The sequence below is a fragment of the Tursiops truncatus genome, chromosome 3 (assembly GCF_011762595.2).
Source record: "Tursiops truncatus isolate mTurTru1 chromosome 3, mTurTru1.mat.Y, whole genome shotgun sequence".
Lineage (NCBI taxonomy): Eukaryota > Metazoa > Chordata > Mammalia > Artiodactyla > Delphinidae > Tursiops > Tursiops truncatus.
In genome coordinates, this window is record NC_047036.1 from 116,057,782 (window position 1) to 116,340,574 (window position 282,793).

Consider the following 282,793-nt stretch of genomic DNA (forward strand, 5'->3'; position numbering starts at 1 on the left):
TCAACTACAGAATATCCACTATAGCAATATATTTTTTTCACTATAGCAATATATATTTTTTTAATTTATTAATTTTATTTATTTATTTATGGCTGCATTGGATCTTCGTTGCTGCGCCCGGGCTTTCTCTAGTTGCGGCGAGCGGGGCCTACTCTTCATTGTGGTGCGCAGGCTTCTCATTGCAGTGGCTTCGTTTGTTGCAGAGCACAGGCTCTAGGCGCGCGGGCTTCCGTAGTTGTGGCACATGGGTTCAGTAGTTGTGGCTCATGGGATCTGGAGCAGAGGCTCAGTAGTTGTGGCACACGGGCTTAGTTGCTCTGCGGCATGTGTGATCTTCCCGGCCCAGGGCTCAAAACCGTGTCCCCTGCATTGGCAGGCAGATTCTTCACCACCAGGGAAGCCCTATAGCAATATATATATATATATATTTTTTTTTATAGCAATATTTTTAATGGTAAAAATTGGAAACAACTTACATATCCCCCAAAATGTGACAAGTTAATTAAATATGGTACATTTATATGATTGAATATGTAGCCATTAAAATATAGTAGACATATGTCTTGACACAGGAAAATTCACCATATATTGTTTATTTTAAAAGTAAATTATCAAAAATTTCAGGTGCTTTCACCACACACACAACAAATGAGGAGATAGAGATGTAGTAATCATAACACTATGTTTATGTATATCAAATCAACATGCTGTACATCTTAAGTACATAAATTTTTTTTTAAAAAGGTAGATTACCAAATAGTATAATGGCATGACCCTACATTTTCAAAGAAAAATATGTATATATATATAATGGAAAAACACTGAAAGGACATAAGCCAAATGCCAAAAATGGTTAATCATTGGATGATGATTATCCAACCATATGATGATATGGTTGACTTTTATTTCCTTCCTTTTACTTATCTGTATTTCTTGCAACAAATATATATTACTTTTTAATATAAAAACGTTATTGCTGAAGAAAAATTTTTAAAAATCTGACCAGTGGGCATTTTTGTACCTCTCCCATCACAGTTCTCAGGAAGAAAAGATTTAGGACTTTGGACTCTTCCTCTTCACCTTCAACCTAAAACCTATGCATCTTGGGCGACTGGACACAGCTTTTCCCTCCTTTGACTCACTGGGTCCATGGTGGCCCTGCCCTATGGGTCCAGCCTCTACTCAGTAGATGAAGCAGTACAAGTTTTGCTGCTGATGTATTATGTGACTTTTGGCAAGATTCTTTTCCTTAGGGACTCCAGTTTCTCCTCTCTTAATCAATGATCTTCAAGGTCCCTTCCAGACAGAGGAAAGAACAGATTTAGAATCAGAAAACCTTGGTGGAGACTTGAGAATGTGGGCATCACCTCCCAGGAAAATATTCTTTACTATTCTTCCGTGTTCCCAGTGTCTCCAGACAGGTAAAAAGCACCTCCCAGCCCAGGCCTTATAAAACCAGTGAGCCTTATATTTCACTAGTCCTGGTGCAGGGTTCGACACAGAGTAGTTGCTCAGTGAACTAGCCTTTTGCCTTCATCTTCTAAAAACAACCCCAAAATAGGTTTTCTAACCTTGCATTTGATGGTGATTTGAACGCAAGGTTGGTTTTAATTACTGGAGCACACGTTTTGCAAGTTTTTTGTTTTTTTTTTCTCCCTGAGGTAACAGCTACAGTGCCTATTTGTAACAATTTACCAAGCAGAGCACTTCTCCTGACATATCAGTGGCTGAGACATTCAAACTGTCTCTCAGCTGGGGCCTTTGTCGGAAACACCATCTCAGGGCTGCCTGCGGCGTGCTTGTACAACCACATTCCCGCAGGTGCCCAGGCTGTTGCCACGCGGCTTCCACGGAGGGATCTGACGAAACTCTCGACTTCAGGGAAGTCCCAGCTTTGCCACTGTGGAGCTGTGTGACCTTGGACAAGTCCCTTCCTCCTTCAGGAACATTGCAATGGACCTAAGCGCTCTTCCCGGGCCCGTCTACGCTCTGGGGATGGTCGGGTGATCTGAAAAACATTCGCTTTTAACGTTTATTGATCTCAGATGTCACGCGAATGAGGAACCACAAACAAGGGACTCATCGGTCGTAGCGAGCGAAAGAGCTTCTGCGACCCGCACCACAGGTCTCGCGAGATCTCCTCCTTGCGCTTCTCGGCGTCATCGTCTCGGCGGCCGTGGCAGCGACGGCGACAGCGCGTAAGGTACTCACAGGGGCGGCCCGTATCCCTCCGCCGCCGGCGCGGCCCAGCCCTCCCTCCCCGGCCCGCCAATCCCCGCTCTCCCGACCTGCCCCTCGGCCTGGGCCCACCCCGCGCTCCGCCTGCCCCACCCCGGCGGCGCCGCCCGCCCGCGCGTCCCTCGGTCCACCTGCAGCAAGCAGTCCTTCCGACCGTCCGACCCAGAGGCGCCGGCCGAGCCCGAGGCCTGGGCTCTTGCTCCCTGGCGGAGGGATCCGCGGCGGCTGAGGAGGCGGCGCTGAGCCTAGAAGGAAGAGGCAGCTACCGCGGTGGCGGCGGCGGCGGCTCGGGCGGCAGCGCATAAAGGGGCCGCCGCCGGGTGATGCGGTGACCCCTGCGGCAGGCTCAGGAGCCGAGTGGGCCACGGCCCCAAGTCCGTCCCGCCGGACCCGCGCTCCGGAACTCCCCATCTTCTCCGGCCGACCCGCGATCACCGAGGCGGCCTCGCGCCCCCTCGTCCCTTCCCCGTCCCTCCCCTGCCCCTGTTCCCGCCCCGGGGGCCGCCTCCACCTGCCTCCCACGATGGCTCTGAAGAGAATCCACAAGGTAAGCTGCCAAAGGTCGGCTTTGGCGGGTCGGGCTGCCGGGTGGGTCGGCTGAGCAGGCTGCGGCCTGCATTTCCCGCCGTCGCCTCCGCCGGGCTCGCAGCTTCTTTGGACCCGGCTGCCGGCGATGCCCCGGCCGGGCTGCCTTCACACCCCACTCCCAGTGATGGCGCCCACGGAGGCCCGGGCGCGCTGCCCGCGCTTAGGCCGGAGGTATGTTCGCCGGCTCAGCGTTCCTTCCCAGCCTCCTCTCTAGGCCCCGCGTGGTATGGAGTCCCAGGGCCTCTCCCCGGCCTGGGACTGCTGTGCCAGAGGGCCATTGTCCGGCCGTGCCGGGAGGGGGTGCTGGGACTGGGGCGTTGGGCGGCCCCATCGACGGAGGTCGAAAGGGCTCTATGCCCCATCTCTGCCCATAAAACCCCTACCCCCACTTGCCTAGGCTTCCTGCACAGAACCGCTTGAGCTTGGGGCCCGTATCTCAGGCAGACTGAGGAAGGCTTTTTGTCCGATCCACAAATATTTCTGGAGTTCACTTGCCTCTTAGTGGCCGCACGCTTCGGTCCACTTAACTCTTCCAGAAACTGTTAAGAGTAGGAAGTTCAGGAGGAAATAAACATGACTTTTATGAGGCAGGAGGGAAGTAGAGGGAGAAGCGTTTTATTCCTTGAGGTTGCCAAATGTAGTCAGAAACTGACACTTCAGTTTGCAGGAATGGATTTAATAGAAAACCTGTTAAATTGTCAAGGGTAGAGGTAGAAACCTGAAAATTGAAAACCACTGGAGAGAATTTCATAAAGTTTCTTTTTACATTCTCTTCGCAAAACGGATTTTAACGCTTAAATTAGGTGATATGTTCAGGGAGATCCTTTTAATGTAGGAGGTATTTTGCTACCTTTTTCCATTAGGAAGGATTTCTTTGCCCTTTAGGATGAAGGGTTATTTATTTGTAGTTGCCTCTACAGAGGTTTTTCTAATATTGCTCTGGAGTATGGGTTTAGCTTAAAGTTTAGGGTTTTTTCCCTTCCCTGTAATATTGTAACCTCCTATTACCTCTCACTATCTTTTTTTCCTTCTTCTTCTCAGAAGTGGGGAAGCGGCACTGGTGATTTTTGTTTGGTGTTTCACTTGGCTACTTGGAGAGGCTGTATTAAACCTCTAGCCAGTAAGAAGTAGATCCTGGGATTATCCATCCTAAAGGATGGGATAGAGATGCAAGGGGAAGAGAACCAATTTTCACCTTGCCTTAAACTCAGTGAAAATGCAGGTTTGGTCAGTTTAAACACCTCAGCTCAGCAGCTTGTCTTCGTTTCATTCTTGATCAAAGACCTTTAATGTGGAATTAATCCCAATGGTTACTGTAAATTAGGTTAGATCCTCACCAACTTCTTTTGACTTTGATTTCTATCAGATGAAAAAGGGCAGACTTTAGACAGAGTAAATCTACTAAAATGAAGCCGGTTATTTGTTAAAAGAAGCTTGAACTTTAAGCAAAGATCTCTTAGAGGACAGGTCTTCCAAGTAAATAATACATATGCATTTTTAAGGCTTTAAGGAGTTATGAGATTTTAAAGACTAATTGAGAAGTTATCAATTCAAGATTATACTTGTGGAAGATTGTGGCCTTATTTTTAAAACCTGAAGAAGAGTGAGTATAATGTGCGATCACTTACAAATCAAGAAATGTAGCCTTTAATCTCTACTCTGATATGTATGTTATGGAGGTTTTTTCAGAAAAGGAACTAGCACTCAAAACATGCATTTTAATCTTCTAATATCCTTGCCTCCAATAATATGATTTCTTTTGAATACTACATGTTCTCTAGATTTTCTCTAAAAGATGCCCTTATTAAAATTTTAATAAGGAAAATCAAGTGTACACAATGATAATTTGAACTTTTAAAACTCAGTATTAACCTTTTTTCACCTGGTTTATAACCTAGAGCCATCCTCAAAGTATGGCTCAACTTCTGAGACTGCCAGGGATTAGAAAAATAAAATTTATTTTTGATGTACATACTAGTCATAGTCAATAAGATTGTGAAAACAAAATGGAGATTTTTTTCCCCTAACTTTTTGTATGACACCAATTTTAAATTGAATGCCCACTTGGATAAGACCAGTCCTATCTCACCCTCAGCCCTAGTAATGTATCTGCGATGGAATCCCCCAAAGACATACTTGGCTTACATAACTGATCTTGGTCTTGAACCTTCCCAGTTGCTATTCTCTAAGAAAATAGTTCTGCTTAAATACCTCTCAACTTCAGATATCATGAACTACTGCATCTGGGTTCTAATAAAATTTTATTAAGAACAAATACTTTTGACATGTGGCATCTTTAGGAATTCAGTATCTTGTGTTTCATTGACAGAGGGAAATAGTGTTCTGTGAATCTGACAGTCCTTTAAATGCCATGGCTTTTTGGAAAAAGCTTTTGGTGGACTTTATTTTGATATATACTTTAAGGTCAACTGACCTATGCTTTAACAGAGTTTACCAAAGATGTTTCATTTTGAACATCCATTGTAGTTCTGTGCAGGGATTGGGACCCTTTGGGATTGTTCGTATCTACACCAAATGGCCCCAGCCTGCTACGTTTTGAGGTTTTCTGCTGACATTATCAGTCTTCAGCTTTGATTTTGATGCTTTGAGTGTCTGCCTCTAGCAGCACCACCCCCAGCCCTTTTCCAGTTGGCTGCCTCTCATCTGTTGTGGGCTGGGAAACCAGATCACTGAGCTTATTAAAATTATGTCTAAAATAAGATCCAGTAGGCTCTGAGTGAAGAGGGCTTCATGTGTTCTGTGAACTGTGTGGTCTGACTGATCAGAGACCTTTTTTTACTTGCTTCCTGTTTTTCTTCTTTACCTTTGTTATACAGATGCAGGAAGCTTTTTGTTGCTCTTAGCGTGCCATAATATTGAAATACAAGGTTAATTTCTTTATTTTGAGGAAGGGTAAAAGGCTGAATATCATGATTCTTTGAAGAATTGAAGACAGACCAAAGTTAAGATACTAAAAAGCTCTTAACAATGATAGTGCCTTGTACATTTTAATGGTGTCGTGCTAGTTATAGTTAACATTTGGAATACATAGCTTTAATGCCAGGGCTATCACTTGATTTACTGTATTTCTATGATTAAAGGTCTTAAGGCCCCTGAAAAGCCCAGTCAGTCAATTTTCCAGTAAAATAAAGATTTCAAACTCTGATGGCTAGGCAGGTGACCAAAGTGAGCAAAGAGAATTGGAGGGAGCTAGAAATTGCATGTGCTATTAGAAGAGGGCAGCTGCTATTCAGCTCCCTCCAAATGTTGCTATTGCCAGGATCTGTGCCCAAAGTTGCCAGATTTTTTTTTTTAAGGGAAGCCACAAATCCAGATTTTTGGCAGCCAATTCAAATTAAAAACAACAAAACCAAAAGACACCACCACACTTTTTTGTAGATTGGTAGGCACCAGTTTAGTATATGAATTAAAAATAACCGAAGATTGAGGTTCAGCAAGTAACCAGGAGTGTAAGGATTAAATCATTTAAACCATACTTTGTCTTTTTAAAAGTGTCAAAGTATTGTTTTATGTAAATGGGTACAATTAAGTATCAGTAGTTTTTTGTAAACTTCTAATTAACTTCTTTGGTGAAGTTTTATATGGTTATAGTCATAGGAAAAGCCAATTTAGTAGATGCATTGATCCCATGGTAGGAGTTTACATCTTAACTCTTAACTTCATTGTGATCCTGTTTCATGTTATGAATCATCTTTCTGTAGACTACATACTTTCAAAATGTCTAAGATTGCCAGTTACCAAAGGGTGATTTTTAAGGATATGGGAAAGGAGTTGTAACATTGTAACAGTACTAATTTTAAGATTATTTTAAAATACTGTACTAGAAGTGTGATATCATACATTGCATTAATCTTATCAGAGGTAAGGATCCAGTGAATTCCAGTCAAAATGATGAAACAAATTAGCAAATAGTCTTGAGTATTTGGAACTTCAGTATAATAAATGGTTGACAGAAGATGACTGTTTGAATTAGTTTTATCTTGGAAAGCAGACATCCTTTTTTATTTATTTATTTATTTATTTGGCTGTGTTGGGTCTTCGTTGCTGCGCACAGGCTTTTCTCTAGTTGCGGCGAGTGGGGGCTACTCTTCGTTGTGGTGCGTGGGCTTCTCATTGTGGTAGCTTCTCTCGTTGCAGAGCACGGGCTCTAGACGTGCGGGCTTCAATAGTTGTGGTACACGGGCTCAGCAGTTGTGGCTTGCGAGCTCTAGAGCACAGGCTCAGTAGTTGTGGTGCACGAGCTTAGTTGCTCCACGGCATGTGGGATCTTCCCGGACCAGGGCTCGAACCCGTGTCCCCTGCATTGGCAGGCGGATTCTCAACCACTGCGCCACCAGGGAAGCCCCAGACATACCTTCTTACTCCAAAAGATAAGCTTCTTGAAATCTCAGGGAAGATTTTTATTTTTTCCTTTAGAAAAGGATTTTTTGTTTCGCAAAGGTTCATTGAATTGAGAAACTTTATTTGGCTCTTCTGGGTTGCTATTTAAATGTAATTTAAACAGCCGTCATTAACTTAATAAATCTAGGGTTTTTTTTTAAGTCTCCCAGTGTGTATTACTGTACTGCTGACTGACAAGGAGGAAGTTTTGACAAAGCCCAATTCTGGATATTTTAGTCCAGAGAGAGAGGGCTGCTAAAATATCCTAGGCAGTTCCCAGGATAGGAATACCTGACTCATGCCTGATGCTGCCAGCAACCTCTGCAGCCTCATCCCAGAAATGAAGGAGCACACTTGTTTTTTCTGTAGAAATAAAATTTTGGTGGTTAGGTTCCCAGACTAACCTTCAAAATCATGTTAAACTATGACATAGGAAATAAAGTACCATTTGTTCTTTTGTCTGCACAGTCAAGTGAAATTTCAAGTAATAGAATCAGAAAATTTTAGCACTGCATCACCTCTCAGAGCTACTGTCTGAAAAGGCCATGTGACTTAGTAGGGCTGGATAAAGAACCTGGGTTTTTTGACTGTGCCCAGTGTCTTTTCTGGCAGGCCCTATACTCGTAGATAGTCGTTAGGTATGTAAATCCAGAGGATGCAATCTTTTTCTTTTGTTTGAACAATTGGATATTTAAACTATGCCCTGGAACCAGAATATTTTTTCCTCAACATCTCTTGTTATTGTTGGAGAGGTGTCTATGAATTCCCTTAAAACTATGTAGATTTTGGGGGGGGGCGGGTTTCAATGTTTTAATTCCAAAAAGCAGAAAAATAAGAAACTATGCAAATTTTTGATGTTCTGTCCTCCATATATCTTTCATCATAGTCAAATGGTTTTTTTTTTTTTTTCAAATGGGTTTTTTAATCTCTCCAAAAGACTAAGAATCACTGTCCCGTCTCCTTAAACATTCTGTTTTAATCTCAGTAGGTGACCCAATTACCTATTCTGTAGAGGAAATAGAAATTTGTGTGAATTCTTTCAAATTTCCTTTGAGGCCTTTAAAAAGAAAAAGAAAAACCAAACACCACAGCTACCATCTTTAGAGTACTCACTCTGTATCAGAATGACTGAATCTTCTGAACAACCCTATGAAAATTCTGTTCTCCCCAGGTTAGAAGAGAAAATGGAGATTTGGAGAAGTAAACAAACTTGCCTGTGATTATATGGCTATGATAGGAAAAGCCAGGATTCAAATGCATTCGGTCTTGACTATGGAGCCAGCCATTGCTCCAAGTATATACCTTAGTCATTGCCCTTCTTCCCTTTTGTCTCTGAAGAATCTATACTTTACCCATTGCAAGCTAACTTTTTTTTCATCCTATTCTTTTTGCCAGGTCCTTGCTCTCTAGTAATTGTCCCTACTCTCCTAGTTCTAATCCCTTCTCTGACTCTCCTAAGCATCCAAACTTGTCTAAGACTTCCCTCATCCTAAAAAAAAAAACTTTTAAACTCTCCTCTCCCCTAGAGCTGATTCCTTTCCTTCCTCCTCTTTATCCCTTCCATCTCTGGCATTTCAGTGCCAAAATTCTTGACAGAATAGTGTCTGTTCACTGTTCTGGGACTGTTCAGTAAGGTCACTGATGATTACTTAATTGCCAAATTCAATGGATACCTCAGTTTTGTAACACTTAGTGTGATTATACTCACATTATTACTCATTTCCCTTAACTTTTGATAAACTTTCTCCTCCTTTCTCATATCTAGTGTTCTAATAACGTTAGTATTTCCTAACGTTATTAGAACACTTTTCAAACTAATATTATTTATGGATACAAACAAAAGTTCATGAAATAATGCACACTTGGATTAAAATTGACAGCACAAATGGCTGTCAATTAGGTAAGCTAATTAACATAATATATAATATACAAGCACAAAAATAGGTAAATTAACTTAAAAACAAAATATATTAAGGTGAAACATTATTCATTGTCATTTTGCTATAAAGTAACAAACACCTAAAGAATAGTATTTTAAGAAAATGAAAGGGATCCTCATCAGGTGCTGCACTAAATGTGTTACTCTTGGGAATTCCCTGGCCGTCCAGTGGTTAGGACTCCACGCTTTACTGCTGAGGGCCTGGGTTTGATCCCTGGTTAGGGAACTAAGATCCCACAAGCCGTGTGGCATGGCCAAAAGAAAAAGATGATGTGTTACTCTGTATTGTTTTCATTATAGTATAATGTGAAAATTTTTTCAGGCAGGTGCACTACAACAAAAGAAAGAATTAAAACTGCATGTTTTGCAATATTCATGCAATTAGGCCACTACCAACATTATTAATTGTCTCATGGGCAGACAGATCACCTAATTAAAAAATAAAAAGTATATGCTTTGCTCATGTTTATTTTAAAATAATCTGGTTTTTCGGGCTTAAGAATCAAAGGACTCTGCTTTTCATTTAAAACTTCCATGGGACTTCCCTGGTGGCGCGGTGGTTGAGAGTCCGCCTGCCGATGCAGGGGACACGGGTTCGTGCCCCAGTCCGGGAGGATCCCACATGCCACGGAGCAGCTGGGCCTGTGAGCCGTGGCCACTGAGCCTGCGCGTCTGGAGCCTGTGCTCTGCAACGGGAGAGGCCACAACAGTGAGAGGCCCGCGTACCGCAAAACAAAACAAAACAAACAAACAAAACCCTTCCATATTCTAGCTATAAGTCCATGGGGAATGTAGAAATATTTAGTATTCAATAAGCTTTGATTAAATAACTTCTCAAATATATATTGAATTATGATAATAAACAGGATAGTTCACTGAAGTCAGGTAATACCCATGGTTAAATGCTGTTTATGCATCGGAACACATATAATTTGCTTTGTGGTGTGCAAGTTTCTTGAGGCAAATTATTGCTTTAAATTCGTGGAAATATGTAGTATTTCTTAAAGACATATTAAAAGTAGATAAAATTTAGGACAAAAAGATTGCCATTTTTATTCCTATAATACATGTTAGTGTCTCATGAGAAATATTAGTGTAATTGAAACAGTTCTAATTGATCTTTCTCAGAATTATTTTCCTTTAGTCTTTGTGCTTTTCCTTATGCCTTCTCAACCCACTCTCTCCTCCTGAATTCTTTCTTCATCCTTGGAGATCCAACAGACTGCTTCTCTGTGAAACATGCCCCAGTAATGCAGGCAGTAGGATTCTGCTGTAGAACTGTTTCTTAGTATGTAGACATGATTGATTATTACCCCCTCTAGACTGAGCTCTTCTGGGCAAAGTCCCTGTCTTACTTATTATATTCCCAGTACCTGATGTATAGTAGGCATTCAGTTTTTGCCAGCAACATTTAATGAAAGTCAACAGCAAGTGGTATAGTGGAAAAAAATAGTAGGATTTTGGAGCAACATGCCTACTGAGTCATGTTCTAACCCTGTGGCCTTAGGCAAGTTACTTCACTGATTTTTTTTTGGCCTCAGCTTCCTTGCCTATAGAATGAGGATAGTGTCACATACCCTGCAAGCCTGTGGGGGATGAGTAGAAAGAAAATATGGACCATGTAAAAGATAGTTTTTTGTTTTTTGTTTTTTTTTTAAACTTATTTATTTAATTTATTTATTTTTGGCTGCGTTGGGTCTTCATTGCTGCACGCGGGCTTTCTCTAGTTGCAGTGAGCAGAGACTACTCTTCATTGTGGTGCGCGGGCTTCCCATTGCGGTGGCTTCTCGTTGCGGAGCACGGGCTCTAGGCGCATGGGCTTCAGTAGTTGTGGCACGCAGGCTCAGTAGTTGTGGCTCGCGGGCTCTAGAGCGCAGGCTCAGTAGTTGTGGCACGCGGGCTTAATTGCTCTGCGGCATGTGGGATCTTCCTGGACCAGGGCTCGAACCTGTGTCCCCTGCATTGGCAAGCGGATTCTTAACCACTGTGCCACCAGGGAAACCCAAAAGATAGTTTTTAATATTAATTACCACTGGCTTAACTGCCCAGTAATGATGACCCATGAAATTGGTAGAATCTTGAAATCTTAGGTGTCAGTGTTAAGTGTCTGTTTAGCATTTCACCTTCATTGGTACCCCAACCAAGAAAGAAAAGGGAAAAAAATATACCCTGATGTTGTAAGGTGATGTTTTCTAATATTTCTAAATGAAAAAAGGGACTGACTTCCAAATTTTTTCTTCAACAAAGTTCTAACTGTTGTTATCTTAATACGTTTTCAATAAATGTGATACTTTTGTAAGCCTAGACGTGAAAACAGTTCTCTTAACATAATCTTGTAATAGAAGTATCTGCTGCTGTCCTTTGAGCATGTCCCCGCACCACTTGTAGAACATCAGTGCCTATATAAGTGATAGCACTCCTTTGCCAACTTCTTAAGGGCGTATAGCAGATAAAACATTTGAAATCAAAGCTGAATTTTACAGAAGCTGCAGTGATAACAGTTTAGAAATAGGTTTCTTAAAATAATAGTATGCTAATGGGAGTGAGTGATTTTCTTTAGATTAAATGTCCTCATTTATACCATCTGTATTAGTTTCATAGGGCTGCTGTAATAAATTACAAAAAACTGAGTGGCTTAAAACAACAGAAATCTATTCTCTCACAGTTTTGGAGGCCAAATGTCCAAAATGAGCATACCTTCAGGGCCACACTCCCTCTGGAAGCTCTGTGGGAGGATCCTTCCTTGCCTCTTCCAGCTTCTGGTGACTGTAAGCATTCCTTGGTTTGTGGCCGCATCACTTCAGTCTCTGCCTTCATCTTCACACTACCTTCTCTGTGTGTGGTCTTCTCTTTTATCTCTTATAAGGACACTTGATCTTACACTTAGGGCCCACCCATGTAATCCAAGATGATCTTATCTCAAGATCCTTAATTTAATTATGTTTACAAAGACCCTTTTTCCAAATAAGGTAACATTTATAGGTCCAAGTAATTAAGATGTGCCACATACCGTTTTAGGGACCATTCAATGCTGTATACCATCTAATCCCCAAATTCTAATAAAGTGACTGCTGTAATTACAGTTGGGCTTTTCTGATTTTGTTTTTATCTTTCTAAAATTTTGAAACAATCTCAAACCTACCAGGGAAGTTGCAAATACAATACCTAGAACATCTTTTTCTTTAACCATTTCAGAGGAAGGTGCCAACATGATGACTCATCAACCCCAAATACTTTAATGTGTATTTCTTACAAAATGGACATTCTGCTACATAATCGCAGTATAACCATCAAAATTAGGAAATTTCCATTGAGATACTACTGCTATCTAATCGTCAGACTCCATTTAAGTTTTGCCAGTTGTTCCAATAATGTCCTTTATAGGAAAGAATCCAGTCTGTAGTTACTTGTTGCATTTAGTTATCTATCTCTAGTTTTCTTTAATTCCTTAGTCTTTCCTTTGCTTCATGACCTCAACACTTTTTTTAAATTAAAGTGTAGTTGCTTTATGACCTTGACACTTTTAAAGATTAGAGTCCAGTTATTTTGCAGAATGTCTCTCAGTTTGTGTTTTTCTGATATTTCCTTGTGATTAGATTTAGGTCATGCATCTTTGGCAGGAATGTCACAGAAGCAATGCTATGTCTGTCTCTACATCCTATCAAGTGGTACATGATTTTGGTTGGATTCTTTTCATTCCATCCTGTCCGGTGGTATACAGTTTCAGTTTGACCCATTACTGAGAATTTTCACTTCCATCACTTGATTAAGGTGATATCTACCAGGTTTCATACTGTAAAGTTACTCTTTTTCCTTTTGTAATGAGTAAATAATTTGTATGGAGTTGCTTTGAATATATGTACTTCTTCTGTTTTTACTCTTTATCTATTGCTGCATAAGGAAATACCCTAAAACTTAGCTGCTTAAAACAATAAACATTTATTATCACATAGATTCTGAAGATTGGGAATCCAAGAATGGCTAAAAGCTGGGTGGTTCTGGCTCAGGGTCTTTTTTTTTTTTTTTTTTTTTTGCGGTACGCGCGGGCCTCTCACTGTGTGGCCTCTTCTGTCGCGGAGCACAGGCTCCGGACGCACAGGCCCAGCGGCCATGGCCCACGGGCCCAGCAGCTCCACGGCATGCGGGATCCTCCCAGACTGGGGCACGAACCCGCGTCCCCTGCACCGGCAGGCGGACTCCCAACCACTGCGCCACCAGAGAAGCCCTCAGGGTCTTTTTTGAGGTTGCAGCCAAGCTGTTGCCGAGGGTTGCAGTACTCTGAAGACTAGAGGATCTCCTTCCAAGCTCACTCCGTGGTTGTTGGCGGATCTCAGTTCCTTGTGGGTTGCTGGACTTACAGACTCATTTCCTCCCCACGTGGGTTTCTCCGACTCAGAGCTGCCTGAGTGTGCTTAAGACATAGCAGCTGGGTTCCCTCAGAGTGATCTAAGAGAGAGAGAGCATCCAAGTGAAAGCCTGTAGTATCTTTTATAACCTAATCTCAGAATCGACAGGCGTACCATCACTTCTGCCATGTTCTGTTGGCCTCACAGATTACCCCTGGTACAGTGTGGCAGGGAAGACTGCACAAGGGTGTGAATACTAGGAGTTCAGGATCGTTGGGAGCCAACCTGGAGTCTGGGTGCCACGCTGTTACTCAAAAATTTTAACTTACTCATTTTAAAGTTTATATTTGTATGGACTCATGATTTCCTATTTTATTCATGTGGGTTTTAATAATTTATTATTATTTACTTTAATCCTCAAATTGTCCCCAGTTTGCTTTTTTCCCCATCATTTGAGCACTTCTTTAAGTTCTGGCACAAAAAGATGTTTCCTGCATTTTCTTCTACCTTCCCTGCTCTAGCTCTGTTATCATCTATTTTTCCAAGGATCCCTTGGTCTTCTTAGTGGTGAATGGTATTTAGAAACCAAGATCTGGATGCTAGGTATGCTCATTGCTTTTGGAATCTCACTGTTTCCAGGCTTTCTCAGTGTAATCAGTGGATGTAGCTAGGGGAATATGTGTATGTATAGATTTACTTTTCTCTATATATATCAAAAACCATGAGTTCACACCGGTGCCTCTCATTCCAGTCCAGTACCATAGGGTTCACCCCGTATTTTTTCCTTTCAATATTGGTATTCCTTTTCTTACAGTGAAAAACCTGGCTTCCATTAATGTATTTACTCATTTGATCAATTCCCCTGTGTATAATCAACTTCCCATTGCTGTGGCCCACCTGCATAGATACGATTCTTTGTCCCCGTCTCTCCTAGGGATGCCCTTCTTAACTCTGTCCTATCTTGGACATCCTGCACTGGGTCATGCCCATTCCCCTGTGGATAGCCTCACTATTTTAAAAAACAAATTACAATATAGGACTTGTTTGACATAAATATTTAGATTAAAAACTGTTTAAAATAATAATGCTAATTGTTACTTAAAACACATATGGAAAAATCAATCTAGTGATTGTGACCACATGCACTTTTCCCATTTAGGGAATATGGCATTTTCTATAGCCCATTTTTGGAAAAAACTAAAACCATAATTTTAGTTTAGTGTTATTATTATGAGACAATTTTGATAATTATACTAGTAACCTGTATAAACTAGTCTCCATTCTTAGAAATAGTTGGAAGGAACCATAATTTAAAGTCCCGAAACTTAATCTTTTATTATGAAGTATTTTTATATCTACAGAAAGTTTTAGATACTGATGTGACCAACACCTAGGTACTTACTATCCAGTTTAAGATTCAGACCTACCTAATTTAGCTTCAGTGTTAAAGTTTAGTCAGGAGCCATGCCTTCTTTTGGTAATTTATGAGCTTGGGATCTTTGCATATATTTAGAAATATTCATGTTTTGATAAAGGTACATTGTTGTAAGTAATGGGGAATTACTTGTGAAACCTCCCCTACTTTACCTATTGCATCAAGGCAATACTATATCATCACTGAGTTAAGTAGTAGGCTAGATTCCTGTCCATTGAAAGGTTATTTATACTTTAAGCATTGTGTTTCACTTTTGTTGACTAGAAGTAATAAAATCCACTTTGAAGTAATTGAGCTTACCAGGAGTATATCATACATGCTTGTGAGCTCTTTTTAAAATTGTGAATTGCCATGATATTTATATCCATTTCAAGGTTGACTTGAAATCATTGCCCACATGTTTAAAACACTGATTAAATTGGTTTAAAACAGAAATTTGAATTCCTTTCAAAGAGAAATAGTTATACCATTTATTTTTATCACTACAGGGCAAATCTCTAATGAATAAAAATTTGTTTAACTTACAGTGACAATCCCAAAACATGCTTATGCAATATTTTTTTTCAGTATATCCAAGTCTTATTTTAGTTCCTCTATTGTTGAACCTATAACTTGATATGAAAATTAAATTGTATGAGGTCACATAAACCATTAATACAAGGTTAAGAAGATTGTTCAGACTTTGAAGAACAACTTGAAGGTAACAATGTAGTGGCATTGGATCATGAACATGACTTGATCTAATCTGGGAGTGTGAGGTAGGACCACCAGTGTGGCACTCCTTTTACTTTTTTTAAATTTTACTTATTTATTTTTGGCTGTGCTGGGTCTTCGTTTCTGTGTGTGGGCTTTCTCTAGTTGCGGCGAGCAGGGGCCACTCTTCATCGCGGTGCGCGGGCCTCTCACTGTCGCGGCCTTTCTTGTTGCGGAGCATAAGCTCCAGACGCGCAGGCTCAGTAGTTGTGGCTCACGGGCCTAGTTGCTCCGCAGCATGTGGAATCCTCCCAGACCAGGGCTTGAACCCATGTCCCCCGCACTGGCAGGCAGATTCTCAACCACTGCACCACCAGGGAAGCTCTCCTTTTACTTTTATAGTCTGTACTTTCATTGTCTTCTGGCTTCCAGTATTGCTGTTAAGTCCCAAACTATTCTGATTCCTGATCCTATATATGTGACCACCTTCCTTTCTGGAAGCTTATAGATTTTCTTTGTCCCCAATGTTGTGAAATTTCATGATGTTTGGTGGTGTAGGTCAGTTTTCACTTATTTTACTCAACATTCAGTTGGTCTTTTTGAGTCTTTTTTTTTTAATATTTATTTATTGGCTGCATCGGGTCTTAGTTGCAGCACGTGGGATCTTTCATTGCGGCACACGGGCTCTTTGTTGCAGCATGCGGGCTTCTCTCTAGTAGTGGCATGCAGGCTCATTAGTTGTGGCACATGGACTCTCTAGTTGCAGCACGCAGACTCCAGAGGGCGCAGGCTTTGTAGTTGTGGCACATGGGCTCTCTAGTTGTGGCGTGCCAGCTCCAGAGCGTGTCGGCTCTGTAGTTGTGGAACGTGGGCTCTCTAGTTGTGACGCACAGGCTCAGTAGTTGCGGTGCACAGGCTTAGTTGCCCCTCGGCATGTGGGATCTTAGTTCCCTGACCAGGAATTGAACTGGCGTCCCCTGCATTGCAAGACCGATTCTTAACCACTGGACCACCAGGGAAGTCCCTGAGTCTATCTATATGGATTTGCTTATTCTGGACCTTTCATGTAAATAGAATCATACAATATGTGACCTTTTGTGTCTGGCTTCTTTTGTTTAGGCATAGAGTTTTCAAGGTTTAGCCAAGTTGTATATATCAGTAGTTAATTTCTTTTTATGGCTGAATAATATTCCATTGTATGAATTTACCACACTTCCTTTTTCCATTCATCAGTTGATGGGCATTTGGGTTGTTTTCTTTTTTTTTTTTTTTTTTCCCGGTACGTGGGCCTCTCACTGTTGTGGCCTCTCCCGTTGCGGAGCAACAGGCTCTGGACGCGCAGGCTCAGCGGCCATGGCTCACGGGCCCAGCCGCTCTGCGGCATGTGGGCTCTTCCCAGACCGGGGCACGAACCCGTGTCCCCTGCATCGGCAGACGGAATCTCAACCACTGCTCCACCAGGGAAGCCCTGTTTTCATTTTTTAACTATTAGAATGATACTGCTATGAACATTTATTTTAAAATTTTTGTGTTAACGTATGTTTTCATTCCTCTTGGATATATACCTCAGAGTGGAATTGCTGGATCATATGGTTAATTTATTTTTAATTTTTTTGTTTCCTTCTAAGAATTTTATAGTTTTAACTCTTACATTTAGGTATTTGATCTGTTTTTTCCAATTTTATTTTATTTTATTTTTTTTTGCGGTACACGGTCCTCTCACTGCTGTGGCCTCTCCCGTTGTGGAGCACAGGCTCCGGATGCGCAGGCACAGCGGCCATGGCCCACAGGCCCAGCCGCTCCGCAGCATGTGGGATCCTCCCGGATCGGGGCATGAACCCATGTCCCCTGCATCGGCAGGCAGACTCTCAACCACTGCATCACCAGGGAAGCCCCAATTTTTTAATTGTTGTAAAATACATATAAGATTTACCATTTTCACCATTTTTAAATATACAGCTCATTGGTATTAAGTATATTTGTATTGTTGTATAACCGTTACTACTCCATCTCCAGAACTCTTTGTTTTTCAAAACTGAGAGTCTGTACCCATTAAACAGTGACTCCTGATTTCTCCCTAGCCTTTAAGCACCCACCATTGTACTTTATCTCTCTATGGTTTTGACTGGGTTCCTCATAGAAGTGGACTCATACAGTATTTCTCTTTTTGTGACTGATTTATTTCACTTAGCACAGTGTCCTCAGGGTTCATCTATGTTGTCAGAGTTTCCTTCCTTTTTGAAGGCTATTTACTATTCCATTGTATGTATATACCATATTTGCCTATCCATTCATCTGCTGTTGGACACATGGGTTGTTTACACATTTTAGCTATTCTGAATAATTCTGTAGTCAGCATGGGTGTATCTTTTCAAGACCCTGCTTTCAGTTATTTTGGGTATATACCTAGAACTGGAATTGCTGGATCATATGGTAATTATATTTATTTATTTATATATAATTAATTTATTTATTGGCTGCGTTGAGTCTTCATTGCTGCCTGTGGGCTTCTTCTCTCTAGTTGCAATGAGTGGGGGCTACTCTTCATTGCGGTGCGCGGACTTCTCATTGCGGTGGCTTCTCTTGTTGCAGAGCACCAGCTCTAGGTGTGTGGGCTTCAGTAGTTTCAGCACGCGGGCTCAGTAGCTGTGGTACGTGGGCCCTAGAGTGCGCGGGCTTCAGTGGTTGTGGCTCGCGGGCTCTAGAGCGCAGCCTCAGTAGTTGTGGCGCATGGACTTCAGTGGTTGTGGCTCACGGGCTCTAGAGCCGAGGCTTAGTAGTTGTGGTGCACGGGCTTAGTGCTCTGCAGCATGTGGGATCTTCCTGGACCAGGGATTGAACTCATGTCGCCTACATTGGCAGGCGGATTCTTAACTGCTGCACGACCAGGGAAGTCCCCAGTAGTTTTATTTTTAGTTTTTGAGCAACTACCATATTGTTTTCCACAGTGGCTACACCATTTTACGTTCCCCCTCCCCCACCACCGTGATGCATAAGGGTTCCAAATTCTCCACATCCTCACCAACATTTACTATTTTCTGTTTTTGTTTGGTTGGTTGGTTGGTTGTTTTTTTTTAATAGTAACCATCCTGATGGAATGAGATAGTGGCCTTTAATCCATTTTTAAGTTAATTTTTGTATATAGTTTGAGATAGGAGTCTAAGTTCATCTTTTTCATGTGAATATCCTGTTGTCCTAGCACCATTTGTTGAAAAGACTGTTCTTTCCCACATTGAATTGTTTTGGCAGCTGTGTCAAAAACCAATTGGCCATAGATGTATGGGTTTATTTCTAGACTCTCAATTCTGTTCCATTGACCTATGCCTGTTCTTACGTCAGTACCGTACTGTCTTGAATACTGTCGCTTTGTGTTAAGTTTTGAAATCAGAAAGTGTGAATCCTCCAACTTTGTTCTTTCCCAGGATTGTTTTGGTTTTTTGGATCCCTTGCATTCCCATATGAATTTTAGGTTGTGCTTGTTGTTTCTTTTTTTTAAGAAAAAGGCATTTGGAATTTTGATGGAGATTTCGTGGGATCTGTAGATAAATTTGGGGAGTGTCTGGACTAGTCTTGCTATATTTTCTTTTCTATCTTTTATCCACTTTTTGAAAGACTTTCTCATTCTCAGAATGTTTGCTTGCTTGTTTTAAGGATTCTGCTCTTGTTTCATGGAAGTAGTAGCATCTCTTAGCTTTAAGGATATCCATGATAGTTTTTCTTTTGTTTTGACTTTTTCTTCTTCCTTCATGGTCTTTGTTTTCTCCTGCTTCTTTTTTTCTTCACATTATTTTGGTCTTTATCTTTCATGTTGAAGATGAATCATGTTGAATATGGCCAGTATCCTTCATTGTCAGTTGTTGATCCTTATTTTAGAGTAAAACACTGATTAAAGGGTCTGAGCATGTGGGGGTGAGGTTTGGCAACTCTGGGACTTAATTTATGGTTTACTGGCAGGGCTGTTTCTCCAGATGAACCACTGATGTCCGTGAATTGTATAGATCTTTATCTTGTGCTGGTCACTTTTTCTCGAGAAGAATCTTTTAATCTGCCTGGAAGGTATAGGCAAAGCTTCCAGTGTTCTCAGGACCGTTTGGAACAAAGTGTGTATGTAAACATTAGCTTAACCTTCCTGATTTCCATACATCATCCATGCCATTGACGGTGCTTAGTGTCCCTCAGTCCTGAGAACTTATGTTGTATCCTCTCTGGAGAACAAACCTCTGGTTTGCGTGGATGGGAAGGACATTCACTGGTGGAATCAAGGAAGTGATCTAGATATCACTTTTAGTTTTAAGTTTTATTTTTATTAGTTTTAAGATTTGTACCCATAAACAACATATAGTACTGTTTTAGATGTCAAAATTTACATAGATGTCTTGGAAATGTATACATTTTAAATAACATGCATTTTCAATGAATACAAATATGCCAACAATATATTTTAAAATTTATTCCACCTATAATAGACATTTGTTTCCAAGTTTTTGCTACTACAGATACCAAAGCATCAATATCCCCATACAAATTTCTTGGTGCACATAGGTGAGAGTTTCTCTTAATAGTCAGTAGAATTGTTTGGTTATAGAGTCTGATGCTTTTAGTTTTGTAAGGTAATGCCAAATTGTATGGCAAAGTTTTTAGACACCCAACTATAGGATATGCGAGTTTTTAATTAACTTTTTTTCTTAAAAATTTTTCATTGTTATAAGTATAATACACTATATAAAAGTACACAAAACAGATGTCTAATAAACTTCAGTGAAATTTTCAAACATATCCAAACATTGAGTATTCTATAACATATCACCATGTGACCCATCATTTTGTGTTTATTCTTGATTACCTCTTCCACACTTACTGGATTATTTTAAATCCAATCCCAAATGTCATATCATTTTATCTGTAAATAATTCAGAATGTATTACTGAGAAATAATGCAGTGGTTCTCATTGGGGGTGGTTTTGCCCACCAGGTGATGTTTGGCATTGTAAACACTGTTAATTGTCACAGCTGGGAGGCTACTGGCTGCTACTGGCATCTAATAGATAGAGGCCAGGGAGCTACTGAATATCCTACGATGCAAAGGACAGCCCCCCACAGCAAAGAATTATCCTGCCCCAAATGTCAGTCATTTCCCAGATTGAGAAACCCTGAGATAAGGAAGTCTGAGGTACTTTCAATGGTTCTTCTGGAACACATGCTATTGTATTACACCAAAATTTATATTTCTAGGAACTGTAACTCTGAAAGAGCAAGCACTTGAAAAGTCATAAAATACAAAACCCCTGTGGATCTTACCATCTTTATGTAGCTGATAAAAGTATTGGACATTTACATATTTTTTATTTTTATTATTTTTTAAATTTTATTTTATTTATTTATTATTGGCTGTGTTGGGTCTTTGTAGCTGTGCGTGGGCTTCCTCTAGTTGTGGTGAGTGGGGGCTACTCTTCGCTGTGGTGCGTAGGCTTCTCATTGCAGTGGCCTCTTGTTGCGGAGCACGGGCTCTAGGCGTGTGGGCTTCAGTAGTTGTGGCACGTGAGCTCAGTAGTTGTGGCTCGCGGGCTCTAGAGCACAGACTCAGTAGTTGTGGCGCATGGGCTTCATTGCTCCACGGCGTGTGAGATCTTTCTGGACCAGGGCTTGAACCCATGTCCCCTGCATTGGCAGGCGGATTCTTAACCACTGCGCCACCAGAGAAGTCCCTACATGTTTTTTAAATAGTTTGTGATTTTCTCCTAGATCAATATGTAACGTTTAAAAATGGCTGCTCTCTTTAAATTTAGCTAAGATGGGTAGCTGATTATTTACCTTATTATTGAGGTTTTAGGTAAATATTTATACCTGCTAAGATTAAATATTATTTGGTTTTATAAAGGACCTTGGGCAAAATACTGGGATGCCAAATCTGAAGGGATATGGATCACTTGAAATAAACTACTTTTATCATGACTTTACCCCTTAACAGTATTTTAAAATATTAAAAATATTTCTCTTGGGCTAGTAGCTTCCAGTAGCAGGGTAGGTTGGGGGGGAGGTTGTGTGTGTGTGTGTGTTTGTTTATTTTAGTATTTAGCAAAATTAGAAATTTGGTATTGTTTTGCTGAGAAACTGGTATGGTGATAATTGTTGGAAGGATCTATTATTGAGCCTATTATCTTTAGAGACTACATAGGGGTATTTATCATTTAGCTTTGCTGTATAACAAATGACTCCAAAACTTAAAACAACGTGATTTATTATTTTGCAGGATTCTGGATTGACTTGGCGGTTTTGTTTCATGTGTTATCAGCCAGGGTTATCCCTGTGGCTGTGTTCAGCTGGCATCAGGGTTAGAAGATCCAAGAAGACCTCTCTCACGTGTCTGGGGCCTTGTTGCTGACTATTGGCTGGAATGTGCTCCACTGCCCCCTAAATGGCCTTTCCAGCAAGATAGCCTGGACCTCCTATGTGGTAGCTTAGAGCTATGAAAGAGCAGGAAGAAAAGCTGTCAAGCCTCTTAAACAGTAGACTTGTAACTGACATGGTGTCATATTTATTTAAATTTTTTTTGGTCAAGCAAGATCCAGGGCAGCTGGGATTCAAGGGGAAGGGAAGTAGACCACTTCTTGATAAGAGGAGTGGTATGTTCTTACAGGGAGGGGAGAAATTGTTGGCACCCATCTTTGGAGATTACTTACTGCAGGGGAAGTTGTAGTAAGTTTTGTCTTAGTACTAACATACTTCTTGGACAAGGTCACCTGTTAAAAATTTAATTCTGTAGTAGAATTTTGCCTCTTTGGATTCATTAAAAACAGTTCTAAATGGTTGGGTAATATTAAGTTAACATTTTTTCCAAATGTTAATTCAAAGAAATTTTTTATGAAGATTCGTTTGGCCAGTCAACAGGAGGAGGGAAGAAGGGAAGAGTAGAGGGTAAGGGAAAGGCTTGTTGGATGTGAAATCTAAAAATGTGATTGTTTTGAGGAGAAGTATAACCATTTACTTGGGTCCTTGCCTTTTCCTGTCAAAATAAACTTCATAAGCTGCTTTGTTTTTTTCTTTTTTCCCCCCAAATTTATTGAGATATAATTGACACATAACATTGTGTAAGTTTGTTACACAGTGTGGATTTGATACTTACATATTGCAGAATGATTACCACCATGGTGTTAGGTAGCACCTCCATCATGTCCCATAATTATTTTATTTTATTTTTTATTTATTTTTTGGCTGCACCAGGTCTTAGTTGCAGCATGTGGGATCTTCACTGAGGCACGCAGGATCTTTCATTGTGGTGTGTGGGCTTCTCTCTAGTTATGGCATGTGGGGTTGTTTTCTCTCTCTAGTGGCACACAGGGTCCAGAGCGTGTGTGCTCTGTAATTTGCAGCACGCAGGCTCGCTAGTTGAGGCTCATGAGCTCAGTAGTTGTGGCAAGCCAGCTTAGTTGCCCCGCGGCATGTGGGATCTTAGTTCCTTGACCAGGAATCGAACCCGCATCCCCTGCATTGTAAGGCGGATTCTTTACCACTGGACCACCAGGGAAGTCCCTATGTCCCATTATTATTTCTTTTTTTGTGGTGGCAACATTTTAAGATCTCTCTTAGCAAGTTTCAAGTATATAATACAGTATTATTATATTACCATGTTGTACATTAGATCCCCAGAACTTATTTATCTAATAACTGGAAGTTCGTACTCTTTGGCCAACATCTCCCCGTTTCCACCATCTCCCCACCACCCACAAGTTGCTTTGTTTAGCTTAGTGCTGGAGACTAAGGAAAAGGAATTAAAAAGATAGGATGTAAGTGTTCTAAAAAGCCATATATGTCCTGGGCTTAAACTATTTCTTTCTTGTAGCATTAAAATGTAATCACTAGGCTCTTTTGAGTTTTTACCTGGTATTCTTTAAGTTTTTCCTATAATATAAGACTTTAAAAGTCTAAAGACCACGGAGGTGGCTGCCTTCTTGGTTGCCTGTCTATTCTGGAAAGTGTTGGATAAAATTGAGTCATGGGAAGGAGTAATTTTATATTACCAGCCTTGTTTGTTCTTACCAAGACACTCACATAACTCATGATCTTGATAACTAACACACATGAGACTGACTAGGCTGGGGAGGTTTTTTTTTACTTGATTCATAGTGTTTTCATACTTTTCCTATTACCATACCAAAGAGCAGCTTCTTCCTGCTATCTCTTCTTTGTTAATCTCAAAAGTGCTCTCAGAATCCTCAAGTAGCACCACTGTAATGATTATATGGGTTAAACATTCCCTGTAGGTTCATTGGTCAGGTCTGCCATATCAAAAACTGCTTACGAGAACTATGCTTTGTTCTTAATATCAGGAATATAAAATGTTTTTGAAACAGGTAACAGTACCAAACCTTTCTCCAGCCTAACTACATACTTGAAATTTCTGTTTGGCCCTTCCCCAACCTTTGCTGCAGACAAAATGGAAATCCTTTTAGGCTGTGAACTTCATCATAGTAAGACAGAAACTGTTCATTTGTCTTATTGTCATGGTGCTGTAATATATTCCCCCAAGACAGTAGTAAATGTTTCTATTACTGTGTAGAAGATACTTGATTAAATGGCATCTCAAGTGATTTTAGTGTGGACAGAGAGCTCCTGTCTCTAGGCTTACATAAAATTTAACTTTGAAAAGACACTTTTGTTAATACTGTTTAGTGTCTTGTTTTGGAGGTTGGACTGTTACAGGGAGATGCAAAAATCTGTTGGTGTTTCAATAGTTGTTCTAAGATGTAATCCCAGGATTAAATATTGGTTCTGTGTGTGGGGTTTTTTTTTTAAACTTGAAGTGTGTTTTCTATGCTTTGATCATCACATGAGACAGTTTTGCAAGTATGTAGCAAGTCTTCTAGCATAATAAAATTTAACAGCTTGCTTGACGATTGGTCACCTGTCTTACAGAGATTGTCAGTCTATAGGAAGACTGATTTAACTGTGGGTAGATTCATCATCTTGAGCTCCTTAGGTTAGTGTTGGAGAACTTGTGAAACAGAAACTGACTGTGCTTTGGAAGAGTGAAGAGTAAAGTCCGTGAGAAGTGTTATTTTTAAATTTCAAGGATTTACAGTTCTAGGTGAATAGTTTTTATATATTTCAAAACATCAGAGTACCAGAACTTAACCATATGCTACTTACTAAAAATAGTGCATGTGAGTTATTGGGGAGGGTGGGAGCACATAGTTTTACAGGGTATAATGAGAAAAGGGATGTCTTTTTTACCTCTTTTTAAGGTCTTCATTGTCCTGCCACTTTAAGTAGCCTAGAAGCACACCAAGATAATGATATCACCGTTTGTTTATATCCCCATTTTCTCAAGCTTGGGACTATGGTACATGGTGATTAATGCTATAGAAGAGTTCTTTAGATTTCTAGTTTGGTATGTAGCTGTTAACTGAGGTGGAATTGACTGCTGTAGATCCTGGTGATTCAAATGCCAGGAAGGGAGCTCTTTCCTTAGCATTACAGTATTTTCTTTGGAATTTAGTGAGCGCTGGAATCTTTTGGCATAGATGCTCCACCATCTATTAGAACGTAGACTCTTCCCATCTACCTGGCTATGTGCCACACTTGTTTTGGAAACAGAGTATTGAAGAGCACGGACCGCTGCTTCAGTAGCTAAAAGGAGAGGTAATTTCAGATCCTGACAGAGACCCTGTGTGGAGTCTAACCTGTCCCGACAACTTAGCTACCAGTGATCATCAGTTCCAGAAGCAAGAAACAGCTATTTGCTTGTTTTGCTTTTGGTACCATGTGTACCACGCTAATATTTTTGTCCCCTTACTTTCTACAGAAGTAGTCTTCCGGAAGAGTTGTGATTTTCCTATCTTAACACTGTCATTTACTCAACCATCTTCTGCTTTGACCTTGACTGCTAAAATTTTAAACTTGTTCCTTGTTAGGTATATGATCCTGTGGATGCAGTATCAGTATATTACTGCCTTTCCAAGTGCCTTACTTCATTGAATCTAAGACGCAATTAATTGAAAGACGTACTACTAAGAAAGAAAAGGTATTGCCACTTAAGCTGACATGCCATTGATTGTAGTATGCAGTTTGATTTCAAGTATATTAAAAAAAATCTTACAATCAATGAAAGATGGTATTATCTTTCTCTACGTACTTAAAATTACTGTGTGTAATTGTAACAATCTGTTCTTCAACAGATATTTACTGGGGACTCACCCTGGACCAGGGACTGTGCTGGAGGTCAGGTCCCTATTTGTCATTGGGTTGAGAGACATTAAATAATCACACATAGACTATAAACCATCCTGAGTTGCTAAGGCAACTTGCACTTTTCCATCGTAGTATTTAACAGGAAACGGGATGGAAATAGGGGAGAAGGGCTTCTAGGAGACCTGTCTCTAAGCACAACATTTACATGAAGACTAAAGGCGCATGGAGTTGGGGTGGGGCGTGCAGAGTATTCCAGGAAAACTGTTCCTAGAGTCTTGAACTAGTTAAATTAAAAATTTAACTTTTAGGGCTTCCCTGGTGGCGCAGTGGTTGGGGGTCCGCCTGCCGATGCGGGGGGCGTAGGTTCGTGCCCCGGTCCGGGGGGATCCCGCGTGCCGCGGAGCGCCTGGGCCCGTGAGCCATGGCCGCTGGGCCTGCGCGTCCGGAGCCTGTGCTCCGCGGCGGGGGAGGCCACGGCGGTGAGGGGCCCGCGTACCGCAAAAAGAAAAAATTTAACTTTTAAAAATTAAAATTAAAACTAATTGATTAAGAAAAAAGTTTTGAAATGAGTAAATGGTAGTTCATGTAGGTAAAATGAGGTCTAGGAAAGGTTCTTGATCTTCAATAATGAACAAAGAATATTGTCTTTAATTATAACAGAACATTTCCACCTAAGTGGTTGCTGCTGAAGTGCTCAAAAAACCGAACTCCTTGTTCTCTGGTGTTATCCAGTCTCACTCAAAAACACCTATTCCATTCATGTTCAGTAATTAAATCTTAATATACTGTTTGTCACTATAGACTTTCTTTTTCCTGACACTATAGGTGATTAGGCTGAATTGAACTGGACTTCCCCTTGCAAGTTGTTTATGTGCTTTTGTTTATCATCTCATTTGCAAGTGTTTGAGCACCAATTCTGCTTGATATGTACTGTGCTAGGCATGCTAGGCATTCATTCATCCACCCATTTAGACATTTGAGTGTCTCTTGTGTTCCAATCTAGGAAATGCAGTAAAGAATATGATATACCTTGTCTCTAACTGAAGGGATTTAGAATTAAGCATTCAAGGGGCTTCCTTGGTGGTGCAGTGGTTGAGAGTCCGCCTGCCGATGCAGGGGATGCGGGTTCGTGCCCCGGTCCGGGAGGATCTCGCGTGCCGCAGAGCGGCTGGGCCAGTGAGCTATGGCCGCTGAGCCTGCGCGTCCGGAGCCTGTGCTCCGCAACGGGAAAGGCCACAACAGTGAGAGGCCCGCGTACCGCAAAAAAAAAAAAAAGAAAGAAAAAAAAAAGAATTAAGCATTCAAGGGGTAGATGCAAGGGTACACAGAGTTTGGTAGTTGTGGATAAAATATTGATCGCAAGATATTACTGTACCATACCATATATGATACTATATTTGTATAGTATAGTTAATAAACAATAAGCTGCTTGGAGAAAGAAGGAAGTCCCTGGGGAATAAAAACGATTATTTTTCATCCTAAAAAAGCAGTGTGTGAACAGTAATCTTTTTTTTTTAACATCTTTATTGGAGTATAATTGCTTTACAATGGTGTGTTAGAGGTAATCTTTTTAATTGGAAGTGTTTAGTGTTGATGTGTTTTAAAATCATAACTGTGGGGGCTTCCCTGGTGGCGCAGTGGTTGAGAGTCCGCCTGCCGTTGCAGGGGACACGGGTTCGTGCCCCGGTCCGGGAAGATCCCACATGCCGCAGAGTGGCTGGGCCCGTGAGCCATGGCCGCTGAGCCTGTGCGTCCGGAGCCTGTGCTCCACAACGGGAGAGGCCACAACAGTGAGAGGCCCGCGTACCGTAAAAAAAAAAAAAAAAATCATAACTGTGCTATTGTGAAAATAGATAACAGTGAACTGGGGTCCAGCCTTTTTAAGACATTTTTTTAATAGATCTTTATTGGAGTATAATTGCTTCACAATACTGTGTTATTTTCTGTTGCACAACAAAGCGAATCAGCCATATGGATACACACGTCCCCATATCCCCTCCCTCTTGAGCCTCCCTCCCATCCTCCCTATCCCACCCCTCTAGGTCATCTCAAAGCACCGAGCCGATCTCCCTGTGCCATACCGCTGCTTCCCACCAGCCAACTATTTTATATTAGGTAGTGTATATATGTCGATGCTACTTTCACTTCTCCCCAGCTTTGCCCTCCCACCCCATGTCATCAAGTTCATTCTCTATGCCTACCTCTTTATTCCTGCCCTGCAACTAGGTTCATCAGTACCATTTTTTTTTTAATTCCATATATATGCATTAGCATACGGTATTTGTTTTTCTCTTTCTGGCTTACTTCACTGTGTATGACAGACTCTAGATCCATTCACCTCACTACAAATAACTCAATTTCATTTCTCTTTATGGCGAGTAATATTCCATTGTATATATGTGCCACATCTTCTTTATCCATTCATCTGTCGATGGACACTTAGGTTGCTTCCATGTCCTGGCTATTGTAAATAGAGCTGCAGTGAACATTGTGGTACATGACTCTTTTTGAATTATGGTTTTCTCAGGGTGTATACCCAGCAATGGGATTGCTGGGTCATATGCTAGTTCTATTTTTAGTTTTTTAAGGAACCTCCATACTGTTTCCCATAGTGGTTGTATCAGTTTATATTCCCACCAACAGTGTAGGAGGGTTCCCATTTCACCACACCCTTTCCAGCATTTATTGTTTCTAACTTTTTTGATAATGGCCATTCTGACCAGCATGAGGTGATACCTCATTGTAGTTTTGTTTTGCATTTCTCTAACAATTAGTGATGTTGAGCATCTTTTCATGTGCCTCTTGGCCATCTGTATGTCTTCTATGGTGAAATGTCTATTTAGGTCTAATGCCCATTTTTTAACTGGGTTGTTTGTTTTTTTGATATTGAGTTCCATGAGCTGTTTGTATATTTTGGAGATTAATCCTTTGTCTGTTGTTTCATTTGCAAATATTTTCTCCCATTCTGAGGGTTGTCTTTTTGTCTTATTTATGGTTTCCTTTGCTGTGCAAAAGCTTTTAAGTTTAATTAAGTCCCATTTGTTTATTTTTGTTTTTATTGCTGTTACTCCAGGAGGTGAGTCAAGAAAGATCTTGCTGTGGTTTATGTCAAAGAATGTTTTTCCTATGTTTTCCTCTAAAGGTTTTATAGTTTCTGGTCTTACATTTAAGTGTTTACTCCATTTGGAGTTTATTTTTGTGTATGGTGTTAGGTAATGTTCTAATTTCATTCTTTTACATGTAGCTGTCTGGTTTTCCCAACACCACTTATTGAAGAGGCTGTCATTTCTCCACTGTATGTTCTTGCCTCCTTTGTCGTAAATTAGGTGCCCACATGTGCGTGGGTTTATCTTTGGGCATTCTATCCTGCACCATTGATCTATATTTCTGTTTTTGTGCCAGTACCACACTGTAGCTGATGACTGTAGCTTTGTGGTATAGTTTGAAGTTGGGGAGCCTGATTCCTCCAACTCTGTTTTTCTTTCTCAGGATTGCTTTGGCTGTTAGGGGTCTTTTGTGTTTCCGTACGAATTGTAAGATTTTGTTGTTCTGATTCTGTGAAGAATGCCATTGGAAGTTTGCTAAGGATTGCACTGAATCCGTAGATTGCTTTAGGTAGTATAGTCATTTTCACAATACTGATTCTTCCAATCCAAGAACGTGGTATATTTCTCCATCTGTTATGTCATCTTTCATTTTTTTCATCAGTGTTTTATAGTTTTCTGAGTACAAGTCTTTTTGTTTTCTTTTTTTGTTTTTTTTTTTAAATTTCAGTACGTGGGCCTCTCACTGTTGTAGCCTCTCCCGTTGCGGAGCACAGGCTCTGGACACACAGGCTCAGTGGCCATGGCTCATGGGCCTAGCCGCTCCGCAGTGCGTGGGATCCTCCCGGACCAGGGCACGAACCTGCATCCCCTGCATCGGCAGGCGGACTCTCAACCACTGCGCCACCAGGGAAGCACAGTACAAGTCTTTTGACTCTTGAGGCAGGTTTATTCCTAGGTATTTTATTCTTTTTGTTGCAGTGGTAAATGGGAGTGTTTCCTTAATTTCTCTTTCTGATTTTTTGTTGTTGGTGTATAGGAATGCCAGAGATTTCTGTGCATTAATTTTGTATCCTGCAACCTTACCAAATTCATTGATTAGTTCTAGTAGTTTTCTGGTGACCTCTTTAGGATTTTCTATGTATAGTATCATGTCATCAGCAAATAGTGACAGTTTTACTTCTTCTTTTCCAATTTGTATCCCTTTTATTTCTTTTTCTTCTCTGATTGCTGTGGCTAGAACTTCCAAAACTGTGTTGAATAGGAGTGGCAAGAGTGGACATCCTTGTCTTGTTTCTGATCCTAGTGGAAATGCTTTCAGTTTTTCGCCACTGAGTATGATGCTCGCTGTGGGTTTGTCATATATGGCCTTTATTATGTTAAGGTAGGTTCCCACTATGCCCATTTTCTGGAGAGTTTTTATCATAAATGGGTTTTGAATTTTGTCAAAAGCTTTTGCTGCATCTGTTGAGATGATCATATGGTTTTTATTCCTTAATTTGTTAATGTGGGGTATCACATTGATTGATTTGCATATATTGAAGAATCCTTGCATCCCTGGGATAAATCCTGCTTGATCATGGTGTGTGATCCTTTTAATGTGCTATTGGATTCTGTTGGCTAGTATTTTGTTGAGGATTTTTGCATCTATATTCATCAGTGATATTGGTCTATAATTTTCTTTTTCTGTACTATCTTTGTCTGGTTTTGGTATCAGTGTGATGGTGGCTTCATAGAATGAATTTGGGAGTGTTTCTCCCTCTGCAGTTTTTTGGAAGGGTTTGAGAAGAATAGGTGTTAAGCTCTTCTCTAAATGTTTGATAGAATTCGCCTGGGAAGCCATCTGGTCCTGGACTTTTGTTTGTTGGAAGATTTTTAATTACGGTTTCAATTTCTTTACTTGTGATAGGTCTGTTTATATTTTCTAATTCTTCCTGGTTCAGTCTTGGAAAATTGTACCTTTCCAAGAATTTGTCCATTTCTTCATGGTTGTCCATTTTATTGGCATATAGTTGTTTGTAGTAGTCTCTTATAATCCTTTGTATTTCTGCAGTGTCAGTTGTGATTTCTCCTTTTTCATTTCTAATTTTATTGATTTGCGTCCTCTCCCTTTTTTTCTTGATGAGTCTGGCTAAGGGTTTATCAATTTTGTTTATCTTCTCAAAGAACCAGCTTTTAGTTTTATTGATCTTTGCTATTGTTTTCTTCCTTTCTATTTCATTTATTTCTGCTCTTATCTTGATTTCTTTCCTTCTACTGACTTTGGGTTTTCTTTGTTCTTCTTTCTCTAGTTGTTTTAAGTGTAGGGTTAGATTGTTTATTTGAGATTTTTCTTGTTTCTTGAGGTGAGATTGAATTGCTATAAACTTCCCTCTTAAACTGCTTTTGCTGTGTCCCATAGGTTTTGGGTCATCATGTTTTCATTGTCATTTGTTTTTATGTATTTTTTTTCTTTGATTTCTTCAGTAATCTCTTGGTTATTTTTTAGCACACTGTTTAGCCTCCATGTATTTGTGTTTTTTACAGTTTTTTTCCTGTAATTGATTTACAATCTCTTAGCGTTGTGGTCAGAAAAGATGCTTGATACGATTTCAATTTTCTTAAAGTTTCTGAGGCTTGATTTGTGACCCAAAATGTGATCTATCTTGGGAAATGTTGTATGTGCACTTGAGAAGAAAGTGTATTCTGCCACTTTGGGGTGGAATGTTCTATAAATATCTATTAGATCTATCTGGTTTATTGTGTCATTTAAAGCTTGTGTTTCCTTATTTATTTTCTGTTTGGATGATCTGTCCATTGGTGTAAGTGGGGTGTTACAGTCCCCTACTATTATTGTGTTACTGTCAATTTCTCCTTTCATGGTTGTTAGCATTTGCCTTATGTATTGCGGTGCTCCTATGTTGGGTGCATAAACATTTATAATTGTTATATCTTCTTGGATTGATCCTTTGATCATTATGTAGTGTCCTTCCCTATCTCTTGTAGCAGTCTTTATTTTAAAGTCTATTTTATCTGATATGAGTATTGCTACTCCAGCTTTCTTTTGATTTCCATTTGCATGGAATATCTTTTTCCATCCCTTCACTTTCAGTCTGTATGTGTCCCTAGGTCTGATGTGGGTCTCTGTAGACAGCATATATATGGGTCTTGTTTTTGTATCCTTTCAGCCAGTCTGTGTCTTTTGGTTGGGGCATTTAATCCATTTACATTCAAGGTGATTATTGATATGTATGTTCCTATTACCATTTTCTAATTGTTTTGGGTTTGTTTTTGTGGGTCTTTTTCTTCTCTTGTGTTTCCCACTTAGAGAAGTTCCTTTAGCATTTGTTGTAAAGCTGGTTTGGTGGTGCTGAATTCTCTTAGCTTTTGTTTGTCTGAAAAACTTTTGACTTCTCCATCAAATCTGCATGAGATCCTTGCTGGGTAGAGTAATCTTGGTTGTAGATTTTTCTCTTTCATCACTTTAAGTATATCCTGCCACTCCCTTCTGGCCTGCAGAGTTTCCACTGAAAAATCAGCCGATAACCTTATGGGGATTCCTTTGTATGTTATTTTTTTGTTTTTCCCTTGCTGCTTTTAATATTTTTTCTTTGAATTTAATTTTTGTTTGATTAATATGTGTCTTGGTGTGGTGTTCCTGTATGGGACTCTCAGTGCTTCCTGGACTTGGGTGACTCTTCCCTTTCCCATGTTAGGGAAGTTTTCCACTATAATCTCTTCAAATATTTTGTCAGACCCTTTCTTTTTCTCTTCTTCTGGGACCCCTATAACTCGAATGTTGGTGTGTTTAGTGTTGTCCCAGAGGTCTCTGAGATTGTCTTCAATTCTTCTCATTCTTTTTTTTTAATTTTGCTCCTCGGAAGTTATTTCCACCATTTTGTCCTCCAGCTCACTTATTCGTTCTTCTGCCTCGGTTATTCTGTTATTGATTCCTTCTAGTGTACTTTTTATTTGTTATTGTGTTGTTCATCTCTGTTTGTTTGTTCTTTAGTTCTTCTAGATCTTTGTTAAACATTTCTTGTATTTTCTCAACCTGTGCTTCCATTCTATTTCTGAGATTCTGGATCATCTATACTGTCATTACTCTGAATTCTTTTTCAGGTAGATTTCCTATTTACTTTTCATTTATTTGGTCTTGTAGGTTTTTGCCTTGCTCCTTCATCTGTGACATATTTTTTTTGCCGTCTCTCTTTTTTTTTTTTTTTTTTAATGAGTGGAATTGTGTTCCTGTTTTACTGGTTGTTTGATCGGAGGCTTCCAGCACTGGAGTTTGTAGGTTATTGGGTAGGGCTGGGTCTTGGTGCTGAGATGAGGAACTCTGTGAGACCTCACTCCAGTGAATATTCCCTGAAGTCTGAGGTTCTCCGTTAGTCCAGTGGTTCGGACTTGGAGCTCCCACCGCAGGAGCTTCCCCCCGAACCCAGGCTTGTGAATCAAGATCCCACAAGCCACGTGGGGTGGCAAAAAAAAGAGAGAGAGAGAGAGGCTTCCCTAGTGGTGCAGTGGTTAAGAATCCGCCTGCCAATGCAGGGGAACATGGGTTTGAGCCCTGGTCCGGGAGGATCCCACATGCCGTGGAGCAACAAAGCCCGTGCCCCACATCTACTGATCCTGCGCTCTAGAGCCCATGAGCCACAACTACTGAAGCCCGTGGGCCTAGAGCCCGTGCTCTGCAACAAGAGAAGCCACGACAATGAGAAGCCCGTGCACCACAATGAAGAGCAGCCCCCGCTCCCGTAGCTAGAGAAAGCCACATGCAGCAACAAAGACCCAATGTAGCCAAAAATAACTTTAAAAGAGAGAGAGAAAAATAACAAAGTAAAAAATAAAATTAGACTGGGAAGCTAACAGATATGTTAGAATGTGAAAATAAAAATATAGATGAATCAACAACCGGAAGGTACATCAGTACCACAATAGTAAGAAAGAGGAGGAAGAAAAGGGAAAAATGGCGGCGGGGGGCGGGTGGCCTTAGCTGTGGAGAGTGGGTCTTAAGCAAGGGCGAGGTTTGGGTGGTGGGCGGGGCCGATGCTCAGGACCCACAGGGCTGGAAAAGGTGCTGGGGGCTGTGGGGGATGGGGCTTAGGCTCAAGGAACAGAAGGGGCCCAGGCCTGCCCCCCAGCCTGGTCTCAGAGGGCAGGGGACCTCACCTGGGCACTAGCAGGCTTCCTGGGCTCAAGAGGACAGGGCAAACGCCCTCCTCTCCTCTTCTGCTCCTCCAGTCTGGGGTCTGAGAGGGCCCCTCCCACCTGCCTCCCCTGATCTCCCCAGCCTCCCTCCTATGCCCCCAAGGACCCATGTGGCCTGGGAGCTCAGCAGGCTCCCCTGGCCCAAGTGGGTGGGGCAGTTGCCCTCCGTTCCTCTCCCGCTCCTCCTGGATGGCCCCTCCAGCCTGTCACTCCTGATCTCCCCGGCCTCCTTCCCATGCCCCCAGAACCCACGCGGCCTAGGTGGGGCTTTAGATAGGGAAGGAAGCAGCTTGGGAGCTCAGCAGCCTCCCCTGCCTGAGTGAGCCAGGTGATCGACCTCTGCTCCTCTCCTGCTCTTCCCAGAGAGTCCCTCCCTCCTGCCTCTCCTGATCTCCCTGGCCTCAGGGGCGCTGATCTTGTCTGACCTCCACTTCTCCTCCCCGCTGGGTCCCCCTAGTCCTACCGGTTCACTTCAGGGTTCCTCCCATCTCCTTGGGGGTCAGAGTCCCCCACCAGCGGCCAGTAGATGCCCTAGTTGTGGGGAGACGCTAACTCCACATCTTCCCACACTGCCATCTTGACTCCTCCCTTGACAATTTTTAACTTCAGGTTCATAATTGGGTTAATTATATCCATTGTCAGAATTTCATATTGGTTTCTGCTTTGTGAAACTTTAAATATGCCAAAACAAATATGAATCCCTTATAACTCAGCTGTAATTTATAGAAATATCAGGGAATTTGCTGGCGGTACAGTGGTTAGGACGCAGTGCTTTCACTGCCAGGCTGGGGTTCAATCCCTGGTCGGGGAACTAAGATCCCGCAAGTGGGCCCGGCCAAAAGAAAGAAAGAAATACCATATAAGTCTGAACTCACAGCTTCTTTCCTATAGTTGAGTTTTCCCACTTACAGAATAGTGATAGCCCTCATTATACTCTGACTTCCTGACTCCTGCCTCCTTTCCTCCCCTCCTCCCCTACCCCTGCCCCTTTATTCAAGCCCTGGTTGCATAATTAAAGTCAATAATGAGTCTAAAGAAAGAATTTTCTTTAAAATTTTGTAATTCTTTTAATCCTTGTTTTACCTTAGGGTAATCAGGATCTCCTTTGTTACATAGAATTTTAGATCTTGTTGACTTTATATGTATAAGTACAATAAGGTTACCTTGCTTAGCTTTCCTTTCTAGGTTGTGATATGAGTAGTATAAGCTTTCAGTATTTGAACATTTTGTAGTACAACAGATAGGATTATATAAATGACAAATATTGCTAATATCTTTATGTAGCATATCATTTCCCTTTTAAAAGATATGTCCTTTGTGAGAAAAGTGCTTTTCCCCCTTTTTATCTAGAAAAAATGTTTTAAGCCAGAGACACATCAGCTATCTATTTGATCACTACGAAGCTATGGATATTGTCACACAAATAGCACTTGTAAGGATTTCCTGGAACTTGGCAAAAGTAACTTAAAAAAACAACAGAAAAAACCCGTCTCCAGAAATTAATAGAATCATGTAATCACCTTAGAAAGGGCATTTATGTTGTATTAACCATATCTGAAAAGCTACTCATAATGAGCTTTTTCTTGCTATAAGCATTCTCTTAAAACATTTTGAACAAAACATTATGAATGTATTTAATACCACTGAACTATATGCTTTAAAATGGGTAAGATGGTAAATTTTATGTTTGTGTATTTTACCACACACAAAAAAACCCACCCTGAAGTAATTTATAGTCCAGATGTGAGAGACAAGGTGTAGATAACTTTAGGAAAGTATTAGCCATGTTGTGTAGATTTCTCTATGTCATGCTTAAAATTCTTTTATTCTACAACAATAATATTTCTTTGGGATAAAAAGTGTTCGTGATTCTTTCAGACTTATGTCGGACTTTCCCAAGGGCATTAGGCATTTTGTGAGAATAAAATCTTGGGCAGGGAACGGGGCATTGGAAGAATGGGCCAAGGAAGGAAGCAAAGCCTGCTTCTGTGTCCAAACAATAGTGTTTTCTTTATGCAGGACCTCTTTAGAACCTTGAATATTCTTATAAGTATGTGGATTATAACATTTCCCAAACTTATTTGACCCCTAAATCTATAACCAAACCATGCTATTTTAGTTTAACTTCCTTGTTTTATAGATGTGAAAGTTCTGATCTGGAGAAGTTGAATGACTTGCTTAAAGTTACCTAAGAGCAGAATAATGAGAAAACGTCAAAGGATATATATATATATATATATATGTATATTTTAAACACAAATACAAGTTTTGTTGTTGTTTTGTTTTGTTTAATATTTATTTATTTGGCTGCACTGGATCTTAGTTGCAGCACGTGGGATCTTTAGTTGTGGTGTGTGAACTCTTATGTGGCACATGGGATCTATTTCCCTGGCCAGGAATAGAACCCAGGCCCCCCACCCCCCCACCCCTGCATTGGGAGTGTGGAGTCTTAGCCACTGGACCACCAGGGAAGTCCCATCAAAGGATATGAAGACTTGGAAAAACTGAATTCTGCCTGTTGCCCCTGCTGATATCAGCAAGAACACAAACAGGTTGTAGAATAACCATTATAATCCTTATGGAAACTTATTTTCACTAACATAATTACACATGAAATGGTTAGTTTCCAATATGTATAGAAGGGTTGTCAAATGGCGGTGAATGAAGATTCAGATGGAAGATAGTGTCTATCACGTTCATTTCTGTGCTCTTGGATGTTGGCAGATGAATTGGCCTCCTGGTTAAGCATGTTCTAGGGATAATTTTCCCTTCTCTAGGCAATGATCAGGTTTGCAAGTTCCAGTGTGTTGAACAGTACACTTATTTTTGCCTGTGTGTATGGATTGAGGAAATAATTTTTAAAAACCCATACATAATAAAAGGCATCGGTGCATGGTTAAAAAGGGGGAGGGGTACTTGTTATTTAAGTCAAAGAAGTGTTTAGCTTGAAAAACTCATGTGAATTCAAGAATGTGTGTATAAATATTTACCAAAACATTGTAATAGTGAAAAATAGGAAACAAATGTCCATCACCTAAAGAAAGGAAACATTATTGGTTTAGACACCTACTAGCAAAATGAACAGCAGTAAAAAGGAATAAACTATAAACTAGATCCTCATGGAAAAACATCTTACTATGTTGAGGGAAAAGCAAAGTATAGAAGAATACGTGCCATGTAACACTTTTTAAATAAAAGTTTAAAAACGTGATAACAAAGCTACGTTGTTTATGGACACATAGAAAAGTATAAAAGTATGCAAGAGAATGATAAACAATAAATTCAGGGTAATCATTACTTTGGAGAGGAAAACAAAGAGGACTTCTTAAAGATCCAGAGTTGATACAACAATGTTTAGATTGGGCAAAGCTGGGTCATAGGTTTGTGCTGTGTATTTTCTATACTTTTAGTTGACTTGAATTTTTTAAAAAGAGTACAGACTTTAACCTCAAATAAGGTTACCACTTCTGCTTATACTGAGTTCAGGGAAAGATTGGTATTGATACATGTTTCCATCAGTTTGTCTGTCTTTAAAATAGAAGGCAACATTATTAAGAGGGAAATAGAAAATATTAGAGTACCAGATTCTATAATTTGATATTTTCAGAAGTTAATTTATAATAATTTTCTTTCAAACTCATCTAGGATAACTGAGTTACTAATATTTCCTAAGTTTTAAAAATTTGTAATTTTAAATACTCTAGCAGTTAATTTTTAAATACTAGCTTCAAGTATTATGCTGGACATATAAGTTAACATTTCTGTTGCAACCCTGGTAAGATAGTGCAGCAGGGAGAATGCAGTACTGTGGTGATGACAGACTGCTTCCCTTCAGTGTGTCTTGAAAACGCGGAACATACCTTATCTTTCTAAGTCTCACCCTTTCTTTTTTTTTTTTTAAATTAATTTAAAAATTTTTGGCTGTGTTGGGTCTTCGTTGCTGTGCGCTGGCTTTCTCTAGTTGCAGTGTGTGGGGGCTGCTCTTCGTTGAGGTGCACGGGCTTCTCTTGTTGCAGAGCACGGGCTCTAGGCGCGCAAGCTTCAGTAGTTGTGGCACGTGTCTCACCCCTTTCTTGATTTCTTCATTTTGTGCTATCATGTTGCCCTTCACCTTCCCTTCACTTTCAGTTTTGCTGGTAGTGAGTTTTCCAGCATTGTCTTCTGTCTCTGATGCTTAATTTGTCAAACATAAAGGCAGTCAGGATTTAGTGTACATCATAATTTTCTGGGGGACTTGTTAAAATGCACATTGTTAGGCTACACTGCAGAGTTTCTGATTCAGTAGGTCTGGTTGGAGCCTGAGAATTTGCATTTCTAATAAGTTTTCTTGTGATAATGGTGCTGCTGTGCCAGGACCTCATTTTTGAGAACTACTACTTATCTAGCTCTTCTTTCTTTGCAGTTCATTCATCTTAAAAGGAGGTTCAGCTTGATTTCCTGGGCAACATAGTTTCTCAGGCATTCTAACTTGTACATTTCTAGTATTTTTTAGATTCAGACTAAAAAGACATGATATGGTAGAACATGTATAGTAGAACACCATGTCCTTACTCTAATTACTAATTACATGTTTTACTTGGGTTGGATACTTTGTATCTTTTTTTTTTTTTTTTTTTTTTGTGGTTCGTGGGCCTCTCACTGTTGTGGCCTCTCCCATCGCGGAGCACAGGCTCTGGATGCGCAGGCTCAGCGGCCATGGCTCACGGGCCCAGCCGCTCCGCGGCATGTGGGATCTTCCCGGACCGGGGCACAAACCTGTGCCCCCTGCATCGGCAGCCAGACTCTCAACACTGCGCCACCAGGGAAGCCCTGTATCTTTTTTTAAAAATAAAATTGGGGATTGGTCTAGATGATCTCTTCTGGTGTTGAATCACAATTTCTGCTTAAATCTTCTCATATCCTGATTAACACCACCAAAGATTCTTGATTTGTACAGCAAAATTTAGAACTATTAAAAATTGACTTTGGGGCTTCCCAAAGTCAAAAAAAAAAGTCAAAAAAAATTGACTTTGAAGCCAATTTTCTGTGAAAGTAACTATAACCTCTCATTTTCCCATCTTGTTTCTCTCACCATATGCCATAGGGTAAAGACCAAAATGGTGAAACAAATCTGTATTCCATGCAGTCTGTATTTTGCTTCATAATTGTTAAGACTGGGGAAAGAGGTTTTTTAAAAATAGCTAATAGTAGCATTAATTTTTACCAACTAATGACCTATTTGAGTATTTAAGGATACAGTGAAAGGAAACTCTACATATCCCTTGCAGGACCCCCTCCCCACAGAGCTAGGAAGTTTCCTTTCTTTCTTTCTTCTTTCCCCTCAACCCGCACCCTGCATTCCCTGCAGTGGAAGCGTGGAGTCTTAACCACTGGGGCACCAGGGAAGTCCCAGGAAGTTTCCTTTCTCTTTGCTACAGTGCTATGATACAGAAATATCTGAGGCTCAGAGACTTTAGCGTTCTGTTTTCTTTAATAGTGGTCCCTTTTAAAGAAGGGGTAATCCTTTGGAAAGTAGGTATTCTTAAGGAGTCATGTAAGGCATTATAATCATTCCTGTGTATCTCTTCATTGGATTTCATACTCCTGAGCCAAAAAAGGTAGTATTAGGAAATGTATTTAAAAGTTTGGCTAGAGAATGGACTTGAGGATACGGGGAGGGGGAAGGGTAAGCTGGGACAAAGTGAGACAGTGGCATGGACATATATACACTACCAAACGTAAAATAGATAGCTAGTGGGAAGCAGCCCCATAGCACACAGAGATCAGCTCAGTGCTTTGTGACCACCTAGAGGGGTGGAAAAGGGAGGGTGGGAGGGAGTGGGAGATGCAAGAGGGAAGAGATATGGGGATATATGTATATGTATAGCTGATTCACTTTGTTATAAAGCAGAAACTAACACACTATTGTAAAGCAATTATACTCCAATAAAGATGTTTAAAAAAAAGTTAAAAAAATAATAAATAAAATATAAAAGTTTGGGGACTTCCCTAGTGGTCCAGTGGTTAAGACTCCACACTTCCACAGCAGGGCGCATGGTTCTGTTTGATCCCTGGTCAGGGAACTAAGATCCCGCAAGCCGTGGTGCACAGCCAAAAAAAAAAAAAGTTTGTAGTGAATTAAACCTTACTTGAAAATAATTAAATTAATTTGTGTAAGGTTTTGGGGCTGTTTGAACTAAGATAAGAAATACTTGGGAAAGTTGCAAAGAATCAAAATTGTTTATAACCCTTAATCTTTAAAAATAACAGTTCTGCTGTATACCTATAAACAAGGGGAGTGTACACCATCAAAGAAAAAAATTTTAATTGAGAACTATTTAGTAATATCCAGTTTATTCCCAAAACAGGACCTTTATTTTAATTTTTTTTAGATTTCAAAGGAAGATTATAAAATCTTTTTAGAAATCGAGGATCCTGTCAAAGTTCCCTCCTCCCTCTTTTTTCTAAATTTAATTATATATACTTTATTTCTCTATTGCTCTTTCTATAGAAAAGTTTTTCAATAAACAGGAAAATTCCTTGGTTTTGGGTTTTGTCTTAGCCCTACTCTCAATCCCAGTAATGCGTAATTTGCTATATGATATACAAGACAAATCTGAATACTATTTCTTTTGGAATAAGAAGTCAAGGAAATTAATGTATAGGTATAAAGGCATATGATAAAGCCAACTGTTAAACAAAAAATAGCCTGATGCGTTAGGGTATTTTTTTCTGCCCAAGTGATCTGTCTAGATCAGTGCCTTTATTTAATTTCAAGATTCATCTTTGTTTTGTTTTTGGCCACGCCACTCGGCTTGCAGGATCTCAGTTCCTTGGGCCATGGCAGTAAAAGCCTGGAATCCTAATCACTAGGCCACCAGGGAACTCCCTTCAGTTTTCATCTTAATGCAGGCACATCAAATTTTGTAGCTTCTGTGTCTATTCAGTCTAACTGGCTTTTCACTATTTTGAAATGAGATGGTCACAGCTTTTAATAGCTATTTTATTTTAATCCAAATTTATAGTCAGAACTGGTAAGTTATTTTTTTTAATATAGATTTATTTAATTAATTTAATTTTTTGGCTACATTGGTTCTTCCGTTGCTGTGCGCGGGCTTTCTCTGGTTGCAGCGAGTGGGGGCTACTCTTTGTTGCAGTGTGAGGGCTTCTCATTGCGGTGCCTTCTCTTGTGGCGGAGCACAGACTCCAGGCGCGCAGTCTTCAGTAGTTGTGGCACACAGGCTTAGTTGCTCCGCAGCATGTGGGATCTTCTCGGACCAGGGCTCGAACCCGTGTCCCCTGCATTGGAAGGTGGATTCTTAACCACTGCGCCACCAGGGAAGCCCCTGGTAATTTATTTTTCAAATAGGCAGTAAATACACTTGTTAAAAGGTATAAAAGGAATACATATAGTTCCTATTCTCACCCCCAAAACAGACTTTCCTTCTGAAGGCAAATACTGTGAACTAGTTTCTTATGTATTCTTCAGAGATATTTTATGCATATACAAAGATGAATGGATATATGCTTTTTTAGTAAACAACTTTCATATATATTATATGCAATAAAATTCAACAATTTTAAGTGTACAGTTTGAGTTTTAATAAATATATACACAGTTTTGTGGTCCCTATGAAAATCATGATACAGAATATTTCCATAACCCCCCAAATTTTCCTCATGTCCCTTTGCAGTTCAATCCCCTCCAGCTCTCTCTAGCCCCTGAAACTATTGGTCTGCTTTCTGTCACTATAAATTTACCTTTTTTAGAATGCATATCAATGGAATCATACAGATTATAGTCTTTTTATGTCTGACTGATTTCACTTAACATTATGCCTTTGAGATTCATCCATATGAGTGCCTTGAACCAAGGAAGTGTTGAATGAGTATGTTAATTGTGTATTAGCTTAAGTTTGGGTTAAGGTTTTTTGAATTAATTATATCATACTGGCTCATGAAGTGGACTGATGGATTTTTTTTAATGGCTCAAATTTTTTTCCTTTCAGTTTTATTGACATACTATGTAAGTTTAAGATGTTCAGCATAATGATTTGACTTACATATATCATGAAATGATTACCATGGTAAGTTTAGTGAATATCCATCATCTCACAGATACAAAATAAAAGGTAAAGAAAAAAATTTTTTTCCTTGTAATGAGAACTCCTACGATTTATTCTCTTAACAACTTTCATGTATAACATACAGCAGTGTTGGGACTTCCCTGGTGGTCCAGTGGTAAAGAATCTGTCTTCCAATGCAGGGGATGCTGGTTCGATCCCTGGTTGGGGAACTAAGATCCCACATGCCGAGGGACAACTAAGCCTGTGTGCCGCAACTATTGAGCCCACGTGTTCTGGAACCCACGTGCCACAACTAGAGAGAAAAAACCCGCATGCCACAACTAGAGAGAAGCCCACGCTCCACAACAAAGAGCCCGAGCGCTGCAACTAAGACCCGACGCAGCCAAAAATATAAATAAAATAAATAAAATATTTTTTAAAATACAGCAGTGTTAATTATATTTATCATGATGTACATTTACATACCTAGTACTTATTTATCTTATAACTGGAAATTTGTACCTTTTGACTAACTCACCACCTCCCCTCACCTCTGATAAACAAATCTGATCTCTTTTTCTATGAGTTTGTTTGTTTTTGAAGTATAGTTGACCCACAACACTATGTTAGTTTCTGGTGCACAACATAGTGATTTGATATTTCTGTACATTACAAAGTGATCACCATCTGATGGATCTTATATTCACTTAGATAAATGTTAGTCAGAAGTAGATTAACTTTTTGTTTCAAATCAAGCAAGCATTCTTAGTTATAGTGAACTTTATTACAAACATTTGGGAATAGGAACTGTACAGTAGGTTGTTTTTTGTTTATTTTCCTCCTTGAGATGGGCAAGGAATCTCTGTTGTAGAGAAATACAAAATCACCAAATTGAGATACAAAAGAAAGTAAATATTGTTAAATCTTTATCTCAACCCCAGCCCTTTAAAAAACAAAACAGAACTTTATTTCTATACTTTATGCTTTGTCCTCCGAGCTTACAGATAGGATAAAACAGGATAATTGATGTAACCAAATGGCTGGTTGAATAAGTTAACTCAGAAGAAGGGACTTACAGAAATATCTATGTGTTGCAAGTTAAAAAGTTTACTTATGTAACTCATTAATAAGATTTGAGATAGTTTTTATTGTACTTTTAATAGATTTTACTGTTTTTACTGTTCTGGTTTTAACATATAATTAAAACTAGTCCTCCCTCAGAGCTTGTTTTTATCTCAAATACCAAGTCAAGGGGAAAGGGAATATAGTATGATTTCCTGCTTTGTGGTTTTTCAGGCATCCCCACCCAGTAACAAGTCTCAAGTTTGTGGATTCTTATGTTAAAGTAGCTAAGAAGCTGGCATCTGGTTGTGGAGCATTACTACAAGTAGTTCCATCTCTGATTACAAATCTTTATGATAGGTTATGTTCAGCCAGCCTTTGTAATACATCCTTTTTGTTTGTTTGTTTGTTTTTTGTAGTATGTGGGCCTCTCACTGTTGTGGCCTCTCCCATTGCGGAGCACAGGCTCCAGACGCGCGGGCTCAGTGGCCATGGCTCACGGGCCTAGTCGCTGCGCGGCATGTGGGATCTTCCTGGACCGGGGCATGAACCCGTCTCCGCTGCATCAGCAGGCGGACTCTCAACCACTGCGCCACCAGGGAAGCCCTGTAATATATCCTTTTTTAAGTTTTTTCTACTACCTTTGAAACCTTGGTAGTGGATATGAGCTGAAAAAATACCAGTATCTTGTCAGATGGTTCCGTGTAATTTGGAACATTTATGACTTAAAGATGACTTAAAGAGTTTGTCTCAAGTATAACCTAATGGTTTTGAGGTACAAAAACCAGCCTATAGGGACTTCCTCTGGTGGCTCAGTGGGTAAGACTCTGCCTGCCAATGCAGGGGTTACGGGTTCCATCCCTGGTCCGGGAAGATCCCACATGCCATGGAGCAACTAAGCCCGTGTGCCACAAGTACTGAGCCTGCGCTCCAGAGACTGCGTGCCACAACTATTGAAGCCTGCATGCCTAGAGCCCGTGCTCCGCAGCAAGAGAAGCCACCACAGTGAGAAGTCCAGGCACTGCAATGAAGAGTAGCCCCCACTCGCTGCAACCAGAGAAAGCCCACGCACAGCAACGAAGACCCACTGCAGCCAAAAAAATAAAATTAAATCTTTAAAAAAAAAAAGCTGTTGATCTTTTTTGAAAACTAATAAGTTTTTACTTAAAAACAGTTTTTGTGGTTCTTTAGTACGATACATGTTTACCTTCCTTATATTTACTACCTACTAAACTCCGAACAAAGCAAAAATGATTACTTGTATAAACATATATTTGCATTCAAGAATCCCAAATAATGAAATCCCAAAGATTTCATTAATCTACCCTTCTCTGACTTTGAAGGAGTGCTCCTAAAAGAGCTTTACTGGTGGGACAGAGAATGTTGGTAACAGTGACAATTTTATTAATGGATAAAAGTTATATTTATGTTGAATACATTTCTTTTTTCTCTCCTTCTTAAGGAATTGAACGACCTGGCGCGGGACCCCCCAGCACAGTGTTCAGCAGGTCCCGTTGGAGATGATAGTAAGTATGTGAAAGGAATGATAGAGTGAAACATAAAACAGCATAAAAATCTGCCTCTGGGGAACTCTGGGACTGACAAATATACATCTCTTAAGGTTATTTTGTGTGAAGAGATAATTATGCAGTAGAGAAGAGGCAGTATTTACCTTTACTTGCCCATGAAAGGTGCAGTTTTATGTGTATCCCATCATCTTCTGTACTGTTTATTACATTTTGAACCTCTTCTGCCAGACATTGTCTGTGTAGTTGTCCTGGCTCCTTCTTATCTGTCCTTTGTCCCTTCTGGATATTTACTTGAGTCAAAATATTCGAGCTTTTACTTACAGCAAGCTACTGTTCTTTCAGTAAGATAATACTAAAGATGATGGGGGGGGTATGTGTGTGTATATGTATATGTGTTTGTATGTATGTGGGTCTGTGTCTGTCTTTCTATTGACTCATACTCGTGAAGACAGCTACAATTTATTTTTAATGTCCAGTTTATCTCCTTAATCCTGTCTAAAATAATCTATTGTACTTATCGTACATGTTGGATAATAATTTTGTTTTTGTTCCACTTTGTCTCAACACAGCTTTCTCCCCTTATACCATCTTTTATCCTTTTTAAAATGGAGGATATTTGAAGAGGCTGTGCCTTGTAACACAAAACTAATTCACACACAGAAAATGCAACATTTAGCAAATAGGGAAAAAATGGAATATACTTGGAGTATACTTGGAAACATTTGTGTAAGAGAAGTATATAGATTAAGACAAAAAATAAATGAGGTTATATTAGTTTGTGTGTAAATTAATTTTTTCCTTGTTTTTCTTAGATTGCTGTTTTGGTCTCCTAAATCCTTAAGAACCAAAGCAAAGCCCTTGTACAAGGACTGCTTTATAGATAAAACAGATGTTATAAATTATAAGACTAAGTACTTGTGATGAAAAATCCCATTTATGTTATGTTTAGACCTGTCCAGTATGAGTAACTATAGTATTTGATACCAAACAGGACAGGACAAGTACTTAAACACACATTATCTCATTTACGCCTCACAATTCTTTTAGGTCATTGGGATAGAAATTGTAAACTATTTTAGAGAAGAATCTGGTGAGAGGCTTGTGGAGGTTCCGGAAGTGGACTCATTCTCAGGTTTTCTGATTCTACTTTTGTCATTTCACGGTTATCATATAATCCATCTGCATCAGTGTGGTCATTCAATTGAAAGAGTGTTTTTATTTCAGGTAAATTCCTCAAAGTTGAGAGTGGCTGATTTTTAATTAAAAGCGTTTGAAGTCTGGGGATTAGATTTCATTTTTGAAGTTCTGTAGTGTGCTAAAGTAATTTGCCTTTGCTTCTACCATAGTTAGTACTATTACATTCCTTTGTCAGATTGAAAAAATGCTTACCCTGGAGAGTTAAACTCCCCCAAAGCATAAGCAATAAAAGAAAAAGATAAATTAGACTTCATCAAAATTTAAAAATTAGGTGCAACAAATGATACTATTAAGAAAGTGAAAAGACACACAGAATGGGAGAAAAATTTTGTAGGTCATATATATCTAATAAGGCATATTTATCCAAAATATTTTTTAAAAGTCTGTATCTCAGCAATATAAAGATAGATAACCCAATTTTAAAATAAACAGAGGATCTGAATAGCTATTTCTCCAAATAAGATATACAAATGGCCAATAAACACATGGAAAGATGTTCAGCATCATTAATCATCAGGGAAATGCATGTCAGAACCATAATGAGATGTCACTTTACACCCACTAGGATGGCTAGAATCAAAAAGTCAAATAATAACAAATGTTGATGAGGATGTGGAGAAATTTGAACCTTCATACATTGCTGGTAGAATGCAAAATGGTATAGCCAGCTTGGAAGACAGCCTGTTAGTTCCTCAAAAAGTTAAACATAGAGTTACGATATAACCCAGTGAGTTCATTCCTAGGTATGTGTCCAAGAGAAATGAAACGTATATCTGTACAAAAACTCATACATGATTGTTCATAGAAGCTTTATTTATAATAGCCAAAAAGTGAAAACAACCCAAATACCCACCAGCTGATGAAGAGGTAAATAAAATGTGGTGTATCCATACAATGGAATATTATTTGACGATTAACAAGAATGAAATGATATATACTACAACATGGATGAGCATTAAAAACATTATGCTGAAAAGACCTATACTCTGAAAACTATAAGTTGCTGGTGAAAGAAATTGAAGATGACATAGACAGATATTGTTAAAATGACCATACTGCCCAAGGCAGTCTACAGATTCAGTGCTATCCCTATCAAATTACCAGTGGCATTTTTCATAGAACTAGAACAAAAAAATTTTAAATTTGTATGGAAACACAGAAGACCTCGAATAGCCAAAACAATCTTGAGAAAGAAGACTGGAGCTAGAGGAATCATGCTTCCTGACTTCAGAATGTACTACAAAGCTACAGTAATCAAAGGGGTATGGTGCAGAAAACAAGAATATAGATCAGTGGAACAGGAAAGCAAAAATCAAGCATATAGATCAATGGAACAGGAAAACAAAAAACAAGCATATATATCAGTAGAACAGGATAGAAAGCCCAGAAATAAACCTACGCACTTAAGGTCAATTAATCTACAACAAAAGAATCAAGAATATTCAATGGAGAAAAAGATAGTCTCTTCAGTAAGTGGTTCTGGGAAAACTGGACAGCTACATGTAAAAGAATGAAATCAGAACATTTTCTCACACCATATACAAAAATAAACTGAAAATAAACACCTAAGTGTAAGACCAGGTACTCTAAAACTCCTAGAGGAAAACACAAGGAGAATACTTTTTGACATAAATTGCAGCAGTATTTTTTTGGCTCCGTCTCCTAGAGTAATGGAAATAAAAATAAAAATAAACAAATAGGACATAATTAAACTTAAAAGCTTTTGCACAGCGAAGGAAACTGTAAACAAAAAAAGAACCTGTGGAATAGGAGAAAATATTTGCAAACAATGCAACCAACAAGGAATTAATTTCCAAAATATACAAACAGCTCATACAGCTTAGTAAAAGCTTTTTGATAAAGAACAAACAACCCAATCAAATAATGGGCAGAAGACCTTAAATAGACATTTCTCCAAAGAAGACATACAGGTGGCCAATAGGCACATGGAAAGATGCTCAATATTGCTAGTTATTAGAGAAAAGCAGATCAGAACTACAATGAAGTATCACCTCACACTAGTCAGAATGGCCATTGTCAAAAAATCTACAAACAGTAAACGCTGGAGGTGTAGAGAAAAGGGAACCCTCCTACACTGTTGGTGGGAATGTAATTGGTGCAGCCACTATGGAGAACAATATGGAGGTTCCTTAAAAAACTAAAAGTAGAGTTACCATATGATCCAGCAATCCCACTCCTGGGCATTTATCTGGAGAGAACTAACTTGGAAAAGATAATATGCACCCCAGTGTTCATAGCACTGTTTACAATAGCCAAGACATGGAAACAAATGTGCTCCAGAGGGAGACGTAAGTCATTGATTCCAGTAGGTATTCTTATATTTAACCAGCGTGGCAGAATACTCAATTAAGATTTAAATGGTAGGTCTTGAAATGCTTTTGTTAATTAAATTAATGTGTTTTTTTGTTGTTGTTTTTTTGTTTTGTTTTTTTGCGGTACGCGGGCCTCCCACTGCCGTGGCCCCTCCCGCTGCGGAGCACAGGCTCCGGACACGCAGGCCCAGCAGCCATGGCTCACGGGCCCAGCCGCTCCGCGGCTCGTGGGATCTTCCTGGACCAGGGTGGGAACCCGTGTACCCCGCATCGGCAGGCGGACTCCCATCCACTGCGCCACCAGGGAAGCCCCAAATTAATGTGTTTTTATTTTGTTCTTCTCTGCCTTTTGTTGGTATTGTAGATTCTAGATCATTTTAACAAGAGACATAAATATTGTTGATCTCAGTTGCTACATTAGCAATTCCCTCTCACTCTTAAAGACAGCCCTGTGTATGTGCTTTTGCTCATTTTTCTGGTGACAGTATTTGACCCTTTATTTATAAAGACGGAAACAAGTTAATAAAGGTTAGCATTTGAGTGTTAATGGGTTTTTATTTAGAACTAATGGTTTATATAAGTTTAGTTCTACTGGGGAATATTAAACATGATTTACTAACTAAATGGATATGAATTACATATGAAATAGCCTGTTGATGTTGCTTATAAGAGTTCTCAGTAATATAAGATTCTTGCTTAAATATACTAGAATATTTTCAATTTTCCAGAGTGCCAGATATGAAAGAGATTGCATTATTACTTGAAAATATTGATCTTTTCACATCTTCTTCTAGGAAGGGTATCCTTTATGTAATTGTAAATGTTCTAGTTGCCAGCTTGTCTTGTCAGAATTTTTGCTCCAAGCCTTTGGGGTTTCTATGTTGTCTAATTTTTAGTCGATTTTAATCATAAAGCATAAAATGGTCTTTGTTTTCTGTAGAGGAAGAATAGGAAATCACCAAAAATAAATATTTTACCTTCAGCCAAGAATTTGTTCAGGTTTAAATTTTTCCAATAACTTCTTAAGTCTGGCAGTATTTTTAGCAAGAGAAAGATTGATCTTGAAAAGACTCAGAAGAAAAAGTTAGGACTTAGATAGTTTTAAAATTTTTTAACTAAATTTTTTAGCATGTCTCGATATTTGTATATTTTATCATCTAAGTGCTTTAGTTCTCTCTTTTTATTCCTTATCTGATTCTTACAACCTTTAACAAGAGTGCAGGTATAAATATATCTTCCCATTTACAGCCACAAATTTTAAAAATATAGAAGGATTAAATGGAAGAATAAGATTGCTTTAAAACAATTCCCTTGACCTGTAGCTTGGTCATTTTTAATAGTGTTTTCAGCTTTGTCATTGGGATTGTTTACTCTAATTATCAGTGTGTTTTGTTTACTCGAATTGTAAATATATTTATGATTAAAAACAGAATGAGACTTGTTTCTTTAAATAGGACCTTAGGGCTCTTTTAATAGGACCTTTGTTAAAGATACTGGGACTAATCTTAGTGACTCAAAGTGACTTTCTCCTTAGCTGCTTAATCCATAAAAAATTGGTTGGCAGAAGTTATGAGGAATTTTTCTCAGTACTAATGATGGGTAACGTAAAAAGGAGAGCCTCAGCAGTACCTATCCTTTATTTTTAATTCCTAATAAACAGGCTGCTCTTTGTAGATTCAGGCACCAGTGAGGGGCAGGCCAACCATAGGGTCAGTTCTCATGCAGGTGGTCAGAAGGAATTTAAGGATTTGGCCTGATATCCCAGTGGATTTTCGTGCGGTTTTTTAGTCTTCACATTTCCTCTTTGTGTCGAGGTTTAGGTGGTTTGGGTTGCTCATGTATAATCCCAGTGATAGCTTCCCTTAGTTTGCTTAAATCCTAGTGTGAATGTTAAATGCTAAGTAGCTTGCTTAGAAAGTGAAAACTGGCTTTTTGATCTTTGTGTTGTCCTTAGTGACATTACCTTGGAAATGGAACAAGCACCATTTTTTGCAGTTTGAAGAGAAAATTTCCTTATTAAACAAGTATATAATTTATTGGGATTATCCCGAGTTTGTAATCAAGCTTGGGGCTTTCAGCTGATGTTTTCTTTATTTACTGAGGTACCAGCAATTCTAAACACCTACAGGTGAGAACTCTTGGAAATTTTTTTCTCACTGGAAAAAAGCCAGCATTTCCTAATTTGAGTATTGTCTACTTTAAGTTTACTGTTCTGCTCTATGCCAGTATTATAAAAGGAGTATATTATATATATTTGTGTTGGGGAAATGATATAACACATGAAAGAATTGAATCTTGTGGTTCTTTTTTACCCTTTGAGGTAAGGAAATGCCTGTTTAAAAGTGAAATTTTGGACCTTGTCAAGAATTTTGTTTCCCTGACATGAATTTTCAAGATGTTTTAGCCCAAATACTTCTTTGTTGAGCACCTTATCAGTGTTCTATACCATGCTAGTCATTTTTGTTTTCTCTGTTCAGACTCCAACTTAATTTAGATTCCTCATCCTGCTCAGGACTCATCATATTGCTAATAAATGAACTGAGATTACATGGGGAATGATATGTTATTATGGTGTAGGTATACTGTGGATATTGCTTCATGGTGATTTTTTGTTGTTCTTTTTCAGTGTTCCATTGGCAAGCTACAATAATGGGGCCAGTAAGTATTCAGATTAATTTCAGAATAAATAGTTTATGTAATTCACTCATTTTAATCCAACTTTTCTTGTTATCAACAGAATGACAGTCCCTATCAGGGTGGAGTATTTTTCTTGACAATTCATTTCCCAACAGATTACCCCTTCAAACCACCTAAGGTAATTGGGATATGACAATTGTTTTGTATCTACTTTCGACAATACTATTGAAACAGTTTACAAAAAGTTTTCCTTTTTTGATAGGTTGCATTTACAACAAGAATTTATCATCCAAATATTAACAGTAATGGCAGCATTTGTCTTGATATTCTACGGTCACAGTGGTCTCCAGCACTAACTATTTCAAAAGGTAATAGAATGAGTATTTGATATCAGTATAAAAATCCTACTGTGTTTTTTGTCTTTTTAAGATTACTTATTCTTGGAAAGATTGCTCGTATTCCTTTTTTAAGAGGAGGTAGCAATCCCCCTTATTCTTTTTTTTCTTTTTAAGTTATTTATTTATTTATTTATGGCTGTGTTGCGTCTTTGTTTCTGTGCGAGGGCTTTCTCTAGTTGTGGTGAGCGGGGGCCACTCTTCATCGCAGTGCGCAGGCCTCTCACTATCACGGCCTCTCTTGTGTGGAGCACAGGCTTCAGACGTGCGGGCTCAGTAGTTGTGGCGAGCGGGCCCAGTTGCTCCGCAGCATGTGGGATCTTCCCAGACCAGGGCGTGAACCCGCATCCCATGCATTGGCAGGCAGACTCCCAACCACTGCGCCACCAGGGAAGCACCCCCCCCCCCCCCGCCCCTTATTCTTAAAAAGACCTTTAGACCCACTGGAGAGAGCTGGATTTTCAAGCATAGGTATTCTTGGTGTCGTGACTGCTCTCTGTCCATTGCTCTTGCTATTCAAGCATAGGTTGGAATATGACTACTTGGTATGAATGTTTTTTTAGAGCATAGTAAAAGCAGAAGACAAACAATGTCTCTTCCAACCTTGAGATCCATGAATGGAAAGGATAGATATTGTTCCAGAATAATAAAAAAAACAGCCATTGTAGAGGAATGCTTGTATACTATAAGCATAGACAGTAGTTTCTTGAAGAGCAAAGTATAGGTGAATTCATATTCACATTCTTTAAGGTTTTACCAGCTCTTATCTTTAGGTTTCTGTCAGGAACAGAATCACCCTCTAAGATAATCAATTTAATATAAATTTTTATTTGAGCATCTTAATCTTTGGTATATTGTGTGTGGGGGAGGGTGAAAATGTGTAGAGAAAGTTAGTTACCAACTTAGTGATGGAAGATCCAGTAGTTGTTTCTTTCTTTCTTTACTTACTTAAGTACTTACTTATTTGGCTGCGTTGGGTCTTTGTTCCTGCATGTGGGCTTTCTCTAGTTGTGGCGAGCAGGGGCTACTCTTCGTTGCGGTGCACGGGCCTCTCATTGTGGTGGCTTCTCTTGTTGTGGATCACAGGCTTTAGGTGCGCGGGCTTCAGTAGTTGTGGCACACAGGCTCAGTAGTTGTGGCTTGCGTGCTGTAGAGTGCAGACTCAGTAGTTGTGGCGCACGAGCTTAGTTGCTCCACAGCACGTGGGATCTTCCCGGACCAGAGATCGAACCCGTGTCCCCTGCATTGGCAGGCGGATTCTTAACCACTGCACCACCAGGGAAGTCACAGGGTCCTTAGTTGTGGTATTCGAACTCTTAGTGGTGGCATGCATGTGGGATCTAGTTCCTAGACCAGGGAGCGAACCCGGGCCCCCTGCGTTGGGTGTGCAGTCTTAACCACTGCGCCATCAGGTAAGTCCCCCTCCAATAGTTCTTTAAAATAAGACCTAGTTATATGAGGAGGTTGGGGATTTTTTTATATTCCTGAACTGAAAATTATCTTATTTGTTGATGTGAGATTGTTCAACCCCTCAACATCATACCCAAATGAAATCACAAGTGGATTAAATGTTGTCAAAGTACAGATACTAGAAATAGGCTGCAAGTATGATAATGGGCCAATATGTTTAACAGATATGAAGAACATATATAAATCAGTAAGGAAAAACCTAGATCCCAATGGACAGAAAGGAACAGAGGAAATAAAAATTAAAATAAGTTCCCATTTTTCACCTTTTTAATTAACAAAGATCTTTACAAAAGAAAAATAAATGTTGGTGAACTGCATTGAAATGAGTGCTTATATATGCTACAGATAGAAGTATAGATTTGTATAGTCCAGTCTGCCAGTATGTATTAAGAAATAAGAGATTTAATCATTAATACCCTTTGACCCAGTAATTCTAGGTTCATTCATTTGTACTAAAAAAATAAGACCAACAGTTAAAAAAAGTTCTCTGTGCAAGTACATTTGCAACAGTGTTATTTCTGAAAAATAGAAATTACATATAGACTCAACGGTAGAGGAGAAAATATATTGGTTCTGGAAAATGCATTCAAAAGAGTATTGATCCTTAAAAATATTGTGGGAAATAGGAAAATACAATGTTTGAAAAAAGCAGAAAAGAGATAAAGTGTTACACATTGTAACTTGCGTTGTATAGAAAGTATATTAAATAGCTAGAAAGAAATAGTTTGGGTATTTGGGGATGAAATTTGGTACATAAAAATATTTTTCTTTTCTGTCTACTTAAATTTTATCATTTCTTTAATGCATACATTTAGACAAGAGGCAACATAGTTTCATGTTAAAGAACATAGATTCTGGATGTAACTGCCTGTATTAGGATCTCAGCTCCACCTCTTATTGGATGAGACTTGAGACAGATTGGCTTCTGCATTCCACAGAGTTTTCATCGGTAGAATAGGGATGATAAAAACTATTTCACTGTTATTATGAAGATTAAAAAAGCAAAAAGTGCATAGTTAACTGGTTCCTTGTAAGCACCCAAATAACTGGGATAAAGGCACTATTGTAAAAAGTATTGGAGGGGACTTCCCTGGTGGCACAGTGGTTAAGAATCTGCCTGCCAATGCAGGGGACACAGGTTTGATCCCTGGTCCGGGAAGATCCCACATGCCGCGGAGCAACTAAGCCCGTGTGCCACAACTACTGAGCCCGCGTGCCACAACTACTGAAGCCCAAGTGCATAGAACCTGTGCTACACAACAGGAGAAGCCACCTCAATGAAAAGCCCGCACACTACAATGAAGAGTAGCCCCCGCTCACCGCAACTAGAGAAAGCCCACACACTGCAATGAAGACCCAACGCAGCCTAAATAAATAAATAATTTTTTAAAAAAACAAAAAATCCATAGTTGACTCATACCTTGTAAGCACCTAAATAACTGGGATAAAGGTACTATTGTAAAAAGTTTTGGAGGGGACTTCCCTGGTGGTGCAGTGGTTAAGAATCTGCCTGCCAGTGTAGGGGACACGGTTTCGCAACCTGGTCCGGGAAGATCCCACTTGCCGCAGAGCAACTAAGCCCGTGCGCCACAACTACTGAGTCTGCACTCTAGAGCCCACGCACCGCAACTACTGAAGCCCATGCGCCTAGAACCTGTGCTCCACCACAAGAGAAGCCACTTCAGTGAGAAGCCTGCATACCACAATGAAGAGTAGCCCCCCCCCAAAAAAAAAAGAGTAGCCCCCCACTCGCCGCAACTAGAGAAGGCCTACATGCAGCAATGAAGACCCAACGCAGCCCAAAAAAAGAAAAAAAGAAAAAAGTACTGGATAGGAACTTCCCCTGGTGGCGCGGTGGTTAAGAAACTGCCTGCCAATGCAGGGGACATCGGTTCGAGCCCTGGTCTGGGAAGATCCCACATACTGCGGAGCAGCTAAGCCTGTGTGCCACAACTACTGAGCCCGCAGCCTAGAGCTCGTGCTCCACAACAAGAGAAGCCACCGCAGTGAGAAGCCCACACACTGCAACGAAGCATGGCCCCCGCTTGCTGCAACTAGAGAAAGCTCACACGCAGCAGCAAAGACCTAGTGCAGCCAAAAATAAATAAATAATTAAAAAAATTATTGGATATTTGTCATGTTGTAATTACGGTAAGACTTGCATATTCTTAAAAGTTAATTTTTTGAAGGAAACAAAAACTCTGGGGCATTAAATTAAGATTTCTGGGGTCCCAGGCAAAAATACAAACAAAAAATCAGAGGACCACATTTTTCAAAATTGTGACTAAAATAGTTTTCCAGATAAGTGGCCCCTTTTCTTTTTGAAGACCTCCTTGTAATTCAAGGGCTGCTTGTGAAAGTGTTCATATGCCTATTGTTCTTGGATTTCCTGGCCTGGTTGCTCTTCTTTTACCAAGTAGCTGTAGAGATAGAAATCTAGATATAAATGGGGCCAAGAGAGGTGGGACTCTGTGTGTGTGTGTGTGTGTGTGTGTGTCTGTGTGTGTCTGTGTGTGTGTCTGTGTGTGTGTCTGTGTGTCTGGCGGGGCGAGGGGGTCTAGATACCTGAAATTGTTACCATAGCTTTTTTTTTTCCCTTTCCCTTCTGTGCCTGGTGTTGATTTTTTCAGTTGTTCTAAATCATAAGGGCTGTTAGTTTATTTGACTTGATATGTTCTGTCTAGATAGCTATCTTTTAAAATACCTGCAGTGCCATTTTGTTGAATTTGGTTATATCAACATACCTAGGTTTAGTGTTTTAAAGAAGGCCTGAATCCTGTATGTGATATAATTATCCCTTTAACATAGTCCGTTTTTTCTTTTTTTTAATTAGTTAATTAATTTTTGGCTGCATTGGGTCTTCGGTGCTGCACACGGGCATTTCTCTAGTTGCGGCGAGTGGGGGCTACTCTTCATTGCAGTGTGCGGGCTTCTCATTGAGGTGGCTTCTCTTGTTTCTGAGCATGAGCTCTAGGCACGTGGGCTTCAGTAGTTGTGGCACGCGGGCTCAGTAGTTGTGGCACACGGGCTTAGTTGCTCCGCGGCATGTGGGATCTTCCCAGACCAGGGCTCAAACCCTTGTCCCCTGCGTTGGCAGGCAGATTCTTAACCACTGTACCACCAGGGAAGTCCCCATAGTCTGTTTTTTTTTTTTTCTTCTTCTTTTTTTTTTTTTTTTTGCGGTACGTGGGCCTCTCACTGCTGTGGCCTCTCCCGTTGCGGAGCACAGGCTCCGGACGCGCAGGCTCAGTGGCCATGGCTCACGGGCCGCTCTGCGGCATGTGGGATCTTCCCAGACAGGGGCACGAACCCGTGTCCCCTGCATCAGCAGGCGGACTCGCAACCACTGCGCCACCAGGGAAGCCCCATAGTCTGTTTTTGAAGGCAGTAATCTTGACCCAAAATGCCCTCCACTTTGAGTATATAGGTAAGGGACCTAAATATACAGAAAACTTAAAGGAAGCAGATTAAGTGCATCATAAAGCCACTTGATTATATGTTTTTAGAATTGGAAGTGACTGTGGGTTATGACACTAATGAAAATGGGTATGTACTGATGAGGAATATATATATGTTGGTGAAAATTTAGTTACTTCAGTGAAGAGTCTCTACAAGCTGTAGAAATAGAAGTTATTCTCTTTATAGAGAAAGAAGGTATAGTATATTATAAAGCCAAATCAATTTTCTACAAATTCAAGGATCTAAGTAGTGTACTAAGAACTGTTTTACCAGGTCCAGATTACCCACATCCTACCTTCCTTTCCTGGAAAGAAAGAGAGAAAAGTTATTTACTTAAAACTTATCTTTTTAAAATGATACAAATGAACTTATTTACAAAACAGCAACAGACCCACAGACATAGAAGACAAATTTATGGTTGACAAAGGGGAAATGGAGCGGGGAGGGATAAATTAGGAGTTTGGAACTAATAGTTACACACTACTATATATAAAATAGATAAACAAGGACCTACTGTATAGCACAGGAAACTATATTCAGTATCTTGTAATAACCTATAATGCACAACAAGAATCTGAAAGAGAGTATATATGTATATGTATATGTATAACTGAATCACTTTGCTGTATACCTGAAACTAACACAACATTGTAAATCAACTATACTTCAATTTTTTAAAAAAATTTGTCTTGGGCTTCCCTGGTGGCGCAGTGGTTGAGAGTCTGCCTGCCGATGCAGGGGACGCGGGTTCATGCCCCGGTCTGGGAAAATCCCACATGCCGCGGAGCGGCTGGGCCCGTGAGCCATGGCCACTGAGCCTGCGCGTCCGGAGCCTGTGCTCCGCGACGGGAGAGGCCACAACGGTGAGAGGCCCCCGTACCGCAAAAAAAAAAAAAAAAAAAAAAAAAATTGTCTTTTTAAAGTTGCCTTATTGAAATAGTTAGAAGAGTAAATAAAGGGAACTTAACAAATACTAATGGTCGTATGTCTAATTTTAGGTGAAGAATCAGTTGTATTCTTGCCAGCTTGATAGGCCAGATAAGTTTCTTCTTCTATAGTCAGTAATTTCATGAACATTCAAAGATCTATAACTCCTTGTTGTCATTTCCAGGAAATACATGAAATCTTTCCTAATTGCTGTTAGAATGTTCTGTGCTTGAAGAGGGCATCAGGTGATACACCTGACAATGGGAAGAGAAGATATTTTGGGAATGCCATCTGCCATTTGTGGGCAACAGGAATGAAGAGTCAGAAAACATCTTGCCTGATGTTTTTTGTTTTCCATATACTCTTAAGGCAAGGAAATAGCTTTTTTTGTTAACAACTGAATGATAAAGGGCGTGTAAACTTTCTCATCTCTCCGAAGCGCCTCATCTCCGTAGAACAGATTTGATAGGAAAAGGAATATTCCTTTTCCTGATGAATTTGATGTTTGGGGAGTAACGTGGGCTCTGAATCATTGTCTCTTGCTACAGAACATTAGAGAGAAATAAGGTAGCTGAGTTCTGGTAACATCAGAATAGAAGGATTGGAATTTATTTCAGTATGTCAGAGACCACTGGATTTAATGTAATTAGTGGCCTTAGCCTCCTCTTTGCTTTCAATAAGGAATACATAAGTTAATGAATTTGAACAGAGGAAATTGTACTGTTGAGATCTGTCTGCTACATTGCAGGTTGTCACTGAGGAAATGGCTTAGATGAGATTCTAAATCATTACTGAAAATAATTTGAGACTTTAGTTTGAGATATGTTGTATCCTCTATAATAAGTGTGGCCAGCCCCATTTGGGAGCAAGTACTGGCCTTTATATTCTTAGACTAAATCGTTTTCAACTAAAAATGAAACAAATCCATTGCATCTGAATATATAGTACCTGCCATGGAGAAAGCAGTGATTGTTGGATTTCATAGTTGTCATTTCTTACTAAGAGCATTCAGTAGTGTGGTTGTCTTTGGAATTTTGAAAGCCATTTATCCCTGAACATGGGCTTCTAAAAATTGAACTTCATAAGCTGGGAAAAGTGTTATTGGTCTAGGATTTGGAAGACCTGGATTCTAATTCCACTCTAATTTTACTCACTAACCAGGGACATGAGGCAAGACACTTCACCAGCCTGGGCCAGCTTCCTCAGGGGTTCAAGCATAGAGAAATCTTAGAATCTTTGTTGATTACTGTTACTGTAAACTTAGGTAGAGCTTACAAAGCTGTTAGGCACTACAATATAAATAGGGTCTTAGAATTTTCTCTTGTGTTGGCATCTCATGTTTCTTTCAACCTTTTTGCTTTTGTTCCTCTACTAATTTGTATGTTTTTTTCATTCTAGTACTTTTGTCCATCTGTTCTCTGTTGTGTGATCCCAATCCAGATGATCCTTTAGTGCCTGAGATTGCTCGGATCTACAAAACAGATAGAGAAAAGTAAGTATGGTCTCCAGACAGCAGAGTATGTGTGGTAGGGTGGAGATGTTTTTGTCTAAGGGCTGAGTATCTGTCAGATACTTAAAATGAAGTCCTAATACACTCACCTGGGGACAGGAAAGAGGAGTATTTGCATCGAGTATCATCATAAGTAAATGATTTTATATCTGATTGTTTCATGACTCCTACTGCCTAGAAAAACTTTTTCTATAGTATATTTTCCAACAGCTTTAGGTCTTCTGCTTGGCTTTTGACGTGTAAAGATTTTGCATCAAGAGCCCATTTGTCTTAGGTAGGTATTTATAAATTAATGGGAAAGAGAATTGATTTTCTACCATTTGGAATAGTGTAAAAAAGAAAGTGAATAAATGTTACAAGACATTGATTATTAATAAATGTTATTAGCCCCAAGTTTCCTTTAAAACAAAACTTGTAGAATTTACATATTTTAGAATTGTATTGTGAATTATTGAAGAGTGGTCAGGATATCACAAGAGATAATAACTGAAAGTGTTGAAATTTTTGTTTGTTTGTTTTGTGTATTATTCAATTAGAGTGTGAAGGAAATAGTTGGGAGGTAGTGGATAATTTTCTAAAGTTAAAATATCAAAGATTAAACAATTAATTGAATTATTGGTTAGAGAGGCATATAAATAGGATATTTTAAAATGGAGCTGCATTGAGAATGGGGAATTCTAACAGCAATTGGTTCTTAGTTTAGTTTTTTTCTGTATTTAGGTCTGAATAGTATCTATAACTATGTATTCTTGGCTGCATTCAGAATAAAATTAGATCATGCTTTTTTCTATTTGTGAATTTACTTAGAAATACTTTTTTTTTTTTTTTTTTTCGGTACGCGGGCCTCTCACTGTTGTGGCCTCTGCCGTTGCAGAGCACAGGCTCCAGACGCGCAGGCTCAGTGGCCATGGCTCACGGGCTCAGCCGCTCCGTGGCATGTGGGATCTTCCCGGACCAGGGCACGAACCCGCGTCCCCTGCATCGGCAGGCAGACTCTCAACCACTGCGCCACCAGGGAAGCCCATAAATACATTTTTTGATTAGAGAACCATTTTGTCCCATATTTAGAATTATGGGCATTTTTCCCAAGTCATTGTGGCGGTAATGGTCAGCAGAACTTTTTTGATCAAAGAATTAAAGATCCTTTTGCCCTGCTTATTTTACTACTAGAATGTTCTTCTGGAGCAATAAACCCATTCATTTTAGCAACCAAATTGTTAAAATAAGTCTGCCAGAACTGGTTGTTTTATTGATGCAGGGGCAAGTATTATGTCAATTTAATCATTATTATATGATTTCAAGCACCATATAATATAGAATTATATTGTTCCAAGAACTCCAAATAAGTCAAACAAGGGTTGAAGATTGTCTGTTAGAAATACGTCGATCAAGTATAGACTGAGGATATGCCAGCAAGTGCTAAAATTTAATTAGAATCCTGTATTAGTAGCATTTATAGGATATTTCCCACTGTCATTGAATAAATGCTTATTAAAAATTTGGAGTAGGAAGATGGCTTAGCTTGAATATACTATAAGTTATTCCCTTCAAGTTACTGCATTCGATAATGAATGAACTCTTGCTTTCTAACTGACTCCTCACCTGTGTTAAGCTAAGCTTCTCTTTGTGTGTACAGGTACAACAGAATAGCTCGGGAATGGACTCAGAAGTATGCGATGTAATTAAAGAAATTATTGGATAACCTCTACAAATAAAGATAGGGGAACTCTGAAAGAGAAAGTCCTTTTGATTTCCATTTGACTGCTTTCTATGAGCCCACGCCTCATCTTCCCCTGTGCACATGTTTACCTGATACAGCAGTGCTGCGTGTTGTACATACTTGGAACAACAAACTAGAAATACTGTACTTCTGTACCAACATTGCCTCCTAGCAGAGAAGTGTGTGTGTGACAAGCCAGTTCTCCAGGCATAACCTAGGTGTGAGACTAAAAGCTTTCCTTATTGACTTAAATTTGGATAACGGCAGAGTGAGGGGTGGTGGGTATGTTGTGTGCTTGGATGGGGAAGAAAAGCTCCACTGACCTGTAGGAGATTGTTTTTTAAGTGAAATCCCATTAAACTCAAAACAGTTATGAAAAGCAAGGCCAAGAACATGAAGCTGTTTCTGTATTCGTTTTATTCCGAAGGACTTAACGTCTTAGGTGAAAGTTATGACCAATCAGATTAAACTCTACCTACATCCTGTATTTTAAGGTCTAAGTTTAACTGGTCAACATTTAAATGGATTGGAGCTATTAGTAAGTAAAGTGTGATGGGCTTTGTTTCCAACTCTTTTACATCTCCCCACCCTTCAACCTTCGTCCTTCAGCCCCTCTTTCTCTCTTCCATATTCTTTGGTTTGTATGTGGTTTCTCAGTTAATACATAGCTAATAGCTCTTATTTTTCTTATGTTTTTAACTGCTTAGGTCTATCTGGATGTAAGGGTGAAAATTCATTCGATGGAAATACTTGTGTATATTTAAAGACCCAATTGCTCCTCTGGAGCCTGTACGTTCAAGAATGATTAATCTGTGTAATAAACTGATTACTACAGTCATTACATATAATTTTGTGTGAATAGGCTTTTTGATTTTAAGAATTTTGTCTAGCTGAGATTAGTGGTGGATTTTTTCCCACCCCTAAAATGTTTTCATTTATACTGGTTGCATTTCAAAATCATGAAACAATTCAGTTTACATAGTAAAAAGGATATCTTGAAAGTAATTTTACTGAACAAGATAAACGCATAAGCTTAAAAGAATTTTCATGAAATTTATATGTGCAGTATTCCAGGAACATGACTGTTAAACTAAATAAGAAATTTGCTTTATTATTGAAACTAAGCTGCATTTCACTGAAACCTTGTGACATTCCTTTGGTACATAGGACATAAAACAAAGGCATTGCTATTTGGTAAGTTCAGCTTCTGTGATTGTGATTGTAAAAACAACATTGACCAAACCTGGGAAACATGAGCACAATCTTGTATTGGAGAGTCTACATAATTACTTTGCACTAACATTGCAGGATGTTCATCCAATTTTAAATTGTACTGTATGTGGCTTTTTGGTCTTCCCTTGACGCTAGTAAAATGTAGTTTGAAACTTGTAAACAGCTGTGTTTGCCAGAAACATCGTTCCTGTGAACTAGGCAAGTTACTTTTTTTCCCCCCTACTTCTCCTAATCTAATTGTAAACCAGGCCAGCCTGAAAGCAATGGCTGATGCTCTCTAGCCGTCAGGTTCTTTCAAATGCATCTTTACACTCTTGCACAAAAATTGAGGAATAAATGTCCACTGCTTTTGGTTTTAAACTTGTTTAACTTGTCTTATCTCTCAGTGTCACTATTCCATCTCAGAACTAAGGTGTGATACCTGAAACCTTTAAAGTGCTTCATTTTAGCTGCTGGCTACTTATTATTAGCATTTCTAGCATCCTTGACCTTGCAAAGAAGTTTGACTATTAATAGTTGTGGGTAAAGGAGTTAGAATTGAGCTCTAACCTAAAATTACCCTCATTCTCAGTATCATGGGTAAGTGGGAATTCAGTTTTTGACTGTTGACCATGGGTTAGTTGCACAGATCCTGAAAGCCCCATTCTTTGTCATCTTAAACAGCAGCCAGCTTATTACCATTTATTAGGTCATAATGTAGATATTTTCACAAGAGTACTTTTAAGTAAAAGTCATCCTGGTGTTCATGAAACATTTGGCTTTTGAATGCAGTTTGGTCTTGCTCATTTGAGTTTGGAACATATTTGGTGCAGTCTGCTTACATATGCCTTGGCCAGAATGAAGGCTCAGTGAGGAGACCACCTTCCCCACTCACAAAAAAAGTGCGTAACTCAGGATGGGTCTCATCTGGGATCACATTGCTTTTTACAGAAGTGTCTGTAGTTTTATCACATGTGAAAGCTTGTTTGCAGTAGATTTGATTATCTTGGTGGGCAGTGGTTACAAAGGAATGTCAGTGTATGGGTTCCCATTGCTTCTTTTTTGTTTTTAATTGAAGTATAATTGGTTTACAGTGTTGTATTAGTTTCAGGTGTACAGCAAAGTGATTCAGTTTCATATGTATATATATGTATATATGTGTGTGTGTGTATAGATAGATAGATAGATAGATTCTTTTCCCTTATAGGTTATTACAAAATATTGAGTATAGTTCCCCGTGCTATACAGTAGGTCCTTGTTGGTTATCTATTTTATATATAGTAGTGTGTATATGTTAATTGCTTTGCTTCTTTTTTTTCTTAATGTATTAATTTTATTTATTTATTTTTGGCTGTGTTGGGTCTTCGTTGCTGCGCACGGGCTTTCTCTAGTTGTGGTGAGCAGGGGCTACTCTTCGTTGAGGTGCGCAGGCTTCTCATTACAGTAGCTTCTCTCGTTGCGGAGCACGGGCTCTAGGCGCACGCGGGCTTCAGTAGTTGTGGCTTGCGGGCTCTAGAGTGCAGGCTCAGTAGTTGTGGCGCACGGGCTTAGATGCTCCACGGCATGTGGGATCTTCCCAGACCAGGGCTCGAACCTGTGTCCCCTGCATTGGCAGGCAGATTCTTAACCACTGCGCCACCAGGGAAGCCCCTGCTTTGCTTCTTAACAACATGGAGTGCTTGATCAAGTTATAGTTGGAACAGTCTCTTTTGGTAAAGCTACATGATTTTGGATACTTGCATGCTCTGTTACTGGCCAGTGGTCAAAGGTGGTGTTGTCCTGCTAGTTTGTAATATAAAGATTTGGAAAGAGGACTCTTGGGGTGGGAGCAGCAGGGAGGTCTTTAGAGAGAAGGATGTGGTGGTCAGAGAGGGGGGCCCATGTTCTCTGCACTGACCTAGAAATTGAGGCATTCCTTTTCTACTTCCAACAGCTACAGTATTCCACTTTTCTAGTCATTCCTCTTTGCCTCAACAAGTAATTTGGAGCCCTAGGTAGGTTGTCAGGAGAAATGAATTATTTCTAAACTACAGTTGGAATGCCTGTAAACCGCCCCTTGTCTGCAATTAGAGTGAAACTGTGGCTTTTGTCTTAGTCTGCTGTACCATACCCATTAACAACCAGTGGCTAGGTTTTAATAGAAGAACTTTCTTCAGTTCCTAGATCTTCTGAATTATGAACACATCTTTCCTTCCTTCCTACTCAGGAATAGCATCTTTATTACCCCTGCAGAAAATTGTCATTCATGTTAGGAAGCCATCTCCATTTCATTCCCTTTGTGAAACAGTCTTTATTTCACGTGATGGGTTATTCTGGTGATTGTGATGGTAGAGAAAGCAGATTTTTTTTTTCCCATTTAAGCAAAGCACAAATGCTGACTCAACGTAATATCACGTAAAACTTTTTCTCTTATGTTTATAACTCAACAGATTGGTAAATCCAGAGGAACAGTTATAATCACTATATGGGACATACTGTATTAGTATATCAAAAGTTTATTCCAACCCATTTCTTCTTTTATATTCTAAAACATCTTCATTATGTTTGATGAGATAGATCCACAAGAAGATGGAGGTACCCAAGGCCAGTCCGGCTTTCAGCCAGTCAGGTTTGTCATCTGGTAGCTCCCAAATGTAGAACTTAGAGCGTGCTAAAAAGCCATTCAGGATCCTGGCTGGGGCCAGCAGCCTGGAGAGGGTGGAGAAAACAGACTTTTAATATGAGAATAACTATGAAGGTAGCAAACTATCAGAATATACATTCATATCCATCCAGGAAGAGAAAATAGACTTCCTTTGGGACACTCCTGGAGCCTGTTTCCTGTTTCATCATTCCTTTGTTGTGCATGTGCTTAGATGAAAAGTGGCTCTGAGTTCTCTGTACCAAACAAAAGGCTTCCTTAAAAGCCTTTTCCTAACCTTAGCCCCAGCTGGTATAAGTGGTTGGTATTCAGGCACCTCTGAATATTTCCAGGGATATTCAGAGGTGCCTGAATACAATTCCTGGGATGGGCTTAGAAATAATGAAAACCGGCCATGGGATCACCTTCTCAGGGTGATCCCGAAACACATACATTCCCCCATTGTTGCCATATTTTACCCTAGTCAATATAAGTGGCAAAGCTCAAAGCTTGGGACTGACTGTAAAGCCTTTAAGGCCTTTGGTCTCAGTGGCTCAATGTGTGACACAGTCACCAGCCAGCTTTGCCCTTTCTCAGTGCCTGCTCCTGGGCTGATTGAAGAAGAGGCAGAGTCAGACGTTTTTGTGACAATTGATTACTTTTCATCTTTGAATTTTTTGTGGAGCTGCACCTTAACTGGAGGCAAACTGTAGCCTGCCTCTTATCGGATGAAGAACTATATGAATGTCTTAGCACCAGGATAGCACTTAATAGTTTTCAATTGAGTGGGGGTTTTGTTTGCTTTTAATCTCCTGTGTGAGTTGTTATTAATAGAATGGCCTTTTCCAGGGCTGGGGTTCCTGATAACCCTACAGTGTATATACACTGAAAGCAAATGGTTGATCACCTTTGGAAAGGCCAAGAAGTTACTGAGTGCCCAGGCCTCTGGTGACTGATGTCCAGAGAAGAGCAGCACCAGCCTCAGTCAGTGTGCCATGTTCCTTTTCAGACTTCTAAGGCTACGAGGGGCGACAGCAGCCATTTTCCCAGGAACCTCGCTCCTTGCCCTGAGCCACTTGTTCTCCTGTTTGAATTTCTTCCTAAGTACTTAAAAATCTTGACTCTTAAAGGGTACTCCCCTACCCTAAATTGTAGGGCCTCTATAGAGGACGAGAGTGAGTAGGAAGGGTTTGGCCAGCTTTCTCACCTTTGAAGTTTTCCATAGGAAGTGAGTAGCTTTGAAAGCTCTAAAACTGCTACTTAGGCCTTCTGACCTGGAGGTTTCTAGAAACAGTACACAAGTACAACCTGACATTTGGGCTCCAGAGCCAGCTCAGGGGTGAGAGATGTTCCATGCTTGAGGTAGTTGGCAAATCTAGGCTACCTACCTGACGGGCTTCTGGAGCTTCCCCCAGCTAATTAAGGGGCAATACTGGTTAGGTCCTTCTGGGCAGTCTCCCCCCACCTCCATTCCACATCTCTGCCATCTTTGAAAGATGTGGCTGCTTGCAGGGTGTTGCAGTAAAAGTTGAGGGGAGCTGGCCTTGTTTCAGAGGCACCCAGGACTTCCAGTCACCTGCTGCAGTGTAACAGAAGGAACCAGGGGAACAAAGGCTTTCTCAGACATGCCAGAGAAGTTGAGCTTTTTCAAAGGATGATTCCAGATCATCTAAGCCTGGCCCTCCTTTGGAGGGGACAAAGAGAAGGCATAAGACAAGGGGTAAAGGGGAGGTTCTGCTGCATTGCAACAGGTTATGGGGCAGGCACTGTTCCCATGAGTGTGGGGTTTTAACCTCTAAGCTGGAGAGAAAGGACACTTGAAGTTTTGGACGTATATTTTGGGAAGAGGGGCAGAATTCCTTTGTGATTTCTCCTCTGACACACTGTGTCCCTGGGTTCCTCCCTGCTAATCCTGCCCCCTGCCACCTTCTGACTTAAGTGACAGTTGGGTAGGCTTAAGTTTCTATGCCCACAGATGGAGGAGGTGACTGAAGTGCATTTGCTTGGGTAGGGAGCGAGCTGGTATCTGAGTGGATGCTAGTGCCTGAGTTGCCAGCAGAGGGCAGTGGTGACCTATAGCTGTAACAACCATGAGGTAGGTGGTCAGTAAATCGGCTTGGACAGAACCTGGGAGGAGCTTTGGTTGGGGTGGGGAGGCCTGTTTGGGTTTGGCTTTGTTTACTGTTTATCCAGAACTGGATGGCCCAGTGTCGAGCTCATTATGCTCCATCATAGCCTTAATCACAATGAGGGAACAGATTAGTATTCTAGCCCAAGGCCTGCCAGAAGTGTCAAGCCACCAGCTCCCCATTCCCCTCACCATTGGTATAGTAGCCATATGCCTGTGTGTGGACAGGTTCGTAGGGACCAGGCCAGGGCTTTGCCCACCTAACTGCAGGTTGCATGGGGACAAAGGCCTGTCTGTTGCTTCATGTGAACAAGGGGATTTCATATTTCTGGCACTTCTCTGTCTGGTGCCCACTGTTACCTTTCCCCAAAGGCAGGCAGTCTCTCTGACTCTAGCCAACTAGCCCTGTCTCCTTTGCCTGCCTACCTACTCTGGGCAACCAGGACATGACTTTTCATCCCTGAGGGGTGGAGGGCTGGGGACAGGAGGAACAGAGCTGGGGGCTGGTGATAGGGCCTGGGAGATGTTCTTCCCTTGTCCTTTTCAATCTTATCTTGTGTGTTGGGGCCCTAGACTCCCCAGTCTTCCAGCCCAACAGCTGTGAGCCTCCAGGGCCACTACCCGGAAGCCAGCTGCCTCTTCTTGGGGAATTCTTTGAAATTCCAGGCTCGGCCATCTGGGTATGCAAATATCTCCAGATTTGCTGAGCCCTCCAAGTGGCTGCACCCCAGGCAGAGCTGTGAGAATTAACTGCCACTACCCCCAGATGGGGAAAACTGCCTGGGGGCTGTTGGTGCATGGAACCTGCGCTTTCACCTGCTGAGAGACGCTTTAAGAGTGGGAGAGAGAGGAGTCCTGGGACCTCCCTAGGTCCTGCTCTAGTTACTAACTGTATAAGGGATTTTGCATCCAAAGGGTGAGTTGGGAGACCCTTGGGGGCCCTTCCTGGAGTGTGAATCTCTGAGCATAAGAAAGTTCCTGGAATATGGAGGGAAGCCTCGGGTCTAGCGTGGCTAGAAGGGTGGGGGCTATCTGCAGGGAAAGCTTCTGGCTTCCTACCTTGCCAGATCCAGGCAGTAGAGCTGGCTTAGGCAGCCCAGAGTAGGCCCAGCAGTCTGGCCCCCAGAATGCCTTGCTTTCTCCCAGGCCTCCCCCTGGGGCTGGTTATCTGGCTGTAGCAGGAGGAATGTGTGCTTTGAGTGGGAAGGGTGGGGGGGCAGGGTCAGGGCGGAAACCTGGGAATGTGGACTCCCTGCCTGTCCCTGTCCCTGTTGGAGGGAGGGAGCCATGGAGAATGTGGCTGACAGGCCCCAGGCGTGGGAGAGTGTATGCCTGCTTGTATGTGTGAGTATGTGCGGGAGGGGGCTGCCCATGTGTGTAGGAACGTGTGAGAGAATTGTGAGCATGGACATTCCTTAGTGTTTATGCATATGGGTGTGAGCCTAAACTGTGTAGCCTTTGAGGAACAGAAGTCGAATCTGTATTTGAATCACAGGCCCATGACTTTTCAGTTGTATATTCTTGAGCAACTAATTTCTCTCTCCTTTGCTTGGTTTTCTCATCTGGAAAATGGGCACTTGGCCCAGCCTGGCCCATAGGCAATGCTTGGTGGAAAATGGCCTTATCAAATTAAAGGGTTGCGGCTGTGGGTGCTTATGGATTCAGGGTAGTAGGCGTGGGTAGTTGGACATTTTTGCTGGACTCTTATACAAGCCAGATGATTTTGAGCAGGACCAGCTCCTGGGACACCCAGGGACTTGGGGCAGGCTGTCTGGGCCCCTTTGGGGCCTATGCCTTTCATACCCACTTGGCAAGGCCTGCAAGAATGTGCCTAGGGCTTCCCTGGTGGCACAGTGGTTGAGAGTCTGCCTGCCGATGCAGGGGACGCGGGTTCGTGCCCCAGTCCGGGAAGATCTCCGCGGCTGGGCCCGTGAGCCATGGCCGCTGAACCTGGGCCTCCGGAGCCGGTGCTCCGCAATGGGAGAGGCCACAACAGTGAGAGGCCCGCGTACCGCAAAAAAAAAAAAAAAAAAAAAAGAATGTGCCTAAAAACAGAATGGGTAGGCATTTAGATGGTGGACATGCCTGGCCAGCCTGTGTGCCCCTGCATAGGGTTTGTGTCCCTCTGTTTCTCTTGGGGGACAAAAGGGGAGCTCAGATACCCTTTCTGGTGAATAAAAGCCTGGAAGGGGATGCTGGGAAGAGCTGCCTCCAGCCATCTGGGAGTGGGGATGTTGTGGAAGGAGGCCAGACCTCCCCCAGCTGTTTCCCCGCCCTACCTGAAGGGTGAGAGTAAGGGATGAGACGTGGGTGATTGTAGCACTGCCCACAGCCCAGAATCATTGTTTTCCCCCATTCTAGAGCACAGGCCACCTAGTGGTTCTATGCTCTCTTAAAGAGTGCCTGTGTGTGCGTGCATGAGGTCTCGAAGGGGGGCAGCCGTTGGAATCTTGGATCAACAGGCAGGATTTGGGATCCAGGCACAGAGAGGCTGGGGAATTAGGCAGTGTTAAACAGCCAGGCAAAACTAGGGAATGTTTGAAGTCTTTCCGGGTGGCACATTTAGGGGGAGCTCCCTGGCTGCAAGGGATTCCTGGAAGCCCCTGGGAGGTCCCAGGCCTTAACTGGAGGAAATAAGGGCTACAGCCCAGCTGGCCCTACAACTGGAAGCACAGGAGTGGCCTGTAAGGGTGTGTTGAAGGAATGAGGGATCTTGGCCTTGTTCCTACACACATGTACCACTGGGAAATGGTGGTGCTGAGGGGTGGGGTAGATTTCTGAGATCAGGGGCCAGCCCTCTTTCCTGCTTTAGATTTGGAAAAGGGAGCGCTCTGGAACTGATGCCTCGGTTTCTGTACAAAAAATGGCGGAATGGAGAGAGAGACTGATTAGGGATGGTCCTTAAGGAGCTTGCGTGGGAGGTTCTGGACCTTGTTTTAACTGAGAGAGCAGATCACTGCTGGGTGGGCGGTGCTTTGTGTTCTACAGCCTTGTGAGAGTGGCAGGAAATGGGGCCGGTAGCTATGTACTAGTTGAGTTGCACCTGATGAGAGATTGGGGGTGGTTTCCCCACGGAAGTCCCAAAGTGTGTGTGGCCAGTGTGGCAGTGTACTAGGGGAATTGATATGTATGGCCACTGTGTGAGTGAGTGCAGCAGTGTGAGTGGTTTGTGACACTTGAATTGTGTTTCCCAGGTGTGTGTAATGGCTGAACTAATTTTGTTGTTGGGATGAATCAGGTTCCTGGACAGGAATGGACCTATCTGGAGAGAGTGATGCTATTAAGTAGTTACAATCATACTGATATGACTTAACTAGTATACAGACATTAAAAATGATCCCACTACCCTCTGTGTTTTGAGTGCTTACCATGTGCTTGGCCCTGTGCTAAGTGCCTAACCTGCAGTAACTCATTTGGTTCCGTCAGAACCCTGAGAGTTAATGCTGGTTTGCCTGTGCCACAATGTTTATTGTGCCATGTTATATTCTCGTTGGCAGATGTGATACAGCTGCACCTCTGTCTTACTTGCTGAAGTGCAACTTGTGGCAGTGTGGGGTCCTGTTGTATACTTGGACTCTCTGTCCTGTTTTGTGTTGCCAATATGGGGCTCCACTGTGTTGTTCCATAGTTTAAGACCCAATTTGACAATGTTTTTTGAGGTGATGGTGTATAATTTGGCTGTGTGACTTTTTTGCTTTGTTGTGCAGCCAGAGTATGTAACTCCCTTCTGTCCTGTAGTTGAGACCAGCTAGTAGAATGTATGACTTATTTTGTATTTTGGTGATGTGGGTGTCTAGTGTAGGGTCATCGGTTGTGGTGGTGTGAACTGGTTGTGTGACAGCGTGACTGGCTGCATTGTTATGTGTCTGTGACCCTATTGTGTGTGTCCGGGGGAACCATTTGTTTGACCCCTTGACCCTCCTGTCCTAACTTGTGTCAGAGACTGTTGTAGTATGCTGTAACTCCGTGAGGTGAGTGTGCTTCCATGGTGGGGGCAGTGGCCCATAGTGGCCCATCCCTGTACAGATTGTGTGTCCGTGTCACCCCATGTGCCGCTGTGCCCCTTTTCGGGTCTGTGTGTTGTCTGACCTCAGCCGCGTATGCCAGCACCACTGCCCCTCCCCCGCGCCGCCCGCCCGCGCCGTGCAGCGATCGATCGCCATTGATTGTCCCTGACGAGCTGCTCCACTTTCCAGCCAATGTCAGGAGGGGGGATCTCCGCCGCCCTGGCGGTGTCATTTCCACACACTCCCTGGGCTGCCGCCAGCGCGGGCGCCACTAAGAGCCGGCCTGGATCGCCCAGAGCGCGGACCGGACCGCCCACGCCAGGACGCCCGACGGAGAGGCCAGATCCCCGCCTGCCCGGCCTGCGGCCCTGCACCCAGACCTTCCTCCCTGGGTGGGTGGATGCTTGTCGCTCCACTAGTTTGAGCTGGCCCGGGGGAGGGTGGGGGCATGGTCGGTGCGCCTGTGCGCTCGGGTGGGGGCGTGGGGGGCTGTTTCCGGCGGGGCGGAGGCGCCTGCGGGCCAGCTTTGCCGTGGCCCAAACAGATGCTAATGATTTTCCGGGAGGCGCCGGTTATCTCTGGCCCCAGCCAGCCAGTGCTCGGGCTTGAGCCGGGCATAGACACCTCCCCACCCTCCTCCTCACCCATATGAGCCTCGCCAAATGACCACCTGGCCCCGAGTGGACAGTGGGGGTCGCAGGCTCCCTGGGGTGCCCCCAGAACTCTGGCTGCAAGGGAATGTTTGCTCCTGTCCACCCAAGACGCAGCTGCATTCTCCTCTGAACCCTTCCCAAAGCAACCCCCCCATCTGAACCGGGGAAACTGAGGCTCAGAAAAGCCCAACCCAAGGTCATGCTGACCCACGACCTGCTGGGCTGAGTGGATCACAGCCTCTCAAGGCCACCATGTCGGGGACTCAGCCTTCCTGGTCCCCCTTTGCCCAGGGGCCAGAGCCAGTTTCCAGGCTCCCCGGTGGAAGTGCTGACGTGGCTTCGGGCAGCTGTCTGGGGCCGGGAAGCGGGGCAGATGTCACAGAGCCCAGGGGAGGAGGCGGCTCCATGGGGAGGGCGGGCAGGGCCTCTTGCCTGGCGAGACGCGCCTCCTCCCCCTAGGCCTGGCATTGTCTGGGACTGGGGCATAGCTGCTGCCCAGGCTGACCCGCCTCCAATTCTAGTCCCAGCTCTTCTGTGTGCCTGCTGACAAGTGCTGTAACCTCTCTGGTTCTCTTCCTCCGGAATATAACAGCACCTGCTTTGGATGAGTGTGAGCCTCAGATGAAAGCAGAGGTGTGCAAAGCCCCCAGTCCAGTGCTGGACATACTGTTCCTGCTCAACATGTATTAGCAATTATTATTATTGTCTTTGCAAGTGGGAATTTGGTGTGTCCAGGAGCAAAACTGAGTCCTGAGAGTGCCAGCTGGCTTCAGAGGTCATTCCAGCCAGCCTCCTGCCTTGGTGCCCCGGCCCTCTGCATTTCTCATGCCTGTCTAGCTTTGTTTCTTCTCCCTAAAGTGTCAGCTCCCCTCAGCTCTGCCTGCTGCCAAGCTGCCCCCACCCCCCTCTTATCGGTGTAGTTCCCTCCTATCTGGCCGCCACTTTGGGTCCCTCGAGCAGCACAGCCCCCTGGGAACAGCAATCGATGGGGCGGAACAGCCTCCCTGACAGATGGACCCATGGAGGCTGGGCTGCTTCAGCAGAGCTCCCTAGGAAACCAGAGACAAGAGCCGAGCCACCATGGCTGCCTCCTAAATAGAAATGGGAGGAGGCAGAGAGATGAGGAGGAGGCCAGAGCTTCCAGCCAGCCCCATGCTGGGCCAACCCTCTGGGGATGGGTCTGGTGGGGCAGGGCAACCCCTATACTTTTCCACAGATCCTCTTGAGGGGAGGGCTCTGTAGGGCTCGCTTGGTAGGTAGGATATGTCTGAATTCCCATCATGGGCAGGTGAAGTGTTGCCGTCCCCATCCCCCCATGGGCACTTTTTCTAACAAGCCCAGAGGCTGGTGGGTGGGTGGGCAGGCAGGCGGCTTACCACATTCCTCAGGCTATAAGGGGCCTTTGAAGCCAGAATGGCAGGAGGACCTTCTCTGCCTGTTGGGGGTGGGAAATGATGAGCCTCGGCCCCCGTGAGTGTTGTGTGGAGAATACCTCCTATCTCCTACCAGGCTCCCAGATTAGTCAAGGACTTCTTCCAAGGGTTTCTCAACCTCAGCACTATTGACATTTTGGGCCATTTAATTCTTTGTCCTGTGCATTGTAAGATGCTTAGCAGCAGTTGTGACAACCAAAAACGTCTCCAGATATTGCCGAATGCCCCCTGGGAGGCAAAATCAGCTGTAGTTGAGAATCACTGGTCTAACCTCAGGACCAGCCCCCTGGGTTGGAAGGGGTGGCTAGGACCCCATGGGGATGCCATATATCCTCTTCAGTAGTGGAAAGGGAGGTTTCCAAAAAGGCTCTGTCCCCAGCTGTCTCAGGCCCAGGAGGGTGGGAGACACTCTCCCCCCTCCCCATGGCCCCTGCTAGGTTGGAGGGAACCATGCTTGCCTGAGATGGCAGAGCATTTGGCGTCACTGCTCAGCTGCACCAGGCTTGGTGCCAACACCTTACTGCTGAGACTACATAGCATGGGGGCGGGGGAGCGGGGGCGTTCATGGGGGTACTCAGGCTGCCTGTGCGACCTTCTGTCCAGCCAGCTTGAGATGAGGGGAGCCAACATGGATGATCAGCCTCCTGCCTTCCCTTGGTGCCCTGGCAATGTCTCTGCTGCCTCCCTCTAGGCCAGTGTTGGGTTGGGAGTAGGTCTGGCAGGACTGAGAGCCGGTGGGGGCTACTGCCTGGAGCAGGATTGTGGACACAAGTCCAGCGGGCCCAGCCAGCTGACAGCTGGGCCACCTGAATGCCGAGCTCTCCCCTTGAGGAAGGGGAGGAAAGAAGACACTGTGGGTGGCTAAGTGCTACCTGAGTCCCCCCCCACCCAGAAGCCCTTGAGCCTGAGGACTGGGGGAGGGAGCTCCCTCTGGAGTCATCTCCCTCTTCCTGCTCAAGCAGGCAGGCAGGCATTGAGGTAAGGGAAAGTTTTCTAGAGCATAGTGTCACTGCTGGGAAGTCCCTACTTAAGTCTAACCTACTTCCTTTCTTCCTGTAGCATCTGCCCTCTCCTGGGCTGTGTGGTTCTCTGGCCAGGGTGTGCCCTTATTCCTGGGGAAGAGAACCCCATGGGGGAATTTTCAGTCAAAATAAAGGTCAGGTCCTTGTGTGGGTAGAGGGATGAGGGTGCCTAACTGGGCTCAGCTAGGGGATGGAGAAGAGCACTGGTGCCAGTTGACAGACCAGGGCCTACAGAGATCAGGGTTTCCCCAAGACACATTGAACCCAGCACCAGCCTAGGGGGTCCTAGGGTGGGGAGGAGGAAGTGGCGGGGAGGTGGGCAGTGGCTTTGTAACCAGAGATGGGCCAAGCGGTATGAGGCAGCAGCTTGGAGCTGGAGTTTAAAATAGCGCCTCGGCCTGGCCAGGATCGGGTTCGGGTCACCCACAAGGCAGTGTGGCCACGACCATCCAGCTCGGGTTTCTTGCCACCCTTGATGATTTAATGGAGGAGGGGGCTACCCAGGCAGATGGGCCTAAGAAAGGGGGTCCAGGCACTGCCACTTACAGTCCCCTGAGCAGGCTCTTGCCTGTCTCCTTTCTCCTCCACACCCACCCCCACGGGACAGATTGCCCCAGCTGCATCCTGATGCCCTCCCTCCTCTTCAGTAAATATTTGACACCAACTGAGGACCAGGTACTTGACAGAGCATGGAGATGAGTAAGGCCTTGACCTTGTCTAAAGCCCAGGAGTTTTGGTCCCCAGGAGTGCACAGAAGGGGGAAGGTGATAAGTATTCAGCAGAGACCCTCCACTGATGTCCTAGCCTCAATCCTGAAAGTCCTAGGCATTGGGAAAGGAAGAGGCAGAAAGACCCCCACAGGCTGCAAGAGAGGAGGGTTAGACCTCAAATAAGCCTTCCAGTGAAGAAATGGATTATGGCTACAGGGAGAATGTCTTCTCAAAAGCTAGTGATCATCCTTGAAAATTCCCCAGGGTAGTCCACTACCCCAGTGTTCCCTGGCCTGCCCCTCCCCCAAGGCAAAGCCCTCAGACATAGATCTGAGAGCACATTCTGGTCTTTCTCTGTCCAAGTAGTGATCACTTCCTCAGGCTGACCCAAGCAATAGGGCAAGGGGCGAGGGGATATGGGGGTGGGGGGGTCCCCTCTTTAGTTTTTTGAGGGAAGTAGCTCTAGCTCTGCCACGTCCCATTTTGCTGATAGAAAGTGGGAAAAAGCTACTTCAATCAATAAAAAGTTCTAACCATAATCCCTTCTGCTCCACTCTCCCTTGCCAGAGAGTCTCTGGGCCCCTAGGGGCAGTAACAACCTCTGGGCAGTGGCCCTTGAGGCCTGGCAGGTAGGGTTTCTCCCCACTTTGCCCTCCTTCCCCAGCCATGAGTCCAAGGAGGTGACCCAGCAGGCCAAGCCAGCTCAAGGCCAGATCTCTCTCTAACTGGAGCAATGGCCATCTCTCCTGACGGAGCCCACATATATCTAAAAAAGCGTCTTGTATATCTTAATGATTTCTCAACAGCCCCTGATTGAAGCATGCTCAATTTAGCTGTGCCGTAAGTAACTTTTTATATTTCCTCGGGGAATCATTTCATTTATGAATCTTTTCTGAATCTGCAATCTCGATTAAAAGTTGATTTTTTTTTTTTTTGATCTCTGTCTCCTCGGCTTCTTGAGATGCCTCCCTAGCGAAAAGGGTGGTAGCACCATCAGTCCTCCCTCCTTAGCCTGTCTGGGTCAGGGGAGTTCTTCCTGAGGTGTGGGGGGAGCAGCAGCCAAGCCTCCTCTGTGGTAGCACCTGGGGCTGCGTGACCTGAGGGGGAGCTGCCCTGGAGGAGGGGCTTACAGAGAGGTTGGGGGCATTGGCAGTCTCCTGCCCACATACCCTCCCCTACCTGCCTCATATCAGCCCCGCTACAACCAGTGTTACACTGGGGGGATTGTTCCGCCCATTCTGGCTTTAGGGTGTCTCCTCACCTGTAGTTTAGGAATTTAAGAAGGAGACAGAGAACCCTTCAAGGGTTCAGCTTGAGAGCACACAACGGGTTCAAATCCTGGCCCTGCTCCTGTACAGCTGCCACAGCCTAGGTAAGTCACTTCTCCTCTCAGAGCCTCAGTTTCCTTATTTGCAAAATGAGAATGTGATTGCTAAACAGATTACCAAGGAGGTAAAGCGTTTAGCACAATATCTTCAGAAAGGCAGCCTTTATTATTTCCCTTGGGGGACCCCAGCACCAGGAAGCAGGGTTGGAACAATGCTGAGGGTCCTATCCCAATTCTGAACAGTATCTAATTCTTTTCCTCAACCCATTCATTATCTAGTCCTGGTGATACCCCTTGAGGGTGAAGTGGGTGGGACTGGCATAGTTATCTCTCTGAGGATAAGGGTCTGGTGGGGTTGGGACTTGCCCAGGGGCTGCCCCAGGAGGCCCACCAAGAGCTCCTGACTCTCTCCTAAGAGGCAAAGGTCAGGGCTACAGTAGGAAGGCTGGAGGGCAAACTAGGGTGAGAAGCTCTAACTTAAGAGAGAAGGGCCTTCCCCAAAGACACCGTCCCCATCTCCCCCCCACACCTCCCTCCAGATAGTCGGGGGAGGGATTTGTCCAGGTGCTGCGACCTCTGGCTCTGACCTCTGACTCTGGCCTCGGGGGGGGGGGGGGGGGGGGGTGGGCTGGTGGGCTCTCTAAGTGTCAGAGTCGAAACTGGGGGTGGGGCTGAGGGGACCCGGCAGCAGAGGCTGCTCTGGGAGTTAACGATTTACGAGGGGCCCCTTCCTGAGGCCTCCCTCCTCACAGGCCCAGCAAGGCAAGCAACTCGTGACTGCCCAGGTGGCTAGACACAGAACCAGTCCCGCCAGTTCAAAGAGCAGTTCATCCTGGGCCTACCCCCAGGCAACTGCCTGAGTACCCCATTCTCTGGAAGAGGAAGGCAAAGTAGGGGTTGGTAGGTAGGGTGTGGTCTGAGGAGGGAGGCTGGGTCCTGTTTTCCAAAGTCTCAGTGTGAGGGACATTTAAGACCCTGCTTTGCCTTCTGGAGTCACATCTGTGAGGGGAGGCCTAGCCCCACCTCTCCACCTCCAGCAACTTTTCTCCATATCACCCCACCCTAGCCTGCATGTCTTGGGTAGAGCACTTTCTGGCCAGGCTTCTGGATGCCCAGGGCACACCACCACCGGCCCCCCCTCTTTGGGCCTGGTCTGTGGCCTCCAGGTTTGGGACGCTGTGTCCTCCCCTCCCCCAAGGCCCCTTTCTGTTACCTTGCGGCCCCTCCCTCTTCTTGACCCTGAGGCCATGGAGCCACAGCTTTGGCCTCTGGGAGCACACAGTCCCACTTCCTGTTGGAGAGACAGTTGAACCATGACTGTGCCTAGTGAAGTCAAGAGTTACTGTCAGGGGACTTCCTGGTGGCGCAGTGGTTAAGAATCCGCCTGCCAACGCAGGGGACATGGGTTTGATACCTGGTCCTGGAAGATCCCACGTGCCACGGAGCGACTAAGTACGTGCATCACAACTACTGAGCCTGCGTGCCTAGAGCCCGTGCTCTGCAACAAGAGAAGCCACTGCAATGAGAAGCCCGCGCGCCGCAACGAAGAGTAGCCCCCGCTCCCTGCAACAGAAAGCCCAAAGCCTGAGTGCAGCAATGAAGACCCAACACAGCCAGGGAGGGAGGGAGGGAGGGAGGGAGAGAGGGAGGAAAGAAGGAAGATCTTAAGAAAAAAAGAGTTACTGTCAGGGGCATGACGCCCCCAACTGTCCCCACTCCCCTTCCCTTACCACATAAGGGCTGAGTTCCCTGGGCCTGGCAGAGCATGGGGCTACTTCTGGTGGTCTAGCACATGTGTAGCTGTGTGCTGGGGTGCAAGCGGAAATACAAAGTGTGAGTGTATGTGTTGGCCTGGTCTCTGCTCCCTCCCAGCCTCACCCCAGAGTCATTTTATTCTGGGACTGGAGTCCCCCTTCTGCCCGCCTCCCTTCCCCACTGTTTACACAGCTCAGGGCCAGGCTGGGCCACCAAACTGACTTCTTAGGGATGGCTGGACCTTGGCCTCCTAAGAAACAGATCTAGCTTTTCTGAAATTTCCTTCTAGTTTCACGGTTCTCTTGTCCCTTCGGAGGTCATGGGGGCAGGGGTGGGGCCGAAGGGCCAGTGGTATGTGAGGGCTTAGACCCCAGAGGCATGGGCCCATGTCTAGGCAGTCAAGCTTCCCTCTTCCCCTGCCCATGTTTGCACCCCCAGCCCTGCTCTGGAATTTTGGCCAAGGTCACAGTCCAGTGTGACCCCACTGAGCATTATCCTGCACCCTGCCCTGAGGCAGGGCTCCAAATGCCCTGGCTCTCATTTTCTGTGATACAGATGCGGGAACTGGGGCCTCAGGAGAGGCATAGGCCAAGCTCTGGGTTGGCCATCTTTATTGGAGACTAACTCCCACACTCCTCTCCATGCAGCCGTTCCCAGTCACTGGATGTTTAATCAATGACTGACATTAGCTGATAGATGGTAGTCATGGAAAAGGTAGATCCCCCACACAAGGCATGGGTTTAAATCTTGGTTTTGCTACTTTGTAACATTAAGCAGTTGTCTTGAATACCAGGATTAAATAAGCATATTCACAGAAAGCAATTAGTGTGGTGCCAGACACATAGTAAGTGCTCAGAAAACTGTTGGCTACAATCCTTACTACTGGTACGTACTTAGTGCCAGGCTTCAGGCCCAGAGCAGGTAGGAGACTCTCCCTTACCCTCAACAAATTTTCGTGCGTGGTAGTAGTGAGGGGACAGGGAGACAATGAGCAAATAAAAGCTATTTCTGTGCAGTGTGGTCACTGTGGCCATAGGAGGGGACAGATGAGGGCCCCCAAAGCCAGGCCGCAGAGTACAATTGTTCAGTGCATGCACTGCAAAAAAGACACCTGGCCAAGGGGTCTAGGAAGACTGGAAGACAGTGTATGACCTGCTGCCACATGGGGGTACCTATATCTGCCAAAAAGTGGTAGCTTTTTCTAATTTGCACAAAGGCTAGTGCTGGCTCTGTAGATATAAGCCAAACTGAGGTGGGGAGTAGAAGTCAAAGAAGGTTCCCAGTGGAGTGATACATGCTCTTGGGCTTCAGTGAGGACTTCAGGAGGTGAGCTTGATTAAGGCCCTTCTGGGCAGAGGGAACAGTGCATGCAAAGCCACAGATACTTGAAGGGAAGTTTTGGGGTGTCTGAGGGAACCACCAGTGTTGAGTGGTGTTGGTCAGCAGGGCTTAGGGATTGCAGGGAAGAACAGACCAGTTAGGGAAGCCAGGCCAAGTTGGGGAAGGGGCTTGAGCTGAGCCCTATGGGCTCTGATTAGTCACTACAGGATGAGGAACAGGTGAACCCCAGGCAGATCTGTGTGTGAGAAGCCTCACTAGGACAGCAAATCTCTGAAGTTAGGAAAACAACTTTGGTGCCAGTCTCATGTCAGTTTCCTCATCTGAAAAATGGGGACAATACTACTACTGGGGCTGATGTAAAGATTAAATGAGATAAGTTACCTTAACTATTTAGCTTAATGCCCTGCTCAGGGTAAGGGCTTTGTAAATGCCAGCTATGGATATTATAACCAGGACCAGGAGAGCAGGATCCAGGGTACTGGACTGACACATTCCTACCCGGAAGACAGGGTAGGTGGGTGCAGGGCCCTTCTCTCCCCGACAGGTACTGGAGACTTATGGAATTTGCTTCCTGACTCTAAGCTGATTGATTGAATAGCAATATGAAACTCCAATACTCCTTTTTGGAGGGACTGTGAACCAGGATCCCTTTACTTCTTCTTGTGGAAGGGGCCTGGGGTGGGGATAGTCTCTCCCAAGGCCAGAGACCTCCCGCCCAATCCTTCCTGGGTGTCTCCCCCTTGTCTTACTTGTTATGGTAGAGAGTTCTATGTGGATGGTTTGCACGTGGCATTTCCTGTTCATGTTGCATTTTCCATGTGGACAGTTCTGCCACTCTCCTCTCTGGTTCCTACCTGGGGTGGATAAGTGAGGATCTGGGTCTCCCTCCACTTCTTAATTTCCAGGAAAAGGGGAAGACTCCAAGATCCACTCTCTAAACTAGGCCAGGCATATACCAACACCCGTTCCCTGAGAAAGTCACCATTGGTATCACCTGACTCATCTCCATTGCAGCCTGCAGCCCCCTGGGCTTTGCCCTCCTGAGATGGGGAGGGGACAGAGGTCTTGGGGAAAAAAGTGGGTAATTAATAGTAATTCCCTAAGGTGGAGCTACTATCACCCCCACCCCCCATGGATTTCAGCATGAAGCTTTTTTCAGGTATGCAGGGCCTGATTCTGCACTCACCCTAGGCTTCAGAAGCCCTGAGGACTGAGTTTCATTTCTTGGGTCCTAATCCTCTGAGGCCTGCTGCTGACTCCTGGGCAACAGGTCCCACCTCACAGTTTGGGCCTCAGCTTCCCCAGAAAAGGTAGACAGTGGTGGGCTAAGTGTTTGCAGATCCTTGAGCATCTAGGCCTGGGACCCTGCTTCTTTTCGCCTTGTATGGTCAGTGCCTAACACCATACTGTACCTGACAGTCAGGGTGGGGCCCAGAATGTCTATCTTTAATTTAAGCAGTTTAGGGGGGATAATCTGGAGGTGTTCGTTTGTCTTAAAACTGTGTTCTCAGAGCAAGTACCTTGCTTTACTCACATGGTACGTTTGGTGTGGCTTTGAGGAAGCTTGCTGGACAGGCTAGGGAGCCATTCGTTGACACACAGTTAAAGGAGGACACTTCTCAGCTTTTGTGGAAGGGAGGGGGTGTTCAAGAGAGGGTCATTCCCTGTGGCCTGGGAGGTCAGGACAGGTAGAGAGACAACACATTCCAGATGAACTCTGCCCTCTGACACCTCCCTCACACCCCTATCCCCTGGCAGGGTCAAAGTCCCAAAGCCAAATTTAGAAGGCTTGGAGGGTGGGCACCAGCGGCTGCTCCCATGAGACCTAGGCCCCAGGCCCTCCAACACCGAGGCAGACGGCACAGAGGAGGAAACAGCGAGGTGGGAGCTAGTTTTGCTTCTTCCACTGAGACTGCTCCAGTGGCTGGAGGCACCAGGTCGCCGCAGTTAACTCCCTGTTATCTGGGTCCCAATCGTTCTCAGGCTGTAATGTTTAACCCTAGGCAGACTTCGCAAACCGTCCTGCCCCTTTCCTGTTAGGGTCTCTGGTCTGGGGGCTGTGTTTTCTCTGTCTCGCGGAGGCAGCACAAATCCACCCCCATGAATTCCACAGAATTGAAGAAACTTTCCACTTTGGGATTATACGAGTGAGCCTGGGGCTCGCTCTGTGGGTCCCTGAAGTGGTGAGAAGACGACATCTGCAGCTTTAGGATTAGCCCAAGCTGGGCAGATGGAGGGGGCACTGAATGACGGCGAGGCTATGCGGGCCCAAATCTGTACCCGCTGGGCTTTTGTTCTCTCTTTCAACCAGTGTCTATTGAGCGTTTCTCTGTGCTAGGCACTGTTTCGGGCTCAGAGTTCACAGGCCACGGTCTCAGGGCACCACAATGTAGTCGCTTTAGCTCCAGGACTCAGGGTTTCCGTTGGGGCCAGTGTAGGTAACAAAATGTCCTTTCTTGGATCAGTTTCCTCATCTGTGTAATGGGGACAGGAACCTCCACCCCCTTTCTCCCGGGTAACTAGAGCCCACCGAGTACGGGAATGCACTCTGGGAAGGGTGCAATCTTTGAACACGCGTCTAGCTCCAAGAGTGCTCGGCTATGAGTTCTCGGCCCTACGCGCACCTGAGCTGAGGGGCGCGGCCAAACCCTTCCTACTGGTCCTTGTAGCTTCGCGGCCGGCTGGAGAGAGGGATCAGAGAGATGGCGGATTTCCCCATAAGGTGCGTCTCCAAGCCCATGCACTCCTCACAGAACGGGAGAGGTCCTCTTATTTTTTGTAAAGTTGCAGAAAAAGAGGTGAAGACGGGGCGCGCTGGGGAGCTCAGCCTGGGCCGACCTCGTCAGAGCGCGGGGAGCTTGAGGCGCAGTGGCTGCGGCTCCGGCCTCAGAGCCTGCGGCGTCCAAGTGGCCAGAGCTGCGTCGGGAGGGAGGCGGAGGGAGGAGGGAGGGGAGCCGAGGTTGGCGGGGGGGGGGGGGGGGGGAGGAAGGAGGAGGGAGCGTTGAGTCCGGTCCGGGTTTTGCCGGCAGCCCCCGGGCAGCGTTCAGAGCTCCTGCCCGGGCGGGCGCGCGGCGGCGGCGGCGGTGGCAGAGGCGGCGGAGCCTGAGCGGGGATGTAGAGGCGGCAGCAGAGGCGGTGGCGGCGGCGAGAGCAGGCGCCCGAGCCGAGAGAGAAGAGCGGCCGAACCTTGTTCCCCGAAGCCGGGCCCCGCGTCCCTGCCCTGCCCAGCCCAGCGCCCAGCCATGCGCGTTGCCTGCTGAGTCCGGGCGCCTCACGCTGCGCCCTCCGCCAGCCGCTCAGCGCTACGCTTGGGGGTGATTAGTTGCTTTTTGTTGTTTTTTAATTTGGGCCGCGGGGAGGGGGAGGAGGGGCAGGTGCTGCAGGCTCCCCCCCCTCCCCGCCTCCGACCAGCCGCGGCGGCGTGACTCCGGCTCCGGACCCGGGCACGGCGGGCGGCGCGGCTGGAGCGGAGCGCACCGCGGCGGCGGTGCCCAGAGCGGAGCGCAGCTCCCCGCCCCTCCCCTCCCCCTCGGCCTCGCGGCGGCGGCGGCAGTGGCGGCTTGGACGACTCTGAGAGCCGGTAGGTGTCGGGCCACGGCCCTCCCCCGACCCCCCCCGGAGGCCGGCCCCCTCCCCTTCCCCGCCTACCTCCCTCTCCTCCCCCGGGGCCCGGTGCGCGGCCGGGGCCGGAGTTCGCTGCAAGTCTGCGGAAAGTTTGGCGGCGCGGGCTCCCCCGAAGTTCAGGTGCGGAGAGCCAGGGACGGGAAAAGAGGGGTCCGTGTTTGGGTGTGGCGGGGGGCGCCCGTAGTCTGAGCCTCGGAGCCCCGGAGGCTGGGATCCCTAGCTCCGGTGATTGCTCGATGGCCTCTTCTATACTCAAGCCTCCCCAAGCCGCAGTCAGCTCGGTCGCAGATCACTGAGTTCAGACAAAAAGAGGGGTTTTAGGGTCGGGGACGGCGGCTTGGGCGCCATGGATTGGGGTCGGGGCTCTCCCTGAGGGGTACGGTCCCCTCCCCAAGTACTCGCGCTTGAGGGCACAGGGGCGGCGGGAGCCCGTGTCCTCACCTCTCGGTGTTGGGCGGGCGCTCCGCCTGCGGGGGCGGCTGATTGGAGATCTCCGGCGCGCACTCCCCCCAACAGACCCCATTCGCAGCCCTGTGTTTTGGGGGCATTACTGCTCTAACGCCCAGGACGACGCGTGGCTGAGTCTCCCCCTCCACTTGGAGGGGGCGGTGGCCACTTCTACATTTCCCCTGAGGCTCCTCGCCCCCGCTGCCCGCGGGGTGCCTGGCGGGCTGACCAAGTTTGACCTTTTTTTTTTTTTCCGTCAAAGTATCACCCCCCGACCACCACTGCTCTCCGCGGCCTCTTTCTCCCTTCCTCCCTAGCCTTAAGGAGTCTTTCAGGCTGTCTCCTGAGCCCCGCGTGGCCAAGCAGCATGCAAAGCCAGGGAGGGAGAATGGGGGTGTTCCTCTAGCTGCGGAGCTGTGGGAGGCGGGTGTCCCAGGCGCCTGCTTCGTTGCTCTGGCCCCAAATTTACCCGTGAAGTTTGGCCCCGAGCCCCCTCCTCTCTTCTTCCCCAGAGCGGGGGGCCGAACCGCCGCGAGAAGAATGTGTTAATTTTCTTGCTGGGGGAAGTTGTCCTCGCCCGTAATGGGCTGCTTTCCGGCGGGGAGCGCGGGGTGCGCCTGGCTTTGTTTATTTGTAGGATCAACAGAAAGTGAGTGACCCCAGTTTTTAAATGGGGGGCCGCCTCCGGGACCTGTCAGAAGAGCTGAAGCACCCAATGAGGGAGCAAGATCGCTTTTTGGTCTCCCCCCCCCTTCAGGAATCGGAAGGGGTGCGCGGAGTTGGGCTGGTGACACGGGCTGCAAGGAGGAACCTTGCAGATTTGGGGGGTTCTGTAGGCACTCATCCGGGAAGACTTGCTCCCTCCTCTTGTATCCTGCGACGGGGGTCTGAAGGGTTGGCAGCCGCGCCCTACTGGGCCCTGGGTGGTCTGAGAGTCGCGTCTTCGGATAGAAGGGGCTGAGGGGGGGGTTCTGGCGAGCCAGCCTCTTGACCTCCGCCTTAGCCTGCGCCGCGGGCGCTGTTCGGAGTCCTAGGTTTTGTGGTGGGCCCGGCCCCCCCGCCTCTCCGCGTTTGCGCAGGAAGCGCTGAGGAGGGGGCGTGTACGTTGGTTCGGCCCTCGCCCCCGCCGGAGCCGCCCCAGGGCGGCCGGCAAACAGAGTCCCTTTCAAGTTTTCCGCTGGGGCCGCCTGGCGGGGGCTGCGTGCGCGGTCGCTGCGGACTTGTTTGGAGCGCTATTTGAACGCTCGGCGCCACCTCAGCTGCCCCGGCCCGCGGGGGCGGGAGGCGGGGGGGCCGGGGGATGGCTGTCCGTGTAACTGAGAGAATTTAAATTAGATGTTTTTAGGGGGCGTGCTGGCCTAAGCTTGCCCTGATCCCCCTCCCGAAAGACCCTCGTACCCTAGGTGCCAACCGTCTTAGGAAACCCAGGAACCCGAAGCCTCCTCCCAAACCCCTTTTTGAGAGCGATGCGGGGAGACTGAGGCCAGCGCTACCTACTACTGCGTAGTGTTGATTTAGCAGTTTCTCTGGATGAGACTCAAGCAAGAGCTTGGGGCGGGGTGAGCGGGTAGTGGCCCGCTCTGCAGCTGTCACCCCCTTCCCAGAACGGAAATTGTCCTCTCTCCTTGGGGAGGAGGGAGAGGGGGTGATTTTTGCCCTGGGAAGGGGTGGGAACAGCTGAGGGAGGTTGGCCTCTGAGTTTTCAGTCAGCCCTGGGGGTCTCGGTAGAAGCCCACCGCTCCCACATGCCCACCTCCAATCCTGGCAGGACCTGGGGGCTCTCCCAGGGAAGCAAGAGCTAGCTTTGCACCTCCCTCTCCCATGCCACCTCCCTTTCCAAGGTGGGGGCAGAGGTTCCTCTGCAGAAGACAGACCCTTGGCTGACTGGCTGTCCGTTGGCGCCTTATTTATGTGTGTATTTGGGCCCGGCTGTTTTCCCGGCTCAGCAGGTGACCCTGGCCAGGGCCTCCTATCTCTCCCCCGACAGAGCCTGTTGACTTACCCGTGGGCCAGCGGCCTCGTCTTTATCACGTGAGGCCTGGAATGTCCACCCGGCAGGGCTGGGCTGGGTGGGGGAAGGGAAGGGGAGGGGAGGATTCTGCATCCAGGGCCCAGGCCAGCTCAAACCTGTGTTCTATGGGTTCCTACTGCGGCCCCCAACTCTTGCTGCCTCTTTCCAGCTTCTTGCCTACCTTCTACCCATTTGGCAGATGTGAAGCTCAGGCTTATGGGAGTGTGGGGGGCAGGGTTGCATCTGGATAAAGGATCAAGTCTCTGGGAATTAAATACCCCACCTTCTTTAGGACCTCATCTAGTTATTCATGGGAGAGTGGAATGGAGATGGGGGTCTCTCTGGGAGGGAGGGGTGTAGGCTGGGCTGAAGTCAGCTGACTTTCCAGGATGCCTGATAGGGTGGAAGAATGGTGGGATACTGATGAGCCAGACCCAGGCCTACTTTCTTAGAGCCTCTGGTCGGGTGACCATGAAGTCAGAACTAGCTCCCCAAGCACGGTGTTCTGAAGCATGCCTTAACTGACCAAGGATGGGGTGGGGCTCACTTATTATTACTGTTGTTATTATTATTGCCCACTCTTTATATATAATTTACTTATTCATTCATTGGTCCAGTGTGTATTTTTTGAGCACCTACTGTGTGTCAAGCCCCACCCTTCTGGGAGTGCAGAAATGAATCACTGACTCTGCCCCTGCTCTGGAGGCAGGCCCAGGGTAGAAACTCCACCCTCTTTCCCTACCCCCTGGGGCCCTGAATGGGGCTTTCCCATTTTTTTCCTGGGGCTCTACCTCTCTTACCCCCCACCACCTGGTCCCATCGTAGCCTGTGTGTGTGGTTGTATGGGTGTGCGTGTGTGTGAAGTGCCCTTGACTAAGTGTATTAATAGTTAAACTCTCGCTCATAGCTGGAACTCACCAGACCACAAAAAGCCTCCCCAGTTACTCACGCACTACTGCCCAACAAGAATATCCCACTCAAGTTTTTTTTGCTTTCTCTTACTTCCCCCTTTATTCCCCCCAACTCTGAGCCCACCTCCCAGGCTGCGGGCAATAAGAAAGGACTGCCCCCTCAAAGACCCAGGAATCTCCAACCATTCCACCTGCCCCCTAAAGTCAAAGGCAGTGTCAGCTGCTGGATGAGGCTGTGTGGGTCTAGTCTGTTGGTATGAGATGTGGGAATCTGGGTGGTGTGTGTGCTAATGACTCAAGACGTGTTTATCTGTGACTCTGGGTGTTGAATGCGTGTCTGTCTGTCTTGGGATGTAGGAGTCTGAGCATGTGTATATTTGTGAATCAGGACATGTGTCTATGGATCTAGTAGTTGTTTGTGTATGCATCGCATATACCTGTGTGTTTGTGAACCTGAGAGCCTGTATCTGAAAGTTGGATTTGTCCCTGTAAATCTAGGAATGTGTATATTCTGAGTTCTGTGTGCTTAGAATTTTGGAGAGGGTGTGTTCATAATTTGTGTATATCTGTGTGTTTTATATATGCTTGTGAATAGCGGAGTGTCTCGCTCCCTGAGTGGTGTATCTGAATTGAGAAAGTGTGTGTGACTCTGGGAGTGGCATATCTGAGCTGTGCTGACAATGGTCTATGTCTGTCTTTGGTGGCTGGTGTCTATGTTCCTTTCTCTTTCTGTCTCTCTCTCCCTGATTGAGGCCCTGAGTGTGTGAGTGTATGTAATGTTGAACCTCTCCCACCCAGTCTTTCCCCTCCCCTGCCCTCCCTGGCAGTAACTGGGCAGCCTCCCCATCTGCCTGCCTGCTGGGAGTTTTGGAAGCCATGGAGGGAGACAGGCTGGGGCCGGGGTGACAGCACGTATCCACGGCGATGGCAGCCTGTGATTATGGGAATAAAAGGATTTTAAGGTCATGGGTTTATTTTTCTGTTTTGTTTTGTGTTTTTCCCCCCTTTGGTGGAGCCATTGGCAGCAAAGGACCATTGCTGTGTGTCTGCAGGTTGGGAGTCTGTCCCCCTGCAAGTGAACATGGATCTGCAGGGCTTTCCTGGGAGCATGAACACGTGTGTGTACATGCATGAGTGGAGCCTGTGAGAGCGCGTGTTCCTATCTTTCTGCTCCCCATGGGAGAGTCCACAGGACTGTTCCCTGGGGGAGAATTCTCAGGAAAACTTCTTGTTTCTGGGTGTTTCATGGAGCTGGAACCCTGTAGTCCTGTGTGTGCTGAAGAGCGGTCTGGCCCCAATCTTTGCCCACCTGTCTCCCCCTCCCTGCCCACCCACCCCCCATAGGGTGTCTCTGGCCAGAGACTGGCTAGGCCCAGTCACCTGGGCCAGGCCACATCTCGGGGTGTCAGTGCCCCTGGCCCTGCTCCAGCCCCTGTAATTGCATTCTGCCGCCTAATCCCCCGCCAGCTCAATTAGATCGCAAATTCTTCTTCATTTCCTGCCTCTGATGCTGGCCTCCCTCTGGGCTCACAGGGCCTGGGAGGGAGGGAGGGGATCTTGCCCCCTCTTCTGCCAGCACTGAGGGCTCTGGAGGTGGGGGTGATTAGTTCCTGGCACACTGGCCCTGGGGTGCTTGTTGCAGCCCTGGGGACCAACAGGACAGGGCTTTTTGGACCAGCCTCAGTATCCCCATGCTAGGGGAAGGGGCTTGTGTAATCTGGTACATGAGCTCTGGGTAGGCAGACCCAGACCAGGCAGATCACTTTGGCCAGGCCCCTAGGCAGTGCCCTCACTGTGGGTCCCCACAGGCTCTGCCCATCTCCTGTTCCCAGAGCAGTTGCTGACGACCCCTGGCATAGCAGTTGTGACCTTGTTTTTGACCTTTTCCTGTTGGCTGTTCCAGGCACCAATAGGATCACTGGGCTCCCCTCTACTGGGTCCTCCTAACCTCCTGCCTTGACCTTGCCTGGGCAAGTGTATTTGACCACTGACTCAGGAGTCAGACCTGACTCCAAATCCTGGCCATGTCACTGCCTCGCTGGATATATGACCTTTGGTCCGTATGTGTTCTTTCTATGATCCTCAGTTTCCTTATCCCTGAAACGGGATAATAAGAGTGCCTGCCTCACAAGGCTTTTTTCAGATTAACACAGGGATGGCTGTGCAGTGCCCAGCACCAGTGGCTAACCCACAGTCAGCATTCAATAAAAGTTGGCTTTTATGGTGATGAGGACTTCATATCCCCCAGTGAAAAGGAAGACAGAACACGTGGCTCATGGTTAGCATTTCTGTCTCCATTCTGCTAATTACCAGGTGTATGACCTTGGGTACATCACTTTGCCTCTCCGGATTTCTCTTCCCCATCTGTAAAATGGGACCGATAATGGGTCTGACCTCACAGGATTATCTGCATGCAGTTGCTTGGCCCCAGCTGCCCCTGCAGGTTTTCAAAGTATTACTTGTTCTCTTATTTCTTTCCTCACACCAAGCCTGGGTGGGGTGGGGCTGGTGAAGACACAGGCTCAGGGACAAGGGGACTGGCCAAGGTCATGAGGCTGATAATGGGACCTGGGTGGGTAGGAAGGCTACCTGCTGGCTTGCTTGCCCGTTTACTCGCTGGCTCAGCTGAGCTGTGAGGCATGGCCTTCCCTCCTGCTTGTCTCTGTGGAAAGTGGTGGCTTGGCTGATTTTTTTTCTGTAAAGGGGAAGCTGGATGTCTACCCCCTTCTTCCCCAGGAGGCGCCTGTGGCAGCGGCTGTGCTGACAGGCCTCCTGGCCCTCTTACTAGGGTGGCTGGCAGCTCTGGAAGGCCGGCTGCGTGCAGATCAGCCAGAGGGAAGAGGGAACCGCAAAGGTCCCCTGCCATCACTAATCCCTACGGCCCCTCCCACCCTCTGCCTGTCCTCCGTCTGGATGGAAAGACAGAAAGCAGCCACAGCAGGAGGAGAGCTGGGGGAGACTTGCTCTGCTCAGGAGGTGATGGAGGGCGACAGACACGGGTTTGGGAGGGGGTCTGCTTCAGGGTCCCTGTATCTCCCTGCTAGTCTCCTTATTTCTATGACCTCTGTCACTCATTGGCCTAGGGTCTTTAATATTTCATGGCCTTTGGAGCCGGCCCCCTGCCCCAGCGCACAGGCCCCCTTTGTCTGCCTGCTGCCCCCCACCCAGGGGCATCCGTGTCGCTGGATTGCTGAATTACTGACCCCAAGGCTGCCTCTGCCTTCCCCCAACCAGCCCTGACATCATCCCTGTCCCTCCTGACCTGCCTCGCTGGCACCTCTGCCTGTCACACCCTCCATCTCTCCTGCGCATTCTCTCCCCTCCTCTCCCGTCTCTGACTATCTCCCTGCCCTTTCCCTCCATTTTCCTCTTTTGTTGGCCTTCTCCTTCCCAGCAGAACAGAAACCGCAGCAACTGGTGCGCCTGTCTGCCCCCCCTCCTGGGTCCACCCCTTCCTGCCCCCTCCCCCCAGCTGTGCTGGCCATGAGAGCTGGTTTTATTTATTTTTCTGTTTGTTTGGGAAGAGGGCAGTGGCAGTTCTGGGCCCTGGCTGCTGCGCTCTGCCTAGAGCAGCGGGCAGGCGGGCCGTACTGGCCTCCCAGGAATGTGGCCGGGACGCCCCGCGCTATATTTACTTCCCTCCAGCTGCTGGCCCCAGCAGGGCAGAGCCAGGCCTGCCCGGTGGCCCCGGGGGAGCCCTGTACCCACCCTCCCCTGTCCAGCAGACCCCACATGGCCCTTGGGCCCGCTGTTCCCTCTCTTCCCCATGACCTCCCTTGACCTCCTCGGACTTGCCCCGTCTGCCAGCAGGAACCCTCATGTGCCCTGCCAGGACAGGCATGAAGTGCGGGCGCTGGGGCCTGATTCGTGTGGGACAGCACCTGGCAGCCTCCACACCTCCACCTAAGGGCCTAGCCTAGGCCTGTAATCTGGTGGTCAGAACTATGCAAAGCATCTTTCCGGGCCTCTCCCTACCGGGCCTGGTCCTTGCTTTTGCCATGATCCCCTCGGCTCTGCTATGATCACTGGCAGGGGTTGGGTGGGGTAGGGTGGGGGGCCTGAGCCGGCGTCAGCAACTGCGTTCTGTTCACTGCTACCCCGCTTCCCACATAACCTGCCGGACCTCCCAGGTTTCCCACATAGACGCGTTCATATGCATGATTAAGTTCTTGCACATACATGTGCAGCACACATGAACACATGATGGAGTGTACCTTCCTTGGAGGCAGGGCCATGCCTCTTGTCATTGAGTCCCTCATTCATCAGATGCTTATGGGATTTAACTGAGCCCGCTCCTTGCCAGCCTTGCAATGGGATGTGGCAGTGATTGCTTCCTGTACCCCCAGTGCCTGGCACCAGCTAAGTGTTTGAAGAGCTTTAGCTGCTGCTCTAATCAACTGCTGTCCCCCAGTTATTACTGTAATGATCATAATAGGTCATAACAATGGTGATGACAATGGCTAACCCATCCTAAGCCCTTCCTGTGGGCAGGCACTGTGTGAGCAGCTTTCTAGCCTTCACTTCCTTTAATGCTCACAGTAGGCCAGTGATTTGGGTGCTGTTAGCATTCCCATATACAAATGAGGAAACTGAGGCTGGACAGTTTGTGACTTGCCTCAGAACTTGCCACTGACGAGTGGGATTGGGTCCTGGCTGAGCCCTTGACTGGCTATAAACACCAAGAGGACAGCCAGGGTTGGTCTCTATGGTCCAGTGTGGTGGTCCACACTGCCTGGTCACAGCAGGCACTCTGTAAATGCCTGCTGAATACAGGCCGTGCTCTCTTTCCTTCTCGAGGCCCCCAGACTCCTGGCAAGGGGCCTGGCATCTGGTGGGAAGATGGGCTGATTGGCTAGTTGGGTGAATGAAAGAATGAATTAATGAATGACCAGGTGATTGGCTGTGGAATTGAGTGTTCTCAAGGGACACCAGAATGGGGGATGTGCTTATGCTGGTGATCAGAGAGATCCACAGATTGGCTGTGGAGACCCACTGGCCCTGTAGAGGATTCTGGAAAGTGAGCTTGGGGGGCAGGGCTGAGAGATGCAGCCAGAGACCAGTAGGCTGCTGAGGCTGAGCCCTTGGGGCAGGTCATGTCTTCTCCCTGGACCTCAGTTATTCCATCAATCAAATGGGCTTGGGAACCTTGCCCTGGCTGGCTGCCAGCTGGTCTGGGAGCCTGAGAGGTGAGGGGACTGTGGTGGGAAGGAGGAAGCAGTGGGTGGTGAAGACAGGAAGATGAAGCGTGGAGCTTGGCTTGGAACCTGAGAAGCAGGGAGACCAGCCCTGACCTGACGCCCGTCCTCCCTCTGAGCTACAGGGTAAGGGTGCAGGCTCACAAACTCCTACCCACCCACTTTTGCTCTGGCGCGGGCTGGGCTTCCTGACAGCTGCAGCGTCAGTGGCTGTGTGTGCCACGAGGCGGTGGCCTGTCCTCCAGGACTAGACCAGCTGTATCCCCAGGCTTATAACCCCCCACGCCCGCCCCGCAGCCTCACGTCCGGGTCCTGTTGACCCTGATAGAAGAGCCCAGCCCCTCTCCTGCCAGACTCGCCTCCCCCAAAGCTAGATAGGAAATTGGTTAGCTGGGCACATAGCAGCAGGTAGGAGTGGGCTTGGCCCCCTTTCTTCCAGGCAGCGTCCATTCTTGGTGGCCTAGAATTTTAAGGCACAGGAGTCTAGAATCATAGAATGCTTGGAGCTGAGGGATTCTTGTCAGGATTCTTGTCATGTTGGGATTCTAGAATCACAGAGCCATGGGCTTTACTGCTGGAAGGATGCGTGAATGGTCATGTTTCAATCTTGTTTGATGCTAGGAACATTGAGGATCTGAGGGGAGGGGCTTCCCTGTGGTGCCCTCAAGTGACATGAGTTCATACCTTAGACAGAAACCCAGTCCTGCCTCTGGTCTACCCCTCTTTGTAGATGAAGCCGGCTTGGGGAGTGGGCTGTGTGGGCCCAGTCAGGCAGCAAGGGGATGCGGCTGGCCTGCAGGCACAGGAGGGGTCCTCACGGCAGTGCCTGCCTGCCCGCTGCCCACGCTTCCCCGAGGCACCAGTGTGAGGAGGAAATGCAGGCTGTTGCTTCCAGCGACAGCCGGCAGGGCCGGGCGGCTTCCCAGCTCCCCCTCTGATTCACGGCCGCCTGCAGCTCCCCCTCCCCTGGGGGCCTCAGCAGCCCCATCTGTGCAATGGGGAGAGGAGGCTTTACCCCACAGTCTAGCGTCACAAGGACAATACAGTTGGGATTCTTTTTAAGACCACCCTTACGCTGTGGGAGAGTTGGGCGAGTAGTACTGAATAGCCAGCTGGGCGTTTGGACCCAGAGCACTGAGAAGTTCTGCTTGGAGTCGCTCTGATGCCTCCAGTAGCCTGGGAGGCTGAATGGGCTCCTGGGGCAGAAAGTGTGGTGGGTGGGAAATGATAGAGAAGGGCCCTGCAGACAGAGTCTCCTTCAGGAAGAACCCTGGATGGGAGACCTAGCTCACTGGGCTCTCTCCTGGCCTCGATATACCCATCTGCAAAATGGAGCGTGTCATTCCATGAGGTCATTCATTCATTGTCTGCTCTGTGCCTGGATATGTGCTGGGTACTAGGGATCCTGAGGCAAGTAGTGGGGAGAGGAGGGGTGTCCTTGGTTGCGGGGTGGGAGTATAATTTAGCTAAAGGGGTGACTCTGGGAGAAGGAATGAGGGTGGTGCCAGTGGGGGGAGATAAGGGGCTGGCCAGCGAGGCGCAATGTCCAGCGGAAAATCCCAGCTGTTCTCAGGAAGTGTTTCCTCCACTGGTCCCCTGGGAGGGAGGTGAGGCAAGCAGGAAGGAGGATAGTTGGGGCAAACAAGGCCCCCAGCCAGTCGGATGGAGACGTCCCAGGCCTGGCAGCTGGGCAGGTGTGCCCCTCACACTGCAGGAGGGCTGGAACACAGCCCCCCACGCTCTGGGGCTGGGCCTGTGGTGGCGGGCCGGGCTGCCAGGAGGGGCCGGGCCATAGTCCAGATTTCAAAGCCTTCCCCAGGGGCCTCACGGTGCCCTCCGCCCTGTCCTGAGCTGCCACCGCAGGAGCGGCAGATGCTGTTTCATCGGCTGAGGCGAGTGGGAGGCCTCCGGAAGGTCCTCCTGGGAGGTTCCGGGGGGCAGCGGGGGCGTCAGCAGCTGCCGCCCAACCAGGGCTGGCTCATGGTGGCCTCCCAAGTCCCTCAGTTCCCCCAGGCCTGGGGGCCGGGGCTGGTGCTTCGGAATTGAGACTGGTTCCTCCCGCCTTCACTCCCCCTACTGCCCACCAAGCTTCTTGGCTCTGGCCCCCCTCCCATCCCTGGCTGCGTCTGCAGAGCCCCCGGGGGAAGGCAGGGGAGGAGGCGCAGCGGGCTCAGAACAGCGGGTGCCCGCGCAGCCAAGTATTTGCGCGAGCTGTCAGAGACAGACAGGCATGTGGGGAATTTGGTGCGTGTGGGGCTGGGGGAAGCAGCCGGGTGGGCAGGCAGGCAGGAGGAGGGAAGCTGGGGCTGCTTCCCCCGCCTGTTGAACCCTGGAGAGACCACCATTCTCCCCAGCCCAGGCCAGAAGGTGCATCCGGCACCTTCTTCCTGCCTGTATCAGTAGAGTGGGAGGAGTGGGACCGGGACCCTGGCTGATGATAGTGCTGACACTGGGGAAGGGGTGCCCTGTTGAGGGCCGGAGCCTGGGAGAGGCTGTCTGGTGGAGTGTGGAGCCAGGCAGGAATCCGGGTTGTGCCCAACTGTGGCCTGCAGGAAATAGCAGCTGTCACGCTCCTGCATCTCCCCCCACCCCAAGCCTGGCACGACTTGTTTCCTGGCCAGGGTCCGGCTGAGGCAGGTCGGAGGAGCCTGGTATTGCCCAGCCTGGGCAAGGAATAGGCAGGGTGAAGGGGGCCATGTTTATAAGCCTAAAGGTACTTGGGGTGCTGGGGAGGGCTCCCCCAGGCATTCTTTTGCTGAAGCAGGCTGGAGTCATTTTGAAGGAGGGGACCTCAGCCCCTACCTCCCTGGACAAAGACCCCAATTTAGTCACCTTTGTCTTCTCTCCGATAGTTCCTTTCAGGCAGGTCAGGGCCTAGAGCTGAGTAATACTTGATGTTTCCTAGCTGAGAGCCCAGAGAGGGGCATACACTGGCCCAGGGTCACACAGTGGGCTCCCTGGCTTTCTCCCTACCCTCATGAGGGTGGGGTCAATGGGAAGAGGTGAACATTGGGGGTTGCTAGGGTGGGGGGCTATATTTAGTCAGTCCTGCAGAGCCAGGGGGCCCCTGGGAGCAGCTGTTGGTGGGGGGGGCAGACAGAGGCCTAGAGCTGCATTTAGTCTGGACAGAAATATCCTCCCCCCACCCACCCACCCACCGGCTGGGCGGCCAGGCTGCGGGCTTGTCCCCTGAGGGGCAGCTTGCCTGGGCCTGGCGGCCGGCAGGACAGCAAGATGACCCGATAGGCTTTTCCCAGCTCAGGTTTCGATGAAACAGGAACCGGAGCCGTAGCCTGGGCTGTGGGGGCCAGGGCTGCTTCCCCCCCGCTTCTCCCCTTCTCCCCATGATGCAGCCTCCCCTTCTCAGAGGCCTGGGGAAGCAGCAGGTTATTTATCAAGCTGGCCTCCCTGCCGTGTCTGCCCGAGCCTCCCCCCACCCCCTCCTTTGCGCTGGCGGCCATGAGCCCAGCAGAGCAGGGTGAGCTAGGCGGGCTGGCGGCAGGATGAGCTCAGGAGACGTGAGTCACCCGGTCCCCAGCAGCCCCACGAGGCCCTGCGGCCTGGCAGGCAGCGCGTACTCACGCACGCCCCACACGGCACCCCCGGGGGCACACGCTTGGGACAGACGGTCACTCAGCACACGTCGTTCCACACGACCCAGCACACACGGCTGACCCCCACGGGCACGGCCCAGTCACATTCACTGTGCACACTCCAGAAGCACGCTCTCTGTCACACTCATGGCCCCAGCCTCTGGCGCACACGCACACTGGTACACGCAGAGGTGAATGGGTAAACAGAGTCACACGTGGGCGTGCTGGGCCCCTGGGACACGGCTCCAATAAGGCAGTTGTGTGTCTGCTCCATCCTGTCACGGCCTCAGGCCATCGTCCTCCGGCCACAGCTCACCCAGATGGTGCGGAGAGTTGGGCCAGGGGCGCTGACGGCACCAAGCCTGGCACGCACATGTGCGCTCTCAGCGTAGTTGAGGCTCCATTCACTCAAAGGCCCCTGTACACACAAAAGAGGCCCAGCCCTCGGCCATGTAGAGTCAGCTGAATTCTACAAGGTGGGCACGGGAAGGGAGGCATTTTCCCACCCCTCAGGCTGGCTCTCTGGGGGAGGAGGCCCAAGTCTCAGGTGTGGAAGTGTTAAACCCACTTGCCCTCCAGTATGGGGATCTCTGGTCCAGGCAGAGCCTGTTGGGGGTCGATGGGGGAGGGATGCAGAGGAGCTAGGAAGAGGAAAGGCTGGAGAAGGAAAGCCATGGAGAATCGATTTTCCTGGGAGCGCCAAGTGGCCAGCTGCTCCCCCCACTCAGGGAGCTGGGTCCTTGGGAGATTGGGGGTGCCAGAGACTGGGGAGGAACGAGACTCCCTTGATCTAGGGGGCTGTGCCTCAGGAGTCTGTCAGCTCACACTCCCTGCTCACCCTGGCACCCGTTTTCCTCTGTCCTCTTGGTTCCCAAGCCCCTCGTCATCCCCTCCTGCCCTGCAGCCAGCACCCTGAGACTTAGAATTCGGAGTTAGCCCCTGGTTCTTAGTCCCTGGCCTGCAAAATGGATACAGAGTTGGCCTGAGTACAAGGAAGGGCTGGGCTGCTGCATTAGAGGGATGCCCTCAGGGAGCCTCTATGTTTCTGCTGCCTGTTGGGGCCGGTGCCTGCCTTCCCTGGAGTGAGCAGAACTGGGGGTATACCCATTTTTCATACACTGAAAAGTACATCATTTTTCAGATGAGAGAATTGAGTCTGATGGGGGTGGCTTCATGGTCATTGAGGGCTTTGGACACAGTCACCTAACACTCAAACTGCAGATCATTCTGGGCCCACAGGATTGAGACAGCCTAGCAGAGGTCAAGGGGCAGGTGAACTCGGGCCCATGTTGGCTCCCATCTCCTGGCCACATAGGTCTCCACCATAAAGGCCTGGACAGTGATCGGGGAGAAGAGAGGGGCCTGGGCATCCTGAAGAAAACAAACAGCAGTGGCCAGTCAGGAGGACTGGATGTCTCCTGAGCCATTGACTCTGGAGTTGGACAGGCCTGGGCTCCACACGTGGCTTGGTTACTTGGAGCTTGATTACTGCCTGCTGTGTAAATCATGGCCCAGTGTGTCAACCTCTCTGACCTCACTTTTGCCACCTGTAAAATGGGTATGACCCTTATCTCTGTGTCTTAAAACTGCAAGAGCTGAAGTAGGTGGTGGGCTGTGGTTCTCACCATGTAACAGTTGGATCTCCAGGTGAGTCCAGCCCTCCCCTCCACCTGTCTGCTCCACCAAAGCTGGCATTTTTCTGGGAGTAGTACCCCACAATGAGGACTCCTTGATTAGAATGTCTTGGATTTATCCTTCTCTAGGACTGTTCTTAGATGACAGTGCTGGGGTGTGGGAGTGGAGAGGCTGGGCTTGGGGCCACAGAGAGGGGGAGGGTTGGGAATAGATTGGACCCAGGGCAGAGGAACCCGGGGTCCTTGGGTGGACATTTCTGGGGGCTTCACAGTATGGGTGGAAACAGAGAGCCAGCCATGGTTCCAAGACTTCTTCTATCCCCTAACCCCCAACAGGTAGCAAGGCCACAAGTTAGACTCAAGCAGGGACTTCCAGGTGGCAAACGTGGCCTTTGCAGGGTGGTGAGGGGCTTAGTATACACCTGTGGAAGGGCTATTGGGACTGTGGGAGTTTGAAGAAGTGCTGATATAGAGCAGGCAGGTCTGGGGGGCCAGGGAGGTAGGAGGAAAGGTTGACAGGAAGTAGTGGTGGGTTATTCCTGTGGCCAGAAAAGGACAGCTGAGTGCTGCCCTCATTGTAGCCTTCAGAACCCTACCGTGTGCTCACCTCCCCGTGTTCCTGCAGGTACGAGGACAGGGCAGGGAATGTTCTGTTTCAGGCCGGGGAAACTGAGGCATGAGGGATTGGCTCAAAGGCAAACAGTGGCAGAACTGGGGCTGCAACCTGGATTACCCAGCACTCCTGGCTTGAGCTGTCCTTGACACTCATTCTCGTGTTGGCTGATGCTGACAGTAAAAATAACAACACAGCTCTCACTTATTGAGCGCCTGTGCATGCTGGCCCCGCACTGAGAACCTCACATATAGCCTCTCTAGGACCCTGGTGGGGGTGGGGCTGTCATGGTGGGCATTTCACAGATCAGGGAATGGGCTCAGCAAGATCAAGGTCTGAGGTCACCTAGCTGGAGGCTGCAGAGTGGGAGAGGAACCCTGACTCCAAACCCCCCACTTGGACCCTTTCATGGCCTGAACCTGTGCCTCTGGGGGACTCCTACCCATCTCCCATAATCCACATGATGAGTAATGTTCCTAGTTGGGCCATCCCCTTCCCCACCTATGCCCAGCCCCATGACTCTCCTAGGGCCCTCTGTTAGCTTGGACCCAAGAACCTTGGGACTGCTGACCCTTTAAGCCTGGGGAGGGTGAGCCCTGTTGCCCTTGTCTTCTACAGACATGATTCACTGGGAGTGGGGTAGGAGTCAGGGCATTCCCCAGGGGGCAGATTGATGCTCCTTAGGGTTGCAGGGATCTCCTTGCAGACAAGTTCTGGGAAGGTCAGTTGCTAGTCTTGTGAGAGCTGCTTAGGGGCCTGGTCAGCGTCACACACCTCTCCCATCCCCACCCCCCACCTTCCTGGGGACTCTTTTCCTCTCTCTGGGGAGCCCTGCAGGGAGTAGTTAAGAAAGTGCCCTTGAGCTGGAGCTATCTTCCTCTTCGGTACACAGGGGCCACAGTGACGCCCCCCACCGCCCCAATCAGTGTGCTGGTTAGCTAAAGAGAGCACCAGGCACAGCGTGGCCCTGGGTCAGGGCTCACTAAAGGTCACTGAGTCGGGTTTATATTTCTGGAAGTTGTTGCTGGCCTTAAACAGGGGCAGAAAGTCTGGGTTTGGGGCCCTGTGCTGTTTGGCAAGTTACTTCCCCTTTCTGGTCTCAGTTTCTGCATCTGTAAAATGACTTGAGAGTCTGCCCTGCACATTCTCTGAGGTGGAGGTAAGTCACAGTCAGACAGACGCACTCACAGGCCCTGCACCTGCAACTGGTCACCAGGTCCCCTAGGCTCAGGGCTCCTGCAGACCTCATGTCAGCACGGGATCCAGGGGGAGCAAGGTGGGCTCTAGAGATGGGCCAACTTGGATTTTAGTCTCACCATCAACAACTTGGGTGACTTTACTTGAACTCAGCTCTGAGCCTCAGTGTTCTTATCTGTGAAATGGGAAGGCCATGGTGCCTACCTCTTTGGGCTGCTGGGAGAATAAAACAAGATGGTGTGGACAGAGCACCTGGCACAGACTCGATCCATGGTGACCTACCACACCCACCAGCTGTCCTCTTGGTTGCTGCACCACCACCGCCCCACCTTGGTCTCAGGGCTTCTGGGAAGGAGACAGTGCCAGTCTGCTGGCTCAGCCGGCTTGGCCACTGACCTTCAGAGCACCCAGGCTGTCAAGGCCACCTGACTGCCTGTTGGGCGGGTGGGGGCAGCACCAGCCAGCTCCTCGCCTGACGCTACCCGCCCCTGTTCCCACTCTCCTCTCCTCTCTGCGCCTGTGTGTGAGCTAATTAATCTCAACCCCTTTGGGAAATTAGAACGCCGCAGTCGCGGCCTCCTCAGCCTTGCGGTGCCGGTGCTGCTACTGGGCCCTGCCAAGACCCACTGTGGTTTGGGGGCACAGGGTGGGGGGTGGGGGCAGCAGGATGAGCTGGGCAGGCATGGGTGTCCCTGAGCCTTCCACCTCCTGGCTGGGGGGCTCTGGCTTCTCGGCCCCCTCCCCTCATTCAGCATCCATAAGGAGGCCAGGCACTCACCCTGCCAGGATGAAACCCAACCCCCAGTGCCTCTCTGACCTCTTCCTGGGGCTAGTATGGTCACCCCCTAGTATGGTCATGTTCTATCTCATTGCGGGGTCTTCTCGCCTGCCCAGCTCAGGCTGATGGAGACAGATGTAATTATGGAATTTTCCTTGGGAAATTAATTTGAAAAAGTTAATTAATTGGTGGTTCCAGAGGTGGCAGGCTCCACGCCCAGCTGGTCCTACTGACGTCAGTGCTGACCCGCCTGGGACGTGCAGCTTCCTGGGCAGGCTGGGGAGGGAGATCCCGGTGACCTGGCTGGGCAGACCAGTGTCCTGGCCCAGAGGGGACACCTGGGAAGGGTGTGTCACCTGGACCTGATAAGCTGAACTCTGAACTCTGAACTCAGCCACTTGTTTGTGTGTTCACCAGGCCATTGTCAAGCTTCTACTATACACTGGCCACAGTGTCTCAAGTGCCCCCAGCCAACATAGACTACTGAGTGTTTTGTCCAGTTCTTCCGAATCCCTTTTCTCAAGGGAAACCTCTAAACCTATTCCCAAAGTCTTTTCCATAGAGCTCAAGGGACATTATTGGGCCCATTGTACAGATGAAGCAACTGAGGCTCAGAGGGTGTGACAAGGCATTCAGCTATATTCTCCAGCAGGATGTAGTGGGTGTATAAAAGTTGGGCTTCTTCCCAAGGGATGAACACTTCCACAGGCAGCCCCCTCCCAAATGTGTGTGATAAGAGCCTTAAAGTTGACTGTACCCCAAAGAGAGGGCCAGAGAACATGGCCAACCCCTTCCTCCCTGGCATCATTGTGCTGCCTCCTTCCCCTTCCTCAGACATTTGTGGTACCCTGTATGTGCATATGGGGACTTCTCCCACCACCCCACCCAATCCTTAGGATGACCCAGCTGGGCTGAGGCAGGAGGCCCCATACCCTGGGGTTCCCTGGGTTATGTAGGGAACCCTACTGCCTCCTGGACCCCCTGCAGGGCCCTGGACCACAACAGCCTGACCAGGTTCTAGTGTCCGGAGGAATGTGGACTCTGTTACAGTCTTTGTCTACTGAGGATAGGCTGGGGCTGGGGCAGGAGGTGGCCAGGCCTGGGACAGGTCAGGGATATGACCTGTAGGAGGCCAGCAGGGTGAGGCACATGGGCTTTCAAGATGTTTGGGTCTGGGTTCCCCTAAGCTGTGTGGCCTTGAGTAAGTGCCTTAGCTGCTCAGAGCCTCATTTTCTTCATCTGGGAAACAGGTGTGATCATATATGCCACGCAGAGGGCTGTGGTGAGGCACGGGGAGGTATAACCACTTGAAGCATCTGACTTTGGCACCAGACTATTTCACTGCCTGGTGAGGCCGGATGGGTGGGAGAGCAGGGAGCCAATGGAACTGTGCAGGTGCCAGAGCCTGAGAAGGCCAAGATTTTGGAGGGGAATCTGGTGCATGTGGCTGGGACTGGAGCTGGAGGACACACGAGGAGGTGATATTTGTGAAGCACCCAAGAGCCAGCAGCTAGCGGCCCAGAGCCCAGGGGCCTCTAGGGGGAGTCCATACAGCATCTACTCTTGCATTTGTTTAGTGCATTTCCTTACCTCCAGGATGTCCCCAGGGACCAAGTGGGCCCTGCAGTTAATTGTGTAGGCCTCACCTCTCATAGTTGTTCAGAATAAAAGTGACTGTCGTGGGCAGGCTGAGCTGGGCATTTTGCATCCCATAGCCCTCTGATGTAGTCTGTAGTTCTGGGTTTCTTCAAGGTCTGACTTCTAGCCTAGGGTTTAAATGGACCACACCCATTCCCTGAGCATCCTGAGTGGGCTGGGTATGGGCTTAAAGGGGAGAAACTTCCTCTGCCCACCTTACCTCCAAGAAGCTCCCAGCAGGTGACTGGCTAAGCACTCGGAGTTCTCTGCACAGGCTCTTATTAAACCCTTCTCTGTGTGTGTCCATAGACTGGGAGCTTCCTGAGGGTGGGATCCATGACATCTCTCTGATCACATGCCCAGCACAGAGTTAGCACTGGGTGGGGGTCATAGGGCTCCTGCTTTCCTATTTGACAGCTGGGCCAATTGACGCCCTGTGAGGACATTGCTCAGCCTTGTGAGGGGCAGAGCTAACCTGGCCCAGATGGGTGTGGGATCTTCTGCAGGCTTCCTGGAGACCTGCAGCTCCTAACTCACCTGGCAGGCAGTGTTCCCAGTGTCCAGCCTTGAGCCCCAGGCTCCTGAGACCTTAATCTCTCCAAGCCTCAGTTTCTTTATCTGTAAAATGGGGCTCCTGGTACCTCTTCCTGGTAGTGCTTGGGGGGTGTAGGATGGGTGGTTAAAAAAGATGTTCTTAGCTTCGTGTCCAAAACATTGTGAGAACTCCTTCTTAAGTGTTCACCATCTTTATTATGACTATTGACACTGTTATTTTGTTATCATTACATTATTATTCACCCTCCCAGGGCCCCAGCAGCTGCGGTGGCTCTGGGCCTGGATGCAGAGCTCTGATCTACAGAGAAGTTGCAGTTCCTAATTAGTCAGTGCCCCAAGGAGAGGGCCTGGGTTTTTATTTTTGCTGGAGGATCCCACCTGCCCAAGGCTTCCCCAGGCCCTATCATCAACTGGGCTAAGGCTGCAGCCCCCTCTCCAGCCTCAGGTAGGGGGCCTGGCTCCCAGAGGAAGCCTCCCCAAATTTCCCCTGCCACTCTCTCTGCCTCCCAGACCTCCAGGGCCATGAATCATTTATGAGGCAAAAATGAAACCAATTAAGAACAAACTTTGAAAGCCTCTAATTGCTGCGCCTGGTGGCACCGAGGAATGAGGGAAGCCAGGCCTGTTCGGTGCGGAATCTCCTCCGCCCGGGCCTTCCCAGGCCGCCTGTCCCACTGCGTCCCAGGGCGCCGCGGCCTCCCGGCTCCCCGCCGCCTCCCGGCCGCGGACGTGCCTGCGCGGCTCCGGCTTCTGCTTCTGCGTCTGCCGCCCCGGCGCCCGCCCGGGTCCCTGGCCGACTAATTAGGGCCGGCTCCCCTCCCAACGCCGCCCGCCGCCCGCTCCAGGCCGGAGGTTATGGCTGCTGTTCCTGCCATCCTGGGGCCTGTGCCCCAGACCTGGCTGCCTTTCCTGTGGCGGGAGCCAGCCCTGCTGGCCTAGCTTAACCCAGACGAGCCCAGGGCACCCTGTCCCTGAACTAGGAGGCTGGGGCTCCCCGTCGTCCCCCTCCCTGTCCCTGAACTAGGAGGCTGGGGGTCCCGGCATGGGTAGGCGCTGGGAGGTGCTGGGTCACCTGGCTTGAACAGTCCCGTTCAGTCTCCGGAGAGATCTGTGCGTCCCAGCGGGAGTGGAAGGGGCTGGGGGATGACTGATGAGATAGGGAAGCTGGAGGGATACTGGGGAAGGGATGGGGATGGGGATGGGGTTGAGTTCCTGAGCTGTTGCATTGGTGAAGCGGGACCCGACTCTTCCTCTCAGCGTTGCCACAAATACAATAAGCTTATACAGATTCCTTAGCCTCAGTTTCCCCATCTGTCCACTATCAGGACAGGCCAGTTTTCTCTTGAATTTGTAATTTGAGGAGCTGGGCTTTACATGTCCCCCGCCCGCCCTCTTGGGAGCTGCTGACGGGGTGGAGGTGGGGGTCTGGAGTATGGACCCGGAAGGGCCTGCCAGGAGCCTTGGGCACTGGCGACCAACCTACTCACTGTGCTGAGGGCCAGGCAGGCCCTGGGCACTCAACGCACGTCGTTTGCTGAAACTGAATTTCTGTGCTTGTGTTTTTCCATAATTATATTAGCAGGTGGGATTTTTCCTCAGGGAAGCGGTGGGAGGGGGAGCGCCATGGCAGTGTCCCCACCCTCTCTGAGCACGAGCTCACACTCGGCTCTGCCCGCCCGCCTGCCGTAATGATTTTTTAATTATGCAGCCAGTGCTCAGAATTGCTAATCCGCCTCCAGCCCAGCATCCCCTCTAGCAGCTCATACCCAAAGCCCCTCACTGGTGTCCCCAGAGTGGTGGTGTCCAAGCCCGAGCCCATCACTGTGCCCGGGAGCACCACCATGGTGTGAGAAAGGGGAGGCCCGGGCAGGCCACAGGGCCACCTCTCCTCCATCTGCAAGTGACAGAACTTGCTGGTGCGGGGCGCCTGTGGCTTTCTTCACACCCTGCCACCCCCGGCCCCAGCGTGGCTCGCTCCCACCAGCACAGCTGTGGCTCTGGAAGGGCACAGGGGAGTGATCAGTGTCCCCAAGAACACGTGCACCCAAGTACGAGCTTCGTCCCCGTCACACCCACACTCACACTTGGCTTCTCTTGCACACACACCCTCAGCCTCATAGCTATACAAGCACAGTAGCATGCTCTGTGTGTCTCTCACACACATAGCTGCACCTGAGGGCCAGGGTGCCCCCAGAAGACCCCAGTTGCCGCCTCCCGTGCCCTGCAGCGGCCCTGCCCCCACTCTCTTGCCTCCATACCCCCACCCCACCCCCCTGCCTGACTGGGTTGCACCCTGAGGTCTCCCTGCTCCCACCTGGTGGGGCGGCTGCCTGTGGCTGGGGCCTGCCTGAACCTCCGTTGGCCCAGCCTGGGGGAGGTGGCGGGTTGGGGAGGCTGTTCGGCAGGCAGCACTGTGGCGGCGGCTCCTCTCCAGGCGCTCAGCTGTGGCATCTGTCAAGGTCAGATAGCGACTCCGGAACCAGCCGGCTCGGCCCCATGGCCCCTCTCGCCTCATTATTTTTGTGTTCCGGGGCTGCAGCGCCACCTCCCTCCCTCCTCCTCATCCTCCCGCCTCTTGCCTGCCTCCCCCATGCCTCTGCAGGGAGGGCCTGCGGTCTGGGGGCTTTTGTTTTCCAGTTTTTTCCACGCTCAGGCCAGGCAGATGCTGGGCAGAGCTGTCGGGTCTTGAACGGCAGACAAGGCAGGTGCCTCCCTCGGGGCTGGGACAGGTTCTTGGCTAGTGGAACCCTGGGTTGGTTTTTCAGGGGGACAAACTGAACCTGGGCAGAGCCCAGCCTCCACCACAGCCCAGGCGTACCTGTGGGCAACTTCCTGTTTCCACAGGGGCCCCAGCACCTGGCGTCAGTTCCTGTCTGCACCATCCCCACGCCAGGTGGGCCCCAGACTCACATCCCAGAACCCTTCAGAGGCCCTGAGACAACTCACAATGAGCGCATGCACGCCTGCACGCGCGCGAACACGCTCACAGGCCAGAAGAACCCACAAACGTCCAGCCACCACGTAAACCACTCTACTTGGACACAAGCACCCTCGGTCATACGCGTACGTCCACAGATGCAGATAGCCACATTCCACTCGTACACACAGGGGAGTCACACAAAGACCTCCACCTCCACTGGTATCTAAGCCCGATGTGTACATCAGCACTGATGTACACTGATGTGTACATCAGCGCTGAAACCCACAGAGTGACAGCTGAGACTGCACACACACGCACACACTCTTGTGCATGTAGCGTGCACAGGTTTCTGACACACCTCCCAGGTGGACACACACAGATATACTTGTCCCTAGGGCTGCTTTCACCATACACACTCCAATCCAAGTGTGCTCCTTGGGGCCCAGTGTTCCTTGAGCAGTTACAACACCCAAGGAGCTTTTGTCCCCTGAGATGCTGAAGTGAGCTTGAGGCTTCCCCTCTGACGCACCCTTTGTGTCCAGGGAGCCCCTGGAAAGTAGGAAATGGTGGTTGACAGAAGGGCCACCCTACCCACCTGGCCGGCCTCCATGGAGGTCCACCATCTTGGGCACAAGAGCACTGAGATGGAGTGGAATGGGAGGGTTCTGGGTGGGTCAGGATGGGCTTGGTGGCACTGGCTGGGAGAGCGGGCTCAGGGGAGTCTCTCAGGCTCTGTCTCTGGGTCCCTCTGCCCATCTCCAGCCCCCAATTAGGGTGTGTAAGTGTTGGGGGAATGAGATGTGGACAGACTAAAGGCCCCCCGGGGTCTCTGGGGTAGCCCTGGCCGTCACTCACTTCCTCCTCCAGCTGCAGACTGCTGTGACCGCCCCTGAGAGGGGGAGGTAGCTGGAGGTTTAGCAGTGGTGGGGGCCCCCACCCCCCAGGAAACTCAAAACCCTGGGCCAGCCGCGGGTGGCGGGTTGGGGCCGGCACAAAGAGGGCCTCTGTGCAGGCCGGCTGGGCTGCCCGCAGGATTCTGGGGGAGGAGCAGGAGCCGGTTTCCGTCCCATTCTGCTTCCTGCGGAGGCCGCCGGAATGCCCGGAGCTCTGGCCCAGCCTGGCCCGTCCGGCCCACCCGCAGCCCCTTCCCCTGTCTTCCTGGGCCCTAGGGTACAGCTGCAGACTTCTCTGCAACAGCATCCCAACGTGTTTTGCCCGGAGCCTGAGAACCACCCCGCCAGGACCCTTGAGAAACCTAGAGGGTTCCCCTAGGCTGAGAGCTGAACTGGACCTCACCCTCCAGCCAAAACGTGCCTCAGAGCCTTTGGCCGGTGTTGGAGAGCCAGGCCTGGAGTCTTGGTTTCAAATCCTGGCTCTGCCGTTTATTGACCTTGTTGTGACCTTAGGCAGGTGAGCCTCATCTGTAAATGGGGCTAATACTAGTTAGCAAGTTTCAGAGAGAATTCAGTGAGAAAATGCACGTGAAATGCTTAGCACAATACCTGGCAGAGAGTGAGTGCTCATTATTAGGGTCTGCTGTTATCGTGTCCTCTGGGAAGATAGGAGAGGGAGGGGTCTGAATGCTCACCCCAGTAACCCTCACATCATCTGCGGCTTGGTCCCAACCCTCTGGCCTGCTCAAAACCCTTCTCTCCAGGCCTCAGTTTCCCCATCTGAAAATCACATCAAGAGCCAGTTCTGGCCTCTGGGATGGGGGCAGGGGGGTGTTCACTCTCCGGAGACTTTTTTCTGTATCTCTCCACCTCCTTCCACATGGGCCCTTCTGGGCTCATGGCTCCTGCAGTTTGGGGTGAGGAGCAAGAACCATTCTTCTCCATTTTACAGATGGAAACTGAGGCTCAGTGTGGGGCAGCGTGTCAAAGTGAACAGGAAGGGACAGGATGGAGCCACAAACCTGGGCCTGCAGACTCAGTCCCCTGGCCAGTCCTGTGGATATGTGCCCTGTCCCCACCAATTCCTTGGCCCAGATGTCTCTGAGCTGGCTTTCCCTGGCTTGTCCTGTGGTGAGGCCCACTGGGAGGGAGGTCCTAAGTAAGTGTGTGGGCTCTGATCCCAGGCTAGTGTCAGCTCAGACATCTCCACTTTAGGAAACCTTAGTCTAAGATCCAGGAGCTCCCAAACAGGGAGGCCATCATTTTCTCCAGATCATAATTGCTTATCAAACTGCCTGTTCTAAATGGGGCAATCATAGTACTTCCTTCAGCAGGTGGGTATGAGGAGTCGATGAGACAAGCCATGTCCATTGTCTGGCACATAGGAAGGTCTCCATACACAAAGCTCTTATCCTCATGATGCCATGTTACAGATGGGGAAACTGGCTCAGAGGCCATATGCCACGGTCACACAGCAAGGAGGGCCCTCCAGGTCCTTTGACTCTTCCAGAGAAGGAACCTGGCCCAAAGGAGGTACCTGTTGAGGCAGGCCTTGTCTTTATCAGTGGTGTCCCAGGACCCTTGTCTCGTTCCCCAGAGCCCCACGTCAGGGAATACCTCCTGCCCGGGACCTCAGTGTTTTTTGTCCATGAAATGGGTTGATCCCCTCATCCAGCTCCTTTTGGGAGCTCTGTAAGGGCGAACAGAGCCCCCTATACTCCTGGGTTTTCTCAGCAGCATGTTTCAGTTCTCAGGCAAGGGGGTTGAGCCTGCCTTGAGAATAGGGGCATAAAAGGCCAGGGGGTATGGAGTCAGGGAAATAGGATTGCAGCCCTCACCCCCATTCTGTCCTTGGCAGTTGGTCTTGGGGTGTTAGTCTTAGGGAGGGCCTAGTGGTATTGAGGGCGTGTCCCACCCCAGGCCATCTGCTGGGTGCTAACAGTGGTCAATGTGTCCTTGTATGTGTGTGTCCATCCATAGCTGGATACGTGCCCTGTGCTCTCCAGCGGGGCCTGCATTTCTCCTGGCCTCCAAGACCAGTGTCCCCATGTGTGTCTCCCTGGGCCTGAGTAGGGCTTTTTTTTCCCTCTGGAAACTCCCCAGGCTGAATCATGGAAATCAGAGATGGAAACCCCACACACACACACCCAATTGCTCAGCTCAGTTCAACCACCGTAGCCTGTGGTCTGCCCTCCCTGCCACCACTGGCCTGCCCACCATCAGTCAGTCTGTCCATCTTGCCTCCATTGGAGACCAAGGACACCAGCCCATCAAGGTGGCTGGAGGGGGCGTGAAGGGGTGTAGCAGGGATGTCAGGAGTGGGCATGGAAGTGTGGGGAAGGGTGCGATGAGCCAGGGTGTGTGAGTCTGCAACCTGGGCCTACCTAGATGACGGCAGGCTCTGCTGGGCCAGTGCCTGGGGTCCTGAAGGCCCTGATGAAATGCCACCTCTTCCAGGAAGCCTTCCTTCAGCAGGCAGGACGGCTGGGAGGCTATTCCAGCCAGCAGAGGAGTAGGGGAGGGATGGTGCCTTGTGCAAACTCTGCCCTTGGTATTGGTGATAGTTGCACAACTGTGTAAATTTACTAAAAAACATTGAATTGTACACTTAGAAATGGGTGCATTTTATAGTAAGTAAAAACTGTACCTCAGCAAATCTGTTAAAAAAAATCCTGCCCTTGGGCTTCCCTGATGGCACAGTGGTTGAGAGTCCGCCTGCCGATGCAGGGGACACGGGTTCGTGCCCCGGTCCTGGAAGATCCCGCATGCCGCGGAGCAGCTGGGCCCGTGAGCCATGGCCGCTGAGCCTGCACATCCGGAGCCTGTGCTCCGCAACGGGAGAGGCCACAACAGTGAGAGGCCCACGTACCGCAAAAGAAAAAAAAAAAAAAATCCTGTCCTTGACCTCAAGCCCCACCCCGTTGGGACCCTGCCAACCTCATAGCCACACCTCGCACCCACTTCCCCATTTCTTAGGAACACTTTCAGGTTCGTGTCTACTTTGGTAACCTCTCCTTATCCTTAACTCACAGGCTAAGCAGCCCTTTATTCCAGAAAGGTCCCCTTGCCCCACTCAGTCCCCTTCCTGCTCTCTCTTTTCACATCAGTTCATGTGACCATCAGCCCAGCTCCTGTGTACCCCTCCAGAGCAGTGCCGGTCTGTATCCTGCACTGTCTCCCCAGGACCACAGGGCATGGGGCCGCTATCGGGTAGGTAGTGCAGGCTGTGTGCAACTGAACATCTAGAACATCTCACTGTGGCCACCTGTGTACATGTCTCCGTGCAGACAGCACCATCCCACCCCATAGTGCCCGCCTGTCCTGCCCCCCTCCCCCATTGCTGTGTGGCCTGAAGGGCTCAGGACAGAGCCCTGCTGGGGATGAATCCTGGCTCCCCTGGCACTGAGGGTGGAGTGAGAGCTCTGCCACCACCTCTGGTGACCTCATTGCCAGCTTGCATTATGATGTCACTGGCCCAGCATTCCGGGTTCCTGCTTGAGTATCTCCAAGCCCCCCAGGTGGGAACACTCCCCTGGGGTCTGTAACAGCTTATCCACCCGACCATGTAAAGGTGACAGGCATGGTAACAACTCTGGGGGGGTGGGGGCAGCCTCGGGGTAGCTGGGTCACCTTTCCCTGGCAGAACAAAGGCAGTCACAGAGCAGGGTGACTAACACTTGGGCTCTGGGTTCAAGTTCTAGCCCTACTGGGCACCGGCTGTTTGACCTTGGCCTGACAGCTTGAACCTCCCTGAGCCTCAGTTTCCTCATCTCTGAAATTGGTTAATAGTTCCTTTTTCCCTGAGTACTGGGGAGGAGTCAAGGAGGGAGAGAAGACATGTAAAGCATGAGAGTGTGGGGCCTGGGACACAGTAGGTGCTCAATAAATGCTAACGGATAGGGTCGGTTAGTTAAGGGAGCCTGAGAGTCGCTTGGTTGAGAGCTGGTTAGGGAGGGACGGTGTCCCGTGTCTTTTGGGGCTGGCCAGGGCCTGGGGGTAGAAGCAGAGGTGGCTCCACTGTCAGGAGAGGGGGCCCAGCTTTGACTGTCCCTCACTTCCCAGCTCAGCCAGGTGAGCTCCAGCCCATAGGAGGTGGGGCCCACAGCCTGGCCCTGAGACCAGGAACCCACTGACCCCCAGCCCTCCTTCCTTTCTCCTCCCAGGTTTTGGGCCAGAGTGGGCTGGGGCTCGAGACAAGCTGGGTCTCATCTGGCCTCCCCTGACCTCTGCCTCTGCCTGCCTCTCCTGTAGGCATGTCCACCTGCCTTCTCTTGGTCCCCAGGTCCTTGCATCTGGGACTGTCTCCTCAGGGCTCTGTTTCCATGTCTCTTAGATCCTCTAGTCTCTGAGCTGGGCCAGGCACCCTGCGTCTCTGAGCCCAGTTAACTCAGTCTGTGTTCCCTATGATGCTCTGTCCTCTAACCTTGACCCTTTGCCCTGTCCTCTCTCAGTCCCTTTGTCTGACCCACCCCTCGAGTTCTCTTGTCTCGTGATCCTCTGTCCCCACCACCTGTCTCTATTCTTCTGGCCCCATGTCCCCCTCTGCCCCCCAGCGCTCTATGCCTGGGTTCCCCCCCTCACCCCCGCCCCCTGGGCTCTGTCCCCGCCCGTCAGCCCCTGGTCCCAGCTCCCGGCCGGCCCGGCTCCTGCATGGACAAAGGGGTCCTTTGTGGGCTGACCGCGGCTGGCGGGGCGGCGGGGCGCTGGCTCCGCATTACTGATGAAACGGAGCCCTTTGTTGTCCCTCCTCAGGCGCAGTATTTCTTTTTGGGGGCTGGATGCGTTCCTGGCAGGGCCGATGATGGATGCGCCCGCCGCCGCCCGCCTGCCCGCCAGCTTTCCCTCCCGCTCATTCCCGCTCCGCTTCAACGCAGCCCCAGCTCCTCCCCTGCCGCCTGGGCACTGCCAGGCCCTTCCTGGCCTGGGAGGGGGTTGCTGTGTGCCCTGCAGTAGAGGCCGGGGCCTGGGAGAAGGTCTTCTCTTATGTCCTCCCCTTCCATGAGTAGGGCACGTGAGCCCTGTGGTCAGTGGTCCACTGGGACCAGGGCATCAGCTTTTCCCAGGGTCTGAAGGAGATGAGCCGGGTACAGGGACAGATCTGGAACAGGCTTGCTTGGGGACCAGGCTTTGGGGACTAGACGTTGGTATATGTCCACTCTGGGGTTTGAGTTGCCCTGTGTGCCAGCCCCCTCGTGTACCCCCCACCTTCACTTTCTGAGGCTGACAAACCAGTGTTCTGCCTGCAGCACCTGTTCAATGACATATCACATCCTCTGGGCCCGAAGTCAGCATGTCCCAGGACCTGGGTGGGGGTGGGGGAGTGGGGGGGGGCTTGGGGGAATTGTCCCTGAGGAAGGACAGAAAAATGAAAGATCAGAGAGATTCAAAGAGGAGGCCAGAGATGAACAGAACATGAGATTAGGTCCCCACCAAGAGAGACTCGGGATGGAGACAGAAGCAGAGAGACTTAGCCAGAGTGCCAGCCCTGAAAGCAGTCTGTGTCAGAGGGAGCTGACTTCTAATTGACCTGCCCGCCCCACACGCAAAGCCAGATCCTGGAGCTGGGAGGAGGGAGGGAGTAGAGCAAGAGCAGCGTTAATGCAGCTATCGATTTCTGCCACCAGCCAGCAGGCCGCAGAGGCGGGGGACACACAGAGGGGCTAGGGCGCAGACTGCTTCCCTCCCCACATCTCCAGCCCGCGGGCGTCTGCCTTCTTCTGTCTTCTCCCCTCAGCCTGTGTCTGGGGCTCCTGGGGCTATGGTCCAGGGCAGAGCAGCTGAGCTCGATGGGCAAGGGCTAGGTGACTTGGCATGACAGTCTCTGGCCCTGATCTCACTGGCCCTTGTCCCCAACACCTAGCCAGGGTCACTGATGCCTGGAGGAGTACTGATCTCTGAGGACAGGGGCCCAACAGCCAACCTGGGCTTGGGCCTTAGGAGGTAGAAGGGAGCACAGCAATCCTAGGGCATGTGTGACCCCCTTCTTCTTACTACGATCTGACCTCTGTGACACCCCCAGCCCAGCCTGGACACCCTGCCTGACCCTCCTGGGTTTGTCCTGGTGGAATCTGCCAGCTGGCCCAGCTCTTCCTCACCACCCATCCGCCTTCACTAGGAAGGAGCTTAGGTGGGCCCGTGCCTGCTGGGGAGAGGCAGGGAGTGGCTGGCTGGCTGCTGATGCCTGCCGTTCACCTCACCCTGGAGACAGAGCTTTTCCCTCGCCTGCACTCACTCCTCCTCGTGGCCACTCCTTAGCAGTCCTGGGCCAGGGGCCCTGCCTGCTCGGGGCCTCGATTTCCCCTTCTGTAAGTGTACAGTGTTGGACTAGATGACCTCCCGGGCCAGGCTGAGTCCTGTGACTGGGGGATGGTGGGGTTGCCTGGGGACAAAGATGCAGTGTGTGCCGCCCCTAAGCCCAGGGCCGGACAGGCCCAGCCAGATGTGCGCCTCCCCCTTGAGTAGCCAGCTGCTCGGGGCTGGGCCCCGTCCTCCCACCCCTCTCCTGGGGGTTGCTGGGCCGTGGCAGGCAGACGCTAGAGAGCCAGGGCTGATGAGGAAACTACCACTCGGCTCCATCTGGAACAGTTCCTTCTAGAGCTCCTGGCCAAGGAGCCTGGCTGCTCACATGCCTTAGTCTTGGGGCCTGAGCAGAACAGGCTCTGTCCTGGGAAGGGGCACCTCAGACACGTGGACGTGGCTGAAGAACAGGCTCCATTCCCTAGAGGGTCACACCTACTCTCTGTCCCAGCTTGGCAGCAGCCAGAGGTCCCTCGGGCCCACAGTCCTCTCTGCTCTCACTGGGACCTCCATCCAGACCCATCTGGGAGCCGGACTGGCACATAGCAGTGAGGCCTGAGTAGAGACAAGGGTCCCAAGGTTAGAGAGAGAGGGGGAAGTGTGTGTTGATGTGTGCACAAGCCCCCCACCCCCCACCCCCCTGCTCTTGCGGGAGAAGGCTTGTCCTCTGGTACACTGCTGCCTGCCCTCTAGCAGGAGGGTACATGCTCCTTGAAATAAGGGTTCTGCGCTCTCTTTGGCAAACTCTGTTAAACAAAGTCAGTTTTCTTTACCTGCAGAACTTGCCAGGGCCTTGAGATAATTAATGTGTATTAGGAATCTCTAATGAGCGTCCATGGGCGGCTTCCCATACCTTTTGGTCTGCGTCTCCAAGCTGTTCAGAGATTGTGCCCACCCCTCTTCTCCATAGTTGGGTCAGTGAAAGATGAGGAAGCAGAGGGTAACCTCTGAGGTTAATAAAGTTCTCCCACTCCCTCCTACCCCCAGCACAGGAAGGACTGCCTGCCTCCTTCGGGTCTTCCCAGACCCTGGCAGGGCAGAGGGGGACCCAGCTGAGCCTCCACCGTGCCACTTGGTGGCTGTGTATCTATCCATGGGCTAGTCAGTTCTTCTCCCAAACCTCGTCTTCCTCACCTGTGAAACATGATATTACTAGCCACTACTTGTGGGTTTCTCGTGAGTCTTAACTGAGGTAGTACAAATTAGAAATTCCTAACTGTGGCTGGCACTTAATGAATGCCTAGCCCGGCTGTGGTGGTTACAGTGGCGATACAGCTGGTGGTGGAGGAGGCCCTGACCCTGTATCCTCTTGTGCCGACAGAGTGAAGACACTTGCACGTGGACGCCTGACCATGTGCCTGCGCTGAGCAGCAGAGCCCACCAGGCATCTCTGTCGTGGGCAGCAGGACTCCGGTGCTCATCTGTGGACTCCCCGCAGTTGGCAGGTTCCCCCACCAGTGGGGTCTGGGCCTCGGCCCCACCATGTCGAGCCTCGGCAGCGGCCCCCAGGACACCGGCGGTAGCAGCAGCAGCAGCAACGCCAATGGCAGCAGTGGCAGCGGCCCAAAGGCGGGAGTGGCAGACAAGAGTGCAGCGGCGGCGGCTGCTGCGCCAGCCTCGGTGGCGGATGACGCACCACCCCCTGAGCGCCGGAACAAGAGCGGCATCATCAGTGAACCCCTCAACAAGAGCCTGCGCCGCTCCCGCCCTCTCTCCCACTACTCTTCCTTTGGGGGCAGCGGTGGCAGTGGTGGTGGCAGCATGATGGGCGGGGAGTCTGCCGAAAAGGCTGCCGCGGCCGCAGCTGCTGCCTCCCTGTTGGCCAATGGGCACGACCTGGCGGCGGCCATGGCTGTGGACAAAAGCAACCCTACCTCAAAGCACAAAAGTGGTGCTGTGGCCAGCCTGCTGAGCAAGGCAGAGCGGGCCACGGAGCTGGCAGCCGAGGGACAGCTGACGCTGCAGCAGTTCGCGCAGTCCACGGAGATGCTGAAGCGCGTGGTGCAGGAGCACCTACCGCTGATGAGCGAGGCGGGCGCTGGCCTGCCCGACATGGAGGCCGTGGCGGGCGCCGAAGCCCTCAATGGCCAGTCCGACTTCCCCTACCTGGGCGCCTTTCCCATCAACCCGGGCCTCTTCATCATGACCCCGGCGGGCGTGTTCCTGGCTGAGAGCGCGCTGCACATGGCCGGCCTGGCCGAGTACCCCATGCAGGGAGAGCTGGCCTCCGCCATCAGCTCGGGCAAGAAGAAGCGGAAACGCTGCGGCATGTGTGCGCCCTGCCGGCGGCGCATCAACTGCGAGCAGTGCAGCAGTTGTAGGAACCGAAAGACTGGCCATCAGATTTGCAAATTCAGAAAATGTGAGGAACTCAAAAAGAAGCCTTCCGCTGCTCTGGAGGTAACGGCGCCTTAGAGGGAGGTGTGTGGGCTCTTGGGTCTGTCTGGCAGTCCAAACCCACCCCCGCCCCCCATCCCCACCTTTCCTGCCTGGGCAAGCGTCTGGGGGATGCCCGGCCTGTCCATGGGCTCTGGGGTCCTAGGCCAGGCTCCGAGACGGCAGTTCACTGCCCCAAGAGTCAGAGCCACATCCCGAGATGCCCTTAGGTTGTAGTCTGCAACCTAGGCAAGCATGTAATTCCAGTCAGGGACCTAGCAGAATCCCTCCAGGCCCCGGGATTCTGAACCCCTCCTGGAGTTCTGGGTCAGGTATTGAGATTCCCACACAGGTCTTAAGTCTCTGACTTTCAGACATGTCGTAAAGCTTCCAGTCTGTGACCTAAGATTCTGGGACTCTCCCCTGCTCCATGTGAGGGGTTCTGTCCTGTAGACCCTCTGGCTTTGAGGGATAAGTCCTTCATTTGCCCCTTCAGAGCCCAGCCTTTCCCCCAAGGCCACCCAAGGATACAGCAGCTCCAGTGCTGACTGCTGTGCTCTGAGGCCTGGAAGACCCTAGCGCTAGGTACCTAGCTGACCTATTTGGGGTGCCCGGCGGCCCCAAGTTCAGTCTGGCTGCATAGTTGATGGCCAGGGTTCCTATGGGCTTGGGGTTACAGGGTGGCTTGAGCCTGGGATGTGGGTAAAGCCTGTCCACTATGGGATTGGCTTTGAGAAAGCAGAAGGGTTCCCATGCTGCTTTCTCTCCACCCTCATGGCAGGGCCTGTCCCCATGCCCCCAGCCATGAGAGCCTAGCTGTGGTGCCAGGCCTGGGTACAAAAGCATCTTTTCAGCCTGCTGTCCCTGCCCTGTCCCCGCCCCTCCACGAGTGGGCTTGACGCAAATGTCCAGAATGGTTGGAAAACAATAATGGCATCCCAGCCATGGCTATCTCCCCCAACTCACCCTAGCCCCAAACCTCATATCTGTTCTCCTGCCCAGAAAACACACCTGTATGCACACAAAAGCACCCACTCTCCTCTCATGTAGAGACAGACAGATACACACACACACACACACACACACACACCCTGCCCTGTACACAGTCTTATTATAGATGCAGCCTTTTAATAAACACAGCAAGCATCCATCCTTCTCAGCACAGCTCCAAACACACTACACACTGTAGCATAGCTCAAGGCACACATCCTTGTATGCATCCAGTGCACATGCATACACACTCATTCGACAGAAACGTGAACACAGCTCCCAGATGCATCATGGCCACCTGCCGCTTGTAGCCTTTGGACCAGGGAAAGGGGGCTTGCTGTCTGGAAGGAGGGTTCCTGGGCACAGCGGCTCAGGAGGCCTCACGGTGCTCCAGGCTCTCCGGTGGTCCAGCGGGTCAGGCTTCTCTGGCCTGGCCAGGATGGCAGGAACTCCAAGGGGTGGCTGCTTTTACTCCATGCCCATTCCTCCGCCATGAGGCCATCCACAGGGGAACGTCTTTGCACCAGGCCCCGCCGGACCCTGACTGAACTCTCTCCTTGTTTTTGTCTCCCGCCCCCGCCAGAAGGTGATGCTTCCGACGGGAGCCGCCTTCCGGTGGTTTCAGTGACGGCGGCGGGAACCCAAAGCTGCCCTCTCCGTGCAATGTCACTGCTCGTGTGGTCTCCGGCAAGGGATTCGGGCGAAGACAAACGGATGCACCCGTCTTTAGAACCAAAAATATTCTCTCACAGATTTCATTCCTGTTTTTATATATATATTTTTTGTTGTCGTTTTAACATCTCCACGTCCCTAGTATAAAAAGAAAAAGAAAAGAAAAAAAATTAACTGCTTTTTCGGAAGAACAACAACAACAACAACAAAAAGAGGTAAAGACGAATCTGTAAAGTACCGAGACTTCCTGGGCAAAGAATGGACAATCAGTTTCCTTCCTGTGTCGATGTCGATGTTGTCTGTGCAGGAGATGCAGTTTTTGTGTAGAGAATGTAAATTTTCTGTAACCTTTTGAAATCTAGTTACTAATAAGCACTACTGTAATTTAGCACAGTTTAACTCCACCCTCATTTAAACTTCCTTTGATTCTTTCCGACCATGAAATAGTGCATAGTTTGCCTGGAGAATCCACTCACGTTTATAAAGAGAATGTTGATGGCGCCGTGTCGAAGCCCCTCTGTATCCATCCACGCGTGCGGAGCTGCCGCAAGGAGCTCACAGAGCGGGAGGGAGCAGCCCACCCACCCCCCGGGCCCAGGCCAGCCTCGCTGTACCCACGGTCCCCAGAATGGGACCCCCCCCAACCCTAACAGTGATGATTTTGCAAAAACAAAAGTTCTGTTCGTTTATCCATTGAGATCTGGGAAGCTCATGTCTCGATATTTCTGATCCTGGCTACTTCCCTTAGAGAAAATGAGCCCTTTTTTTCTGGCCTCACTGATGGCAACAGAAGAAAGGGCTTCTTTGCGTGGGCCCTGCCGGTGGGGGTGGGTGCCCAGGGGCCCCCGGTGGCCTGGGCCCCCTTGCCCATGGCCAGCTTCCTGCTGATGAACATGCTGTTTGTATTGTTTTAGGAAACCAGGCTGTTTTGTGAATAAAACGAATGCATGTTTGTGTCACGAAGCACCACTGGCTTCTTGCTGTCCGGTTTTGGGGCCTGGCTTGGGGGCTGTTGCTGGGCAGGGGTTGTCTGGGACTACCTTAGGAAGGAGGACGGATGGCCCAGGGACATTTAGAGGGGGGATCTCTTGGGAAGTGAGGCCGTCTGGATCCAGAAGGGGGGCAGCCCTGGCTGACGGGATGGAAATGCTCTTCATCTGGAAGTGGCCGGTACTGGAGCACCTCACCTGCCTGATTGTACACCCTACCTCGGGATCTGGACCTCCAGGGACCTTCACTTACCTGGGACCACCTTCTCTGTTCACCTCAATGCATCAGGTCCGATCAGTACAAAGTAGCCAGCAGGACTGGCTGGGGGTGGGCACTGAGCTGCCTGTTCAGGTTATTTGTTCTTCCTTGCAGGGATCTAGTAAGGTGAATCCCCAGGGATCAGTTTTAGCCCAAGTTCTTGGGGACTTGGCTACGCCTGGCACACGCACACACACAGTCATCCCCACGTACCCCCCTTCAGGCCTGGACGTGTCCCTGGCTTTGGCTCTTGGCATCCACACACACACCCCACCTCCGCCGAAAGATTGTTGGCACAAGGTCGTCTGGGACCTCCAAGACAACATGTCTGGGGAAGTCACCACACAGCCGCGTGGTCTAGGCCAGGGCAACCTGAGCAGGAAGGGGTGGTAGCTGCACGCCCCAGCACTGGACATCACAGAGGCTGGATGTATGCAGGATGCGGCCTCTCATCCACTTGAGCAGGAGGCGTTCTCCCCACCCAGCTGCTCTGAACCTGGCTGAGATGAAGCTAGACTTGAGGAAGGACTTCCTGACCATGTTGGGGCCTGGCTTCAGGTGGGTGAGGGCTTTCGGGATGACGAAGGGGCAACTTCTAAAGCTGAGTGGGCGGTCAGGTGGGGGAAATGTCTCTGCCATTGTTCCTGGGAGGAAAGAAAGCAGCCATGTTGGGTGAGGGTTCTGACCCCCAACCCCTTCCCAGGTGTCACAAGCTTCCTTTGAGCACCAGGAGCTCAGCAGCCTGGCCTGGCACAGCAGGGGCAGGCGGGGGTGGTGGGAGGCAGCTTTCAACTTCATCTCTGCCTGGGAAAAATTCCCTTTCATGTGGCTGCCTGTGATCTCTCTGGGCAGCTCTGCCAAAGGTGGGGGGGGGGGCGGTCCAGCGGGGAGTAGGGGGAGGTGTTGCAGCCTGGGGCACCCTCGCCCCCGCCAGCACAAGGCAAACTCCAGAACCTCTTAGGGGCAGGGAGGGTCCTCCTTGGAGGAGTTGGGGGTGGGAAGCCTGGCCAGCAGGGGGCACCTGGGCAGGAGGCCCCTGCCTGCCCCCACCTGGCTGCTGGCAGCACACAGGCCGCAGATGGCCTGGGCCAGCCCTCATTGGCATGCCTACAGGTGTGGGGTGGACGGCTCCGGTGCCAGCCCCGAGGGGGGGATGCTGTGACTCAAGTCAGCCTGTACCCTTTAGTGTGCCAACCCACAGCCCGGCCATGGCTCCTGGGCTCACCCCCCCCAACACAGAGAAGCCCTGAGCTTGAGGCCCCTCATCTCTTCCAGCTTTGGCCTCTTGTGCTGTGCTTTGTGCAAAGGGTAGGCCAGCCCCTCTGTCTGGAGGAGGCCCAGGTAGGGGTGGTGATAACTGAGGTTGAACACATGATGAGACCTCAGTTACCTCATCTGGGAAATGGGGACAGTGATATTCTCTCCCCTATAAAGTTGCCTGATGATGAAATGAGATCACTCTAGGGAAGGGCCTGGTTCACTGGAAGCACTCAGTCAATGGCAGCTGGCACTGCTATTTTAAAACTATTATTCACCAAAGTCTCACCAAGATGTCTCCCACCTTCCGCCCAGGGTGTGCATCCTCCCTGAAGCCCCAGCCACCCCATCTCGCCACAGAGTGGCCTAGCTGCTGCCCTAGCCCTGGGCCGGGCCCTGCTCTGGCATGTCTGTCTCTTATTGTTTCTTTCTTCTTCTTCTTCTTCTTCTTTTTAATTAATTAATTTATTTTTGGCTGCACTGCGCAGCTTGTGGGGATCTTAGTTCCCCGACCAGGGATCAATCCCAGGCCTCAGCAGTGAAAGCGCTGAGTCCTAACCACTGGAGCGCCAGGGAATTCCCTGTCTCTGCCTGTTTCTATCTGGTGCTCTGTCTTGACCGTCCCTGCTGGTCCTCGACGACTCTCTCTTCTGTGTTTCGTCACCTTTCCATGCATCTCAGTCTCTGTGTGTCTCTTGTGTCTCTACCTCACTATCTCCCTGTATCTCTCACCTCTGTGTCTTTCTGTGTCGGGCTCACCCCTGCTGCTCTCCCGTCTGACAGAGAAGTACTTAGAGGCAGGCTCCCCTGTGGAGCTGAATGTCCAATTCCCCTCCCTGGGAAGCTGTAGCACAGCTCCCCTATGCTACAGTTGGGAGCCTGACCTCCTGGTGACCTGGGTGTCTTCACCTCAAGCACCCCATAACCCGGCTTGGGTGGCAGTGGGTGGCTGGAGAGGCTGGGAGTGAGTGCACCTGGGGCTGTGGAGCTGGAGACAAACCCAGCCTCCATGTAGCTTTGTGTGCCTCTGTGTGGGGGGCTTCGTGGCCCTGACAACCACGTGAGGCCTTGTGCGGCAGCGTGTCTATGTGTGACACTGACTGACATTTTGAAAATGGGTCGGTGACGGTGTGTGGTAGACTGATGTGAGACCTCGTGTGGCCATGGGTTAGTATGTGATGTCAGCAGCCCCACGCTTTGGGGTGTTCTGTGACATTGCATGTATAATCCTGTGACATTGTTCAATCCTGTAACAGACCCAGTATGATACCAGGTTGTACAGCTGAATGTGTGACACTGGATGTGTAACACTGATGCTGTATGGCGTGCATGACCCCGTGACAAGACACTGGTGGTCCTCTGTGGTTCATGATGTTGTGCCTGTGTGACCATCATGGGTGTGGCCCTGGGACTGATATCAGGGGTTCTATGTGAGTGTGTGATGCTGGCTTGTGATCATGCTGTGACCTTCTGACACTGCCTGGGTGTGTGCTTATGACATTGTGTGTCAATGTGCACCTGTGATCCCCTCAGTGATGCTGACATTATGCACCGTGGTCTTTGTCTACAGCATTTCCTGGGTCTCTGCCCTGACAGCCATGCAACTCTGGGGACAGAATGAGGGCCCTGGCAGCCCCTCTTACCCCCAGCCTGGCCCTGAGGCCCAGTCTGGGTGGGGGAGCTGGCATGGGGGCAGCAGGCACGGTTCCCACGGCCACCACGGCCCCTCTCTCAGCCCCACCACCGCCGGCTTCAGCTCCGCAGAATATCCTGGCAACCCCAGCTTCTTTGTTCTCTGTGGCCGCCAAAGGCCTCTCCCCACCCCGGCCTGCCCAGCGCCTGCCAGGCGCCCCCTCCCCCCCAAAGCAGCAGGGTTTGGCCTGACCTAGTCCCTTGCTGCCCTTATCCCCCACTCGAACTGGGGCCCCTGTTTCATGCCCTGAACCTGACTCAGCACACCAGACTGGGCCTCTGGCCCTATGCTATGAGCTTACTGTCATCGTGTTGTGCAGGAAGAAGGAAGAAGGACAGCTCCTGTAGTGTACTGGGTGATTGTGGGCCAGGAACTAGGCTCTCTGTATGGGTACTTCTCCTTGGCCCAAGGCTAGTTGGAGGCTGTCTTCAGCCTGGCATGGTTTCAATTTGTTAAATAAATTTGCTTCTTTGATTCCAGGAAGTCATCAGTTTAGGGATTATTATCTATTTTACAGATGAGAAACTGAAGCCCAGAGAGAGTAGGGGACATGCCCAAGTCACAGAGCAAGATGGTAAGGGGAACTGATTAGAACTCGGGCTCCTGGCTGTCAGACCCCCCTGCACCAGGCTGCTTTGGGAGGACCAGTTGCCTCCATGGACAGGAAAGAGGGCAGAGCCTGGGAGTCTGAGTCTAGACACATTAGTCCTCCCCTCTTCTTGGTCACCATGTGTCAAAGCCACGTTCTGCATGTGTGTTTGTGTGTGTGTGTGTGTGTGCGCGCCCTTGTGGATGACCTTGGCCAAATGCCCTTGCCTCTGTTCCCAGGAAAAAAGGGCAACATAACCAGGGACCGTAGGGTGGGGCACTTGGCATGGTGCTTTGCAGAGCAACAAAGTCACCTCACAGTGCCAAAACCCACGGCACCTCCAATAAGGACATGGGGCTGCTGGCCCAGGGGGCAGATTCTGGCTTAGGGCCCCAGCCTCTATTCCCAGACTCAGCCCAGCTCTGTGCTGTCACAAAGAAGGAGGTGGCGATGGCCACATGGCTCTGCTGCATTCAAGGCCGCTTAGGCCTGACCTGATTGCAGCGCCAGCTCCCACGCCCTCCCAGGTACTGGAGATGGATGGATGGAGGTCATTGTGCACCCAGCCCTGGCTCCCCACTGCCCACCCGTGACCCTGTGCTGACAGGCACTGCTGACGACAGCCAAGGTGGGGGGAGGACAGGCAGCCACCAGCATGTTAACAATACAGACCTTGGCCTAGGCGCCCTGCAGGCAGGTAATTAGCACAGAGAGGCCCAGCTGCCCCCCAAGCTCACACAGCCCCGCAGGGAGTCCTGTCCCGAGAGGTCCACATCTCTCCTGAGGGCCCCTTGAGGGCTGTTCCTGCCACACTGAGTGGAGAATGGCTGGGGAAGATAGAGGGGGTATGGGAGGGTCCCCCGAGGCCACCGACCCGGCTGCCAGAGTGGACACTTTCATCTCTCTTCGCCTGTCGACCTGCCATCCCTCAGCGGCATTAAATTCCCCTCCTGCCAGAGAACAAGGGCTGCCTCAGATTCCAGGCAGCAGGGCGTGAAGATGGGGTGGGCCCAGGGGAGGAGAGCCAGGTCCTCCAGGCCTTCAGGCCTGGGCTGGGGGTGGAGCTTGGGCTGGGGGCTCTGGTGGCCAGCTACCCCAGCCGCCGTCCAGATGCAGGTCTGTTTCCTGCAGCCTTCTCCCTCCTGACTGATGCCTTCCTCCCCTTTCAGGTGCTACCTCCTCAGGAGCTTTCTTAACCCCTGCAGGACAGGTCTAGTGTCCCCGTGCCACCCCCATCACTGCTGATCACCCTGGCTGACATCGCCTGACTTCAGGGCTGCGGTCTGCAGCTCAGTGAGGACAGCACTGGCACCAGAAAACCTCTGTGGGCTGAATAAACACATTATCTCCTTCTGGGCAATTTTTTTCCTCTCGTGTGTTTCCAACTCTAATTGGAGTGCTGTCCACAGGTAAGGGTAAACTTACTAGAAAGAGCCCCCTTTTCCCCAGCCCCCTGGAAGCTGCATTTTCTGCATCTCTGCCCTTGGTTAGAGGTGTTGATGATATCACCGCCTCACAAGAGGTAGAGCTTGTTACCTGTATGCCAGGCATTGGGCTAGTCCATTGCACTCACTAGCTCACTTAATCCTCACCACAACCCCGTGAGGAGGGCGATGATCAGTTATCCCATTTTCTAGATCAGAAAGTTGAGGTTCAGAGAGGTAGAGGTAGAGAAACGTACATAAGGTCACAAAACCAAGTTCCTCTGGTTTCAGAAGCTGGCCCTTAAACACCTGGTCATGCTTCAGGCTTTGGCTGGAAGAAACCAAACCCCCCACCCTACATGCTGCCTGTGATCCTGCCCGAATGCAGGATTAGGGTCAAGCATTACTTACTTAAACTTTTCTGCAGTTTTTGACTATTGTTTTTCTTTACTTTTATTTTTGCAGTAAATACATATTGCTTTTCAAATCAGAAAACCCAGGAAAGTTCTTTAACCAAATGTTCTTAAGCCCAAGAAGGTTTGGAAACAAAGAGCATAGTGTGGAGTGAGGGTGGGGGATGAGAAGGTAGCCCAGGATCACTGCCCCCTCCCCTAAAATGACAGGATTTGGGGGGTCCAAAGTGGGAGCAGCCTGAATCTACAAAGGCCTCCACCCCTCCACCTCACCGGCACCTCACTGGCATCTTCCCACCACCCTTCCAGCTGCTCACCCAGCTCTGAGGCCAGCCCAGGAAGGGGCACCGCCTGTGGCTGAGTTGGCTCTGCCCCAGAGGGATCCACAGGCAGCTGCTGGGGTCCGGGGGGAGTGACTGCGAGGGTGAGGGCCAGGGCAGTGCCCGCCGCCGTTGATAAGGCGACGGAGCCCTCAGGAGTCCAGACAGCAGCGAAGCCATGGAAACAAGTCCGAGGTGTGAGGCTGGCTCAGCCACTTCCCCCAGGTGGCCGCCTCCCAGGCCTGGCGGGGGCCCAGCGAGGCAGGTCCACCCACTCCCTGACCTGGGGGCCAGGCTTGGGTGGGCGGCTGGGTAGGCTTGATGTCACCCCAGCCCACTTTCCCCAGGGCCTGGCTGGGGTCAAGCCTTGGGCCTGAGTGGGGAGGGCTGGGGACAGGGGCAAGGGTGCTTCAAACCCCCCTGACCCCTTCAGTCCCTCCCACCTTCCACCGCGCCCCTCCTTCCCTATAAATATGTGTGCATTATTTACCTTAAGCATTTTGATAAATCATAATAGGAGAGACATCTGCTGTCAAAACTGCAAACTGCATTTGGGGTGCAGCTGGCGGCTGAGGGCTAGAGGCTGGGGGGTGCAAGGGCTCTGATGGTCTGAGGGGGGATAATATAGACGCCCCCCACCTCTCAACTAGGGCTGGGCCTTGAAGGGGACCCAGGCCCCATCATTTGGAGCCCCTCCTCACCAGCTGCTGACCACAAAACCTTCCCAAGGAGTCTACGCACTGCCCCCCAGTCCTTGCCTGCCTCCTTCTGCTTCAGAATTAATGCAGCCGTGACAGCGGCTGAGAAGTCCCCCGAGCGGCGGAGATTAACTCCCGGGGCAGCGCGGGCGGGGTTGACCATGGGCGGCTGAGGAGCGGGGGGCTGACGCACAGGCCTCACAAGATTAATCGCCCTGCAGCCGGCCTCATCACGAGGGTGCTCTAACCCCCACCCCCAGGAGGGGCATTGGGTCCTGTGTCAGGAGCCTGCCCTGCCTCCTGCAGCCCCCTTGGCTCCAATGAGTGGGAGGATTTTGGAAGCCAAGGCTGAGTTCCTTTCTCATTTTCTCTTCCCTTCCGGGTGGCCTTCGGGGACCCTGAGGACCAAGCAGCAATCCTGGGGCCTCTTTCCCTCCCCTGTTCCCAGTGTGGCTCAGCCACCCAGGGAGGGATAGGCTCTGACCCTTGCCTGTCTACCTACCACCTGCCAGCCCCACAGACCCCACTGGCCTGCTAGTCCCCCAAAGCAGAGCTGGGGCGGTGGGGGCTGGAAGAGGGGTGCAGTGGATTTATGGGCTCGAGGCCGGATGCTCCTGCTGTCCAGCCAGCCCCTCTAACCATCTCGGTGGGTCTGTGGAGACAGCGGAGGGAGAGGATCCCAGGCAGAAACAGAGTTGGATTGCTGATTGATCAAGCACTGGGGTCAGGGACCTGGGTTTTGGCCTTTCTCAGCCAGTTGTTCTTTAGGGGTTGCAGCTAGTGGGACTGAGGTTAGATATGGGAGTAAAGTTCCCTAGGCAGGCAGGACCTAAGGGAGGCTGAGCTGTGGTTGGAGTCTACCTTGACTCTGTTGTGCACCCACTGCCCCCGGTGCACCCATCACAGCCCTGCTGGCATCAGACGGGGTGAACTCTCCATTCACTTGCTGGCCTCCCCAGCTAGAAAGTGAGCTCCAAGGGGGAGGGGGTTGTCTACTGGCACATGTTAGGTACTCAGTAATGTTGGATAAATGGATGCATTGGAGGTGGAGGGCATGGGGTGGCCCTCTGTATATAAGGAGCTGGAGAAAGAAACTTGGATCTGAGCTCGAGGATCCCAACTGCAGGGTCACAGGCTGGTGACTGCCAAGAAGGGGCCCCAAGAGAAAAGGGGACTTGCAGCTGGGTGCCAGGTTGACACTCACAGGCTGCATGACCTTCTACTAGAAGCTTTCCTCTCTGGGCTTTGCTTCTCAGAGGTACTATGAGGGTGGAATGAGAAGTCCTGTGTGCAAGGTCCTTGTCAACTCTCAAACCTCGTACCCCTTGGTGAACAAGAGATCTATGTGGATGGGAAGAGCCAAGAAGCCTTCTTGGAGGAGGTGTGAGTAGAGCTGAGCCTCGAAGGACCGTGCTGCTTACCTAGGAGACTTAGAGATTGGAGCAGTGAGGACACCATCCTGGAGGGAGCCCAGGAGACTGTGGTGTCAACCTCAAGCTCCAGGATGAGTGAATGTATTTTGTCTTGGGCACAGTGGGAGCCAATGATGGTTCTGGAACCTGGGCAGCCTTTGGAGGGACTTAAGTCTGGAGTGAAGCGTTCAGTCAACTGGGGTTTGTGGGGCAAATTCCTAACTCCACTCTGGGCCCCTGGGGCTGAGCTGGGGAGTCAGCAGGAGACCATGATCATGCTCCCTTCAATGTCCCCTTCCAAGGGAAACAAAACATACCCTTTATTAGGAAGGAGGTGGCTAGCCTTGGCCAGAAGTGACCTATCAGTTCTGGGGCCTTGACCACTCATTACAGGATGGGGAACCCAAGTTACAGAATGGCCAGGCTGGAGAGCTTCAGGACCTGTTCACCTCCTGGAGATGGGGATAAGGGGACATCTGGGTCCCACCTCTTATCCCCTAAGACCTTAGCCTAGAGGCAGCAGAGTCCTGGGCTAAGAGGCAAGAGACTAGGATTTCCATCCAAGCTGTAACCTGGTAGCTGGCTTTGTGATCACATGACCAAAGGTATAGCCAGCCCTTCCTGTCAAGCCTTCCCAATCTAGACTGCAAAGGAGTCCCTTCCAGCACCAGTCAGCCAAAGTTCTAGGCCTTCCCTAGGGGTTCAGACCTCAAGAAGGAGCTGTAAGTTGGGGGTCCTTCACTCCAGCCCCCTCCCCCACCTCTGTGCTGGGCTTCCTCCCTTCTCCTGCTCCGACACCCACAGCCCCCTCACCCCTGACCCTGTGGCCAGCAGCCTCTGCTGCTGTCATCCGTTGTCATGGGAACCTCACAGTTCTGACCTGGCCGCACAGGCAAGAGCTTGCCCAGAGCTCCTAGCAGGGGAAGCCGAGGGTAGCAGGGGGTGAGATGGGGGTGCCTATCTCTGCCAGCTTGGCTGAGTGCTGATGCACCCCACAGGAAGGGGGCATTGGAAAAATGACCAAGATGGGGGTGGCCTGGGGTGCAGGGTTTCAGGACCTGACTGCTCCCAGTCCCTGGAGTCTGTGCCCTTTCCCAGGCTGGCCCCCCTACCCAAACCCAGCTCCACTCTGGCGGTGGTAGGGAGGGGTGGCCAGGACCTTCCCGTTTCCCTCACTGCCGATGGTTGCTCAGAGCCCTGAGCTCAGCTCATTCTCGAGGCTAAAAATACCAGGGAGGCGGCAGCGGCAGCTCCCCTGACACCCTGTCCGCCGCACTCCCCCACCAGCAACACACACACACACACACACACACACACACCCAGCCTGGACCAGGCACCAAGGTGCAGCTTAACTCACTATGATCCTTGGAGGTTCCTAAAGTCCCACCCCTGTGTGAGACTCAAATCTGGGTTCCACTTCCCAACTTGCTGTGTGATCTTACACTGGGTCCATTTTCTGGATAAGCACACTGAGGCTGGAAGGTAAGTGTGGCTCAAGGGTGCTAATCAGGGCTTTGGGTTCCAGGGCGGCCCCCTCTTGTCCTGCAGTGGTAAGTGGAGCTTCTGGGACCCCAGGCATTTGTTGAAAAATAGGTCTGCACCTGTAATAGTAGGGGAGCGGTTAGCTCCCTCAAATCTCAGAGGAATTCCTGGTCCTGTGAGCATGACTGGGACTGAGGAGGAGTCCACACTGCTCTCCACCCAGGGTCTGGCTAAGGCTTGAGGTGAAGGTCCTTACTCCCCACCCAAGGTGTGGCTGAAGTTCAGGTGAGGGTCCATGCTACCCGTTTGCCCAAGGCCTGGCCAAGACATGGGCTCACTGTCCCCCCTGCTCACCCACTTAGGCCAGTCCAAGGATGGAGTGAGCGTCCATGCTGCCTGTCTGCAGTCCTGGCTGAGCCAAGTCGAGGGTCCACACTGCCCACAACGAGATGAAGTCAAAGTGAGTATCCATGGGACTTCCCTTGTGGTGCAGTGGTTAAGAATCTGCCTGCCAATGCAAGGGATCATGGGCTTGAGCCCTGGTCTGGGAAGATCCCATATGCTGCGGAGCAACTAAGCCTGTGTGCCACAACTACTGAGCATGTGCTCTAGAGCCCTCAAGCCACAACTACTGAAGTCCACTCCGCAACAAGAGAAGCCACCACAATGAGAAGCCCGAGCACCACAATTAAGGGTAGCCCCCACTTGCCGCAATTAGAGAAAGCCTGCGCGGCAACGAAGACCCAACACAGCCTAAATAAATAAATAAATAAAATAAAATAAATTAATTTTAAAAAAGTGAGTATCCACCCTGCCCTTTTGCCCTGGGCCTATGTCTTTTTTCCACCAGCCTTGGACTCGGCCTTCATTTTGGGTTTCATACTCTCTCTTCTCTCCTGGAAACCAAAATTTTTGCTCATCCACTATGCTTTAGAGGAGGCCCAGTTTCATATAGAGCAAAGGGGAAAAGAAAGATGGGCGCCCCTGCTATTTCCAGGACCCTCCGTGGAAGTCACAGCCATTGGGCACCGAGAGGCCTGGAAAACCATCCCCAGATCTCAGGGATCCCTGGGGGTCCACTGCTGTGAGACCTATGTCATTGAGTCCCACTCCTCCCCACTCATCCTGTCACCCAATTCCATTGACAGCCTGAGAACCATAGGGCACACTTCACCATGGACCTAAGGTCTCAAATGTTGGAGCTGGTGTCTATAGGACCAGGGCATGGATTTTCTGAGTGGGCCACCCAATCCTGCAGTGCAGAGAGTAGGCTTCAAGTCATAGACCGTAAGTTTGCAATGCTGGCTCTTCCTGTGTGACCTGGGGTAGGATACTTCATCTTCCTGGGTTTGTCCATCTGTAGAACAGGTGTTTAATGGCACCAGTCTGCAAGGGTTGGTGCAAGATTCCCATAAAGTGCCTGGCAGAGTAAGCACTCAATAATCATTTTTTCTGGAGGCTGGAAGGGAAGGGGCACGCTCTGAAAGGCTTCTGGGACATCCGTTTATTAATTATTCCAGTGTCAAGAACAATGTTGGTTGCTGGGTCATAGGACCTAAGGCCCTAGCTGGGGTCCCTGACTCTGAACTAGGGGCCTCCAAAAGGGAAGCGTTGCCCATTAGTTTTGTGAACATATTTTTTAGCCCATAAATAGATGCTCTTAGGTAAAACATCATAAACTGCATCACGTTGGTGGGGAAAATTAAATGTAAATTAGATAATTAAAAATGAAGCTGATGGGACTTCCCTGGTGGCGCCGTGGTTAAGAATCCGCCTGCCAATGCAGGGGACACAGGTTTGAGCCCTGGTCCGGGAAGATCCCACATGCTGTGGAGCAACTAAGGCCAAGAGCCACAACTACTAAGCCTATGCTCTAGAGCCCGTGTGCCACAACTACTGAGCCCATGCACCACAACTACTGAAGCCAGTGCACCTAGAGCCTGTGCTCTGCAACAAGAGAAGTGACTGCTTGCTGCAACTAGAGAAAGCCCGTGTGCAGCAACGAAGACCCAACGCAGCCAAAAAAAAACTTAAAAAAAAATTAATTAATTAAAAAGAAATGAAGCTGATGCCTGCTGCTTGGTGCTATTACTTCTTATTAAAAATTATGAGAGGGCTTCTCTGGTGGCGCAGTGGTTGAGAGTCTGCCTGCTGATGCAGGGGACACGGGTTCGCGCCCCGGTCCGGGAAGATCCCACATGCCGCGGAGCGGCTGGGCCCGTGAGCCATGGCCGCTGAGCCTGCGCGTCCGGAGCCTGTGCTCCGCAATGGGAGAGGCCACAACAGTGAGAGGCCCGCGTACCGCAAAAAAAAAAAAAAAAGTTATGAGAGGTGGATCTGGGGGAGGTGGGAGGCTGGTTATCAGGTTCCAACGGGGGTGGGAGCTGCAAGGGATTACCTACTGGAGCCCAGTTTGGTGTTCGGAAGAGTCGGACCGAGGGGTTGCTCCTGCATGGGCTCTCAAGAGCTCTGAGGGTGCTGGAACCAGAGCCCTGGGTGTGGGATTCCTGAGTCAGTGCCTTCCCCTCACCAAACCTCAACGTTTCCTTATTTGTAAAAGAAGAATAACAGGACCTACCCTCACATGACTGAGGCAGGGGTGATGTGAGATAATTTCTAGAAAGTACCTAGCCTAGGGCTGGCACATAGTAGGTGTTCATTAAATAACTGTGATTACTAGTAATGTCACTACCACCATCGTGATTGGGTCCCTCCCAGCAGCAGACCCTGAGCTGAGGACATTACAGACAAAAGCTTCTGCACAGGCCACCCCTGCTAGCAAGCAGGATGGGTATTATTATCCTTATTGTATTAGATGGAGGAAAGCAAGGCTCAGACAAGGGGAATAAGGGATCCAGGGTCACATATCCTATGAGGTAGGTGGCACTGTTTACTATTCCAAGGTCACAGAGGGGAAGCTGGACGAACACCACTCCCCTCTCAGTGCTCTGCTTCCCAAACTTAACAGGTTACATTGACTCCCTTCTTTTTTCTGCACCTGCTGTGTGCTTCAGGCTCTGTGATGGGTGTGGGGGCCCAGAGGTGAGTCATTCTGGAGCGAGGGAGACAGCCTGAGGGGCTAAGTCTCAAAAAAGTGTTTAACCAGAGCAAGACTCTAGAGAATAGACAGGCCTGGGGAGGGGGTCTTAGGTTTCCCCAGGAGGTGCGATCTGGTTCAGTATTATGAGATTGGTAGAGACTGGAGCCACACGCTAGGCAGGTAGCAGGACCAGTTGGAGCAAAGGCAGGGAGGCTGGAAAGCCCGCGGCCAGGCCTGCGGTGGGCTGTGGAGGGCTGTGGAGGGTGCGCGATGAGGGGGTGGGAACACGAACACGGAGCGGGTGAGTCACCATTTCTGGGCCAGGCAGGCGGCGGCTGCGGAGCGGGGGGCGCATTCCTGGCTGGCAGGGCGGCCGGCACTAATGTCTTTCCCACATGGCCCCGAATTCCCGGCTCGGCACGATCACACGGGCAAGACGCTCCAGCGGCCACCCCCGCCCCAGCTGCCTCCTTCCCACGGAGAGGGGAAGAGAGGGAGGGAGTGTGGTGGAGGCACGCGGAACGGCCCCTCCCGGGGCGGGGTGGGGGTCTTAGGCATGGCTTCCCGGAGGCCCGCGCCCACGGCGCCCAGTGCACCTTGACGGAGTAACGCAGCAGTGTTAAAGAGCAAGGTCCAGCCTGTGAAGCGGAGGAAGGAAGGAAGGAGGCCCTAAAGGGCCATGGGTCCTTGGCCGCGTCCCTCTGCTTCTCTGGCCCCATTCATCCACCCCCGCCCTGTGTAAGGAACTGACGGAGGAGGAGCTTTGTTTTTTTTGTTTTTTGTTTTTGTTTTTGTTTTTTGGAGCGCCTGGGCCGGACTGGCGGCAGGATCATCGCAACTTCTGTGGCCTCAGATCCAGAGCCATCTGCCCCCTCCCCTCCTTCCTGCTCCTTCCGGACCCTCGGGCCCTGGTTGGGGTGGGGCTTGGGCAGGGGACTGGGGCTGGGGTTCCTGGAAGAGGCCACACCCAGTCCCCCATTCCGTGGGGTGGAGGACAGGCCCAGCTCAGACTAAGGGGACTATGAACCACTGCTCTCCCACGCAGCCCCTGTCGCTGGGCCAGACCCCTGGGGGGAAACTGAGGCTGCGAGGGCGGCCCACCCGGAGCTCCCTGTCTGCTGGGGGAAGCTGGCGGTTGTCCCTCCCAGCTGGGCTCAGAGGCGCTAATGAGAGTTAAATGTGGGGCGTGAGTCACTTCAGGGGGGGAGCTGGAACCACCTCCAGATGTGGATCCTGGGTGGAATGGAGGTTTGTACAGACGGCTCAGCCTTTCCCCCAGTCCTCTGTGCTTCATCCCCTACCCCTTGGCAAGGTGGGGATGGATTTCTGCCCTAGCAGATCAAGCCCTGTCACCTGGGCCAACCTCCCCCAAATGGCTGGCTGCCTCAAGGGGGAGGGGGGCTATGGAATCATAGGAGGATTCCAAATCCCAGGATGGGGCTCAGGTCCTCAGGACTTGGGGATAGACCAACACCTGGGGTTGTCTAGTGGTTATGAGTCCTGGGGTATGGTGATGTGTTTTGGGATAGGGGGTGGGCAAAGGGCCCAGGCCACCGGGAAGGATTCCCTCACTCCGTACAGCCCATCTGGTCTCATTCAGACCACCAGGCTCTGACCACACAGGGTGCCTGTCCCCCCACTCCCAGCCCTGACCTCAGGCCAGCACAGGGACTTCAGTCTGCAGTATTCATGGCAAGGCAGACTACTCTGTGTGTGTGTGTGTGTGTGTGTGTGTGTGTGTGTGCGCGCGCACGCGCGTGTGCCCCTATGACCGGGGCTGTTTGTGTCACTGTATTTGTGACTGAATGTGCAATTTTGTATATTTATGTGTGATTGGCTGTTTGTGTGGGTCTCAGTGTTGCGGGGAGCTTGGGAGGGAAAGGTGAGTTCCTGCATGTCTATATCTGTGTGTCCCATCTATGTCTTCATGGATCTTTCTGTGTGACTGTGAGTGTCTGTGTCAGCCTAGCCCCATCCACAGGTTCCCTGGCTCCTCCTTGAGCACCCTTTCACCACCACCAGGAGCCACAGGGTTAGGGAAGTAGATCTGGAAGGGGGCTCTGGGGGGAATGCAGTGCCCACTGTTCCCAGAATGTAATGGCCTGGTTGGGTGGGCGGCACCAGAGGGTGGGCAGGGGCGTGGGTAGCCACAGAGAGAGAGAGAAAGGGGGACAGGGGAGGGCCCCTGCTCAGCAGTCCCCTCCCTGCTCCCTCTGCTCCCAGCCCAGCGCCTCCTGGCAAGAGCTTATTTGCATGGTATTTACATTTCATTTGCATCGCGTTCAATTAAAAACCTGACCAGCTCCCGCCTGCCTGGCGCTGCCTGCCCAGCCTGGTGAAATCGTTGGTTGGGCATTGCCTGCCGCCTTCCCTCCTCCACCCCCCCACCCTAACACACAGGGATTGACTGATGTGGGAGGGGTCCTCTCCTCAGTGAGATCATCCAAGTCACCCACCCGAGGAGTGAGAGGGCTGGAAGTACAAATGGAGAAACTGAGGTCCAGAAAGAGTTGCCGGTGGCTCTAGGCTAAGGGCCAGTCTTGGACAGAGCTAGAATATTAGTAGTAACAGCTGCCCCTTTATGGAAGAGTCTCTGTGCGAGGAGTGGTGGCAGCACCTGGATGCAATATCTCATTTGAACTTAGCTACCTCTTGAGGGTAGGCCTTGCGTTATCCCCATTTTACAGATGAGAAAACCAAGACTGGAGAGCGCCAGCCCAAAGTCACTCAGCTGACCCAGAATTCAAATCTCTGTCAAAATGACTTCCAAGTCCATGCTCCAAACACTGAGCATGACTGCCAAAAGTACAGTGCCTCCCCCACTCCTCCTGGTGAAAGGAGCTCATTACCTCCAGAGTCATTAGCTCTAGGATGAGCTATTACAGCTATCACTCTAACCTGGGGGGCTGGCCCAGCTGTTGCCTGTTCTCTTCCTTCCTAACTCTGACAGTCATGCCCATCCCTTGCTACAGGGTGGAACACTCTCTCCCTAGAAGTCCTTCCTGGAACTTGGCCATAGCCTTTCCTGTTGCAAGGCTGCTCTTCTTGGCAGTCAGAGCTGGTGACTTTGTAAAAGGCAACTGAAGACCCTGATAATGAAACAAACTCTAGGGGAAACAGCTGGACTAAGGGTGAAGGATGAGTGGAGAGATCAGGCAGGCCCATGGAGACATCCAAGCCATCGGAGCAAGCTTGGGCAGGGGGAACCCTCAGGCTCCTCCAGTCCTACATCAAGAGGCTTCCTGGAGCCCCCTCTCACCTGGCCAGAGCTGGGCTGGTAGATGTCGTCTATACAGGTAGGAACTCTCGGAACTGGGGAGAGTGGAGGTCCTCAGGCTGCCCATGGAGGAGTCATCCAGGACCCAGAATCTAGCCCTGGAAATCGGGAGCCCTGGTGCTGACTGGCCCCAGGTGCCTCCCCACTCCAGGGACCACCTTTATCCTCCCCCCACCACCCTTAGGGCTCTAGAGGGACTCCACCCACTCCTGGTGCTGGAGGACCTGGCCAATCAGCAGACTCCTCTTCCCTGACCACAGTGATTAGTTCAGGGATGAGCCTGGCCAATCAGGTTGAACCCCAGGGCTTTGGTTGGAATTATGGGGTGGCAGTTGTCTAATATGTTGTGGGAATTTGAGGCTGCTACCACTTGGGGACAGCTATCCATGAATGAAGCTCAGAAAGGGAAACTGATCCTTGCTCTTGAAGGATCAAGAGCCTCAGAATGAACCAATAGGTTCTAATTTTGCTTAAGCCAGTGTGTGTTGGGTTTCTGTCACTTGCAACCTGAAGTCCTGACCAGTTAATGCATGCCTTGCCCAGTTCTGCCTTCAGGCCTTTGCCTGTGCAATGCTCTGCCTGGAATACCGTCCTCTTGTCCTTTTCTGACTAGTCATACCTCTGTTAAGAGGTCCAGCTCACCTTTTCTCCTCTAGGAAATTCACTTCCATTCTGTACCCATGTCTCCTGGCTCTACTCCCCTGGGAATGTTACCTGGAACTTCTGACCCCCAGCCTGGCACTCAGCATCTATGCCCAGAACTGCTGTGTTAATTCCCTTTTCCAGGGCTTGTGTCTCATTGCCCCATAGTGGATTGTAAATTCCTAAGTGGCAAGAGCTGTCTTCTCCTAGGGAGAGGAGTGATATTCTCCAGCGGTTAGACACTAGCTTTGGCATCAGGCAGCCTCAGTTCAAATTTTAGGCCATCTGTGTGATCCAGTCCCTCCACCTCTGAGCCTTAGTTTCCTGTTCTTTAAAATGGGGATGTTGTGAGGATTGAATGAGTCTGCATGAAAAGAATGTACAGTCAGTCCATAAATGTTTACTGGGCACCCACTCTGTGCCCAGAACTGAGGGTTCAGTTGTGAAGCCCCACAGGCATGGTAAGGTCCCTGCCCTCAGAGCAGCTGAGGCTGGCGGTTGGGGCAGTGGCCCCAGCTGGAGCAGCCAATCAGCAGAGTGGGGTGGTCCTCCCCAGCCTCCTAGCGCTCTTCTCTGCGATCAGGGGCCCCCTCTAGCCCCCCTTCCTTCCAAGGCACTGGGGACTCTTGGTGGGGGGAGGCTTGGTCATCCCCTCCCCCTTCCTCTCCCCTCCCTGTCGTCGTCGTCCCTTAGAGCCGGTGCCGCTCAGAGTTAATCTCCTCGCCCGTCAGGGGGTGACAGGAGGTGTCTGTCATTCGGAGCCGAGGCCGTCAGCCTCGCTGGCTAATTGGGGCGCAGGCGCCGGGAGCACGGGAAATGGCCGGAGGGAAGGAGCGGGAATGAGGGGAGGGAGGCTGCCCTCACCTCCTTCCCACCAGGCTTGGGGCTGATCCACAGGGCTCCTTAGGGGAGGGGGAAGGCCAATCAAAGGAGGAAGGGGCTGTGGGATGGGGACTCTGTGACCTTGGGCATATTGCTATTCCTCTCTGGGCTTTATATTATTATTATTATTCATAATGGCAACAGCCAGCCTTTATTGAGCAATTACTGTGTAAATCACTTCCTAGCACATGCCTGCTGAAAACCTCCAGTGATTTTCTAAGGCCCTTGGAATTCAAGCCAGACTCCTTCCAAGGTCCTCGAGGGCCCCCAGTACCCACACCTCTGCCCTACCTGCTCCCGTTGCTCTCACCACACCAGCCTCCCCACAGGGCAAGCTCTTCCTGCCTCAGGGCCTTTGCACTTGCTGTTTCTGCTCCTTGGAACACCCTTCCTCTGCCTTTTAGCATGACTGACTCCTCGTTATTCAGGTCTCAGCTCAAATGATACCTCAGAGATAAAGTCCTTGACCACCTTATCGAAAACCACCCACCCACTGCTGCCTCCAGCCGTGCTGTTATGTCACCCTATTACATTATCCTATTTATACTTTCACAGCATTTGTCACAATGTGAAATATATATTTGTGGTTTATATTCATTCTCCCTCTCTAGAATGGAAACCCCTGAGAACTGGGGACCTCATCTCTGTGATTTACTGCTGAAACCCCAGTATCTAAAACAATGCCTGGCACATGGAAGGCACTCAAATAGAGAATGATTAAATAAATGAAATTCAGGTATTCTGTTAGGGACTTCACCCAACTTAATTCTTACAAGAAGCTTTGACAGTTGGTATTATCTCCATTTGAGATGAGGAAACTGAGGCTCAAGGAGATTGTGTGACTGTAAGTTACGGTAGCTGGAATTACGCCCAGGACTGTGTGACATCAGAAGTGTAAGGGATGTGGGGATGAACGTGAAGGTCTCAGCAGAGCATAGGCCAGTGACAGGGGCACACACAGGAAGAGGCCAGGGGTTGGGAGAGGCCACACCAGGTGGCCTCTGGGAGCTCAGCTGTGAGCACCCTATGGAGCCTCTCCTGGGTATGGGGGCTGACTCCATTTGGGCTGCTGTAACAAAAATCCCATAGACTGGGTGGCTTAAACAACAAACATCTATTTCTCATAGTTCTGGAGACTGGGAAGTCCGAGATCGAGGCACTGGCAAATTCAGTGTCCAGTGAAGACCTGCTTCCTAGTTCATAGACACCATCTTCTCACTGTGTCATCACATGGTGGACAGGGCAAGGGATCTCTCTAGGCTCCCTTTCATAAAGGCCCAAATCCCATTGATGAAGGCTTCACCCTCAGGACTTAATCACCTCCCAAAGCCCCCACCTCCTTATACTATCATATTGGGGGTTAGGATTTCAACATATGAATTTTTGGGGGGACACAAACATTCAGTCTATCACAGAGGCAGAACCTAACATACTGTGCAGGGAGGTGGGTGCATGGAATTGATGCTGCACTGGGGGCCTTCACACAGGCCTGGCACTTTGCATACCCCAGGGCAGGGCTAAGATGTGAGCTATAAGCCAGGGTGGCAACCTCCTCCTCCAGTGTGCTTCCACCTTTCATGTCCTCTCCTGCCTGTCAAGGTGCTGGCTACCCAGCCTGGCATTTTAGGCCTGACATTATTCAGCCCTCGTCTGCCTCCCTCTTCTCCTCTCCCCTTGCTGTACCTGACACCCTGAAGTGGTCCCTGCCCACAGTGCCTTCAGTCACATGTCTTATCATTTTCTCTACCCAACCTTTGAAGCCCAGCCCCTGCCCTGACCCAGAATTCCCCCAGGAAGGGATGGAGGGGAGGGTGGGGGGTGAGGGTAGACAGGAATCTTCCCATCTCTGTTCCTATAATGTTGGAAATAGATAAGGTTAGGTGGACCCTAAATGAGTACTACCCAAAACCCTCACCCCCTGTTCTGGGTCAGCAGGTTGCAGGGGGTTGGGGAGGAATGCCAAGAGGAGGAATAGGGTACCAGGACCAGACCTTTGTGTATTTTGATGTTATGTGAACAGCATGCAAAGCAGATGCAAATATTATGCAAACTAGAACTTTTCTTTTTCTAGTCATCAGCACTGACAGGCTCTGAAATGGGATATAGGGGCCCGAGAACCCAAGGGGAGGTGTGGAGATGAGGGTAGGCATCAACACGACTTTGTCAAGAGGAAGCTACATTCAAGCAGTGCTTGAGTATCTATTGTATACCTGGCATCAGGCTGGGCTCCTGAGAGTTTAGATAGACTCAGGCATAGGGAAGTTGAGTGAAGTAAGGGCAAGATCCATCACCACAGGGATTCGGCTGAAGGCCTTTCAGAGACATCCTTGCATTTAATAGAACATGAGACCAGGCAGTAGAATGTTTAAATTCTCCTGTTCTGGCCTCAGCCAGACCTGGGTTTTATTCTCAGTTCCACCACTTAATTGCCATGTGATCTTGGGCAAGGCACTTCACCTCTGGAAGTTTCTGTTTATTTGCTCATAAATTAAGGATTGTAATAGTACGGACCTCACTGAGTGGTTGTAAGGACTCAATGACATGTATGTACCAGGGCATGGTGACTGGCCCTGGGTAGAGGCTCCATAGGTGGGAGTTGTGACTGTAGTAACTGCTGCCCCAAAGGGGCCCCTCCACCCTCTCTGGCCCTGCTCTAAGCTCCTACAGCACAACGTTCCCTAACTAACCACAATGGACTCTTCCAAGTATCTGCCTGAGGGCAGGGCCTGGGTGTGCTTTTCTCTGTCCCCATCTCAGCCTAGCCTGGAGGGTCACTCAATCGATTGAATGAATGATAACTGAATGCTCTCAACTCCTCTGGCGGGCAGGGAGGGCAGGCCCCTATGGAGACCACTGAGGGGCTCAGAGGGTTACCCCAGGATGGTGAGTTGGGGTCCTGGATGAGGAGTGATCCCAGCAGTCAGTTTAGTGAACAAGGACTGGGTTAGTCCCTTCCCTATGATCCCCACCCAACTCCCCTCCAGACAAAGGTGTGGGGCAGGGGGGAGAGGAGGAAGAGTTTCTACCCTCAGCAAATGAAAACAAGGCCAGAGGTGGGTTAGGAAGGCCAGGGGATAGTCCTGACACAAAGAGGCAGGTGGTGGTGATGGGGGTGGGGGCGAGGGGACGGGGTAGTAACCACAGTGCCCATAATAATAGCCCAAATTTATTGAGCACCTACTCGTTACCAGGCTCTGTGATTAACACTTTTCAGATGTCATATTCAAACCTTACAATGGCAATCTCCTTTTCCTTTTACAATGCTCGACAATATTGATAGAGATGCCTGTCCAAGGTCACTCAGCTGGAAAATATCTGTACCAGCATTTGAACCCTGGCATTCCTGCTCCACAACTTTACCCTTCACCTCTAAGCAGCCCCTCCATGCTCCCAAAGGCTGACCTAGGTTCAAGTCCTGCCTCTCTCACCAAGCTTCTGTTGCTTCACCTCACCTCCACATCCACTTCATCAGCCCAAATATATGACTACTGCAGAAAGCCCCCCCTCCACCCCCATCCTCTCCCCTCCTCCCTGGTCTTTGTCTTGTACCTTTGCCTTCCTCTGATCTATACAATAGCCAGAGGGATCTTTAAAAATTTAAGTCAGACCATGTCACTCCCGGTTTAGAACCTACCAAAGGCTCCCGTTGTACTTTTCATAAACCCTGACCCCTCACCTGGTCTGCAAAGCCCTGTTCTATCTGCTTCCTCTTTGGGCCTAAGGTCATGTCCACAGTGGCATGCTCCACACCCTCTCCTTTGCTTGACTGGTTCCTCCTGGTCTTTCAGGTTTTAGTTCAGATGTTACCTCCTCAGAGAGGCCCTCCCTGACTACCATAGCTAACATGGTCCCCTCTCTGAAATCGGGCTCACATGACCTATTTTAATATCTTCATGGCTCTTCAGACTCTCTGAAACGATCTTGTTCACCTATTTGTTTACTTGATTATGGTCTGTCTCCCTGAATTAGAATGTAAGCTCTAGGAGGCTGATGTCCCCATAGTCTAAACAGCGCCTGGTACTTAGTAGGCACTCGATAAACATCTGAAAGAATGTTGTGGTTGGTGTGACCTGAATCAAGCAGTCCAGTCCGTCTCTACCTCAGTTTCCTTTCTCTGTTGGGCTCTGTCTCCTTCTCTCAGCCTCCCAGGGAGTGCTCTGGATGAGATCAGCGATGGCAAAAGACTCCCTCCAGGGGAGGGAGGGCACGATGCCCGCCTGGAGATGAGGTCAGCGTGGCAGGCACCTCTCCGCTGTGCAGGAGGCAAGGCGAGTTGCAAAGATCGTTTTGACTAGACCACTGCCCCGGAATGAGATCCTAGACGGGCAGGGGAGGGTGCGCAACCCCTTCCTCCGGTGGCAAGCTCCTCCCGGTGGGGCCTCCAGTTCCCCCCTCCCCGGGGAGGCAGGTGGAGCTGCGTCCTCATCTTTGTTCCCATCTGGAGCGCGTTTGGCGCGGCGTGGCGGGGGCGGGGCTGCGCCCCCGCGGTGCCCGGAGAGGCTGGCCCGCCCGCTTATCTGATCTGCGGCTAATTGAAACTCCCTGCTCGCGAAGGTCAGCTCGGTCCCCTGACAGCTGCCGAGCCGAGCCGGGCCGGATGGAAAACCCGGGCAGTGCAGGGCCCGGCGGGGCGCGTGGGGGAGGGGTTGTGGGGGGCTGCCTCTGCGGCAAAGTAGACAAAGGCTGCCCCTCCCTCCTAGTGCGCGCTGCTGGGGGTCGGCAGAGGTAGCGGCCTTCGCCCTCACCCAGCAGGGTGCTCCGGCCGGGTCACGTGGCCTAAGGCTAAAAGGGGTGTGTGTGTGGGGAGCCCTTAATCCCTACGCGCCCGCCCACCCCGCTCCCACGCCGGGGCCCTGTCTGGGGTCTCTGGGAGAGTCACCCCCAACTTCCTGCCCCTACTCCGCCTCCACGCCCCGGCTCTGAGACTTCCTGCCTCCCCGGCTCCGGGCTGCTCAGGCTGTGGGAAGCTGGCGGGGCCGGGGCGGCCGGCTCCCCTCCCCCTGCGCGCTCGACGGGGCGCTGGAGGTCCGGGAGGAAGTGTGCGCGGTGGGGGGCACGGCCTGGCCCCGGGGCGGCCATCCGGTGGGGCAGGTGCGGCCTCAGCCCTGGGAGGGAGGGCAGGCAGGCCCGTTGCTAATGGTGCTGGGGCAGGAGGGGGGTGGGGCGCACACCGCGGGGAGTCCCGTTTCCAGGGTTCCGGGTGCGGATGTGGCTAGCTCAGGAGGTCCCGCCCGTCGCGCCCCAGGCAGGCCCAGGCCCAGCAAAGCCGGCACGTGTCCCCTCAACCCCCTGCCAGAGTCTAGGCTGAGGTGCTGGGAAGCTCTCAAGGTGCAACTCTCAGCCTTCAGGCTGACCGCGCCCTTGAGCAATGCCTTTTGGGCCTTGGCTTTCCCAGTCCGTAAAAAAATAACCTCAATGACAGCTACCATTTTTCAGAACCACGTGCCAAACAGTGTTAAACGTTTCACGTACTTTGTCTCAAGCCACACGACAATTACATTTTGCTGATGAGCAAGCCGAGACGCAGAGAGGTTGTGACTTGCCCGAAGTCACATAGCTAGTAAGATAACCCAGGCGGACTTCAGGGTTCTTAACTATAGGTGGTCTTGCTTTAGCAGAGAGCTCTGGAGTTGTGCGCCTATATAGGTCGATCCTGCGGGGCATTCACTGGTGCAGGAAGCCCTTTGGCGGCGTCTCGCCGCACGTGTTCCCGTCTTGGAGCTGGGCACGTGTGTCTTGGAGCATTCCCGCGTGCCAGAGCCCGGGGACAGAGGTATAGCCTAGCGCACTGGTGTCCAGGTTCACCCTTCCCGGTTGGGACCCGGCAGAGTCATATGGCTTGAGCCGCGGGCGGAGTGGAGCGGGGGCGGGGAACTCGGAGTAGAGTCCACGCGGGCCGCGGCGCCTGGGAGGCAGCAATCCTGGCGCCTGCAGCCGGCGAGGCGCGGGGTGACGCGCGGGGGCCCAGCTACCGTGACCTCCTCCGCGGTTTCCATGGAGACGGTGCACTATAAATAAAAAAAAAAAAAGAGAGAGGAGGAATTTCAAACCCGTTTTCTACCGCGCTAGGCGGGAGCGGGGGGTGGGGGGGGAGGAAAGCTCTCTTTGAATCGAGTTTCCCATTTCACCTTCCCAGGCGGTGGGAGTGCTTCCCCCGCAGCCCAGCCGGGAAATTGCCGCCCCTCACGCCGCGTGGCGCCCCCGGAAGAAGCTAATTAGCGCAGCCCGGGGAGCTGGGGACTGGGGACCCGGCCCCGGGGGACCGGGGCCCGCCTCTTGAGGGGGGAGCGCCTACAAATTGCCGCTCCCCCCCATCTCTCCAGGCGCGCACGCAGCCCGGCGCGGGCCGGGGCACAGGGCGCAGGCGGGAGGTCGCATCTGCAGCTTTGGCGCAATGAATCAGGCGCGGCCGCTGCCGCCGCCGCTGCGGAGCGCGTCTGGCATCCGGAGTCTCCCGGGATCGAAAATAATTTGGGCAAAGCGGTGGGAGGTGTGTTTGCGCGCGCGCTCCGAGGGGAGGGCGGGGGAGCCGGCGGGGCGGGGTGCGCGGGGCGGGGGGGAGGTGCCATCCGACAGCCCCGCTGTGGTGAGAACAGAGTTGACACTTCTTTCCTTTCCACTTACTGCGGCAAGTACCGCGAGGAAGCTTAACCCTCTCACTGCTTGGACGATTAGAGATGCCGCGAGCGCCCTCCTGAGGGCGCGCCAGTGTTGGGGGGCCAGGTGTGTAGGCTCTTTTGAGACTGGTCATTGCGGCCCGCTGGGTTCAGCTCTCTGGCTCCTCAGACTGGCGCTCCCACCTGAGCATTCCTTAAGGCACCCTCCTCGGGGCTTCTCTCCATTCCTCCTTTTACCATCTCCAGATCTGGCTAGTGTCAGCGTTATGGCCTCAGTTTCCCCACCTGTACAAGAGGGTGAGAGTTCTGCAGCAGCTTCCTTGTCTGGCTGGTGACCCTAGTTTTGTGACCTTTTGGCTGGAGCACCAGGCAGAGGCAGGAGTGGGTGGTTAGGGCGGTGGGTGCAGGAGTTGAAACCCCCCCTCCTTCGTCTCCCGCCCCGCACTCTGGGCGCCCTTCAACAAAATGGCCGAGTTCCTGTTTTTGCCTCTGACGGCAGAAATGTCACCGCCGCTGCATTAAGCACGCTTGGTGGGAACTCGGTTTGGATCGAGAAGCTGGTGCTCAGCTCTGCCAAGCTGCCTGCCGCAGGGGGGTGGGGATGAGCTGGCTGGCCAGTAGGCCTGGCTGGGGTCAGCCTTTGTCTGTGCGGTTCCCACCTTAACTGCCTGCCTCTCCAGCACCCCCATGCTCCCCCTCCCTCGCCTATGCTAGTTGTTCCCACCCCACTCAAGTTTTTTACAGGGGCATCTGTTCAGACCCTTGTACCTGTCTGGCTCAGGGATGGCAAGGAGAGATGATTAGGGGGCAGAATCCACTTCTTCCTTCTCCCCACCCCCCGTGATGGGTAGCACCTCTAGAATTTACTAATCTTCTCCCCATCAGAGGAGGAGTTGCGCTTTGGATGAGAAAGGAGTGGTAGCCAGACCTCAGAGCGTCCCCAGCCCCTGAGGTTCCCCTAGCAGGGCTTGAGTTAAGGGAGCTTTCCACTTTCCCCTACGTTTCTTCCTGCCAAGGGATCCCACCACCCCAGGAGTTCTCAAACCTTGGTTCACTGTAGATCATTCGACCTTGTGAGCTTGCAGATGTGGGGAGGGAGGGGTTGCGGTATGCGGAGAGTCTGATTCAGTGGATCTAGGGTGGTCCTGTCATCTGCATGCTTCACAAGACCCTAGGGGTCAGCGCCCTGGCTCTCACCCAGGAGTCAGAGCTGGGAGTCCCACAGAGCTCGGTGGTCATGGCAGTTAGCACCCGCACTGTACAGACTGGGAGATGGAGAGAGGAGAAGGGGCTGTCTAGGGTCACTCTCTGAGGTAGGGGTTTCGTGGTTAAGAGTGTGGGCTCTCTTGGCTCTGCTACGAATCAGCTGCATGCTGAGCTAAACCATGCCTTGGCATAGGGCGGGTGAGCTAAACTATACCTTGCTTTCCTCAGCTGTAAAATGGGGTAACGCTGATAGTCTCTAACCTCACTGAAACAATGTGTGGCCTCAATGGCACAGTGTGTGGAAAGTGTGAGCACAGGTCCAGGTACTTAGTGCGTGATAAATGTGAACCTTTATTATTGCTGTTATCACTATTAGAACCAGAACTGGAACTCAGGTCTGGGGTTCAGACACTAGTTTTGGGGGCAGAGAGTCTGGCCCAAATGTTGTTGGCTCCCTAAGTTTGGTCCTTCAGGGCCTAACCAAGTCTTGGGCAGGGAAGAGTGGGTATGGGGTGGGAGTCAGTCCCCTGGGGGTGGCCTCATCTGTGGGTCTCCCCACCACAAGCCCTGGTGCTTTAGTCCTTTTTCAACCTTGGGAAATATCGCCCTCTCACAGCTCCAACAGTTCCAGATGCCCATTGGGCACTGGCCTGGTTAGTGTTTGAGGGCTTGCCCCACCCTAGACCCATGTCCACCCATGCTTCTTTGTCAAGCATCAGATCCTGTGATAGTGGGAAAGAGGCCAGGTAACTTAGCACCTCTTCCCTGCCAGGGGATGGTGGTGGGACAGGCAGTATTGACCTTGGGCATTCTGGGGGCAGAAATAGGATTGGACTAGGATACCCAAATTGGAGAGATCTTTGAGGATGGAGGAGCCCACCTCCCTCTTTGGTAAGGCAGGTTGGAGCTGAATGAGGACATACGACCAACATGTGCCTGGAATGATGTCTGTTTCATTCCGTGGCTTTGGGACTACTGGTTTCAGAAGTGTCACTCAGGGATTGTGGTTAGTATGCTGAAAGGACTTCCTGAAAACCAGGGCTAAGCACTGGGGAGGCTTCTGGGATGGTCCCTGGGCACGAGAGCATTCAAGTCTGACGTGGGGAAGGGGTATGTGTCTATTTGAGGCTGGCTGGCAGATGGCTGAGATGACCTCTCAGAGCTCCTTCTTGGGCTGTAGGCAGTAGAGGGCACCAGCTTTGGGCCCTACTGTTCTCACACACACTTGCCTACACATCTGCCCTTGCTCAGCCACACTCATCCGGACACACACTGGCCCGTATGTTCTCATGCTCCCACATGTACATTCATGTACCCATGAACATTTGTGTACACACATGCTAAAACACACGTGCAACACATATGTACACTTCTGCATGAATTCACACTAGTATACGCTTGTGCTCCCAGATGCACATGCATGTGCACACAGTATCCTGATGCACTCACACACACATTAACACCTGTGTACACACATATGTACACATTAACACTCATGTACGCACACATGGGCAAACCCCTAAGCATTTGCTCTCCCATCAGCTAATTTGTGTGTATGTGGATTTTCTGTTTTCCCTGAGGGTAGTTCTATCTTTGATCATTGCCAAGTACCCGGAGGACAGAGATTTGTTCGACTTCAGGGCCCACATGCCTGGTATTTGGAAGGTGTACAATACAGTATTACGTGGAATAGATGAGTAAATATGTAAGCGTATACAGGAATGTATAAGTGAACAATAACCATAATAGTAAAAGCAACCACCATTTATTGAGTACATGCTGAGTGTCTAATCCGGTGCTAAGTGCTGTCTTTAGAAGTAGCATCTCATCTAAGCCTCGTAGCAACCTATGACACAAGTACTATTATAACTCCTGTTCAGGGCTGTGAGAACCGAGACTCTGAGAAACAGTCACTACTTGTATTAGTTTCCTAGGGCTGCCCTAACAAAGTGCCACAGACTGGGTGGATTAAACAACAGAAGTTTATTGTCTCACAGTTCTGGAGACGAGAAGTCTAAAATCAAGGTACCGGCAGCCTCCTTTTGAGGGCTGTGAGGGAAGGAACTGTTCTAGCCCTCTCTCCTTGACTTGTAGGTGACAGTCTTCTCTGTGTCTCTTTACATCATCTTCCTTCTATGTGTGTCTGTATCCATATTCCCCCTTCTTGTAAGGACACCAGTCATATTGGTTTAGGGCCCACCCTAATGACCTCATTTTAACTTGATTATCTCTGTAAAGGCCCTATCTCCAAATAAGATTGCATTCTCAGATACTGTGGGTTAAGGAGTCAACATATGAATTTTGGGTGGAACATAATTCCATAGTGCTACCCAAGTTCACACATCTAGGAAATAGGGGAAACAGGATTTGATCCTGGGTCTGGAATGTTAGAGGCCACAGTATCATCCTACTATGTGGTGCAGAGTGTGTGTACATGTGTGTGTCCTGGTGGTCACTCCCCATGGCTCCCTCTCTCCCATCAGCACCTGGGTGTCCAGTGCCTGCTTGCATGAAGGAGTTGGCCTTTTACACCCCTGGCTCACTGGCATGTTGGTAGCTTTAATGCTCCTTCGGCCATGATATGAACACCCAAAGCCATCTCCCAGGACCCTCGTGGCCAACACTGCACGGCAAGTCACCATTGACAGGAGTGCCTGGAGATACACACAGGGGACCGGGGGCGCTGCCTGACTCCCCCGCCACTAGCTGCCATCTCAGATGCTGCAGCCTCATTTCAGAGGCTGCTGGCTTTGAAGCGCTCAGCCCAGTCAGGCGGGAAGCTGCAGCCTGTGTGGGGGAAGGGGGGCAGTCACGAGGTTTCCCTGCATGAGCTGGGGCAGCTAGGACCAGGCAGGCCCCGTGCTGACCTTTGTCCACAGCCTGAACCTCTTCTTGCTGCGAGGAGGCAGGGGGGCTTCCTCTTCCTGCTCCTCTGAGCTTGGCTAGGGTGGGGGGCTAAAAAGGAGACCTGGCCCCCGGGACCAATGAGAGAGACAAAGTCTGAAGGGAGAGGCACAACCTCAATTCCATAGGGAGCCCAGACTTTGGAGACATGGCCTCTGCCTTCAGGGAGTTTTCAGTCTGAAAAGTACTAGCTTTTCTGAGCCTCACTTTGTCCATCCAGGAAGTGGGGATGGCAGTTTAGTTTGTTGTGAAGGTTCTGGAAGTTATTGTGGTAGAGGAGGACCAGGATTAACATGGGCATCATACCTCACGAGTAGCTATAGCATTTATGGGGATGATGATGATGGTGGTGATGGTGACGGTGACAGGCAACAGTTACCGAGCACTTACTGGCCCTCAAGTGCATTCTTTACCCGGTTATCCCATTTAATCCTTCTGAGATGTCTGGGAGGCAGCTACCATCATCACTGCCATTTTTTTTTAAAACAACTTATTCATTTACTTATTTATTTGGCCGCGCCATGGGGCGTGTAGGATCTTAGTTCCCCAACCAGGGATCGAACCTGTGCCCACTGCAGTGGAAGCTCTGAGTCTTAACCACTGAACTGCCAGGGAAGTCCCATCATTGCCTCTTTTTTTTTTTTAAATAAATTTATTTATTTATTTTTGGCTGCATCGGGTCTTCCTTGCCGCGTGTGGGCTTTCTCTAGTTGCGGCGAGTGGGGGCTACTCTTCGTTGCGGTGCGCAGGCTTCTCATTGCGGTGGCTTCTCTTGTTGCAGAGCATGCACTCTAGGCCTGCAGGCTTCAGTAGTTGTGGCTCGTGGGCTCTAGAACACAGGCTCAGTAGTTGCAGCGCACGGGCTTAGTTGCTCCGTGGCATGTGGGATCTTCCCAGACCAGGGCTCGAACCCATGTCCCCTGCATTGGCAGGTGGATTCTTAACCACTGTGCCACCAGGGAAGTTTCCCATCATCGACATTTTTTAATGAAGAAACTGAGGTTCAGTGAGGTTGACTTGCCCGAAGTCACACAGCTAGAGAGTGAGGGGCATGGAGGTTTGATGCTGCTCTTAAGGTTTCCCAGCAGGCCCTGAAGTTATATGAGGATGGGGTCTCAGGGTGGAGGCCTAGGGGTAAGACCCTACCATGGCTGGTAATGGCACTGATTCTGGGGTCCCCACACGCTGAGCCCTATGCTGGCCTTGGTGACAGTGGCTGAGGTGTGTCCATGATGGGGATGATGAAGTGTATCCTTTGTCAAGGTGAACCAAGCACCTGCCTCCACACTTTTGAATTTGGTCCTCACAGCAGTCCTGTGAGGTCAGCAGCGTGGGAATTATTCTTATTTTACAGATGAGGATACTGAGACTCAAGAGTGTTGGGAGTCGGTCTCCTAAGCAAGTCAGAAGGTAGTGAGGTCTTGCTCAGATGAGAATACCCATGGGGATATTCTTTCTGCTAGAGGCAGGGAAGTGTCTTCAGGTCACTTCAGAACAAAAGCCCTCCCTGGTTACCTTCCCCACCCCTGGGTTGCTGGCACTGTGACTGAGGGCAGGGGCAGGTAAGGAGAGGGTGCAGATTCCCAAGAACCAACTCCCAATAGCAACAGCAGTGTCAACAGTTGACATGTACTGGACCCTCACTTTGGGATAGGCGTGGTGCTTATGTGTGTTTGTGTAGCCAGTGCTTCAGGCAGCCGCTGCCAGCCAGCACGAATAGGCACAGGAATTCAGTTCAAATAAGCCTGTATTAGTGAGCACCTGCCATGTGCTAGGCACTGGGCTGGGACAGAGCGATACAGGTGAGAACAAGGGCAATAACTGAGAGGCAGGTGTGAGATAATGGTGATAACTGATAACGTACAGGAATGGCTAGACTGTGGGGACACAGGCACGGGGCCCCTAGTGTCTAACTGAGGCGCTAGGAAAGGTTTCTCCGAGTAAGTAATGTCTAAGCCAAGGACTTAGAGTTCGGTAGGATTTAGCCAGACAAAGAAGAAAAGGTGTCAGGGAAGACTTCTAGGATTTGAGGACAGCCTAGAACCACAGAGGCCTGAAGGTAGAAGGGGAACAGCCTATCTGAGGAACTTAAGGATGCTAAAGGTGGCAGAGGGTGGAGGGGGAGAGTGGGTAGAGGGAGGGCAGATCATTGCTTAAGGACACTTCAGGCCAGGATAAGAGGTCTGGTCTTGACCCTGTGGCATAGGGGCCCACTTATCCTGCTTCCTGTCCCCTCTGCCACGTGGTACTCTCCTATCTTTAAGACCCTTTTGCATCAGTTGGATTTGTCCAATACCTCTGAGCAGTAGGTGGAGCGAGGATCACCATACCCATCTTACAGATGAAGAAACTGAATCTCAGAGGTTATTGCGTTGGCCCATTTTACCCGGCTGGTGAGAGGGGTATTGGGCCTGGGCCCGAGACCTCTTCAGCCCAGCACTCTGCCAACGACCTGGACTATTTGCAGGACGTCAGTGTGGATTGGGATGGTGGTGTGGTGCAGGGTAGGGGCACAGTCCGGTTTGGGGAAGCCCTGGGGATGGAGGGAGGGTGAGGATTCCCCCTCCCCAAAGCTCCAAGCTGGAGAGGACTGCTGCCGCCTCCCTCTTGCAGTCCCCAGTGGCTGGCTGGGGCTGAGTCAGCCTGGATGAAGTCACCTACTTCCGTGCAGCCTGTGCCCCCTGACCTGGGAGGCGCCTGCCAGGGGCACCAGCTGAGCAGGAGGACGGTCTGGGCAACTCTCCAGGTCTTTCCATCGCAGCTGATTTAGGGGGACTGGAGGTGTCCGGAGCCGTCAGAAGCAGCTGGGTGTCTGGGGCTGCGAGGCCCATAAGTCATGCCACCACCCGCTGTTCCCTGCAGTGCTCCCCGAGAGGTCTGTGATGAATCGCCAGGGACTGGGCTCATCAAAATCAGTTTATGCCAAAGGGAAATTAATTTCTGTCACTCTGAGTTGGGGTGTGGGGAAGGGAAGGGCAGCTCCAGAGGCAGGCCAGTGACAACACTGCAGGGAGGGGAGGGATCCTACTGTGTGGCCATGGTGGTCCTCGGCTAGGGACCCTGCCCACTTCCACAGAGGGGATGATTGAGGCTTCAAAGGAGTCTCCTAATCTTGGGGAGAAGAACCCAGATTTTGTTCTTTATTAATTTTTTCTCCCCTCCCTCCCTATTTCTGTATGTATTTATTGAGCACCTGCTATGTGCCAGGCACTGTTCCAAGGTGGGGACACAATAGTGCACAAGACAAAAATCCTGCTTTCACAGAACAGACATTCTGGTCGGGTAAGACAGACAGACTGGTAATAGGTAAATAAGAAAATACTAGATGGCAAGAATACTAGGTGACTATTGAGATAGGGTGATATGGCCAACTTACCCAGCATGGTCAGAGAAGACCTCTCTGAAGAGGAGACAGTTAAGCTGACACTTGAGTTTCGGAAGAGGATAACCCATCAGTTGTGAAGCAAATTTTCTGAAAATCTAGTGCTGTTGGGGGCTGGGGTAGGAAGAGTGCATTTCAGGGGAAGGAACCAGCAGATGTAAAGGCAGGCAACCCCCAGCCAAGCACTCCCCTCATGAGGCTGGGCTGCTGACTGCTGCCACCTGAGCAGCTCAGCCTAGACCTGGCTATGTGGGCGGCTGGGGGGCAGGCTCAGTAAATGGCTCTGTTGCCTGGACTGTCTCTCTTACTAGGGGGAGAGTTCAGTAATTTAATATTACAATTTAATACGTTAGAAACAAGCCTGGATTGCTTATAGGGGAATTTACAAGACTCTTTTTATTTTTAATTTAATTTATTTTTGGCTGCGTTGGGTCTTGGTTGCTGTGCGCGGACTTTCTTTAGTTGTGGCGAGTGGGGGCTACTCTTCGTTGCGGTGCATGGGCTTCTCCTTGCAGTGGCTTCTCTTGTTGCAGAGCACGGGCTCTAGGCGCGTGGGCTTCAGTAGTTGTGGCTAGCAGGCTCTAGGGCGCAGGCTCAGTAGTTGTGGCATGTGGGCTCTAGAGCACAGGCTCAGTAGTTGTGGCATGTGGGATCATCCTGGACCAGGGCTCGAACCCATGTCCCCTGCACTGGCAGGCAGATTCTTACCCACTGCGCCACCAGGGAAGTCCCCCACAAGACTCTTCTTTAAAAATAAAACAGGAGATGTCAAAGAAACCTTGGGTGGGGCAGCTGGCCCTGAGTCAAGGATCTGCTTTCTCTCTTTTTGAGCCCTAGGGCTCCTTTGTGGTTAGGCAGGGGCGGCTGGGGGTCAGTCGTTTCCCAGCCCAGCTTGAATCCCTCTGCCAGGAGTTCCTCTGTAGCTCCCCATTGCCCAGTCACAAGAACCTCAGGCTGGGCATAGTGCCTGTCTGAATCCTCAGAACAACACTGTTAAACAACTATTGTTATTTCCATGTTACAGGTAAAGAAACTGAGACTTGGAGAGGGGAAGAGAATTTTCCAAGGTCTTACACCTGATTAGTGGCAAAGCCAGTATTCAAACTCACAGCCTGGGCCATTAATCTTCGCTGCCTTCCCTATGGCCACATCGTGTCACACTTACCTGCTCTTGACCCACTTTCCATAATCCTGCGTTCCACAGACTGCATGCCGCACAGGTTCCTACCTCAGAACCTCTGCATGTGTGGTTCGCTTCACCTGGAGTCCCCTGCCTCCCCATCTCTGTTGAAACCCTAACCATTTTTCATGGTTTTGTTCAGCTTCTTCCTCTTCTGTGAAGTCATGTGCTTTTTCCCACAAGCAAGGGGGCTGCCCTTTATCTCTTATGCATCATAGTTCTATTTGCCCTACTTTCTGAACCCTTATCACACATATTTTGTGTGCCCAGAGATTGGAGGGTGACAGGCCAGGATTTAGGTTCACGTCTCATTTCTTCTCTTTATTTTTGTTGTGCCATGTGGCGTGCGGCATCTTAGTTCCCCGACCAGGGATCAAACCCAGGTCCACAGCAGTGAAAGCGCTGAATCTTAACCACTGGACTGCCAGGGAAGTCCCCATGTCTCATTTCTGTCACATGGCTCTTGGGAGGGCAACAACTTTGTCTCAGGTTCTTCATTAGTATAGTGGGCCTACACCGGGGAGTCAATAGATGATGAATTAGAAACACTCAGTATAGGGTCTAGGTAGCACTGAAAAAATGGCAACAGTTGTTACGGAGCATCTTCTAGCCTCAGTTTCTTCATCTGAGTAAAACGGGGGAAATACAGTAATTCAGTGTTCCCTTGTAGGTGGTCATAAAAGATGACAAAGGGTGTCCGATGTGTCTGGCACACAGTGAGTTGGTGTTCAGCCAGAGAGGGCAGATCTAGGGATTCACCACATCTGTCTCCCTCACGGGTCCAGCCCAGGGCTTTGTGGCTCGGAGCATATTTTTTTCAGTTGAAGTTGAGGTGGATTTACATTTCCAAATGATTTGGGCTCATTCAGTCCAGGCAGCCCTCACACCCAGCCAAGAGGTTGAAATGGCTCCCACAAAGTCTCCATCATGATCATAACAGCAATTAATTTTTTGATATGGGCAGTTGGCGTTTTCATTTTATGTAAAGCACTTTTGGAAAACTTTGCTGTTTTTACTGATCTGTAATGTATTATTTAAGTACAAACAGCGGCTGCACAGGCAGCTTTAAGCAAAGCCCTCAGCTCCCTTGCAAACAGACTGCTACCTGAAGTCCTTCCTGAGGAGAAATTTGGGAGCTCCCTCTATGCAGCCACTCCCCACTCCCACCCTACCTTGGTTATGAAGCAAATTCTCTGAAAACTCTGCCCCATAGTGGCTGGGGGTGGGGTGGGGGTAGGTGAAGACCCCCAGCTCCTTTTACAGAGGGAGGCATTGTCTTCAGTTAACCTTCACAGGGGGGAAGAGGTCTGAACAGCATTAACAGAAAGATGGGCTGGGAATTTCCCTGTTGGTCCAGTGGTAAAGAATCCTCCTTCCAATGCAGGGGAAGTGGGTTCGATCCCTGGTCGGGGAACTAAGATCCCATATGCCACGGGGCAACTGAGCCCATGAACCACAACTACAGAGCCCATGTGCCCTGAAGCCTGCATGCCACACTAGAGAGAGAAAACCCCGCATACCACAACTAGAGGGAAGCCTTTGAAGCCCGCACGCCAAGCCCACACATGCAACGAAGACCTGACACAGCCAAAAAAATAAAGAAAATAAATAAATATTTTAAAAAAAAGCATATGACACAATAAAATCATTAAAAAAAAAAAAAAAGAAAGATGAGCTGACCCAGGGGCCGGCAGGAAATCTGCTTTCAGGTGGGGCAGGGGCTGTGCCCAGAAACCAATGGGGTCTCTGTCCCTAAAGACCTGTAACGTTTCCCACCCCACTCTTCAGGCCAATTTCAGAGCTGGGAAGACTGAGATTGACATTCCAGTGGCACCCGTCTTGGAGCTATTTCTCTGGGGAGTTGATCCCCCTTTCAAAGTACAGAGACAGCCAACGGGAGGTGGGGGCTTGGTTTTGTGTCCTTTTGGGCCCACAGCTGATGGAAATGGAGCTTCTCAGAGGAAGAAGCTCTGTCCAGAGGGCAACCCTGAAGTGTGAGGTGCCTGCAGTCTGGCTTGTCTACTGGGTACCCAGGTATCCCTCCCCACTGGTTGGGGTCTGAGCATCAGTTTGGCAACATTGAATGAGAGCTGGAGAAATTATCCAATAGTTTGGAAAATTGGATATAAGAAGAGAGAAATGGGGCAGCAGACCGTAAGAAGGCTCTATCTTTTAGTTCATGGTACCTGAGGATTTCAAGAGACCTTTGCCTGGAGAGACATAGAGACCTGGGAGCAGCTGGGCCTCTGGGTGTTCCTGTGGGGCCTGGTGGCCCCTCTACCCTCCTCAGTTTTCCACAGCCCCATATACTCAGGGACAGCAGAGGCCTTGCTGTGAGTGACAAAGTAGATGGTGTGTGGCCTTGGGAGGGGAGAGAACTCCTAGGGCCTGTCTGGGCAGCCCCTACCTCCTCTCCCCTTGGGTATTGGGAGTCTAGCCATCTTTATTGAGCTTAAGGTTATTCAGTCAACAGTGTTTCTTGAGAGTCCCCATGGCCTGGGTTTGTGTTAGGAGCTGGGCCCCTGAGTGCCCCAAAAGTGTGTCCCCTCAAGGGACTCACCATCAAGAGAGGGGGGCCAGACCAGTGGACAGCTCATTCCATCCCAGACATCTGAGCTTGGGGATGCTCACAGCAAAGACCCTTAATCTGGTCTGAGAGGCCAGGGAAGGCTGCGTGGAAGTAACTTGCTGGATTCCACTTACAGCTCCACCTCTTGCTAGTTGTGTGACCTTGGAAGATTTTTTTTTTTTTTTTTTTTTTTTTTTTTACCTTGCTGTGCTTTACTTTCCTCATCTTTAAAATGGGAATAATAACACCTACTTCAAAAGACTGTTGTGAGGATTCAGTGAATTAATACATGTAAATATCCCTGAAAACAGTGCCTGCCACACAGTAAGTATTCTGTAATTTTTTTTTTATAAATTTATTTATTTATTATGGCTGTGTTGGGTCTTTGTTGCTGCGCACGGGCTTTTCTCTAGTTGCGGCGAGCAGGGGCTACTCTTCGTTGGGGTGTGCAGGCTTCTCATTGTGGTGGCTCCTCTTGTTGTGGAGCACAGGCTTTAGGCGTGCGGGCTCTAGAGCGCAGGCTCAGTAGTTGTGGCGCACGGGCTTTGTTGCTCCGCGACATGTGGGATCATCCTGGACCAGGGCTCGAACCCGTGTCCCCTGCATTGGCAGGCGGATTCTTAGCCACTGTGCCACCAGGGAAGCCCTCTGTAAATTTTAAATAAAGAATAAAAACAGGGAGTTCCCTGGCGGTCCAGTGGTTAGGACTCTGCGCTTTTACTGCCGAGGGCTCGGGTTCGATCCCTGGTCAGGGAACTAAGATCCCACAAGCCATGTGGCCAAAGAAATTTAAAAAAAACCCTACCTCTTGGATGAGTAGTACTTGGCAAGCATATGGATAGGAAAGAGTGTCCTCGGCAAAGAGAACAAGGGCTTGGATGTGGGGAAGCAGGTTCCTCCAAGGGTCTCCCTTCTGTGTCACCTGGTGGGGGTGACAGTGGCGGTCCGGGTCTATGATTTGGGCTGGTAACTTCACCCCCATCCCCTCCACCACCAGAGTGTGGTCTTGGGGCCTGAGATGTGACTGAGTCCGTGGGCTGTGATGTACCCACTCACCTAGTCCTCTACTAGTCCTGCCAATGTTTGTGAGCCCAGCCCTGGCTGGGCAGTGCTGGGCATTCTCACGTGGGCAACTGGAGCTCCCCGTTTGATGGGAAGCCCAGGGGTCAGGAGGCCTTCTTGAAAGAGGTGCTCTCTGAACAGTGTCCTAAAGGAAAATGAACACTTTCCCAGACAAGGGGAGCAGGGAGTTCCAGGCAGAGGGCACAACCTGTGCAAAGGTTGGAGAGATCCCAACTCAGGAGAAACAAAAAGACCTTGGGTGGAGTTTAAGTGCGGGACTTGGGGAGCCCCACTTTTGGTCGGTTTTATCAGGAGGTTTGGATTGTCCTCCCTTTGCCCTCTAGCCCCAGCAGGGGTGGTGGCCTAAGAGGTTAAAGTCCCGTCCTGCTCCAGGGACAGCCCAGGAGCTGGGGGTAGGGGTGCCAGTTGCCCTGTGCCTCCCTCCCACTCCAGAGCCGGGAGGGTTTGGCAAAGCAACAAGGCAGCCTTTGTGTGTCTCTGTGGGTCTAGGCACGTCTGGCCCAGCCTAGGCGGCTGCTGGTTTCAGTGCCCTGTGATCCTGGCCACGCGGGGTGGGGTAGGGCATCCTCAGGGTCCACACAATGTGACTTCCTGGTGTCCCCAGCACCCCCACCAGGGCTCCCCAGGTGAGGATGCCTGTGCCACGGAGTGCATGGCCATGTGTGGGGCTGGCAGTGAGGATACAGAGCAGGTAGAGGGCGGGTGGAGGTGTGCGGGGAGGTGGGGGATGGGAGCCGGGGACATCCCAAGGCTCCTGTGTGCCGCAGCATGTGCCTGAGGGGGTACTCCTGGGTGAGTCTGTGAGTGTGCATTGGGGTGAGGACATGCTTCGGGGTGTGAGGGTTTGGGGTGGAGCACATGAGCAGCCCCCAGCCTGCTCAGAACAGAGCACTGCTGTCTCTCCCCTTAGCGCCAACAACGAGGCCTCTCTCTTGGCGCATAATGTCCCCTCTGTATTGTCTGCTGCTCAGTGGTGATGGTAATTTTAAGGCTCAAATCCTTTTCTCGGGTGCTGGGGGGAAGGATGGAGGCCGTCTGGGGAGGGCCAGTGCTCCCGGGCTGGGTTTCAGCCTGTTTTCAGGGGAGGTCTGTTGTGTGCTTGGGGTCTCCCCCTACACACTTACCACCCTCCCAGGGGCAGCAGAGGGAAGTCAGGTACTCCCAGAAGCCTCTTCGGAACCCCCCCTAACCCCCCCAAGTCACGTGGCCCTGCCCAGCTCCAAGCCCTCCCCCACTTAGACTTCAAGGCCTGGGGGCTGAGACCTCTTCAAAGGAACCAGCTCTCTTAACCCCTTTTAGTCAATGCCTATCTCTGCTGATCTAGATGTTTCTTCATGTTTACCCCTAGTCTTTCCTGCTGTGGAAGCACTAGCCCAGCAGTTGGGAACCTTTTTGCTCTCAGGACTCCTTTACAGGCTTGATAATTATTGAGGACCTTGAAGAGCTTTTGTTTATGTGGGTTATATCCATCAAGACTTACCATATTAGAAATTAAAACAAAATTTAAAAACATGTATTTGTTTTTGAATTTGAATATTCATTAAAAAAATAACAGTAATGGGGACTTCCCTGGTGGCACAGTGGTTAAGAATCCGCCTGCCAATGCAGGGGACACGGGTTTGAGCCCTGGTCCGGGAAGATTCCACATGCCACGGAGCAACTAAGCCCATGTGCCACAACTACTGAGCCTGTGCTCTAGAGCCTGCGTGCCACAACTACTGAGCCCACATGCCACAACTACTGAAGCCCACGCGCCTAGAGTCTGTGCTCCGCAGCAAGAGAAGCCACCACAATGAGAAGCCCGTGCACCATAATGAAGAGTAGTCCCCGCACAGTAACAAAGAGTAGCCCAGGTGCACAGCAGCAAAGACCTGACACAGCCAAAAAAACAAAAAACAGTAATAATTCCATTACAAGTTAACATAGATAATATACTTTTATGAAAAATAACTTTATTTTCCGGAACAAAGCAAAATTAGCAAGAGGAGAGGTGTTATCTGTACATTTTTGCAAATCTCATTAATATCTGGCTTAATAGAGCAAAAGGCCCCCTTGGGGCTGGATTCTCACATCTGCTTTTGCTTTCAGTCTGTTGTGGTATGTTTTTGTTGTTGTTGCACTATATGGGGAAAACTTGGCCTCACACAGATTTCTGTTTGGAAAGTGAGGAGTATTTTCATAGCCTTTCCAGATAATTTGATACTACACCAAAACTTGACAAGTGGTAATTTCTTAAAGGTTAGTTGCCATGAAGAATCTGAAATCCTATCAGTGAGCCTTTTATATTCTGTTACATTAAAGTCCATTTGTCTATCTTGCCCTTTGAATAGATCTTTTGCTCATGCATAACTTTATAACATTATGCATTGATAATTTAGAAAACATTAGTTCACTGAGTCATGCAGATTTCTCAAATGTTAACACATTTCATTATATAATATTAAATAATCACACTGATATCACCATCAGTTTCATCAGAAATGTACCAGGGAGGGAGTTCCCTGATGACGCAGTGGATAAGAATCCGCCTGCCAATTCAGGGGACATGGGTTCGATCCCTGGTCTGGGAAGATCCTACATGCTGCAGAGCAACTAAGCCCACACGCCACAGCTACTGAAGCCCGCACACCTAGAGCTAGTGCTCTACAAGAGAAGCCACTGGAATGAGAAGCCCATGCACCGCAACGAAGAGTAGTCCCTGCTCACCGCCACCAGAGAAAGCCCGTGCACAGCAGCAAAGAACCAATGCAGCCAAAAATAAATAAATAAATAAAAATAAGATGATTTGTAAACATTAAAAAAAGAAAACAAGAAATGTACCAGGGAGCTTTCAAGCTTATGGTGACCTATACAAGTATTCCCAAATTCAAATTTTCATTTAAAAAATAGAATTTTATCATTGGCGATAAATACTGTAGTTGTTTTCCTTGAAGTGACAGGCTCACTTGATTGTTTTTGAGAGCATAGCTGCCAAATATCCAAGTCTAAAGTTTGTCTGTCTTTCTTGTCGAGTAAAAATGGTCCTCCATAAAAAAGCAGCTAGGTCAGCTTGTAACTCAAACAACTGCAGAAGTGCTTTCCCTTGAGGCAGAAATCATAATTTGGTATGTTACAGACTGTTTTGTGTGAATTTCCCATATCATCACACACAATGTTAAGTAGATGTGTATGCAAGGTTGAGATTTTTAAAAAATTTTATTTCATTATTTTATTTGTTTTATTTTTGGCTGCGTTGGGTCTTCGATGCTGTGCGTGGGCTTCCTCTAGTTGCGGGGAGCAGGGGCTACTCTTCATTGCGGTGCACGGGCTTCTCATTGCGGTGGCTTCTCTTGTTGCGGAGCACAGGCTCTAGGCGCGTGGGCTTCAGTAGTTGTGGCACGCGGTCTCAGTAGTTGTGACTCGGGCTCTAGAGCGCAGGCTCAGTAGTTGTGGCGCACGGGCTTAGTTGCTCCACGGCATGTGGGATCTTCCTGGACCAGGGCTCAAACCCGTGTCCCCTGCATTGGCAGGCGGATTCTTAACCACTGTGCCATCAGGGAAGTCCCCAAGGTTGAGATTTAATAAAATCACTAATTTTACTGCCTCACTTCAACAAGGACATTCTTAAGTGAAACTAGCTTTTTTTTTTTTTTAATGGACTCTCCTGACAGTGACGTGTACAATGACTTCTAGTACAGTTTGGTGTCACTGCCTTGATTTGTGCTAAGGCACAGACAATTTTAACCACTATTGCTTTTGTACCGTCATTGCAAATCTCAACACAGTAAAAAGCTTTAGTATTATTAGTAAAATAATTTTGACTTCACCTAGCCCTGAGAAGGTCTTGGATACTCCCAGGGTTCTGTGGACCCTGCTTTGAGAACCACTGCACTAAGCTCTTCTGCCTCTCATTCTGTGGTGATGGGCTGTGTTTTACATATTTCACTGATTAGGACACTGAGGTGCAGTGGAGCCTCACAGGGGTCCTCATCTCTCATTCCAGCACTGAAATGAGAATTTTTTTCCTGCAAGGATTGGGGAGGCTTCTTAGGGGAGGTGGCATTGATTTGATGGATGGGCAGAATGCCATAAGGGGGGGGGGTGCTGGGAGTACAGTCTTAATGGAAGGAACAGCATTAGCAAAGACCTAAGGAAAAGAACACATGATGAGGCCAGATAACTAAGGGTCTCAAATGCCGGCCCCAAGGCAATGGGCAACAGAGAGTAGTGTTGACAGGGGAAGCGATGGATGAGATGAACCCAGAGACAGAGAGGGCCAGAGATGGGGCCCTGGTCCTTCACCAGGAGGCTTTTCCATGCTGGCTGGCCTCAGGGCTGTGTCCTTAGGGTGGGGTGACATGTGGCTACTTACATGGACTCATCCTTCATGACCATGACTGGCAGCGTGTGGTCTGTTGCCCAGAATCCCCTAGTGAAAAGTGTCTCCACAGGTTTCTGCACTGACACTCAGCTTCTCTTTTCTTTTGTATCGGCTTTTGTGGTGACAGCGACTAGCCTCACCCAGCTTCTTGTGTCATGCATGCACGTGAGGGGACCTGGGCAGAGGCGGCAGCTGAAGGGAGAGGTTGGTCATGGTGCCACATCAGCGTGTGATAAGGGCCTGGGCCTGAGTGCTGTGAAAGTAGGGACTGCAGCACTGACCCTGAGCAGGGACTGCCGCCCATCTCCACCCCGGGCCTGGCCTCCCCTCCTCCAGTGGCTCCGTGTTCCCGCTCCAGCTTGTCCCTCTGAGCTACTGGGGCTCGGCTCCTGGCCAGGTCTGATATGGGGAGACAGACCTCAGTTTCTGTGCAAGACAGGCCTCTATATCCTGCTGTGCTCCCGGTCTCGGTACTGGGCCTGTATGGGTGTTCGCGGCTGTGCCGTGTGACTGTGTGGGTACGTCCTATGCTACGTGTGATCATGACTGTGGCACATGAGGTGCTCTGCAGCACAGATGTTTGTGAGCTTGTGTACCCTGCCATGTACATTGAGTTGTGTGTATGTTTTTGTACCTTTAGTTGGTTGGTGTATAGTATATAGTTTTGTATATATTTTGGGGGTGTGAGTGTCACTGTGGTGGGTGTGTGATGGTTTTTTGTGTGATGGTTTGTCAGCGTATATCTTGGCCCAGGCCCAGAAGAAGGCCTGCTGAGGTGTTGCCGGTGGGGCGCATGCTTGGCTAGGGAGCCCACAGCCAGGAGGTCCGACTGGGAACAGACATGTCCTCGCTGGCCCGGAGAGCATCGCAAACCCTCAAAGGGCCCCTGGCCAGTCAGGGTGGCTGGCTGGAAAGGAGGCATGAGGGAACCAAAACAACCTCGGCCCACCTCCCACACCTCGCTGGCGCTTGAGCCTAGTGGTGGTAGGCCAGGGTCCTGGGCCCATCCTCCTAAGCTCCAAGCACTTTTTGTTGTGGGGTTGGGCAGGCACCACAGGTACAGCTCAGCGTGGCTCTTGTGGTCAACTTCAGCTCGTAGCGGACCACGGAGGCAGAGCTGGGCCCACACCTTGTTGGGTCAGGGCTGTAGGTAGGACCAGCCCTGCTGAGTCAGGACTGATGCTGAGTTCATTACATGTGTCACTCATTCAACAAATATTTATTGAGCGTGTGCTCTGTTCCAGGCCCTGCTTTAGGTGCGGGGAATATAGCAGTTAAACTCACTGAATTGGGGGAAGGGGAGAGGGGCCTGCTGCTGTGCATTTTACAGATGAAGGACCAGATCCTGAGAGGTTAAGTGATTTGCCCAAAGTCACGGCAAAGCTGAGATTGGAAACCAGGCCTGTCTCGTACCAGAGCTGCCCTCCCCCTGCTCTTGCTGCTCACAGTTGCAGCCTACATGCTCACTGAGCTAGGACCAGCAGGGTGAGGGGATGGGCAGACAACGCTTGGCTAGCCTTGTGCCCTGGGCTATTGTCTGATGCTGGAGAGTGGGTACAGCAGCTAAATAGTGAGCTGCTAGTCGCTCTGCAGGGAAGGTGGGGGTGCCTGGGGTGGTCCCCAAAGGCTGTGCATAGAAGTGGTCAGGTGGAGATTCAGGTGTGAGGAGGGTGTGGAGGGTGTACCTTGTGTCTCCAGGGTACAGTGGGACCCAAGGGAACACTTCCTCTCTGGCTGTGTGACCTGGGATGGGGCCCTGCTTCACTCTGAGCCTCAGCTTCCTCATCTGTAAAGTGGGCACAATAATTGTCCCTCCCATCCTCGGTGGTACAATGCTCAGGGCATAGTGCCTGGTGCACAGTAGGGCAGCTAGGGAGATGGGGCAGAAGTGGAAGTAGGCAGGGCCTCCCCAGGGCTCTCTGCTCAGCCCCAGGAAATGGGTAGAGGGTAGGGGGAGGAGGAGCAGATGTGCCCGCGTCTCACAAGAGCAGCCGCATTTAGCCACCGAGTCGGGATTGAAATATTCCTGAGGGAGAAGAACCCTGAGGCTTCAGGGCGGCAACAGCTCGTCAGTGGGGAGTGGGGAAGGGATGTTGTCACCATCTGCCTCGTGTCTGTCTGCGACTAAAATAATACTGGGGTGAGACTCGCCGCAGGCACGGGCCCAGCCGCAAGGTTCCCCGGAAGAGGGAGGGGCCAGGGGGTGCTGCAAGGCTCGTGGGGGGATCAGTCTCATGAGTGCAGGGCAAGGGGACCCTCCAGACCTGCCTGGGGTCTGCCCCAGAGGGGAGACCAAGCATGTGCTGAGATCCCAGTAAAGCAGAGGCTACAACAGAAACAAAACAAGGGGGACAGACAAATTGCCTGATTCAGCTTCCATGAGCTGATCCAGAATATTGAAACCAGAAAACGTAGCAAGAAGCTATTTTAATTTCAGCCAACGTATAAGTTTTGGGTGTATGGTTTACTGTGGTTTTTATTTTGAATCAAATATGGAGGATGCTCCATGATCTCCTCACAGCTCAGGGCTCTGGGGACGGAGTGCCCACCTTTCTCACTGGGTACAGTAGTCACATCCCAGCTGCCTCCAAGTGTTGGTACCCCTGGGCCTGGGCAGTACCCCTTCAGATGGGGACCTGGCTGGGAGCCTGATGCTTGGCCTCTGGGCGGTGAGGCAGTCACGTCTGGTCTTTTGCTGTGGGTCTCACCAGACATGAGCAGTTGGGTATTTTTGTTTTTGCAGAGAGAACAGACCCGTGACCTCAGCGGTTTATTTTAACTGCAGAAGCACCCTAACTGTTGGTTGCTATGTGCTGACATGGTACAGTGCTATCGGTTCAGCAGGCAACACATGAGCACCTACTGTGTGCAGGCCCTGAGCTGGGCAGGCTGGGCCCACCCTCAGCCTACAAGGCCAGCCACCTGGGTGCCAGGGAGGGTGCTGGATATGGCAGGAGACCACAGCTGTTGTCCTGAAGGAGGTAGCAGATGCACTCAGCCTTGAAGAGGAGATACAGAGACATGTGGCATCAGCAAGGGAGAGTGGGGAGGATGCTCCAGGCAGAGGGAACCGCATGTACACAGACCACGACTCCGTGGCTGCCTCTTTGTGGCAAAGGTATACGCAACACAATCTTAGTTGCACTGTGGAGCCCTTCTAGGAGGCCGGACCTCATGCTTACTGCTTACATGTGTTTTTCTGGTCGCTCCTTACCAACCCCCCAAGGGGTTGGTACACTTAGCGTCCATCTTACAGATGAGGAAACTGAGGCTCAGAGATGTCTGGTAACTTGTCCCGTGTGCTACCCCTGCACAATGCCCTCATTCGGCAGATAGCAAGCTGAGGTCCTGCTATGCCAAGCCCTGAGTCAGGGTGCTTCCTGGAATCGGACCCAGCAGCACACTCCAGAGTGTTTTATGGCTGGGGTCCCTCATCTCCATCTGGGCACAGTAACCAGAGGAACCTCTCTCCAGGGTGTGTGAGTGTGTGTATATGGGGGAGAGAGATGCAGAAGCCTGCATGCAGCAGCCTGGGGAACCCCACTTTACAACCTTGAGTAAATTTCTCCTCTGAGCCTCAGTTTCCCCATCTATAAGGTGGGGCTACAGTACCTGTGTGAAGGCTCCTTGTAAGGATTAAGAGTGAAAGCGGGTGTGAGAAGCCCTCTGTGAATTCAATGAGTCTCCGATCAGGGCTGATTCTCCTCAAAACATGAGGAGTGATCTTCCCAGAACAATCCAGCCAGCAAGCTTTCCCTGCAGCTGACAGCCCCAGCCCTCCGCCGCCCCCGCCACCAGCAGCCACCACCCTGAATTATTCAGGGCGCTCCAGGCCTCTGTGGCCACCCTTCCCCTCCCCTGAACGCCAGGCTGTCAGCACCCACCTCCGAGCCTCTGCCAGGGTTTTGCCGACCTCAGGGCCCCCGCACTTCAGCCTGTTCAGGTGGGCCGTGAGTGTGATGGGGTGATTGTGTGTGAGTTTGAGAGAGTGACAGGGAGTGTGTGAGAGCATGAGAGTGTGTGTGACAGTGTGTGCAAGCATGTGAATGTGCGAGGGTAACTAAGTGTGCAAAGTGTGAGAGTGTGTGTGGATGTGTGAGGGTGAGCTTGTGTGTAAATGTGTGTGAGTTAGTGTGAGGATGAGGGTGTGAGTGTGCTATACTGTGTGGGAGTGAGGATGGAGGCTGGGTCCTCCTTAGGTGCGGGGAAGCCAGGCTCAGACAGGGGTGTCCCTCTGGCTCAAGAGTTCACAGTGATCTGGGAGTCAGATTCCAGCCTGGAGAAGGAGGGGTTCAGTTCACCTCTGTTTCCATAGTCCCTTCTTAATTGCGAGCAGCAGGGAGAGGCGGGAAGAGGCAGAGGTTTGGGAAGAAGGGTATGTAGTGGTTAGATCATGGACAGGACCTGGAGTCCATGCCCCTGTGGTGGCTTAGACTGCTGCCAGACTATTCCTGGTATGTCTCATTTCCTGACAAACTGAGACCCTCAGAGGAGAGGCAGTTCCCTCCCACTGGTCCCCTTCTTTTCCCCGAGCCTGGGAGAGCTGAAAGCCCCAGTGGGTGAGAGGTGGGGGACTGTTCCCTTGCATCTGTACTGTAGCCAGGTGGCAGCCCCCCCAAGGTCTTAAGTGGGTGCTGAGGAAGGGGGCAGGAATCCACTGGTAGGCTTGCTGGAGGGCCCCCACCCACAGGCAGGAAGGGCAGAGCAGACCTCCCTCTTCTTGACCCACTCCTACCTACACCCTGGTCCTGCCTGGAGGCTTACTGTCCAGTGTGTGGGAATTTGGAGTGCCGGCATGGGGTGGGGTGGGCTTTAGGAACTGGGAGCCTGCGGTGTGTGGTGGGGGTGGACTGTGTGACAGAGGTCTTTAGCATGAGACAGGTCTATGTATTGGTGTGAGGATATGCGTGACTGAGTTTGCATTTGTATCTGTTAGTTTGTATGTGTGCAAGCAACGTACGTGTGACTGTGCTTGTGTTTATCTGCAAGTTGTGTGTGAGTACCTGTTGGTGTGATCAGGTGAGTGTGTGCGGTCTGTATCGGAGAGTGTGTGTTTGTGGAAGTGTCTGTTTGTGTGAGCGGGTGAGAGATGACTGACAGGGAGGGGGTGGGGGGGCCACCCTCAGCTCCATGGCTTCAGTCTTCCTCAGACCTTGCTTGGCATGGCCTGATGTCCTGTCTGACTGTGCTGCGACCATGCTGCTGGGAGTGTGATTGCCTGGCTTTGACTGACAGAACCTCATAGCCCCATGGGAGGGGAGCTACAGGTAGGGGAGCCGAGGCAGGGTGAGAGAGTTGATATTTGTGTGTGTGTATGAGAGACTTGATTTTTGTGGGACACAGATAGAACTGGGTACAGAGCCAGAGCTGCTGGAATCTGATGCCTGGGTCCAAGTCCCAGTTCCTCCACTCACTGGAGTGAGCTGGGTGAGTCGTTTCCCTCTCTGAGCCTCAGTTTCCTCATCAGAACAGTGGGGATTATGATGGTCAGGGGACCTTGGGGTATAGGGCCTGCACACTAAGTGTTACCCATCAAATATCCTATGAGACTGTGTTTTCCTCCAGACTCTGGGAAGTTGGCTGGTTGGAGGCCTGGACACTGGCCTCCAGAGGCTGGGGAGATGGTACCTCCTCCCCTTCCCTGGCCCCAGAAGGCCTGATCTGTCCCTACTGTACCTCTCCCATCAGAGGGATATGTGTGGAGGGCTCAGAGGAGTATAAGTCAGCAGGTCATTCTGTCCATCCCCCTCCATTCTGGGAGGGTCAGCTCCCAGTCCCCAGACCAGCGAGCATTTTCCAGTCCTCTACTCCTTCCCATGGTCAGAAGCCGGAATGGAGCAAGTCCTGCCCATTCCCTCTCTGGCCTCACTTTCTCCCTCTGTAGAGCCAGGCAGGTGGGGTGTACTGGGGTGGGAGGCTTGAGGGTCCCTGCTGTTAGGTCCTCAGAGCTGGCTAGCTCCCTCAGTGCCCCACACCCACTAGCCTGCAGAGCTGTGGCCCAGGCAGCTGTCCGGCTGAGCGGGTTAGCAACACAAGACAGATGGTGAGGGATTATCTCAGCTTCTCAGAGTGCAATGGCGGCAGCGGTTGGAGGGGGGGGGGGGCTCTCACACCCTCCCCATGTGTGTATCCATACACACACACAAATGTACATGCAGCTCCCCACTCCTGCCCCAGACCCAACCCAGGCTCTTGATGTTTATGAGGTGGGCAGGAAGGCAGGAGGAGAGAGGAGATTCTGAGAATTGTTGAGAACCGTGGGACTTGGCAACCTTGTCCCTGTCCCACTGGACTCCTGGACCACAGGCTGAACCAGCTGGGCTTCTGAGAAGGCCCTCCCTCTGCCTCTGCTTCCAGGGTTTCTCGGCAGCTGCCTCCACTGGGAATGGTGTGCTCAGGAGAGCATGGACTTACAGAGAAGCCTGAGGCTCAGAGATGTGTGAGCTGTGCCCAGAGCAAGTTTGGCACACGAGCCAGCTGAGCTCTGGGGCTTGGCAGGTGGTGGAGGGCACCGATGGTGGGGCTCCTGAATCTTCTGCAAACAAGGTGTGTTTGCCCCAGCACTTGATGCTGATGCCCAAGATCCTACAGGGGTGTGTGTATAACCTGTTACAGGAGCAGCTGCACGCACACGAGGACTCAGGCACAGCCTCCCTTTCACATACACTTTGGGTTGTGCATGCAGGCTGTCTGGTGTTGAATGACAGAGCTCTGTCTCCAGGCTCTGTCACTGCGAAACAATTGGGGTGGGGTGAGAGGCCCACTGAGTGAATTCTCCCAACTGTCCCCTAATGTGCCATAGACAGACAGTGGAGGGGCTTTCTCTTCAACTTCAGCTAGAGACTCAGCACTTGTCCCCCATCCTCCCTTAGACACCCTTCCCTCCCCCCAGGCCTGAGTCATCAGTGCTGGGCCCCCGGGAGGGGTGTGGGCTAGGAAGCTGGGCCAGATTTGCAAATGGCCACCCCAGGGGACACTTTTCCCTTCCCAGCAGGGGGTGGGAGTCGGGTAGGGGAGGGCAGGGTGGAAGCCTCAAGACAGAAACTTTCGTTACTCACAGCTACCAATGTCCAGACCTCTCCTCCCTCCCCAAGAGTGTGGACTAGGGGCAGTGCTAGGCTGCTCGGGTAGGCTGGTGCCAGTCTCTGCCCAGAGCAAACCCACTCGTCTAGGCCCGTGAGGCTTCAGCCTGTCAGTGTGCTCCTAAGGGTTCATGTGTGGGCTGTCCAGGACTCAAGGTCAGGTTAGCCTGAGGGTCAGCCGGGGAGCCAATTGGGCCTACCTTTGAAGCTGCATTATTTGTGGGCTTGCAGAACTTGGTGACACCACCCCACTGCTTCTGTCACGGACAAGACTCTCTGCACCACAAGCTCCTCATTTGTCAGCCAGGCTAGCCCCTCTCTCTCCTCTCGGCCTCCAGTCTGAAATAACCCCTGACTACACATCTGGCTCGTTGAAGGTGGGCACCTGGCAGGGTGCTGGGCGGAACCTAGCACCTGAGTCCTGGTCAATCTCTATCTCTCTGACCCTCCGGCCTCAAGCTGGTGGTCTGTATCCTGCATCGTGAGGGTTGGGCGAGACCATGTATAAGCTCCCCACCTCCCCTCAGAGCTTGACCTGGGGAGGTCCTACATGAACTTGAGGGGTCTGAGCTTCCCCCTCTCTCTCATCAGCAAGACTTTTCTCGTCGTTTCCTTAAGGTTTCAAAGTAACATTCTAAAGAGGCACCGTGAGAGCCAATCAGAGAGCCCATGTAAATGAGGAGTCGCTGATTGGCTGTCTCTTTCACGCCCTTTACGAAACTTCAACTACATCAACTCAGCAAAGATTTTTCGCTCTGGCCTCTCGCGCCCTGCAGGAGGCGGGGCTGCGGGTCACCCGGGCCATCCCCCTGCCGCTTGGTGCCTGGCCCGCCGAGTCGGGCCGCTTAGGAACATGCGGGGGCGAGTGCGCCGGACTCTGGGGGTTTATTCTGGCTCAGAATCCCGGCGGGGGCGGCCTGAGGAGTGAGCCCCCTCCTCTTCTTTGTAGGACCGCTGCAGAGCGGGCTGCAGACCGCGGGTATCGAGCTTGGCTGGGCCGGATCGATATCTGCCCACTGGACTGATGCGCCAGGGAGTCGGCTCGACAGGGGCTCAGCGGCAGAGTGATGGCCGTGCAGCTCCCCGCCCCACCCCCTTCAGCGGCACTCCCCGGGAAACCGAGGCGGGGGAGTGGTGTCGGGATCGAGGGCGCGGCGTGGGGCAGGCTACTCTCTTTCGTTCTGGGCCGCGGCCCTCACGGTGGGAGCGGGGGTAGTCCGGGGCCGCTCCCCGTTCCCCAACCTACGCTCATCCCCACCCCCAACGACTGCCCGAAGCTCGAGGTCTTCCCCGCCTGTATCTTGTCCCCTCGTCCTATCCTTCGCCTTCCTCCCACTCTCTTTGTGTGTCTCCTCCCTGGCCCTGAGGTCCCTCCCTTACTTCTCCTCTCTCTGTGGGTGTCTATCTCTACATCTCCGTCTCCATTTCTTTCTCTGCCTGTCTCTAGCTGTCCCTCGGTCTCTGCTTAGGTCTCTCCTCGCCTCTTGCCCATTTTCACTTCCTCTCTTTGTCTGGCTCTCTCTTCTCTCCCTCCTTTCAGCCGTTCCCCCACCCCCACCCCCACTACCACACACACCTCACAGCCCTGTTTACGACGTCCCCAGGGCTGGCAGGTGGGCGGGGCTGCAGCAGAGACGGGGTAGGGAGGGAGAAGCAGCCTCCCCCCCAGCTGTTAACCTTCACGCTTCAGGCCTCTGCGGATGGCAGAGGAGGGGGAAAGCCCAGCTGCCAGCTTGGCGGAGGTGACCAGGCGGGGACTGGGGCTGCCTCTCCCTCTGGGCTTGTCTCTGGGGAGATCTGGGGCCGGAAGGAATGTGATGGAGGGCGCCTCCGGCGGAGAGAGGCTATTGGCCCCCCGAAGGCTTTTGCTGGCCGGGTGGGTGCCCAAAGAGGGCTCTGAGCGGCGCCGGCTCTGCCCGCGGCCGGGCCGGACGTGGGGGCCGGCGTGAGAATCCCGCCCATCTGTGAGCCGGCCTCACGCCGTCAGACCCAATTTATCTCGCCGCCAAAGTTTCACAGCCATCTGCTCGAGTGGAACGGCTTCCAGCGCTGGCCCCACCGGGCCCCCCAGCCAGCGCGGGGATGTTTTCCAATACGGCAGTATTGCAGCCCCCCCACCTCAAAGCAAGGAGGGGGGAGAGGCGGCAGAGCGCGGTGCGTGGGGCTGGCAGGCAGCCCTCTCCCGCGAGCGAGCCGACCCTGAATTTTAAGCGATTGATCAGGAAGCGCAGGCCGTTCCCATCACTTAGAGCAGCCAAATGCGACGGCGCAGGGATTTCAAGGGGCCTTTGCGGAGGCGGTAAAGAGGTCACCGTCACCGCGCCAGCCGGCGGGCAAGAGGAGGCGAAGGCCTGCGGATACACGTGTGTACACACGCCTGTATACAGCCACACCTGTATCCACGTGACCCCCGGGGCCCCAGCACTGACCAGAACTCGGCATTTGGATGTGAGCCCATCACTGTTTCCCCAACCCCCATCCTCCAACCCCTAGCGCTGTCTGAGAGACCTCGCTAGAATTCCGCCCCTGTCCCAACAATGATCACCTTAGACAGCTTCAGCACAGGAAGCCCAACCTCCCTCCCCTCCCCCTATGTGCCTAAAATGCAAACGTTTGGGCACCCGCCCCTTGCACTTCTGAACAAGCTTGCAGAGGCAGATGTACCCTGGGCCCCGGGTAATCACACAGGTGTGCACAATTCGATTACATACTTGACCTCAATGCTCATGCATCGGTATACTCCCAGTCACCACCAACACACCCCCACAAACATGCAAACAGTAGCTCCACCATTCTCAGCCCAGCACCGAGGAACAGAGAGCTTCCACACCCCCTTCTCCAGGACACACACACATGTGCACACTGCCTCCCAAGACTCTGAGCTGCTGCTGTGTCCGCGGGGTGGGCGCCTCCACTGCCCTCCAGGCAGCGCGGGTGCAGACCTCAAAGAGAACAAAGGCCGAGCGGATGGAGGGAGGGGGGCTGAGCCCCCGGCCTCATCCTCCTTGGCGATGCTCGTCTGTCTCGGCTCCACGGCCACCGCATCGAGCGGCTCTGATTGCCGAGTAAATCACAGCGATGATCTGAATAATTATCGTCTCCTGAAAAGAGAAAAAAACAGAGGAATAAATAAACAGAGGAGAGAGCAGCCACCCGATTTCTCACAGCCCTGGGTGGGGAGAATACATTGGGGTGGGTGTCAGTGGTCTCCTGCAGATCCTAAGGGCTTCTTTGGGATGCAGTGCAGGTGGGGGGGGGGGCCTCAGGGCTGAGAGTCCTTCCAGAGAGGTGTAATTATGATCTGGTCCTCTCTCTTCATTCATCTCCCCAGGTTAAGCCAGGCCAGCTCCCATACCCCTTCCACCCCATCTGGCCTGTCACTGCTTCTCACACAATCAGGCCCACCTGTCCTGTAGAGCTCCCTCCTGTCTCCAGTCCTTGGTTCAAGCCCATCTGCCCCCTGGGATGCCCTCTCCTTTCCTCTCCAGCTTGCTTGACTCTCCCATCTCTGAAGGACAGACCCCAGGCTACTTCCTTTGGGAGGTTCTTCCTGTCTGTCCAGCCTTCCAGGATCCTCCCCTCCCAATAGTCCAGTGTCTGATTCCACATAGCCTGACTGATTTGGGGATGCTCACCTGGTCTCCTCAGCTGGATGGAGAGCTTTGGTGGGAAACAGCTTTGTTCTAAGCAAAATAATGATTATAACAACAATAGCAGCTATTACCCCATCCTGAGCATTACTGATGTGCTGGCCCCATGCTAAAATATCCTCTCACATGGATCCTCCCCAGAATCCTGCGTGGGAAGTAATATTCTCATTTTACTAACGGGGAAACTGAGACTTAGCAAGAGTGAAGTTTGGCTCTGGCCATCCCTCCAGTATTAAAATGCTGGTCATCTTCTGGAGTCCCCACCCCACCCCCCGCCATCCTACAGGTTGGAGGAGCTGTTCCTCCCCCAGGTCTCAGCCCATTCCTGCTCTTCCCACCTCCCCCACCTCCGTTTTCCTATCCTCAGGAGGTGTGCCATCCATGCATGGTGACCCTCAACCCCCTAAAGGGCACGACCCTTCCCCACAGCCCCGGCATCAAAGGAGGGGCAGCTCAGTCCTATGCTTCTCCTGCCTGAAATGGTTCCAGATGTGGGACCTGCAGGGGCCTGCGGAAAACGTAGGGTGATGTTTGGCACATGGATAGGTTTCCTCCTGGAGGCTGCCCTGAGGGAGACCCATCAACCTCCCACCCCTGGCACCTGGTCAGTAAATGAGAGCAGAACATGGTTCAGGGAGGGGGTCTCCCCAGAGGCTGAGGGAGGAGGACCCCTTGTGGAGCCTGGGTATCTGGGGCAGGAGAGAAGCTGAACCCAATGTGGGTTTGCCTTCTACCCTCCATGGGGGGCAGGCTGTGGGATCTGGGGGCCTGAGGGCTATACCCATGCCTGGGTTCTCTGGGCTGTGCAAGGAGGCCCAGGACTTAGTGGTTTAGATCCCCCCACACCTCCACAGAAAAATGCCATTGTAGATGGGGGAAACTGAGTCACAGGTCCCAAACTGACTCCTGGTTAATGGTACCTGTGCAGACCTCGCCCATGGGGATCCTGATTTAGAAGCTCATGTGTTTCTGGGGATATGGGTGGATCTGAAAGCTTTTGTCTGTGGCTTGGGTAGAAAAGGGACAGGTGAGACATGGTACTGGTCTAGAGACACATCGAGGTAGTCCCACCTCTGGATGTGGGTGAAGATGAGGCAGGCCCAGCCTGGCTCTGGGAAACCCTCAACCCCTACTTGTCAGGCCCCTGCATGTAACAGTCACAAACATAAGCACTCACACCTGGGTACACACAGGCAAGAAGACATTCACACTAACATCCACACACACACAGGGGTACACACAGCACAAATATGTACAAACAGGTACATACAGACACACTCTGTGACACGCAGGGTATGCAAGCAGATTGCACACACAAGAATCCACTGGCCTATGTGCTCTCCCCCATACACATACTTATGGAGAACAGACAGGCACAAACAGGTACATACAGACACATGCACAAAGACACGCAAGCACATTTGCACAGTGAGGCAGACGCACACATGTGCACACACGTAGGCACACACCAGATCGCTCGCCCCCACCCCCCTTCAGGGAGCTGGCTGCCCGCCAAGCGCGGTGCTTTCTGCTGGGTGTGCACAACCTTTCACAGGCTCTAATTGAGTCGAGGGTGATTTATAACTCGGCGGCGCCCCTGCCTGAGTGGGCTGCTCCCTCCTACTGCAGCCCCGGCCAGAGCCTTTGACCACCTCTGCCCCATCCTCCGCACACCGGGTCACACACACAGGCCCCTAAGAGGGAGAAGGGGACCTTTCCCTCCTTGCCACCAGCTCCTTTCTTTATTCTTGCCTTTCTCCAGGGCCAGACGCCGGGTGCTGAGAGTTTTTGCCTCAACCCACTCACCACCATCAAACCCAGCACTACACAGCTCAACCTCCCAGAGACCAGTCACAACCTTTCTAACCTGCCTGTCTAGGGACAGCCAGGACTTTGACTGCAAACCTCGTGTGCTTCCCGACCTGTGGCAGGAGAAATGAATTTAGACATGAGAAGGGACTTTCTCAGTGTGTTGGGGCTGAGGGGTGGGTTCTGGTCAGCAGGGACTAGGAGAGCCTGGGTTCAGCGTGATGGGAGAGAGGGAGGCCACTGGGAATCTCATTTCCTCCCCCTCCACTCTTTTGGGTAACTGAGCTGACTGTGACCCTCCCTCCCAGCTGTCCCCATGGCCTGTGTGCCTGGGCCTGTGATTAATCACATTCATTAGGCCTGGAGGTTTGGCTCATAAAGTCCCCTTGTCCACCTAAGGAGCTGCAGTGAGGGCCTTTGTCCTGGTGTGTGTGCAGGGAGTGTGCACCCTGACCCCTCACCTCTGACCCTGACGTGGACTAGCAGCTTCATCCATGGTCCATGAGCTCAGCCTGAGAGCTATTTCATCCTCCCCGTGTCAGATACGGATGCTGTTAACCCATTTGACAGTGAAGGCAACACAGGCCCAGAGAGGCCAAGTCATTGCCCAAGTTATATACTTGGTTCATGGTGGAGCTGGGATTTGAAATCAGACAGCAAAGCAAAGCACACCTAACCCAGAGCCTGACCCCACCATGGAGTCCCATCTGGCCCCCAGAACTCCTGGTGCTCAGGGTGCTGTGTTTTGGAGCAGGAGAGGTTCCTTGGAGGGGCTAGCCCTCTCTATTCCCAGAGTGGGCTTAGTTTACAGTATGAGGGACTCAGATTAGATTTAAGAGGGACCTTCCTCGCAGTAAAAAGATAGAGAGCCAAGAGAAGTGTGTGTGTGTGTGCGCGCGCGCGTTGGAGAGAGGTGCAGTGGAGAGTCTGGGCTGCCCCTAAGGGAGTCCACATGGTAGTGGCAGCCAACATTTAGTACCTGCTTATTGCCTGTTGACTCACATAATCCCATGGGAGAGGAGATGAACCCTATTTTAGAGATAAATACAACTGATACTCTGACAATTTAAAACCATCTGCCCAGCCTCATGGATTCAATGCAGCTGCAACCCCATTCCTTCCCCCCTGCCATGTTCTCTGGCCTCTGTGGCTCAGTGACCCCACTTCACCTTTGCTTGGGTCAACCTGGCTCTTGGCCCTCCTGAATTTTCTTGAACACACTTGAACACATGTGAGTGAGGGTGTGAAGTGGGTGGCCTCGAGGGCATGGGGTGTGTCCCAGACTCTGTTGGGGTAGGGATTTGTGTGTGGATGCATGTGTCAGTGTGTGTGCTTTTGTGACCCAGGTCTGTTTGTGTGTGGAGGTATCTTTGGGAGTCTGTGTGGGTTTGTGTTTGTCTATAGAGCTCAGTATGTATCAATCTACCTGTCTCTCTCTGCATGGCCTGCGTGATGTGTTTGTTCTCTCTGAGTTTCCTCCTCAGTTGTCTCAGTCAGTGTGTGTGTATTTTTGTGTGTCTGTCTCTTTCCCAGCTTCTGGGTGTGTCTCTATGTGAGCATCTCTGCATGCCCTGCTGGGTGTGTGTGCCCCTGTAGCTCTGTTTCTGCAAGTGACTTTAGGTGTGACAGCATGCGTGATGGTGTGTGGGTCCGTCCGTGTGTATCTGTGTGTGTGACTGTGGGTGAAGCTGTCTTAACTGTGTCTGTGTGCATGTGAGACACCATGTGTGCGTGTCACTGAATGGTGCTGTCTGTGACAGTGTTTCAGGGCTGGGACTACGGTGGGCACAACATTTCTCAGTAATCAGGAAAATTCTTTTCGTGTAATATTTTTTCAAAACTCGCAATTAATGCAAAAACGGCACGATGGTAAAATATGAAAATAGTAAAGACAGGATGAGTATGTGTGCACGTCTGCGTGACTGTGTATGTCGCGGTGCCCGTCCGTCCTCCCTCCCGCGCCCGCCAGGTGAGCCCACCCCACTCCAGTCACGCTGCGCTGGGCTGAGCCGCGGTAATTTCCGAGTCGGCGGCGGCTTTGTGTGCACCGGCCGCTGTCTTGGGGGCGGGGATGGAAGGGAGGGTTATTTCTCCCCCCTCTTCCTTTTTATTGGGTCATTAACAACGGCCCGGACTGCCGCTGCGCCCCCGCCCCCCCCCCCTTTCATGTCTGCCGCGCCTCCCGCCATTATCTCCCTCCGCCGCGCAGCGTAATTCGATGCCAATCAGGTTTGGGGCGCTGAGGCAGCCGGATCAAAGACCGGGCCGCGGCGCTGGAGGCAGTTGGGTGGGGGAGAGGCTGTGTCCCCCCGATCCCCGACGTCGGGGCACCCACTGTATGTCCCTACCAAGCGCCCAGGGTCACACTGGGAGGCCCCGCCCGACCCGGGAAGGGGTTCAGAAAACCACTTGCGGGGACGGGGTGGTCAGCGGCACCGGCGCCCCTCGTGGGCTGGAGCTCGCGGGTGGTTTCCTGGGAGGGCCTGGCCTTTAGGCGGAGCCTTGAAAGATTTTGGTAACAAAAGTGGAGCTAGCTGAGAAATGGCATTATAGGTAGAGGGACCAGCTTGGGCAAAGGCTGGGAGGCGCAGAGCAGCAGTGTTTTAGGAATAGAGAAGAAGCTGACACATTGTTGTGGCTGGGTGGTTGTGCTGTGTTCCACGGGCACGGAGCAGTGGAGGGTTCTTGGGAGGGGAGGGACAGTATCTCAGCCTGCCTTTAGGACCATTTATCTGATGGTGTCCTCTGCCTGCTGGAAGCCCTGCTGACTCAGTTTCCGTCTCTGGGAAATGGGGACCCCATCAGTTCTCTCCACCTCCTCCAGGAGACATTAGTAAGATGGTGAACATGATACAACAAGCAAAGACAAGCACAACTCGCATTTATTGAGCCCTGTTTGCCAGGCTAGGCCCCAGTCTTGTTTCATCCTCACAACAGCCCTACACGGTTGAAACTCATTTTACAGATGAGCAAATAGAGGCACAGAGAGGTAAAGTGACCTGCCCAAGGATCCACAGCTGGTGAGGGCCATGGTTGGGATTTAAACCAGGCTTACAGATCCAGAGCTCACAGGAAGAGGGTCCTCCCCTGGGAGAGCCCCTGCCCCAGCTCTCTATCCTCTCCCACCCCACTTGGGCCTTGGGGAGGGATGGGGGTAAAGGTTTTGAAGCTGCCTGTGTAGGGAGGTGATGACTCCACAGAGTAGGCTGGGTGGGGAGTGGGACCAGCATCATCCTCCCCAGACTCACAGCCACTTCCATTGCTTACAACCCTCGGCCTTGGATATGTCACCTGCTACCTCCAGTCTGCTGCTTCCTCTGTAAAATGGGGTTAACAAGTTTCTTTGGCTTATCCCTGAAGAGTTAGTGAGTGAATGCAGCAAAGGGTATTTTAAAAGTAAGATGTAGGGGCTTCCCTGGTGGCACAGTGGTTGAGAGTCTGCCTGCCGATGCAGGGGACACAGGTTTGTGCCCCGGTCCGGGAAGATCCCACATGCCGTGAGCCGTGGTCGCTGAACCTGTGCATCCGGAGCCTGTGCTCCGCAACGGGAGAGGCCACAACAGTGAGAGGCCCGCGTACCGCAAAAAAAAAAAAAAGATGTAATAGAAATGGTAGTTTTTATTACCGCCATCAGCCAAAGACTGGTGTGTGTAGGAGCGGGGAGCAGGGACTGTCTGCCAGACAGTCCCAGCAGAGGATGGAAAGTCCCTTTCTCCCCAAAGAAAATGACAGTGTTTAGTCCCAGTGATTTTGGGGAGAGCTGTTCCCCTACCCCCAACCCCTGAGAAGGAGAGAAGTAGATTTTCTCTCCCAAATAGTGCTGGGTCTTCACAACTCTAAATATCTCAGACCAGAGAATGTTCTGAGCAAACCACGGTATACGTAATACATGTTTCTGTTCTCAGCTAAAAACAGGCCTCTGGACCTGGAGGGCGCTGGCCGGCAAGGGGCCCTGCCTCTGTCTTCTACCCTCAACCCTCAGATCTGGGCTCTAGTAAGCAGGGGGTGGGGATTGGGGGGAGTGGGGAGTGGAGGCCCCTGAGCGCTTGGCATCTTCCACATGGTTTCCTGAGTACCTACTTGGGCTGGGTCTGTGCTGGCGCTGGGGAGATAGATGTAGGAGGCCCACAGAGAGTGCGCATTCTGGTGGGCGTGGCCAGTGAGAAAGGACGGTTCCTGCACAAGGGGATTTGTGCTCACATGGGCCGGGCTTCTAGTGGGCCTTGGGGTGTCCTCTCTTCCTGGAGGGACAAATGGGTTGGATTGAAAAGAATGAAGAGAAGTTTACCAGATGAGGGTTGGGGACAGGAAGCACATTTCAGGAACGTGCAAAGCCTGGAGGCCTGAAAGAATAGTGCACAGTGAATGTTTCTGGAGATGGGGTGAGCAGGGGGGGCTGGACTGGAGAGGGCTGCCGGGCTCTGAAAGGGCAGAGCAGAGCCTGAAGGAGATTGGAGGTGAGGATGCTGGGGACCCAGGGTGGCTTCACAGCAGAAAGTCACTGTACCTCAGCCTTCTCATCTGTACCATGGGCACAAGACACCACCCCACCCTTCCCAAGCCAGACAGGCCTAGGTGGAAGGTAAGGGGAGGCACTTGTGCTTTCACCCCCCACCCCCCCCCCACCTCAGGGAACTAAGTCATGGGCAGAGACTGGGGTGAGGAGGCAGGGATGCAGGGCTCTGCCACTGTTCTCCATGCACATGGAAACAGACCTGGAGCCCCCTCCCAGACCTGGTCTGGGGTGCCAGATGGAGGTGGCCATGATTCGCTGCCCCAGGTGACGTGAGCCTGTGGCTTTGGCAGTGTCTCCTGCTGGGGAAATGGGATCTTGGTTCTAGCTCTCTGGTCAGGAAGGCTGCTCTCCGCTGGATGGCTCTGCAGGGCCTGGCCTCAGGCCTGACCAGCTTCTTTTTTGCTGTCTGTTGGTTCTATACCTCCTACCTTCCCAAAGGAGGTCCGTTGTCCCCTATGCTCCATCCCTCCTGGGGAGTCCCTGCCTGGCTGGAGCTGTGTGCCTGTGTGCGTTGGGGAAGGGGGTGGCAGCGCTGCACACTGCAGATCCCAGCTGCCTCTGGACGCTGAAAAATCCAATTTTCTTCCTAATTGCCACCGCCCGTGCGCGCTCTCTCCCCTCTCAGTCTACTTCTGCTTGGCGGTGCCTCATTCCCCCCACACTCCCCCTACTCCTGCCTCCTCCTGCCCACCCCACGGCGGACGCTGTCCCCCCACCCCACCCCGTGGTCACCCGTGTCGGGACGCACCACATATCACGTCTGCAGCCGGGAGGGGCTCAGGGAGTGGACGGCCCCCCGCCCTGGGCTCCCTGACGAAATCGTCCTTTTCTGCGGCGGATGACAGGTTGTGGGAACAACAGCTTGAATTACGGAAAGAAGTTTCCCCACTGAGTTAATCTGCTGTGGCTGGAGGTGACCTTCTGGAGACGGCGATTAATCACGGGCCGTGGCGGGCGCCGTGCCACGCCGGGCCCTTTGGGGGAATACTAATTCCACTACAAGATAAATCATAATTTGACAATAATCATCTGCCCTAATCACTCCAGTTCTTCCGTTTAATTATTTGTATACACCGTGTTTCTTCATCGAGGACCCTGTGTGCCCATGGGTGGGGAAGAGATGGCCACCTGGGCACAGACCCCTCTCTGGCCCCCTCAGCTTCTTGGCGCTGTGGGTGAGCCTGGGAAGACCTGACTCAGAGCTGCTCGGGGGTACATTGGCGCTCAGAGTTGCGATAGCATGACTGGGGAAACTGAGACGCAGAGAGAGGCCAGACCTTGCCCAAGGTCCCATGTCAAGCTTGGGGTGAGCCAGGCCGAAGACTAAAGCCTATGATGTTCAGTCCTAGGCGACACCCGCTGCAACTGCCCTGCTGAAGAATTGGTCCAGAGTGCCTCACTTCCACTGCCCAGCTCCCTGACCTCTACCCCCAATCACCTGGGATGCCTGGTCCCACTCTCCATCTGCCAGCATGGACAGGGTTGCTGGCTGCTTCCACTCTCCTTCCCTAAGCCCTGGGCCTGGCTGTCCACTCAGGGAATGAGGATCAGGGGTTGTGCGCATCTGAGAAGGCATGGCCTACTCCTGCCTACCAGATGCTGTGTGATAGCTGGCAGTTGACAGGACCTCTCTGAGTCTGTAGCCTTTATCTGTAAATTGGGTGAGGCTCCCTCTCTTCCAGGGTGGTGGAGACCTGGCCTGGTGCCAGATCTACAAGGGTGCTCACAGATACCTCCCACTGCTACTTCTTGTTCTGTCAGGGCCCAACTACTAGGGCCCTGCGTTTCCTACTTCCACCCCCCCACCCCCAAACCTGGCTTCTGGTGCCGCCATGCTCAGCCCTAGGTTGGGCTGCTAGGACAGCTCCAGGGATCTAGCTCTGCCCCTGATGTCTCCCCTTGGAGGGGCTGGCTAGGCTGCTGCCAACTCTGGTTCCCTGAAGCAGGAATCAGAATGACTCGGGGTCTTTCTTCTTCCAGGCCAGCTCCTGGCACCGCATGGTAGGGAGTAGTGGTAAGGAAGGGGTCCAGTGGGGGCTGTTGGACCGAGAAAAGCCCCCCAGACGGGGCTTTTGTGGGAAGCTTGGCATGCCTTTGTGGCACGTGAGGCGATGGCTCCCCCAAACAAGAGCCAGAAGCCTAGGTGAGTGTTGATAGGGCGACAGCCGTAGAGAATGATGTAGCAATGATGAGGAAAATAACAACAGCACTGAATGTTCATTCCCAACAGCAGGCTGCCTGGGGATCTCCTGGTCCCAAGGACGCTCTATGCTAGGCTGATGGTAGAAATACAGCCCTTATCCTCAGGCTGCCCTAGGCTCAGGGAAGAGATGTGGCCCCTTTGCCCAGATCTGAGAGAGAAGAAAGAAGCGGGGTGGGGGGAGGAGAATGTAAACCGCCGTATTACCTGCCAACATTTGTGGGGCTCCTGCTATGTGCCCGGCCCCGTGCTTAATACTCTGCCTTTTTCACATCTCTGAGTCCTCATGATCATGAGTGAGGTGTGATGTCAGCCCACTTTACAGATGGGGAAAGCAAGTCTCAGGGAGGCAAAGTAACTTGCTCTGTGTCACCAGACTTGTGAGTACAAGGTTGGGATACGAACTCAGCCTCCTTCTTCATTCCCTCCCATCTCCCAGAAATCTTGACAAACCCTCTTCATCAGTGTTGATCGGTGTTGTGGAATTTCTGGTCAGAGGATGTGGGGAAAGCTGAGCCAGTCTCTTCACCTCTCAGGGTCTCTGTCTTCTCACCTATGAAAAGGGGTCTGAGGCAGTTGTAAGACTGTGTATGTGAAGGGGCAGCTGGTCCCTACCTCGGCCCTCCATACTTGTTAAGTCCCTCATGGGGTCTGACCTCCCTCCCTTCTGCTGTAGTTTCCCTTCTGTCATCCTCTGTGGACACAGGGCTCCCTTCTTGGTCTTTGGTTAGACCTGTGCCCTCCAACTGCAGCTCCTCAGTGACCCCTGCCTGGAAGAGGAGATATGCGTGGGACTGGCAGTGTCTTGTAGCCCAGTGGCCTCCATCTGATGCCATTACCTGACAACCCCTGGGCACATCAGCCATGGCTTGTGACCGTGGGGCGATGCTGGCTCTGTGAGATGTGTTTTGGTCAGGCACCCCCCTGGCCATCCCCAAGTCCTTACCCCACCAACCTGCCTTTTGGGGCCAGTATTCCCACACCCCAGGCAGGGGTCTGGAGGGTGGCTGTGCAGGAGTACCCCACCCCAGCTATAGAGACCCGAGGGGGGTCATTTGGTCTTTCTGAGCCTCAGTTTCCTTATCTGCAAACCAGAGGTAATAATAATAAGCATTTAATAATTCTTATCTATTGTTAGTATAATTATCAGACCGCATGGTGAGGTCACAGAAGGGTCAGCCAATTGTCACCCGCCCCTGGCCTGACCCTTAAGTTGCCTATTTGGGGTGTTCAAGAGGGGATGGGCATCCCCCCCTGCAGACAGCACTCCAGTCAGAAAGGCCAGGCTGCTGGGTCAGGCCCCTCCCACCTGAGCTGCCTCTCTTCCTGCGAGGGGAATGGCAGGGTTGGGGGAAGCTGGCAGGGAGGTGGTGGAGCGGTGGCAGAAGAGAAGGGAGGCAAAGCCTGGCCGAGTGGGGGAGAGATGGCCTGGGGGGAGAGCAGCTGAGTCGCTGGGGAGGGAGGGAGGCTGTCGCTATAAATACCTCCCAGGTAACAGGACCTGTAAATGAAGGGAGGGAATTAGTCACATTCCGCGGCGCCTCGGAGAGAGGACAGGGAGCAATGACCTGAATCCATGGAAGGGAAAAAATTAGGCTAACCTTGGTGGGGGCTGGTTAGGGCTGGATACTGTGCCTCCTCAGAGAGGTGCCCTGGACGCGATCTGCTGGACAGGCCAGGGAGAAGAAACTGTGGCAGGAAGGGTCTGGGAGGGTTAGCTTGTCTGCTCCATGCCCATATGGGTGAGGGGCTCTTTTCTTCTCAAGGATTCCCTCGCCTCTCTCAGAAACTCAGACCAATTCCTCGTGGAAGTCTTTCCAGAGGTCTAGCCCTGGTCTTTCCTCATGTCACTCTGAAGCATGTTCCCATTTGCTGCCCTCCTGAAGCTCTCGCTCTTCCTGAAGCCCCTATGTTATCATGCATTCAGCTCTGCGGTCATTCCCTGGGTTCCTGGTTCAGGCAAAGAATCTGCCTGGGAAGTCAAGAAGGAGGTGTCCTGCTTCCTCTCTGGACCCCACTGCCAGGGGGCTGGATCCATTTGTCCCTCACCGGGATGATGACCATGGCCTGCTCCCCAGTCTCCCAGCTTCACCCCGCTCTGGGCCCGCCCCCCTCCCCATGGTTGCCAGAGCAACAGTCAGTGCACCCCTCCCTTACTTGTACCTTCCTACTCCTCTAGGGATGGAGTCAGTCCCCTTGGCTTGGCATAAGGAGCCTCCCAGATCAGTCTCCAAGCAGCTTTCTAACCACATATTCTGCCCTTTGCTCTCCCTCACACTCTAAATTCTCCAGGTCTTTGCTCTGGTTGTCATTTTAGCCACGGATGCCTCCTCTTGCTCTGGCTGGCAGATTTTCATTTTCTCCCAGGCCTCCAAGTCTGAAATTCTCCCTGCCACCTCCCCAGCTGAATTAGGTCCTCCCTCATCTATGCTCTGGAAACCCTTCTGGCAGGGGTAGTGTGGGGAAGTGGTTAAGATCCATACGATATGCCCTCTGGTGAATAAATAAGCTCTCCATGCCTCGGTTTCCTCATCTGTAAAAAGGGGTTCTCACAGTGCTTCCCAAGGGTGCTACAGTTTGGGTGAGACGCTGCCTGAGGAGGGCTTAGCACAGTCGGCGGGTGGCAGTTGTTGGGGTCACAGTATCGATCGCACTGTTTCTGTGTCTGCTTCCTCTGTGGGCTGTGAGATGGGGGGTGGGGGTGGCGGCGTTGCGTCCCTGTGTGACTCGTCGCCGCAGCCGCAGTGGCCATCTCGCGCCTGGCACTGAGACGGTCGGCAAATGTTTGCTGAATTAATGAGTAGGGGCTGCAGGGCGGGTTTGGGCTGCAGTTCCGCCTGGGCTGCTGCAGCTGGGGCGCCTGTGTACTTGTGTGAGCCATGAGAGTATGACTGAGGGGTATCTGTGGGTGGGGGATTCGTATCCTTGTCCCGGGGGTCTGGCGGCGCCGTGGGCAGCCTGGCGCGCCCGCTCCCTGGGGTCCCCGCCGAGCGCCTGCCTGGCTGCGGGACCCCGTTGCCAGGAGCAGTCAGGATGCGGCAGCGTCTCCATGGCAACGCGGCATCACGAGCCGCGCGCCGCCCTCCCCCGGCGCCCCGCAGTGGGCAGGAGGCCGAGCCTGGCAGCCCCTCCCGGCCCAGCAGCCAGCAAGCTGGGCCAGGAGGCCGAAGCCTGGTGGGAGGGACTGAGGAGAGGGCTCCTTATTTTTCTAGAGATGAGGGGCTGACCTGTCTTTACTTCCCTCTCCATCCGGGGGAGGTGGACAATATGAGGGCTCTGTCCTCTGTCCGTGTGCAGCACTCCCCCCCCCACCCCAACTTCTGTCCAGGAGAGCAGGAACAGGTTCTGGTCAGGGCAGGAGACCCTCACTGGCCAAGGGACATCTCTGATCTAAGTCCACGCTGTGAAAATGGCACAATGATCCAGCCTCGAGGGGCTGTTGGGAGGGGGCACTGAGGTACTGCTTGGGAAGTGCTATCCTGTCCAGGGTGAGTGCAAGCCCAGTGACTTCCAGTACTCACCCAATGTCCACCAGTATCCCCACTTCTCACCACTATTGACCATGTCCCCAGTACCCTGAAACAAACTCAGTGATTCCCAGTGTGGGCTCAGTTCCCACCTAGTGCCTCTGGTACTCACCCAGTATCTTCCCAGGGCCTGCCAGTACTTCCAAGTACCCACTTGGCACCTCCAGTTGTTATCCACTAGCCCCCTATGCTTACTCAGTATTTTCAAATATCCACTCAGCACCCCACCCCGCAGTTCATACCCAGTAACTATCTGGTGCCCTCCTTTCAATTTAGGCTTGGTGCCCCTTAATATCCCCCAGGGATGACCCACTTCACCGGGTACCTGCGTGGTGGCCTCTAGCGCCCTCCTCTTGTCCACACAGTACCCTACAATCAGTACCTACCCAGTACTCCTGTTCACCCAGTGTTAACCACTACAACCCAGTATACTCCCACTATGCACCCCCTGCCCCACTCTCTACTTTCCGGTAAATCTCCCTTATCCTCCTGATCTGCGCCCCTCCCCACTCCATCCCCCCAGCCCGAGCTCCGCCAGACCGCAGTGCTCCAGATGGCCAGGAGGGGGCGCGCGAGCGGCCAACCGAAGACCGAAGCGCGGGGCGCGGCCCTGGCGGAGGTCGAGGGGCTGCGTCCGAGGCCTTTGTCTTCCGAGTCTGAGTCCGCGCCCAGGATGGGGCTGCATTTCGGGGAATTCTCCCGGGAGTGACCGCACCCCCACCCTTATCCTCTGTTAGCCCCGCCGGGCCCGCCGCCGTCGCGGCGGCTTCGGCTCTGGGAGGGGGCGCGCGCCCTCTGGTGGCCATGGAGCTGCACAGCTCCCTGGGCTGCTGCACGGGGACAAGGTGGTGCGTTCTTTCCCTTCCTCTTCCAGCGTCCTAGTTTGTTGGGCCTGTCCTAGTGCTGGCTCGCGGAGGGTTGGGGCTGGGGGTGGGAGTGGGGTGCGGTGGGGTTGTTGGCAATCCAGGCCCCTCTCTGGTGGCAAGGCAGAGGGACTGGAGTCTGGGCTGAGGGAGAACATTGGTTAGGGAGCTTGGGACTGGTGGCGGGGGGGGGGGGGGGGGGGGGGGGGGGGGGGGGAGTGCTAAATCCGCTAAGAAATGGATCTCTATTCAAGGATTCAGTGTTGGGATGAATTGGGAGATTGGGATTGACATATATACACTAATATGTATAAAATGGATAACTAATAAGAACCTGCTGTATAAAAGAAATAAGTAAAATAAAATTAAAAAAAAAAGGATTCAGCAATTAGGGTTTTTATCCGGGGTGTGCTGCCTGCAGAAGGGCAGGGGCATGGGTGGATGGGGCCCGAGTGGGGTGGTAGGGTGAGGCAGCTCTGTTCCAGGCCTGGCAGCTCCTGCCTGGCCCCAAGCCCTTAGCAATGGGATGCCCATCGATCGACCTACTCCTGAATAATGCCATTACTGCCTCTGCCCACCTGCCAGCCCTCAGTCCTCTGCCCGCCAGCCTGGACCAGATTGGGGACCAGCAGTTCCTCAATCTTCAGCAGTCCTTGGGTGCCCTTTCTCTCTCCCACAGTGTGAGGTTTTCTCTCTTCTGTGTATTGGGGGAAATAGATGGAGCCACAGCAGGAAGGATCCGGGTTAGATTCCTGCAGTCTGTCCTCGATTTGGGTGACCTTGGCCTGTAGGACCAGCCAGGATCAGATCTGTTATCTTGTACCCACCTCTGGTCTGGCATCAGGACAGCACTCAGCTAGTCTCTGCTCAGTGGAGTAGTGAGTGAGTTCCCTTAGACTTATAGATCCTTAGAGATGCCTCCTCCATCTTCCTCCTCATTGCGTGGGTGGGGAAACTGAGGCACCCGGCAGGTAAAGAATTATTCCAGAATCACCAAGAATGGACGGGTGGGCTGCACAGCAGTGAAGTGATGACCACTGGTCCGGATGGGTTTGGGCTCAGTTCTGATACCTACTGAAGGAGCTTGGGCAAGTCATTTCCTTCTTTCTAAGCCTCAGTTTCCTCATTTATAAATTGAGGATTAAAAACTCTTATCTACTTCCCAGGATAGCTGTGAGGATTAAATCAGACGGTGATGGTGTTGGGGAGAATAACAGCGATTAGAGGCATTGTCAGCCGAGGGCTCACTTCGTGCCAGGTGCTGTGTCAAGTGACTCAGCACATGAGATCCTAGAGGTGATTATACTAGGTTGACAAAGGCTCTGGGCCTTCCTGAAGAGGCCTGGGTAACGAGAGCAGCTCACAGGCAGAGTGACGAAGCCCCTACCAGGCCTGGTGCCCGACTCCAGGCCTCCAGGATGAGCTCCAGCACTCCTCTGCCAGTGCTCTGGCTGGAGGCAGAGGGAGGGACGAGATGACCTTAAGCTGTCCCCTGTGCAGTGGCTCCCATGTTCCCAGAGGCCTGGATCCGATTTCCGGCCCCGGGGGAGGGCAGAGGGGGCTGGTAGATGGAGGAAGTATGTGTCCTGGCCCTGGCAGCTGGACCTGGGGGCCTTGCCCCGGATTCTGGGGCCTTTCCTGCAAAGGGACTGTCCAAGAGCAGGAAGGAAGGAAGTGGGGAGGGGGAGGAAGAGGGGGAGAGAGAAAGGATGGGACAGGCCCCAGCTGGGAGTGAGTTTTCTCTGGGACCGGCCCAGAAAAGAGGACATCTGGATTAGCCTGGCTGAGAGGCCGTGGGTCTGGTGGCACTGGCTGGGGCCTGGATGTGAGTGAGGTGGTGGGGGGCAAGAAAAGAGGATGAGTCCCACCCTCCGACTCCTCATCTGTGTGGCACGTACAAGAACATCCCCTTCCCCGGCAGGATGGGAGTAAAGAATGAGGTCAAAAATGCAAAGCACCACAGGGGCCTGGTAGGTGCGTCATGCTGGAGTTAGTCCCTCCCCCCCCCCCCCCCAACTGCCTGGAGGCCTGACCTGTGAGACAATACACAGCTCAGACCTAGGCAAGGGCCTGTGAACTCAGGCGTTATTGAGCACCTACTGTGTGTTGGGGCCTGGGGCTATTGACGTGCACAGGAGCCAGTCCTGGTCTCACAGGGCTGGTCTGTAATGAGAGAGAAGGATGAGTCACCAGGCAGTGAGGGAAGAGCACAGGGCCTGTGACAGTCCAAGTGAGAGACCTGACCCAGCCTGGGAGGTGAGGGAAGGTTTCTTGGAGGAGGTGATATTCATGTCAGGACTCAAAGGATGAGTATGCATTAGCCAGGAGAAGGGGCATGGTGGGGAAGAGTGTTCTAGGTGGAGGGAAAGAAAAGCAGGTCCCAAGCCCAGGGTTCAGGGAGAGCACGACTATGGCCGCAGCAGAATGTGTGGCAATGAGCAGTGGCAGGAGGGGAGGCAGGGCCTTGGGGCTCAGGGACAGGGCTATGGATTTTATCCTGAGGGCACTGGGAAGCCACAGAAAGTTATAGGCAGGGGTGGAATGATCAGAGCAGAATAAGGCCCAGTGGAGGGCACTCAGGACCTCCACCTCCATGCCCTCATCTCTCACCAGTCCTCAGTGAGGTGCAGCCAGGCCAGAGCATCATAGCCCCCTAGTAACTTCTCAGCTTTTCCCACCCCATTTCTTTGTCAAGCCTTCTTCCCTATCTGGATATTATTTCCCTGGAGAAGCCAACATCTTCCCCTGACCATGAAAACACAGCACAAGGAAGGATGGAGCAGCCCTTAGTCCCTTTACCTTCCTGTCCTTCCTTACTCATCAGTAAGCCAAAGGGAGAGAGTATTGGTAGAATGTGTGCCAACCAAGTGAATAAAAACAGTTGACTTAATTTATGCAGTGTTTCCACCGCTCAGGTAAGAATGAAATACATGTGCATGCACAAGCTACAGACTGTATAATTCTGATGATTCTGCATATGAGTGAAATGTCCTTATATTTGCATTTAAAACTGGCATTGCATAATGTAAAGATGAACGGTACAAGTCATGCTAGTCATTAAAATTTAAAATTTTTCTTTACTTAGAATGATATTAAATAGCGAATACAAAAACATCATGACAAGTTGAGAGACCACCTAGGAAAGGAAAAAGCTTCATATATATTACTATTAGGCACTTTCTCCTTGCTTTTTGGACGAGGAAGGGGCCCTGCCTTTCCATTTTCTGATGGGTCCAGCTCTGGGTGGAAGACTCCCTCCATGTCTGTTTTAGGGTGGGAGCTGTGAAGGGGAGGACCCAAGGCTGCCCCCACCCTGGGCATTCCTTCTGTGGTGCAGCCAGTGTGGTGAGTGAGGCTTACAATTCCCTGAGCCCAGGGGTGCCAGTAGGAGACAGAACCGCCTCCTTTTCTATTGTATCCCTCCCAGCTGCGGGAAGACCTAGCCCTTCCTGGGGGTCCTGCTCTCTCCCCATGTGCCACAGTCCAGGGTTTAGGGCAGGGCATCTGGGGGAAGCCAGCCCCCTCAGGCCTGAAGATGATGCTGTCCCTGGCCTTGGAGGACCTCTTCACTGACTACCAGGCTGCCATCCAGCCTTTGAGCCCCAGGGACTTCCTGGTTCCCTCCCCTTAAGACGGGGCTCCCCAAGGGCGGGACCTGCAGAGGGGCCTCAGAAGCAGGCTGTTGAGAAGCTGGAGAGGGCTTCTGTCTCCCCTCTCTCAGCACTGCCCCCAGCTGGGTGAAGGAGAGGGGTGGGTTCTCTCTCCTTGGCTTGCTTTTGGGGGACAGTGAAGGGAGGGACCGAAACCCTTTGGCAGTGATCAGCCAGCAACCTGGAGGGCTGCCGGTAGGAGGCCCTCGCTGTTGAGGCAGAGGGAGGGTGAGTGGGAGTGCAGTTAGGTGAGAGGAAAGAGCCTCCTGAGACTGGGTCTCCGAGGGGCTGGGGGAAGGGCGGGCTGCCTGGGGTGGTTAAGACTCCCTTCCCACTGTTTGCCTCTGGCTCTAGTCCCACCGACTCGTCCAAGCTCTCTGACCCTATTTCCTCCTTGAAATCTCAGGATAATGACTGCACCTGCCCCAAGGACCCCTGTGAACGTTCTCTGAGCTAATGCACAAACAGCATTTAGTGTGGAGCTTGGCACTTAGGAGCCACCATTCACAGAAGCTCATTTGTTGTGGAAGAGGAGGTTGGTGACTTGGTGGGGTCTCCCTCCTCTGCCCCCAAGAATGTCCTCCATCCCCTTTCCCTCTCCCAGGTCCTCCTTCTTTCCTCTACCCTCCTTCCCCACTTCCTCTCTCTGCTATTCCTCTAGCATACTAGGCTTGTGCTCACCTCAGGGCCTTTGCACTTGCTGTTCCCTCTCTCTGCAGCTCTGGTCTCCCAGATGCTTGATGACTGACTCATTTCTTGGGTCATAGCATAAATGTCACCTCCTCCGGGATGGTGTACCTGATTGCTCCAGTTGATGTCTTCCTGGTGAAGCCACTCTTACATTTCACTTGGTAGGTGATAATTTTGTTTACTTGTTTGTTCAGCATCTTTCTCCCTTGCCCCCCAGGCTATGAACCTCACGTAGGTGGGCACCTTGTCTTCTTGTTTCCCATGTCCTCAGTGACTGGCAGCGCACACTAGGTGCACCACACAGACAGAGCCCTGCTTTTCTGAAGTTCACAGTTTAATGAGTGAGGCAGGATTGAACAAGCAAACACATGTTTTGATACATATTTATTATTTTTTTTTAAAAAATACGCCTTTATTTTATTTTTTGGCCGTGCCGTGCAGCATGTGGGATCTTAGTTCCCCCACCAGGGATCAAACCTGTGCCCCCTGCAATGGAAGCGTGGAGTGTTAACCACTGGACTGCCAGGGAAGTCCCTATTTATTATTTTTCATGTGGTAAGATATATATAACATAAAAATCAGGATCTTGACCATTTTAAAGTGTACAGTTCTGTGGCATTGAGGCCATTCACATTGTTGTGCAACCGTCACCACCATCCATCTCCAGAACTCTTTTCGTCTTGCAAAACTGAAACTCTGTACCATTAAACAATAACTCCCCATTTCCTGCACTCCTTCCAGCCCCTGGCAACCACCATTTTACTTTTTGTCTATGAATCTGACTACTCTGCATGGCTCGAATAAGTGGAATCATGCAGTATTTGTCTTCTTGTGACTGGCCTATTTTGCTTAGCATAATGTCCTCAAGATTCATCCATGTTGTAGCATGTGTCAGAATTCACTTCCTTTTTAAATAATATTCCATTGTATGTATAGACCACATTTCATTTATCCATTCTTCTGTTGATGGACACTTGGGTTGCTTCCACCTCTTGGCCATTGTAAATAATGCTGCTGTGAACATGGGTGTACAAATATCTCTTCAAGACCCTGCTTTCAATTCTTTAGTGTAGGGCTTCCCTGGTGGCACGGTGGTTAAGAATCCGCCTGCCAATGCAGGGGACACGGGTTCGAGCCCTGGTCCGGGAAGATCCCACGTGCTGCAGAGCAACTAAGCCCGTGCGCCACAACTACTGAGCCTGCGCTCTAGAGCCCGCAAGCCACAATTACTGACCCCAAGTGCCTAGAGCCTGTGCTCTGCAACAAGAGAAGCCACCACAATGGGAAGCCCGCGCACCACAACAAAGAGTAGCCCCTGCTCACTGCAACTAGAGAAAGCCCACGTGCAGCAATGAAGACCCAACACAGCCAAAAATAAATAAATAAAATAAATAAATAAATAAAAATTCTTTAGTGTATATACCCAGGAGTGGAATTGTTGGATCATATGTTAATTCTATTTTTAATTAAACATTTAAAAAAACTTTTTAATTAAAAAAAAATTGTTTTGGCGGCACTGCACGGCATATGGGATCTTAGTTCCCAGACCAGGGATCGAACCCGTGTCCCCTGCATTGGAAGTGTGGAGCCTTAACCCGCCAGGGAAGTCTCTATTTTTAATTTTTTGAGGAACCATCATATTGTTTACTTCAGTGGCTGCACCCTTTTACATTCCCACTAATAGTGCAAAAGAGTTTCAATTTCTGCATATCCTCACAGGATATGCTTCTTTTCTGCTTTTTTTTTTTTTCAGTAGTCATCCTAATGGATGTGAGGTGGTATCTCATTGTGGTTTTTTTTTTAATTAGTTAATTTATTATTTATTTTTGGCTGTGTTGGGTCTTCGTTGCTGCACGTGGGCTTTCTCTAGTTGCGTGAGCTGGGGCTACGCTTCGTTGTGTGCGGGCTTCTCATTGCAGTGGCTTCTCTTGTTGCAGAGCACGGGCTTCAGTAGTTGTGGCACTCAGGCTCAGTAGTTGTGGTGCACGGGCTTAGTTACTCCACGGCATGTGAGATCTTCCCCAACCAGGGCTCGATCCTGTGTCCCCTGCATTGGCAGGTGGATTCTTCACCACTGCACCACCAGGGAAGTCCCTCCTATTGTGGTTGTGATTTGCATTTCTTTAATGATTAGGATGCACATTTTGAAAGAAATGTTTGGAGAGAATGGAGGGTAGGGAGCCTTTTAGCTCTGGTGGTCTGGAAGGAGGTGGTGTTTAAATTGAGGCAGAAAAGAAGGAGGCAGCCAGTGGAGGATCTGGGGGAAGAACATTTAGAGGAGAGAAAACAGTAAGTGAACAGGACCTGAAGTGTGAGTGAATGCTGCATGTTTTTGCTGGAGAAATAGTAATGGGCAAGGGGGTGGACGTAGAAGATGTGGTCTGACGGGTGGGCTAGGTGATCCAGGACTTTAGGCCATGGAAAGGAGTTTGTATTTGCAGTTTACGGTAAGCACTGGTTTCCTCAGGTCATAGGCAGAAGGGGGGCCGAGGGGGAACACGGGGACAGAGGGATGGATGGACGGAAAAGGGGGCTGATTGGGCGGTGATGTCACTGTTGTGAGCGTGACAGTGTGCGTGCACAGGACACGTGGTGCTTGCTGGTGTGTGCCTGTGTGCGTGTGTGCACCTGGCGGCCTGGGGCATGTGGGTGCTTGTGTGTGCGTGTACACCTCCAGAGGCCCCGGATCATCATATGATCGTCTCTCTCAGGAGTGCGCTGTGCCCACCTACCTCATGCCCACGGTAGCCGCCCCAGCCAGCAGGGCGCGGTGTTGCTTCCTGAGGTCCTACCCCCGGCCTGGAACCAGCAAGAAGGATCCAGTTGAGGCTGGTCTCCGAGTATGACGACCAGTCTTTGAAGGTTTGGAGACAAGAGCTTGCCCGCCTGAGACCAGGAGATGACTCCAAGCCTCACCTTTGCAAGGCAGCAAGGGACGCGGGGGCCACAGATTGGGTGAGCAGGGCAGGCTGCTGCAGTACCGAGAAGGGCCACACGGGGGCAGCCGAGAACGCGAAGAGGAGGTGGGGAGGGTGGGGAGGGAGGGGAGGGAGGGGAGGGGAGGGGAGGGAGGGGAGGGGAGGGGAGGGAGGGGAGGGAGGGGAGGGGAGGGGAGGAGGGGAGGGCGAGAGGGAGGGGTAAAGGGTGGGAGGGGAATGGTGTGTGCTGGGGGTACAGAGGGGTGGACAAGTCTGGGGAGAAACTGTGGGGCTCTGAGGTTTGCTTCTGCCTCCCAGTGGCTGTGTGTGTGAGAATAAAAGGAAGCCATGAGCTCCTTGCCACCCCAGTGGTGTCTCATTTCATCCTCAGCAACAAACTCACAGGCTTAGAGAAGTGGAGGCACTTGCCGAAGGTTACTCAGCTGGGCATTCAGAGCAGGCCTGCCTGACCTCTCGACCTGTTTTCTAACCACTGCCGATCCTGAATGAGTTCACCTGCAGATGAGTGCTGGTTTGTTGATCTATCTCTTGGCCTTACCTGACCCCAACATTCCCTGTATCATCAGAGCATGCTCCCTCTTGGGCAGGGCCAGGACAGTCTGGGAAGGGAGGCTAGGACTTGAGACCCCTCCCTGAGGCCCGTGGGGAGGAGGGGTTCAGGGGCCCTGGGGTGAGCTCAGATGTATGCCCCCATCACCACGGGAAAAACAACATATAGTAATATCAATCCCCTTTCTGACCTTGCCCTTGGCTGAGGGCTGGGTGGTGGGAACGTGGGGATTGTGGGAAACTAGGGCTGAACCCCTGGCCTGCCTCTGGGGCCCCTACCCCCTGTGCTGAATCTTACCCAATCATCAGGCCCAAGTCCCAAGGACTGTAAGCTGGGAAACAACCAGGGTCCTCCTCAAGAAAACCCGCCAATGACTCTTCCCTGCATATAAGTGTGCGGCTAAAGCGGTTTGTCCATCCTTGGAGAAAAAAACATGGATGGTTTTAGCTGAGACCATTGAACAGAGGGGCAGACTGAGGCCCAGAGAGAAACGGAGTCATCAAGGGTCATGCAGTGAGGCAGCGGCTGAGGCCCTGTGCATTTTTATCTGGAAAGGGCTAGAGAGCCCCAGACAGGGGAGTCAGGAAGATATATACCCACAGGGTGGAGATTGAGGGGCCAGAATGGCAGTGATCTGGCCTCCTCCTCCAGAAAGTCCCTCCTGACCATCCCCTCTGCCAGCAATCTCAGAAATGGTCTCAGAGCTCCCTTGACACTTTGTCTGGTCAGGGAGACTAAAAACTCACTCTGAGTTGCTTTCAGGGACCTCAGAGACCCTCAGTCCATTCTCTTAGTCTGTCTAGAAATCTCCTCTTTAACCCTCCTGACATCTGCCCATCTTGCTTGCACACCTCATGTGGCAGGGAGCTCACTGCCTTAAAAGGCAGCCTGTTTCATTGTAGGACAGCTCCTTCTAGTGAGACCAAACTGGCCTTCCTGTGCTGTTCCCTTGGTTGGAACTAGCTCACCCTGTGGAGCACCGAACATGTGCCTCTGTCTGTGCACACAGGCCCCAGCTGGCTGCAGAGAGGTCTGTGCCCTCCCACCCCCACGCCAGCCTTCTCTGAAGCTTAAGTGGTCCCAATCCCCCGAAAACAACCTTTCCAGACCTTCATCTCCTGAGCAGCTCTCCACTGGGTATACTCTGGGTGGGAATGGCTCCTTTTGTGGTGACTACTTTTTTCTCAATACAGAAGAAAATATGTGTTTGTTATAGGGAAATTAGAAAATACACACGAGGAAAAAACATCTGCAATCCCGTCACCCAAAGACAACCCCGTTTAGCTCTTTAGGACTTTCCTTCCAGACTGACGCCAGCGCATGTGTTAATGAAGTGAGGGGTAAAAGCTGGTTGTAGGAGGCCTTCTAGGGGAGAAAGGCAGGTTTTGTTCAACTTAACACTTTGAAGGATCATTTGGTTGTGAAGACAGGTCTGCTCTGGAAGATTGAGGAAAGGGACAAAGAAAAGGAAAGGGACAAAGAAAAGGAAAGGATCCTGATAATAAAGAAAGAAGAATTTCCAGTTTCCGAGGGCCATGCTAGAGATGTGGGGAAATGTTTCTGGAGCACTGTCCTCCCCACAAGCTCCCAACCACCATTTGCTCCCACTCTCCATCACCTTCCTCCTTCCTGAGCTGAGCCTGGGGCAGGCATCGCAAACCCGGGTTCCAACGGCAGTGGCCCCCTTTAGAATGGGGGAGTGAAGCCTGCAATCCTGAACTCCTGGGGAAAGCCTCCTGCAAGATCCAGTCACACGGTGAACTCTCCCCTTGCCCAAGTCAAGCTGTGAGTCCAGCTGGTGGCACTGGCGGTGTGAAGGAATTAGGGGGGTTCCCAAGAGATAGTGCAGGGGAAATAGGACAATGTGTTCAGGAGGCAAGAGGCAGGTGGGAAATGGAGAATTTCCTGGAAAAAGGAAAACAGAGCCAGCTGTGATAAGAAGAAATGGAAACTCCCCAAGAACTCCAGGGATTGGGATGGGGGCAGGGATGGTGCATGGAGTAACCTGTGTCACGGGATGGGGTCTCTAGTGAGGGGAAGCGTATCCCCAGAGAGCTGCTTTTCCTTCTCAACTAGTGTATGTGTAGAGAGAATGTCCTTCCATTTCAGCAAATATTTGTCACGCACCATTTTCATTGCTGCATAATACTCCAGTGCTTAAAGATGCTGCCATTTCTCTAACCCATGCCCTATTTTAGGATATTTAGGACTTTTTGCCATCATAATTAATGTTGCAGTGAACAACCTTGTAGCTACGTCTTTGCCCCCATCCATCTTTATTTTCTTAAGATAAATTCCTAGCAATGGAACTGCTGGGTTGAAGAGCAGGAACAATTTTTTTTTTGTGGTATGAGGGCCTCTCACTGTTGTGGCCTCTCCCGTTGCGGAGCACAGGCTCCAGACACACAGGCTCAGCGGCCATGGCTCACGGGCCCAGCTGCTCCGCGGCACGTGGGATCTTCCTGGACCGTGGCACGAACCCATGTCCCCTGCATCGGCAGGCGGACTCTCAACCACTGCGCCACCAGGGAAGCCCAGGAACAATTTTTAAGGCTTTTGATACATGCTGAAAAATTGCTTCCCAGAAGGTGGCAGCACTTTTGGCTCCTAATGGGTAACAGCTGTGTGAATGTGCCTATTTCCCCACACCTTGACCATCAGTTGTCTTCTTTTCACAATATTTTATTACTCAAATTTTAAACTTATAGAAAAGTTGAACAAATTTTGCAGCGAACACCCATATAGCCACCACTCAGATTTGACAATTTACATTATACTATATTTGCTCTCTCATCATCTATGCATGTCTCCTCCCTTCATCAGTTCATCTGCGTTTTTGGACGTATTTCAAAGTAAGTTACGGGTATCAGTACATTTCACCCCCTGACATTTCAACACGCATATCACTAACTAGAGTTCAATATTTGTGTATGGTTCTTTGCTTTTTTAGACGAAACATATATAATGAAAAACACAAATCTTAAGTATATAATTGGTTGAGTTTTGACAAGTGCATATACTTGTATACCCCAACTCCTATCAAGATATAGAATATTTCCATCAGTCCAGAAAGTTTCTTAGTCACCCCGTGACCCCACGGTTCTGGTTTCTTTCCACAGTATCTTAGTTTTGCCCATTCTGGACCGTCATAAAATGGAATCATAGTATCTACTCTTTTTTTGTGTCTGGCTTGTTGCATTCAGCATAAAGTTTGGAGATTCATTCACGTTATTGTGTATATCAGTCGTTTGTTCCTTTTTGTTGTTGAGTAGAATTCTATTGATTGGATGTATAGCAGTTTGTTAATCCATTTGCCTCTTGATGGACACCTGAACACCACTGAAGGTTGTAATGACAGGGTTGGCTGCAGTTGCCCCGGCAATCAGCTGGACACCTTGGGCTGTTTCTCATGTACAGATGAATGCATGGCTGCCCAGCTAGGTCTTCCTGACCTTGAACTTGTACTTTGTTGGAATTTGAATGGCTTTTCCATTTGTCCTCATTAAATTCCATTTTGTTGGTTTTGACTTAACCCTCCAGTCAGTCCTGATAGTGATGAGAGTAGCAAACTCACATACACTTACCATGTGCCAGGCACTGAGCTAACTCATTCAGGCTTCAGAAGAACCCTACTGAGGAACTACTATTATCCCCATTTTAGAGATGAGGAAATTGAGGCACAGGTTAAGTAACTTGCCCAAGTTGACCCAATCACAAATGAGCTGGGAATAGAACCAGGTAGTCTGGATCCAGACATCGTGATCTTAACGACTCGCTCTATTGCCTCTTTTTGGCTTCGGATGTCTTCTCCCTCCATCTTCCACTTTCTGCAAACACACTGAGTATGCCTCTGGGTCTTCATCCAGATTACTGGTTAAAAAGCAAAACCAGGGAATTCCCTGGTGGTCCAGTGGTTAGGACTCTGTGCTTTCACTGCCGAGGGCTTGGGTTTGATCCCTGGTCAGGGAACTAAGATCCCACAAGCCACGCAGTGCAGCCAAAAAAAAAAAAAAAAATCTATCGACCAGATAAGTCCAGGGCCAAGGACAGAACTTGGTGGCATGCCTCTAAAGATCTCTTCTACCACACTTTGTTTATCCCTTCATCTGTTGGACTCTTAGGTTTTTTCCACCTTTTGGCTATTGTGAATAATACTGCTATCAGGTTTGTTAATTGCTATTTCATAATCCCTTTCTCATCAGGTTCTCCTCAACCATTCCCACTACGGTGGCTCTTGTCAAGGTCCCCAGGGACGTCCATGTTGCTAAGTCCAATGATCAGTTTTCAGTTCTCATCTCATGTGATCCATCAGGAGCCTTTGACTTGGTTCATCTCTGTCCTCCTGGATATGTTTTCTTCATTTGTTTATGGGATCCCACATTCTCCTGCTTTTCCCCTGCCTCTCTGGATGCTCCTTCCCAGTCCCCCATCTTGTGCTCCCCTTTCCCCCACCTACCTCTTCATATGGGAAGCCCTCAGGGCTTCTGACACACCCCGCCCCCACTCCTAGGTGGCCTCATGACTTCTCCCAAATGCCCATCTCTAGCCCGGACCTTCCTCAAGTATCCATCTGTCTATCTGACATCTCCACGTGGGTGGCCAACTGATGTCTCAATCTCCACCTGTCCTCCTCAAGCACATACTTCCCCACCTTAGTTCCCAGCAACTCCATCCTTCCTATTGTTTGGGTTTTCATATTTTGCTTTACTCTTGACTCCTTTTTTTCTGACACCCCACACCCAATCCCTCAACTCATCTTATTGGCTTTAACTTCAAAATACATCCGGAATCTGGCCACTTCTCACCAGCTCTGCTGCTACCACCTTGGTCTGAGTTCCCATCAACTCTCCCCTGGAATTCTGCAGTAGCCTCACTGGTCTCCAGGCTTGGCGCTGACCCCTCCTATCTATCCCCAACAGCCAGAGGAATCCTTTAAACATATAAGTCAAATCAGGTCAGTTCTTTGTCCTAAAGCTTGGGTGGCTCCTCATGTCACTCAGCATCAAAGCCAAAGACCTTACAATGACCTTCAAGGCCCTATGTCACCTGGCCCCTTCCTCTCCGCCTCATCTCCTCCACTCTCCCCTTGTTCCCTTTGTTCCTTGTGTTCCAAGGACACACCAGGCACACTCCTACCTCAGGGCCTTTGCACTGGCTGTTCTTGTTCCTTGGAAATCTCCACCCCCCCAGATAGCTACATGAGAAATTCTTTTTACCTCTTTCTTGTCTTTGCTTGAATTCACCTTCTCAAGGTGTCTAGCAGTAGCCCTCTGTTTATTTATTTTTTAACATCTTTTTTGGGGTATAATTGCTTTACATTGTTGTGTTAGTTTCTGCTGTATAACAAAGTGAATCAGCTATATGTATACATATATCCCCATATCCCCTCCCTCTTGTGTCTCTCTCCCACCCTCCCTATCCCATCCCTCTAGGTGGTCACAAAGCACCGAGCTGGTCTCCCTGTGCTATGGGGCTGCTTCCCACTAGCTATCTGTTTTACATTTGGTAGTGTATATATGTCAGTGCCACTCTCTCACTTTGTCCCAGCTTACCCTTCCCCCTCCCCGTGTCTTCAAGTCCATATTCTACATCTGAGTCTTTATTCCTGTCCTGCCCCTAGGTTCTTCAGAACCATTTTGGTTCTTTTTAGATTCCATATATACGTGTTCACATACAGTATTCGTTTTTCTCTTTCTGACTTACTTCACTCTGTATGACAGACTCTAGGTCTATCCACCTCACTACAAATAACTCAATTTCGTTTCTTTTTATGGCTGAGTAATATTCCATTGTATATATGTGCCACATCTTCTTTATCCATTCATCTGTTGATAGACACTTAGGTTGCTTCCATGTCCTGGTTATTGTAAATAGAGCTGCAATGAACATTGCGGTACATGACTTTTTTTGAATTATGGTTTTCTCAGGGTATATGCCCAGTAGTGGGATTGCTGGGTCATATGGTAGTTCTATTTTTAGCTTTTTAAGGAACCTCCATACTGTTCTCCATAGTGGCTGTATCAATTTACATTCCCACCAACAGTGCAAGAGGGTTCCCTTTTCTCCACACCCTCTCCAGCATTTATTGTTTGTAGATTTTTTGATGATGGCCATTCTGACTGGTGTGAGATGATATCTCATTGTAGTTTTGATTTGCATTTCTCTAATGATTAATGAAGTTGAGCATTCTTTCATGTGTTTGTTGGCCATCTGTATATCTTCTTTGGAGAAATGTCTATTTAGGTCTTCTGCCCATTTTTGGATTGGGTTGTTTGTTTTTTTGATATTGAGCTGCATGAGCTGCTTGTATATTTTGGAGATTAATCCTTTGTCAGTTGCTTCATTTGCAAATATTTTCTCCCATTCTGAGGGTTGTCTTTTCGTCTTGTTTCCTTTGCTGTGCAAAAGCTTTTAAGTTTCATTAGGTCCCATTTGTTTATTTTTGTTTTTATTTCCATTACTCTAGGAGGTGGGTCAAAAAGGACCTTGCTGTGATTTATGTCATAGAGTGTTCTGCCTATGTTTTCCTCTAAGAGTTTGATAGTGTCTGGCCTTACATTTAGGTCTTTAATCCATTTTGAGTTTATTTTTGTGTATTGTGTTAGGGAGTGTTCTAATTTCATTCTTTTACATGTAGCTGTCCAGTTTCCCAGCACCACTATTGAAGGGGAGTAGCACTCTATTTAAAGTTGCAGTACCCCTCACCCTGTCCACCTCCTGGGCCCTTCTACACTGCTCTATTTCCCCTGTAGTACTCATCATTGTCTATAATATTATAAATTTGACTTATTTATTGTGTTTATTGTTTCGTTTCTTCCCCCACCCCCACTGGAAATGCTTTAGGAGGGCAAGGATTTTTGCCTCTTTTGTTTACTGCTATGATTCACCCAGAAACATGAATATGTAATGCCTCAACGACAATTCGATGAAGGAAAGAAGAAAGAAAGTAAGATAAGTTGGGAAGGGGTCTGCAGTCTAAAAATGGGTTGGAGCCAAGAAAATATGGGCTTCTGGCATGGCCAGGTGTCGTGGATGTCAGTGCTGTTTGCTGTGCAGCAACCATCTTCCTCCTCCTGGTGATTCCTCTCCCTGTTTTCCTTTGGAACAATTTCCCCTCCCACTATTGGTCCATTCGGATTACCTGGGGCTGACTCCACTCCTCACTCCAAGGGGGGCAGTGACTCCTTAGGCCACAGTGACTGGTTCAAGGCTGGGCATATTTCGCTGGCTGGGCCAATGAGACTGCGTCCTAAGACTTTTGCTTACATTCTTGGGATGGGCAAGTTTTCTTCCCTCAAAGCTAGATGGAAAATCAGAGCTGCCTGAGCCACACTTTGTTGGAAGAGGTTACCTGGAAATGAAGCCCACACAGAGGAATAGTGGGCTACAGGTGTGGAGAAAGACCACTTTTGGGACCCTGGATTTGGTACTTCCTGCAGCTGGATCTACTCCTGGACTTTTCATTTACTTGAGCCCCCTTTCACTGAGGCCGGCTTCTATCACTTGCAGCCACTTAAACTGTACCTGCCTGAGCTCCTGAACTGGGAAGTGAGGAAGGGGCAGAGTAGGGTCAGCAGGTGGCAGTCACAGGTGAGAAGCATTTAGTGTACGGAGGGCATTTAGTTATCAGTGCTGAATGGTGGGGAAATGGGAACAGATTTGCCTTGGTCCTGCCATAGAGGAGCTCTCAAACTGTTGAGGGAGAGAAGGACATGGGCACTGATGGGGCAAGACAGACTGAGGGATCCTTCCACACCAGCTGCCAGCTAAGCTGAGATGAATAGCACCCAAGATTGGGGAGGGAAGCGGGAAGTGGGAGGTGTCCGCTGTAGAGCTCATTCCCGAGCTACCACTTCCCCCATCACCTCCAGTGCAGGTGGAAGAGCCCAGTTAAAGTACACACCTGGGTGTGTTCTGGGGTAGGTCCCTTAACTTTCCTAGCTTCAGTGTCCTCATGGGTAAAATGGGCTGAATGATGTTCACCTAGGGTTTCTGTGAGGATGAAATGAGATAGTGTGTGAAGTGAGATAATGCCAAGAACTTAGGATGAACCTGGCTCACATAACAGTTTTTTAAAAAAATTATTTATTATTTGCAAATTTATTTATTTATTTTTGGCTGCGTTGGGTCTGTGCGGGAGTTTTCTCTAGTCCCAGAGAGCGGGGGCTACTCTTCGTTGCGGTGCGCCGGCTTCGCATTGCGGTGGCTTCTCTTGTGGAGCACTAGCTCTAGATATGCGTACTTCAGTAGTTGTGGCTTGTGGGCTTAGTTGCTCTGCGGCATGTACGATCTTCCTAGATCAGGGCTCGAACCCATGTTCCCTGAACTGACAGGAGAACTCTTAACCACCGTGCCACCAGGGAAGTTCCTAACGAAACAGTCAATAAATATCAGCTGCTCTAATTGTTCCCCACGGTCTCTCCTAGCCCGTGGCTGTGCCTGGTGGTGCAGGTGCAATTCTTATAGATACCAGCAGGTGGCGCCCCGACCTCAAAAGAACCCATTCGTGGACTGACTGCTTTCTGAAGTACTCCGGAAGGGGTTGGGCGGAGCGGCCTCTTGCTTCTCGGCCAGTTAGAGTCCTGTCTTCCCGGCTGCCCTGGGGAGAAGTACCTGCGCTCCCCTCAGTTCCAAGGAAGCGGGGCCTGGGTCACCATAGGTTAGTCAGTGGAACCTCAGTTTTCCGTCTGTACTGTGGAAGAGCATGGATTTCGGAGACAACCTGAGCCAAGTTAAGGAAATGCTTAGGTTGGTGCAGGTAAAGGACTTTCAGAAAGAGCGAGCATCCCAGCATGGAGGCTGGTTACAGACGGCCTGCGACTGGACCTTGGGGCGCGGCTGGGCCTGGTGCTGAGGCAGGGGGACGACCCATATGACCTTCGTTTCCTTTCTGGACGAGTGAGAGAGAGAGAGAGCCGGGCTGCGCGGCACGGAGGACCCAGGACCGGTGCGTGGCCCTGTGACGCGAGACGCTCTGGTAATTCTGAGTCCGGCCAGCAGAGGGAGGCGGAGAGCCTCGTGGCCCCAGATGGCTCCGCTTCTAAGCCCCGCGCCCGCCCTCCCTGGACATTCCCATTTGGCCTCGCTTCCTGGGGCAGGAGTCGACATATCTCGTGTCCCTTTGCTTTGAAAAAGGCTTCTCCTCCTCTCTCTGGCTGGGCTTCCTGGGTCAAAGCGTGGAGTGAGGGGGAGTGTCAGCTTCAACCCTAAGTCTATGAGCCCTAGCTGAGCCCATCTCGTGGGCCTCGGTAACCTGGATGGGATCTACCGGACACTCCAATTCTAGCAGCTCTCCAAGTTGTAAGTATTTGGGGGGCAGAAGGAGATCCCTTTCCTAACCCCCCTATTAATCCAGGCCTGGATGGCCAGCTGGACCTCCGGAAGCATGGGAGTGCATCCCATCCCACCCTGGCCAGTTCCCGGCATTCTCCTGGACCGGCTCCCAGCGGCCCACAAAGGCCCTCAAAGTTCTTGGCGGGCCCGCAGCCGGCTGGCTCTAGGCACTGCAAGTCCCTGGCACTCCTTGTGGGGCTTTGTCCACCAGCCCTGGACCAGTACTGGCAGGGCCACACTTGCTGGGGGAGGGTGTGGGACAGGCAGCTCTCAGAGCCTGAGCAGTCCCCCTTCCCTCCCGCCCATGGGCTTGCTCCCCTCCAGGGGACCTTCCCTCTACCTCACCTTGCTCAGGCAGTGCCCTGCCTTCGCCTCTTGGCTGCAAGCCCAAATCTTCACCTTCTTCAGGGGCCTGCTTCTATTTTACTACTCATTTATTCATTCATCCATCCAATACTTACTGAGCTCCAGCTACCCTCCAGGCCCTGACTAGATGCTGGGGATCCAGTAATAACTAGATACACAGTCCATGCCCCTTTTTGGAGTTCACAGTCTGGGTGAGATTGTAGGCAGGAAACTAGTAAAATCCATACCTAAAATTTGACTTCACCTTGTGATAAGTGGGGTGAAGTAGATAAGCTGTCTGCCCCAGGAAGCTCCACCTACAGAGATATTTCCCCTGGGAAATCATCTGATAGGCTGTGAGCTGTGGAGGGAGGGACTTTGTCTGGGCTCTGCTCCCCCTCCCCCCCACCTCAGGGCCTGGCATACTGGCACACAGTAGGTGCTCAGTAAATGTTTGTTGAATTAATGGATGAATCATCCTCACAGCCACGGGCTGCCAGTGAGCATGGTCTTTGCACCTTACACTTCCTCCCAGTTAACACAGGAGTTGCAGGTAACGTTGGGGATGTAAAGACAAGAGCTTGAGGCTCCCAGGATTCCACCTCTGGCCACTCTGACTCCCCACCTGCTCCTCACTGCACAGCTTCCCTACCTCGGGCCCTTGCCCTCTGGGACCATCCAGTCCAGAGAGTAATGGCACAGTGTGGTATGTGCCGTGATGGGGGAAGACGATGGCACTGCTACAGAAGTGACGGAACAAATTTCCTGCCCTCCTGGAGCTTATGGCCCAGTGATGGTAGTGGTGGGAGGGAGACAGACAATAACCAGAATTAGCGAGTAAACATGTAGTATACAAATATGCGTTATGGAGGAAAAGAAAGCAGGTGAAGGGAAGACGTGGGTGAGGGAGGGGGTGGTATTTCAGGTCGGGTGGTCAGAGAAGGTGACATTTGAGCAGAGAGCTGAAGGGGGTAAGGAGTGAGTCATGCAGCTACCTGGGGAAGGAGTGTTTCAGGCACAGGGAATAGCAAGTGCAAAGGCCCTGAGGTGGGGAGTGTACCTGGTGTGTTAGAGGAACAGAGAGGAGGCCAGTGTGGCTGGAGAGGTGTGAGGTTAGAGAGGTGACTGGGGCCAGATCACAGTAGGACCTTGTAGCCATTATAAGGCTTGGCTTGAGTCTTAGTGACAAGGGAGCCATTTGAGGATTTTGAGCAGAGGAATGACATGATCTGACTTACACTGAACAGGATCCCTTCGGCTGCAGTGTTGGGATTGTTGGTACTGGGGCTGTGTGGAAGCAGGGGGACCAGTTAGGAGGCTACAGTAATAATCCTGGTGAGAGAGGATGGCGGCTTGAGGCAGGTGGTGGCAGTGGAGCTGATGAGAAGTGGCCAATTTGAGACAGCTTTGAAAGTAAATCCCATAGGATTTGTTGAGGGATTGGATGTGGGGGTGAGAGAAGGAGAGGCCTGTTGGGTGCATCTGTGATCCGGGTCTTGGGTGGGTGGGCACCGAGCACATTAACTCCTTTCATCCCTGCCCCACAAGAGGGGCTGTGACCATCCTCATTGGGTAGTGAAAACTCAGAAATGTGGTCCAGCTGTGACTTGAGGTCATGGGTCCTGAGGATAAGGAGCAAAGCCCTGTCACCACCACTTCCTCCCCCCGCCCTTGCTGGTTGCCAACTGCCGCCCAGCTCTGCCTGCAGGTAGCAGAGGGCAGAAGGTAGAGGGCAGGACAGCAGGGAAGCCATGATCCCTCTGTGTCCTTCGAGAAGATCCTGGGCCCCTGCAGTAGAGTGGCTCCCTGGGTATGTCCTAGGGTCTGATGGGCCATGAAGGGCTGTGGCCAGAGTGCCCTCTGAACTGCTCAGCTGTGTCTACAGGATCAGACCTCCTGGCTTATGCTTTTGGAGTTTGTTTTCTCATCTGTAAAACAGGTGGTAGGATTGTTTTGAGGGTTAAATATAACACGTAGAAAGCATTTAGTGTGGACTCGGGCACCCAGTAGATGCACAGTTAATAGCAGAAATGTCACTGTGGTTGATGAAACCCCAGCTCCAGCTGTAGCCCAGCTTGAAGAGGGAGGAGACTGATCACAGCTCAGACCCTGTACCTCCAATTACTGCCACTCTGCACAGCTTAGGCACCCCTCATAGGTCAGCAAATCCTCTCTTCTGTCATCCTCTCCTACCTAAGAAGAGGGTCCCTAACTGTATGTGTGTATGGGTGGGAGGAAGGATGCAGAAAGCTTCATGGAGGAAGAGGCATTTAAGCAGGGATTTGAAGATTGGGTAGGAGTTCATTGAGCACAGCAGGATCAAGGCCCGACAGGGCAGAGGGTGGAATACTTGCAAAAGTGTGGAGGTGGGAAGGAGCTGGGTGAAGTGAACAGTGCTTGGGGGCTGGAGTGGAAGGAGAAAGGTGGAAAGTGGCTTCCTGTGGTAGGGCCTGACCCTAACCTGATCTCCCTTGTCCATGGCATGGGGCCTGCTCACCTGCCCTGCCTCTCCACAGCTCCCGGTCTCCCTAGATCCCTGTGGGTGGGGGCCCTTTATTACCTCTCTGAGGGGTGGAACCTTGCCCTGTAGGAGCCTCACAGCCAGGATGTTCTTTTTAGTGTTTAGCCCAGGTACAATACTGTCAACTTTCTCTTCAGAGCTAGGGTCCTGGGGTGGGGGGAGGTCTGCAGGTGGTGACTAGCAGGGTCTGTGGGGCAGGTTCCTCGGGAGAGAGTTTCCACAGCCCAGAGTACTGGGCTCCTGACCTGGTACTGGGACTCTGTATTCCTCCCTTCCCCTCCCTCAGGGTCTCTCCCCTTTGTCCCTCTCTCCTGCACCCCTCCTCACTGCACTCCTTCCAGCTCTGTCCCAAGCCCCCCTTCTCACCCCATACCCCAGGTCTGTCTGTCCCTCTGTCTGCCTCAGTAGGTAGCTAAGTAGGTTGGGCTCAGCCTCCCTCTCTCTGGGATCATCCACCGTGATCCCGGCACTCCTCGCTCCTCTCAGTCGGCTGGGTCTCCCCTGGGCGGGTGTGTGTGTGTGTGTGTGTGGTGTGTGTGTGTGTGGTGTGTGTGTGTGGTGTGTGTGTGGCGGGGTGTGTGTGTGGCGGTGTGTGTGCGCGCGCGCCACGGTGCGCGAGCGCTGGCGGGGGTGTGGAGGGCAAGGAGCCGGACCACGAACAGACCAGGGGAGGAGGGCAAGGACCCGCTCCCTCCTTCACCTCGAGGAGGGTGGTTCCTGAGGGCTCAGGGTCTGGGGCCCCAAGGTCCTGCCGAGGGTGTTGGGTCCGGCCGGCTGGCCCGGGGTTAGAGGACAGCTGGAGCTCGGCTGGGCTAGGAGCGGGGGCGAAACCTCGCAGCGCTCCCCTCCCCCACTTTCTTAAAGGGCCGGCGCGGGCTTGTGCGGGACAGGGCTTGCCTCCCTTCTCGGCCGGGTCCGGGCGCGCGATCCGGCCCTCAGTGCAGAGCTGGGTCAGGTGGGCAGGCGGGCGGGCGGCCTGCGTGGCCGCTGTCGCCTCCCGGCTCCATTCCCGGCTCCATTCCCCCCGCCCCCCGCCCGCAGTCCCCCCGCCCTTCCCCGCCCTTCCCGCTCCTCCCTCCCTCCTTCTCTACTTCCTTCCCTCCCTCCTGCCGTCCGTCCCCCCTACCTCTGCTCTGCTTCTCCACAGACGCGCTCCGACACCTGAAGGGATAGCAGCGAGCGCGGGAGCCCCGACAGGCGGTGGCGGAGTGGGACGGTCAGTCCAGCGGTGGCCTCCTCATGGCCCCACCGTGAGAGGCTGGACCCAGCGACTGGGAGCCGGAGCGGTGAGTCGGGCCGTGCGGGAACACCTTGTTCCCAGGGTCAGCGTGCTCCGGGACCCCGCCCCTCCCGAAGCCGGGCTGGGGGCCGGGAGGGGCTGCTGGGGTTGGGGGGAGCATGCTGGGTGGCGGCGCCGCCCTCCGCCCTGCGTGCCCGCCTGGGTCTGCTAACAAAGCTACATTTCGAGATCAATTCCGTGGCGGCTGGAGCATCTGAAGGATACGGTTGTCATGGAGATGGGGCCGAAAGAGGAAGCCCGGGATGGCAGAGTCTGGGCCAGGGAGAGAGGGCACCGCTAGAGAGCCCCAGGCCAGCCTGCAGGGAGGGTTAGGGCCGGCAGCCCAGTTGTCTCCTGATCTCCTCCCCCCCACCCCGCGCCCCCCACCGTTTGTCTAATCCGAGTGCATATGTGTACGTTGATGGGGTGCCATTGGAGCTTGGTGGCCAGGGACCTGGGGTGTTGGGTGCCAGGCCTGCTGGCCACCACCTTTACCACGGAGCAGCTTTGAAGATTTATTTCTGTTTCCAGTTTCCCAACTTTGACAGCCTGGCTTAGCGGCCAGGCCTCAGCGGCTCTGAGCTCTGCCGCTGGAGCAGGGCTTGCATGGGGGCGTGGCAGGCATCAGGCAAGGCCAGGAGGCACATAATGGCTGTGGCAGCCGCAGGGAGGGAGGCGTCCTAGTAGTCACTGCTAGGGCTGGGGTGGGGCAGGGAGTCCAGATGTGGGGACCACCTGCTTAGCTGGCCCCCCTCCTAGGAGGAGGTATTCCAACTCTTGCTCTCCCTGGAGGACCTGGGGACTCCCTGAGTCAGAACTGGGGGCATTGTCTCTGCACAGGCCCAGGGGGCCACTGCCTCAGCCCATCCCTTAACCTTAGGGCCATCTTGGGGTGCCCTGGGAGAGAACTGGGGGCACCAGCCACAATGGAAGTGGGCCTGAGAATTCCTGGAAGGCTCAGGATAAGCCAGGCTGAACTTGATGGGTGGGTGAATGGGGAGCAGGGAGAGGGCTCAGGGTTTGGCCAGGACAGATGAGCAGCCTGGGTTTGGGGAGAGGCATTTGGACTTTCCTGGGTTCTCCAGCTCCTTCTTCCAGACCCTGGAAACAAAAGCTGCTTAATGGGGGATACTCAGGCAGCTCGAGGGAGAGTGGGGAAGGGGCATTGGGACCATCTCCAAGTGCAACCTCTGGCCTTGACAGATATAGTCATTTTTCCACTCCTTGCTTGGGAGGTTAGGAACCCTACCTCCCAGGGATGCTGCAGGTTCTATGACCTGTGATCTCTGAGTCAGCAAAATGGGCCAGCTGCCCTCCCTTACCCACCTAACCTCTCTTACGTCATACCCACCTTCCCTCTCAAGAGCCCCTTTTCCCCAGCATATGGTAAGAGTCAGTGGCTTTTGAATGAGGCTACTGCAAAGTTTGGTCCTGGTGGAAACATGGCAGGTCCCTAGGTTGTGGCCTGAACCAGAGGATTCCCACACATTGGGATGAGTAGGTGGGTGGTGGCCCAACTAAAGGTAGAAGGTTGACTGGAATGCCCTTTGAAGTCCTCCCCTGCTGGTGCCTTTTGCAGGGGCTGAAACCTCAATGCTTAGGTGATTTGTACCCTGTAATCCCAGGAGCGCCCTGTGCCAGCCTGAGAGGCTTCCCTCCTGCTGCTGGTCTGACAGCTATGGGTGTGCACTCCCCCAGCCGACCTGACCCGCAGTGTTTCCTAATGCAGGGGAGCAAAGTTACCTGCAAAGGGCTTACTGCTCTTGACAGGACTGAGAGAGGGGTGGGGGGGACACTGCTTCGCCCAGCTTCCAGAATCGTGCACTGCCACTGTGCTAAGTACTCTCCTACACAGACCAGCCTTTAGAGGGAGGTATGCCCATTATTTCCAGTTTGTGGATACCGAGGCTCAGGGAAAAGTTGCTTGTTCAGAGTCACCTGGTTAGTAAGTGGCAGAATCAGGATTTGCACATGGGCAGAACTGCTTGAAGCTTGGACTTCTGTCCCCAATCTCATTCTCTTCTTCCTTGGAGGTACAAGTTAGGAGGGAGGTGGGACTGAGCACCTTTTCATCTGGAGCAAGAGAGTGAACTTGGGGAAAACGGAGGCACTAAGCTGGGATCTTCTAGAGAGCTGGGATCGAGGCATTCCCGTTCCGGACGTTGGCCTGAAGGAGAACAACACTGCCTCTCATGACAGACGATGCTCTAGACATTCTTTGCCAGATGGTCTTTTCCAGGAAAATCTGTTTTGAGAGGCATCTTATGTCTGGGGCTCCATATTTAGCCTGGCTCCTCACACGGGAGGATACACTCAGGCTGTCACCCCTTGAGGGGTGTTTGGTAGGGGGGTGGGCCTGGGACAGACCCAGCTCCTTGCTACGGTTCAGGCAGAGGTGGGTTAGGGCCCCTGTTCCTGCCAGTCCTGTCCCGGCTGAGGGCTGCCCTGCTGGTCTCCCTGGGACCTGGCTGTTTCCTGCAGGGCCCTGTCCTCCTAAGTTGGTTTGCTCGTAGGTAAGCCTGACCCTGTTTAGGTGGTGAGCCACTCCAGGGCTGTGTCTGCTTGGCCCAGGAGGACTCCGGCGTCCAGGTCAGGCCCACAGCCCAGCATGCTGTCTGCTGCAGTAAGGACTGCCCTCACCTGAGTCCTGCGCCATCAGGAGCCCTGAGCTCCCCTCTTTAGAGTGTCTCCCTCCACTCCCTTCCCTCCCCCCTAACTTTTTGTCTTGTCACATCTGATCGAACAATGAACACCCACCTATATACCCTTCACCTAGAGACCTAGTTTGCCAATTGTTGACATTTTGCCCACATTTGTTTTTCTCTCTCTCTCTGAAACTTCTGAAAGTAAGTTGCAGACATCATAGCACTTCAGCTCTAAATACTTCAACATGAATTTCCTGAGACAAGGGCATTTTTCTACATAATAACTGTACTGTTGATCATACCCAAGAAATTTAATGATGCCATCTAATCTCATGTAATCCATATTCAAATCTCTCTAGTTGTCCCTGTAATGTTCTTTATAGCTTAAAAAATTTTTTTTTTGATAAAGAATCACATATTGCATTTAGTTATGTCTCTTTAGTCTCCTTTAATCTAGAACAATTCTCTGCTTTTTTTTTTTTTTTGAAGTCTCTTATGACATTGTCAGTTTTAAAGAGCCCTGGTCAATGTTCATGTAGAATGCCCCACATTCTGGGTTTGTCTTATTGCTTTCTCATGAGTAGAGTCAGGTTAAATATTTTGGGCAGGAATATCCCATAGGTGATGTCGTGTCCATCAGCAGGCACATGTCATTAGCCTGTGCTGTAATAGGTGGTGCTAAGTTAGGTCACTTGGCTAAGGAGTCCCTTTGTTTCAATCCTGTTCCTCCCTCTTCCCTACCTCCAGAAGCTTCATCCACCTGGTCACCCGCACTCCAGGTCAGCAAAACTGACTGAACCCCCCCTTCAGAACATAGGCCGGAGAAGGGTGATTAAGCAGATGCTAATGGCGCCTTCAAGGAGTTCACAGCCTCAGGGGTGTGGATGGGATGAGCCACAACTCAGGGCAGGTGCTGTCAGTGTGGGGAAGAAGCCCCGAGAAAGCAGTGAGGGGCACAGGGTCGGGGGGGAGGAGAGGGAGTGGGGGGCAAGACAGGAAGAAAGGGGGTGGGGCCTGGACCACAGCTGACCTAGAATGTGGGCTGACAGCTGGCCCTTTCCCCAAGGGCACGAGGAGCTACTGAAGGGTTTTAAAGAGGGGAGTGATGAGGCAGATGTGAGTACTGGGAAGGGCGCTCTGAGGAGGATGGCATGGACTGGCGGGGCGAACGGGGTGAAAGGGATGGTCAGGAGGCTGTGACACGGTCCAGCACAAGATGCTGGTGCACTGGATTCTAGGCTGCTGCGTACGGCGCACAGAGGGAGTGCACAGGGGGAATGGAGTTGGTGTGGTGGCCCTGCTGGGACTGGGGTATGGCAGGTGTGGGGTGGAGAGAAGGGATGGAGTAAGGAGAGATTAGGAGGCAGAATGAAGAGCACTGGTATCTGACTAGTGGTGGGGAGGGCTGTCATGCAATGGCTTGGACAGGATGTGGAGAATGCTGGTTTGAGTGTGTGAGGTCTGAGGCACTTTCCAGGTCAAAGGAACAGCGTATGGGAAGTTCACTTCCCCAGGTCTTGGTGGGATGCGGGCAGAGGGAAGGCCACACACAACCCACAGCAGGGAGTGGATGGTGAGCTTTCAGGTACCAGCAGCGGAGGGACTTTGAGTGGGGGCAGGGGCCGGCTCAGAGGCAGCTGCCACTATAAAAGTCAGGATAGTCTCTCCCTTGAAGACCCTAACTCCCTTACCTCATTTCACTTCTTCATACTTGCTTGGCAAAACCCCAACCCTGGTTAATTGCAGTGCCTGGTCTGCTCCCTCTGTGCAGCTGAATGGGGCTGAGAAAATCCACTGCCCTGACTGGTCTCACATTTCGTTCAAAACCATGAACTTCGGGTGTGTCCTTAGTGCTGTCCCGCAGTCCCACATGGGTCCTAAGTCCATTCCCTCTCCCCCTACCTGATGACTGTTTCACTCTTTCTGTTCTGCCTTCAACCCTAGCCCCTCTTCTGCAATCCTCCCTCAAAGCTGATGGCATTGCTTCCTACTTCTTTGAGAAAACAGAAGCAGTTAGAACTTCCTCAGACTCCCAGTGCTACATTCACCCATCCACTAGCATCTGTACCCACTGCTCTGCCTTCCCCAGTTGCTGCGGATGAAGTGTCCCTGCTCCTGGTTTAGGCCAGCCCTTGACTTGTGCAAACAGATCCTGTCCCCTTGTGCAGTAGAGGGGGAACCTATAAGGTGGGCGGCGGAGGGCACACTGTTCCAGCAAATGCCCCCTCCTGCATTATAGGCTCCCCCCCAGTGGATCATTCCATCAGCAGATATCTTTTTTTTTTTTGGTAATACATTTATTTATTTATTTTATTTTTGGCTGCGTGGGATCTTCCTTGCTGCACGCGGGCTTTCTCTAGTTGCGGTGATCGGCGGCTACTCTTCGTTGCGGTGCGTGGGCTTCTCATGGCGGTGGCTTCTCTTGTTGTGGAGCATGGGCTCTAGGTGCACGGGCTTCAGTAGTCGTGGTGCGCGGGCTCAGTAATTGTGGCTTGCGGGCTCTAGAGTGCAGGCTCAGTAGTTGTGGCTCACGGGCTTAGTGGCTCCAAGGCATGTGGGATCTTCCTGGACTAGGGATCGAACCCGTGTCCCCTGCATTGGCAGGCGGGTTCTTAACCACTGCGCCACCAGGGAAGTCGCTTTCAGCAGATATCTTGTTATTGTTTCTCCTGTCTTAAAAGATGGCTCTCTCATTTTCTCCAGCCAGCTACCACTGCATCTCTGTGCTCCTCTTTACAGCAAACCTCCCCAGAAGGGTTGTCCACTGACTGCTCTTCTCAAGGTCACCAATGACCTCCATGTTGCTACACCCAATAGCCACTCTCAGTCCTCATCTGCCTCCTTTGGCACCTTCAATCTCTCTCTCTTCCTTGAAATACATTCCTTGATCTCCAGGACATCCATTGTCCTGTTTTCCTCTGACCTCGTGGTTACTCCTTCTCAGTCTCCTTCTCCCCAACCCGCAGCTCACAATATTGGAGTGCTCAGGACTCAGCCCTTGTATGGCTGTTCTTCCTCATCTGCATTCACTCCTGAGCCGATCTCATCAGTCCTATGGCTTTACGCACCACCTATATGCTGCCAGCTCCCAGATTTATATCCCAAATTTTGACTTCTCTCCTGAGCTCCAAAAGCCCACTCAGCATCTCGACTGCCATGTCTACTGGACACCTCAAACCCAACTTGTCCAAAGCTGAGCTCCTCTCCTCCTGATCTTCTCTCCCAAACTTGCTCCACCCGGTCTTCCCCATCTCAGGAATTGCAACTCCATCCTTCTAGGTGCTCAGGGTCGAAATACTGGCGTCATTCCTGACTCCTCTCTTTCTCTCCTATCCCATGGACACTCCTATCGAATGGACAGTCCATGAAGGGGTGAGACTTTTACCAGCCCCCAGATCTCCCGTCAGTGGGCTATGGCTGAACAGGAGGGCCAGTTTCAAAGACGGGGACAGACCCTTTCACACCCGCTCACTTTGCACCACATGCTGCTCACCTTCAACCGGGCCCAAGGAGACCACAACCTTTGTCAGACCCTGTGCCGAAGCCCTAAAACAGACAGTAGAGGACAGGGTAAGAGGACGGAGGGAGGAGAAGAGGAGCCTCAGCAAGGGAGGGGTTACGTGGAGTGATGTAATCAAGAGGTTGGGGAGAGGGTGGGGAGGAAGTTCTCAGGGAAGGAGGCAGAGAGGAAGAGGCAGGGTGGACAGAGAATGTGAGGATCTCGAGAGTATGGGGTGAATGAAAATTGGGCAGGGAGCAGGGAGGATGAAGTTTCTTGGTTCATCTCTCCTGGCTGTTGAACCAGACTGGGGGGAGGCTGCTCAGAGTTTGAGCCCCTGGAGTCTGCCCTTCCCCAGGCTTTTTAGCCAAGGCAGGACTTGCTGGGAGGACTTGCCCTTGGTCAGTTCATTGTAGCATTTGGGGTTAAGCTTTCAGCCTGCAGGCTCATGGCTCAAATGTGGCTCAAGAAGCAGAGTGAGTCCCAGGTGCCGGCTGAAGTTCCAGGAAGACAGGCAGCAGCCAGCTCAACCAGAACAGCCTAGTCCTTTGTGGTCCCAAATAACTGAGGGCTCACCCTGCAGGGAAGCTGACTGGGGGTAGAGTCACCAGCTATAAACATGATTTGGGGTTTGACAGCAGACGCTGTGAATTTCATCAGTGTTGAGGGCTCTCCAAACCAGCATGCAGATGTATGCAAATGCTAAGCAAATGAAGGTGTCAAGTGGCTGTGGGGCGGCGAGTGAAGTAAGCTGGGAGATGTAAAAGAATGACCTTTGCAGAGCTGGGCCCAGGGGCCCCTGAAAGTCCCAGCAGGCTGCGGAGCACATGCAGATAAGATGCAAATGTACACCCAATCCCAGGAACCTCTGCCTGCCCCACCATGAGAAAGGAGGCCTTCCAGATGCCCACAACCCAAGGCCAGGCTGAGAGGAAGAAAGCAGGCTGGTGCTGGGCTCCCGGTTAATCCCAGATTAACATCACCTGAAGGGAATGGGAGCCTTTTAAGGGAGGTCCAGACCCCTGGCCCTTGCCCTGTACCTGGTGTGGCTTTTGTGCCTTGAGATGGAAAGCTAGGAGGGAGCCGGGTCTGGGGCAGGAGTGTTAGTGGGGCCAGGACTGTAGGGTCCTCACCTGCCTCAGGAAAGGGTGGGGCACCCTCTCTGGCCCATCCTCCTGGTCCCCACAGGAGCCTTTCTCCTGCCTCCACCCTCAGGCTGGGCTTCTGAAGCTGCTGCCTCAGAACCTGCTCTGACAGGCTGCCTAGGGCAAATGTCTGCTGGGGCCCACTGGGTGTCCTGTGCTGCTCTACTGTGCATTCCGCCCCCAATGTGGGCAGCCAGCTCCCTCCCCTGCAGACCTGAGAGATGGTTCTGGAAAAGCACCCTTCCCTGAGCACTTGTGCCTGACTCTGAGCTGAGCATCGCAGCCAAGCCATCTCCTTTGTCCTCCCTGCAGCCCTGCGGGGCAGATGCTGTTAGCACCACCACCCCCATTTTGCTGAGGAGGGTGCTGAGGCTGAGAGGTAGGCAACTTTCCTGAGGTGACACAGCTTGTGGGATTTGAAGCCAGGTCTTTCTGACTGCACAGTTAGGGCGCTGACCCACTGTCCTGGACTGTCCTATCTGAGGCACTAGGTGGTCCAAGCTGAGAAGACCAAGTAGGTAGAAGGATTAGGGTCACTTTGGGAAATGGAGGCAGGGCAGTTCCCAAGGCTCCTGGGTAGACATCCCTCCGTATTATCCGGGGCATCTCCCTGCCCCGGGCAGGTGGGACATGGAGGAGGTACACGCCCAGGCTGATCTGTGCCTCGGAGTGTGCTCACAGCTCTGGGGTGACGGGAAGGTCCTGACCTCCAGACTTGTTGGCTGGCAGAGATGGTGGGGGGGCATGGTGAGCTGTGTGATCCAGGGGCCCCGCTGAGAGGTCTTCCTGTCACCTCCCTGTTGCTCGTGCTGTCAGTGGCTCAGCAGGTGCTTGTGGAGGCCTGGAGTGGACAGGTCTGGGCCAGCCTGGGCCCCATGAATGGTGTGGGGCACAGCTGGCCAAGGTCTGTTCTGAGCACTTACAACACACCAGCCCTTTTCGCTGATCGTCTAATTTAACTGTCCATGTGGGTACAGTTGTGTGTTTGTGTGTGTGTGAAGATCCCATCCTATGTGCTAAAATCTGGGTGAGCTAGGGAGTCAATTAGTGTAGTAGAAATTTTGGGAAAGGGCAGTGGAACCAATGGGGGTGTTCAGGGTAGGTTCCCAGGGGGCAGAAAATAGGTCTGAGAATGAAAGGTTTCCAGCTTTTTTTTTTTTTTTTTCCAAGTAGCGTTCATGGAACTCGGATTGTACAATGTCAGAGGTGGAAAGTCCTTGGGGATTGTCCAGGTTGGGGTTCATGCCCAGTTCCTATGGATGGGCTGTAGGGGTCCATGAGCCTCTCAAAAAATACTCAGAATATTGTGTACCTGTGTGAGATTTTGCCTGTCCTGGGTAGTGCTCAGTGCCACGGGTCCCCTATCCCAGCTCTGCCTCCTGTGCCCCCATTTCTACCAGGTTGGCCTGTACTCCCCCATCTCCTCCCAAACCCACACAGCTGCCTGATGCCAGGGTTGTGGCTGTGGTCAGTGTGGGTTCCTGGCTTCCCCACCACCTGCCCTAGCCTGAAGCACTGGGTTGTCCCTCCCCTGCCCCGGCTGCTCCCAGAGCAGAATGGTTTCAACCAATCACCCAGCTGCCCAGTGATGTAGGTCTAGCTGCCCCGGACCTTGCCCCTAGGCCTGTAGGCTCCTCACCATCTCAGGAGCCTACCTCATGAGTAACTGTCCAGCTCAGTTTATGTGTGTTTATGGGTCTGAATATATGTGGGATGTGTGTGTGTGTGCCCACAAATGCCTGTACCATACGCTTGCTCACAGACGTGCACGCGGGCGCCTGCACCTGTGCATCTGCCCTCTGTCTTAGAGAACATGTTGGGCCCTCCAGCCCTTTCCTTGGGCTTCCCACAGTCCCTAGCTTGGATCCCAGCATGGAAGGCACTTTACGAGGTTATCCCTATGACAGTCCCGTGTCGTTCCACGCAGAAGCCAGCCTTGTCACTTTCCACCTTCGTGACCCTGAGCATGGTCCTCAACCTCTCTCAGCCTCTGCTTACAATGGGGATGATGGTAATCTCTAGGTTGTCATTCACTAAATATTTAAAAAGTGTCCACTGTTTGCCAGGCACTGTGCTAGGCTCTGGGAGAGACAGCAGTGAACATGACATAGTCCCCACCCTCACTGAACTTACCACCTAGTGAGCGAGATGGGCAGAAAATAAGGAAACAAATAGAAAAGGGAGTTTCAGGTCTGCTAAACGATGCTTAGCAGATATGTTTCTCCATGAAGGAGTGTAAAAGAGTGCTGTGTAGTCAGAGAGGGCCTCTCTGAGGAGGCAGCACTGGAGTTGAGCCCTGAGTGACAGAAGAGGCAGTCATTTAAAGATCTAGGGAGGGCTTCCCTGGTGGTGCAGTGGTTAAGAATCCGCCTGCCAATGCAGGGGACACAGGAAGATCCCACATGCCGCGGAGCAACTAAGCCCGTGCGCCACAACTACTGAGCCTGCGCTCTAGAGCTCGTGTGCCACAACTACTGAGCCTGCGTGCCACAACTACTGAGCCCGCATGCCACAACTACTGAAACCTATGCGCCTAGAGCCCGTGCTCCACAACAAGAGAAGCCACTGCAATGAGAAGCCCGCACACCACAACGAAGAGTAGACCCCGCTCGCCGCAACCAGAGAAAGCCTGTGCACAGCAACGAAGACCCAATGCAGCCAAAAATAAAAATAAATAATAATAAAAAAAATGAATAAAATAAAACCATCATAGTAAAAACTGGTTCAGGCTAGAACCATAGGAAAAAAAAAAGATCTAGGGAAAGAGCATTCTAGGCCAAGGGTACAGCTGGTGCAAAGGCCCTGAGGTGGGAATGAGCTCAGGGAGCAGAAAGAAGGCCAGTGTGGCTGCTGGGGTGGGGATGGGCTGAGGGTAGTGAACCAGCTCAGGCAGAGCCTTTTTAGGCCATGCTGAGGAGGCCAGATTGGCGATGGGAGCTGATGGAGGGTTGCCAGTGAGGGAGGGGTATGATATAATTTGTGTTTTCACAACTCACTCCAGCTGCCATGGGAGAGTGGGGAGGGGGGATAGGGTTGTTGCAGGAACAGCTGAGACCCAGAAAGTGGCTGACTTGGCATTCAGCCCTGGCCCAGCCAGGGTTCCATTACCGTCATGGACCCCATTTTGGTTGGTGCTGAAAAAGAGGCTGCTATGCCCAAGGTTATCCCAAGGGCAATCACAGGAGCCCTTGCTGAGAGAGGGGCCTGGTTCTGGCTGAGGGAGGATGCAGAGGATGTAGCCACTGCTGGGCTGTCATTTGTAGGCATCTCCTTCTCATGAGTGGGCCCTGTGGCCCAGCCGTACCCCCTCCCCTGCTCTTGCCAGCAGGGCTGGAAGTGGGCAGGGTCACTGCTTTGTGTAGACTCTTCTGGATGAGGATTTGAGCCATGATCTTGAGGGAGGGTCTGGGAAACTGGGGCTCATCCTTTACTTCCAGCCCATCCAGGTGCAGAGGGAGGCTTCTCCTGAGTCTAGATGTAGCTACTCACTGTGTGACCTGGGGCAAAGCCTTTCCTGGTTCTGTGCCTCTGTCTCCCCGTATGTCAAATGTGGTAGTGGAGAGAGTGGGCCATAGCTGCCTTTCTCCTTGACCTCTGTAGTGAGTTTGTTTTTCCTTGGATCTCAGCCCTCTCATCATTCATGACCTTAAGTTCTGCCACCAGCCCTGGGGAAGGAGAGCAGAGGTGATGCCCCCATTCTGCAGATGGGTTCACAAAGGCCAGAGGGGACAATGATGAGTCCCAGGTCACATGGTGATTCAGAGTGAGGACTTGGGGCATTGTTTCACGCCTCTGCCCTGAAGGGCACCCCTCCCTTGGTCCCAGCAAGAGAGGGGGGTCCTGGCTCAGCTCTTTCTGGGCTCAGCTGGCCTTTAGCCCAGGCAGGGACTCTGGGCCTCTTCCCAGAGTGGAGCTCAATGTGCCCCTTGTCTGTCCACCCCCAGAAGCTGAGGACCCGGCCCCGTGCCTGGTGTTGGCAGAACCTCCATCTTGCTCTCAGCTGCAGGAGGACATGGCAGGGCAGGTAGGGCTAGAGCCAGCCTGAGGCAGCTGCTGGAAGTTGGAGGTGATGTAGGGGCCTCCCAAGAGGTCCTTGATTTGTCCATAACCCTGGCTTTGGGGCTGGTGTAGACTGAGCACCAGGTGAAGCCGCTTATGCTGTCAAATCTCAGGCCTCACTGGGAGCTCAGGCAGAGCCCTGGCCAAAGGGGGCCTAAGCATCTATGTGTGGGTGTGGGAGCTTGAGGAATCCTGGTGGAATTAGGTTGAAACCCTGTGCCACAGATCCAGTGCTCACCAGGCCTGTGGGCTAGAAAGCAGGCCAGAGGACTAGAACTCAGGCAGCAGGCCCAGAGGCCCCACTGTCCCTCCTCTTTCCTTTCTAAATGCTCCCCTCACCCCCAAGGAGTCTCAGCTGAGGAGATTACTTCCTGTTCTCCTTGCTCTGAGTACACAACCCGAGGGAACGGATTGAAATAGCAACTGCAGCAGCAGGGATTTAGGGCAGACCAGAAAGAATCCCTCACTCAGTGCCGAGCCCCTTGGGGTCTCCAGTGTCCTAGGATCAGGGCCCAGATATTCTAGAGCCTAGCTTTTCAGATTTTTTTTTTTAGTCTGTGGAAGTTTTGTTTTGTTTTTGTTTTGTTTTTTAGAGTAAAATCTTATGCTCATACAGTCTTCAAAACTCTAGGAGGTGACTGTCAGGGTGGGTGGGCTGGGGCCCCAGATCCCCATCGGTCCTGCCTGCTCTGTTCCACTCCGTGTTTGAAAACCAAGGGGTACATGAATCTTAAGTGGTCCTGTGGTGGCAGAGCTCCTCCCAAGGGCCCAGAAGCCCCCAGAGAAGTAGACTCACCTTCCTCTCCAGGCTCATCTCTAAGTGGAAAGTTTCTCCTGGAGTCTAACCCAGTGTTTCCCAAACTTGCCTTATTATAAGAATAACAGATTACTATACCCGTTCCCTATAGATTCTGGTTCAGGAGGCCTGAGGGAGGGCCTATCTGTATTTTAACAAGTTCCTCAGGTGACGCTTTTGACCAGGTGAGTATGGGGAGTATGGGCCTCACTTAAATCCCTGTTGCTATACCTGCGTGCCTCTCCTCCTCCCGCCGTTTCCTGAACGCCCAGCACCCTTTCTTCAGAGGAGCGTGGGGTTACTGGGGGAAGCTGAGGTCCGAAGAGGGGAGGAAGGAAGTTCTTTGGGGGGACTGGTCTGTGTCCTTGGTGGCAGAGGCCGCTAGGGGTGAGGTGGGGCAGAGAGGGCTGAGGGGAGAGCCAGAGCACAGCCCGTCACATTGCCCACCCTCCTGAGATTGGACAGGAAGCTTCTGGGAAATTGAGCTTGTTCTGATCCGTTTAAAAAAGGGTGTGTGTGTGGAGATGGCAGGGAAAATGGGTCTCCTCATTTTACAGAGGAGAAACAGACCCCGGGCAGGACAGAGGGGAGGGGGCTGGCCTGGGTGGAGTAGTGAGGAGTCCCAACATGGACCCCACGAGGCCGCACAGTGAGTGGGGCTCCCCTTCCAGTGCTCTCCCCTGGAGGGCCCCGTGGCAGCCTCCTCACGAGTCCCTCCTCAAGGATGGGTGAGCGCTGGGGCCGGGGCGGGGTGTGGAGGGGAACCCCAGGCCCCCTCCTCCTTGCACCCCGCGCAGCCAGGGCTTTGGGCGCTCAGCGGTGGAGGAAGCCCCGCTCTCGGCCAGTCTCCCGGGTGGCGCTGCCCCACTCAGCACCCTGGACAGCGCCTCCTCGGGGCCTCACTTTGGCTTCTCTGGGGCGGCCTCTGTTAATAAAACTGCACTTCTGTTGACTTCCTTGCCTCCCTACTTAACTCTCCCTCTAAAGTCAGCCCCCAGTCCAGATCTTTTCAGTCACCACTCGTCTCGCTCCTGGAGCCAGGGCAAGGGAACATGGAAAGAGGCAAGGTGGCTGGCTGCTGTAGGCCTGGGGTTTTGTTCCCTTCTCTCACCAGCGAGAGAGGAAGTGGCCTTGGAGGAGTCCTGGACCCTTCCCTAGTACCTGCCAAACTGGATCTTCCTCGGAGGGTTTTGATGAATTCTGAAGGGCACAACAGAGATATATAAGAGTTAACGGGGAAGGTAGGACTGGGGCACACCAGTGGCTGGGGGTCCGGGGAGAGGTGAGTGGTGCTGGCCTGAGCAAGGCAGTGCAGAGGCCACAGCCTGAACCCAGACTCCAGCTGAGAGGCCCTGAGAAGATCATCTAGGCCATCCTTTTGTCTTCAGGCAGGCTGCCTGCTGCTGGTTCTGCTGGGCTTTGGACCCCCAGCACCTGCTCTTTCTGATCCACCCCTTTCTCTCTCCATCCACTGCCAGGTCAAGTTGGGTCCCAAAAGCAGCCAGCACGGGGTAGAAGCCGTGGCTGCCATGGATGAGGATAAGCTTCTATCTGCGCTGCCTGGGGAAGATGGTGCCACCTGTGACCCCAGCCTGGAGCCTGAGGAGGAGCCTGGGGTCCAGAATGGAATGGCATCCAGTGAGGACCTGAACAGTGGCCACACCAGCCCAGGGCATGAGATGAGGGGCACCCTGGTGGTGCACACTGAGGGGCATACCAACGGCCTGGACATGGCCCTGCACGGCCTCAGCCTTGGCCTCTCCCTCACCAATGGCCTAGCCCTGGGGCCAGACTCAAACATTCTGGAAGACTCTACAGAGTCCAGGCCCTGGAGGGCTGGTGGGCTGGCGGAGGTGGACGATGCCTCCAGGAGCCTCTGTCCAGACACTGAGGATCCTCCACTGGGGTAAGTGGGTGTCTCGGGATGGGGGGCTCACCACATTTGCTCCAATGCTGCGTGGCCTGGGCCTAGCCACTTACCCTTTCTGGTTCTTGTTTTTCCTCATACATGAAATGGGAATTTTATGTCCCTGTTTTGGGAGGATAGGGCCATAAGAGATAGGGTTGTTTCTTTTTAAAAAATTTTTTTCTCTTCCATTGTGGTTTATTACAGGATATTGAATATAGTTCCCTGTGCTATACAATAGGACCTTGTTGTTTACCCATTCTATATATAATAGTTTGCATCTGCTAATCCCAAACTCCCAATCCATCCCTCCCCCACTTCCCCTTCCACCGTGGGCTGTTTCTATGTCGGGTTGGAGGGCCACACTCCCTCCATCCCAGGCTGGACATCAGAGTTCCAAAATGCCTTGATGTGGGAGGTCATCTGGCCTATCCCTCTGCTTCTTGGAGATGAGAATGTCCCAATTCTGCAACTCACCTCAAGAGAGTAGGCTTATGTGGATTAATCTTTGTCAGCTACTCCTCCCTGAGTGCCATCTGGGAGTTCGACCAGGAGCTCCTACTTATTGGAGTAAGTCCTACTTCCTGGAGTTACAGCCCCATTTCTGTTATCCTCAGCTGGAGGTGGAGAGGCCCGGCGTCTTAAAGGTGCCAGTTGGACAAGGAGGCGAGGATGGGGCAGGGGAATGTCTAGAAACCCCCAGTGTGGGCTGAGAAAAGAAAGCATATAGAAGGCTTACCGTGTACCACTGCAGGCACTGGCCTGGGCAGACAAGGGTGTAGGAGGTGTGCGAGCATGTGTTTGTGGGGCATGCATGTGTGTGTGTACTGGTGTGTGCACGGGGATGTGTGAGCATGTCAGTGTGCCTGGCCTGTGCATTTGAGTTGCACATTTGGGTCTGCACGTGGATGTGTGGGGCTGAGTGTGCCTAGGTCTCCAAGGGCAGGAATGTGAGTACGTGGGGTCAGACGCCAGTGTGTGCCGGGTGTGCCAAGAGAGAGTTTCCATCCGGGCCTATGGGGGGCGGGGCCTATGGGGGCGGGCCGGAGGCTGGGGCTTCTTGGAGCACGCTGTTTGTATTTAGGTTGGTATAATTTTGGAGGATGGCTGAAGGTGGAGGCAGATGGAAGTTTGGAGATTAAGCTGATGGTCTTCAAGCCCCTGTCAAAACTACCCCTCAGGTTTGCTCAGGCACATGAGAGGGTGGTAGATATGGGGACCGTTCTTGGCTCTGACACGAGATGAGAGCCCCCAAGGGCAGGACTGTCTTGTTGTTCCAGGACCCAGCATGGGCCTGGCAGAGAGAGCTGCTGGGCAGATGTTGGGTGTCTGCTCTGGCAGCCAGGGCAGTGGCCCTTCTCTTCCCTCCCCTCCTCCTGGAGGTCAGTAAAGGCAACTTCCATCCCAGCCCCCTACTGGGCATCCTACCGCCTTTTCGGTTTCTGCCCTTTCCCCACTTCCTTCTCCAAATGAGGCTGCCGTCTCAACTCCTGGTGGGACAGGGGTGGCCGATGGCCGTGGCCTCAGCTTTTCTCTCTCAGGTCAGTATTTCTCCAGGAAGCACTCACGGATCAAACTTAGGCACTGGGGGTCCAAGGAGGGGTTTGAGGGAGTGGGGCACTTCCCAGTCCTCCAAATATGGCTCAGTCTCTGCTAAGCCCCAGGGACTAGGGGCTAAGCAGGGCATGGCTAGATCCTCAAGGTTACCAGGGGTGTGCTTCTTTGCAAATGGTGGGCCTTGGTTTATCTGAAATGGGCTGGGCTCAGCCTGCTTCTTTCTTTTTCTGTGTCTCTTGCTTTTGCTGTCTCTATGTTTCTCTCTCTCTCTCTCTCTCTCTGCGTGTATCTCTTTATCTCTGTTACTTTCTGTCTCTCTTATTCTGTCTCTCTGTCTTTGTTTTTCGTGCTCTCTCTATCTCTTTTCTCTGTCTCTTTCTTACCTCTCTCTTATTTCTCTTCTTCTCTCTTTGTCTCTACTTTTATCTCTTTTAGTCCTCTTCCTTGCCTGTTTTCCCTGCTTACTTGTGCATCTCCCCAGTGGATAAGAGGCCTCGGTTCATCTATGTGTGATGCTCGATTTTAGGTGCTGGGGCTACATCAGTGAACAGAATATACAAAAATTCCTACTTTCATGGAGCTTATGGTCTAGTGAGGAGACAGATAATATGTCATAAAAATAATAGATAATTACATAGTATGTTGGAAGGCGGCAAGTGCTTTGGAAAAAATAAAGCAAGAAAAAGGGGCTGGGGTGTTTGGGGGCAGGTCCTAGTTATAAATAGGGCAGTCAGGGTGAGAAAGGGATGCGAAAGGAAGACTTCAGCTTGAGGAAAGAGCACTCTGGGCAGAGGGAACCGCTGGTGCAAAGGCCTTTTTCGGGGACAGCACAGGGCTCTGCAAGGGCTTAGGCAGTGTAGTGGGCTGTGGGGCTGATAGGCATGTGTCCATTCACCCAGTGCACCACTCAGCAGGGTTTAGAGGACCTACTGTGTGCTGGGTGCTTCCTGGCCTTGTGTGTGGGTGGGGGGAAACAGGTGTAAACAGGGGAACAAACAGAATACTACATGCTGAGAGGGGCTGGGAGGAAATGAGGAGGTACCCTGAGGGGCCAGTGTGTTGGGTGGTGTGGGCCTGCCTCCCGCAGTCTGTCTGAGGAGGTGACATTAAAGGCAAGCCCTGAGAGCTAGAATGTGGCAGCCAGGCTAAGAACCACCCAGGTTGTGGGGACAGCAAAATTATGACCCTGTGTGACACTAGCTGTGATGGGGAGCCTGGAGGAAGCAGCCCCCCACCCCCTTCCCAGGCCAGGCTGAGGGAGAGTCTCACATTCATTCATTCAGCTCAGTGATGCCCACTGTGGGCCAGGCAACGGTGGGCAGGGGGGGCAGGACCACGCCTGTCCTTTCACTGCTGTGCCCCGGTACCCAGTCCAGCATCTGGCACCTAGTGCTCAGCGAGGGTTGGCAGAAAGAACAAACAGGACACGATCCATGCCCACTCCCTGCCCCCAGGGAGCTCCCAGACATGGATTGGTGCCATCCTAGCACCTGTAAGGGGGACACCTGGCAGGATGGTGACTGGTCCTCGCATCCCACAGGCCAGGAGAACCAGATGTGCGGGATGGCTTCAGCGCCACATTTGAGAAGATTGTGGAGTCAGAGCTGCTGCGGAGCACACAGTACAGCAGCCTGGACTCCCTCGATGTGCTGAGCCTCACGGATGAGAGCGACAGCTGTGTCAGCTTCGAGGCCCCCCTCACGCCCCTCATCCAGCAGCGGGCCCGGGATAGCCCTGAGCCAGGGGCTGGCTTGGGCCCTGGGGACATGGGGTCCGAGGGGAACATGGGGGCAGCTGGCGGTGATGGGGAGCTGGGCAGCCCCCTGCGGCGCTCCATCTCCGGCAGCCGCTCCGAGAATGTCCTGAGCCGCCTGTCTCTCACGGCCGTGCCCAATGGCTTCCATGAAGATGGACCTCCGGGCCCAGGCGGGGATGAGGAAGACGAGGAGGAAGACATGGACAAGTTGCTGAACTCGGCCAGGTGAGGCAGGGCCCAGGCTGGGAGCCAAGAGAACCATTGAGCAGATGGGGAAACTGAGACCCAGAGGAGGCAAAGCAAGTTAGGACATCCGGGGGTCTGGAGTGAACAGCCCTCTGCAAGGTCATCGTGCCCACCCTCTGCACCCCCAGCCTGAGGTTCCATTCTGCCCTTCCAGGCCTTTCTAGCCAAGGTGGAGTCAGGGAGCTGATCATCTAATGATATCCTTTGAGGACTTTTCTAAAAGTCTGACTTGATTCTGTCCCGATGCAGTGGAGCTTCTTTCCCTAGTCTGACCCCTGGATTTTCAGAGGCCTGGGGAGACCTTCCAGCCCCCAACCACGGCTTCTGACCCCCTCCTCCCCAACCCCACCTTCCCTCTGCAGCGACCCCAGCCTGAAGGACGGCCTGTCGGACTCAGACTCAGAGCTGAGCAGCTCGGAGGGGCTGGAGCCTGGCAGCGCAGACCCACTGGCCAACGGGGGCCAGGGCGTGAGTGAAGCTGCCCGTCGGCTGGCACGCCGCCTCTACCACCTGGAGGGCTTCCAGCGTTGCGATGTTGCCCGGCAGCTGGGCAAGAAGTGAGCTCATCTCCGCACCCCCACCCCAGGCAAACCCGGTGTCTTCCTTGGCCCAAGGCAGGGTGTGGGTGGCTGCTTTCAGGGGGGCCTGGTTCTGGGGGCTCCCAACAGTCCCCAAGAACTTTTCCTCCTGCCACTGACCTCATTCCGGGCCTTGCCCTAAATCTGTTTCCTTTCTGGGCTGCCTGGGCGAGGGCGCCCCCGGCTCTGAGGGAGGAGAGGTGTGGCAGGGCGGCCCCTCGGGGCTGGGGGAGTGGCATGTGGCATGTGGTTATGGGGCCGTGGTGGACGGTAGTGAGGACAGAGCAGCCGGGCAGGGGCTGGTGGGCCACCTAATGGGGCCAAGGAGGGAGGGGAACCTGGGCCTGGCTGGGACCTCGGGGGACCCAGGAGCTGGGGAAGGGGATCCTGGCCCTCATTAAGCCCCATTCACTGTGTGTCTGTTGGGACCAGCTGAAGGGGCGGGAGCCGCCAAAGCACAAGCCCCGGTCTTTGGACTTGGGGGAAGGGAACTAGCCAGGTTGAAGTCCTGAGGGGTAGGGGACAGTCAGCTGTGAAGTCAGCTGGTGTGTCCTGAGCAGGTCCGGCCAGCAGCATGTCCACCTGCCTTGTCCTTCTTGCCTGGCCATCCAAAGGACCCCCAACACCCACATAAGCCTTCAAGATGCACGGAAGAAGGCCGAGCCTCTGGAGAGAGCTGCTCTCAGGCTAAGAGAGGCAGCCCAGACTCTAGACCCCAAGTCAGAGCTGACTGGGGCTTAGGCCACAGGGAAGTCCTGAGGATCCCCCCTTCTCCCTCCCTCCTGACTCCTCCACTCTCCGTTGCCTCCAGGGCACTCCTGCCCTGGGCCTCCCCCAAAATTGCATCACCCACACCCTCACCTCTCCCACTGGGCTATAGTCCCCAAACCTAATGACATCCTCCTTCATTACGGTTGATCCCCACCCTCCCCTGTCTTTTCAACCACTCCCTCTACAAGAGTTTTCCCACCAGCATTTAATTGTGCTTAACTCTTTCCCATCTGAAACAAAAATCCTTCCTCAAATCGTACTTCCTCCCCCAGCCTCTTCACAGCCAAAATTCTATTTTCTGCTCTGGATGGCCTCTGTCCCCTCCCCTTCTGCACATTCAGTGCCTCCAGGTTGGCTTCTTCCCCTGGAGGGGCCCTTCACAAGCCCCTCTTACTAGAGTCAGTGGTGGCCTGGTGTCTTTGAATCTGATGTCTGCTACTGGGCCTCAACTTTCTCCCCTTCAACAGCCTTGACACACCGGTCACTCCTTTCTTTTTCTTTTTTTTTTTTTTTTTTCTTTTTTTTTTTGTGGTGCGGGCCTCTCACTGTTGTGGCCTCTCCTGTTGCGGAGCACAGCCTCCGGACGCGCAGGCTCAGCGGCCATGGCTCACGGGCCCAGCCGCTCCGCGGCATGTGGGATCTTCCCGGACCGGGGCACGAACCCGTCGCCCCCTCATCGGCAGGCGGACTCTCAACCACTGCGCCACCAGGGAAGCCCCTTTCTTTTTCTTTAATTAAACTTTTTATTATGAAAATTTCAAGCATACACAAAGGCAGAGAAAGTAACATCTTAAACTTCCATGTACCCATTACTCAGCTTCAAAGTTATCAATATTTTTCTATTCTTGTTTGATCTGTTTCCCCCACAGCTTCTTCCCCTCACATTTGCTAGAATATTTTAAAGCATATTTCAGACTCTCTATCATATGATCCATAAATGTTTAGTATGTGTCTCTAACTGACTAGGATATTTTTTTAGACAGTCATAATTCCATTATAATTTCTGACAAAGTTAACAAAAATTCCTTAGTATCTCTAACATTTGGTCTATGCTTAATTTTCTCTGGTTGTCTCAAAAATGTTTGTTCAAATCAGGACGCAAATAAGGTACATGCATTACATTTGGCCAATATGTCTCTTAGGCCTCTTGTAGCCAACAGCGGTTGCCAGTCCCCCTCCTTTTTGTAATGCCATGTATTTGTTGAAGAAACAGAGTCATTTGTCCGGAAGAACTTTCCACGTTTTGGATTTGGTGTCCTCGTGGTGTTACTTCACATGTTACTGTAAACAGGAGGGAGAGCTCGGGGCTTGGTTGGATTCAGGTGGAAATATGCTCTGTTTTTTGGTGAGAATTCATCACTCCAGTCTTGAAACACTCTCTTCCTTGGCCTCCAGGACAGCATACCCCTACCTCTCGGGCTGCTGTTCGTCTGTCTCCTTCTCTGGCTATCTCTTCCCTCAGCTCACCCTGACAGGGGTTCTCCTCAGATCTCTGACCTGGATCTGCTGGCCTGTCTGTGCCCCCTCCTCTCACATGGGCTCGTCCCCCTTCCTACTGAGTTGTTAGTCACCAGTTAAGGGCTGATGACTCTCACATGGGTGCTTCTAGCTCTACCTGTTGTCCTGGGCTCTGGGCATCACCCCAGGGGCCACCCTCTCTGTCATGCCCCACACCCACTCCATCCCTCTCCACATCCTGTGGATTCTGCCACCCAAACATCCCTCCTCCCCACCCCTTCCATTGTCTCTCGTGGACAGCTCCTACCCCCATGGGCCTCCACTCCACAGGCAGTGTTCCAAATACAGATCTGGCCATCTCACTCACCCCTTCCCTGCTTCAAACTCTTCCAGATCAAGTCCCAGTCCTTGCCTCGGCCCTCAGGCCCGGTTCCCTGCCTCATCTCTTGCTGCCCCCATTCCCGCTCTCCAGCCCCGGCCACATGGCCCTGCTGGTAGCTTCTTGGACAGTTTCCCCTACTGCGGACACTTTGCGTCATCTCACCTCCTACTCCCTTCACGTGGGTGGCTCTTCCTTTCCTGAAGGTATTGGATGAGACATCACCTCCTCTAGGAAGCTTTCCTGACTCCCCCACCTCCTGGCCCAAGGTTGAACTGTCAGAGCCCAACTGGCTAGCAAGGGAGACAGCAGAGGAACGGGCAGGTCTGGGTGGGTGGGTCAGGGTCCCCAGGGGCCCACTGCCACGAACCCCCACTGTTTGCTGTGCCCTGCTTCTAATGGAAAACCCCTGCTCTCCTGGCAGCAACGAGTTCAGCAGGCTGGTGGCCGGGGAGTACCTCAGCTTCTTTGACTTCTCGGGCCTGACTCTGGACCGAGCACTCAGGTCAGTGGGGCTGGGATGGGATAGTGCCCACAGGCGATACAGCCACACATCTGGATTCTCCTGCCAGCTCTACTGTAAACTTGCTGTGCAAGACCTTGGACAAGTCTCTTGACCCCTCTGGGGAGGCTGAGGGGAAGGGGTCATGAGAGCAGCAGCAATGCAGAGACTCAGTGAGTGCTGGCTCTGCGGTGGGCGCTGAAAATATGAAGGTGGGAATGCAGTCGTGACTCTTCAGGAGGGGAAAGGGCCAAAAGGCTTGCCTGTACTGAGCACTTCCTGTCTGCAAGATGTACCCTTTACACACCCTGCTGACTGCATCTTAGCAACACCCCTGTAAGGTAGGCGGTATCATCCCATTTACTTGTGGAGAAACTGTGGGCCAGTTCCCCACAGTCACTGAGGGAGGAGATAGCCAAAATGGAATTTGCCCTCAGGTCCTGTTGGTGTTTGGACCTGGGGAGTGGCCCTCAGGAGGGGCAGGTGCAGGCCCCCTGGAGCAGAGGGCGGGAATGGGAAGATGCAGCCCAGTGTCCAGCGGACCCGGCGGCAGGGCCAGCAGGGAGACCCTAGGCCAGAACCCTCCTGGGGAGGGACGGCGGTCTCTGAGCTGAGGTGTGGGTGGTCCCATGTATGTTAGATCTGTTCACCTCCTACGTGCCTCTCACACTTTTAAAAACTTTATTTTCCCTTCTTTTTTCTCTGTTTCAGTTGGGATATTTTCTGTTGACCTGCTTCCAGTTCACTTACCCTTTCTCTGTGTCTCATATGGGGTTAACCCCATTTACTGAGTTTTCACTTTCTATTGTTTTATTTTTCAGTTCTGGAAATTTCATTTTATTAAACATTTTTTTGGGTAGGTTTTAATTCTCTGGGGGGAATTCTTCATCTTTTGATTTATTTTCTACTTACTTTCCCCATCTTTCCCTCTCTTTTTTGAATATATTAGTCGCAGTTATTTGAAAGTCCTTGTCTGCTTTTACCCCGATATCTGCATCATCTGTATCTGTTTCTATTGTTTCTCTCTTGGCTTTCCATCTTATATCCTATTTCTCTGTGTGCTTAGTAATTTTTTTATTGGATGCTGTACGTTTTGTATAGAATTACAGTGGCTCTAGATCATTATGTGTTCCTCCAGAGAGGGTTTACCTTGTCCCTTGCTAGACAGTTAGAGGAGGGCAGGGAGGCGCAGTCCTAATCCATCCAGGGCTGAGCTGAGGAGAGGCAGCCCTGAAGTTTGGTAAGGCTCAGGGTTCACCCCGATCACAGGGTGAAGGCCGGAGGGCTTTCCACTGAGAGCATGGTGTGTTCACTGGGGCCTCTCCTTTTGGTTGGTTCTAAATCCTAATTTTGTCTCCTCGTTGCGGCGAGACTGTCAAAAAACCAAATCCCTCTACTTCTCAGAGAGGCCTTCCTACCCATTGCATCTTTAGGTTTTGGTAGATGTCTCACAGGGAGAACTGGCCACATGTTTACAGCCCCTCGAGTCTCCCGGTTTGTCTCTCCAGCTCCGTGAAGCCACTAATTGTTCTGCCTCTTGCCTGTGCCCGTGATTGGCAGTGTCCCCGGGGAGAAAGCAGCTGCAGATCAGCCCACCTCTCCCCAGTTCTCTCCTCTCCAGAATCTTGGTCCTATTGGTGTTTGTTGCGTCAGCAGTTTTCTGATAGCTTAAGAGAGATGTATTTTGTCTGGCTTTTCTCATTGTTCTCAGTGGAAGTGTTGGTCGACTGCAAGCTACTCTATCCTGAGCTGAGTCTGAATTTTCACACTGGATGATCGGGTGGGGAAGGTGTTTGGTGGGTCGGGCTCGCAATCAGAGGCATGAGTGCTGGGTGGGAGGACCTTGTATATCCAGCCCAATAGATTGAGGCTTGACTCTGCAGGCCCTGGGGAGCCCCAGAAGGTGCTGGGTGTGAAGCCGTATTCTGGGAGGCAGTGCTGGCAGCAGTGTGCTGGTGGCCTTTGATCCAGAGGCTTCTGAAGAGGGTCAGGTGGGAGAGGACGAGGCCTGAAGTTGGGCTGTGGGGCAGAGGAATGATTGGTGTGAGAAGCACAGAGGATACAGCAGACAGGCCCGTGGTTCCAAGATGCAGGGGAGAGGGCGGGCAGTAATGAGGCTGATCCCGGGGGCAGCCTGAGTTTAACCGGAGCTTGGTGAAGATCCCTGAGGAAGGGGTGTTTGGGCTGGGGAGCCAGAGCTGGGATGGATGACTCCCAGGTAGGATAGGCTACGGTTGGGATGGGGGATGGGTTTTAGAAAGTCCTAGTGGAGTATGAGGAGAAGAGGGAGGGGCCAGATGCAGGGAAGAGAACGGGGAACAGGAGAGGCAGGGAAAGGAGGAAGCCTAGATGGCGGATGGAGTGTTTTTATACAGCGGTTGATTGATCGGGATTGAATTAGAGAGTGGTCTGCAGTTTTGGATGCCTTGGGAAGCCTCCAAGGGTAAAGATTGGCCAGAATGGGGCTCACAGGTCCCAGGGTGCCTTAGAAGTAGCTTGAGAGAGGATAAAGCAAAGTGGGCATTACAGAAGCCAAGTGAACTGTGGCAAAATCAGGGACAAACTAGTCTCATGAACCCAGGGTGGATAGAGGCCCACAATGTCTCAGCTTGCTGTTTCCCTTCCCAAGAAGGGGTGTGCCTATGCCCCAGGTGAGGGACCCCAGCCCCATCTCCCAGCCCCTCTGGTTTTAGCATACTCTGCCAGGGACTCCTGAGAGCTGGTGACCTTTGAATTTGGCCTTGAGAGGGACTCAGAGCTGCCCAGCAGAGGAGGCTCAGACTTGGGGTGGGGGGAGTGAGGGAGGCCAGGGTTGGGCCTGCGGCTCAGCTGGTAGCGCCTCAAGTGAGGAGTGGGAATGGCTGAGGGAGAGCGGTCTGAGGAGCGGCGTGGATGGCCCAGCCATGGAGGAGGGAGCCAGGAGTGGAGCGGATGCTGGCACTGAGGTGTTCGTCTGCCTTTGCTCTTCACAATCTGTCCCCTGCATCCTTCCAGAAGGGCCCTGGAGGGTGATGAGGGCTGAAACTCCACACTCCAGAGGCCATTACGGGGGTCAGGGTGCCTCCCTGGGCCCAGATGCTGGGGCTCTGGGGCCTCAGCCTCCTTGGGCAGGTTTGGGTGGTGTGTGTGTGTGGGCGTCCTACCCTGAGTGAGGATTCAGACTGACTCAGGGGCTCTTGGAGGCCCTCAGCATCCTTGCATTACCCTCCAGAACCTTCCTGAAGGCCTTTCCGCTGATGGGGGAGACACAGGAGCGTGAGCGGGTCCTTACGCACTTCTCTCGCCGGTACTGCCAGTGCAACCCTGACGACAGCACTTCGGAAGGTACGCCTCGCCCCACTCCCCTGCCCCCCACCCGGGCCCTGGCTTCTTCCTACCTCTGGTCCACCTGCTACTTCTGTCCCGCTCAAGAAGCATCAGTGAATGAACAATGGCAGGTGGCATGGGGACTGTCTGCTGGAAAAGGAACCTCCCAACTGCCCTGCCCGTTGTCACTCCCTGTGCCTGAAAGTCCTCCATCCTGGAGTCAGTCCTTTGGGTCCTCATTCTCAGTGGTGCCCTGTCGCAATGCTGATTGTTGGTGTGGTGGGAGTCCTGGTGTGGAAGTCTGGGTTGGGGTCCTCTTAAGTGCAGGACTTGTCCTGTGGATGGACCTGAGTCCCAGGAACTGGGGGACTAGGCTGGTTATTAGAGGAGACACGGGCCATGGAAGGGATATAGCCCGGGACCCAGAGCCATTCCTGGGTCTGAGATTCAAGGTGAGTTTGGCCACAGCAGGCAGGAATCTGGGCTAGAACAGGCCCAGGGTGGTCTGGTCACCTCTGAGGGAGGGGTTGGTCCTGACCTGGGGCGAGTGAGTGACTCTGATGCTGTAATGGGGGTGGGACACAGAGCATCACGCAGGCCCTGGGCCCTGATGTATGGTTGGCAGGTGGCTGGCCTCTTCTTGTCTCCAAGGCCTCCAGGCTGGCTCTGACAGGAGGCAGGTGGGAGCCTGGGGTTGGGAAAGAGCTGGGTGCTCATGCTGAGGGTGCCACCGTCTCTGATTTAGATGGGATCCACACGCTCACCTGTGCCCTGATGCTTCTCAACACGGACCTGCACGGACATGTGAGTTGGGGAGGCAGGGAGTGGGCATGTCCTCTCACTGATTCATCCCGAGTTGTCCAAGGGCCGGTCCTTTCTCCAGCCCCCTTCCCGAGACCTCCTGCTCGCTGGCCAGTGTTTCTTTAGCAGACCTGGGAGTTGGGCAGCTTGGCTTCTAGACTTGGCTCTGCCCTAGTTTTATCCACTTGAGATCTGCCTGGGTCCCTGCCCCCAAGCAGGGCAGTAAGAACAGCTGAGGCACATGGGAATTTAGGATGTGCTAAATAAGACATGTGCCCCAGCCGTGTCCATGCCAGACATTGCTAAAAGATCACATGTTCTTCCTGCCCCTTGTGCTGTAAGCCTGAGTGCAGCCCTGCTGAAGTACCATGCCCCAGGCAGCCCCTTCCGGTCAACTGGTAGATCGCCCTCAAGAGGCATTCTCGTCACGCACCCCTCACCTCCCCGCCCTGACTAGGCAAACAGAGAAGTGATAAGTGGGTGCCCCGGGCTGTGAGCCTGTGTCTGGTCTGGGATCTGGACATCTCAGTGCTGCTCGTGGCTCAATAATTCCTTCTTCTTTCCTCTCTCTGCTCCGGGGACCCCCCCTTTGGGCTCTCTTGCCCTCTCTCAGGTGGTAAGTGTAGCTGGTGGTCTGCATGCCCTGTGAGCCTAGACCCCATCTCCATGTTCCCCTTCTGTGTCCCACATCACCTCATCTGGCCCACTGATCCCTGCCCCGTCATTGCTCACCCCATGGTGGTCAGAACCCCTCTGTTGGGTTGGGGATATTTCAGTGACTCATGGGGACAACAGGCTAGCACATCTGGTTCCAAAGTTAACCAGGAAAGTCCAGGACATGTAGGGTGGAAGAAAGACGTGGGATAGGTCCTACTTCAGATCCTACTCTTGCCTCCAGGTGGTACCTCTGTGACCCTGGGCAAGACACTAGCCTTCTCTGCGTCTCAGGTTCTACATCTGTGAGGTGGAAATAATGATTTTGCCCATAGCATCCTGGGGAGGCCTGAGAGAGGGAGATATCACCAAGTGTCAGGGTCTGGTACTTAGTAAGGATTTATTATTTAATATTATTATGAATAATATTATGATATTATATTATACATTATAACAATATATTATAATAATATAATGTATTATTTTATACAATGTATTATAGCAATATATTACAATAATATTATAATATTATTGCACAGTAATAACAATAATCACATGTATTATTAATATTAAAATTTAAATAATGGAGAGCCCAAAGCCCCAGCCTGTAGATCCCTGGAAGATCAAGAAGGTGAAGTGCCCCGCCTGATGGCAGCCTGAGCAAGCGTGGGCACACTGGGGTGCCTGGCCTGGGGAGGGTGAGAGCCTCGCGGACCTTGGCACGAAGAGTAGTTGTGTGACAACTTTGGTTATGTCCGCCTGGGCTGTCAGCCTGGGTGTGGAACAGGAGAGAAGACGTGTGTATTCCATGGGAATATCACCAGAGCAAATGCCCATTAACGGATTGACGTTCCCCCAAGACTGCTTACTGTTTGTTTACGGAGAGCAGGTGTTGCTGGCTTACCTTAAAAGGAGCTTTAAGCACACCCCTCGTCTCCCCATCCCCACCCTTGGCGGGGCCAAGGGCCATCTCAGGACCCAGTCACTCCTGTGCCAGGCCTGGATGCCTCTCCCCCTGGTTGAGAGCTGCTAACAAGGGCAGCAGTCAGTGAACCCCGGGTCAAGAATACTCTCGAGCTTGGTGGGACTTAGCTGCCCATGGCACCACCTTAATGCCTACAGCTGAAGAGAAACATCACCACCTTCGTAGATCAAAAGCGGGTGGGGCAGGATTGTTCATGTTTGCAGCCAACAGACATTGAGGATCCTGTCTCTCTCTTGAGGCGGCATTGCAAAACATCAAAAGCAAGCGTTCTGGCTTGGAGTCCTCTGTATTTCTCCACACAATAGCTTGTGACCTGGAGTGAGTTATTTACTTCCCTAAACCTCAGTTTCCCCATCAGAAAGTCCCTGTAAGACTTAAGGAGACAGCACTTAGAAAGTGCTTAGCCCAGGGTCGGGTTGTTGCAGTTACTGTGAGCTTTCCAAAGGACCCCAACGGAAGTGGCATCACCTGCTTTGTTCTTTTCCCCCTCCCTTCCTGCTCTCATTCTTCTGCTCTTTGACAGAGACTGAGTGTCTGGTGGAAGGTGGGGATCTCAGGAATGTGGGGCTTGCTAGGGCCCCCAGAAATAGCTCTGGTCAGAGCAGGAGGCAGTACAGGGGCTGGCAGACGGAGTAGGTGCACCCTCTTCAGATGGACACAGCCTGGTGGAGGGATCTGGAGGACTTTCTGTAGGAGGGGCGTTTGGACTCTAGGGGCTCAGCACCTTCTGTGTTCCATAAAAAGAAGGAAAGAGAACGCCTGCCTCAGGATGCCTACCTTCTAGTTAGAGGAGATAGAAAATAAAGAAGTAAACAAGTGATTAAAGCAGTGATAGGTCTGTGAAGGGAATAAACAGGAGGGTGTGTTGGGGCTGGACTGGGGGTCAGGGAAGGTGTCTCAGAGGAGGCACGGTTGGGGCAGAGACCTGGCGGATGAGCAGCAGCCAGCCATGGAAAGACCAGGGACAAAGCCTTCCAGGCAGAAGGACCAGTGGGGCTGGTTTCCACCTTTTGGCTATTGTGAACAGTGCTATGAACATACATGTACAGGTTTTTAAAAATTAAAAAATTAAATTTTTTATTTTAATTTTTTAATTGGATGAAAAATTCTTTAAGTTCTATAGTACTTTACAATTTTCAAAAGTTTCACACACATGATTTCATATAATCTCATAATAACCCTTTTTCTTCCTACCCTATATTGCCCCTCGCCCTTCCTGGTAATCACTGGTTTGTTCTCTATATCTGTGAGTCTGCTTCTTTTTTGTTTTATTCACTGATTTGTTGTATTGTTTAGATTCCACATATAAGTGATATTATATAGCATTTGTCTTTCTCTGTCTGACTGATTTTACTTAGCATAAGTTTTTGTTTGAGCACCTGTTTTTAATTCTTTTGAGTGTGTACCCAAGTAGTGGATTGCTGGGTCTGATGGTAATTCTATGTTTAACTTTTGGTGGACAGTAAAACTGTCCATAGTGGCTGTTGTTGGAGTCCAGGTGGGAGATGATGGTGGCTGGGGCAGACAGGGCAGTGAACATGGAGAGAAGGGACAGATGACGGAGACCAGTTGAGGGTGAGCCTGACAGGACGTGCTGATGGGGCTGATCAGGGAAAGAGAGGAGTAAGGATGGCTTCAGCATCTGGCTGGATGGGGGTGCTGTTTCCTGAGATGTAGAAGGAACTTCCGTGGGTGGGTGGAGGGCGTGGTGAGTGGGAGAGCTGGGGCTCAAGTCCCATTTGTGACATATTGTGTCTGAGATGCCTACTGGACATGAACATGGGGATGCCAAGGAACTGGTGGGATAAACAAATCTGGGATGCAAGAGAGAGATGGGGTGAGGCGGTCATTGTCATCCTGGTGGAATGAAAGCCACGGGACTGGCTGAGTGCCTCAGGGAGAGAGGCAGGCCGGTGACCTCGTCCCAGGGCATGGCCTTATTTAAAGGTCAAGCAGAGCAGCAGGAGAGGCTTTGAAAGCAGCCATGGAGATGAGAGGAAAACCAGGAATGTGCAGTGTCTCAGAGGCCAAGAGAAGAGAGTGTCTCAAGGAGAAAGGAGTGGCCAACTGCATAAAAGGCTGCCATGAGGTCAAGAAAGATGTCAACAGAAAAATGACCATTGAGGTTGGAATGCCCATCGGTGGGTCATTATCACTGGATGGTCAAGGTCATCGGAGACCTTCACTACAGCACTTTAGGTGGAGTGGAGAGGACAAATGCCAGGCTGGAGTGGGTGGAGATGAGGATAGGAGGGGAGGAAGTGGAGGATGTGGAGAATTCTTTTGTGATACCTGGCTTTGAGTGGGCTCCTGAAATGAGCCACTGGCTGGAGGGGTCTAGGAGGAACTCTTTCAAATCTGACTAGGGCATGTGTGTATGTCAGTAGTATCCACTAAGCAGGCAAGGAGAAACTGATGATGCAAGAGAGAGAAGGGAAAATTGAAGCTTTCCTTGAGATGAGCAACAGAGCATAGGTGGAGAGTGGCCTTAGCTGGGAGTAGGGAAAGCTCATTCCCCATGACAGAATGAGCTGGAAGGGGAGGATGTCAGAGGAGGGTGATTTTTTTTTTTTTTTTTTTTTTTTTTGTGGTACGCGGGCCTTTCACTGTTGTGGCCTGTCCCATTGCGGAGCACAGGCTCTGGACGCGCAGGCTCAGCGACCATGGCTCACGGGCCTAGCCGCTCCGCGGCATGTGGGATCTTCCCAGACTGGGGCACGAACCCGTGTTCCCTGCATCGGCAGGTGGACTCTCAACCACCGCGCCACCAGGGAAGCCCAGAGGAGGGTGATTTTAACCTCCAGACAAGAGAAGGTGGGAGCTTGGGTTAGAATTGGAGATGGAGACAAGGAGAGGTATTAAAAATGTGTTTTGGATGTGCAGTCACTAGCACTGGTTAATGGAGTGAACGCTGGGGTGAGGGAGGGAGAAGCATCTAGGCTGAGGCCAGTAGAGGGGGGAGGAGATGGATGGGAGAAGCTGTGCCATGAGCTTTCAAGCTGAAACAAAGATAAGTTGTTTTTCAAGAAAAGCTTAATTTCTCTCAAACTTGGGTTGCCTGAAGGTTAGCAGTGGGAGTGCTGGGGAGGTGGGTTGGTGCTGGATGGTGGAGGACTGGACAAATGCAGGGGTTGGGATACTATTCTGAAGACTGGGGGCGGGGGGTCCTGCCCATTCTCAGATGGCATCTGAGAGCCATTTGAGCATCATAGAAAAACTTTAAAGGAGCACTGAGTACAACTCAGGTTTAGTCTAGATTTGCAAATAGTGATGAGGGTTTCCCTGCCCATGGGACTTTCAGTTGGCCCCTCTCCTTGCCCTGAAGGATGACATCTACTTTCTTTCTTCTTGGCCTGTCTGATTCTGCTGTTGGGGGGAGACTTAAAGACAGGCTGGGATTGTTCTGACCCCTGGGCTGTGCAGGCAGGTCATGCCAGACCAGTGGAAAAGACCTTGGAATGGGGCTGTGGCCAGGCCAACCATAACTCTTTTCTGATTGGAGACAGAGGCTGTGGGAACAGTTTTGAGGGTCAAGGCAGCAGGGAGGCCCTTTTGATCCAAATGGTAGTGGGAGGAAGGGAGGAACTGGGAACTTGGAGGCCCCAAATTATCCATGTCAGTTCGCCTTTGGAGTTTCTGGACACACGTCTTCTCCTTCTCTCTTTCCCTTTTTCTCTCCCTCCCTCCCTCCCTTCCTTCCTTCCTCTTTCTTTCTTTTTCTTTCTTTCTTTCTTTCTTTCTTTCTTTCTTTCTTCCTTCCTTCCTTCCTTTCTTTCTTTCTTTCTTTCTTTTCCCTTCCTTCCTTCCTTTCTCTTTCTCCCTTTCTTCCTTCCCTTCCCTTCCTTTCCCTTCTCTCTTTCTTTTTCTTTTCTGGTACATGTCTTTTTGCCTGGTTATTGTTGTTATTTTATTTTAAATCAGGTAATTTACCCAATACGATTTCACTTTTTTGCAGTTGATTATCTTACTTTCCCATCCAGAGAGAGATTGATTTTAGTAGATGAAAGTGTATTCTGCAGTTGTTGGTTGTAATGTTCTATGTGTTGATAAGGTCAAGTCTCTTAACTGTGTTGTAAAAATCTTGTATATCCTTAATGCTTTTTTTATTATGGTAAAATATACAAGACATAAATTTACCATTTTATCCAGCTTGAGGTGTACAATTCAGTGGAATTAAGTACATTCACACGGTGTGCAACCATCACCACTCTCTTGTTCCAGAACTTTTTCATCACCCCAAGAGGAAACCCCATACCCATTCGCAGTCACTCCCCATTCTCTTCTTCCTCCAGCCCCTGGCAACCACTAATTTGTTTTCTGTCTCTATGGATTTGCTATTCTGGATATTTAATGTGGATGGAATCATATAGTATGTAGCCTTTTGTATCTGGCTTCTTTCACTCAGTGTAATGTTTCCAAGGTTCATCCATGTCATAGCATGTGTCATAATTTCATTTGTTTTTATGGCCGAATAATATTCCATTGAATGGATATACCACATTTTGTGTATCCATTTGTCTTATAGTGAATGTTTGGATTGTTTTCACCATTTCGATATTGTGAATAGTGTTACTCTGAACATTTGTGTACAAGTTTTTGTTTGAACACCTGTTTTCAATTCCTAGGAGTAGACCAGCTGCATCTTATGGTAATTCTATGTTTAACTTTTTGAGAAACTGTGAAACTATTTTCCATAGTGGCTAAACCATTTAAAATTCCCGCTAGTAATGTATAAGGGTTTCAATGTATTCACCTCCTTGCCAACACTTCTTTTCTTTTCTTTCTTTCTTTTCTTTTTTAATGATAGCTGTTCTAGTGGGTATGAAGGGGTATCTCATTTTGGTTTTAATCTGCATCTCCCTAGTGACTAATGATATTGAGCATATTTTCATGTGCTTGTGGCCATTTGTATATCTTCTCTGGTGAAATGTCTATTCAGGTATTGATACTTTGCCCATTTGGGGGGATTTTATAATTTTTATTTAAAGTTGAAAAAAAATTAAAAATTGTGGTAAAATATGCATTACGTAAAATTTACCATCCTCACCATTTTTATATGTATAGGTCAGTAGTATTAAGTCTATTCACATTGTTGTGCAACCAGTCTTCAGAACTTTTTCATCTTCTCAAACTGAAACTCTGTATCCATTGAACAACTCCCCATTCCCTGCCCCCCAGCCCTTGGCAACCACCATTCTACTTTTTGTCTTTGTGAATTTTACTACTCTACATACCTCATATAAGTGGAATCACACAGAATTTGTTTCTGTGGCTGGCTTATGTCACTTAGCATAATATCCTCAAGGTTCATCCATGTTGTAGCATGCATCAGAATTTCCTTCCTTTTTAAGGCTGAATACTATTACACTGTATGTATATACCACATGTTGTGTATCCTTTCATCTGCTCATGGACATTTGGGCTGCTTGCATCATTTGGCTACTGTGAATAGTGCTGCTATGAACATGGGTGTGCAAATATTTCTTTGAGACTCTGCTTTTAATTCTTTTCGGCATATACCCAGAAGTAGTATTGCTGGATCATATGGTGATGTTATTTTTCACTTTTTGAGAAACAACCATGCTGTTTTCCATAATGATTGCACCATTTTACATTCACACCAGCAGTGCACAAAGTTTCCAGTTTCTCTACCTCCTTACCAACATTTGTTATTTTCTGCTTTTTGATAATAGCCAAGTTATATCTTATTATAGTTTTAATCTGCATTTACCTAATGATTAGTAATCTTGAGCATCTTTTCATATGCTTGTTGATCATTTGTATATCTTCTTTGGAGAAATGTCTATTTAAATCTTTTGCTTTTCTTTAATTGGATTGCTTGTGTTTTTGTTGTTGAGTTGTAAGAGTTCTTTATTTATTCTAAATACTATACTCTTATCAGATATATGGTTAGAAAAAATTTTCCCTTTTTTAGATTGTCTTTTCATTCTCTCAGTAGTGTCTTTTGGGGCACAAAAGTTTTAAATTTTGATGCAATCCAGGTTATCTATTTTTTCTTTTGTTGCTTGTGCTTTTGGTGTCATATCTAAGAAAGCATTGCTAAATACGAAGTCATGAAGATTTAGCCCTATGTTTTCTTCTAAGAGTTTTATAGTGTTGGCTCTTATGTTAGATCTTTGATACATTTTGAGTTACTTTCTGTATATGGTGTGAGATAAGGGTCCAACTTCATTCTTTTGCTGTGGATATTCAAATTTCCCAGCACATTTGTCCCAGCACCATTTGTTGAAGAGACTATTCTTTCCCCATTGGATGGTCTTGGTACACTTGTCAAAAATCAGTTGATCATAGCATTACAATTTATAAATGTATCGAAGTAACACAGTGTAGGGACTTCCCTGGTGGTCCAGTGATTAAGACTCCATGCTCCCAATGCTGGGGGCATGGGTTTGATCCTTGGTCGGGGAACTAAGATCCGACGTGCTGCATGGTGTGGCCCCACTGCAAAAAACACCAACAACAGAAAAACAAAGTAACACAGTGTACACCTTAATCTTACACAATGTTACATGTCAGACTTACTCAATTAAAAAATCCAATTGACCATAGATGTATGGGTTTTATTGCTGGAGTCTTAATTCTATGCCACTGATGTATGTATCTATTCTCATGCCAGTGTCCCAGTGTTTTGATTAGTCTAGCTCTGTAGTAAGTTTTGAAATCAGAAAGTGTTCTTTTCCAAGATTGTTTTGGCTATTGGGATCCCTTACAATTCCATATGGATTTGAGGATAAGCTTTTACATTTCTGCAAAAAAGGCCATTGGGATTTTGATAGAAATTGTATTGAATCTGTAGATCAATTTGTGAAGTATTACCATCTTAACTATATTAAGTCTTCCAGTCCATGAACACAGGATGTTTTTATATTTATTTATGTCATTAATTTCTTTCAGCAACCTTTTTTAGTTCTCAATGTACAAGTCTTTCACCTCCTTGGTTAAATTTGTTTCTGAGTACTTTATTCCTTTTGATGCTACTGTAAATGGAATTTTTTTCTTAATTTCATTTTATGATTGTTCATTACTAACATATAGAAATGTAATTGATTTTATATGTTGATCTTATATCTTGCAACTTTACTGAACTTGTGCATTAGCTCTAATAGTTTTTTGGTGGGTTCTTTAGGATTTTCTGTATATGAGATCATTTCATCTGTGAATAGAGATAATTTCACTTCTTTCTTTCTAATTTGGGGAACTTTTATTTTTCTTGTCTAATTGCTCTGGCTAGAACTTCTGGTACAATGTTGAATAGAAATGGGGGAAATGGGTATTCTTGCCTTTTCCTGATCTTAGGGGGAAAGCTTTCGGTCTTTCACCAGAGTGTGTGATGTTAGCTGTGGGTTTTTCATAAATGCCTTTTATCACATTGAGGAAGTTCTCTTCTATTCCTAGTTTGTTGAGTGTTTTTTCCATGAAAGAAGTGTTGAATCTTGCCAAATGCTTTTTCTGCACCAATGGAAATGATCATGTGTTTTACCCCCCTTCTTTCTATTAATGTGCTGTATTATGTTAATAGATTTTTTAAAAAAATTATTTATTTTTGGCTGCATTGGGTCTTTGTTGCTACGCGTGGGCTTTCTTTCGTTGAGGTGAGCGGGCTTATTGAGGTGGCTTCTCTTGCTGGGGAGCACGGGCTCTAGGTGCATGGGCTTTAGTACTTGTGGCTCACGGGCTCTAGAGCGCAGGCCCAGTAATTGTGGCGCACAGGCTTAGTCACTCCGCGGCATGTGGGATCCTCCCAGACCAGGGCCTGAACCCATGTCCCCTGCATTGGCAGGAGGACTCCCAACCACTGCGCCACCAGGGAAGCCCCTGTTAATAGATTTTTATATGTTGAACTACCCTTGCGTTCCTGGGATGCATTCCACTTGGTCATGATATATAATCCTTTATTTATTTATTTATTTATTTAGAGTGATATCTTCCCACCCAACTATTTTATTTATTTATTATTATTATGTTTTAGATGTTGGGGGTAGGAGTTTATTAAATAATTTATTTATTTTTGCTGTGTTGCGTCTTCGTTTCTGTGCGAGGGCTTTCTCTAGTTGTGGCAAGCGGGGGCCGCTCTTCATCGCGGTGCGCGGGCCTCTCACTGTCGCGGCCTCTCTTGTTGCAGAGCACAGGCTCCAGATGCGCAGCCCCAGTAGTTGTGGCTCATGGGCCTAGTTGCTCTGCGGCATGTGGGATCCTCCTAGACCAGGGCTCGAACCCGTGTCCCCTGCATTAGCAGGCAGATTCTCAGCCACTGTGCCACCAGGGAAGCCCCTATAATCCTTTTTTTAAAAATAAATTTATTTATTTTTTTACTTTTGGCTGTATTGGGTCTTCGTTGCTGCGCGCAGGCTTTCTCTAGTTGTGGTGAGTGGGGGCTGCTTTTTGTTGCGGTGTGTAAGCTTCTCATTGTGGCGGCTTCTCTTGTTGCGGAGCATGTGCTCTAGGTGCACAGGCTTCAATAGTTGTGGCACGTGGGCTCAGTAGTTGTGCCTTGCGGGCTCTAGAGTGCAGGCTCAGTAGTTGTGGTGCACAGGCTTAGTTGCTCCGCGGTATGTGGGATCTTCCTGGAACAGGGCTCGAACCCGTGTCCCCTGCATTGGCAGGTGGATTCTTAACCACTGGGCCACTAGGGAAGTCCATAATCCTCTTAATATGCTGCTGTTTGCTAGTGTTTTTTTGAGGGTTTTTACATTTATATTTATAGGGGATACTGTTCTATAGTTTTATTTTCTTGTGATTTCTTTGTCTGGTTTTGGTATCAAGGTAATGCTGGCCTTATAGAATGAGTTAGGAAGTGTTCCCTCTTTTTCAATTTTTGGGTAGAGCTTAAGAAGTATTGGTGTTAATTTTTCTTTAAATGTTTGGTAAACTTCACTGGTGAAGCCATCTGGTCTTAGACTTTTGTGCGGTTTTTGATTACTGATTGAATCTCTACTTCTTTTTAGGTCTATTCAGATTTCCTATTTTTGCTTGAGCCAGTTTTGGTAGTTTGTGTGTTTCTAGGAATTTGTTTATTTTATCTAGGTTTTCTAATTTGTTGGCATTAATTAATTGATTGTTATTAACAAATTAATTGCTTAGTATTTTTGTTCTTCTTGTTACTGAGAAAGCAGTGTTAAAATCTCCAACCAAGATTGTGAATGTCTTTCTCTTTTTAGTTCTGTCAATTTTTGTCTTTTATTTTTGTTTTTTTCGGTATGCAGCCCTCTCACTGTTGTGGCCTCTCCCGTTGCGGAGCACAGGCTCTGGACGCGCAGGCTCAGTGGCCATGGCTCACGGGCCCAGCCGCTCCGCGGCATGTGGGATCTTCCCAGACCGGGGCACGAACCCGTGTCCCCTGCATCGGCAGGCGGACTCTCAACAACTGCGCCACCAGGGAAGCCCCTGTCTTTTATTTTTTGAGACTGTGTTATTAGGTGCATACAAATTTAGGATGCTTATATCTTCTGGTAGATTGACCCTTTTATCATTATGAGATGTCTCTGTTTCTAGTAATGCTTCTTGCCTTTAAGTCTATTTTGTCAGTTATTAGTGTAGTTATACTGGAATTCTTTTGCTGGTGCTTGCATGTATATCTTTTTTCTATCCTTTTTCCAAGATTTCTGTCCCTTTATATTTAAGAGGTGTCTATTCATCTTTGCCTTTTAATTGTACCATTTAATGAATTACTTATATATTTGAGTTCAAACATACCAGGTTACTCTTTGTTTTCTCTTTGACTCATCTGGTCTATATTGCTTTTTTTTCCCTCCTTTCTTGCCTACTTTTGGATTATTTAAGTATTTTTTAGAATTCCATTTCCCCCTATTAGCTTGTTAGTTGTGAATTCTTTCAGAATTCTTTTTGTGGTTTGCAGTATGCATCCCTGACTTATTAAAGTACTTTTTACCACATCCTGGGAAATGAAATAACCTTAAAATGCCTCAACTTAATTTATTTGTCTTCTCAACTTACATACTACTGTTATCATCCTTTTAAATATTATATCTTTCTATATTTTATTCCCCAGGAAACGTTATTATTGTTATTTTGCACAGTCAATATTCATTTAGACTTAGCCACCCTTTTTGTTGCTCGTCATTCCTTTCTGCTTCTCCATGCTTCCATCTGAGATAACTTTCCTTCTGTCTGAAGAATTTCCTTCCTTTCTTAATTTCAGATGTTTTGCTAAAGTATGACCAGAGTGTTTCCCAGGGCCCCTTGTCCTTGGTGGGCCCTGAATTCCAATTTTTGTTCTCTAGTCCTATTGACCACTCAGTTGCTCACCCTTTTGGCCGCTGCTTGAGAATTGACAAATGCTTCAAAGAGGAAAACTGCTCCTAGTCAGCCTCACCATCTCATGTTTCCCTTATTTGCAGGACCTTTAGCCTTGAAGTCCTCATTGCTCTTATATTTCTCCAGTGTCTTCACATAGACGTTTTATTAATATTTTGACCAGCAGTTGTTTCTGATGGGAAGGTTCATCTGCAATAAGATAGTCTGTCATTACTAGGATTGGAAATCTTGCCTGGTTATTTTTTGATTTTGCACCCCTGACTGATGGCTGGGGAATGTTCAGTGTTTGTGGAACTCAGGCAGTATTATCAACATTACCCTCATACTCCTCAATTACGAATGTACACATAAATGACTATATACATGTATACATAATACATATATGTACATGTAAAATATACACATAGACTTATGAAACATACTATATTAAGGCACACATAGGTCATTTCTCCTTAACCCTTTGGGAAAGGTATAGAAAATTCTTGCTTGCCAGCTACTTATAAAGCTTTCTATCATTGTTTTCTGAATTATTTTCTGTGGTGTGTGAATGTCCCACATGATGTTAATAGAATCTTTGCTAAAATGGTGCCAAGGTCAATAAATTTGAGACACTGTACGTGGAATCCTCTCCTTGGAGGCTCTTAACACACAGAAGCACATTAAAAACTCTGAAACATATAAACTTATTTGATTATGAAATCCTTTCCTGGGGGGAATTCCTATTCCCATCTGTAGGTGAATCTTGGGAACCACTGCCTTATAGCAAACCTAAATCCACAAAATCCTACACCAGTAAATATCTAGTGTTCAAGGGTCTTTGTCTTCTCAAAGGTGAAGGGCCACCAGCGTCTCCTCAAATGTGGACACTGCAGGTCTGAAAGTATGCACATCAGGTGTTGGGTTTGGAGGGCTGGAGCCCCTCTTCTAATCATTGGTTAAAAAACGAAGGCAGAACTTTGGGGTACACTCATTCCCAGCTCTTTGTCTGTTTGTGCTTCCTGGAGTGAAACCATCTGCTTGGGCTCCCTTGGTCCCAGTGCAGCTCAGCGTGGGGTACCCATGTGTGTTGGTGGAAATTGATTTTTGATTCTCTTAAGACCAAACTCTCCCTCACTTCACCTACCTCTTGGAGGTCTTGCCGCCCCTCTGTACAGGTGAGAGGGTGAGACAGTTGTGACGGAATACACAGAGCTTCTGCTCAGGAGCCAAGAGGCCTGGGTTCAAGTCCTGGTGCTGTGTGACCTTGGGAGAGTTAACCATGGAGTAGCGGGTGAGAGCATGGGCTTTGGTGTCAGACAGACTCAGCCCTTCTACTTCCTTGCTGTGTGATCATGGGCACGTCACTTCACCTTCCTGCACCTCAGTTTCCTTACCTGTCAAGTGGGGATAATAATAACACCCACCTCACCTTCTCTTTGTTGTGAGAAGGAAGTAAGATAATGCATGTTGAGTACAATACCTGGAACATGCTAGGCACCCGGCAAATGTCAGCTATTACAATACATCATCTAACCTGACTCCTTCATCCGGGTTTGAGGAGAACCCCGACCTCTCATGACGCTTGAGGATCAAATAGAATCTTGAATGTGAAAAAGAGTTTTGTAAACTCTTGGGAGACAAAGGGAAATCCAGGCAGTCTTTTTTCATTACTGCCCTTGATGCTGCCTCATCCCTTCTGGCCGGGCAGGGCAGGGTGTGGGGACCACACCAACCACCATCCCTACTCTCAGGCAGAACCATTTCTCCATTACAGAACATTGGCAAGAAGATGTCCTGCCAGCAATTCATTGCCAACTTGGACCAGCTGAATGACGGACAAGACTTTGCCAAAGACCTGCTGAAGGTATAAATTGCTAAGGGTCCCCATGGCCCCAGCTGTGTCCAGGGTGGGTGGAGAGGAGAGAGGTTTCTGCCCACTAAATCCTGATGGTCCAGATTCCTAATTCTGGGGTCAGGGTCGTGATGACTTTGGGACAGAGGTAGAGACCATCCAGCTCAACATGTGACTGTTATGTGTTCCCTGAGTTAGGCAGAGGGGTAGGCTCTGTGAGATTTGTTTTTAGTGCTCCACTATCATTATTGCTGTCATGGTAATCCTCAAACTTGCCACCCATTGTCACAGCTGCCGCCACCATCACCACCACCTTTATCACCACTACCACCTTCACCACCACCGTCATTATCATTACCACAGGGAAAAGCCCACTTATTCTTTCAACATCACCAGGAATCTAATTTTCTTTTGAGGCTGAAGCCCAAGGTGGAACTCTGGCCTTTCAAGCCCTGTCAGTTCTCCACCTTGGAGGAAGAGGAGCAGGTTTCTGGGGGGTAGATGATCAGTTCAGTTTTAGACAGTGAGTTAGAGGGACCTGATGATATCAGGTGGGCAGTTGAATAGTGAGTCCGGAGGTCAAAAAATAAACATTGCCTCCATTGCTGTTCTTACCATAATTATGTTCTTCACTGTCAGGAAGCACTTAAGAGTGTTTTTGTAAGTAAGATCAAATAATCCCAGTCCCTTCACCCACCTACTCCCTGTCTACTCATCCACCCATCTACCCATCCTCCCATCCACCCACCCACCCTGCAACTCAATCATTCACCTGCCCACACACCCACCCATTCACCCATCACCCACACATACACTCCTACACAGTCCCCTATATACACTCCATATCCACTCACCCATTTCCCTGCCCATTCACCTACCTACCAACCCATCCACCCACTCATCCTCAAGTCTATCCAATCATCTAAAAACGGATCCACCCACCCACCCCCCATTTATTCACCCATCCAATAAATGTGAATCAAACAGCTACTTTGTCCCACTGGCTGAGAAGATGCTCCCTCACCGCATCCACATTGCTAGATGGAGATTTCTTTGACTGTTCATTGAACTCTCTCTCTTTTTTCCCCCTCTTCCAGACCCTTTACAACTCCATCAAGAATGAAAAGCTGGAATGGGCCATGTGAGTAGTGCCCATGGGCACAGGTATGGGGAGACTGAATTACGGGGAGGGGGGAGGGGGAGTGGCTGGGGGTACTGGGAAGTCACGCCGGTTACTCTCCATGGTGCTGATTTCTCCCACCCAGGGCCCCGGTGCCCCATGGCCAGCTGGCCAGCTCCTGGTGTTGAGTTCCCCTTTGGGTTTATTTTCTGTCTTGATAAAAAGTGTGCAATGTTTACAGCTATGGAAGAGATGGAACTGTGAGTTTAGTTTCATGATGTTCACAACAGGTTTTCTGTTCAGGGGATATTGCCACTACTCCCAATGATGAGAGCTCTTTCCCCTCGGGGAGGTAGGCAGGCATGAGCTATGAGTCCCTTTACAACTCCAGTAATCTGACCAGGTTGAGGTGGTGATGCTGTTGCCAATGGGGAGAGGTGAATGCCCCCTAACTTCTTACCCTGTGAGGGCAGTGAGACCTGGAGGTGCCCAGCCTTCTGGAAAGAGGTGTGGTGACCTTGCTGACTGGGGAGACTAACAACCTCCTGAGGAAAGTTGCCACTCCACTGGGGAGTTGCTGTACTGCCCAGGGCAGCCTGGGTCTTTGGGTCCACGAAGAGGTCCCAGGCAGGGATTGTTAGGAACCCCAACCCAGCTGGGGAGAGCTGGCATTCTTATACCAGGGCTCCTAGGCTGGGGAACCTAGACTTCAGAGGCCTCATCTACTGACCTTCCCTCCCTCACCATGTCCCTGGGGCTTGGGCAAGCTGGCCATAGATTACTGCTCCCTGGGGCTGGGCTTTCAGAGAGGAGAAGGAAAACAAGGAAGGAAGCCTGAAGATAGTAAGGTCTCCAGCTTTGTGATCAAGGGTGAAGATTGGAGCTTGGAGGCCAAAAATCAAAGCTCAGAGGAGAGATGTCAGAATTGAAGACTCAGGGGAGGGGACAAAGGTCTGGACCTGTGGTCTGGAACTGAAATCTCCTTATCTCTGCTCTTTACCTCTAACTGGCTTCCAAAGGAGTGTTTTGTGGGGAGAGGGCATGTTGACGTGGGGATGAGGCCTCCGTGGAGGTGGTACTCAGGCCTAGTACTTTCCTAGTGATGAAGACGAGCTGAGGAAATCACTGTCTGAGCTGGTGGATGACAAGTTTGGGACAGGCACAAAGAAGGTGACACGGATCCTGGATGGTAGCAACCCCTTCCTGGATGTCCCACAGGCTCTCAGCGCCACCACCTACAAGCATGGTGTGCTGACCCGGAAGACTCACGCCGACATGGATGGCAAGAGGAGTGGGTGTCAGGCGGGGAAGGGGCATGGGGAGGGATGCTAGTCCAGAGGGGGTCCACAGCCCCTTGGCCACTCCTCTGGTAATGCCCATGCAGGCAGACGTGTAGGGGACACAAGGGAAGAGATATCGGGGTGGTTGGTTGTGGCCACACTACCCGTGCCCCCCTCCCCAGCGCCCCGTGGGAGGCGTGGCTGGAAGAAATTCTACGCGGTGCTCAAAGGGACCATTCTGTACCTGCAGAAGGTGAGAGACTACCCCAGAGTCCTTACCCAGAAAGGGCCAGCTCAGCTCCTGCCTTATGGTGTCCAGAGGGTCCCGGGCAGGACCTAGGGCTTAGGCAGATTCTTAGTCCTCCCCCATCAAAGGCCTTACTTGGGCTCACGAAGGGCTTTGGTGGTTTCAGGGAGGGGTCTTTTGAATGTTCAGGGGTTCAGAGGATACCCAGTGTAAGACCTGTTCAGGCTTCTGAGACCAACTGGGGAGGAGTGCCTGGTGAGTCTTGTTGGGGTGGGCATGGCATCAGAGTGGCAGCAGCTTGAATAATGGTGGGATGTACAGGGACAGAGAGAAGGAGAGCAAAAGGGAGGGACAGTGAGGGTGGAGGAAGTACGGGTCGGTAAGCCAGAGCCTGGTGATGACAGAGGCTTGCCCAACCCCTACCTGGCCTGTCCAGGATGAGTACAGGCCTGACAAAGCCCTGTCTGAGGGCGACTTGAAGAACGCCATTCGTGTGCACCATGCTCTGGCCACCAGGGCCTCCGACTACAGCAAGAAGTCCAATGTGCTGAAGCTGAAGACAGCCGACTGGAGGGTCTTCCTCTTCCAGGCACCGTAAGTAGGAGTGGGAGCACCCTCGCTCCCACCCTGGGCTCAGGACCGCCCCATCCCCTCGCCTCGTCCACCTCAGGGGAGGCGCCCTTAGCTTCCCCTGCACAGCAGCCATGAGAGTGAGTGTATCCGTAAACAGCTTGGGTCCCTCCCCATGAGCACTGGTTCTCAAGTGTGGTCCCCTCAGCATCGCCTGAAAAACCTGTTAGAAATGCAGTTTCTCTGGTCCCACCTTAGACCTCCTGAATCAAAAACGCTGGGGATGGGCCAGCAATTGTGTTTTAACAAGCCCTCTAGGTGATTCTGATGTGCACTGAAGTCCCTAAATACAGGGCAGATGGGATCTTTATCATCCTCCACTTAAAGTCGGGGGGATGGGTGCAAAAGACTCACCCTACAGTTTCTCCGTAAGACCTTCTTTCCACTCCCCTGCACTCCATCCTCCTGTGACTTGAGATTGGGGTTTCGTGTGTCAGATGAGCTTAAAAGGGGGGAGGCTTGTAAGTGAGCTCTCAGGACAGGAGTGGACGTGCCGGGCCAGGTAGTGGGGCAGGGACGAGATGGCCGAGTAGGAGGGACCAGTTGCCCAGCTGCCTCTAACAGTCCCCTGCTGGTCTCACACTCATTAGCTCCAGGCTGTTAGCTCTGAACCTGGCTGGGCAGCTTTATTTTCACATGAAAATCCAGGTCTTGCCTGGGAGCTGGGACAGAAGGGGAGCTCCCTGCACAGATGTGACCAGGCCCATCCAGCCCCCATCCTGCCATCCTCCCTCACTCCTTTGCCCACTTACACGGAGGTCTTCATGCCCTCTCTGTGCCAGGCTGGTTCTGGGTACTGGGCACTGGGTGTGGGATAGGGAGTCCTGTTGTGAGAAGCCAGTGTGCTCTCCCCTCCCGTCCTGTCCCCAGGAGCAAGGAAGAAATGCTGTCCTGGATCCTTAGAATCAACCTGGTGGCTGCCATCTTCTCGGCGCCCGCCTTCCCAGCTGCTGTCAGCTCCATGAAGAAGTTCTGTCGGCCCCTGCTGCCCTCCTGCACCACTCGCTTCTGCCAGGTACGAGCTCCTGGGATCACAACAACGCCTCCCCAGGCTGCCTCTGCGGTGCCAGGCCCCCCATTCAACAGCCCTCACCTCAGCGCCTATCTGGCGCCTGGTCCTGGGCTAAGAGACAAGCCGAAGGGGTAGATATTCTCCTCCATCTACACCGCACCCCACCCCTGTTTACAGATGGGGAGACTGAGGCCACACGCCACCCAATGGCCTGGGTGTGCCAGTGGCAGTGTGTCCTGTGGATGTGGTTGTGGTCTGTGGGCATAATGTGTGTCTGGGACGAATGGGAGAGAATGTGTGTGTCACAGGGAGCGAGCGACAGGTGAGACTTGGCTGCCCCTTCATCCAGGGCTTTTTTGCTGCCCTCATCTACCCTTAAATATTTTATTTGTAATCCTTAAAAAACTCCTACTCATTAATACTCCATTTTTCGGAGTTTTTTTTTTGAGAGGGGAGGATAAATGGTGGGCCACTACTTGTGAGGTGGAGGGCAGGGGCAGCGCCATACTTCCCTTCCTGTCAGGGCCCTTGTCCGGGGTCTTCTCCCCAGAGCCCCTGGGGCTGTGCAAGCGGTGCACACCCCCGCCACGTGCACACATGCCATTCAAGCACATGCATGTTTATGTGTATACACACGTGTTGTGTACCCACACCTACACCATACTTGTGTCTGCGCGCGTGTGCGCGCACACACACACACACACACACACACACACACACACCCCACACACAAATGCGTGCAACCCAGTGCCTGCATGGCACAAAGGGGTCTGGCTGTGCTTTGATGGCTGGGGTGTACTGTGCACTTGTCTGTGAGTGACAGTGTCTTTGGGTGTGATCCTGGGTCTGTGGCCATCAGACGTGTCCGGGCATGAATGTGAGAGACTGTGTGCATCGTATGAAGCCAGGGGGTGCCGAGGCCGGGCTGCCCCTTGGTCCAGTGGGTTTGTGTGCATGTGAGGGTTCATAGGAGCCAGGGGCTGTGTCTGGGTGACTGCGTGTTTGTGTAAGGGAGTGTCTGTGTCCACACACAGTGTGAGGGTCTCTCATCTCCTGAGCCTGCTGGGGAGGCTCTAGGAGAGCTGATGCCAATGGCAGGAGGGGAGGAAGGAAGGCAGCGGCAGAACGCTCCCTTGGGCCTAGACCCGGCTCTGCCCCTGTGTATTTGACGACCCTGGCCAGGCCTCAGTTTCCCTTTGGTGAAGCAGCTCCTGGTGGGACAGCCCTGTGACCTCCTGAGAGTGGGACCTCACAGTCCATGACTTGTCTTTGCAGGAGGAGCAGCTGCGTTCTCATGAGAATAAATTGAGGCAGGTGACTGCAGAGCTGGCTGAGCACAGGTGTCACCCGGTCGAGCGGGGTGTCAAGTCCAAGGAGGCTGAGGAGAACCGGCTGAAGGAGCATTATCTCACGTTTGAGGTGGGCCCTTCAAAGGAGGGGTTTTGAAGGACAGGGCTAGAGCAGGAGGAAGGGGCCGGCTCCTGCCTTCCACATCGTTCCCCGACCAGGGGCTCCTGCTTTGGGGGCTCCCCTGAGGTAGTCGTGGACCGTGGTCTCCTGTGGGCCAATCTCTGCACAGTCCAGCTGCACAAACAATTGTGCCCTCACTTACGTCTCTCAAAGGGCACCAGACGGGTTCTACCAGAGACCCCTGTCACCCCTCTACATCTTTCTCCAAGCCCCATCCTCATCTCCGCTTTCCCCATAGGCCCAGCTTCTTGGGAAGTTTTTACGACCAAACCACAGAACTCGTAAGCCCTCTCCACGTGACTTTCCCCCCTTGTGTCTCATGTGCCTCTTTCACATAGGTTTATCAAGCAGAGCACCTTGGTCTTTTCTTCTGAGCTCTCCCTGCTTTCCATCTTGTCTCTAACCCCTCCCCTGGTTCTGCCCCACCGTGGGGTGAAGGATGGTGGGGTGGACTTGGGGGAGGAAGGCAGGAACCACTTGTCCATTTTGGGCCGACCTGCACCAGGGGGGTGGACAGACACAAGAGAGGCTGAGACCAAGTCAGGAAGCCCCTGGAGCAGGAAGGGTGGGAAGTCGCCCCTCTCAGTCTCTAGATTTCCACTCTGATTTTCTACTGCAGCACAGAGGAGAGAGCAGAGCTCCCAGGATAGATCCTGACCTTTTGAAAAATGTAACACTTTATAGCTTTCGGAAGTCTTCTCAATTTCACTCTCTCTGTGATGTAAAAAAAGCCACACTGATTGGCAGGTGTGATTCTCTTCACTTCCTTTGTATTGATTGATTTAATCCTCATATGAACTCTGTGACGTGGGTTTTGTTATTATCCCCATTTTACAGATGGGGACATTGAGGCTTGGAGAGGTTGGATCACGTGCTTGAGGTGACACAGGAAGTGCAGGAGCCAGGATCCTAACCCAGGGAATTGACTGTGGCTCCGGAGCCCTGGTCTTTCTCACCCCCTGCCTGGCTTAACTGGGGGTGGTGGGGAGTGGTGGGGAGAATGAAGGGTAGGGGAGGTGAAGCCCCAAATGAAGGGTCTTTCAGCTCCTGTGGCAGAGCTGGGTGAGAACAGGGTCTCGTGACCCTTAGTCCCTGCCTCCTCTGGGACTGCAGTGAGGGCCTGAAGCTCAGAGTCAAGGCCTCAGACAAATCTCCCTCCTAAATGTTTACCAATTTACAGCCCCTTTAATAGCTCATGAATGTGCCTCTCTCTCCAGGCCCTCACCAACACTGGACATAATCTTCATTAATCTGATAGGTTTAACAAGTGGTGTCTTATTGCTGTTTTAATTTGGATTAAATTTTTTTTTAAATTGTGGTTAAAAAGCATAGCATAAAATTGATCATCTTAACATCATCTTATCATCATTTTAAAGTATATAGTTCAGTAATGTTAAGCCTGTTCACATTCTTGGGCAACCAATCTCCAGAACCTTTTCACCTTCCCAAACTGAAACTCTATAACTATTAAACAAAGACTCCTCAGCACCCTCCTCCCAGCCTCAGCCCCTGACAACCGCAGTTCTACTTTCTGTCTCTATGAATGTGACTACTCTCTAGGTACTTCATATAAATGGAATCATACAGAATTTATGTTTTTGTGACTGACCTGTGTCACTCAGCACAATGTCCTCAAGGTTCATCCGTGTTGTAGCATATGTTAGAATTTCCTTCCTTTTTAAGCTGAATACTATTCTGTTGTATTTGTGTACCACGTTTTGGCTGTCCTTTCATCGACTGATGGACATTTGGGTTGCTTCCATCTTTTGGCTACCGTGAATAATGCTGCCATGTACATGGGTGTGCAAATGTTTCTTTGAGATCCTGCTTTCAGTCCTGCTTTTATATCCAGAAGTGGAATTGCTGAATTGCATGGTAATATTATTTTTCACTTTTTGTGGAATAGCCGCACTGTTTTCCATGGTAGCTGTACCGTTTTACATTCCACCAATAGTGTACTTGGGTTCCAGTTCTTCCACATCCTTACCAACACACTTGTTACTTTCTGTTTTGTTTTTGTTTTGATAGTAGTTATCTTAATGTGTTTGAGGTGATATCTCATTGTGGTTTGGATCTGCATTTTCCTGATGAATAGTAATGTTGAGCATCCCTTTGTGTGCTTATTGGTCATTAGTATATCTTTTGTGGAGAAATGTCTATTGGAGTCCTTTGCCCATCCTGAAATTGGGCTGTGTTTTTGTTGTTGAGTTGTAGGAGGTTTTTTTTTTCCCTTTAATATTCTGGATACTAGACCCTTACCAGATGTATGATTTGCAAATATTTTTTTCCCATTCTGTAGATTGCCTTTTCACTCTATTGACTGTCCTTTGATACAGAGAAGTTTTAAATTTTGATAAAATCCCATTTGTCTATTTTCACTCTTGTCTGTGCTTTTGGTATCATATCCAATAAGTCATTGCCAATTAATTTGGATTTTTAAAAATTATGAGTGAAATTTCTGTGCATGTCCCTTGCCTAATATTTTTATTGGGTTGTTTATCTCCTTTTTATTGATGTGTGAGAGCTCTCTAAATATTAAGGGAATTAGTCTTTTGTTATATAAGATACATTTTTTCTCATTTTGTTGTTTGTCTTTTGACTTTGTTTTTGGCCTTTCTCTGCCCTTTCCCCAGAAAAGCCGTTATGAGACCTACATCCACCTCCTGGCTGTGAAAATCAAGGTGGGCTCAGATGATCTGGAGCGGATTGAGGCCCGGCTGGCCACCCTGGAGGGGGATGACCCTTCTCTCCGCAAGACACACTCGAGCCCTGCCCTCAGCCAGGGCCATGGAACTGTGACTGGCAGCAAAGCCACAAGGGATAACACTGGGCCTGATACTTAGCTGGCATGGATGGGCAGGTCCCAGAGGCAGGCAATGCCCCCAGAGGGGTCAGTGAGCACAATTCCAGCCAGGGGCCACTCGGATCAGCTCCAGGCAGTTGTTGGGCAGCCAGGGGAGTGTGGAGAGCCCTGTGGGCCAAGGAGATGGAGATGCTATTCATGGTGTCGATCTGGCATCCTGGGGCTGCTCTGGGCCTCCGACCCTCTCCCCGGCTCTCACATCCCTCTTCACCCCAGAGCCTCATTTTCTAGGCCAGTTGTGTGCATGCTCTAGACACCATCTCAAGAAGTGGGAAGGGTGGTTGACTTCCCAGGCTCTCCTCTTCTCACAAGTTCCTCCCTTCATCTCCCTTGTTTCCGAGGGCAGGTCTTGACCCCAGGTCTCAGCTTGGACTCCCACCCTTTCTCCTCCTCCTTCCTCTGAGTTGACCAGCAGCAGGTCTGCAGACCACCAGCACTATCCTCTCCTCCTCCACTCAGCAGCCTTGGGAACCACACCCCATTCTCCTGCCTCACCTGGCAATAACCCAGGACCCAGGCCTGTCCCTCAGTGCCAAGCTCTCTCCACTCAAGTGTGTGTCCACCTCATCTTCCATCCATCGAGGCCACTACTGCTTTCTTTTATATGGACATAAATGTATATATATAAGAATTATATATATATATATAAGGAACCCCTTTAGAGATGGTTTTGGAACTGATATCAGTTAGAGGATGAAATAAGAGGTAGGAAAAGCCTATTTCAGAATGCACTTGTTAGCAAGGAGGGCTGCTCTCTGGCCCCTGGAGGCCCTGACACTCTGGGAGGGAAGGTAGAGATAGTATGACCTCCTCTCACCCTATTTCCCCCTCTTCCGGCTGACCTGTGACTTAAACTGCTCTTACAGTTAATGCTTTGGAATAAATAGTGTGTGTGTGTGTGCTGCCCCGTCTGTCCCACAGGCATCCTGGGGTGTGAGTGGGATGGGACCGTGGCCCTGTTTATACTTTGGTCTTTATGTTGGTGCTGCCGGGTCTCTGAGCTCCAGAGGTGGCCTCTTGTACAGATCTACTGCTACAGGAATAAAAGACACTCTGCCTTGCAAATAGCCATTTGTCAACAAGCCCAAAGATGTTTGGTGGGGGAAGGTTATGGAAGCCATTAATTCTTGGTCTTGGGAAAAGGTGGAATGACAAGTTGTTGATTGTTTTTTAGGTTGCTATTTCTCGTACTCTTCTAGTGACTCAGAAACGCTAGTGAAGGACATGTCTGGGAAGAATAATTTTCCATGTGATGATCACAGACTAGCATCCTTTAAACCCTGCAATCCTCAGACTGACAGTGGTGGGGGTGATGGCACCTGCAATACAGCTGTGATGAGCAAATCCTTTCTATTTTTAAAATAGATTACTGTAGTTTGGCCAGCAATTTGACCTCAGTGGTAACATATTTAGTTAATAAGCCAACCTTGCAACTAAGCAGCCAACGTTTACAAGCCCACTGACGTTTGATACAAGGGACCTGTGAGCCTGTGGAGAGATGTAGTGATTTAAATCCAGGTTATTTAATTTGGATCAGCTGAGTGTATTTTATAACCAAACCATCTGGCACCTTCATTTTGCTGAGTGGAAGTAAATGTTCATTTAAGTGAAATTGAAAGAGCAATGTGGCAACATAAAAAAGCTCTCTGTACTTTTTTCTCCACGCTGTCTCAAAGGTCCTTTGAGTTTGGGGTCAGCTTCCCACCCTCTACCTCATGAGGGTGGGTGAGTGAAAGCAGAGGAGCAGGCTCCATCCGCTGCAGACACGTGTGCTTCCCTGAGCACTAGCTGTGCCTCCCATCAGTAAAAAACTTTTAGTTCACTTTCTTAATTGTATAATTATTTATTGTAAATTATATACGTGTACTACTGTACTAAAATATTATGTACATTATAAAACATACACAAAAGTAGAAATTTTAAAAAGATGAGTTGAAAATAAATCTAAAGCAAAGTTCTTTTTTTTCTGCATTCTAATGGACCATCATATTCCCTCCACAACCTCTGCCCCTAATATGTCCATTTTCCAGGACTGTCCAAATCCAGAGACTTGGAGGACTGCAGGTGAGATGTGATAAGTGGTTTGCGCCACCTGGTGGTCCTGGGAAGTGTCCGTGGGCTCAGGGACTCCTGGGGGCCGACCCTTGAGGACAGCGTCTCTTGAGCCTCCATCCTCTCATTCAGTGAAGGTGAACAGTGCTGCACACTGTGCTGGGTGCTGGGGATACTGTGGTGAGAAAAGGATTGACCAGATCCCTGTCCACACGGGGCTCACAGTCTAGTGGGGAGGGGGACAGACAGTCACCATTTCCATTTGGGACTCTGGAAGAGCTGGGGAGACAAGCCAAAAATGACCTGGCAGAGAGAAGAAAAAAGAATTGGAGAAGTGGGGAAGACTGACTCAGGAAGCCACCCGAATGTCCTAAGTGCTCCTGGGGGACAGGGTAGTAGCAGGAAAGTCACTTAACAGGGCTATACCTCTTCCTGACAGGCCATACTAAAGATGCCCCAAAGGCAGAATTTGAGAGGTGAGTAGAAAAGGGGCCTCTCTGGCCACACCTGCTCCTAGGTTCCATTCACACCTGTGAATGAATAGGTGGCTGATATGATGGGGAGTCAAGGAAACTGATTAGGTTCTGGCCTTAGACTCTCAGCAGGTAACTTAGAATCCAGAGCAGATAATGAAGGTACCAAATGGGGTCATGTGAAAGTCAATGAGTTAATCAAGGGGCCATTCAGAATTACTTGGGGTTACATAGAGGTAGACGGGCTCCCTGGGGGTCACGGAGGTGGTTTCTGACTAAAAATTTTGAAGGTAAAAACTTAGGGCCCTCAGAAGGGTCAAATGAGGATACTAAACTGGGTCATGAGGAGGTCAGTGGGTTCACCAAGAGGTCATTCAGAATTACTTGGGGTCACATAGAGGTCAATAGGTTCACCAAGAGGTCATCCAGAATTACTTTGGGTTACATAGAGGTCGGTGTGCTCACTGGAGTCATGGAAGTGGTTTCTGAGTGAAAATTTAGAAGGTATTAGCAACTCAGGCCCTCAGAAGGGTCAAATGAGGACAATAAACTGGGTCATGAAAAGGTCGATGGGTTCACCAAAAGGTCATTCAGAATTACTCAGGGTCATACAGAGATCATAAATCACATAGAGGAATTACTGGCTCTCAGAAAATTTTAGAGGCAATAGCAAACTCAGAGCCGGTACAGGGATCTGGATGAGATCATCAGGGGCTAGAGAAGTCAGTGATTTGCAGGTTTGTGTAGCATTTAGTTCATTAATTTCCTTTTTTTCTTTGTAACAGGTACTTTTTCTCCCAGCATCCCCACATGAATATGTGTCTAGTTCTTTACTTTTCTCCATCACTTCCCTTTCATCCAGTTTTTGCCACTCTCTGTGTGACTCAAGAATGCAAGGCACAGGATATGGTCATCATCATCATCAAATTAGCCATTAATAGACATCTATCATGTGCCAGAAGCAATCCTGGGCGCTCTATATAATCTCCACAGCAACCCTTTGAGGTAGGTATTAGCATCACCATTTCCCAGCTGAGCCAAGTGCAGCCTAGAGAAGTCACACAGCTAGTGAGGGGCAGAGCTGGAATTTGAACTAAGGCCCTGTTGATACCTAAGCCCTTTCAACCCTAAGCCTCTCTGTCCTTCGCATGTGTAGGTCTCTGAGCTGACTACACATATTCCGGGCTCATTTGTGCACATACCCACACGTCAACCATGGGAGCTCTTTGGATAGCTGACTCCTTTATGTCTGGTTGGAACCTAATGGTTCCTGGTGATGGGCATTGGCTTAGTAACATTAATCAATGAGGGGAAAGGCTCACCCTGGACACCATCTGCCTTCTCCATGCCTGAAATCACGTACCCTTCATCAGGGACTGCAAGTTTAGACAGGCCCTGGCTTTGAGGGGATATAAAAAAACCCAACACCCTGTGGGCTTACAAGCTGCAGCAGCTGTGGTCCTCCTGGCAGCTGAGGGTACCCATTATGCCACTTTTCATGTCCACACATTGCCTGTGACACGCCTGAGGCCCCAAGGGTCATCTTGCCTCAGCTGCTTCAGTGCCAACCTCACAACCCTTCCCTCCTCACCCACCTAGGCCCAGAAACTCTTGCCTCATTCTGGCCCCTGTAGCTCCAGGGCAGGAACTGGGCCAGGGCTCTGAGGCTGAGCTCGAAGCAGAGTAATCTGTGTCAGCCCCTTGGCCAGGTTCCCCAGCAGCAGGGGGTGGTGGGTGGGGAGCTGGGGGACACCTTGTGAACGTTCTTAGAACAGGGAGGAGGGCTGGAGCCTGTCCTGGGAGTCGAAGGCAGGGAGATTGAAGGGAGGGTCTCTTCTCCCAGGTACTGCTCTGGCCCTCTCCAACCTCCACACCAACATCCATCCATCTCTATCACAGGTCTTCATCCTCTGTCTCCCTCCTCACCTGGGGGCTAGGCACACGCAGTCAAACATTAGTTATTTCTGATTTTATTTATAATATAAAAATGTTCAAGTGTCAACAGTCAGGTGTTTGGACATTTCAAGGGGCAGGTTTCCCATTTGCTTAGGATTTTTTTTTTTTTAAACAATTACCTTTTTGACAAATTAGCAGTGGACCCAGTTTTGGAGGGTGGCGAGGTCAGGGCTGGAGAGGGAGTGGAAGTCATGGGTGGGCTAGAGGCTGGGAGTTGGGCTGTGAGAAGGAAATGGTGTTACTTTATTGCTAAGAGGGGAATCAAATACACTGTCGAGTGGCTCTTCTCGGTCCCAGCGTGACCATGCATCCAATCTAAAGAATCTGAAATGCAAAGGACATGCAGGCATAAAATAGAAAAGACGACCTGTAAACGAAGGTGCTGCAGAGGACGGAGGGGCTTCCTGGAGGCCATAGGGGAGGAGGAGCCACGAACATTGGGGCCCTGGCAGAGCTGCCCCCTCCCAGGGCCGAGGCTGTTGGGAAGACCTCTTTCTCAGTGCGCCCCTCCCTTAGCAGCTGTGAGGAGCGGGGAGGCCCCCTCCCCATTCTGGTTGCTGTCGCTGGGCCTTAGTCTCCCCCTGGACGTTACCTGACCCCCAACTCTAGCTCCAAACCTAGGATCCCCGCCCTCTCAGGGGGCCCAGGGCTCCAGATCTTGCACTGGGGCAAAGCTACTCCGGACCTCGTGTCGTTCGTTGGGGCCCCCAGCCTCACGCCCACCCGAACCCAATCCCGCAGCCTCCTCTCTCCTGCTTTCTCTCACCACCACCTCCCATGACCCCAGCCAGCTTGGGATCCTACATTCCCTCACCCCGCAACCTAGACTTCTCTCCAGGAGCTCCAGATTAGCGTACAGCAAAAGGCACCACAATATAGGTTTCTATTAAAGAGTCAAAAAATTGGCCCATCTCTCTTTTTTTTTTGTTGTTTCTTTTTTTTTTTTCCGAAGCTGTAAATCAGGATGTCACATATAAATAGTTTCCCTATAAAAACGTCTTTGCCGTTAGCTAGTATTATAAGACAATTTTTGCTAAAATGAAAATAAAACATTTTGTTATACCTTTTTCCTTTTATAGAAAATAAAAATATTTTTATTTCTTTTTCTCCCTCCTTTCTCTCTCCAGTCGGCGGTCTCTGTTCTCCTTAAAGACAGTGGGGCGGGCGAGGCGGAGGGGGCGGCGGGGGCCCTAGAGGGGCCCCGAGTCCTGCTTGGCCCGCGGGGGCGGCCCGCGGCTGTGTCTGCTGCTGGCCCGCGTGCTGTGGCTGTCCAGGGAGTAGTAAGTCCTGCTGTCGGCCGCCGGGCAGAGCGGCGGCGAGTCCGAGCGCAGCGCGTCGTGCGCCGCACGCAGGCCGAGGAAAGGCGTGCTCTCGGCCGCCAGCGCCCCGTCCGCGTCGTCCGCTTCGTCGTCCGAGGCGGAAGCCGAGCCGCCTCCCGAGCCGCTGCTCAGCGACAGCGAGTCCCGCGCCGCGCGTGCGCGCTGCGCCGCCAGCCCGTTGAGGCGCGAGCGGCGCCAGCGCCGGGGTCCAGCAGACGTCCTACGGGACGCGCCGCGGGCGCGCGGCCGCGGCGGCGGCGGCGGGGGCGCGCACTCCTGCGTGGTCTCGTACTCGTCGTCCTCGGGGATGCGGAAAGGGCTGGCGGGCAGACTGCCCAGGCTGCCGCCTAGGGCGCAGGCCCCGCGCCGCGTCCCCGGTCCCGCCGCGGGGTAGTAGTAGCTGTCGTAGCTGCGCTGCATGTCCGCACCGGTCCCGGGCCCTGGACCGGGGCCGGGGGGCGCCGGGTGCCGCAGGAGCGGCTGCTGCTCCGCCAGGCGGTAGCTGATGGGTGCGGCCGGCGGCAGCGACACGGCGTGCGCCGAGTTGGGGGACGTGATCTCGAAAGTCGGCACCTGCGTGGCCAGCGAGTAATGGAAGTCCACGGGAGAGAGGCGCGCGGGCGTGGTCAGGGCCGACACATACCTGCGGGGAGAGGCAGAGACGTGGGCCGGTGGCCAGGGGATGGGGCGGACCTGATGCAAAGCAGTGGTCTAGCTCAGGATCCCTCTTGCAAGAACCATGCTGGTATTCCTCAGTGGCCGTAATAAATTTCCTTAATTTCTCTGAGCCTCAGTTTGCTTATCTGTGAAACGGGAGTAACCACAGTGCTCATTCCGTAGCGTTGTTGGATGATTCCATAAACGTATCAGTGGTCCTTGGCTGTGGGGATGCTCACAGTCACCAGTGCTCCTGAATGGTTACTTCGGGTGAGGCTAAGGTTGGGGCATTTTACATGTGTGATCTCATCTAATACAGTAATTCTATAAGAGGCTTCTGTTAGTCCCGTACTACACACGTGAGGAAAAAGACTCAGAACATTTAATTGACTTACTCAAGGTTCACACAGCCAGGAAGTGGTTGAGCTGGGATGTGAACCCAGGCCAGGCAGGAACCAGAACTCATACTGCCCAATTCTTATTCTAGTCCCTGCATTCAGCCACCCCTGTGACTTGGACTTACCTCCCCTCCGGGACAGTTCATCCCATGGCTGATGGCTACAGTGGGGAAATATTTTCCTTTTTAAGTTGAAGCTAAAAGCTGCCTCAGGGAAGTGACTGCTCCCACCTCAGTTAGGGTCCTCAGCCCAGAGCTCACAGTTACCAAGACCTCACTGAAGTGTCTCTGCTTGGGGCTAAAGACCACCAGTTCCTTCAAAAGTTTGCCCTTGCTAATATCTCCCACTCTGGGTCCCAGGCACCTGTCCCTTTTCTTTCTCCACATTTCCCTTTCTGAGCCAACTGGCCTCTTGCCCAACCATTATCCACCTTGGGACAGGGACCACCCACCTCCCTGCCTCTCTTCCAAACTGTAAAGCTGGGCACCTCATTGCTCTCCAGAGTCCCCATTACTGTTTTTCAGAATCATCTGACTCCTCTCTCTTCCCTCTCCCACATGCACATCCATCATGTCCTACCCATCCCCTTTCTCCTGGAATACCCTTCACCCTGCTCCACTCCATCCTGGGACTAGATGTTCACTCTGGCCATTCCCCCACCCCAGTGTCTTTCCTCCTTCAGCCTATGCAGTTCCCAGAACAATCTTTTTTTGGCCATGTGGCATGTGGGATCCTAGTCCCCCTACGAACCTGCGCCCCCTGCAGTGGAAGCATGGAGCCTCAAACCACTGGACTGCCAGGGAATTCCCTCCCAAAGCAATCTTTTAAAGTCATATCTCTGCTCTAGGAGGCCCTTCCTGCTTACCCACCCAGGGCCACTGGCCATCTATCTGGCCCCAGCCTTCCTGTTCAGGCCCAGCTCCACTCTCCTCACAGCCCACCCTGCTCTAGGTGCCTCACCAGCCATGTCCTTAGTGCCTCTGCTGGAACAGCTCAAGTTGTTCCCCTTGCCTGGAAGTCTTTCCCTGCCTTGCCTCTCTACCTCCCATCCATTAAGGCAGGGGTCCCCAACCCCCAGGCCGTGGACCAGTACCCGTCTGTGGCCTGTTAGGAACCAGGCCGCACAGCAGGAGGTGTGTGGCCGGAGCGACTGAAGCTTCATCTGTATTTATAGCCACTCCCATGGCTTGCATTACCACCTGAGCTCTGCCTCCTGTCAGCATTATGGTGAGTTGTATAATTATTTCATTATATATTACAATGTAATAATAATAGAAATAAAGTGCACAATAAATGAATCATCCCGAAACCATCCCCCCGCCCCCGTCTGTGGAAAAACTGTCTTCCACAAAACCGGTCCCTGGTGCCAAAAAGGTTGGGGACTGCTGCATTAAGAAGTCCTGTTGCTCTTGTTACTACTAACCATAGCTCCACCTAGTGAGCACCAGCGCCATGTCAGGTAAAAGGCAAAGAGCTTTGCGCATGATCTTAGGGTGGCCTTCATAAGAACCACGCACTACAGGTGTAATGCTCCCTGTTCTATAGCTGAGGAAACAGGCACAGAGGTGATCAACCTGCCCCAAGTCACACAGGTGGTGGGGCTGAGCTTGGAAAGGTTGGTCTTGGAAAACCTAGCTGCTTCCCAGAGCCTACCATCAGACTGGGTTTCTCTGCCCTGGTGGGGTGTCCTATGCTTAGCACTTTCCATAGGCAGCTGTGAGCTTCAGTGGTTTCGTGTCCATGACCGGCACGGAGTAGGCTGAATTGAAGCCTTCTCCACCCCAGCCTGGAGTTCCTAGTACCATGCCCCTTTTTCTGCTCTCCTCCCACAGATCCCAGTTGCCAAGGGGAGAGCAAGATGGAGGCTGGCCCCCTGCAACTCCTGGCTTGGAGTCAGGGAAGAAGGGAAGGTTCCTGGGTCTCACTGCATTCATTGCTCAGGAACCCAATGGCATCTTGATCCATGGGGGCCTAGTTGCTGATTCTTCCAGGGCCTGCAGGCATTCTTGGCTCATTCCCATCCTGCACTCATCGGTTTACTCACAGACAGCCTCCCCTCCCACTCTTCAGCCTGTTCAATCTTGGTGTCTGTTTCTCCCGGGACATGGGGCCTCTAGGTGACACCAGGGTAGGGCAACTGTATGTTCTGGTTTGTCCATGCCAGACCCTGTTTGTTCCTGATGTTCTACTGCAATGATTAATAACATCCCCTTCTACTCTGAAGAGTGTCCTAGTAGAACAATTAAATTAAATGGTCATAACACACCAGGGTCTACTGGCTGTAGTACCAGCCTGTCATTAACATGTTGATGACCCCGAGCAGACCATTTAACTTTTCAGGGACCTTGCTTGCGCATCTGGAAAATGGGGATGAGGCTCTTTGAAGTGTTTCTGAGGTGACCTAAGGGTCAGCCCTGGGTCAGTGGTGCCAGCTCTCTGGCTACAGTGGGGCACAGGTCACGGGGTAGGAACTGACCTCTCGCTGTGCGGGGAGTCACGCAGGGAGTCTATGGAGTCGTGGTAAGGTGGCACAGCAGCCCTGCGCTGCTCCTCTAGGCTGTAGGCTGCCGCCCGCCGTGCCCGCGCCTCCACACACGCTGGGCTGTTGCACTTGCTGGTGCCCACTGATGACAGCATGATGCCCGATTGGGAGTCGGAGGTCAAGCTCTCAGAATGTTCCAGGCTCCACGTGTGGCTCTCATGCCTGGAGAAGCCAGGTGGAAGTGAGGTGAGGTCAGGAAGGCGCCGGGCAGCCCAGCACGTGTGGTCCCAGGCCCACCCCTTCCCTGGTTCTTCATTCCATCTCAGGCTCCCTCAGCTCACTGCCCTTCACTCTGGGCTGATGTGTAACATCATAAATGCCAAACCCCGATTTTGGGAGGAGGAGAGCTGGAGGCCTGTGGATGGGTGAGCTGCAATGTGCAGAGGCCTCTTCCTTTCCTCTCTGCAACCAACCTCTCCTTAGCCTCCCTGTCTGGGACCCTTCCACTCCCATGGTCCTTAGCCACTTGCCTTAAGAGCCCAGCCCCAGTGGCCAATATATGGGGACCCTGCCTATTCTGTGCTGCTCCCCAGGGAAGAAAGGGGCCAACCACGTTCTTTCTTGAGCTGTCTGAGCCTGTGTGCTTGTGTGGACAGGCCTCCCTACCTCTGGAGAGGAGGCTAAGGTGGACTAGGTTCACGTGGGAAACCCAGGAGAGGGCGTCAAATAGCTGTGGGTATTCGAGTGAGCAGGTACTTTATGCCAGGTGAAGTGGTGCTGATGAGGCCCAAACAAAACCAAATGTTAGGTGGGAGCACAGTGATGCTGTTGTTCCTCTGGGGCTGGTTTAGACTAGAAAAGGGAATCCGGTCTGTGAGGACCTGGATGTACGTTTGGTGGTGGGTTCTGGTTTGAAGCCCCCCACCTCCACCCTTCTGCTCACAGGGACCCTCAATACAGAGCCCAGCCTGGCTGGGGAGTTTGGTGTGTGTCCCCAGGCAGGTGTGTGGTGTGCATGTGCACGCCCTGAGGGTGTGCATACGGGAGTCTGCAAGGCTGCGTGGGCCTTGGTGGTGCCCACCTGTGGCTGGAGGTGGGCGTGGCTGTGGAGCAGTGGTGAGAAGGAGAACAGGAGTGGCTCCCAGAGAAGGTGGTCTCCGTTTCCCTCCGGATGACATGGTCTGTGGCTGGCACATTCTTGGAGATATACTGGAAGAGACAGAGGGTTTTTTGGCAGGGGGGCAGTTAGTGACAGATGACCAAGTTGACCCTCCTTCCTGGTGGGCAGGGGAAGTGAGGCAGTAAGCTCCAGGTTGCGGGGGCGGTGGTGGTCCACTGGATAAGCAACTCGGTGTTAGGGCAGCAATGGCCCCTGGAAATCAATCCCCCGACCTCCCTTAAGGAAGTGGGCCAAGCGAGGCTAAGTCATCCTGGTGAGGCAAGGCTAGGCTAGCAGGCAAGGCTGAGCACAGGATGGGCCGGCCGCCTCCCTGGCCCATTCTTGCAGGGGGCATAAGAAGGCGGGCTACACAGCAAGGGGTCAGAGTGGGGCCTGGGAACACCACTCACGTCTGCCATCTGGATCTCCTCAGGGTCCAGCCGGGGGTGGCTGGGCCCATTGGCCAAGCTCCGGTTCTGGTGGGCTGGACACATGTTCTGTCGAAGGTGGTTATGCATCTGCTTCCGCTGTTTTCTGCACAGGGGAAGGTGCATTAGCCTGACACCCCCTCCCTGCCTCCCCTGGCACACACGAAGTATGAGCTTCCCTAGCTGTTACTCCAGGGAACTAGTCTACGTGTGCCGGGACTTGACTGCCGTGGCAGTCTCCTGCTACTGCTCTTTCCTGTGCTCAGGCTGCCTTCAGCCAGGACCCCTTCAATCAACCGCCTACATCATCACTACCAGCCGGAATTCAGCAGGACCTGAGCGTAGTGGTAGTGAGCTTTGGCTCTGCTGAGAGAGCAGAACTCTACTACTTTCTAGCTGTGTAAGTCTGGGCAAATTACTTAAACTATCCATGTTTCACTTTCCTCATCTGTAAAACGGACTGATCATCTACGCATTCCAAAGACCACTGAGGATTAAGAGTAGATAAAATATTCAAGCACAGTGCTGGCCCACTTCCTGCATTCATTTATTTGGTGTCTATTGGGTTTTTACTATGTGCCAGATGCTGTTTTGGAGCAGAGGAGACAGATATGGTTCCTGCCCTCATGGAGCTTGCGGGCCAGTAGGAGAGGCAGATGATAAACACATAAACAAATAAACAAACAAGATACTTTCAGCAAAGTGCTATGGAGAAAATAAAACAGGATGCTGTGGTCAGGGAGTCAAGACCTGTGGGGCTGCTTCACTTCAGCACCTATTAAGTGCTCAATACATTTGTTTTGTAATCAACAAGTTTAATCATGTCACTCCCCTGTTAAAGCCCCTTCATTGGGCTTCAGAATCCTGTTTCCTCTCCCCAGCCCTGTCTCTCACGGCCCTTTCCCCACCCCAGCTTGCTGCATCCTTGGAGGGCTTGTTTCTGATCCTACACTGTGCCTCTCTGGCCTCTGGGCCCTTGCATCCAATTGCAGCACATTCTCTGCCTCTTCACCTGCTAACTCCTGCTCATCTCTCAGGCCCGGCCTAAATGCACGTTTCTCAGGGAAACCCTCCCTGCCCTCTAGCTGAGGTTAGGCACCCCTGAAATACATCCTGTAACACTGGACCTCTTGCTTAGAGCACTGGCCATGTGCCTGGTACAGGGCCTGGTGTCCAGCAGGCATTGAATGAAAGTTTGTTGAAGAAATAAGTAAATATAGTAGGGGTTAGAACATGAGGCTTGCTTCTCCCCCCCAGTTCTTGGCCTCAATTTTCCTGTGTGGGCCCAGTCTCCTCCTGTGGGCTCCCTGAACCCTAAACCCCAAGGCTGGCAGGGCCTTAGATCTCATAGATAGGGGCAGCAGGAGTCAAGACCCAGGGGCTCAGTCCCCCAAATGGTGGCTATGCCCAGACTCTTGCTTTCCGCATAAGAACAGATATGACAAACTCTTTCTGTACCACATCACTCTACAACCTGCAATGGCTCCCTATCATCTGTAGGATAAACCCAGGGCCCCAAGCTTGACATTCAAGGCCCTGTGGTGCCATGCAGGTTCCAGCTGTTCTTTTAGACTCGGGCACCTTTTTAAAATTGACCCCAGCACTCTGCTCCAGCTAGCCTCGGCTGCTCATGCTCCATGAGCACAGCTGACCCTCTCCTGCATTTGTCCTTTAGCTCGCACTCTTCTACTGGAATTGTCCAGCCCCTTTCCTTGCTCCAAGGTTCTGATGCCACCTTTCCTTTGCCCAGGGGTGGCCCAACCCCATCTTCTCTGTATTCCTGCTTGGACTGCTCCTAGGTGGGATTAGGCAGTGCCCTGTGAGGTCTCTTTTTCCCCTGAGAAGGTGCCTCCCTCTCTGTGCTTGCCCACCCCCAACACTGCCCCAGTGCCTGCCTACCTGACAGGGCAGATCCTCCCTCACAGGATCCTCTGAGGTACTAGAGGATCACACTCATTTTACAGATGAGAACTCAGAGAAGCTCATCCATTTCCTCAGGGTCACAGGAAATGGTCGAGCTGAATTAGAACCCAGATCTATCTTCTTCCACCGCCTGGGCTTATGACCGTTCTTGTGCAGTCCTCTGGGGCCTGTCTACCCCACCCTCTGCTCCTGCTTCTTGGCCCAGCCCTCTGGCCCCTCACCAGCTGCAGAAGGGGGCAGAGGGGCATAGGAATGGGGGAGGCTCCGCCAGGCATGGTGCGGTGGAGAGGAGAGCCTGTCCCCACAAAAGCAGTCCCTGGTTGCTCTGAGCGCCCGACAACTCACTTGGTCTTGCAGTAGGCGACCACGCAGACGATGCCCACGACCAGCAGAGCCACGCAAATGCCGGTGATAGTCAGGACCCTTTTCTGGTACAGCTCCTCGGCTTCTGCAGAGGTAGAGGGCGTGAGGGGGCAGGGTGGGAGGCAGACCCGTAGAGACAGTGCTGCAGACCGTCCCCCTGCCCCGCAAACCCCGGGCTCTCTCCAGCTCAGGTGCTGCCCGGGCTCCCATCCATCTCACTCCTCCCCCAGCCAGTTCCCTCCTTCCTGCTTTCCTGAACTCCACCCACCTGTGGATCTCCTCACAATTGACTACACCTGAGTTCACCTTCCCAAACCCGTGCTCTGCCTGGAGCATGTGAGTGGAAAATGCAGGGGGATGGGTGGAGGAGGTGGGATGGAGGTGAAGTTCCCAAGGTCATAGGGGAGGGTAACCCACTATGGCCTGGTGGCTGCAAAGACCCTTGATGGGCTGGGGGAAGCTGGTCTTCATGGTGGTGAACATGCTGACCCTGGGCAAAGGCCTGGCTGGCCACTTTGGCTTCCTTAAGAAGGTGGAGAGTGGCTTGTTCTGGGCTGGAGACAGGACATGAGGCCCAGAGGCTGGACTTAGGAGGGATGCCAGGACCAAGAGCAGGAACAGAGCAGACCAGGCCCACAGAGGCGGGAGAGGGGAGAAAGGCCTTGGTTTATCCCTGCAGCTCGGTCAGGGTTGTGGCCCTGGCCCACTCCAGCTCTCCCCGTCTCTGCTTGTCAGAGACCCACGAGTGGCAGCACAGCCCCCTGGCGCCTAGGACAGCCCTTGTGCTCAAGGAGCAGCCTCCACCCTTCTGAAGGAGCTGAGCTAGGCTGGGCCTCAAAGCCCTCAAAAAGACCCAACTATCCCCTCTACCTCTACTCCCACTTTTTGGTGGGGCAACCCCTACGCTTCTAGAACAGAGAAAGCCTGGAGGAAGCAAAGGAAAAAGGTGACAGCACCAGACATGGTCAAGGCCTACAGCCTAGACCTCCCGCCCTTGCTCCGGCTCCCATCTGCTGGCCGGCCCCTCCCCATCGCTCCCCTCCCACCAGCACAGGGATAAGTGGGGGCGGGACCCAAAGCCTTGGTGGAGCCCTGGGCAGTGTCCCTAAGCCCCCAGGCTTGCAGGGTCTCCTGTGGCAAAGGTACGCCCAGCAGCAAACACTGGGTACAAAGCCCCAGGCACACATACCTGGAGGACTGTGCCCGTCTGACACACAGACAGACCCTTCACAACAATACACACGGCCGCCACGCACGCGATCACACCCACTGACATAGTCATGCAGAGTCGTGAACAAACAGCCCTCCACCCCAGATCCCCACCTCCAGGCTCTGTGGTCCTCGTCCTGCCTCCAGTTCTCATCCCCAGCCACGCCTCAGTCCTCCACTCAGGCCTCTGTCTCCATCACTCCTTTGAGACCGCTCTGGTCATCGTCACCAACAACCCCCCCGCTGCCAAGTCTGTGGTTCGCTTCCCTCTCAGCAGACTCCCCCTGCTGGGCCCACTTCCCAGGATGGTCTTCCCTCCTGGGTTTCCTCCCCCTGCACTGGCTCATCTCTCTGTCTCAGTTGCTACTTCCCCCTCTTCCATGTGGGCTGCAGGGTCCAGGCCCAGAGCTCTCAGGCTTCTTCTTCTCTCCACCTGCCTTTTCTCCCTCCGTCATCTCACCCAGACTCAGACTTGAAATACCATCTGTATGCAGCTGAATCTCACGTTTCTCTCTCCTGCCCTGACCTCTTCCGGAGCTCCAGATTCCTATGTTCAAGGGCCATGGCCAAGCAGAAGCACTGATTCCCCACCCTCGTTCCCTGCTCTTCCCATCTCTTCAGTGGCGACACCACCTTTCCTGTTAAACCAGCCCCAGACCTTAGAATCATTCCTGATCTTCCCACCCACTCTGGTACCTGATCCATCAGCAAGTCGTCTCAGCTCTCCCTCCCAAGTAGATCCCAGGTCTGACCACTTCTTCCCATTTCCACTGCTTCCAGCTTCATCCAAGATGATGCCATCTCTCACTCGACAGCTGCCCGCTTCTGACTGGTTTCTCTGCTTCTATTCCTCCACACCCTGTGCCCTCACCCAGTCTATCCTCTGCCCCAAAGCCACATTGATTTCCAACGATAAAGCAGATCATTTTACTCCTCTGCTTAAAAACCCACAATGGCATCCCCCTGCGATTCAAATACAACCAAAAGCCTTACCATGGTCCACGAGGCCCAGGGTCACCTGGTCCCTTCTTCTAGATCCCACCTGTAGTCTTCTTCCCCATGTCTGCTGTGCTCCAGAGGCACTGGCAGTCTTTCCATCCATCGAACAAGGCAGGCCCATCCACATCATCCTTAACTTGCTGTGCCCCCTGCCTCAAACACTCTCCCCCGATGGTTTGCAGGGCTGGCTGCTTCTCGTCAGGTTTTAGCTCAAATGTCACCTCATTGGACAAGGCTTCCCTGGCCACTTAGCTAGAGCAGCTCCTCACCCCAGCTAGGCGCCATCCCATTCCATTTTATTTTCTGTGTAGCACTTACCCCCACCTGCTCTCTTTCCTGTTTGTTTGTTGTCTGTCTCACCCTGCACCAGGAGGGCAGGGACTCTGCATGCTAGATCGCCAGAGTCTGGCCAACTCTGGGGTTCAGTAGAGGTTTGTTGAGTTGGTGTGTGAATGAATATACAGACCACCTTTACAGACAGTCGCATATTTACATACGCCCACACTTGCCTCTGCACCCACTGCTCATGCTCAACCCTTAACAACAAAGATGTTCCACTGCACCCCTCTGTGTGCTCACACCCTGCACTGAGAGACCCAACAAGGTGTAAACATGTCAACATAGACACATAACAACATAGACACGCACACCTACAGATTCCCCCCCTGCACCCCCTGCCATGATCACACAGACACCACAGACTCGGCCCCTCTCCTCCCCACCCTGTCACAGCAGAGACACAGACATACTCTTACACACAGACTTTCAGCTCCATCTTCTGAGAATAGCTGATGGTGGCTAGGTGGCCGGGGAACCAGGGCCTCCCCAAATCTGCCACGAGAACAGTCTTTTCATAACTGCAGGCTCTGCACACATCTGGGGTCTGACCCCATCGAAGGCTCAACCCCTCTGAGACCCTGCATCTCTCCTGCTATATGTGTGGACCAGGGTGGAGCCTCCCAGCACAAAGCCAGAGAGCTGGGAAGACTGACCCCTCAAAGTCCCTCCCTGCCCAAGGCATCTTCCAGGGGCCAGAGGACAGTCAGGAGTGGGACGTGAGGTTCTGAGCTGGGAGGCAGGAGGGCAGGCACCCGAAGCCAGCCCACCGTGTACCCTCGCTGGTGTTGCCCACAAACACATGTGCCACCGTGGGGACAGATCGTGAAGGGAGTAACAGCCTCAAGCAGATGGCAAAGCCTGGCAGACAAACATGGGGCAGGCGGCAGAGACAAATGGGTGTTATCAGCTGCCAGCCTGGTGAAGAATGAAAAGCAATGGAAATGGAAATGGGAAAAGGAAGGAGGATTAAGGTCAAATTGAAAGGGATGCCTCTCTGCACAGTTCTCCAAACCAGGATTCTGTGGCTTTCAGACACCTGCTCTCCGAGGGCTCGTCTGGCCACCCCACTGGGTTGCACACAGCTCAGGGGTCCCGCTCCCCTCAGAGTACTCTGGCGACTTGTCCCAGGCAAGGGGGCACTACTGTACACGGGGGCGCAGTCTGAACGCCAGGGTACTCTGCTGTTCATGAGCTTTTCTTGTCTCCCCCAAATCAATGTAGTTTATTACAGGACATCCTGATGGGGACAGGGGGACTTTTGAAATCATCCCTTTCCCATCTGGGGGGAAAGGAAACCAAACATCCAGCACACATGGTGTCAGAGGCTGTGGAGAGGGGCTGTGTGGATGGCGCTGACCGATACATAGAGGCTCCGTACCCTTTAGTTCAAATCCAAGGTGCTCTGGCAGTGCAGAAGAAAGGAGGGTCAGAGAGGGGAAGGGATGGAGGGAGAGATACAGAGAGAGAGAGAGATGGGGGAGGGGGCGGGAGAGAGAGAGAGAAACGTTGGTCAGGACTCTTCAGACACCAGCAGCCAGCCTGTGAGGTGAAAGCAGGTTAGTGGTGTCCCCTCCCAGCCTCCTGAGCCCCTTCCCTGGCCCCCAGTCCCCAGGAGCCCTTGACTGGGGTAGAGAGAGGAAATGTTAGGATCAGCAGGCAGGGCAGGTTCTTTAGAGATGAGCTGTGGGGTTAGTACCTGGTGGGGAGGCAGAGGCGCAAGAGTCAGTTGGCAAATGTCCCCAGAGAGGAAAGGTGAGTGGGGGCAGGGGGCGGAGGAGTCCCCATCCTTCCCCTCCCAGCTCCAGTGCCAGGCCTTCGACCCTTTCGAGCAAGCTGGAGACAGCTTGCTCAGCCTGAGCTCATTCATGGGGCCCTTCTTTCTGTTCAGAACTAGGGCTTGGGGTACCCAGACCGGCCCCTTGTCCCTGTCCTGCCCCCATGGGCCTCACTGGCCTGCCCATCTACTAAGAGCCAGGCACGGAGGCTCAGAGTTTGTGTGGCGCAGGACTGGGGAGGGGGAGAGGCCCCAGGCAGCAGGTCACTTCTCCACTTGACACCCCCAACACCCTAGAAACCTGCAGGGGCTAGGCCTCGGGTCCCAGCCTGATCACACGACTTAGGAAAGCAAACTGCAACTTGGAGAAAGAGACGAGTGGGTTCACCTGTAGAACACCTGTGCCCCCTAAATGGCAGCCAATTGCACTCTTTGAAGCTGGATCATGTTGTAAATGTGCAAATTCACGGGTCTTCGAGGTAGACACCCAGGCCATCGAAGGGTTGGATAAAAGGGCCCTGCCCAAGGGTCAGCTCTGTCACTGACCCACTGTGTGACCCCATAGTATTCCGCCTATCTGGCTCTCAATCTTTCATCAGTTAAATGGGGATCAGGCCTGGCCACGGGATCTCTGAGGTCTGCAACTCGGCTGTCCTTCAGAATCACCCAGACCAATGGAAACAGGCTCTGGGGTGGGAGCCCAGAAATCTCCCCAGTGCTTTTGAAAGGCTCACCTACCATTCTAAGGTAACAGCCAGCACCTGATTGCAGGCCTCGAGTCTCAGTTTTGTCCCTAGTTTGCTGTGTGCATGTGGGCAAGTCATACACAGTCTCTGTTTCCTCATCTGTCAAAAGTGCCTGTACACAGTGAGAGCAGAAACTAACACATTTTAAATCAACTAGACTCCAATAAAAATTAAAAAAAAAAAAGACGGGCGAGGCGATGTGCAAGGGCTTGCTCCACTGCCTCCGCACGTGCACAGCAAGTTCCGCTAGACCCAGGCAGGAGGTGGAATTGTGTTCTGATGTTCTCATCTCCTGCAGAGGGAGCGGAGCACGGGGACATGAGCAGGAAGTCCTGTGCACTGTCTAGCTCTGGATCTCTCCCCTGCTTCCTGATAGGGATTCCAGAAGGTTATGCAGTTGGAAAAGGGCAAGAGAGTAGGATGGCTCTGACTGAAAGAGCCTTGAGGAAGATCCTGGGGTTCTGACCCCCAGTTCCATGCAGAGACCACACCCCTGAAGCAAGAACCCCAGCTCTTCTAAACATGAGCCCTTCCGTGCACTCCTGTTAAACCTGAGGTTGCAGGTGATCTTGAATGTGGTTTCTTTGCAGTCTTATGCTTACTGCTTGGAGGTAGGAGTCACCATAAGCACAGCAAGTCCACTCCTCTCCCAGGGCCTCCCAGGGCTGGCCAACTGTGCTAAGCAGGCAGTACAAACTTGACAAACTGAAAGGGTCCTCGGGGGCAACTCTCACTGAGCAGTTAGTCCTGTAGCCCCAGGGACCCTCCAGGCAGCTCGAAAGAGCTCACAGTGTTTGGATATCCAGCCAGGTTCCCCACAGAGAACAGCCCAGCTTGACCACAGCACCCCGGACACTAAGAGAACCACAGCACCCCAGACACTAAGAGAACTGTGGTTCACAGAGCTGGTCTGGGCTCCACTTTTGGTGGTGTTTGGATTAGATGAGGCAGCTAGGGCCCAGTAGTGCTAGGACACTTTCCCAAGGTCACATAGCAAACTAGGAGGCAGAAGGGAGATTGGAGGCCAGGTCTCTGGTCTCTTGGGGCTAAGCCATGGCTATTCCTGCCCATTGAGTCCCTGGGAAGCCCTGACTGGCTAGTCCTCAGGACAGTGACCATCTGGAGAAGTGAGCAGGGCTCCCAAAGCCATTTAAGAGTTTTCTCCTGCATCACTCCTCTGGGAACCAAGTAATAGCGGCAGCAGCTTTTGGGACTCCTGACTCGCCTCCCCTTTGAGTCAAAGGCCAGTACTGTTTTGGGTGGACAGTGGTGGCTGGCAGGACTGGTGATGCCACTGAGAAGTCATTAAAAGGCAGCCCTGCTTCCCTCTCCCCGGGGATGGATTCTGAGGGGCCTGCAGCCATGTCAGCCCCAGCAAAAAACAAAAACAAAGACACCCCAAAAACCCAAAATCAAAAAAACAGTCTCCTGCTCATCATATTCACTGCCTGCCACTCAGCCAGGATGGAGTGATACCACCGAGTCACAGATGGGTCCTACCGAACAGAAATTTGCATACTGACCAGTAACCATGGCAGCCTGATGCTGGACTCCCAGCAGGGCCAGGCTTAGCAGACAACAGACAAAGTCTTCATCCTGGACATGTCCTACGACACCTGGTCATAGGCACCTGGACAAGAAGGCCCTGATGTCGACCCCGCAGCATGCGCTTGTGTGCTTGTGTGTGTGTGAGCAGGTGTCAGCAGACGTGTTTGTGTGCAAGTGCAGGCATGTGTTTGTGTGTGTGTGTGCAGGTGTGCGTGCTCTTGTATATGGTGGGTATCCAGGTGTACAAGTTTTGAGTCTTGGGAAGTGGAGGGGCTGTCGAGGGAAGAAGGAGAAGCTTTAAAGGGCTACTGCGGCTGCAGGCTCTGTTTCCGTGGCCTCCGCAAAAGGTAACCTGGTCTAGAGGCTGTCTGGGCAGAGGGGGAAGGTCAGACACTTTGCTCAGGATGTGCTGGGAGTCAGCCTCCAGGGGACTGATGCTGCCCCTCTGGCCTCCACTCCCACGCCAGCAGTAGCTGGATGAGGAGCTCAACTGTGTTCAAACAACAGCAGGCCCTTGACTAAGCCCTTGGTGTGCCTCACTTCACTTCATCCTCACAGCAGCCCTAAAGGCATAAATGCCACTATCCCCATTTTACAGATGAGACAACAAAATCAGAGAGGTTAAATGAGGCCCCAGAACAGGAAGCTCAGCTGCTGGCAATTTTATTCAGGTCCGTCTGAATCGAAGCCTGAACACTTAAGTTAGCATTTTTCACTCCTTTTTCAATAATTATCTAATAGAGCAGTGCATGAAGTGCTCTGGGCAAAGTGCTTGGAGAGTATAAATCCTTTACCAAAAGGTACCAGCAAGGATCCCAGTAACACTAGGCAGAAAGGCTGCATTTCCAGTTTCCTTTCTGGGCTCCCGGGGCCCTGCTGACCCTCCCAGAAGATCTGAGCTGCAAGCTGAAGCAGCCCAGCTGGCAGAGGAGCTTGGACAGTGGCCGAGTGTTGGAGGCTCTGCTGCTCAGATTCAGGATGGGCTGGGACTCCCTGTCCAGAACAGTCCCATAAGCTAGGGGGGCTCTGGGCCTAAGGGGGAAAAGGAATAGGCCCTCCATTGCCTCTCTCCCCAGGTCCTCAGCCCCAGCTGGCTGCTCTGTCCTCCTGACCTACGGTCCTCCAATGGGGCTGGATCTGACTCTGCAATTCCTCCTGGAGCCTGGGCTCTGGAGAGTTCTGTTGGGCCACGTGCCCACAGGCTCTGTTCTTATCCCCATGGCCTTCCTCCCTGGCCTCCAGTGGGAGGGGCCTGAGGACAGCGCTGCCCCCAACACTCTATTAAGAGAGTTGACCACCTGGGATGACCAGCCCCGACCTCTCTGGCGCCTCTCCTCATCAAATCTTGGCTTCCAGGTTCCTGTGCAGGGAATGTCTAGGCTTTTGTGCTGTGGTCTGAGAAGGATCGGAAGGCTCCTTTCTCTACCCTGAGCCCCAAACCCCTTTTCTCTAAGGGCTACCTAAATGGTCCCCTGGGTCCCTCCCTCGTCTTCTTCATGCCCAGGCACCATCAATCTAGTTCTAATTCCTCATGGGACTCATCTGTCCTCCCTGGAGAGGAGGAGGTGGGTGGTGGGTCGAGCAGGGGCCTAGCGTGCTCTGGAGGACAGGGGATACGGTCCCGCCTTGCAGGCCAGTGGACCGCTGGGCCCCAAATGGAGTCCATGGCCAGCCTGTGGCCTTCTGCTCTGCTCCACCTCCACCTCATGGCACTTGAAGGCACTGCTCCCAGCCCCCAGTAAAACACGCCACAGTTAGGGCCTCATCCTTCAGCTCCAGGGGTCACAATTTTCTCGGCAGACTGTGCAAACCAGAAAGCTCCAACTTCAGAGATGGAAGAAAGGAAGGGAGTGAAGTCCTGGATGGGGACTGAGGCCAGAGAGGGCCTGGAGAGAGTCACCAGTTACCCCTTGATTCCTTCTTCCCTCTATGCCTTAGTATTTGCGGCAACCCTCACCCCTACTCCAACATCTAGCTGCACAGATGACTCTGGTCTTCACGGAAACCACTGCCCTGGGACCTGTTTTCCCTCAATCCGCCTTCCCCACTCTCCCCCATCACCCCAAATCAAACCAAAACAAACTCTGGCCAGATGGAAAGGCAGGCTTTCTGAGAACTTGCTTCTCTCTCTCAAACACAGGAGCACACATGTGCACACACTCATTGCCCGGCCTCACCAACAGCCTGACATCCTCAGACAGGCTCTCAGAGGCAGGTGAGGGCTCTGCAAATGCTTCTTCCCATCCTGGCCAGGCTGCCTGACCCCAGTGGTGAAGAGGCCTGAGCCTGGCTCTGAGCAGCTGCAGAGAGAATTCAGTGTTACTGCCACCAGGCAGTACAGCAACATGAGGCAGGGGGTGTATCAGTCTCCTCTGTGTGAAACCCAGCAGGACCCTGCAGGTGCTTCCCCAGGAAAGACCCCCCAGTGACCCCTGCCTCTTGTTTGTAGAAAAGCTTTAGCCTCCTAGGCCTTTCTCCTCGAGTTCCAAAGAGCAAATTTAATCAGAGAACTGAGAAAGTGCAGAAACAAAGGAAAACAAACAAGACAAAATAATAAGAGTTTAGCCATAAGACAAAGTCAAGGACCTTTGGTATATCCTTGAGTTGTTTTGCAGATACTAAAACCCCACCAGGTGTTAGAAGTTAACTACATGATGACCACCCCCAGCCCTAGGCTGATTGGAACCAGAAGGTTGATGATTGAGATTCCTGAAACACCCTGTTACCTCACCATCAACCAATCAGAGGACTGAGCATGAGCTGATCGCGCACCTCGTGACCCCACCCTCCCACAGTCTTTAAAAACCCTTCCCATGAGCCCCTTGTATTCTTTGCTTGACACATTACGACTAGCGCTGTTCTTTCTTTCACCTCCACCCGGTTTAGTAGGTTAGCTCTGCTGTGTGTTTGGTGTAGGGGACCCAAGTTTGGTTCAGTAACACGCACAGGCTTCTGATGAGGACTGAGAGGAGCCTAGGACAGCCCCCCGCGTTTCCCAGCCCCCCCCAATCTCTCTAAGCAAGGCCCCATCCTTCCCACGGGGTGGGGGGTAGGGTGGGGGAAGAACTGTCAGTTACCAGGGAAGGAAAGAAATAGAAGAAAGAGACATACTGGAGAAGTTGACCATTGCGAACTGCTGACACCTGTCCCCGGTGTATCCCACAGGACACCTACCAAAAGAAAGAAAACCAGAAAGAGAGAGCCAGGATAGCAAGACATAGGCATTGCAACACCCCGGCACAGGCTCCTGCCAATGCCAGCTGGGTTCCTTGCCACTGTTACCATTTGTACTGGCCTTGCCACTCTGCCCCTTACCTGCAGCCCTGAACTTTAAACCCAAGGATTAGGCCAAAAATGAAAAAGCAAAACAAAAGAACTAACAAACCAAAATACAAAAAAGAAACAAAACAGCCAAAGATCAAAACAACCAACACCCCTGGCCCTATGTCCTACAACGGGGTGAGGAGTGGGGGGGGACTGCACCCGGAAGCTTTCTAAGGAGCAGGGACTCGTGTTTGTATCTTCAAACATACTTTGCTTAGGATCTGGCATGTACAATCGCAAAGGCAGTTTCTCCAAACATCTCTGTCCGAAGAATCCGTTTGGACATCTGGAGAAGGAAAAGGGGAAAAATCACAGAACAAACTGGCATCATCCGCGAGGCTTAGGTTAGAAATCAAAGTGCACAGTGATGAATGAGAAAACCAAGTCGAGCGCTGGGGCACACTCGTTGCTGAAGGGGCTGGAGTCGGGGCTGGGTGGAGGGCTCGGAAATCTCCTTCACAATCTCTCTAATAGATGTGGCTCCAGGTGGTGGGGAAGCGGGGGAGGGGGAGGGAAGAAGATGATTTGGGGAAGCGGGGTGGGGAGATTGGGAACTTACTGCCTAAAGGTCCTCATGGTTATTGAGACTTCCCTTCTGACCTGCCTGGGGCCCCGTGAAGCCAGGATTGTAGACCCTCGGTGCCAGGCAGTCAGTAGGCTGGGGGGCTGGGAGTCTTCTGGAATACCAAGTTCTGGGGAGACGTTCCTTCCAAGCCCTACCAAAGGGTTCTGTCCAGGGCCCTGGGCAGGTTTTCTCATCCATGAAACAGACCCCAGAAAGCTCAAAGGAGAACTTGGGAATGCTGTTCCCAGACTGTGCGCCTCCAGCAGAAGGGGCCTTGGAGATGTCTCATCTGTTCTTTCAAAGAGGGCTCTGTGGCCAAGTAAGTTTAGGAAATCCATTCCCAGGCTTCCTTGTAGAGGTGCAGTGCACGCTAGCACATGAAAGGCTATGAAAAGTTTTGTAGGAGGAAAGAGCTGAACTTTCCAGTAGGTTCCAAATGTATTTGACCTTGGAAATTGTTTTTTGAGGAATCCTTGTGAACATACGGTTTGGGGAAGGCTGCCCTAGAGCAATATACACGGGAAAAGCTTATGGGGAACAGGTGAGGGTGGAGAGAAGCCTGAATTACCAGCATCCCAAAGCTGGTGGGCTGAGGGCGGGCGTGGGGCCTCTGGCCTCAGGTGGCAAGAATCACGGTGGCGGGGTGGGGGCGGGGCTGCAGCCTGTTCCACATCAGGGGGCCAACTGGCTGCCTGGGACACCTGCCCTTTCCCCACGACCTGCTCCTCCATCACTGCCTGGCTCTAGCGGGAGTTCATTCTCCCACGTTGCCTCCTGCAGAGAACCACCCACTCCCATCTCCCTGACCTTGTCCTTAACTTCCAAGGTCCACTTCCTTCTGCTCCCTGGCTGCCACTCTCCCCTCGAGTCCCTGTCTTGTAGATTTCTGGGAGACATGCCCAGCCCTTGTACTCTCTTCTGAATCCCAGCAAGGCCAGATACTTAAGCTTACAGATAGGGCCAGACTGATCCTCCCGCACCGCCCCCTACTCGAAGATGGGTCTATGCTCTTCTGCCTCTTCTAAATTAGGAAATTAGGTAAGCCCATCACCAGCGTCCCCTCAATAACAGGTCAGTGACGTTAATCAGTAAACTTCCCCAAGAGGTGAATGTACTCTACCTCTTAGCATTCTAGCGTATACCAACCATCAGCAGCCCCTTGAACTTATAGGGGGTGATGGCGATTGACTGTGATAGACCCTCACAAAAACCCTGTGGCCTCCAATCTAACCTGGAGGATCGGGAGTGGTTGATGAGCAGATAGCTGGAGTCTCTCTGGGCCTTACTGTATCTCCCTCAGGGGAGGCAGGAGGCTGGTCCTTGTAGCCGGGGCAGTGTGTGCGCAGGTGTGCCTGGCTAATGAATGGTAGTGGAGGGGGGGAAGTGTGTCTGGAGAAGGGGGAGAGCCTGCACGTGAAGCTGATGCACGCTCATCCTGTTGAACAGGGTGGCTCGGAGGAGGAGGCTACAACTTTGTCAATACGCCCTTTTCTGACCCCTCGCCCTCGTCCCCAGTTATCCCAGCCCAGGAAAATGGAGGCAGTGGCTAAGGCTTTCCGACCAGCTCCACTCAGGCTCAGCCCTTCTTCCTCAGCTCTCGGAAACTGATTCCACTTGGGATGGGACTAGAGGCGCAGGAGTGACTTTTCAAGCAGCAGCATCGTTGGGGGTGGACGATAAAGACCCAGGACGTTGCCAAAATGACTCTTGCAATCAGGAATAAGAAAGAGATAGGCTTGACTGTGTCCAGTGTCTGAGATTAGCCCGGCTCCTGGAGACAGGAAAAACCTGTGTGTGTGTAAGAGAAAATGGGGGAGTGCAGGGGCAGGAGGGGACAGAGGGGAATTTATTCCCACTGCTGAGAGTCAGGATGCTTTCCTGTGGCTCTTGGAGACGGAGGGTAATTGAGCACATCCCTGCGTTCCCGGCCCCACACCCAGCCTGGACTACCCCGACTCTATCCTCGTATTCTTCGTGGCCACAGAGTTGCACAGCTCCAGGTGGTGCTGTGGACACCGTGTACAACACGAACAAGCCCCCTGGAGTTGTGCCATATAGTCCTAACCTTCCTGCCCTGGGAAAGTGCCCACTAGCTGAACAAAGGAGAAGGTGGGGGGGGGGATGGGCACTGCACGGGGCTGGGACGACTAACACCTGAGCTGTTCCTCAGGCACTGGCTCCTTTCGCGGAGCTTTTGGACACTCCTGTTCTCTCGTTAGCCCTGCTTGTCCACGTCCAGGAGGCTGGGGCTTCCCTAGAGAAGGCTCTGGGGGTGGGCCTACAGCCTCTCTACCCTGCTGCCAGGACCTGGTAACAGGGTACAGGCTACATTAGCCTATCAACCAGGAGCAGGGCCTGAACTTGGCGTGGGTGGCTGGCTGGTAGTGAGTTCCCACTCAAACAGGGATTGACCCCCTGAGTTTCAGGGACACGGGACAGATTAGGAGGAGCGGCAGGTAACAGGCTTCCCAGCCCTTCCCCCCAAGCTGTTATCCTTGACTACGGGAAGGTCTGTGCTCAGGGCTGGAGAAGAGCAGGGGTAAGAGAGGGGCAGAGAGGAGAGCCCACGGGCTGCATCTGGGGTGACAGAGAGGCTGGGACTCTGCCTCCCCGTTTTCCCACCCCACCTCCCGGGCCTCAGTGTCTCCTTTTGGTAGCCTGGGGATAATGCCATGTGTGCTGCCCTCACCCAGGGGAGAGGGAGGATGAAGGATGAGGGTGTGCCCCGGGCACTGGAGGGAGTGAAGGGTCTCTGGCCTCATGAGGGGTGTGGGTGGAGAGGATGAGCAGGCAGATGGGCATGGGATGGGGGAAATCACCTGGACATGGGAGCAGAGGGGATGGGGGGGGTGAGCTGATGGGAAAGGGAGGCATGCCACTGGTATGTGCACAGGGCTGGAAAGAGAGTCTTGTTCTGTCATCATCCCCTGAACCAGTCCCCAAGAGTCACGCACCAACCGTGCTCTATAAAAACACGGAGAGAAGAGGAGAAAGCAGCAAGAGGAAGTGCAGAGGCCCCTGTCTGGCCCAGACAGGAGACGGTCACCTTGATTTGGACCCCCGTTTTCAAATCCCCCTAAGCTTTCCTTTTTTAAAACAAAATTCAGCATCAGTGACACTGTTTCTTTTGGCTCTGAATTCTAGAAAAACAGGAGGGACGGAGTGTGCCTGCTTTCCAACACTCCCCGCAGGGCTCTCAACCAATACACAACAACAAGTGTCAGAAAACCAGGAAGGAAAACTGATTTTTGTAGAAACTGGAATGAAACTGACCAGTCTAGTTTCATTATCCAAGCTAAGCGGAAATGCAAAAAAATCAAAATAAAAGTAAACAAACAGCACAAATGGTACGACGTGAGTTCCGTTTCCTAAGTTCTTTCCTTTTTATTCCATGCATTCCATTCAGGGTGTCATCAGGAACCCCAAGAGGCCTACCCTCCTTCCCTCCCAGCTCACCCACCCCCAGAATGGCCTCTGGGTTCTGCCCTGCCCCCCTCCCCCCTGCCCTTCTCCAGCACAGCTCTGAGGACCTGCCCTCCTGATTGCAATCCCCGCCAGGGATGCCCCTCTCCCCTGAGGGCTCAGGGCATCAGGGAAGTTGGCTCCAGGAGCCCTGGCTGGGGCTGACCCAGGACAGGCTGAGATGGGGAGGTGGTGGTTCTGGGTACCAAGCTCAGGTTCTAAGCAGTGAACCCCAGTTGCCCTGGTGGGGCGGGGAAACAGGACAGCATCTTCACAGTGGCTCAGGCTCCTGCCCTCTGCTCCTCTCAGATTTAGCTGGGCAGCACCCAGAAAGTCCTAGGGGTACAGCCTTGCTGGCAGGGGCCCCTGGGAATCCTATAGCTCACTACTCTTTCCCACACTAGACTCTGGCACTGGAGTCCTGGGTCCCGTGGCCCTCCTCAGCCCCGACACCTGTCCCGGTGGCTGAAACCTTTTCTGTCTGGAGCCAGTGACAATGCTGGATGCCTTCAAGGTTCTGGGATCCAAGGGGCTAGGGAAGAAGAGAGGCCTGGGGTGTATGTGTTTGTTGTGGGGGACAAGAAGAAGGGGTCCAGGGCTAGGCCATCTCTGTGAGGTATTCCAGAACGCTTATGCATTTCTATAGATCTATTCCAAAGTGCTCAGAGCATTTTCAAGGCTAGAATGTTCCCCAGGGTCTGTGGCACTAATGTGGCAGCTTCCTAGAGGCAGAAAGAGAGAGGAAGGATGAGGGGCTGAGTCTGGACTGAGAACTTCCCTGGGGGACCTGCTGTTGCTTTTGGGACTGTCCCTTGAGATTCAGGATGGGGGAGGCCGGAAGGCGGAGGGCAGCAGGTGACAGGTGGAGCCGAGGTGGATGCTGGCAAAGGAGGCCAGCTGGAGCAAGAGGCACAGGTGTGCCTGGCAGTCCAGGCTCAGCTCACCCAGCACTGAGGGGAGGGCGTGAAGGAGGTGTGGCCCCTCATTATCACGCTGTGAGGTGGAGGGGTCTTTGGCCAAGGCTGTAGTCAGGAGGGAGATGCAGCTCTGGAGCTGGAGGCCAAAGGCAGGAAAGCCGAGAGGAGCGCTGAATCTGACCTTATCTGTGGAGAGGGCAAACGCCTCTCTCCGGGAATCTTCATCAGTACTCTGCTGGCCCCTGCCCAGATGCCACGGCAATGGGGCAGCTTTGGCACATCGCCAGCGCCCTAGGCTTGGGCTGCTTTGAAACCCAAAGTTGTGAACTAGGCCTCCCTCCCTCTACTCAGGATCCGGCCAGAACCTGTGCTGCCCTCACCAAGCTCCCCTACCTGTTCCTTGCTCACCTACCAGAGAATCTGTCAAGGGGGCAGTGGGGGCCCGGCTCCCAGAAGATGTGGCTGGGCCTGAGCAAGCCCTCCCTGATCACTGTGCTCCCACCTACCCTGTTTGCTAAGGGTGGGGAGCAGGGGGTCCCCAGCTCCTGGGAGTTCCTTCGGGGCAGCTCTTGGGGGGAGGCAGAGTCCCAACATGAGCTTTTCCTCAACCCTGACCTCCCCCACTCAGCCACACCCAGAGTGATGTCCTTGCTGGTAGCCCTTCACTCCCCAGAGAGGGGCTAGGGACTGAAGTGGCACAGGCAGCAGCCAGAGCATATCTGGGCACTGGGGTCCTGCTGGGCAGGGAGAAGAGCCAGGTCCTGAGGCGAGCACTGGGGGCAGAGCCCTCTTCTTCCCTCAAGGCTATAAGAGCAGAGCTCAGCTAGCAAGGGCTCTGGGACGTGTGCCCTACCTGACCCTGCCAGGCTCCTCACTGCTGGGGAAGATGCACCCTGGGCAATGTTCATCAGAACAAAGTTTGGAAAGTTGCTGAGAGATAGGGAGGGGAAGAGAGAGAGAGAGAGAATCCAGTGCCCCGGGCATAGACTGGTCTAGCCATCTCCCAAGAAGGTGTTGGTGAAAGGGTGGACATTGGAAGATGGGGTGGGTAGGGGCCTGGGAAACTGGGACTGCAGAAGCCCTGAGCCCTTTAGAGCTTACATCTCCCTGTATTCCAGGAAAGGGCTAGGAAGTGGGGCAAACCTCCCTGTCTACACCCCTTGGAGACCCCTTACTAGTATCTTGAAGCTCACTTTTCCTAGAGCCCTCCACTTCTGCCCCAGCCTCTCTCCCCCTGCTCCTGCCCCCATGCCTGCCCCCACTGGTGACTTACTTGCAGGAGAGCTGGTTGATGCCCTCGATGTAGTAGCAGACGCCTCCGTTGACACAATAGGACTTGGCTGTCTCGTTGCACTTGCGGGCGTGCCCCGACCAGGATGATAGGGTAGTGCTCACTGGAGGTACGAGAGACACGTGCCAGTGACCCACTGAGACCACCTCTGGGCCCCAGGAATCACCTCCTTCATGGCCCATCTCAAAGCTGGACGATCAGAGACTGTAGGAATGGCTGGGGTGGGGGGAAGGTCTGGTGGTCCCTCCCAGGTCACCAACAAGGCCAAGGGGAGGCCACCGTGAGCTTGGACCATCTGCCCAGCACCACCTTGCACCCTCGCTCCAGGCAAACCTTCAAAGGCTGGGAAGATTTTCTTCTTTTGGAGGGGATGAGAGGCCAGCAGAAACTGCTCCATCTTCTGGCATAAGGGCCCACCTCTGCTGCCTGCCTGCCTGCCTTTCTGGGGGCTCCGCTGCAGGTGGATGAGGCACCATGTCTTACGTGGGGGGCAAGTCACAGGGGTTCAGGGAGGAGACATTTATATCTGTCTGCACTGCTGGGGCTCTCATGGACCAGGGCGTGATTACAGGGAGCTGGGCTTTGAGGGGAATGGCACCTTTTGGGCACTGTAATTTTCTGCGATCTGGGGACTTGCGGCGAGAACCCTAGCTTCCGTCTCTCCCCTCTTTGTCCCAGAGTTGGGCCAAGGTGCCCGGAAATGCTACAAAGGCCGCTATGCGCGTCTCCATAAGCATCCCGGGCCGCCTTCACGTCCTCCCTCACCAGGCAGCCTCCACCTCCCCCACCCGGTCAGCTGTGGCCTCTGGAGGGAGCCTCCAGGCCTTGGACAGCCCAGGCCGTAAATCCGGGGCTTCACGTTGCTGGGGAGAGGGGACAGCTGGGATGTGGAAACTAGGTGACAGCAAGACTGGGCTTCAAGGCTGCTAACCCAGACTGCACACCTGCTGGATCAGATTCATTTGATCAGTGAAAATCACAAAAGCACTGCTCCCCAAAGGGATGGCAGCCAGGAGCCTGGTTTCAAGTGAAAATTCTTGCCCCAAATTTCAGTCTTTATCTATTAGCTAACCTCTTAGGCTGTGTATCCATATTGGGCAGCTAGAAACCGGTTCCTGCTCCCCCCTCAGCTTCTGTGGCTCTGAGGGCCTCTCATGCCCACCCAGCGGTGGCCTCCTGACTGAGGTGGCCCGTCCTACCTTGGCTGGTCCTGTCTACTCAGGGGTACTGAGTCTCCACCATCCCCCGAAGTAAGTGGGGGGATGAGAGGAGGAGGAGGAGAGCCGGCACTTGGCGCCCTGAGTGTTTAGACGTGTGGGGAGACGGATGGAGCACGGGACTGGGAGTGTATACACAGCTCTGCCTCTGTATATGTCTGAGGAGCTCGCTGATAAAACCCAGCGGGTAGGGCCAGCTCCCACCTTCCCTCCACATCATGCCTGCTGCTGGTCTGGCATCCTCGAGCCCCACCCCTGCTGACGTCTCCCACCTCTGCTCAACCCCACACAAGGCTGGGACCCACATGCTTCTGGGTCAGTGAGACCCAGGGAACTAAGAAAGGGACAGAGAAGACAAACAGCTGAGGCGACCACGCCTGTGAGTTACAAAATCTCATTGCCGGGACGACCCTAGAGGTTGTCCTGCCCTTCGGTTACATTGCCAAGGAGGAGTGAGGAAAGAGAGCAGGGAAGGGCCTTCCAGAGTCCAGTGTGTGTTGTAACAAGGCCTCAGGGCTCCTAACATCTGGCTGAGCATTCTCACCAGGCACCTGGTCCCTCGTAGAAGAACACGTCAGCACCAAGGCTTGACGGGAAGACGAATGCAAACACGACGTGGACCACGGGCCCGAGTCCTCTCATGGGCCTTGGCCAAGTCAGAGAAATCTCAGGGCAGCTTGATGCCCTCTGCAGCCAGGGGTGGAGGAAGCTGCCCAACGATGGGCTGCATGAGCAGCGGGCAGGAGTGAGGATGGCGGCAGGACCACAGCTGCACGCTTGGGCCTGTCTACACGTACATCTGTGCTCACTGAGGCCTTGGGAGGCAGAGGACGACTCCTGAGGGAAGACAGGGCCCCATCTTGGGATCCATGGCCTAGGCCTGCCAGAACCATGTCATCACAGGGACTAGGCTGGGGCCCCAGAAAGGTAAAAAGGGAGGGCAATGGGGGAGCCGGTTGTAGAAGGTGTGGAGGGAAGTGACCATAGGCCTTTCCACCTCACAAAGAAGTACCTTGAGGCCACCCCTGTGACGGCAGCGCCCTCCCAGCTCACGGCAGCCAACTCTGCTGGTGGTGAAGGCTCACGCTAGAAGCTTTCCACACTGAAGAGGTGCATTCGTGCTATTGCAGCACACGTGGGCTCCTAAGGCCATGTGTCACGCTGCCTCGTCAGCCTATTTGTATTTCTTCACTGTGTTCTCCCGTGTTTGGGGATGTGGAGATGACAGATGACCTCCGAGTGGGAGAATTTGGCCGCTCCCTGGATACCACCGCGGGGATGGCGCCGATCCACCCCAAACTCAGCTCCCACTCATCTGCCCCAGCCACTTGTTCCTCTAGCCTTGCTCATCTCAATGACTGGACAGCACAAACCAAAGGCCTAGAGGGCACCTTTGATTTCTGGTCCTTCTCTGTCCCCCTAGCCGTCCATCACTGAGGGCTGCCTTCCCACCTCCTCCTGAGGCTCTGTCCATGTCTCAATACCGCCTCTGTGGTCTCTTTCCTGGATGGCCACAATCGCCTCCTCACTGGTCTTTCTTCCCTCACTCTTGCCTTCATCTCTAACCTTTTTGCTTCGCAGCTGCCACCAAAGGGGTCTTTAAAATATGTAAATTGATCAATCGCTTCCATTATCAAAACCCTCCAATGGCTTCCATCCATACTCATAATAAAGTCCCCTCCCCCTCCCCAAGTCTAATCTGGGCCTAACCACCTCTCCCACTTCATGTCCTGTCCCTGTCTTGCAGCATATTCAGACTCCACTGGCTTAGTCCAGCTCCTCTAAGAGGCCACGAGCCTTCTTATCCAGGACTTTCAAAATATCAGTGTCTCAGAGAGGCTGCTCAGGCTCCTCCTTCATTCCTTCCCTTAGCTTTGTAACTTCTCCTTGTAGTGCTTATTCTAACAATCAAAGGACTAGTTATGCAATTACTAGCTGTCCAAAGCTTAGCTCCTCCACTAGAATGTAAGCTCCCTTTGGGCAGAGGCCATGTCTGTCTGCTTCACTGGTGAACGCACCCCAGTGTCGAGCACAGCGCTTGACATGTCATAGGTGCTTAACGAATATTTACAAATATTTCTAATGAGCAAATGGACATCTGATTCTTGAGAGAAAGGTACCTTCTTCTACCATCCCAGGGTCTAGTCTGGTCTCCTCGGCCGATGATGATATCTTTTCTGTAGGTTAAAGCATTGTCTCTTACTAAAGGCAAATACTCCTGGAAGGTCATTAGGGAAATGAAAATCAAAACCACCGTGAGATAGCACTTCACACGCCCTCAGGTGGCTGTATTTAAAAAAAAAAAAAAAGATGGATAATAACAAGGGGTGGTGAAGATGTGGAGAAATGGGAACCCCCCATACTTTGCTGGTGAGAATGTAAAATGGTGCAGCCATTTTGAAACACAGCTGGTCATCCTTCAAAAAATTAAACATAGTTACTATATGACCCAGCAATTCAACTCCTAGGTGTATACCCAAGAGAACTGAAAGCGTATGTCCACACAAAAACTTGGACACAAATGTTATAGCAGCATTTTTCATAATAGTCCAAATGTGGAAACAACTAGAATGATGCAACAACCTCAGCTGATGAATATATAAACAATGTGGTAGACCCAGGCAATGGAATTATTATTCAGCCACGAAAAGGAAAGAAGTACTGACATGACTACAACATGGAGGAACCTTGAAAACATTATTTTAAGTTGAAGAAACCAGTCTTGAAAGGCCACATATTCTGTGGTTCTATTTATATGAAATGTCCGGGATAGGTAAATCCACGGCGGCAGAAAGGAGATTCTGGTTGCCAAGGACTGGGGGGGATTTAAAGAAAACACCTGGGAAGGATAAACCCAGGAAGCCTCTATC

General features: G+C 50.9%; 4 protein-coding genes and 2 long non-coding RNA genes across 9 annotated transcripts in view; 3 read left to right on the forward strand and 3 right to left on the reverse strand.

Moving 5' to 3' along the window:
• Positions 1-577: 577 nt before the first annotated feature.
• LOC109548174 (uncharacterized) lies at positions 578-2,172 on the reverse strand. Its single transcript, XR_002174195.3, has 2 exons — positions 1,696-2,172; positions 578-1,296 (listed from the first exon to the last, which is right to left on the reverse strand). It is a non-coding gene; the product is annotated as an uncharacterized lncRNA (long non-coding RNA).
• Positions 2,173-2,404: 232 nt separating this feature from the next.
• UBE2D2 (ubiquitin conjugating enzyme E2 D2) lies at positions 2,405-61,194 on the forward strand. Of its 2 annotated transcripts, XM_019924524.3 has the most exons (9): positions 2,405-2,785; positions 25,552-25,661; positions 44,632-44,695; positions 45,746-45,830; positions 50,855-50,886; positions 50,966-51,043; positions 51,128-51,233; positions 58,515-58,608; positions 60,263-61,194. In XM_019924524.3, exons 3-9 carry the CDS (start codon positions 44,690-44,692, stop codon positions 60,306-60,308), a joined length of 447 nt encoding a protein of 148 aa, XP_019780083.1. In that variant the 5' UTR covers positions 2,405-2,785; positions 25,552-25,661; positions 44,632-44,689; the 3' UTR covers positions 60,309-61,194. The 2 variants fall into 2 exon arrangements, with proteins under 2 accessions (XP_019780083.1, XP_019780084.1); XM_019924525.2 differs by lacking the exons at positions 25,552-25,661; positions 45,746-45,830 and having other exon boundaries at positions 2,417-2,785.
• Positions 61,195-63,599: 2,405 nt separating this feature from the next.
• Positions 63,600-83,662, reverse strand: LOC141278329 (uncharacterized). Its single transcript, XR_012330878.1, has 3 exons — positions 82,620-83,662; positions 82,203-82,470; positions 63,600-64,246 (listed from the first exon to the last, which is right to left on the reverse strand). It is a non-coding gene; the product is annotated as an uncharacterized lncRNA (long non-coding RNA).
• On the forward strand, positions 81,595-115,861 carry CXXC5 (CXXC finger protein 5). Of its 3 annotated transcripts, none has more exons than XM_033853244.2 (3): positions 81,595-82,134; positions 112,182-113,260; positions 114,810-115,861. In XM_033853244.2, exons 2-3 carry the CDS (start codon positions 112,343-112,345, stop codon positions 114,852-114,854), a joined length of 963 nt encoding a protein of 320 aa, XP_033709135.1. In that variant the 5' UTR covers positions 81,595-82,134; positions 112,182-112,342; the 3' UTR covers positions 114,855-115,861. The 3 variants fall into 3 exon arrangements, with proteins under 3 accessions (XP_033709135.1, XP_073658691.1, XP_033709136.1); XM_073802590.1 differs by having other exon boundaries at positions 81,595-81,868; XM_033853245.2 differs by lacking the exon at positions 81,595-82,134 and adding an exon at positions 82,172-82,298.
• Positions 115,862-194,928: 79,067 nt separating this feature from the next.
• PSD2 (pleckstrin and Sec7 domain containing 2) lies at positions 194,929-254,770 on the forward strand. The gene is made up of 16 exons (XM_033853250.2): positions 194,929-197,352; positions 201,399-201,537; positions 215,153-215,580; positions 218,678-219,118; positions 219,502-219,696; positions 222,750-222,830; positions 226,039-226,151; positions 226,879-226,937; positions 240,623-240,712; positions 241,798-241,841; positions 242,921-243,111; positions 243,283-243,353; positions 243,784-243,941; positions 244,848-244,992; positions 246,265-246,408; positions 249,093-254,770. The coding sequence occupies exons 3-16, from the start codon at positions 215,204-215,206 to the stop codon at positions 249,300-249,302; spliced, it is 2,319 nt and encodes a 772-aa protein (XP_033709141.1). The 5' UTR covers positions 194,929-197,352; positions 201,399-201,537; positions 215,153-215,203; the 3' UTR covers positions 249,303-254,770.
• A 147-nt stretch (positions 254,771-254,917) lies between these two features.
• Positions 254,918-282,793, reverse strand: part of NRG2 (neuregulin 2) — a 55,663-nt gene continuing 27,787 nt past the window's right edge. Inside the window, exons 4-10 of the mRNA XM_073802592.1 lie at positions 278,689-278,809; positions 272,681-272,757; positions 262,515-262,617; positions 260,229-260,352; positions 259,741-259,868; positions 258,654-258,881; positions 254,918-255,765 (exon numbers count right to left, since the gene is read on the reverse strand). Coding sequence (XP_073658693.1) covers positions 254,994-255,765; positions 258,654-258,881; positions 259,741-259,868; positions 260,229-260,352; positions 262,515-262,617; positions 272,681-272,757; positions 278,689-278,809 — 1,553 coding nt within the window. The 3' untranslated portion in view covers positions 254,918-254,993. The remainder of the gene's footprint in view (positions 255,766-258,653; positions 258,882-259,740; positions 259,869-260,228; positions 260,353-262,514; positions 262,618-272,680; positions 272,758-278,688; positions 278,810-282,793) is intronic.

Bases quoted from the DNA above. Each gene is read 5' to 3' on its own strand.
- UBE2D2 (XM_019924524.3), top strand. The intron at 51,044-51,127 runs GTAATTGGGATA...CTTTTTTGATAG, and splicing joins ACCCCTTCAAACCACCTAAG to GTTGCATTTACAACAAGAAT. The intron at 58,609-60,262 runs GTAAGTATGGTC...TTGTGTGTACAG, and splicing joins TACAAAACAGATAGAGAAAA to GTACAACAGAATAGCTCGGG.
- CXXC5 (XM_033853244.2), top strand. From the start codon at position 112,343: ATGTCGAGCCTCGGCAGCGGCCCCCAGGACACCGGCGGTAGCAGCAGC. The intron at 113,261-114,809 runs GTAACGGCGCCT...CGCCCCCGCCAG, and splicing joins AGCCTTCCGCTGCTCTGGAG to AAGGTGATGCTTCCGACGGG.
- PSD2 (XM_033853250.2), top strand. From the start codon at position 215,204: ATGGATGAGGATAAGCTTCTATCTGCGCTGCCTGGGGAAGATGGTGCC. The intron at 219,119-219,501 runs GTGAGGCAGGGC...TTCCCTCTGCAG, and splicing joins AAGTTGCTGAACTCGGCCAG to CGACCCCAGCCTGAAGGACG. The intron at 226,938-240,622 runs GTGAGTTGGGGA...TCTCCATTACAG, and splicing joins ACACGGACCTGCACGGACAT to AACATTGGCAAGAAGATGTC.